A 277,439-nucleotide genomic window follows, 5' to 3' on the forward strand; every position below is an offset into this window, starting at 1 on the left:
CATTCCTGGCACCTGTAACTGTAGGTTATGTCAGGAATAGGAAACAGCCTTTGCTTTAGATTTGTGAGTGATTTCCTGAGGTCAGGGTACGCAGCAGCAATTGCTTCTATGCAGAGCACCGTCCCCATCCTGGGTTCCTCCTTTCCAGCTGATTCCTGCTGCTCTGGTGCTTGGGTCGGCTCATGGTTCCTTGCATTGGCTTTGCTGGATTTGCAAACACCTGTAGGAGGACCTATGACACTTCACCTCACCACGTCGCCTTTGCATCGACGTGCATGTGGTCGCGGTCAAGGTTTACAGCGGAGATGCACAAAGAGGCATGGGAAGCGATGGCTGAGACTGCCGCAGTGAATGTCTCACTCTAGCCTTTGATTAGATAGCCTTTGTAGATTTCGATTGAGATGGAGATGGGGATGGGGATGGACATGGGCATGGGGTTGGAGATGGGGACGAGGTTGCCAGGTTGCCCAGAGGAGTTGTGGTTGCCCCATCCCTGGAAGTGTTCAAGGCCAGGTTGGACAGGACTTTGAGAAACCTGGTCTAGTGGGAGGTGTCCCTGCCCATGGCCGAGGAGTTGGAACTAGATGATCTTCAAGGTCCCTTCCAACTCTAACCATTCTATGATTTATGATTAAAGCAGACTCTTATCCCTGGAGAGCCTGGAAGCCACGAGGTTTCTCAGATGCACTGGTCTGACTCCTGATTAGAAGTGGAGAGCAGACTCCTCTCGCATGGATGAGTGGGGGAGATGCAGGGGGAGCCGTTTCCATCCCTTGTGAGCAAGGAAAGGGTGGGGGCATCCCCTCCTCCCCTCTACAGGGGACCTGAAGCACTGTATCACCTCTCTGGTGCTTGGTGGGCTGATCTGTCCTCTCTGGCTGATGCACTTCAGTCTGTGGGGCAATTCAGCCCTGTGCCACAGGGGCTGAAACGCTGCTAGTGACATCAAAGAGCTAGCATGATGTAACATTTCCAAGTGATATCTTGGAAAACGGGAGTACATTGGCCAAAGGGACAGTAGCCCAGCACCCGTCAGGACTGGCCCATTGGTTTTATGTGAATAAGCTATTGGCATGTCAGAGTTAATGCATGCAAGCTATTGGCATGTCAATGCACCCTCAGTAAGACACCAAAGTAGGTGGGAGTGTTGATCTGCTTGAGGGTCGGAAGGCTTTACAGAGGGATCTAGACAGGTTGGATCAATGGGCCAAGGCCAACTGTATGGGGTTTAATAAGGCCAAGGGCCGGGTCCTGCATTTTGGTCACAACAACCCTGGGCAACGCTACAGGCTTGGGGAAGAGTGGCTGGAAAGCTGCCCCGCAGAAAAGGACCTGGGAGTGTTAGTGGACAGCCGGCTTAACATGAGCCAGCAGTGTGCCCAGGTGGCCAAGAAGGCCAACAGCATTCTGGCTTGTATGAGGAATAGCGTGGCCAGCAGCAGTAGGGAAGTGATGGTGCCTCTGTAGTCGGCACTGGTGAGGCCTCACCTGGAGTACTGTGTTCAGTTCTGGGCCCCTCTGTACAAGAGGGACCTTGAAGTGCTGGAGTGTGTCCAGAGGAGAGCTACCAAGCTGGTGAGGGGTCTGGAGACCAAGTCCTATGTGGAGAGGCTGAGGGAGCTGGGCATGTTTAGTTTGGAGAAGAGCAGGCTGAGGGGAGACCTCATTGCCCTCTACAACTACCTGAAAGGAAACTGTAGAGAGGCAGGGGTTGGCCTCTTCTCCCAAGGGAATAACGACAGGACCAGAGGAAATGGTCTGAAGCTGCGGCAGGGGAGGTTTAGATTAGATATTATTAAGAATTACTTCACTGAAAGAGTGGTCAGGCACTGGAACAGCCTGCCCAGGGAGGTGGTGGAGTCACCATCCCTGGAGGTATTCAAGAAACGTGTAGACATGGCTCTTCAGGGCATGCTCTAGTGCCCAAGATTATTGTTTGTGGTGGGGTGTTGTGTGTGGGGTTGTGGGTGTGGAGTTTAGTAGGTGGGTGCTCTTTTTTTTTGTTTGTTTGGTTTTTTTTTGTGGTTGGACTCGATGATCTCAGAGGTCCCTTCCAACCACTAAGATTCTGTGATTCTGTGATTCTGTGATTCTGTGAGTTAAGCACCTGGTCTAGGTTTCCTTTCTAGGCACTGGAGGGAGACGGACATTTCTAGGAGATAATTCATTGCACTTAACTTCACACCTGCTTTAGGATGGGATAAATTCTTTTCTGCTGGTGCCTCCCTCTCTCAGCATCTGACCTGTCTTTATCAGCTTGTGAGATACTGCGTCCTGCCAACTGCCGCAGCAGTTTGAAGATCCCTTCTTGGATCTGCTTCACCTTTATGCCGTAAATGATGGGGTTAAGCATGGGAGGGACCGTCAAATAGAAATCAGCCACCAGGACTTGGACATGAGGTGCCAAGCCAAAAGAGAACATCTGCAAGTACATGGAGAGTAGGCCTCCTATGTAAAACAGCAGGATGATGGAAACATGGGACCCACAGGTCCTGAGGGCCTTGAGACGAGCCTCTTGGGATGGCAGCCTCATCACAGACCTGAGGATCATACCATAGGAGAAGGTGATAAAGACAGAGTCTGCCCCCACCAATAGCGTTGCCACGATAAGGCTGTAGAGATCGCTGATAGACGGGTCGGCGCAGGCCAGCTCCACCACGGCCATGTGCTCACAGTAGGAATGAGGGATGACTCTGGTTTTGCAGTAGGGTAAGCTGGTGAGGAGGTACATTAAAGGTGTCATGACACCAGCTCCCCTGGCCAGAGACAGCAGTCCTATCTGGATGGTCCTTGAGCTTGTTAGGATGGTGGTGTATCTCAGGGGGTTGCAGATGGCTGTATACCGGTCAAAAGACATTGCCAGGAGCAATCCTGACTCCACTGCAGTGAACGTGTGGATGAAGAACATCTGGATGAAGCAGGCCTCAAAACCAATCTCTCTTGAATCCAACCAGAACACACCCAGCATTTTGGGAACTACAGCAGTTGAGAAAGTGAGGTCAATGACAGCCAACATGGAAATGAAATAGTACATAGGCTCATGGAGGCTTTTGTCCAGCCTCACAGCGAGAAGGACCATGCTATTTCCCAGCAAGGTCATGATGTATGTAAAGCAGACAGGGATGGAAATCCACATGTGGAGAGCTTCCAGGCCAGGGATGCCCATCAGGAGGAAAGGCAAAGAGTTGGTGTAGGAATGGTTGGTGGTTGACATGGCGCAGGTGGGCCAAGCCACATGTTTGTTCCCGACTTTAGTTCCCTGTAACAGTGACAGAAAGGTTGGGATTTTGCTGGCATCAGTTTGATCATAAAACTGTGCACACTGCAGTTCTCAAGCATGACACAATTTTCTTGTATTTATTTGGGGAAAAACTTTCAGAATGTGTTATCTACAGTCAGGCTTTTAAACTGATACTGTGGTCAGGGCTTTCCAGAGGACACATCACTGGAGAGTCCTAGCTCATGTGGGGCCACCTTCCCTTCTGCTTCTCCTTCCAGTCCCTCTGATTTACCTCTAGCTTTTGCCATACGTGTCTCCGTCTAAAGGCTGGCACCATGGTGTCCTGTCCTGTTGTGGCTTCCAACCACTATCGCCACTATCAGTGGGCAGAAGTGGGCCATAATGACCCCAGGCTCTTTGGCCCTTGCCCAGCCTTCATGAGCAGTGCAATGGGAGGGTTTAAGGACTTGCTGCAAGGAGCAAGTCCCTCCCCATGGCCCACTCAGAGAGAGGACTGGCTGTATGGGTCCAGGCCACACAAGTCCCAGCCTGTTGTCACTTTGAGTCATGCAGAAGCTGCACCTAGACAACGTGTCCACGGCGAAACTGGGCTGAGAGAAACTGCAGCCAGAAAAATGATGTTCCAAGCTGTCACCCGCCACTCAGGGGACACAGCATCATTGACAGCCTCTAGCTGCTAGCCGTGGTCAAGGAGGGTACAATTAACATGGTACCTTCCTCCACACTCATGCACCCATGAGCCTGAAGGCCAACCTAATGCAGAATGTTGTCCTGTCAGAAACAGTGGAGTCACACCCATTTTTTTCCTCTCTGGAGCCCAATAACACGGGATTTGCTAGAGCATGTTTTCCCAGGAGAAATCACACCAGCGCAGGCTTGTGGGCATCCAGAGTTGGAGAACCTCCATCCCTTGATTTTTGCCTCGAGTGCTAATCATCCTCATGGTTACAGTCACGTGTTTTTCTTCCCATTTGACATCGTCTGTCTACTCCTCCCGGCCGCAGCATCCTCCCCCACCTGCCTGTGCTTGGCCAGAGGGCCCTTTACGGCAGAGCACCTCCACCGCATGAAGGCACGTACTGCCCATGACCAAGGAGTTATTCTTGAGAAACTCAACACCTAGAGCACTGCAAGTTCATCACCTCCACTCGCCTGTCCCACTCTCTGTCTTCTTGAGAGGTTTGGGCTTTTTTTTTCACATCTCCAAGATTTCGACACCTTTTTTGAAAAAAATGTAACATTTTCCATTTCCCTCTTATGCATCCAAAATGGTGCTAGCCCTTTGGGTGCCGGCGTTACCCTTTCAGTGTGCTGTCAGCTGCTTTCCAGAGCCTCTGTTCTCCAGGATACAGTGCTCCACTCTGAAAACCTGCCCAACTCTCCTTCCCTGGTATTTACCTTATTGCAGGCAGTTCCTTTGAAGGACCAAGTCTGCCAGTCTCTCTAGACTGCTCTGCCTGACTTGCCTTTCCCCAGTATTATTTGAGACACAATTTGTGCTGATTTTGGGACAACCGATGAAAGTCGTACAGAATAACTTCTAGTCTAGAGCCAGCCACTGTGGCATCCCTGCAGAAACACAAGCTTTTTGTGATGAAGGTTCTGACAGCTTCATTTTGAGGTCTCTTAATCATCCAGTTCTTCATCCGCTTTGCTGATGCTTCGCGGGTCTCGCACTGTGTCAGCTCCTCATCTGAAATCAGCGCGGTGGAGGCACATTTCTTTTAGATAACTCTGTGTAGTGTATTCAAACACACATTGATTGACTAAACTTGCTATCTCATCAGAAAATGAAATCAGCTTTGTTTGACAAGAGCTGTTTCCTGCAAAGCCACGCTGATTGCCATAATTTAATTTGATTCCAGTCCTTTAATTCTCTATTGACCAAATCTCCTGTTAACTTCTTGGGCGCTCTGCTGGGCATTGACGTCAGGCTAAGCAATCTGCAGCTAATCACATCATCGCACTTTCTCGCTAAAGCAATGGCCTGAGGAAGCATCTGCAGTCACCGCGGCATGCCAGGACTCATAAAAGTTTGGCAGAACAGGCCAAAGACCTCCTTGGCCAACTCAGACATGCTTTTTCCCTCGTGCAAATTACCCGGACCCGCTGCTGTATTTGTTTTCTGTTCCTAGCAGAAGCTATTTAACATCCTCTTCAGCTACCAAATCAGTTAAATTACATTAAAAAAATAATGATTTTATCAGATTTATCTCTAATTTTAACAATCAGAGATAATAATCTTTGGTTGCCTTTCTTTCAGGTAGGCATGGACTTCTCCATGCAGAGGGGCAGATGTTTTTGTCTGCTTTTATCTGCTGTCTCCACTGAACAGCTGCTAACTCCCACCAGACCCTGACCACGTCCCCATTTCTCACTTTCTCCACGGGGCTTTGGCTGCGGCTCTCGGAGCTCCCTTCGCTTCCCACAGCTCTCCTTTTCCGCAGGCAGGCAGGGGAGCAGGCTTGGCCATTAGCTGGACTTGTTCAAAACATCTCCTAACTTTCTCTGCAGTTTCCTTGTCTAAATTCCCTCTGCCTCTAAATTCCCTCAGCTTTGGGGAAATGGAACTTCAATAAAAAATCAGTGCTGCAGGCTGAAATGCATTTAGATCCTCACCACCGGTTCCTAGCACCACCAACCTTTTTTTTCCTCTATTTTAATTCCTCCTCACTCCTCACAGTTGACTAGTGCTGGATGCAGAATACCTTAATTGAAGGAATGGGCCCTGTGCTCTCCTGTCACATTTTATGCCTGCTTTGCCACATCTTCCAGACTGAGCTCTCCCCACCCCTTGCACCACTTTCCTTCTTGCCACAGACACCTCGGTGGCAGTGGGGCATTGCCCACTGCAGTGTAGCACACGTGTCAAACTTACTTTCCTATGGAGGTCATAGAGTTGTGGAATTATAGAATGATTTTGGTGGAAGGGACCTTAAAGGCCACCCAGTGCCACCCCCTGCCCTGGGCAGGGACACCTCCCACCAGCCCAGCTTGCTCCAAGCCCCGGCCAACCTGGCCTTGAACCCCTCCAGGGATGGGGCAGCCACAGCTTCTCTGGGCAACCTGGGCCAGGGGCTCACCGCCCTCACAGCCAAGAATTTCTGCCCGAGATCTCAGCTCAATCTCCCCTCTTGCAGTGGAAACCCCTTCCCCCTCGTCCCATGGCTCCCCTCCCTGAGCCGGCGTCTCTCCCCAGCTCTCCTGAAACAAGGTTATTTCAGGAGGGGACACAAAGGTGAGTGCTGCCTGCGCCGGCTGCGTGCCCATGGCTTTCTATTCAGACACCCGCTGTTGTATGCAAGGGATTAAGAACATTATCTGTGGTTGGAAATTTAGTTTGTTTTACAGAAAAATGTGTATTTAGCTAATTATTGATTAATTTATACAAACAGAAACAAGGAGACTCTTTTGCAGCAAGCAGTTTCCGGTTTTGGTTAAAAGTATTGGTATTTATTTTTTTACTTTTTAAACTCAAGTCCTATTTTTAGCGTAAAAATACTTAAAGAATTGGAATTCTGCAGCCTTGGGTCTGCAGTTTCATTTGATAAGAAACTTTAAAATTTTGAAAAAATTACTTTTAAAAGAAGATTTTACAGCAATAGCCTTTTTTTTCTAACTGACTGACATTATGAGTGCACACAGACCAGATCATAGAATCGTAGAATCACGGAACGGTTTGGGTGGGAAGGGACCTTAAAGTCTATCTGGTTCAAATTCCTTCCATGGGCAGAGACACCTCCCACCAGACCAGGTTGCTCAAAGCCCCATTCAGCCTGATCTTTAACACTTCCAGGGATGGGGCAGAAACAGCTTCTCTGGGCAACCTGAGATGCTGAAGTCCCACCAGCCTCCCATCCTTGGGAGCCAGGAGCCTCCTGCCATGCCCTGACACATGCTGGACCCGCCGTACAGCCACCCACCTTGCTCTCTGCTTGCAGACAGTTGCCACCCTCAGGGACGCTCGCGATGAGAAAGAAACGTCTCCTGTGCGTGAGGGCAGGGCTGTGGGACTGTGCATAAATCAACCCAGGCAAAGCCGACGGGAGTCTCCTGGATGGAGGTTCCCAAGGGCCGGAGTCCTCTCCAGGCGTCTTCTGTAACAACCCCAGTGAGGGGATGGATGTTAACAGCCTTAGTCCCAGGTCAATTCTCTCTCACTTAATTTCTTTTACAAATGACACATGCTAGGAGGTGACCAAGCTGGACAGGAATAGTTGTTTCCAGCAGAATGAAAGACCTTTGTCTTTCTCCTGGGGCAATGCAAGCGCAGCTTCACTTCTGGCTCTGCTGAACCAGTACTTGGAAGCCTCTCCTGGCTCTCAGCACAAAGGGCTGTGCCATGGCACGAGCTGTCCTTGCCCCCACCAGACCCCCTCCCCAGGCCCCAGGCAGCATAAGGCTGAAATGTGCAAATTCAGCATAGCAAAAAATGCAAATTCAGGATAGCAGAAACATTGTCAACTGTTTGGTTTTTTTTTCGAGATGTCAGGGGAATGTGCATCAGAAAGTTGGATAAACATCATAAAGACAGGAGAAAATATTTCTGATGTGGGGAATGATACATTCAAACAGTTTTGAAATTGAACGTATTTCACTGAGTTTAACTTTTAAATTGATGTAGAAGTGAGGACTAAACAGAACATTTTATGCAGGATTCATCTGAACAAACACAGGTGACAGTTGAAGACAAGGTGTCAGTCTATGGCTGGAGCTAGTCCTCCAGATTGCCTTCATATCCAGGGAGACAAGCGGTGATTTTAGGGCAGTATTCATCCCAACCTAAAGCTGATATCTGAAGTACGTCAGAGGAATTATGCTTCACCTGCCTCTTTCATTGCCATGACTGTAAGGGAGATGATGGTGACCATGTGGACCTCTGCCCTGAACGTGTCTGAGAAGGATGAGGGTTGTCCCACTCCCCTACTGTTGGAGGAAACATGCCCTCCCTCTAGGCAGGCTTTTCTTCTGAGTCCTTGTGTTAATGGATTCAGTTCCCCAACGTCAACCCTCTGCTCCTGCTCCACCCTCAGGCCCAAGTGGGGTTGTGGCTCCTCTCTCTGGATGAAACTCCCACCCCCACAAACAGAGGACCATGAGCAGCTCTGAGACACAGCCATTCACCTCTACTGAATTCTCTCTATTTCATCACTCCCATATCTTAAATGTCCTAATGGGAGCTGTCACATAACCCTGGCAAAACACAGAATCACAGAATGGCCGGGGTTGGAAGGGACCTCTGGAGACCATCCAGTCCAACCCCCTGCCAGAGCAGGGTCACCCACAGCAGGTTGCACAGGAACACCTCCAGGCAGATTTAGAATGTCTCCAGAGATGGAGACTCCACCACCTCTCTGGGCAGCCTGTGCCAGGGCTCTGCCACCCTCACAGGAAAGAAGTTTTTCCTCATGTTCAGATGGAATTTCCCATGTTCCAGTTTGTGACCGTTACCCCTTCTCCTGTCCCCTGGCACCACTGAGAAGAGTCTGGCCCCATCCTCTTGCCCCCCGCCCTTTAGCTCTTGCTGAGCATTGATGAGATCCCCTCTCAGTCTGCTCTTCTCCAGGCTGAACAGCCCCAGGGCTCTCAGCCTTTCCTCAGCACACAGATTCTCCAGCCCCTCCGCATCTCCGCAGCCTCCGCTGGACTCTCTCCAGCAGTTCCCTGTCCTTCTGGAACTGAGGAGTCCAGAACTGGACCCAGTGCTCCAGCTGTGGCCTCCCCAGGGCTGGGCAGAGGGGGAGGATGACCTCCCTCCACCTGCTGGCCACGCTTTTTTCAATGCCCCAGAGGAGACCATTGGCCTTCTTGGCCACAACGACACATTGCCCTTGTGCAATGGGCACACCCCAGGCAAACGCTCACCAGCCTGCTGCTTTTGTTCCAAAACATGGACTCTTTGTACTGTAGGTGTTACTGAGTCTCAGAAGGCTCCAGCCCCAGGAGGAGCATCCCTGCAGAGGGCTGTCACTGGAGCACCCTCTGTTTCTGAGGAGCAGGAACTCTTGTGGGTGGCTGAGCCTCTGAACCTGCTGAACCTCTTAGTATTGAAAAAAACCAAGCTATAGGGATATGAGCTGTTGGTGTTGGTACTTTGGATAGTTGTTGTTGACACGTATCATCATGTTCACGGGAATTGCACGTCTCCCAGTGAGCCTCCAGTAGCAGTTCAAAATAATGCCTGCAGAGTATCTCCAGGTCAGAGCTGGGCTTTCCACCTGATGATGCTAAGCTGTAGACCCTCAGAGCATCTCCTTGTGCCTGCAGCTTCCAGATAAAACCTGTCATTGCTGGGGGACCTGACTTGTCTGGGTTGTTCCCGCCTGGATCCCAGCTTCCAGAACAGGAGGGCTCTTGTACCTGGGGAAATCTCAGCATGGTTGGGTGCTGCAACCCCCAGACAGAGCCTGTGAATCCTGGTTGGACATCGTTGGCTGGCTCAGAGAGGGCTCAGAAAAGTCTGGGATGTAACTGGTCTACTGGTAGCAAGAGTTGTCCAGGCACTCAGGTCTGAGACACTCTGGCCAATGGCATGCCGTCCTTCAGGCCTTCAAGACACTCTAGATCTAGTTATTCATGGACTTGTGGTCATGACAACAAGCAAACACAGGACTGATAAGTATTCCCAAGCAGATTCAGTGTTTATTTCCACCACTACAAGGTGTGGGCCCCTAAACAGCATTGTGCATCTCCCCAACTTTGGTTTCCTCACCCAGCTGGTGTGAACTGTCGGGTGGACAGAATGCTTTGAGGAGCTCAGTTTCAAAGATGTTGGGTTTCCATCATCAGCCAGAAACCTGCAAAAGCTGGTCTGTGCTCAGTGAGGTCAGTCTTTTGTGCAAGGGAGGCCCAGAGAAGAGACCCTCTGTGGCTTGAGCACCTACAATGTGCGACAGTCTCCTATTGCTAGCCCTGATGGTCCAGCAGGGACTAGAGACAACATTGAAGAAATTTCCCCATTTGGATTAGAAGATTTTTCACCGTTTACGCAAATATATCCAGAGCCCTGAAATGTTGCTTTAAGTTATCACAGGGATGTTCATGGCATTGGGAACATCTCAAAACTCAAAGGCGGTTGCTTACTTCTCTGTGTCACCTGGAAAGAAGGAAGAGAAATAAGACTCTGGTATTTGCTGATGACCCCAGTCCCAAGTAGCTCTCATCACCAAGCGGGGTCTCATGTGGTCATCTGAGACAACGAGTCCTCCCCTGTCCTCTCATTGCTTCTGTTCACCACATGCATTCAACAGGAATGAAACTCGTGCTGTCTTTGCATAGATGAAAACATCTGGAAAACCACTGACTACTGTGTCAGGCATGAATCTTCCTGGAAAATAGCAATTTGAGCACTGCCTGCCGGATTTGCTTGGTCCTGATGCTGTAAACAATGGGGTTCAGCATGGTGGGGAGTGTCAGGTAGAGATCAGCCAGCAGAACCTGTGCATGCACGGAGATGCCGCTGCCAAACTGCTGTGCGTATATGGAGACTATCCCTGGGACGTAATACAGCAGCAGCACGCAGAGATGACATCCGCAGGTGCTGAAGGCCTTCCAGCATGATTTTTTCCTCAGGGCAGTTTTAAGGATCATCCCGTAGGACACAGCAATGAACGTCATGTCCATCCCTACTATAAGAGAGGACCCAGCTACACTGTAAAGCCTGCTGGGTCTGGGGTCTGCACACGCCAGCTTCGCCACAGCCATGTGCTCGCAGTATGAATGGGGAACCACACGGGAACGGCAATAGGGGAGATTGGTCACCATCCCTGTCAAGGGAACGATGAAAAGGAGAGCTCTCACCACAATGGCTAGGCCTATTTGCGCAATTGTTTGTCGATTCAGGATGGCTTGGTACCTGAGGGGGTGACAAATTGCAACGTAGCGGTCAACAGCCATGGCCAGGAGCACTCCCGACTCCACTGATGTTGTGGAGTGAACAAGGAACATCTGAACAAAACAGGCCATGTAACCAATCTCTGTAGACTTCAGCCAGAATATGCTCAGCATCTTGGGGACGATGGATGTCACCATCACCACATCGATGATGGCCAGCATGGCCAGGAACAAATGGATGGGGTCCCGCAGGGAGTTGTTCAGCCCAATGACAAGCAAAACGACACCATTTCCTACCAAGGTGATGATGTAGCCTGAGCAGAAAAGGATGCCCCAGCAGGTGGGGAAAGATTCCAAGCTGGGGACACCCACAAGGGTGAAAGAGGAGGAGCTGCTGTTGAGGCGGTTGAAGGGTTCAGAAGCCATGCAGGAGAATCTTCCTTTTGTGCTTAACAAAAGGAGACTAATTTTGAGCCCTGAGATGTCCAGAACTAAGGGGGATAAGGTGGGGACTCTGCATCAGTGCACGAGCCAAATCAGGAATCCACATTGTTATTACGATGTGTGAGATGGGAGCGCAACACCGTAACACGACCAGGTAAGGGGAACGGATCAGAAAAAATGAATAAATGAATAAATGGAGATGAATGAATAAATGAATAAATGAATAAATGGGGGTGCTATGGTTTGAAAGTTCCTACAAGGTGAAGAAGTTCATGTTTCAAGTTGTGCCACCAGGGACAACCAAAGAGCTTTTACAGTCCGTTGCTTGTGAAAGGCTTATTTCTTTATTGGTTGCTCACCACCGCTCAGCTGACATCTTGAAATAAGCTGCAAGAGGAGAGAAAAATGTCAGCATCCAGCTTCCCTCAGACAGCGTTTCTGCCTGAGCAGTCCTGGCTTCCCTGCAATGGGCTCAACATAGGAGGTTCCCCAAATTTGTAGGGTAAAAAGGGGTCTCAGAAAGTGTTCTGGGACGTTAAGCGTGATCATGAAAATGCCTTTTACTGCTCTGTCTTCATTCTGTCATTCACCCGTAAGAAAAGCCAGCAAAACTATGTGATAGTCAAAGGAAAAGATTAATTTCTGAGGTTTTCTGATGGGAGAAGCTTGAAGGTAATACGGAAACTCCAGAGAACAATCCTGGAGAGACAGGAGGAAGAGTCTGAGTATGGTGGGCAGAATCTGCGCATTCATTTGTGACAAAACTCTGCTGCTGCTTCTGCTGCTTCTCCCCACACAGTGGCAAAGACCAGGCAGGTGAGGACCACACCAGATCCCTGCCTGTCAAAAGAAATTGCCTGGATGATCATCCATCAGCAGCTTTTTAGCAAGCAGCAGGCTGGGGGGTGGCTCCTGGCTGGCAATGCCCGTATTCGTGACAATGTGGAGTAAAATTCACCTATGTACAGTCATGCTACAGGATCATTTAGGCTAAAATTTAACATTAGACATGGCCAGTGTGGCAGTAGTGAGAAGCAGAAGCTAGACGAGTTCAGAATAGAAATAAAGAAGATACCGGGAGTCACTAAGGAAACACAGCACGTGAAGTTTTAAAATAGAGAACTATGGCTTAGCCCCAGGTTTGGGGTTGCTGCAGGAGCTGCTGGCTAAAAACACTGGTCAGGACAGAAGCGCTTACCTTCTGGCCCAAAAGTCTGCAAATCAGAACATTTTAGAGTCTGTAACAGGATCAAAATGCCTTTTTTAATTACCACTTATAATTGCACTGCACTGACCCTCTGCACCCAGGTGACCAGAAGCTGCAGGAGTCAGGTGGGACTCCAGATTCGAGCAGCGAGGTTAAGCCGTGGCCGCTTCCACCAACCCATGCTCCCGAGTAGACCCACAAACTGCCCGTGACATGGACCAGCCTTTTGGACCAGCCCCTGCTGCAAAACAGGGCTGTGCATCCTGGGATGGCGCAAGCCCCACTTTAACACAGCAGATCTCAGGGTCTACATGAGGCTCCCCCCACAAAGACTCAGGGCACGGTTCAGCTGCCTAAACACGGGTGCCAAGAGCCATCTGAGACCTCCAGGTGTGTCCCACCTGGCCTCTACTTCCTTTACAGCCAGCAGGGTGCAGGTCCCTGCAAACCCTGGGTGATGGTCTGCCTCTGTCACATGGATGCCTTGGGTACCTGGGGGCAACTCAAGTGGCTGTAGACATCCAAGAGGCAGTGGAATGACACCCTGAGGGTCTGAGACCCTGTTGCAGACAGAGAAGAGCTCGAGCACGGAGCCCACGGAGTAAATGACTCCCTAAATTATGTTTCTGCCCTGGGTGAGCTGGGTTGCTCTCCAGGATCATAGAAGCTGGATCTCCACCGGCAGTACTCAGTGCTTAGGCACCAAGCACTCAGCACACAAGCATGTGTGGACAACTACCTCCAGGCACTTACGTGTGTCTGAATCCGGAGCAGCGTCCACAGGTGCCTACATCCAAGGCAAAAGTATATCTGCTTCCAGAAGTTCAGTTCTGCAGCTAGTGCCTGGCATGATATTATTGTCAGTATTGCAGCAGTACTGAAGAACCCCGATCACTGGGACTTCTCGGCCTGGGAGATGGAAAAACGTAGCACAGATGAGATTTGCAGCCTAAGCAAAGGTTCTCATCCCGGTCTGCCAAGAAGGATAAGCACAGGCATTTGTCTCACCTGCAGGGCTGCAGCAGAACACCTCTGTGTGTCTCCACGTGCAGCAACGCTGGGGTATTAATCCATCCTCTGGAAATCCCCGAAGGGACAACAGGTGGAGGACGCAGAGATCAGGTTGTGTCTTCTACGAGGAGATGGAAATTTTCAAGGCTGCTTCAGCTTCTTTCATTAGTTCTCCCTCGTAGTGTCATACCGTTGGGGTCTCAGGGTCTGGCAGTCTCCAGAGCCTGACGGGTGCCCGTGAGACCAACGCACAAAATGTAAACTAAGTCCGTCTGAAGTGGAGAAAAATCCCTTTGGTTTTGCCAGAGAGAGCAAGATGGTTTTGAAACTCGGGGTTTCCACTCTTATCTCCACTCAGAACAATTACAGCAAACTTTTATGTCTCCCTGAAAGGAGTTTGTGCAAGAATCCACGCCGGGAGGTAGGCATTTCCGATCAAACATGAGGAAAAACTTCTTTACGGTGAGGGTGAGAGAGCACTGGAAGAGGCTGCCCAGGGAGGTTGTGGAGTCTCCTTCTCTGGAGACTTTCAAGACGTGCCTGGCTGCAGTCGTGAGTAATGTGCTGTGGGCAATGCTGCTTTAGCAGGGGAGTTGGATAGATGATCTCTAGAGGTCCCTTCCAGCTCTGAAAAATTCTGTGATCTCGCAGCAGGTCCCGAGCCTTGGCTGATCACGCAGCATGCAGCTGAGGAACGATGCCTACTGGTCATGCATAAGGAAACCACACACGATGGCAAGCCTCCAGCAGGTGTAAGGCCTGCCTTTAATGATCATTAACAGAATGCCAGCTCATTAGGGAATAAATCCCTAATTTTCCCTAATTTTTCAGTTTATTTTCCAAAAAAAGGTTCTGAGGCAAGTGCAGACGAGAACCTGCGTGTGAGCAGAAGCACAGTGCCAGAGGAATGCCATACTGAAGTGGAGCTTGTCCTTTATTTTCCTGTCATCCATACAAAATTATCCGACCTAATACAAGTCCAGCAGGTCATTATACTGCGGTGACTGGGCTGTGTCAGGGCCATGCAAGCACAGCACTGACAGGAGAGGTGGGACTGCCTCGGAGAGCTTCCATCCTAGCTCTGTCCCACCAACACCCTCTTCTGCCTTGTCCTGTCTATTCTGTTTCCACCCTCAATGCTTCCTGGCACCCTAAAATCTCGGTCAACAGCACAGGATTTGTTCAGCTCAGGGTCTGAACATGCGAGGTGAGGGAGGAGATGAAGACGTGGTCATTTGTGATGTGCAGGGAATGTCATTCCTAGAGATTTTGTCAGAAAGGGGGTTTTTGTTCTGCAGATGCATTCCCTGCCCTAAGAGCACTTTCTTCACAGCCCCTGTGTTCTTTCTCCAACCCAGCACTTTCCCAGAGGAATGGGAGTGTACACTTGGGGTGTGAGATGGAGATGCAGCCTCCAAGGCAACCTCTGTTCCCATGTGAGATGTCTTGTCCCATGAACTCTACTCCGACCGTCTGGCTGCCCTGGAGAGCCTGGGATCACATCTGGGACTGCCTCACCCCATAACGGCCATAACAGCCCTCCAGTACCTGAAGAGGGCCTACAGGAGAGATGGGGAGGGACTCTGGATGAGGGAGGGGAGCCATGGGACGAGGGGGAAGGGGTTTCCACTGCAAGAGGGGAGATGGAGCTGAGATCTCGGGCAGAAATTCTCGGCTGTGAGGGCGGTGAGCCCCTGGCCCAGGTTGCCCAGAGAAGCTGTGGCTGCCCCATCCCTGGAGGGGTTCAAGGCCAGGTTGGCCGGGGCTCGGAGCAAGCTGGGCTGGTGGGAGGTGTCCCTGCCCAGGGCAGGGGGTGGCACTAGGTGGCCTTTAAGGTGCCTTCCCACCCAAACCATTCTGTGATTCTATGATTCTATGACCTGATGTAGGATGGGTGCATCAGCTCTGACATTTGGGATGCTTCAGTCTGTCAGAGCTTCTGCCTCAAAGCAGCCCCTAGGGGCTACAGCTCAGAGCCTGTTCAGGACAAGGCATTTCTACCATCCATCACTCAGCTCCATGTGGGCTCAATGTTATCTCTAGTGCCATGGTCTTACGCACATTATTTTCTTGGCCTCTTCTCCCTCCAGGGACCCATGTCTTCTCCACACCTGAACAAACCCAGACAGCCAGAAATGCCCCTCCATCCTGCAGGGATCTCTATGTGTTGGATGGCAATGATGCCTTGCAGTTTCTCCTTTCCAGACACACAAAATGGCACTGTGTCCTGTCAAGGAGAGGGAATGTCTTCAGTGGTCAGGCTATGCGCCCAGGCAGGGATACTGTGTTAGATTGCAGGTAGGGAGCATGCTTTCAAGAAAAACTCTTAGATTTAGGCTGTTTTTCTTCAAGTCCGCTTCTCTGGTTGATATGTCTCAATGGCAGATCAGGAGGTTTCAGTACGCCCAAAGCAAGCCCTTCTTCCCAAGGGAAGGTCCCCCATGCTCTTCACACACTTTGGAGCCTGTCACGTCATAACGTGTCAGTGTGTTTATTGCTTTTGCGCCCAGGAGATTCCTGGCTGCTGATCTGGACCAGAGGGTGCAAACACAGACCTTGCCCCAGGTTGTCTGCAAGCGGAGACCAGTCAGCCACGCAGGACAACACAGACTGAAAACACACACACAAACACAAACAGCATCAATGGCCTGATCCTGTTCTCCTCTCTGGCTGATTAGGATAAATGCTTTTAGAGGAAATTGTATGTACATATGTACGACGTGGGTCCCTCTGGCAGCTGTGCTTAGACCCTCAGTCTACCCAGTAGCTGGCCCTGGGTCCCTGGTCTCCCCAGTTGCCTCATCCACATACACAGAGGCGAACAGCCCTCTCCAGGAGCTGGCTGAGTCCTATGGCATCACCAGTAGCCAACCCCATGGACTCTGCAGCAGTGTAGCTCAGACCTCCCTGGTGCCTCCAGCAGCAGCTCAAACCCTCTGGGCTCTCCAGCGTCCAGCCCAGACCTACAGCCTCGCTGACACCTGACTCCCAAACCTCAGCTTACTCACGGCGTGGTCCTGCTTGATGTTTGATGGTTGATCTCCAGACGTCCCTTCCAACCCCTATTATTCTGTGATTCCATGTGTGATTGCACGCTGATGTACGTACCCACCCCAGCCTCTCCAGCTGCTGGCGCCCTGGATTCGTGGGCCCCTATGGTCCATGGTCTCCACTCCAGCGGCTGGTGCTCAGCCCTCGGTGCTCACACAGGTTAGGGGGCCCTCACCCAGGGTTGTTGTTAGAAATGGAGTTTAATGAGAAGACAGAAGCATGCACAGACTGTCATGTTGACCAACAGCTTATTTACATGTGACCGGACCCTTTCATCCCCTTATCCCTCTGTTTTCCCACACTTGTCTGCCCCCAATCCACCCTGATCCCTCCCATTCACAGCATTTGGTTCCTCCCGGAAATGTCCCATCATGAGAATTGCAAAGTCCCAAAGCGCCCCGACTGTGCCCCCCGCCCCACTATAGGCAGTACCCCGTGTCAGTTTGTACGGAGGGAGACCCACTGCCATTGGACCCACTACCCCCTCCCAACTTGGAGGTCTCACACCTGGCTATGGGCTGAGCATCCTTCTGGGGAGCAGCCGGGCTGGGGGCTCTGCTGTCTCTGAGGGGGATTTTGGGGTTCCCCTGCCTGCCACATTCCTCTGATCCTTTGGGTTTATGGAGGCGAATCTCTAATCACACAACCCAACAGCCTCGGCGCCAGGTCCCTGCAGGAGGATGGCATCCACGGCTGTCCTGGTTTAGCCCCTGTGGGCAGCTCAGCCCCACACAGCTGCTCGCTCACCCCCATCCCCTCCACAGTGGGGTGGGGGAGAGAATCAGAAGAATAAAACTGTGAAAACTCATGAATTGTGATAAAGATAGTTTAATAATTAAAAAGGAAAAAAAAACCCAAACAAAAGCCAACAACAACAAAGGAAAATAAAACCCAGAAAAAGAAGCGATGCAAAAAAATCTAATTGCTCTGCACCAGCCAACCAATTTCCAGCCAGTCCCCGAGCAATGTCAGCCCTGGAAAACCTCCCTCCCATTTTTTATTGCTAAGCGTGATGCCATGTGGTCTGGGACATCCTTTCAGTCAGTCGGGGTCAGTTGTCCTGGCTGTGATCCCTCCCAGCTCCTTGTGCACCCCAAAGCTACTCACTGGTGGGGAAGAATGAGGAGCAGGAAAGATCATGATGCTGTGCAAGCCCTGCTCAGCAGTGGCTAAAACATCAGTGTGTTACCATCAACACTGCTTTCATCACAAGTCCAAAATATAGCCCCGTACAATGACGAAAATTAACTCTGTCCCAGGTAAAACCAGTTCCACGGTGCATGGAGAGGGCTGGTGGAGAAATGCCCCTGCGCAGGGCAGAGGTGCAGCAATGCCCAGAGGCCAGCGGGCACCTCAGCTGTCTGTGCTGGCCTCCACCGCACTTCTCCTGCTCAGAGGGACCGACTGCCACTTCCACCGGGGCGACTTCACCTGTTACAGCATGAAGAAGTCGTCAAGGAGATGGCAACCGGATGCTACTGAATGGATGCTCTGGTGTAGCCCCGCTGTAGGGGTGGGGGACAGACGGAGGGGAGAGCCAGAGAGGTGTTCAGGTGATTGAGTGTGGTGAGAGACAGATAAAGTGTGTGCTGTGTTTGTGCGCTCAGGACAGTGGTGACCGTCTGTGGGTACCTGCTCCCCAGGGCTGACAGACCTCCACTGAGAGGGAGGGGATGTTCTCAGCAATCTCATAGGTCACCCTGCTTTGAGCAGGAGGTTGCACTAGAGGCCTCCTGAGGTCCCTTGCAGCCTGAGTTATCCCACAGTCCTGTGACCCCATGTCCCTTACCTCTCTTGGCACAGCTCCCCTGCACATAAAGTGATATGTTAAGGAAACAGCTATTTCCTGTGGTTCAGCTGCACTAGGGCATTTTGCCAGAACAAGGTCAGGTGGTGGCTGCAATCCTCATTTATACTGGGAGATCTGAGGGAACTGGAGCACCCAGAGGTGCTGTGCCAACGTCACTGCCTTGTGCTAGGGACAGCCAGGAGAACAACCAGCTGAAGCCCTTGGTGCTGACCTGAGTTCAGTGGGTGCCAACATTTCCTGGGGCACCTGCAGCTTTGAAAGTACGCTGAGAGCCACGCCAAGATCCAGCACGTCTTTTGGCCATTCTAGGGAATGGACTTGACTCTCAGCCCTGTGCCCTGAAGGCCAGGCCCAACCCCTCCTGCTATGGGTCTCCTCCGGGAGATGGCCCTGCGTGCTCCATCACGAATCTGCTTTGTCCTGATGCCGTAGATCAGGGGGTTGAATGCCGGTGGGATGAGGAGGTAGATATTAGCCAACAGGACCTGGATGTGGGGTGGGAGCTCCTGGTGGTAGCTTTCCATGTACATGGAGAGCAGCCCAGGGATGTAGAAGAGGGCCATGACGCAGAGGTGGGAGCTGCAGGTGCTAAAGGCTTTTTTGCGGGCTTGTGGGGAGGAGAGACTGAGCACAGCTCGGAGGATGAGCAGGTACGAGAGGGCGATGAGCAGTGAGTCAAAGCTGCCCACGTAGGTGGAGACAGAGAGGCTGTAGGTGTTGCTGAAGGCAGCGTCCCCACAGGCCAGTTTGAGCACGGCCATGTGCTCGCAGTACAAGTGGTCCACGACTGCCGGGCTGCAAAGAGGCAGGTGGCGGATCTGGAAGGTGAGGGGGCTCATGAAAACCACAGCCCTGAATAAGGTAGCCAAGCCAATGGTAGCCACAACGGGGCTGGTGAGGATGGACAAGTACCGCAGTGGATTGCAAATGGCCACGTAGCGGTCAAAGGCCATCGCCACCAGCAACCCCGACTCCATCACAGAGAAAGCGTGAACAAAGTACATCTGGGTAAGACAAGCATCCAGGCTGATGGCAGTGGAATGAAACCAGAAGATGCTCAGCATTTTGGGGGTGATGGAGGTGGACATCACCAGGTCAATGACAGCCAGCATGGACAGGAAGAGGAACATGGGCAGGTGCAGGGTGGGATCAGCCTTTATCAAGCACAGGAGGATGCTGTTCCCAGCCAGCGTGATGAGGTACATGATGCAGAAGGGGATGGAGATCCAGTGGTGCAGGTGTTGCAGCCCCGGGATGCCTGTCAGGTGCAGCTCCGACAGCGAGATGTTGGTGGGACATGAGAGGGGCATGGTGGTCACTGCAGGAGCCTGAGTGAGGAGAGCCCAGGCACACAAGGACAGCCATACCCTGGGCCACACCAAAGGTCCATCCAGCCTCCGATCCTATGTCCAGCATCAAAAGCAAACCCCTAGGGAAGAATATGAGAAAGGAAATGTACCATGACACTTCTGCTACTGCTTTCCCAGCTACCAACAATTTGAAGCTCAGGGACATCCTGGACTGGATGTGGTTTTTCCATTTTAATTAACCCCACCCCAGAAACCCATCTAGCCTCTTCCTTGCAAAATCTTAGCACCCACACAGTCCTTTAGCAAGGAGTTTCACAAACTAACAGCACCTTTTGTGAAATAATCCCTTCCCTTTCTCATGAACCTAACATTTGCTAGTGTCATCTGAGGACCCATAGTTCCTATACCAAAACAGGCAGAGAAGAGTTAGTCAAATCCTTGTTCTTCCCCCACATGCCACCATGAGACGTGGAAGTGAGTAAACCTCAGTTGATGGAAATTCTGCAGGAGAATTTTTTAACGCCTTCATCAACACTGACTATTTGATTTCCCATCTTCGTCTCCCATTTGTCTTGCTCTGTATCTAGAACGATGAAGCTGAAAAGGACTTTCTGGATCACAGAGCCGAGTGCCCATTGCTTTAGGTGTGACAGCTTATCTTACCCAGGAGAACAGATAGTCAACATCCTAGTGTATTTTGCTTTCATGCATCCTCTGGAAAACAGCTCCAACTGTCCACCCTGCTGCAACAGCTGGGAAATTACCTCTGCTTTTCTCTGCCAGTGTGTTCCCCTCCAGTTTCTACCACCTCTGAAATTAAATCTGATTATGCTTTTCCCTCCCTGGCATTTGCAGCCCAGTGTATCTATAAAGCCACACAACCCAGCTCAGGCTGGGTTTGTTTGCTAAGCAAAAGAGTCTCTGCTCCTTTGTCCCCTTACACAAGACCAGAGCGCTGCTCCTACTCACCCACACAGTTTTCCTCTTTACACCTTCCTTTAAAGCATCTTTCTTGCCCGTGCCTGGTTAGAGTCACACAGTGGAGGTCTCACAAAGGCGTCTTGGGTGATGCACCAGTTTGCCCAAGACCACTCTTAAAAGAGCTCCACTTCATGTGTGGCTTCAATACTCCCACACTTGGGAGGTCCAGTTGCCCACACCACCTTCACTTCGGGAAAGAGAAGCATTGGGGCTTCTCTTTCCCAGGGATGCAGCCCCTCTCTCAGCCAGATTAATTGCTATTTTCCAGCAGAACCTTGCAGAGTGTGACATGTCCAGAAAGCATCACGTTATCAAGGGTAGATCTTCCCAGGAAAAAATCTTTGCTTGCTTTCTTGTCATTTATAAAACATGTTAGCAGATCAAAGTGAAGTTTCTCAGCAAATCATACTCTCAGAATTGCTTGTTCAGTGGAACACCCTCAGGTAGGATGACCATGAAAGGCAGGGGTGAAGGACTCAGCTGGAGGTCTGCAGACCTAAATGCACTGTGGCAGGCACTTTTTAGTGAAAATAATGGCAGAGGGAGTTCAGAAATAAGGAGGAAGCTTAGCTGGAGAGCTGAGGGGACTGTCTCAGCTGGGGGATGATCTTGAGAAGAGCCTTGAAGCACATTAAAGGCTACAGTGAAGTGGAAGGGAACAATTGTCCTACATGTCCTGGGAAAGGCCAAGTCAGGCGCCTAAATCCCAGCAAGAGTAGGAGAAATTCAGTCTAGGCTTAAAGAAAATTTCTCCGATGGTAAAGATAGCAATGCACTTATGAAAATAGAGCTGCAGTGCCCACGGAGACTGACGCTCCATTTTTGCAGAAGACCAAGCAGGACAACTATCTGTTAGGGATGGCCCTGGTACAGCCACCTTGTATTGACAAGGCTGCCAGATGGGATCAGGTTTTGTTCATATCTGTTCTGTAAGACTTCCGAAGGTGGTCCATGGAGTGACTGCAGAAACAACTTCAAAAACCAAACACACGCATTCCCTCCCCACTCCCCCTGCCCACGCGTTCCCATTCCTGAAAACAAGCAAACAGAATGGAGGCGAGTAAAAGCTATGCGCCTGGGGATAAAGCCTACCCTTAAATTTATTCAGTTGTAAAGCAAACTCCCTGAGATGGCAATGTGCAAGCTGGTCTGAGAATTTTCTGTTGCAGGAAGCCAAGGTTGCCTAAGATTTTTTTCAAAATTCATGGTGCTTTTTTTTGGTGGAGGATGTGGTCAAGCATCATGGGACCAGAGAGGGTCACGAGGCCTTTTCCAGACTCTTCACTTTTTCTTTTTTTCTTTTTTTTCCCCCCTCTTTTGTAATAGATATATTTTTTAAGTTTATAAAGAAAAGGCTGCAGCATCAAATCCTCTTGTGCTGCTTCTATTTAAAATCCGTGCACCCATGGATGGCCTACCTGCCTTGCTGCCGCAGACTTGTCAAGAGAAGCCAACCGGTGACCCAACTCACCCAGCCCCTGCCAGAGTGACACTGCCCAGCCCTGCTCCCAACCAGATATGTCGCCTCCTTCTCTGACACAGCACCTTTCAGCGGTGGCAGCATTTATAGGTTTGCTGAGAGGAATCCCTGGTGTGTCTGTCTCATGGCTCAAGAAATGAGTCAATACACACACCCGTGTGCAGATGACCTGCTCATTTACTGACTACCCTCCTAATTTGGTTTGATTAATTGAGAAGATGTTGTTGCTAATCCCCTAGAGTGCTTATAACCCTTGCAGTAGCCTGAACTCTTCCTCATCCATTGACCCTCCACCCTTCCAAACACAGGTCCCTGAGCTTGGCATTGCCAGCTCCCTCTTTTCCAGACGCTGAATCTTTCCAGATGTGAATGAGGTCTGGGTCTCCTTCCATGACTGCATGACCATGAGATGGAGCTCCTGGCTATCTCCATGCTCTCAGAGGCCACAGTCAGGAGAGGGATGCCCCATCCCACACTTGTGCTTTGCATCCTCTAAGGCAACAGCAGAAAGAGCACAGCTAGATAGAAATCATGGGGCAGACCAATTCTGGCCACTTTGACCTAATTTTGCCTAAGTCTCCTTCATTTGCAAACCCAGGGTTTGCTGTTGAAACCCCCTTGACCAAAGAGGGCTGTCACTGAGTGGCTGCTGAAAGCAGTGGGTTGCTTCCCTGAAGGGGATGAGAAGAGCCGCACCAAGCTTGGCTGGGTGACCCCCGGGAAGGGGAAGGTTGGGTGATACTGGGAGCACTGCGTCCTACCTGGGCAGCATCAGGCAACGGCAGTGGAGGCACACACTGTAACTGGGGAATAAATCTGCTGCCTGGCAGGCTCCAGGCAGTGCACTGAGCACTGGCAATTTCCAGCCCCAACTTGAACCATGACTACAAGATCCAGGTTGGAAGAGTCTGGTCTTCGAGTCAGGCAGGAGGATCTGTGCTGTTTTTTAATTGTTGGGCATTGTGTAGACTGTACTGTTCCCAAAGGAGGTCGTCATGGTGGGGGATACGACTGTGTAATCCAGAGGGCACCCAAAGGCAGCAGTGTCAGTAGACACCAAAAGAATTGAGTTTATACCCACCAATTTGAGTTTGGTGGTCACCACAGCTCTTTGCAGTGCTCTCCTTTCCTCTCTTGTTCAGGGCAGGATCCACGCAGGACCTTTATAGGTCTCCTTTAGAGACCAGACTCAGGGAATTCCTGTGCCCTGATTTCCATGGGATGAAGGCACAAGGAGAGCTGGGATGGTAGGTCAGTATGTGATGTTAGGAGATGAGTTTTCATCATAGTTAAAGTCAGGTCAGGTTTGCTGAAGCGAACCAGAGGAGCTTAGTCCCCGTTCTCTGCTCCCCTACTTTAATCCACACTCCCGCTCACTGCCTCCAGTGCTCAGAGGTGACCATCCTACAACAGCCCCGCAGGCTTTTTTTTTTCTTAGTTTACACCCTGTCCTTTGCATAAGGAGATCTGCAGAAAGTGAAGGAGACTCGTGCCATTGCACTCTCCAACTGCTCCGTGCAGCCCATTGCAAACAACTCCTGCTCTCCCTAAACACAACGCTGCACCCGAGCGATAGTTCAGGGGAAGGAGCGATGTGTTACCCCCATGCAGTGCGACACGTGTAGAATTACACGGTTTCCAAAGAGAAGAGCCAGTTTGCTAAAATGCCCAAACCCCAGGAGCAGGATCTCACAGGAGTTCAGAGACAAGTGAAGATTTATGGAAAACTGGAGCTTCTCAAAATCCCCTTACAGGTGTCTATATGCTTAGGGAAGAGACACTGCAACACAGAAAGTTAGGGAGTCTCATTAAAATATTGGAAAAAATTTTTGTAGAACATTTCATGGCTGGTGTGTCTAATACGAAAGGAACAAATCCTTGTGCGACACGGGAGTGTTTCGGTGTGACCTGTAGACCCTGTTCTCAAGTGAGCAGGGTTTTTATGATTGCTGCAAATACTTCGGTAAGGTTTCAAGACAGGATTGGGAGGAAAACAAAACCTATTTAGGCCAACATCTGGATGAGTGTGCACGCGTAAATGTGCATACGGACAGCCCACACTCCCCCCTCATAGCCAAGCACCAAAATCAGGCAACTGCTAAAAACTAGTAAGTGAATAAATGGAGAGTTACGGATTGGATGGAAAAGGTGCATAGGGAGGACGAATCCACGAAAAGAATTGCATTTCGAAAGTGGTAGCAGTCTTTTATCAAGAGCTGAGATGAAGAGGAGAGTCATGAGGGGATACAGATCTGAGGGTGACCACAGATACAGATACAATTAAACACAATTTATTTTTCCACTCTGAAAAGGAATGCAGAATTCACTTTCTAAAAATAATGTTTCACCAGTCAAATTTTCCATGGTGCCTCCAGCTTTCAGGCTTCATCCAAGACGATGAAGATATCATCCCACTTTTCCAGGAGACAGCTTTTAAAGCTTTTTCTTTGCTCACCAAACATGCTGCCATTGTTTTCTGGTCCAAACACTATTCCTTCCCCCTGGCATTAGCAATAGGCTGGGGTCAGGACCTGGGCTGGATCCCTTTCTGACAGAACAGGCTCAGCACCTGCTCCTGGACCGGCTTGGTCCTTATCCTGTAGATGAGTGGGTTGAGCATGGGAGGGACCAGCAGGTAGAGGTCAGCTCTCAGGATGTGGAGATGTGCAGGGATCCTCTGTCCCCAGCACTGACTGTAGAAGGAGAAGAGCCCAGGCGTGTAGAAGGGCAGGATGACACCGACGTGGGAGCCACAAGTGCCATAGGTCTTCAGACGAGCCTCTCTGGAGGAGAGGCCTATGACCTCCCTCAGGATCAGCACATAGGAGACAGCGATGAGGATGGAGTCTAAGCCCACCATGGTGGTGGCAGCCGTGATGCTGTAGGTGCTGTTGGGCCAGGTGTCCTAACAGGCCAGCTTCACCACTGACACGTGCTTGCAGTAGGAATGGTGCATGACACAGATGCCGCAGTAGGACAGGCTGGTCACCATGTACATCAGAGGGGTGATGATGGCCATGCCATTCACCACAGCAGCCAAACCCAGCTTGGCAATGGTGGGGCCAATCAGGATGGTGGAGTAGTGCAGGGGCTTGCAGACAGCCAAGTATCGGTTGAAGGCCATGGTGAGCAGGACCCCCGACTCCACCGTGTAGAGGCCATAGATGAAGATCGTCTGGGCCACACAACCCTCAAAGACGATCTCATGGGATTGGAACCAGAAGACGCTTGGGAGTTTGGGCACGGTGGAAGTGGTGAGCACAAGGTCAATGGCAGCCAGCATGGAGAGGAAGTAAAACATGGGCAAGTGCAGGCTTGGGTCCATTCTATTCACTAGGAGGAGTGTGATGTTCCCCAGCACTGCCATGAAGTACATGGTGCAGAATGGGAAGGCAATCCAGAACTGAGCATCCTCCAGCCCAGGGATGCCTGTCAGGATGAAGGACAAAGGACTGGAGTGATTTGTGTAGGACATGAGGCACTGCTGCAGGGCTGGAAGGGAAGCCACAGGAACAGGTGGCATAGACAGGGAGGAGAAAGAGCTGTAGCAAGCACTGCAATGGACTCCATCCACTTCTCAGGCACACAGACCTGTGCTCAGGTCCTTCTGCCTCTTATCCAGGTACACTCAAGTCCCATCATTGGCAAGATGCAAACACGCATGGTCTTAGTCCAAACATATGGGAGTTATCTTACTTCTCCTCCCATGCCGGGCTGGCCTCTGGCTGTTGTCCCCACCCCTCCATGCCATAGTTTGGGAGTTACAAACTAGAAGTTGAGTACATTTAGTTGCCATCAGTACAAAAATCTGAGATGGGAGAAGGGAAAAGATCCAGAATACTTTGAGGATGCAGCTCAGCAGGATTCTGGTCACCCACACACCTCTGCAGGTGTAAAACACAACCTCTCCCGGGCTGGTCTGCCCCATCTGATTCTCACCTTGGGAGACTGCAGCAAACGTATATGTGCAACATTGACGTTTGTTGCCCAGAGCATTTTTGCTGTGAGAAACGACGCCCAGGAAAGCAGAGCACTGACCCCGTGCATCCCACAGCTGCGTGCCCTGCTTCAGGCCAGCGCTGTCAGCTGTTGGGCTGTCCCTGCTGGACCCTATACCCAAACCATCTTGCTGGAGTCCCTCTCTGAACGGGCATCCCACCTACAGGATCCCTGACTCCCGCATTAGGAAGGAAATCCAGTGTCATGGCCAAAACTGTCCTGAGGCTGCAGCGCTGGTCCCTTCCAGTGCTGACCCTCCCACAGAGCCTGTACCTCCTTATCCTCAAGCCCTTGCCAAAAGAAAGGAGTCCTGTGAGTTGTCCCTGTTTTACCAGGGGAAAAAGAGGCACAGAAGGGTTAAATTAGCCCGCTGGCAATATGGGAATTAGATGCATGTTTCTCAGGCACTCCTACCCTCTGTTTTCCCCAACATACCAAAGGGCAAGACTTCATCTCCTTGGCTTTCCAGACATTTGACTTCCTTGACCTCTAAATAGTTTCATCTCTCCTCAAACCGCTCCGAGTCCTCCACGTGACAGAAACCAACAGGCATTTCAGGCTGTTTCTACTCACTGACTGCTATTTGTAATGTAAGGCCAAATGCTGCAAAGCCAATATTGTGAAAAGGCTGCCAAGACAACGTTATTTATAATAGTTTATTGCAAAGAGGACCCTGTTTGCAGTGTAGTCAGCTACCTCGGCTATAAATTCAGGGAGGCAGAGCCACAGCTGGCACAAGCCAGTCCAGCAGGAAATGCGTCTCGTGCCAGAATTATTTATCTGGAAAGGGCAAACACATCTGAGATCCTGTAATCCTGTGCCTGGAAAAAAAAAGCAGATACTCCCTCCCTCCTCTCTGTCAGAGGTAATTGATCTACAAATCCCATGTACTGTTCTGGGCAGCGTTACCTGTACTTCATCTTGGGTAATAAAGCTATCAAGATTGTTAATGCTATTCAACAAGCATCAGACTCAGTTTTTCCTGGGTCCTTTTCATGTCTGTTCACAGGGCCGTGCCGGTTCAGTTCCCTCAGCAGGGGCCGATTTCTTGGGTGCTCGTAAACACGTGAAATGCCAAGGAAGAAACCTCTTTAGCTCAGTCTCTCTGACCAGCCCATTTGGGTCACGCAAAGGGTCCCCACTGTACTTTGGTTTCATCCACGTTACACCTGCCGTCCTCTACATTTCATGCATAGTTGCCTCCGGACCCTGAACACACAGAGGGGGACAGACGTCGAGTGCCAGGTCCCAGCCCTGCACGGAGCATCGCACCTGGACGAGCTGTTCCTTCATCTCACCCTCTCCAGCCCAGCCCTGCGTGGACCTCTCGCTTCTACCACCAACTCCCCAAGAACGACTGCAGCGGCAGCCTACATGCAAATGCCACGCTAGGAAGATGTTGCTCTTATTTTGGCTATTTTTGCGTTGTACATGCAAGAACAGGGATGGGAGCAGCACTTTCAGACTTCTTGCTGCTCACGCGGAGCAGCACTGTCAGGTCTGTTGACAAATTTCTGAGCATTTTCTTCGTGTTTCCTTGGCATGAAAAGCTGATAGAATTTTATTGTCTGCAATTAAGTAGTTTAGTAACTTGTAAAGCGGCTAGTTTTGCTCATTGCAGCAGTCAAAATCCGGAAGTTTTTCTAGAAATGGGGGACATTACCAGGCACCTTGACCTGGCTTGCTGTACCCCATTAGATTTGTTGCAAACTTATTGTAATTTACTTCTAATCAGTGAAACAGATTAAAATACCCTCAGAGGATGAGATGCTCAGTATTGAACGAAACGCAAAAGGAGTTGAAATCTTTGATTGCTAGCATACCGGCAATGCTTCCCTGACTTCGTGAGGAGCGAATAGATCCTGGTACTTGAAGCCGAGATTTTAGCTCATTCCTCTCTCATTTGTGTCAGCTCTGCCTCTCTGCTGCTAAGGAATAATAGTTAAATTTACCAGATTTGACGCACTTAACATTTTGTATCATTCTCGGACGTTGTAAATCTACCAGCCACGCAGTCTGAGCCTGTGAAAAACATTTAGTCAACTTCTTTTGCAACCACACGCCGATCTGACTGTGCTAATGGCCTCCCAGCACTCCTGGTAGCCCGAAACAAAGATCCCTTGAATTTGGGGTTTTAAGAGGGCAAGAGCAGTGATCCGGTCCATACCCCTTCCCCAGTATAAGATCAAAAGTAATCTCTGATAGATACATGCACGACCTGATCTCCTGTTGCAGAAACTTTCCCCAAATCACCCGTTTCAGAGCATTTTCCTAGCACCAAGCCTGTATCTCACTGGAGCTCATGACTTCTGTCCTTTCCATAAAGAACAAATGATTACCTTCCTCGCGGTGTTTGCCATCCTCTTCAGGTTTGAGCAAGCAAAAAGGAGAAGACTAGAGCTATGACCAGGTACTTGCAGGTCTTCCCAGATGACCGGGTTAGCAGACGTTACACCTATGTCTCTACAGCTGGTTTGAAGTCGATTTAACCAAGGAGCAGCTTGCAGCCAAGTAATTAGCACTGTTGTAATTAACTTATGCAAGGAAGCATGAGGTTGCAGGTCTATGACTAGCAGTTCTCTACCACAATATTCACTTAATGTGGGATATCTGGCAGTAATGAAGTAGCTCATTAACTCAATAAGAGACAAAGTCCACTTGGCATATCTGCATAGAAGCTTTTCTGGATAGATTTGTTTATATTCACTTCATTTTGGCTAAGATTTGAACTTGGCTCAGACCTTGGCACTATGCTTAAAAATACTGGCATAAAACCAGATCGAATAAAAAAAAAAACCCCAAAACATCTACCCAGCTCACCTGGAGGATTTGAATGTGACCCTGGCTGTACCTACATCACCTGCAAGTACTGCTTCTCTCTCACACAGCCAAGCAACTCCTCAACCTACCAAAAGGACCTGCATGGAACGATCTATATGCCTTGAGGAACCTGATCACCCTAATCACTCACTGCTGGGACTTCAGAGACACTAATCATCATGGAGGAGAAGTTGCTGCCTGGGAATAACCAGGAATAACAACGTCTTTTAAACAAGTTTAAAAGTTTAAAAGTTTAAACACTCCTCTTTCCCACTGCATGAGTTATGTCTGTCTCAGCATTAAGCAGTGCCAAACAGATCTTTGATCCACAAAGCAGGAAGATTTTATCGCTGGGTGGGCAAATATCCCTCTGGACATGACTAGGTCTTCTCCTGGTACACACACAACAGTGCATGTGTCCTTCAGGCTTAATCCTGTCAGTGTAAAACTGGCTTTGGATCTGGATCCAGTGTTACAGCAATCCTTCTGGGGCACAAGGGAACAGCCGGGATTCTTGGGGCTGTACAATTTTAAAGTCACCTTTCACCCGAGGATCCTGAAGCTTCCATGAATTTCAGTGAATGCTTTGTAAATGAGTGTTGATGCTTTGGACCTAATTTAGGTATTCCCTGTCCTTGCAGTCTCTGAGGGTGGAGGTCATGCGTGAACCACAGGCCATCAGTATGGTATTTAGGGAGAGGAGTGCTGGGGAAGGAGGGCAGGAAGCCATTCAGAGAATCCCCGCGGCTGGCATCAATGTCAGTTTTTCAGCTGTTTCAGTCTGGCGACTACAAACATGCCACAAAGAGCAATGACTTACGGGTGTGCTGGCCCCTCGGGCTACCGGTCCTTCAAAAGAAAGCAACCAAACTAGTAGAAATCTGCAGAGACTGGAAGACAAGGAGAGAAAGAGAAGCCCAGTTTAAGGAGCCTTGTAGCTTCTGCTGGGATTTTGGCTGCAGACAAATAGACGGCATGGCTGGAGATGTTCTTAGAAGGAGGTGACCCAGGCAGGGGGAGGGACAGCCCTAAGGGGTCATGGGTGATCCACAGCTGGTGCAGAGAGAGCAAGTAAGGACAAAGGACCAGCAGAAGGAAACCACCATGCACTGATCCAGACCTCCTGCTCCATTGCCACCCCACCAAAGGGGCTGGGAGGGCTGGAGTGCAATGCATGGGGACAACATGAGACTAGGACAGAGGAGAAGAGATGTTGGAGTGATGAAAAATCAGGGGCAGAGGGAGGAATGGCGTTTCCCTAAATGTTTTTTAAATTATTTTTTTCTCCACATTGCATGAATTAATTATCAAAAGTGTATGTTAGTTGGTCATAAATTAAATTAGGTGAAAATCCCCAGGTCGAAACTGTTTTGCTCCCCATAGAAACTCCTTGCTTCCTCGGTCTGTTTTTTGGTCCCCGCTTCTTGCATGTGCTGTTCCTGGCCATGCACCCGTGGAGACATGTTTTGCTTTCAGATGTGGATTTCCACCAGTTGGGCTTTCCCTGCACCCATGTTTCTCAACATATGGTTCAAAGGCGGCTTTGGGCATTCAACTTATTTTCAGCCTGCTTCTAATGTGGCACGCGGGGCTGCCTTGATGTGTGATATCACAGAATCATTTCAGCAGCTCTTGCAGCATCAGAGGGAATGGAGACATTGGTGAGACATTGGTGTGGTGGGAAGCCATCTCTGGGTCCTGCCCTACCACAAACAGGGTCCTGTCTCAGGGTCTCCACAGCCAAGTGATAGCTTCTCTCCCACTCCGAAGTCTGACCTGGCCCTCAAGGGACGAGGGACATCTTACTGCAGAGATGGGGAGAGACCAGAACAGATGGGGAGCACCTGGGGTGGGCACCCAGCATCCGTTTCAAAAGGACCTCTTCAGAAAGCCCTGCCTAGCTGCAGTCTCACACCAGGACTCCCTCAGCATGTGAGCCAGATGTGGACCTGCCAGGCAGCCTGGTGCTCCGGACACAGTCCCATTGCATAATCCAACAGATGGTTCCCATCCTTTGCAAGCAAAGATATCGCATCTGTGTGCCTGAAATGGGGTGGCTTTTCTGCTCTGAGGCCTCTCGTCATCATCACAGTGCAAAAAGGAACAAGAAGACCTGAGTGGAGGCTTGCTTTTGATAACGCAGAGGTGAACCAGTGAAGCACCTTGCCCTCTGAACACTGCTTTGTGATTACTGCATCCTTTACCCTACTTGGGGTCTCTGCACCTCGCTCGCAGTGCTGTGACTGAGAGCAGAAGGTGGGGGAAGCACACCCAGCAGGATGAGACCTCTGGTAGAGCTAGAGAAGAAATTTCAGGGAATGCCAGGTACTTGGGGTGGTTGGATGGGCCTCCCAGAGATGCTGGCAGTAATTAATTGCTTGAGTTTTGTAAAAAGAGACAGGGAAAGTCTGCTGGGACACTGGCCAGCAGCTTAGGTAGAACGGAAATCATTCCCTGCCTTCCTTCTTCTGCAGTGAGGGTTTCCTCCAGCTCTGAGAGGCAAGAGTTAATCCTGGTCTTCTGAAGCTGAAGATGAGAGAGGGAGAATGACACAAGATTGCCCACTGGTTTGTGAAACCTCCCAGGACACAACTTGGCTACAAACCCCCCAGCTGCAGGGCAGCTTCTGAAGTCTGTTCAGCAGGCTGGAGAGCCAGAGGTCCTTGGAGAAGAGGAGCTGTTGCTTACTAACAGCTTGGTCAGGAATCTGGTGAGTCATCCCAGGGAGTCTGCTGCAGGAGTTGTGCAAGGGGGGAAGAAAGCAAAGGTCTGAACCAAGCCCTGATGTAAATCCCGATCTGCTGAGGGATGGAAACCTAGCTTGATTTCTGATGATGCATGATTTTTAGTTAGTTTAACCTGAGAACTCATAAGAGCGCCTGTGCTGGGTCAAACCAGAAGTCTTCCTCACCTGGGATCCGCTCTCCAGCTGTGGTTGTGCCTCTCTGCACAGCTGGCAGAGCCCCCCAGAAGAGCCCTCAGGGGGTCCGGGAGAATCAGAGACAGCCTTGGAAGAGGCTGCCAGGACTGCGCCAGCCTCACGGCGCTGGGAGCCCTCCTGCTGCCTCCTCCACCTGCTCCAGGGAAGGAGACATGTCTTGAATCAAATAAGCACCAAAGAATTTCATATCTGAACAATGGTGATCATGCTCTTGACTTGTTATCACTTCACACTCTTTTTGACAAACCCCACAAACTGATCTTGCCATGTTTTAGTAACAAGCAAAATAAAAAATCAACTTTACTACGTTATAAGGAGTTGCAGTGAAAGTGGCACAATCTGGGTATGTTTTGCAAAGTTTAATGATGCTTTCTATTATGTTTTATCGAAAAGAGACACTTTTATGTGTAGTTTGGAAAGGATGCCTCTCAATGTCAAACTCTGCTTACAACAGCACGACCCCGTCCATGGTTTTCTTGACTGGCATCCTTGGGCTGGAAGATACGCAGCCCTGGATTTCCATCCCATTCAGCAGTGTTCACCATAGCCCTCTTTGGGAGCAGCACCCTCTTGTACATGATGAAGACAGAGCCATCTCTCCACAAGTCCATGTTTTATTTCCTGTCCATGCTGGCTGTCATTGACTTGGTGGTCTCCCTGACCACTGTGGCCAAAATGCTGAGCATCTTCTGGTTCAGTGCCCAGGAGATCACCTTCAGTGCCTGCCTTGTGCAGATGTTTTTCTTCACATTTTCTCAATCATGGAGTCGGTGGAGCTGCTGGCCATGGCTTTCAACAAGTATGTTGGCATCTGCAACCCCCTGAGCTACAAGTCCATCCTGATCATCTCCCTGGTAGTCAAGAATGGGCTGCTGGCTCTAAAGAGGACAGCTGGGCTCATGTTGCCTCTGCCTTTTCTCCTGTCTCCTGCCGTACTGCTGCTCCCACATCATTTCCCACTGCTACTGCAAACACATGGTGGTGGTGGAACTGGCCTGTGCCAACACCATGGTCAGTAACATCATCGTGGTTCTCTTCATTCTGGAATTGAAGCTGTTGTTCATCGGGCTTTCCTACCTCAGGACCTTGAGGACCATCTTGAGCTTGGCGTTGAAGGAGGACAGACTGAAGGTATTGGGGACCTGCCTCTCCCACATCTGCGTCATCCTGGTCTTCTACACCCCTGTGGTTCCCTCATCAGTCATCCACAGGTTTGGTTGCCACATTGCCTCTCACATGCGCACCTTTATGGCTAATTTCTACGTCCCTTCCTCCCCCATGGTGTATGGTGTCAAAAACAAGCAGATCCATGACCGGGTGCTCATTGCATTTTTCTCTCAAGAGAATATAAATTCTCACATATCCCATCTACAGGAGCCTGTACGGATATTCATACAACTGCACATGCAAATTGCAGCCTACGATGGGACACAGAAATTAACCCTGGACACATAACTCTGCAGCAAGTGCGTGATCCACTTAAAACAACACCCACCTCTTCTCCTGAATCTTTCCAAGTTTGACGCTTGAGCATTGTGAGAGGATTGTACATATGTGCTGAAAACGGTAGCATTTCAGCTCATCACTGCCTGCAGCAAGCAGCAAAGCCTGCTTGGCAGATTGAGGAGGGTGCTACATCCAGAGGTCAGCCTATGCAGAACTTGAAAATTTTCGGAGAGTTTGGCTTTGACGTCAAACTGGGCTTGGGCTGATAGTGAGCCAGAGGTAAATAACCTTCTTGTTTGAGCTCCCCAGGCTGCATTTCTTCTCTTTTTGTGTGCTAAGGAAATGAGCCGATGGCCTGCAGGTTCTCTCCAAAGAGCTGTGGATGCTGCTGGACCATCTAACTGCGGTGGGTGGGGGAAAGAAGGGCCAAACCATCTTGGGTTGGCAGGCAGCTGGGAGCGGGGTGAGGGTCAAGATGCTAGCCCTCGCTGCCAGGAGAGGGGATGGGTGGTGGGTGATGTCCGCTCCTCGGGCACATGGCACTGGCACAGCAGCCCGGAGCCCCGCGCCTGATCCCAGCCTTTCGGCTAGAACGCAATGGCCGATGACGCGTCTGCCCAGCGGATGGTTGCTCAGGTTTTCCAGCGTGAGCTCTGAGGACAGTCTCAGTAAGGGTAAGGTTAAACCTTCCGCATGCACCCTATCCCCCCTCAACAGCAAAGGCAGAGCACTGCCCCCTTCCTCCACCCCTGTTTGCAGTGGGGGGCTCAGGGGACCAGCTCCCAGGGTCACGGGGAGGAGCTCAGACACTTGTGAGCACTGGTTTTTTAGCTCTCTTTTCAGTTGTGATTGTCCTCATATGACTTAGACGTGATTTCTGTTGCCTGAGTTATTTATTGATGTGCTAGGCTGCTGTAAATCTGATTCATAGATCTGTGCTGCAAATAGAGCACAAAAAAAAGAATGAAATCCATACTATTTCTACTGAATTAATGTATCTACTTCTTTTATTTTCTCCAAGCCTTAGAATAAGAAATGTGTTTTTCTGCATAGCTGGCATATTTATAAATCTGGACTATTACAAAAGGAGATTCCTGTTCACAGTGTCTAATGAATTTATGTGTCACAAGAACGGAGTCTGGCCTGTTTTACTGGTATATCTATAGCTGTTGCATCCCTGACCCGGCTTTTGCAATCGCAGCCCAGCGGGTAAGAAACCCCCATGTCCAGCAAGCTCACGTTGTACGTGGTGGCTCGTCACCCCCACTGCCATGAGGGTCACAGGGTCTTGTGGGGTCTCTGTTTGCTTCCCCCAGGCTGTCCTCAGCAGTTCTTCTTCCACTGATAAGAGATCTAAGGAAGGGTGTGATTTGGGATATTACAAAGCTTTTTATGAAACCACGATACCCAGGGTAGCAGAGATGAGAGATTATGGGAGAACTTTTGTAATTCTTCATAGTGATAAACGAGACAGTAAAATTCAGTACAGTTTCATTAAAACTGCAGTGCTCTGGCAAAGCACATCCCTGTTTTTGCATAGACGATGTTGTGCTATGAGCTGCCCGTTCCCACTCAGAAATGGGCATCTTGCAGTTATGACTGGTGAGTCCTTGAAAGCATCAGAGTGGTACCCAGTCAATTCTTCACTCCAGACTCCCCTCCTCGTCATCACCGCGGGTTTTGCTCACTCCCCTCAGCAAGGCGATGACTGGTGCAGGTCAGGGTCAGTACACAGCAGTTTCTCTCCGTCACTCCTTCCTTCTCACTCATTTCCAATTCTCCATCATCGTCTGACCCACAGCTGCAGTCTCTTTAGGTCTGTACCTGCTCCAGTGTGGGTCCTTCATGGATGGCAACCCCTTTAGGGTCTGTCTGTCATGGGCTTCTTCATGGTTACAGTCTCTTTGGGGCTGTACCTGCTCCAGTGTGTGTCCTTCACAGGCTGCAACCCCTTCAGGGTCTACCTGTCATGGGCTTCCTCACGGGTGCAGTCCCTTTGGGGCTGTACCTGCCCCAGTGTGGGTCCTTCATGGATGCAGTCCCTTCAGGGGTGTTCCTGCTCTGGTGTGGGTCCTCCACAGCCCACAGTCCCTTCAGTGGGAGTTCTTCTACCACCACGAAGCACCTCTACTGCTCTGACCTTGAAGTTCCCCTTGCTGTTCCTCACTCTTTTTGTTCACTCCTCCCCTCTCAGTCAGACATTTTCTGACCTTTCCTAAACATGTTTTCACAGAGGCAGCACAAACTCCCCTGGCTGGCTCAGCTTCGGTGCACGATGGGTCTGATGCTGATCCAGCTGGAACCATCTGTGTCCAGCGCAGGACAGCCCCGCACCTCCCTCCTGGGCACCCCCGGACCCCCCTCCGCCACCCAGATCTTACCACCTACACCCAGTACGCCTCCCGAAAAATATCTTGAGCAGCAATTTACAAATATTGGTTTGCTTTGTGCTGTGTGGACAATGAATTAATTTGTTCCAAATTCAGAAAATGAAGCTCTTAATCAGATTTGTGCTAGAAATTTATGCTTCCACAAAGCGGTATTTATCTGTTCCTTCCAAAAATAATTTTCTAAATTACAGGCAGTGAATAAATGCAAGAAGAAGACGACCAGTGAAAAAGTTAATAGTGGATGAAAATGTTTTGTAGTGTCTCTCTGTCTGTCTCACTCACCGCCGTTCTGGGATGCGCTGCAAGGAAAGGAACAAGTCCCAGATAAATCTTAGCTCCTGAAGGGCCCTGACTGCATCCATAAAGCCATCAACCTCCTGAGCTTGTGTAACCTTTTATTACAGTACTAGTGCTTGTTGCACAAAGTATATTTGCTCATCAGTTTGCAGTCATAAATTATTGTTATTTGTGCTGTGATAGTGACTGAGAGCCTGCCAAGGGCTAAGGCAGCATGCTGCAGGGTCAAAGCGAAGGAGCACATTCCCCATCCCCAAAGCTACCAATCTAAGTCAAGAAAAGTCAAGAGCTGGGTGCAGTTCAATGGGCAGTTCTGTCATCAGAAATTTTAATTGAAATCAGGATCCTCTTCTGTATCTGCTTGGTCCTCACCCCGTAGATCATGGGGTTGAGCACAGTGGGCACCAGGATGTAGATGTTCCCCATGGTGATATGCACCAGTGGAGCCAGGTCCTTCCCAAACCTGTGCACCACGGACAGCCCAATCAGGGGCACGTAGAAGGCCGGGACCACGCAGATATGGGCAACGCAGGTGCTGAATGCCTTGAGCCTCTCCTTCCACAACACCAGCCGCAAGACAGCCTTGAGGATCAGGATGTAGGAGAGGCAGATGAGGACGGCGTCCAACCCCATGACCAGCAGGATGGCGGTGAGGCCGTACACCACACTGGGGGTGGTGTTGGCGCAGGCCAGGTTCATCACGTCCTGGTGCAGGCAGGAGTGTGACTGCAGAAGGGAAGGGGCAGAGCAGGACTTGGTTCTGCTTCTCCTCTGGAACCAGGTGGTGCTCTGTCAGTCCTGGAATATTAAGTGTGTTTATTTTTTATACTGAAAATACATCACTAACATGAGAGCTGCACTGTAGTGTCCCCAGATCAATGCTTTTACAGTGTGAAACGACTGTACGTGCTATCCAGAGTCACAGTCACTGAGGCTGGCAGGGACCTCTGGAGATCGTCCTGTCCAACCTCCCTGCTCAGGCTGGGTCACACGGAGTAGGTTGTCCAGGACCGTGTACACCTTGGTTTTATATTTTTCCAAGGATGGAGACTCTACAGCTTCTCTGGGCAACCTGTGCCAGTGTTTGATTAACCTCATCATAAAAAAAAAATTAAAAAAATGTTCTGTTTAATTGGAATCTCCTGTTTTTTTCTAGTTTTTGCCCATTGCCTCTTGTTCTTTCACTGGATACCACTGAGAAGAATTTGTCTTTGTTGTCATGACTCCATCCCACCAGGTATCATACACATTAAGAAGGCTCACCCACGCACAGAATCTCTTTGCCAAGGGAAATACTCCCTCAACAGGGACAATCCCTCCCTTAAGGAGCTTGAGACTCAAAGAGGCCAATAGTTGGACTCGTAACTCTTGGTACAGTGTTGATACAGCCCACAGGACCAACAGCAGGCGAGCATTCTGTGGGTGATTTATCGTCTACTTTTGAAGCAACTGGGATGAGTTGGTCAGCAGGACTACTTCATGTACTAGTCATCCCCTTTGCTGTACCCTCCTGAACTGCTGTTTGGGGCGCAGAGTTGGGTCCTCACTGCTGAAAAATAATTATTTTTTAAAATAATTGCCCTTAATGAGACATCACCTAGGTACTAATGGTGACCTGCTCCCTGTAACCCACCTGAGCAATTTCTACGTTTGGCAAAATCCTCCCTTCTGCTTTTCTGTCCTGTGCCATTGCCCTGCAATGGTGAGGGGGTGATTCATCTAGACTTCCCTCAACCGTCCTGCTTTCAACCGCAGATCAAACGTCACAAACCCTCTGAAGATGCTATTCCTCCTTCATCCCTTTTACACAGTAAGCCATCTCCCAAATCCTCACTCCTCCATGCCTCTAAGCCCCAAACACCTCTCTGCCATTGCACCCTGCCCTGCCCCATGCAGAGCATCCTCCACGTCCACCTTCCCCTGGTGTCCCAACCAGGCTGGGTCTGTGGCCCAGGCTAAGGACAGACCTCCAGAGAATTGCTCTGTACTTCACCAACGCACATCACAGTGGGACACAATAAGGGGCCGATGCTAAAATAGATAATTTTAAAAAATAACAACCTACGTCCCAGTTTCTGTGGGTTTGCCTCTTTGCAGTCCTCCAAGCATCCAGCCCAGGACACACTGTCACTTTCCCGCCTGAGACAACAAGGACACGAACACCCGTCCCACCGTGGTCATCCCTCAAGTGATTAAGACTGGATTGCGCTGCAGGGGGTTGTGGTTTGACACAAAGCTACTGACGACCGTCATCAGCAACACAGATATCTCCATGAGCAAGACTGAGTGGATGAGAAAGTTTGAGGGAAACAAGCATCGCAGATGACTTCCCGGTGCTTAAACCAGAGTACGCCCAGCACTATATATCCTGAAGACAGACAGACAGAACGATGGACAACATCGCCAAGAAATAGTACATGGGCTTTGGTCCTGTCTCACTGCACAGAAGATGAGGAGGCGTTGCCATGACTCACAGGGAGACAGACAGAGTTTCGAGAAGTTTCCAACCCTGGGAAACCTGTTGGGGGAAAAACGCTAACTAAAGCTGATGTTCTTGAATGTTGACATGACCTCCATGCAGATTTGCTTGAGCTCCTAAGCCTTGAAGTGAAGAATGATATTTATCACCTATGCTATTATAGTCGGCAACAAGAATTTAGAAGCAAGAATGAAGCACAGAGAAGCATCAGTGTATCCTGCTTTGAATTCCCGGCTCAGGCTCAGCCCTGCCCCTCTGAAGTCAGTGGAAATATTTGCACTGACTCTAGCAGGAAAGGAGAAGCGCCGCTGTATTTCAAATTCCCAGCACAATCCTGGACCAGCTTACACTATTACCACCTGCAATAGCATTCACAGACTCACACCCCTTTGTGCTGGGCGCCGAACAGTTGCCACAGCTGAAACCATCTGCAGGCCTGAAGGTCTCCTGATGGGGTCTGTCACGGACACGGACACATGGTGTTTGTGGAGGAAGGAGGTGGTGGCAAATGCTTTGTCCCGTTGCAAGCACACAAGTTATCTTACACTGAGCAGAAGTCTCGAAGGTAATGGTAAAAAACTGCCTTGCCAAGTCCAAAGTGAGCATGTTTCTGCTTAGTCTAAATCCTGTAGTTTCTGTGTTCGTAGTATAGTTTGTCAATTTGGGCATCTCCCAACCCCACGCTCGCAGCGGGGGCACAAGGTATGCTATGGCAACAACAGGGAAATTTCAAGCTGGTAAATATATTCACAAAATGCCATCTGGGAATAGTTTCTTTCCTCCCACAGTCCTGACAAAGACCTGCCTGACAAGCAAAGCAGTCAGAGCCTTTCTCAGGGTATTTTGCATCATCTGAGCTACAGAAAGTGTCGGAGGGACCGCTCTAGCCCCCAGAAAATGCTGAGAACTTCTGCTTGGCTTCAGCTTTGCTCACTGTGAGCTGAACTACATCATGTCTGGAAGGGAACACAGCCCCGAGGAGTGACCGTGCTCGTCTGACGCCCACAGCTCGTTACGCTGCAGCAACTCAGCATCTGAGCTCAGGCTCCTGGTATTTGGCGACAGTTTGGGGTAAGGCCGGGGCAAATCCTGACAATCACAAAAAGTGCAGTGCTGCAGATGGCAGAGGGAACCTCAGATAAAACCAGATTGCAGGATAACAGAGAAGTCACGCATCAACGATGGAGGAGATCCTGGAGACAAAACCCAAGGGCTTCCCAAGGCACCCACAGACCTGCACTTCCCACTGCAGAACAGTTCAGATTCCTTCCATTCATTGTGTATTAGGCTTAAGTCAGTTAGAATCATAAAATCATAGAACGTTCTAGGTTGGAAGGGACCTTTCAGATCATCGAGTCCAACCATCAACCCACCACTGACAAACCCACCACTAACCCATGTCCCTCAGCACCACGTCTGCCCAACTTTTAAATCCCTCCAGGGATGTGTCCCAGCCAGGCTCAGTGCTGCTGACAAGGGACAAGCCACAGGCTGCCCTGTTTTATAGGACACCCTTGCCTGTCCTGGGGGCAGAGCACCGTTGCTGGAAGAACCCAGCTGCTCCAGGTGATTTTGCCTGTGCACGCAGCTCTGCACCATGAAGTGATTCTTGGTTTTCTCCCCACCACACCAAAACATTCACCTCCTGGACAGGCTCCTTGAGGCCCAGGAGAGAAAAGCGGCTGAGCTGCCCGGCTCGAAGGGTCGTCATCAGTGGGAGGCCAGTCACTAGTGTGACTAGTGAGTCAATACTGGGACCAGTACTGTTTAATTTCTTCATTATTGACCCAGCTTATGGGGCAGAGTGCACCCTCAGCAAGTCTGCAGATGGAACAAAACCAGGGGTGGCTGACCATGCCCCTTAATTCTCCTCCAGCCTCCTGCTGTTTTCATTTCAGGAGGGGTCCGGTCTGCTTTAGGCAGCCCTCAGCAATCCCTCTTCAAGACTCTCCCAATTTCCTTTCTAACTCAAGTAAATAATTTGAATCCACAGCAACCTTCAGCAAGGAGTTCCTCTGATCCTCTGATCCATATGGACACCATCAGACCATGGCAAGTTCTTGTCCCCTCCCTCCTTGCCACCAGCCAGAGAGTGTCACAGCTTTCTACAAGGATGTTGACCAAAGGGTAAGGAAACGCACACAGCCCGAGGCTCCCCACAGTCACGGACAAAGGGATCTCTGCACTACCCACCACCTCTGTACCCCATGATGGTCCTACGGGCAGCTGGAAGCTCCCCACTGCCATGGACATAGGGAGCATCACACCACCCACCATCTCTGTATCCCACCACCACCCATCTCCATGTGAAATTCATCACAGAATCAAAAAAATTCTCAAAATAAAGTTTCTGATTATGAATCCCTTGGCTGGTTCTTTTGGCTTGGGCTGGTTTTGGGAAACTTTGGGGGATTTTTCTTATTGTCCTTGTTTCCTTGTATTCTTTCTTTCTTTCTTTCTTTCTTTCTTTCTTTCTTTCTTTCTTTCTTTCTTTCTTTCTTTCTTTCTATCTAAATATGATATATGCACGTACAAATATACATATATAAAAGGTACCTATGTATAAAGGGGGGAGCTGCACGGAGGCACCCTGGGGTGGGGGGTAGAAGACATAGAAGGCACAAGGGTTGGGTGTCTTCACTTTACAGAATGCAAAAGTTTCACAGAGCAGGGCAAAAGTGTGGAATTTTCTGAATACACACTTTTTGTAATTTTTTTTTTTTTTACAGCCAGTGCCCCAAAGCTGCCTTCACCCCCATTTTTGCACTCTGCCATCTTTTCAGAGACAGGAAAGCCTACTTGTGTACAGTCCCATGGGGCTCACACCCCGTGAAGAGCAAAGAAATCAGCTGTGACTCCCTGGGTGAGACCCGTGGGGTTTGCTCTGGCTGATTAAATACGTCGTTCCAGCTCTTTGCCCGGTGCTGCCTGCAGCACTGTGCACAGCCAGGGCTGGTCCTAGTCCCCAGCCCTGTCCTCTGCTGTCTCCGGGGGTAAGTACAGGGTGGGCTGCCTGAAGATGGCAGGATTGAGATGTTCTCCCCCTGCAAGGACAATTTGTTTGAGGGCTTGCGTTAAAACAAGAATTTACAGAAGTCTCTGGCAAAAACAACAAACCAGCATATTAGAAAAGTGCTAAGATGGCAAATTGCTCTGTTAAATATTAATTTCCATCTGATATATACGACGGGCTTGATACAGAGGGGGCCTACAAGAAAGCTGGGGAGGGACTCTGGGTGAGGGAGGGGAGCCATGGGACGAGGGGGAAGGGGTTTCCACTGCAAGAGGGGAGACTGAGCTGAGATCCTGGGCAGAAATTCTTGGCTGTGAGGGCAGTGAGCCCCTGGCCCAGGTTGCCCAGAGAAGCTGTGGCTGCCCCATCCCTGGAGGGCTTCAAGGCCAGGTTGGCCAGGGCTTGGAGCAAGCTGGGCTGGTGGGAGGTGTCCCTGCCCAGGGCAGGGGGTGGCACTGGGTGGCCTTTAAGGTCCCTTCCCACCCAAACCATTCTGTGATTCTATGATGCTGTGATATGAAAAGCCACCCTAAAAATTGACCTTGATCAATAATTAAAAAATTTCCTCATTCTCTCAAGTGCTACATGAATAGGACATATAAGTTTATTTCTATAATGACTTTGCTCCCCACAGGAGCAAAGGGGGTTCTTCAGCTCCTCAGCTATAGGTTCTGTACATCCTCCTTTACCTCTTTCACCATCCCAGTTCTTTTCTCCCAATGTCTTTCAGGCCTGACCCTTTAGCCATGTGAAAACTTGATTTTTTTTTTTCTTTTTTTTTTCTGATAGCAGATAGGAGTCTGAGGGCGCGTGCGCGTGCAGACAAATTCTGGGACAAACCTCAACCAATTTGTGCTCCTCAGTTACGCAAAACGTGTTCATTTCCAGCTGAACAGAGACACGCACTTTTTCCCTGACCCGCTGCGGCAAGCGGCGAGGACGCGCTGCTGTGACCGCGGCTCAGCTGGTGCTTTTAAGATGCACTAAATTCAACCACGTTTTGCAGAGAAGCCCGTTTGGAATGTTTCTCTGGAAATCTCCCCCGCGTGCCCCAGCCCCCCGTTGCTGAGTGTCGCAGCTGATGGCTCGTGCTCCCGGGGTGGTGAGGCTGCCCAGCAAAGCAGGCGGCTTCCAGAGTGCTTAAATGGAGACCTGGTGTTTGCTGTTGGGTTTTCTAATGGCCTCGGGCAGACGAACCACCACTTCAGGTGCTCGGTCTTATTTGAGCCTCCGAATTTCTTCCTTTCCATTTAACCTTTTTGGCAGCTGTAAAGGACAAATCTATTTTCCTTCCGTCAGGGTTAGTTTGGTTAATTGACCTGCAGGTTTAGCTGATAAAGCTCCCTAAAACGTTACACGTTTTGCCATACTTAAACAGAAAGGGAAGAAATCAATACAGAATCACATATAATGGGGCTATTTCTCACCTCAGAGTGAGACGTTATCTCTTGTGGTCTGACCACACTCAGCTCGGCACAAACATTGACCTTTCTCTGCCTTTGTCTCTCACCCTCTCCGTCCCTACTTCCCTCTCCCATCCAGGTGCTTCAGCCTTGGTGGCACCGGCATGACCAGTGCTGCTCCTCTTGCTGTTCCCAGGGCTGGTTTCCAGGTCTCCATCCCACTTTTCCTTCTCACCCAGGCAGGAGCACCCTGTCCCCAAGCTCTTGCCCTGCCTGTGAGACTGAGAAGCTTTCAGGCACCTCCCAAAGGGCTGAGCACCAAATGTCCCGAAAATTTGGGTAATTAAATGTTGGGGTCTACAACTAGGGGGGACTAAATGGTGCACTGCTCTTTCCTCGTTCTCTGCTGCTATGTACAGCCCAGAGAGTGACCCCAGGACTGGTCCACTGTGGCTTTTCATAGAATCATAGAATCACAGAATGGTTAGAGTTGGAAGGCACCTTAAAGATCATCTCATTCCACCCCCCTGCCCTGGGCAGGGACACCTCCCACCAGCCCAGGTCGCTCCAAGCCCCGGCCAACCTGGCCTTGAACCCCTCCAGGGATGGGGCAGCCACAGCTTCTCTGGGCAACCTGGGCCAGGGGCTCACCGCCCTCACAGCCAAGAATTTCTGCCCGAGATCTCAGCTCAATCTCCCCTCTTGCAGTGGAAAACCCTTCCCCCCTCGTCCTATCATCATCATTCCTTGGTTGATGTGATGGATATGCATGAGGGCAGCTATGTACAGGGGTTTCTTAGCTCTCAAGAGCTACCGTTGTATCTGGGTTGTGTGGGGTCTTATAGCAGGGCTTTTATTCCAAGACACTATTATTTCCAGACCCTCGGACCATCAGTGTGTGAGATGTCATCTTCCAATAGGACTGTGTCCAGTCCCCTGACCTTCATCCTCACCGGCATTCCTGGTCTGCTGATGAGCAGCTATTGGATGGCGTTGCCTCTCTGCTGCCTGTACCTCCTCATGCTCCTGGGGAACTGTACCTTGCTCTGGATGATAAAGACAGACCACAGCCTCCATACACCGATGTACTATTTCCTCTCCATGCTGTCCTTGGCAGACCTGGGCTTGTCTCTCTCCACCCTGCCCACCATGCTGGCCATTTTCTGGTTCGAGTCCACCTCCCTCTGTTTTGAGGCGTGCATCGTCCAGATGTACTTCATCCATTCCTTCTCTGCCATCGAGTCTGGGGTGCTGGTGGCCATGGCTTTTGACCGCTTTGTTGCTATTTGCTACCCTTTGCACTACAACTCTGTCCTGACGAGCTCCCTGATAATGAAGGCAGGGGGAGTGATCTTCATGCGGGGCATCTGTGTGGTGCTACCCGTTGTTGTCCTTATTAAGAAGATGCCTTTTTGCAGGTCCCATGTCCTGTCTCACTCCTTCTGCCTGCACCAGGACATGTTGAGGCTGGTTTGTGGGGATGTCAAGGTTAACAGCTTGTACGGGCTGACCGCGGTGATACTCACCAAGGGGCTGGACTCCCTGACCATCCTCCTGTCTTACACGATGATCATCAGGACTATCTTGAACATCGTATCCCAGGAAACACAAGCCAAAGCCTTTAGCACATGCATCTCCCACCTCTGTGCCATCCTGATCTTTTACATCCCGCTCATTGGCTTGTCCATCATCCACAGGTTTGGGAAGCACCTGCCCCCCCTCGCTCACACACTCCTGGCTGATGCCTACCTCCTGGTGCCCCCTGTCCTGAACCCGCTGGTGTACAGCTGGAAAACCAAGCAGATCCGCAGGCGGATCCTCATCCTGCTCTGCCGGAAAGTGCCCCAGCAGCAGGTCTAGTCCCAGAGTGGCAGTGCCCCAGAGCCAGCCTCCTCCTTCCTTTCCTCTCCAGACTGGTTGCTTATGGGCAATGTCGTCTCCTGGGGAAAATCACTCATGCTCCTTCAATTTCCAGGAGAAACGTGTCACCTCTTCTGCAATACAGCGTTTTTACTCTCCATGGAGGGATAGATTATGGCAATTCACATTATTCCACCTCTCAATTTGGGTTGCGCCAGTTCTCAGAAAGTCTGCAAGAGGGCAGAGCTGGTGTGGCCGTGTGATTAAGTTGTCCTCCCTGCAGGTGGGGAGAGACAAGGCTGCTGAGAGCGGGCTTTCGTCAAGGGTTTCACTGCTAACAGCAGTTTTGGTCTCTGATGAAGTGCAAACAGTGTTGCCAGACTTGTGCTTTTAATTACAATATCCCTATATGGGTCCATTATATCGAGCTGTCAGTCCCCAGAGTTATGTGACCACATCACGCTCCTCCACTTTCATTGTACAAATATTATGATTCACATCTTTATAGGTATGGAGACAGGAACTAATGGCTTGTGGACTGTAACCTAAGGACACAAACCCAGAAAACTGAGCGCAGTCTCAGGGTCTGCAAGGGGAGTGTATGGTTTTTACTGTCTCATGATACCATCTGCTCTGCCTCTAACTGATGGGAACATCACAAAAATCTTTCCCCACCTCCCAGGTTTGGATTCAAGCGAGGGTAGGTCGGTCTGGCACGGAGGTATAGGGTGCAATGGGCATGCAACGCAATCCAAACATATCCTGCGACACTATTTCTGTGTTGCCCCGTTTCCTTAGGGACACATGCGATGTATAAGTGACATTCTGCATACTGGGGCTGGCTGAGCTGCCCCTTCCAGAGCATCAGGCTGTCATTAGAGGAGCCTCCACCCCGTCTCAAGGCAATCTACCTCCCAAGTAACCACCCTTGTCATTGCCTAAAATAATCCTCCCTGCAAGCCAAATCCCTGTCGCTGTCATGTCTGCAGGGTCATTTGCTCCTTTCTGACCCCAAATCAGTGCCCTCAGTCTTCCTCATGGGCTGGTCTCCTCCTCTGGGCTGTCTCAGCCCACCCAGCCTTCGCCTCATCCCAGCAGCTGAATGCTCAAGGAAGAGGGAGCAGGGTGAAAAGGAGGAGAAAGAGAAACCACGACCGTGGAGGTGAAGGGACAGCAGCCCCCCGTCTCATGGGAGAGAGTGTGCTGCAGTGATGCTGCGACCAGCGTTTGTGCTGGGGAGGGATGAAGGCAGAGGAAACCCCCGATTTCAGAGCAGGCACTTGGCAGGGTGGGTGTCCAGCCATGCAAAGAAGAGCTACAAGGTGAGGACCGGGACTGGACCTCGGGATGCCCTACCCGTCTGTTAGCAGGTCCAGCAAACTGGGAGATGCTGCGCGCTGCAGGGATGTGCTGGAGAGCTTTGGTAGGGAGAAAAAAATTGGTGTTTCTCTTTAGAATTTTATTTGCTTCCCACCTTCCCCCTGCCACCCTCTCCTACAGCTCCAAAAGCTGCTTTGGAAAATGTACTAAGAGCTTCTCCCGGCTTTCCTAGGTGCTGCTGTGGAGAATCCAAATGGTCAGTGTGTGAAACGGAGTTAGGTGCATTTATTTTTTTGGCAAGCATGAGAGTTATGGGAAAATTGTGTCTGGGTATTTTTTTTTTTCAGCAAGGGTGAATGTGCAGACTCTGGGAAGCTGCCAGAAGTGTCCCCTGTATTTTTCCAAGGGTCTGTAAAGTAGAAGTCTGCAGACAGGGAATTTGTGCACATCCTGCTGAAATTGTGAATCGGCTCCGATCTGCCAACGAGAGGTCAGAACCGGGGACCTAACGACAGGGACCTGAGCGCTCAGCGGTGTCACGCTGTGCAATAACCACAGGCACGTTGTTGGGCGAGCACCTGAAGGAGCCGTTTCTCTCGTGCTTGAACATTTTGCTAAACCCAGTGCGTCAGACTGGGCAAGCCTTGGGAAGAGCCAACATTGCTGTCATCAGCTGGTGGACAACAGAGAGCAGCTCCCTGAGGTCAACCTCCCTTGGAGGTGAACGCACCTGGTGCATGTCACCTGCCCACAAATTGGCTGTTTTGAACCAGTTGCCTCACAGGTGAAAGCCACCGCTGGGTTAAAACACAAGAATTTCACACATTTCAGCCAGGCAGTGCCAATTGGCACCGCGGCTCTGAGCCACCCAGCACCAAACAGCCCATGCATCTCCTTCCACGGACAATCAAGATGTGACCATTGGTCCATCTGGTGCTCACGGGGCTTCCCAGCCCTCCTGGAGGCGGTCTTTCACCCAAGAACAGGGCGCAGCTAATGCATTGCAGTCCTGAAAGGCCTGTGTGATGCTGCGTAATGAGATTCGTAGTAATTTTAGTTTGCATTTATCCTAAAAACTTCTCACCCCCTTTACGGAGTAACATGGCCGGGTACCTCGCTGCCTGGTGATTTATGTTTCCGACATGAACTGTGCTGCACTGAGGCTCGCACGTGTTCTCTGTACCCGCAGCTCCCCCTGAACCCGGCTGCTCTCCAGCTCTCTCTGAGTCACAGCGATTTGCCGGCTTCATTTAATAATTGACAGGACCACGCGTCTTCCTAACGTTTGCTGTTTGCTTTTCTATGTTTGACTTTCCGTTGATGGCGCCAAAAGCAGTAATGTACATACCAATTTTTCTACAAGTGCTTTCCACCTGTCCATCCCTTTCCCTTATCCGCATTTGCTCAGCCCTGTACCTACATACTACATTTGCCGCCACAAAATTCCCTGTTGCCAGCAAACAGTTGTCAACTTGTCCTTCACACCAGCACCTTCACAGCCTGGTAAGTGCAGTAATTCTGATGATGCTACGCAGGGATGCGAAAATAAAGGGTGTCCAGACACTGCCTCACTTGCTTCTTATTCTAGTCAACATTTGTGTTTTGTACCAATCTCATATTTCCTGCTGAAATAGCCAACCATGCTCAGGCCTTGCAACGGATTTAGCTGGTTTTTTATTAACAGATTTCACAGGAGTTTTCTTCCAAGAAAGGGGGAAGGCTGGCTGCAGCAGCACAGCTTTCTTACTGGTAAAACCTCATCTGCTCTGCAGACATAAAAACCGGGCCCTAGCTATGAAGTTAAAGGAGTCTACAGAACTGGGTCAGATCTGGGATACTCTGCTGCATACCACTGAGATATTTGAGGGGTTTTTCTTTTTATTATTTTTGGTAGGAACCACACAATTCCTCTGCTTATGCATCTTGGGATTTCACCATTATGAGGTCCTGTTAAGTTCCAGGGAACTTTGTAGTAAATCAACATGAATGAGCTGATCCTGAGAAGGATTACATGTTCATTGGGAAAGTTTGTTTTATCTTTGGAATTGGACATGGACTAATGTTTTGACCTAGTTTAAGACCACAAAATCCTCTGTTTATGCCTCCATATCCATATGTTTGCACATGGCCAGACAGAGCAGCTCCAAGTAAACAATTTTCATACATTAATCTCAACCTTGAGAATGAAGTAGATCATGGTTGAGGCCAAAATTAATTGGATGTTTTAAGTACACCAACTGGGCCTCCATAAAAGGGCATAATGGTTTTCAAAGTGCTGAGGAATAACTCCAAAAATCCAGCTTCTGAGTTTCCCTAGATTCAGCTCTGCATTCAGTGTCCCAAGTTTGGGACTAGATGTGGGCCAGGGGTCCAAGCTCCCATGACAGCCAGAGGTGGCGGGTCCATGCAGTCCGTGGAGCCGTGGAGCACATTTGCTCTAAGGTGAGCTGAGATGCTCTGCAGGTTCAGACAAGGAAATTTCAAACTAAATCCCACCCCCAAAACCACATCCTAGGTAACGAACTCTCCATCTTAAATATCACCTGGTAGGTGTGACACCCTGGAGGTGTTTATAGCTCTGTAGATCATGCATGAACAAACCCCACAAGTGTCCTTCAAGAAGGTCAAGGTGGGTTACGTTGTGTGGGTTTCAGGATTTGCAGGATAATCCTCGTCTCCAGCTGTAGGAGAAAATGAGATGTGGTGGCTGCTGAGGCTGACCTCACTGGATCACACAGGGACCAGGTCAACCCATGCCTGGGAGCTGCTGCCCACTCTCACCAGGGCTTGGCTCTTCCACGTCCTCCTCCTCCTCTTCCTCTTCCTCCTTCTCCTTCTCCTCCTCATTCTCCTCTTCCTCTTGACACCTCGGTTAAGCGTGGTGAGTCTTGTGGCTCTTGGCCCCACCGTTGTGTCTCTTCTTGCAGAGGGGGGCAGTTTATCCAGCCTCATTTAGAAACCCGTGAACCCACTTCAGTGTGAGGGATGGACCAGATGACCTCTTCAAGTCCCTTTTGACCAAACTGTTTATGATTTCTAGGATTAGCACAGAACAGACAACGTAAAACTGTAGCATCGTGGCTCTGATGGTCCTCAGGGCACTTGGTTAGGTATTCATCTCTGCTTCACTGCATTAGTGACTCGGGGAATTTCCAGACGGCATTCAGAAACTATTGCCCAGCAACAGCAGCATCTTTAATCATCAGACATCCACCCTGATGGACGGCAGCGACATTTCTGTCCAGCCTCTGTGCTCTAGTCTTAGGCTCGCTAGAAACTCTGCGTCCTCTGTACTGCAAAGGTGAAGAGAAGCACTCAGATAGATTTTGCGTTTTGTGCAAGTCCTCACAGATCCAGTCCTACCTTTTCTGATACTGCCAGTCACACTGAGCCTGATTTGGTCTAATTCCATGGAAATTCCCCACTGCACTCCCCACATCTTTTTCCTCAATGAGGTTAGGTTGGCTGTGTGTCCCTATCGCAGTGCTCTTCAGTGAATTAACCAGATTAATGACCTCGGAGAAATGTCTCATTCCTCCTAATCTTTTTAATGGACAAAGTAGGAGTGATGACTTTATACAGAGATACCTGCATTGTCCTCTCAGGCTCTGACTTTGTTAAATTCTCTTTTAAAACCCCGAGGGCAGTGAAGATGGTCTCTCTAGACATAAAGGCCAACAACCTGTGGGACCCGAGTATGGTACCTGTGGCTGGCCATTCAGTTCTTGTGGTGTCTCATCTTCTGATCCTTGTGATGGTGCTGGACATCCCAGGACAAGCATCTTAGAGCCCTGAAACCAGCACCTCTCCCATCAGTCTTCCCTGATTCCCCGCTTCCCCATCTCCTGCAGGGACCAGGGAAGCACCTCCGTGTGCCCAGGGCGGCCAGCAGGAACACCGGCCAGCTCTGCAGGACATCTGCAAACCATTCTGTCCAAAAACCAGAATTTTGGTCACAAAATCTCTTCCCGAGGGGAAGTTGTTCTCGAAGGAAGTGGAAGATTTATGAGCACAAATTCTGATGGAAATTTTCCCTGCAATCCTTTGCATTGCATCTCTAGTTACTCTGGTATTTCTGCTTTGGCTGTCTGCTCTGCTCCCACCCCATCTCTCCGAGAAACCATTTCAGATGTACAACCCAGCTGTGAAACAAACAAATAAAACATTGTGTGTGCCGGAGCGGCAACCAGATCCCGACTTCACTCAAAGTCAGAGCTACTCATCTGTCAATGATCAAATCCCCGTCGTTCTCCCCCGGCTCCCTTTTGAAAGCAGAGTCATCTGATCACATTTTCTCAATTGCCAGATTGGATTTCAACACGTTCAATGATCTCACAGTGATTTATTTTGAAGGAATCACTGCGGATTAGCAACGTAACCCTGTTACTGTCTCTCCTCGCACCTCTGCTCCCATTTCCCTGCTGCTGTTCCTGAGATGCCCATTGCGATATCGTCTTAAAATCATGACGTAAATCCAACAGCTGCTCTGCTGTTTGAGACGGTGTTGACCCATCTCACCAGGCACAGCCTCCCCATCAACACAGGCGCCGACAGGCAGTAATAAAGGCTGGAGATGGGTGGTTGTGATCATTTAGCTCCCGAATGTGTATAATTTAGCAGGGACAATACTGTGGGGCAGCCCAGCGCTCTGGTCTGTAACACACAGACGTTACAGCAGACTGAAAAAGGTGAATGGAAACGTTTGGCCTTATCAGGATGAAACTGCTTCAACCTACAGAATATGAAATATGTCGGTGACATCAGAAGCCAAAGTCTTTTCAACCTTTTCAAAATGACATTCTGGAATTTCGGTCTCTTTAAACTTTGCCAAATGAGGTGAAGACAAATGTGAAATTCCTGCGACACGATCGCACCGTGATCCGGCCACCTCGGTCCAGATGGGGCCAGGCAACCTGGAAACCCTTTGGATTAATTAATTGGCACCAGTCTTTTTTTTCCTTCTGAGAAGAAAACCCTCCCTCAGAGCAGATCATGGCAAGCACCTGGATCCATTTGACCCCATTTTAGACACTTGTGGATGCACCTAGAAGTGAAATGTGCTTTCCGTCCACAATTTTTTTTGGTTGTTTTTGGCAAAACAGTGGTCTCTCTACAGCTAATGCTGTGCCCTCTCCTTCTGCTGGCCATTCCTGGCAGAGCTCTGCTGCAGATGGCCAGCAGAGGAGGCGGAAACCATGCTTGTAAGGAAGTCCCTAAAGAATGATGCTTGTCCACAAGCTGTGGCACGCACTGCTGAGTTTCGGGGACAGGCACCGCTCTCTGAGATCACACACCGGCAGCGAGTTTCACAGCTTTGCCTGGACATTCCTTCCCCATCAGGGTAAATTTATTGCATCCCAGCTGTTATTTACAACCTTCAGACAATGTTATCCTGCTGCTGGAGGTTTGGGACATGCCGTACACAGTGCTGCTTTGAGTTTGTATTTTAGTAAATTATATGCAGGTCGTGTTGACCTGCGTTCACCTCTCAGTTGCCTCTGAATCGCCTCTATCTACCAGCTTCGCTTAATACAGGGAGATGAAATACAGGGCTTTGCAATGTTTGCAGATTTCTCTGGGTTTGTTTGATTTTCCACCCAGCACACTAAAAGCAGAGAGTCTGCTGCCTTTGTGATAGCACTCCCTGTCCTTTCTGCATTTTCTGAATCCCTCCGTTGTATTATTTGCCTGATGTACCAAGTCAAGCGTTAAATATGTCAATGTTTGCCCGTATAAGAGCTCGTTCACTTCTGCAGGATGGAGCACTGGTGACCGAGGATCTCCTGCATGTCACTCATGGCAGCACAGGAAATTGATTGACACCACTTCACCCAGGGTTTTTTTTGTGATGATTTCAATTAAAGACACTATTTTTCTGCTGAAACAGTCCAGGTGGCTTGGCCTCTGAAGGAGTTGTAGTTGTACAGGCTTAAAAGTGCTCCATACAGGTTTAACTGCTGTGCTCCCTGTAGAAGACCCTGCTGCAGAGGCATTATTTGCCTCTATAATTTTTTCCAAGCTCTGTGCTGAGGTCACTCCGTTGTTCATAAGATGATGAAGTTTCAGCGGGCCAGCTTTAGGATGGATAATAGAGCTGGAGGCTGTGGTGCTCTAGCAGAATACTAACTTGTATTAGCAACCCCTGAATGAGGGTTTTCACTTGAGCAGCAAGGTGATCATAGAATCACAGAATCACCCAGGTTGGAAGGGACCTTTCAGATCATTGAGTCCAACCATCAACCCAACACTGACCAAAACCATCACTAAACCCTCTCTTTAAGCACTATGTCTACCTGTCTTTCAAATATCTCCAGGGATGGCGACTCCGTCACTTCCCTGGGCAGCCTGTTGCAGCTGTACTACAGAACTTCTAAGAGTTTGGGGCAGGGGGCGTTTACTGACAGCTACAGCACAGTGCTTTCCTGGCAGGGCACGCAGCACAGGGCCAGAGCCAGTGGAGGGTTCTGCAGTTTTGGAAGTTGCCCAGAAACCCTGCACAGAAATACCTGAACAGAGCCACATTTGGGCTTCACCTTCTCTTGCTCCTGCCTTCACAGTTCAGACTACAAAAAGTCTTGCTGCCAGCTTAGGTATCTCAAACACAGAGTGCAGACGTTGACACCAGGCACAACAGCGAGGGCATGAGCAGAAGGGAGGGACCTCCTGTCCCCTTTCAACACCATTTAAACTTCCAGGATTGAAGTGGTGACCTTTGCAGAGGCTTGTGTAGACGAAGTGTCTGCAGCCAACCCTGTTTCCAGGTCCAGATCCTGATCCAGGGGACTCGTCTATCCTCCCCTCTCCCATGCACATGTACAGCTGCCCCTGACCTGAGTCCTGCCCCGGGGTAAGTCCCTCATGCACTTACTGCAACTCCAAACTGGAGCCAACCAAAGCCTCCCTTCTCCATCCTCCCTTCTCCATCCTTCCCCAGGACTTAGGGACATGGTTTAGTGGTGAACTTGGTAGTGTTGGGTGAACAGTTGGACTCGATGATCTTAAGGGTCTTTTCCAACCTAGATGATTCTATGATTCTATGGCCAGCCCCATGGCATGCTTCTCCAGCATCTACCCACACCTTTCAGGCCAGGAATGTAGTCCCAACCCCACCAGTTCCACCACTTCAACCCTCAACACGCACACAGAGCAGGGACCAGCAATGACTGCCAGCTGCAAGGGACTGCTGGATCTTAGGTATCTAGGATCTTAGGTATCACACCTGCCCTGGGTGGTTAGCTCATCCCTGGAGCTCAGCAGGAGAGGGATTCCCCCTAACGCTAAGGCCCAAGGGAAGTCCCAAAGCAGGAGAGCTACCCGGGGGTTATACAGTCCTTTGGGGAATCCGTCATTAGAGCAGTTGGTCTGTGTCCAGGTCTTGCTGAGTTCTTTTCCTCGGTGCTATTTTTGAGCCTCAGTAGATGGCTGACTTGGAAAGACGTTGCGTCACGGCTGGTGACGTTGGAGCTGCTGGTGCCAACGCAGTCAGCTGCTCCTTTGGTGGCAAGCGGGAGGGACAGCCTGCCAAGGAGAAGACATCCCTTCTGGGCTGCAATCTCTCCTTCCAGGCAGCTGGGATATTTTTGTCGAGCTCAACACAGCCACTGCAGCCAAAGAAAACCACATATGATCAAACAGTCTTTTTATTTTTGAAACTTTCCGAAGCAGAGAAGGATGGGTGACATGCATCCTTCCTCCCCTGCCCTGGATCTGCAAAGTCTGGAGCAACCTTGAAGGACACTGATGGGCTGGTGGGAGGTGAAACCTCCACAGCAGCAGCCTTTGAGTCTCACCTTTCAGTTCAGACCTTTGTGTGGACATGCAGGTGGTGGAATCCTCACTAGCAGAAAAGACAGAAGCCAGAATTGGTGAAAATGTGGTGATTTTGGGTAGCAATGGTGCTCCTGTTCTCCTGGATCTTCCCAAACCCTTTCCTGTTCATTATTTGCGCATCGGCAATCAGCGTTACCTTCCTAATTATTTTGAGCACGCTCGTTTTGAACAGAGTCTTGTAAATGTTTTTACATGGGAGGACCAAGCCCCCACCTTTCCCTTCCCTCCTTGCCATCCCTTCTCACACTCCTATCAGTACTCATACGCCGAACTCTGTACAGTAAATATGATTAGGACTGGCTTAGGCTGAAATTATAAACATTTCCAGCAAACAGACTGATGTGTGCCAAGCGGTGGCTGTGTTCCCCTTCAGCTGTTGTTCTGGGAAAACAAGGGTTTTTTTGAGATGGGAAAATAGATGAACAGATCCTCATACCCCTCCTTATACACATGCAATACCCATGCTTCTGGGAAAAGGGATTAGGCAGAAAACCAGCAAGAATGACTTGGTGGGAGCACAGTGTGCAAACATCGCTGCGGGAAGCTGGGTGCCTGGGGGTGAGCCTTGAAATGAAAATCAGAGGGAATCGTAAGATTTCGAGCATATCTGGTATGAGAAGAAATTATCTTACGGCACACAGTAGGTATGGGGGTGATTCAAGCAAGATCAGCATTGGGCATTTTATAGGGGCTGCTGGAAGCCTGAGTCCTTTTTCTCGTTCAGCCGCAGGTCTGCTGGGTAACCCTGAGCAGACATTTCCATCCCCGAGCCATCCCCTCGTCCCAGCAGACCCTGTGCAACCCCTCTCTCTGTGCCATGCACACAACCAGGCTGCTTGGCACGTGGGTCTTGAGAAAAACAAATATTTCTAGAGAAACAGATTAGTATTTCGGCACACGCAAGATAGGTAAACGAGGGGGAGATTTCTCTCCAGCAGTTCCTAGGGGTGATGCTGCAGTTTGCAAACCAGATCCTTGCTTCCAGCTGCACAGACACGAGTCTGCTCAGTGCAGCTTGTCTGCAGCCTCCCAGTGCGGGAGGCTGAACGAACAACGCTGGAAACTGCCTGATATGTAGAGTAAAATGGTGATACGCAGAGTAAAATGGTGGCAGAGCGTCCCGAGGGAAAGAAACTAAATGTGCCAGGGTGTGTGAAAGATGAGCGTGTGCTTACAGCTGGGCTGTGAGTAGGGCAGGGAAAGAGAAACCATATCATTTCCCCAGTCCAAAAAGATTCAAGGTTATACTTTTTCTGGAGAACTGTGAAAAAACAGGTCTGGAAGGGGCCTGGAGAGGGTATCTCCTTTGCCCTGAGACAGGATCAGCTGAGCTGAAGCTGTTACTGAGAGACGTTCAGGAAAACCATCGGTGGAGGTGACTCAATGCCCATGCCAACCTGCTCCCCGGTTTCACCCTCAACCCCTTGCCTAACCTCAGGTTTCCTTCCCTCCAGTGCAGCCCACGACACTTTTTCTTAGCCCCGCAGCCTGGTTATTCCCATCTCTCTGCAGCATCTCTTTGCTTTGCTGCAGGACACTTTCCTCTCCCTGCTGCCTCCCACCTTATCTCCTGCTTTGGCTCTGCTCTGCGGCACCTCAGCCCTCTGAACCCCTCACACCATCTCGGAGTTTTATTCTCGCTATGGTCAGCTGTGACCCTCCTTTCCCTTTCCAAAGTAAAGATGTTGTTCTCTGTCTAAAGCTTATTTGCTCTGAAGACCGTAAGAACTACTCTGCTAGAAGAAACTAAAGGTCCCTCCGTCCTGTCATCCTGCCTTGAAGAATGGCTATTAATGGCCATTTAGGAAGATAATGTACAGTTTATCCTTCCTTTGGAACATGTCCCAGCATCTAGCAATCAATTTAGAGGCTTTCTGAACAGGAGGCAGCACCTCGGCCATCATATTTAATAGAAATCAATGAATCTCTCACTCATTTATTTGTCTAATACCTTTTTGAACCTATATATACTTTGGACTCCCGTAACATCCAGCGGTGATGAGTTCCATAAATTCATTAAGAGCTCTTTAAAAGAAGTAATTTTTTATTTGTTTTAAATCTTCTGCCTGGTATTTTCAGGGTGTGTTCTCCCCCTCCTAGTTCATGTAGTGTGGTAAAAGATGAATCATCACCCCATATGTATCTTCTCCTCCCCGTTCATTATCTCACAGACCTTTTCTGTATTGTTTTATTGTCTTTTCTCAAGGCTGAAGTCCTTTTCTGATAACCTCCACTTCTACAGGAGCTTCCTTGAAGTGGTCAGGCTGTTGGACTAGATGATCATTGTAGGTCCCTTCCAACAGAACTATTCTATTCTATTCTATTCTATTCTATTCTATTCTATTCTATTCTATTCTATTCTATTCTATTCTATTCTATTCTATTCTATTCTATTCTATTCTATTCTATTCTATTCTATTCTATTCCATGCCATTCCATGCCATTCCATGCCATTCCATGTCATTCCATTCCATGCCCCTGAGCACAGTTGCTCCAGGACATTAGCTGGCTTCAATAGTTCTTTTTCCTGGTTTTTTTTTTCCACATCTGACACCTCTAGAGGTAACAAACCTGTGCCAGCACCGCTCGGGTGAGTGTCACCATGAAGGCACAGTGAGGCACATAAGCCTGGCCATGAGGTTTAACCACCAGGCAGGGGCAGACAACTGTCTTACTTAAAATTAATGCTTGTAAATTAATTGTTCTTTGGCACTGGGGCCACCTGGCACCAGGCGGTCCAGGATGATGCCAACAAATCCTTTAGCCTCTAAAATGATGTGGCCACACCATGCAGACTCCTGAGCCCCTGCCTGGGAGCTGCTGCCGCGCCGGTTGGCTCAGGTCAGCAGCATGACAGGGACCGTGACAACAATTTACTGGTGTCCATGGTGGGCAGTGCCCCAGCACAGCCAGGTTTACAGCTACAGAAGTATCTCTTAGGTCCAGTGGCTGTATTTACTACAGACACCTCACAGGAGAGTGAGCAAAGCCATCAGCTCTCCCGTGTCTTGGTTTGGCAGCCACAGAAATAGGGGTTAAAAGCAATTTCCAACTCACAGCTGAAGTGGCAAAGATAAACTTCCTGCCATGAGACATCTGGATACGAGAGACTTCTGGGCCATCGGAGAGGATATCTCTAATGTGCCTGTGTTTGGCTTTCTAATATTTAGTTAGTTTTTATTGTGCAATATACTATGATTTTAATTAAACGTTTTGTGTCTCACTGGTCACGGAGGGGACAGCTAGAACTTCACCCCTCTTATGAGATGCTGCAAGTGCTCTTCTTGCAAGATTTATTATTATTTGCATTACAGATCCATTCTCACAATAAAAATTAGGTGCATTGCCAGCACGCTGCAGCATTGCCAGCCATAAATCACAGGGAGCCATAAACACGTCACCCAATAAACTATCAGGAGAAAATCATGCCTGCTGGGAGAGCATCATAAATGGAAAAGATCATTTACTTCACACACTATTTTCACTGGTGCGCCTCACGCTGTTTACGCACGGGGAGCTCAGGCTCTGTGCGGCTCCCGGGTGATTGGACGGGGTCAGTCCTTGGGGTGCGTTATAAGCTCTGCCCTCCCGACGCCAGGACGCGGATGCAAGTTCTTCCTCTGCATCACGACGGGGTTGAGCTGCCCATAGAGGTCGTGAAGCCCCCACTGCTGCACTCGGTAAGTAGCCTGGGCAATTAGCAGCCTCCCCATCATCGCACTCCTCATTTACTGGTGCGGTGGCTGCGGTTTGCGGGGCTGGACACCAACACGGGTGGGGAGGTGCGTCTCCAAAGCGCTGCTCGGGAGGTCCACGCTGCTCCACGGGACCTGCTGGGTTGGGTGTTCAGGGGAAAGTGGGTGGCTGTAATACCCCAGTACTGCCAGGGAAGGTCTGGCCATCACGGTGCTGCTCACTCTCCTGCTGTGGGCTTTGTGCAAGAGTCAAACCGCTCTTCCACCATCTGGTGGCCCAGCTCAGCCGGTGGGAATGGCACGTTCCTGTCCTCACCTGTAAAGTCATCAGAAATTTGGCTCTGTGGGTGCTGTGTCCCCAGAGTCCCTTCACTAAAACCTCCCTTCGCTGAGCGGCTGAGCCCTCGCTTGGATGCTTGAGCTGGCAGCGATGCAGTTGCGAAAATAGCAAAGTTTCCTCTTGGGAAAAGAGCTGATCTCTTGGTCTCATCCTTCCCAAGCCCCTGCTCTTGCCCATGCTGAGAAGAAGTCCTTAAAGCACCAGTACTTTGCTTAGATTATTGGTGAAAATCAAAGCCAGAGACAGGCAAGAAATCAGGAGGTGGCTTTTGAGGGGTGGAGAAGGAGGGACAGCACCGTGTCCTCCAAGAGGCACCTGCATGAGAGCCCGACCCCTTCCCCCGGGTGGGCTGGAGCAGCTCCTGGTGCTGAGCAAGGGCACAGTTTTCCCTCTGTGGTGGGATGCCGTTCCAGGCCAGCAGCAAACACTGCCCAGGTGCTGCCATTCACTGCTAAATTGAGATCCTCCACTAACCGGAGGTTTGTTTCCTCGTCAGGGCTTGGCTGCGGAGTGAAAGGTCCAATTGCTGTCCCATGACAGTCAGGCAGGAGGTGCAACATATATATGTGTGCTATATGTTATATACACACATATGAATGTACATAAACATAAATAAGCATGCGTGCTTATACATTTATATATTATAGGTATTTTATCTATTTTTATATATATTATTTATAGTCACACATATATATAGTTATACACACACATCAAAACAGAAGGGAAAAAAACGGCTTGGCGTGGGATCCGTATCTGTAACGCGTAGGAGCACATAAGAAACCAGAGTAGCTCAGAGAGGGGCAGAGCCCGTTTCTGCGTAACTTTGTATGGCGTGATAGGAGTTGCCAGCGTCTAACGAAATCGAGTTTGCATAAAGGTTTTCTTGCAGGGGGAGCATCTTTTACAGACCCCAGTGGGTTCTCACCAGTCCTTTCTTTCCAACTGTGCTCTAATATTCTCTCCTCTTTAGCCACCTCTATATTCCTGGAAATCCCTTAAATCTCAATGTCTTTGAGAGTTCTGGATATCTGCATGATGCTGTCTGTGCATCTTGCGAGACGCAAGACAGACACACACGCATGCACATACTTGTTTTTTTTTTTTAGTTTTTTTAACCCAGCCTCCAGACGAGACCGAATTGCAGGAGTCTGCAGGTCAGTTCTCGCTGCTCGGATGCTGTTGGGTTGGCAGAAAGGGATGGCTCTTACCTTTGGGGAGCTCCAAGCTGCCACTCAGGTGGTACCTCTGGACAGTTTCCTTTTGCCAACGTAGACCACTGTCGATGCCGTAGGGAAAACGCTGGCTGCCCTTTGGAAGGCAGCTTCATCCACCTCTGTGCTGCCTCATGCTCTGACGAGGCTCTCCTGAAGACGGGCTGTGACTCGTCCCTTCGGCAACTGACACAGCGGGGGCTACGTGCTGGCCAAGGCGATCCCTGACACTAACTAACTTTGCAGTGAAGATAAAGTGAAGGAAATGAAATTACACTGGGTCTTCCCCAGTTCCCATCAGTTACACGTTGCTTTTGCCCTGGAGCAGGAAACTGTTAATCGTTGCTAAGCCCTGGGATTTATTGCCACATTAGAGTCTCAAGCAAGCTGAGAGTCTAATGGAGCAAAATCATGTTAGGAACATAATAAATACATCATGGAAGATATGTGTGCTTATTAAAAAATGAACTGTGTTACAAGAAACCCTCTTGTTCATAATTCAGGCACTCTTTGACCTGCTTGTTTTGTATCCCAGAGAATGTACGTTAAGGTGGAAGCCCAAAATAATTTTTTTCCTTTAATTACCTCTTGTTTTGCACATTCACTGCTTTCCCCCATCCACCCAGCCAGTCATTCCGTCACAGCAGGCACAGAGAGGCCTTGGGGACCCCGTCAGCCTCTCCAGCATCTCTGCTAGGGTGCATTGTCACGTGCAGTGTAGGGACCAGGATTGTGCTGAGGTGGCTGAATCCTCCAGGAGGACTGAAACCTTTGGTAAGATCACAGACTTGTAGATCCATTGGATCATTCCGGTTGGAGAGACTTCAGAATACCTCTAGTTCAACATCCTGCTCTAAGCAGGGCCAGCTACGAGGTCAGACGAGGCCACTCATGGCTTTATCCAGCTGAGTCTTGAAAACTTCCAATGATGGACATCACACAGCCTCTCTGGGCAACCTGCTGCGATGCTTGACAGTCATCATGGGGAAACATTTCTCATTATACCGAGTCTAAACCTCTCTTGTTTCAACTTATACCTGTTGTCTCTCATCCTTCCATCATGCACTGTTGTGAAGAGCCTGGCTTGGCCTTCTTGACAGCCTCGCCATAGGTAGGGGAAGGCTGCTGTTGGGTCCATGCAAAGCCTTCTATTCTCCAGGCTGAACAAGCCTCTTTCCTTGGTTTCTTATCCTGGGGCATTGCTCCAACCCCCATCTGTTTCAGTGTCCTTCTGCTGGCTTCTTTTCTTGGTCTTTTATCCCGGGGCATTGCTCCAACCCCATCCATCTCAGTGGCCTTCTTGATGAACCCACTAGAGTAGACAATTGCTAGATTTCTGTAAAGGCCTCACTTTACTCATACTCTTGATCCCTGTGTAGAAACCCCACCATGTTCCCTGTGTCCCTCCCCTCTGATTCAGGACCAGAGACTTTCCATGGATGCCTCCCCAGTGCTTCTGAACCTGCAGCTTCTTGTGCTTTGGCTTGCGTTTGCCTGTTATTAATAAAAGTCACGGGCACCACACAAGTGGGGTTTTGCTCATTTATTTCCCTTCACCTGAAAGTAAGGCAGATGACGAAATGAGCAGCAACTTGGTTGTGAGAGCCACTGAAAATCCACCTTACCCCGGTGGCCATCTTCTAAGCTGAAATCAGTAGCGTCTAAGTGTCTGAAGCTCTGTTATATTTTGCATTTGTTTCTAATGTTGATTTCTTAATTAAGAAGTCAGAGTTAAACTTTCACCATTTTCATGTCCTTTGATCTCCAGTTAGCATCAAAAAGAAGCCAGCTGCTTAGCAGCTTAGTCTTGGTTGGGATGACCATAGAGAAAGCATTTGCTCTCTCAATAGAGCATCTCAACCTGTGGAGTTTGGAGACAACTGCAAAAGAGTAACACTCACCAGGAAGGTTTTCACTTTCATTTTAAGAAAAAAATGTTTTTCTTTTTTAAGAAAAAGCATCCATCCTTTTCCTTCTTTTTATAGTTTAATGGATAAACAAGAGTGTAGTCATATGTGACACTGTGGTAATTGTAACGGTGTCCTAAACAGCATGGGGGCATCCGCACAGGTTGCTGGGGAGGTGGAGGGAGGTGGCGCTTGTTATTACCCAGTTCTGTATTCAGTGGAGAGTCCAACTACGTGGAGTTTCTGTTGTTGATTTGTTTTAGGTATAGGTTATGTGAGAGCTGAGCTGGGATGGAGCATGACTCACATACCACCTGGGAATTCAATGGCTCCTTCTATCAGCCTTCAGCTTTCCTCATGATGGGCATCCCAGGCCTGGAAGCCCTTCACCACTGGATCTCCATCCCTTTCTGTGCACTGTACCTTATCGCTCTCTTGGGAAACTGCATGATCCTATTCATCATAAAGACGACCCAAAGTCTTCACGAACCAATGTACTACTTCCTCTCCATGCTGGCAGTCACTGACCTGGGCTTGGTTCTATGTACGCTGCCTACTACTCTGGGCATTTTTTGGTTTAATATGCGAAGGATTGGGTTTGATGCTTGCCTCACTCAGATGTACTTCATCCACATACTGTCCTTCATCGAATCCTCTGTGCTCCTGGCAATGGCATTTGACCGCTTCATTGCCATCTCCCACCCACTGAGACACCCATCCATACTGACTAAGACAACTGTCATGAAAATAGGTCTGGTAATTATATTGAGAGGTATGGTCTCCCTCCTTCCCATACCCTTCTTGCTCAAGAGACTAACTTACTGCAGGAAGACTGAGCTTTCTCATTCTTTTTGCTTCCATCCTGATATTATGAACCTAGCATGTGCAGACATAAAAGTCAATGTCTTCTACGGTATGATTATTCTTTTATCAACGGTGGGGATGGACTTCATCTTCATTGTGCTGTCCTACATCCTGATCATTAAAACTGTTATCGGCCTTGCAACCAAGGAGGAATGTCTCAAGGCTCTGAATACGTGTGTCTCCCACATCTGTGCTGTTCTAGTGTTCTTCGTCCCAATGATCGGACTGTCCATGATCCATCGCTTTGGAAAGAACGTTCCACCTCTGGTTAACACATTGGTGGCCTACACCTACCTTATAATTCCCCCTGCTCTCAACCCCATTATCTACAGCATAAAATCCAGCCACATCCGTGAGGCTTTGCTCAGGGCACTGCGGAGGAAGACTGAATCTGAGTGGTAACTTCCTCCATCAGTTCTGCCAGAAAGTGCTAGTGGACTGGTTTCTTGGTCAGAGCTAGAGGACTGGTTTCTTGGTACTCCATCCATGTGGGTCACTGCCAGATGAAAGAACTGCAGATCCTCTCAGACGTTGTCCCTCAACCCAGAGCTGTGATCTTTCAAGTTCTGTCCTAGCATGATGCTTCCATCCCTTCCAGCAGCCTGCGAACACCCCGAGCAGTAATACCAGCGATACATACAGATGGAAACTCTTTTCAGGTTGTGCATTGGGGTGGATCAAGGAGCCCCTGCAACGCATGTCATGCAAACTCTCGTAGGCAGATAACCCTAAGCTTCACTCAGGCTCCCTTGCATGGGGCCATGGTTCCCTCACTGCATGTTACAGCATAGCTAACCCCAGCAGCAAGCTCAACAGGACAGGGCTTGGACCAACAGGAGCCACTCCGAATATCCCAGTCATTAGTTGTTCAACTGGAAACACCTCATGAGACAGAGCTCAGCTCCAGAGGCTGAGCACAGAGCATTTTCTGAAGATTAGGTCCTGTTAAGTGGGCCTGCAGCACTCTCAGTCCTCCCCAAAAAATGGCTTAGCCTTCATCTTCACCTGTGTTTCTAAAGTGCCATACACATCTACAGTGATGGAAACAGTGCTGCTTTTGCATCTCTTTTTGATGTCATCGAGCCCTACCATCTTGCCAAGTCTGATGTTACATCCATTGTTTTGCACTGAATGTAATGCGTGTGTGCAATATCTTCAATAAAAGAAATCTGTTTGTTGTAAAAGGTCAAAAGACTCGATGAAGCTATTTTTTTTCTGTTTATATTAGAGATATTAGGTTGGAGTTGTTTAAAATCTTGATTTGCTGTAGATGAGCGTAGGATTGTATGAAGTAGGGATGCATCAGGATGGTGCTTGGGGCTCTGGTGTGGCTAGCTCACTTGCTGAAAAAAGGTGTTTAAAAATATAATAGGAATGGCTAAACTTCTTGGACCATGTACTACAATCATCCATCTGAGATCTGCCAGGTACTGAGGGATGGGAGGAGGAGATGTCCAGGGGCAGTTCACAGATGGGAGACGACAGTGCCTCCTAGCATCTCATTGCTCTGCTGTCGGATGGGTCTCAGCCAGGCAGGCAGGAAGCTTTCATGATCCTCCTGGCTTGCTTCCTCCCACAGAATAAAATTACCCAAAATCTTTCACGCCTCCAAATTGTGGAGCTGTGTTTTCATTGGTCTGAAGCCATATTTTGGCCAGTTTGGACCGTGGTGGTGAATAAGGAGAAATGGTCAGTGTTCACCTCGGAAGGGTGAAGCAGGAGAAGGTATCAGGACAGGATTACACACCAGAACTGGCCTGTTTCTGCCTGCTGCCACTTCACAATTCAGACTAACCCACAATTAGTGTCTTTTTTCTACACATCACAGTACCTGGAACAGAGAAAAAAAGAATAATGAGGGAAGACCTCCTTAAAAAAAAATGGAAAGGGAGAAGGGAAGATTGCCAAGGGGAGGATTCCCAGGGCACTGTTTGTTTTGTGGTGTGCTGGTTATTTTGCTGGGGATCCCAGTGGGCACAGGGTGAAATACTGTTCAGCAGAACAGCAGAACAGCAGAACCTCTGCCTGAGCATTGGCACAGCAGGTCTCGGGGTGGAGGTCCCATTTGCAGTGAGATAGCACCCAAAGGGAGCACTCTTTGCTCAAAATATCGGTCTAGCCTGGTGCTTGCAGCCAGCTATTATCAGAAGAAAGATGACCATAAGGGAACAAACACAACTTTGAGCAGAAAAGCCTAGGAAAGCACTTTGCTGAAGAGATGCTGAGCTTGCAGGATCCTCACACCCCTCTGCTCCCATTCTGAAAACTTCCAGAGTTTCCCCCTGGATGTCCGTGCTTCCCGGCTGCAGCTGTTCTGCAAAACAGCAAAAGCCCGAGGAGCCTCTGCCACAGAAAGCAAATGCTCAGGGAAGACAGCCGAGGAGGAAACGTGGCGGGGAGAGTTATTAGCGCATTTATTAGCAGAGCTGGAGGCCGCGGTGGAATGAGGCTTGTGGTGCGTTTGGTGCATCTCCATCACCCAGTTCAGCAGAGCTTCATCTGCCGCCCCGTTTGCTTCCCAGCCTGTGTAGTTGTAGGACACCGAGCAGACACTCAGGATTTGGGAACCTCTATCTAAGGTACTGTTTTTTAGGAACATATGTTCAAAACTGTTTGTGGCTGCCTCTGGGAATGGGAAACTTAATTGTGGTTCAACATCTGTGTGAGAGAAAAAAGAGATAGATGAACCACTTAATGCTGCTAATTCCTATTCTGTAATACCCTGAGCTCTTGCTTTGTACCATGGGATCACTTACAGTACTTGCCAATGGATTTATGTCTTATGGGGCACAGGAAGAGCAATGTGAGACATATCAGAGGGATCTCTGGAGAGGAGAGGAGAGGAGAGGAGAGGAGAGGAGAGGAGAGGAGAGGAGAGGAGAGGAGAGGAGAGGAGAGGAGAGGAGAGGAGAGGAGAGGAGAGGAGAGGAGAGGAGGAGGATAGAGGGATAGAGATAGAGGGAAGGGAAGGAAAAGGGAGTGGAACAACAGGACAAGAGGTAACAGGTACAAAGCTGAACATAGGAAGTTCCACCCAAACATGAGAAGGAACTTTTTCCCTGTGAGGGTGGCAGAGCCCTGGCACAGGCTGCCCAGAGAGGTGGTGGAGTCTCCATCTCTGGAGACCTTCCAAATCTGCCTGGATGCGTTCCTGTGCAACCTGCTCTGGGTGACCCTGCTCTGGCAGGGGGTTGGACTGGAGGGTCTCCAGAGGTCCCTTCCAACCCCGACCATTCTGTGCTTCTGTGGAAAGGGAAGGGAAGGGAAGGGAAGGGAAGGGAAGGGAAGGGAAGGGAAGGGAAGGGAAGGGAAGGGAAGGGAAGGGAAGGGAAGGGAAGGGAAGGGAAGGGAAGGGAAAGAGGGAGAAGGAGAAGGAGAAGGAGAAGGAGAAGGAGAAGGAGAAGGAGAAGGAGAAGGAGAAGGAGAAGGAGAAGGAGAAGGAGAAGGAGAAGGAGAAGGAGAAGGAGAAGGAGAAGGAGAAGGAAGGCCATTCCTGCCCCCTCCATTTGGTTCCCACTGCCAGTCCTCCCATCCCACGCCCTCTCCGAGCCCTGAGCTGAACATCTCCCCTGCCCTCAAACTCTCACGTTACCTCATTCACACGGAGCCAGGCTGCAGTCCCTGCTGCTCTCTGTGGCTTTGTCCACGCTGTAATTAAAAGAGGGATAAGGACAGTTCTCTGTCCTGGAGACACCTGGTGCTTCTTGGCCACATCTCCATCTTTCTTCCTTCTCTAACCGGGTTGGCTTTACTCCACAGCCCAGTGGACATTATTCCCCGGCTGGTCCTACCCCGTCATTCACACCTGGGGCAGGGATAGCGGGCAGCAGCCAGGGATGTCCTGGGGGGCGAGGAATGGGTTAGCGGTGTGGGTGATGGTGGGATGAGGCTCCAGCCATGTCCTGCTCACTTTAGTACCAGCATAGCTTGTATGACTCCAAATACAGCAAGTGGTTGCCCAGCATGACCAGCTTTAGCCAGGACCTGGACATACTGATAAAATATGTCCAGAGCAAATAGCAGAGCTACAAGCAGGTACAGCTTTTCTGCTTACAAGTGACGACAAACAGCCAGGAAAAAAAAAACCAAAAAACAGCAAAACCCCCCCACATTTGATAAAACCACCAGTTAAGATGAATTTTAATTTTGGTTCAAAAAGGCTTTGTATTTGAGTGATGTCTTATGTTTTTAATTTTTATTTTCTCCTTTCCCTCTGAAACAATATTTTGGCTTGATCTATACTTTTTTTTTTTTTTCTCTGGTGAGACGGTACGGAAAATGGCCACGTATTCAAAATGTCTCAGAGGGGCTTTTGAGGGGGTATATGTATTCCCCTCTCACAGCCACATCACAGGAGGGAGCAGTGGAGAGAAGGATTCAGATGGTGAAGACTGTCCCATTGCCTGCTCCATCCTGGGAAGTTGGTCTCAGACCAATTTTGGCTCCATGGGACGAGTCTGGTCAATGTTTATGAGCATTTACTGGGATCAGCTGCTGTGGCTGCTGCTAGTGGTCCTCTGGCTTGGAAGGTTTTACTGTCTGAATGTATTTACCTCTTGTTAAATGCAGTTACTGGGGCTTGCTGGTGGGAGCATCACCCTTGGAAAATAAATTTGTATTTACTGGTGCTTTTAAAGCTACAGGTCCAGTTTTCATCTCTACAGAAAGCGAGCTCCTTGCAGTACCTGGTCTTCATCCAGGTACTGCAATCATCCAATCATCCAATCCAAAATCATTAGTCACTCCTGAAGATGTCGGTGCATTTATCAATGCCAAAGAACTAAAGATGAACTGAAACATCCAGGGATTATTTACTTTGTGTGTTTGTCTCTCACAGTCCCGTTCTCTCAAAAGGGGTGGATGGGATGGCAGATATTTTACAATGAGACTCACGCTGTAATTACACTTCAGGGGCTGGCAGGTAAGTTGGCTCAAACACTTGTCGGCAATTACGGAAGCACTTTGTTCATTCAGCTTGCATCTTAACGTGAGTCGTTTGCTGAGAATTCCATCACTAGAAGAGCTTTTAGGCAACTTGACAGTAACAGTCCACCTACGCTGTTTGTAAATTGAGTTTCAAAAGCAAGAGCATGAGTCTTTCTTGTTATAGATTCCAAATGGAAAAACCCCACATCAGGGAAATAAATCATGATTGCTATTTCAGGATAACGGCTTCACCACAGCTGTGCATTAAAAAACCCACATTTTCACAACCAAGTGTTAGGTTTAAAATAGTTGTATTAATACCCTGCACAGCTTGTTGTAAAAACATCTTGCATCCTTGTTTTACATGGATAGAGCATGAAAGAAATAATCCATAATTGGAAAGCTCGGTAATGTTGTGGACAGCAGTGATGGGCTGTCCACACGCCCCTGTCCCCAGCCCTCCCACACCAGGCTGGGCTGGGCAGCGCTGGGGCTCCAACACTGCCTTTGGTGCTCCATCTCAGCACTTTTTAAAATCCCAAAATTTTAAAAAAATCAGATCCCTGAGAACAGAAAGGCACCGAAAGTAAAGGCTTGTCTTCTTGGCTATTCTCCTTGGATCACAGCCCTCCGTGAAGCTTTACAGACACAGAATAAGGTGAATAACCATCAGATTTATTGGTTTTTTCTCTACAGATATTCCGATATTGCCATATACGTTTTCAGGCAGAAAGGATGAAAATCCTATTTGTGTGTGCAAACACATAAACATGGGTGTCTCACTGTGTGTGTCTGCAGTACTTGGGAGTGGTGGACCATGGGAGGCAGCGCAGACAGTTTCACACAGTACATTTCTGACAGCAGCCCAGCACATATGGAAAAGCTCAAGCAGAACAGAAGTTTCACAGGAAGCACTAAAAATCAGTTTTGTTTTGTTATTTGTTTTGGTGTTTTGTTTGTTTGTTTTTTTTAATTTTGCCTTTAAAAGTAAAAGAAAACAAGTTCAGCTGCTGGGCTTATAGTTTAAAATGTTGATTTTATAGTGTTCTGCATTTAAGAGAATTCAAGCAATTCTTGTTCAAGTTCAAATGCCACCATTTTGTGGCCGTGTATGTTGTTGTATTTACCCATGATGGCTAAAGAAACAAGAGAGGACCTCATGGTATCGGTACGGCAACTATAAGATTCCTTTGCATTTCACAGGCACAGCCCCATGGGACTCACAGTCATGGGAAAGGATTTATAAAGCTGCTGTTTCTCTTTCCCTTGCAGCAGGGGAAGTGCCATGGCATAGGATGACTGCTCTTCACCCCACATGCCATGCCCTCCCCCAACAGCTCTGACCTCAGCCCATCCTCCTTCATCTTGGCCAGCATCCCGGGGCTGGAGGCTGCCCATTTCTGGATGGCGATCTTTCTGTGCTCCGTGTACATCGTGGCGGTCACAGGCAACTGCGCGGTGCTGTTCATCGTCAAGACGGAGCCCAGCCTGCACGCTCCCATGTATTTCTTCCTCTGCATGCTGGCTGCCATCGACCTGGCCTTGTCCACATCCACGGTGCCACGCGTCCTCTCCTTCTACTGGTTCAACACCAGGGAGATCAGCTTTGGCGCCTGCCTTGTCCAGATGTTCCTTATCCACACCCTCTCAGCCATTGAGTCCACTGTCCTCCTGGCCATGGCCGTGGACCGGTATGTGGCCATCTGCCACCCACTGAGACACGCCGCCATCCTCACCAACTCTGCAACAGCGAAAATAGGGCTGGCAGCCATGGCCAGGGGAGTCGTCTTCTTCTTGCCTTTGCCTTTGCTCCTCCTGCCCCTTCCCTTCTGCAGCTCCCGGCTGCTGTCACACTCCTTCTGCCTGCACCAGGACGTGATGAACCTGGCCTGCGCCAACACCACCCCCAGTGTGGTGTACGGCCTCACCGCCATCCTGCTGGTCATGGGGTTGGACGCCGTCCTCATCTGCCTCTCCTACATCCTGATCCTCAAGGCTGTCTTGCGGCTGGCGTTGTGGAAGGAGAGGCTCAAGGCATTCAGCACCTGCGTTGCCCATATCTGCGTGGTCCTCGCCTTCTACGTGCCCCTGATTGGGCTGTCCGTGGTGCACAGGTTTGGGAAGGACCTGGCTCCACTGGTGCATATCACCATGGGGAACATCTACATCCTGGTGCCCGCTGTGCTCAACCCCATTATCTACGGGGTGAGGACCAAGCAGATACAGAAGAGGATCCTGAATTTAATTCACATATACAACAACAGAACTCTTCAGTGAGCTGTTCTTGGCTGCTGTCTCCTGTATTCTCACACCAGCTCATCTTGTTTTACACTTAGATTCTTTGGTGTAGGACTGTCCTCTGTTTGTGTGGCACCCGGCACGTGGTAGGAGACTCTGAGGTGCTACCACAAGGCAAAAAGTAAATAGGAATTGTAAACTCCTTCCCAGAGCGTTTTATCCTCACCAGACTTGGAGTGCGTCTACTACAATGATCCAAATCCAACCCTGATCCAGCAGGTAGCGCAATGGGAAAGAAAAATGGCTCAGCAAACTAATAAAGATGCCTTGACATTGCACTTCTTTGCTCCCATCTTACCCGTAACAGTGGCAGAGCGGAGTGAATGCTACTGTGGTTTTTTGAATTATTTGGTTAATTCATGGTTTCCACTTGTGGCACATTCACTTTCCAAAAGCGTGTTAGCAAAAGTTTTGTCAGAAACTTTGGCTGTAGCAACAATGTCTAAGTAAAATAATTACAGCAGGTGACATTATAGATGCGGAACTGCACTTCAGAAGAAATCCTCCACCTCTGTGGTCTTGTTGTGACCTATTGGGTGTCCAGTCAAGACAGCTCAACCTCCTTGCAGCGGATGCTCTGGAAAAATTTCAGAGCCAGGGTTAGTGGTAAAATTGTACAAATAATTTCAATTAATAATTATATTCAATAATATTACAACCTCTCAAGAGAAAAAAATAAAACAAATGTGATAATTCCAAGCTGAAGGAAGTGGTCTTTCTAAATCAAATGTGTTTCATACCTTTGACTTCATACATGCTTGGAATACCTAAAATGTTATGGATTAGGTTCAAGATCTTCAGCTTTCAAGCTTTTTTCATGCTTCCTATGTACTCCCCATAAAGCAGAGTACCTGACAGCCTTTCCTGTCTTTATTCTCATTACTCTTCTACCAGTGGGACACTACTCAAAACTCTTTTAATATGATGGACGACAAAAGCCTTAGGGCCAATGAAGAAGGTCTGAAAGCAAAGTGCATTTGTTTTCACACCATCACAGAATCACGAAGTGGTTGAGGTTGGAGGCACCTCTGAAGGTCATCTTGTCCTGCCCTCCAGCTCCAGCAGGGCCACCTAGAGCTGGTTGCCCAGGATTGTGCTCAGGCAGCTTTTGAATGGCTCTAAGGATGGAGACACCACTTCATACGTTGGAAAAAAGGTTAGAGACCCTGGGAAAGAATGTTGTACAGTAGGATTTTACCAAGAAACATACAGATTTGAAGAGGCCTCACTTCTAGGTTTTTTCCTAATATTCTTTGCCTTTTTAGAAATAAATTTGTTTCTTTAAAAGTAGTAAGAAACAAGCAATCTCTCTTTTTCCCCTCAGTTTAAACTCTTACCTTGTTGTTGGTTATCATGAATTGTGGTCTTCGTCCTTGAAGTGGCTGCATTGCCACGCACAGGGACGTGTTTGTTGTTCCCACTTCAACAGCCCCTGGGATTCCACCAGTGAGAGTTGCCAGGGTTGCGTGATCTCTAATTCGAACACGTTGGCTTTCACTACACAAGGAGTAACAGAACATAAATCAGTAGTGCACAAAACCTTGCACATCAGGACCCTTCACAGAACGCTAGAGCAGCACCAGGTACTATTAAGAAGATTGATCTACACTCCATCAGGAGGCCCAGGTGCTCTTGAACACTGGTGTCTCCATCACAAGGTAATTCAGGTTGGAAGTCACCTCAGGACATCTCTAATCCAACCTCCTGCTCAAAGCAGGGGCAACTCTAGGGTCAGGCAAGATTGGTCAGGGCTTTATCTGGTTCGATGTCGAAAGCTTCCAAGGATGGATGTTGCACAACCTCTTTGGGTCTCTATTACAGTGCTTGGTTGTCCATACTGTGAAAAAGCTTCTCTTTATATCCAGTTTGAACGTCTCTTGTTTTATCTTTTGCTTGCTTTCTCTCACCCTCCTGCATGCCACATTGTGAGAAGCTTGGCTTCATCATCTTGATAAGGGTAGAGGAAGGCTGCTCTTCTGCTGTTGGGTCTTCCCAAAATCTTTTATTTTGCAGACCGAACAAGCCCATTTCCCTAAGCTTCTCCTCATGGAGCATTGCTCCAACCCCAGCCACCCTGGGAGCCATCAGCTGAACTCACTCCATTTCGTTAGTTTAGCAAGTGCCGAGTAGACTGTGGGATAGTGCTTTCGGGGCACGGCAGATCAGAGAGCCCAGAGCCCAAAACAACGAATATCAGGAAGAACTGCTAGAGAAGGAGGAAAGAGAAAAACAAAAATTATAGAGCATGTAAATCTGCACTGATTCATACCATGCAAGTGGAAGGATGCTTGATGGTCTAAGATTTGCAGGGAGAAGTTTCATTTAGCGTTAGGCCAGTTTGCTCAGGGTTTTATCCAGTTGAGTCCTAAAAACCTTCAAGGATGGAGGCAGCACAACCCCTCCGAGCAACCTTCCTTTGCTTGGCATGTGCTCCTGTTTCCCCCTTACACGCTGGCGTAATATAAACACGTTTAGCTGTGAAAAAGAAATAATTTGAGAAAAACAGGGAAATATGTGGAAAGCAGGCAGTTCCATCAGGGAGATAGGTCTAAGTGCTGCACTCAGGGGTTCTTGCATCTCATCCATAACTTCTAGGTGTGGTAAAAGAGGTACCTTACCAAAGACACACGCTGTCTTGCATCAGGGCCTTCAAATGGCAGCAATATTTGGGGGGAGTTTGGTGCAGATTCTTCCAATTGCCAGTTAACACCGAGAGTAAAACGGGTGCCATTTTTGTAGTCTGTGCTCATATAGTTTCAGTCTCCATGAAACACGTCTTGTTATAGCCTTTTCTGCTAAATTAAAGCACATTTTATTTCAAAACAAATACTTTCATTTAAGTGAATTACAAGTAGTTGCCATGTGGGACCTAAAGGCAATTTTGCCCCCTGTCATTTTGGTCATAGTCTGTTTTATTAGAGCTCAGAAGGGTTACAAAATTTTATAAAAATGAAAACCATCTGTACCTGCCTGATGTGATTTGGGAAGTGTGAATGAATTTTTCAGAGGTGCGCTATGGCTCTAAATTCTTTTCAGATGCCTGTGGCATTGAGAAACGTTCCCGCTCCTTCTCCGTATGTTCCTTATTTTTTTTTCCTTTTGTGCTGAAAGAAAAATTAATAAAGAAAAATGAATGAATCATCCTGAAACTTCTGTATTATACTTCCTAGCCGTCTATTTATCAGAAAAACAGTTAGTAGAGCCTCAGAGCAGGGAGGCAAGATTAATTTCTCCTGGGTACGAATGAAAACTGTGTGGGATTCTCGCTTTCAATCTCGTTTTCCAAACTTTAGTTACAGAGCGTTGCTTTGCTGGGGAAGGGAGGGAATATGACTTCTTCCTCAAAGTGTGTCTTTGCTGATGACTATGGCAACCCTTTCCATCTGAAATGTCCATTGCTGAGGCCCCAGCAACAGAAGAAAAGCCTCAACCAGAGCATGGGGCATCTGAACCCACTTCTCCTCCATGAGCAGGGCCAAGAGCCAGCGGCGGGGTTGGATCAACTTAGCTGGGGCCCAGCTGGCTCCAGGAAGGTGAGGAAAGAGCCTGGTTCAGTTGCAAAAGGGACTGAAAAGAGAAGGGATGGGACAAGGAGAGAGAGGGAGGGAAGGACAAGATGGAGATGTGTCTGCACAACAGTGGTTGTGGAGGACAGGGAGTCACACGGGCCTGGAGGTGGCAATGGAGGCAATGAGGAGTTGCATGGAGCTGGAGCAGTTGTTGGAGATCTCCTGGAGGATCTTCAAGTATTCTCTCTTCTCTTCTCTTCTCTTCTCTTCTCTTCTCTTCTCTTCTCTTCTCTTCTCTTCTCTTCTCTTCTCTTCTCTTCTCTTCTCTTCTCTTCTCTTCTCTTCTCTTCTCTTCTCTTCTCTTCTCTTCTCTTCTCTTCTCTTCTCTTCTCTTCTCTTCTCTCTCCAAGTATTCCTGAGGCTGGTCCTGGGGATCCAACATCTTTCCATGCTCTGGCATTTCTGCTGTCCCAGACTCTCTCAGTAGGCTGCCTTGGGGTTTGAGATGGTTCCCCCCTAATGGAAGGGGGGTTTATTTGCATGACTTGCTTTTTAATTGAAATTGGCATTGCCAAAGTTTCGGCAGAGAATGCAGTATTGCGTGAACTCCACAAAAACAGCACAGGGAGGTGCAGCGTGCCACACAGCACTGAGAGTTACTTAACAAACATGCAGAGGGCTCTCAAATGTGCCTCTTGTTATTTCACCATTCTCCATCTATGTAACAGGGATGATGTTACTGATTTCCTTCTCTAAGCCTGTGTTAGAGCTATGGATGAAGCGTAGCAGAGAGAGGATAGATCGCAGTTGTTTGGAAAGTACTTCATAATTTATGCTGCTGCAGTTTTAGTTACAAACCCAGTCACAGAATCACAGAATCACAGAATCATGGAATCATGGAGTGATTTGTGTTGGAAGGGACCATCTAGTCCAACTCCCTGCCACAAGCAGGGGCATCTTCAACTAGGCCAGGTTGCTCAAAGCCCCGTCCAACCTGGCCTTGAACACCTCCAGGGATGGGGCACTGACCGCCTCTCTGGGCAACCTGGGCCAGAGTCTCACCACCCTCATTGTAAAAAGTTTCTAGTCTGAATTCAGGCCTGTGATTTAATTTTGAGCTACCTCATCACTCTTAAGTCTCCTCCAAATAAACACGCTGCAAGAAAACAGACACAAACATGGGCAAAAGGCAGTTGTGTTTATGAGATTGTCAGCGTTGAGGGGGTTAAAAACTGTCTGTTTCTCTCTCTAATTACAAGTTAAGTAGCAGGAGAACTACAGAGCACCCTGCTGGGATTTATCCGTCAGACAGATAAATATCTCCTGGTCTCTGCAGTGCAGAGTCCCTGCCTGGAAACCTGCAGGAGGCAGGTGAGTATTTAGGGTTCAGGCAGCAATTTGCTGCTCTACAATAAGGCCTTTTATGCCATGACTCCTCCTGGGCAGCAGCAGAAAGCGTTGAACAGCCCCCAGTTGGTGGATGTTGCAGGCACGGTCCTGTGTCTCACATTGCCTTGGCTGGGAATTGCGTTCTCTATCCTGGTGTTCTCCGTGGAAGAATGAAGTTTTAGGCAAAGCAGCACCAATGGAGGCAGCTGGGAGGAAGGAGGAAAGAAAAATATCAGGAATTTCCACCGCTAGGATGTTTACTGCCACATGCGAAAAAAAAACAACAACCAGGAAATCTCTCCCAGAGTGCAGGTGACCCCGAGCCGTACGTATTTGTATGGTTTCAAGCGCATCCCCAACAGCCCAGCTCCAGCTGGTGACTGGTGGCCTGGGCTGGGATGCAGTGGTTGTGGTGTGAAATCTGGCTCCGGATAGAGGGGAAGCGGAGCCCGTTGCCGGAGACAGCTCAGCACCGACACCTGAGGGAGGAAAAGCCCAGCTCCCTCCTGGGAAGCTGCTATCGTCTCCTCCATCCCTCTGCTCCCTGCAGCTCCCCAGCACAAGTGCGGTCGGCCACAGGAAGGTTTCTGAGGGGTCTTATCAGGTCAGGAACATTGGCCTAATCTGTGCTGCAGGGGTCTTCAAGGAATCCTTTTCCCCAGGTATTAGGGAAAAAAAACACGAATTGAGCAACGTGCAGGGGCTTGAGCGAGCTGCAGCCTTTTTTGGGGGGAGAATGGACATCACTGGAGCACTGCATTTCGGGGGGGGGGGGGGGGGGCGGGTGTCAAATACTGTGGCACTGGATCAGTTTTTTGCCCTGAAATTAAATGTTTCTTAACTGAAGCAAGCACCTGTTGCCTCCGTTTACACTGGCAAGCAGGAAAGCTGTAGGGCTGGTGTTAATGACCTCGTATCCCCACTGCGCACATTTCAAGAAGGTTTACTTTAGGCCAGCTTTCATCTGGTCTCCTAGGCTGGACACCCTTCGGACACTGGAGAAGTATGAGGTGTGCACCTCGGGCAGTCTTCCTCTTCTGTTTGATCCCGGAGGAATTCGGTCTGCCTGCTCCAGGACCGCTCCACCAGGTGGGACAGAGCACTTGCAGTGGAAACCGGCAGGACACTCGCTTCAAAAGTGCTCTCTTGAACCAGTGCAAGCAGCTGTCACTGGGGTGGATGGATGTGTGGGGAATTTGAGCTTCTAGACCATACCTCATGCCAATCTCTGGTTGCCACTGACCAGATCAGGTCGAGGGTGTTTGATGCTTCTTTTTACAGGACACAAGAGTCTTCAGTGTAGGCAATAGTCAAGAAGGGTTTCATGTCTCTGAACTCTACTGCCTTCTCCCACCCTCCTTTTCTTCTACTCATTGGCATCCCTGGGCTGGAGAAGGAGCAGTTCTGGATTGCCTTCCCCTTCTGCATCATGTATGCCATTGCTGTGCTGGGGAACATCGCCCTTCTCCTCATTATAATGGCAGAGCCAAGCCTGCACGAGCCCATGTACCTCTTCCTGGCCATGCTGGCCTTCACTGACCTGGTCCTATCGACATCCACACTACCCAAAATGCTTGGCATCTTCTGGCTGGGCTACGGGGAGATTGGGTTTCTCTGCTGCCTTGCTCAGTTGTTCTTCATCCACACCTTCTCATCGGTGGAGTCGGGCGTGCTCATGGCCATGGCCTTGGATCGCTATATCGCTATTTGCCACCCATTGCGGCACTCCAGCATTCTCTCTGTGCCGGTGGTGGTGGCCCTCGAGAGCCTGGTGCTGGTGCGTGGGGTCCTCCTGGTGAGTCCCCTCTGCTTCCTCCTCCACAGGATGCCCTTTTGCCAGCATCACGTCATCTCCCACTCCTACTGCGAGCACATGGCCTTGGTGAAGCTGGTGTGCGGGGACACCAGAGTCAATGTCATTTACGGCCTCTTCGTGGCTTTCATAGTGATAGGGTCTGACATGATCCTGATATCTGTGTCCTACACCATGATCCTGCGGGTGGTAATGAGGCTGTCATCTGCAGAGGCACGACTCAAGGCCTTCAGCACTTGTGCATCCCATGTCTGTGTCATTCTTGCCTTTTATGTCCCTGCCCTCTTCACATTCCTCACCCACCGGTTTGGGCAGAGCATCCCTCCCCCGGTCCATATAATGGTGGCCAATCTCTACCTGCTGGTGCCCCCCGTGTTAAACCCCATTGTTTATGGGGTGAGAACCAAGAAGCTCTGGGACAGGGTGGTCCTCCTCTTCCAGCAGAAGGGAAACTGACCCACATGTATGTGCCTCAAACTGTGCTCATAATTTACTGATAACGCTGGTAAATTTAACGAGAGTTAACGTTGTGGCTATTTGTTCAGGGAGGAACCGTTCCTCAATGCCTGGAGTTTAAGCAATGCATTCTTGCAGAAATCACTGTATTGTCTCTTCTGTTATCACCATCCAGGACGTTTCATCCATTGTGTGATGAAACCTGGCATAAAGACATTCAGTCTGGCTCCTACCACCAGTGGGAGATGGAGAGGTCACCCCTCCCAGAAGTTGGATTCCTCACTGTTAAAATTCTTTCACTATTAGAAAAACTATCCCCTCATTATTAAAATATTTACACTATAAGGCTGAGTACCCCCAAAAGATCTTCCTGCAGCAGCTGTCATTATATGAAGAGTGTCCCTGGACTGTCTGTGTGATGGGAAGGTGCTCGGATGGGAATGGTGACTGTCCTTGTAGAAGGAAGTAGGTAGAATTCAATTGTAAGCGTTATCCTTTTTTTTTTGTGAAGAAGGCAAAACATACAATAATCCTATGGTAGCAATTCCAAAAGTCCTATGTAAACATAAACCCTTTCAAAAACATCAGAAGTCCTCACTGATGCAATTATTTGGAGTGACCTATCACAGGGAGATCATTGCTAACAGGATGGCACTCTACTAATATAAGCCAACTATCCCAATAAACAGGCAGACATGTTTTACAGAATCACTGCTCTATATCTGAAAAAGGTAGGAAGCAGAATGAGATGAAGCTCAGACGACCCAAATTCAAGTTACGAGACTCAAACACGCTACGGACCTTCGCTCTATGTTTAGCGCAAGCTGAAGAGCACTAACGGATGGAGAGGGGATCTCTAACCTGGCCTGGCATTTCTTGGAGCTCTCTGTCTTCCTGAGCAGCCCTGACTATCGTGGCCGCCTACGAGGAGGCTCCGGGCTCTGCTATCTCTCCGTGAGCTGGACGGATACCAGCGGGGAAGCAGGAGGCGGGGGGTGGGGGGTGGGGGGGCAGGAAAAGAACATGCACTTCTGCTGAAGCGAGGCAGATGTTAGGCTGCAGACAAAATGGGAAATGAATATTTTTTGGCACCATTTCAGTAGAATACTTAAATTTTGACTCAGTTCATCCTTTTTCTTCAGATAAGAGAGAAGCATCTTTTCACGGACTGCAGACGAGAGGCAGGGGAAGCCGAAGGAGGAGAGATACAATTCTGGTTTGTCAAAGAGCTGGCCTCAGAGCACCCACTTCCACCACCATTGCTCCTAAAGAAGGGCTCCACCATATCTCGTGGATTGATGCTCTGGTGAGGTAGAACCCCCATTTTCCTGCAGAGTCCACAAAAAATGTTGTTTTCATTTTCATTAACAACATGGGAGCTGCCCTCATGACCAAGGACCATCCACCCCACCACACTGTCTCCTCTGGTGGCAACGGGAGACGTCTTCTGAAACGGCTTTTTTAGGGGAGAAATGACAGCAGGGGATCGTTGCTGGTCAGATACGTGTAAAGGTGACTCTCTGACTCATATAGCTCCTTGTGACCTGTGAGACGTGTGCATACAAGCCATCACCACCACGTAATATCAGATACTCAGCACCAACAGCTTGGGCTCCTACTTCAGGATTCTCTTCTCTGTAAGTAAATAAGGCTGGCTGTGACATCTGGATCACTGCGCAGTATGGATGGGGATGGTTGCTGTGGTGGGAGGGGGTCAGCAGGTCCCTCCAGTCACTGCTAACGCTGCATGTGACCTGCCTGGAGAAAGCAGTGGGAAAGCCGAGGAGGTCTGTACCCAGACCAGGGACACAAGCACACTTTCATGGGGCAGGTGTAAAACTCTGGGGTGGTGCTTTGAAACCCAAAGGCAACAAATGGTCCCGTTGTTGAAAAAAGCCAAAGCTGAATGTTTTGATGGGTAGCCCAGTGATTTCAGGAGTGTCATCTCCTGACAGTGGTGCTTGAGGCCACAGCTGCCAGGAAAGGGAGATCTTGCCACCATCGCTCTCTCCTCTCATTAGGTTCACATCTCTCCTTCTCGCCTCTGCAGAGGGAAAGTTTCCTCCTGTCTGACGTCTCCTCTTTGAAGCCAGAAGCCAACACCACATTCAAGACCTGCTTTGACTTCACACCTAGTTTCTAGTCCTACTTAGCTCCTGGTGCTGACCTAAGGCACTTCCACAGTAGCCCCCCGACTTGACACCGGTGTCACGACATTTTTACCATCTCCTTTGAGATAGTGGATCGATCAATAAAAAAAAAAAAAAAAAAAAGAGAAGTCCCCAGTGAGCCTGGGCGTCCTGGGGTATTTTGTGGAGTGGCGATACAAGGATGGATGCGTTCACTGGCAGCCTGGAGGCGAGATGTTCAGGCAGCTCATATTTGGGTATTGCTCCATATGTAAGGCAAAGTGATCTGCTTTTTCAGGACTGCCTTTCACATGTCAGATGTTAGACAATCTCAGATAACTTTGGCAGTAGTACTGTAGTATTAGTGTTAAAGTGATTATTAGTTTTAGAGGGAGGATGCACGTGTAATCATAGAATCACAGAATCATAGAATGTTTTGGGTTGGAAGGGACCTTCAAGACCATCTAGTTCCAACCCCCCTGCCCTGGGCAGGGACACCTCCCACTAGACCAGGTTGTTCAAAGCCCCATCCAGCCTGGCCTTGAACACTGAATGAAGAGCTTGTTACCCTCAGACCCTGTTCTTATCAGTGAGGACTGTACACACCATTCGTCTGACCTGGGTAGACACCAGCGTGAGACAACCTGCTTTCTCATGGTCCCTGTTCCCCAGCGTGACTGGTGGGGTCCAGACAACCATCTGAGATGCTGATACCTACACAGCAGTCACCTGCACCCAGGTGAGGGGACAATGACCTTCAAGGAATGACAACCCTTTCCTGTGTTACAGCTTGGGAAGGTGGGCGAGTAAGATGCAGAAGCGGTTCCTGCAAACTACAGGGTGTTGCCAGAGCTCTCCTCCCTGTGAGAGGGTGATTTGGTTATTGTTTACTTCATTTCTACTGGAAACCAGCACTTGCACTTGTACAAGTGGAGAACATCCAAGTCCAAAATCTTTCGCTCTTGCGCTAGGAGATGTTCACAGTGGTGCTTTTTGGCAGCACGATGGTGAGTGCTTGTTGGCTGGATCCTGCAAAATGTTGCTGCACTATCTGGGTTCTCAGCTGTGCACAGCTCTCAAAGATGCAGAAACCACTTGGTGCAAAGGCGCTTATATCAGGTCTTTGCTGCCAAGGTTATTTTTAGGAAAAAGAAAGATCACCAAGTCTGATACTCATTCACAGAAAGAAAGAAAACGGAGGGGCAAAGAATTTAAAAAAAAAGAAAAAGAAAAAGAAAAAGAAAAAGAAAAAGAAAAAGAAAAAGAAAAAGAAAAAGAAAAAGAAAAAGAAAAAGAAAAAGAAAAAGAAAAAGAAAAAGAAAAAGAAAAAGAAAAAGAAAAAGAAAAAGAAAAAGAAAAAGAAAAAGAAAAAGAAAAAGAAAAAGAGATATCTAAAATGAGGATGAAGCTCACAGCCAGCAGAGAAGAGGTCTCTGTGACATCTGCACAGCAGGGCTATGGGAATCTCATTCATAAAGCGCTAGAAACCACACTCAGATATCTGAGGGGGGGGGAGGGGGGGGAGGGCGGGTGTCACCTGGCAATGTCAGAGCACATCTAGGTACCTGCCTGGTGCTCCTTCTCTTGCTTTTCTAGAGAAGGACGAGGAAAAGCCAGAGCAAGGGCTGGTGAACTCCCTTTCTAACTCCCAAGTCCCGAGACAGGCTTTCTGCGTGAGATACAAGTCTGCTTTCACCCTTCGTCCAGATGCCACCTCTTAAGACTTTTTGCTCTCTGGTGCAACACAGTCAATACAGTATCACGTCTGGCAATCTCCTAAACAGATCTCTGTGTCCAGGCATAGAGAAGGCCATAATTCAACCACCAACTAGGTGCTGTGTCTCTCGAACTCCATAAGCCTTCTGACTTGTGGGAGCTGTAGTTCTCCATGCCGAGAACCAATCACAAAGGTAAATCATCCTCTTGCTGTCTCAGCAAACTCAGAATTCTGGATCTCCATCACTGCAGGGAGAGAGACATGAAGAAAACTTTGCCTTATGGCATGATAGATTTGATGCCTGCCATCCCCAGATGTTCTCCATTCACTGCTTCTCCATCCTGGACTCTGGGGGCCATGGCCTTTGACCACTTTGTGGCCATCTACAACCCCCTGCAGTTTGCAGCTGTCCTGACCAACCCCAGGACAGGTGTCACTGGGCTGGGGCTCATGGTGAGGAGCATTAGCCTCTTGCTCCCCTTGCCAATACTGAAGAAGCTGTCGTTCTGCAGGTCCCATGTGCTGGCGCACTCCTCCTGTGCCCACCCCAACTTACTCCAGCTGCCCTGTGCAGATGTTAAGGTGAACAGCAGATATGGCTTATTAGTCGTCCTGGCCACCTTTGGACAAGGCTTGCTGTCTATCATCCCGTCTATGTCATGATCATTTCGACTGTGCTGAGTATCACATCCAAGGAAGAGCATCTCAAGGCCCTGAACATCTGCGTCTCTCGTATCTGTGTTGTTTCAGTTTATTATATCCCAATGATTGGGTTGTCCATGGTGTACAGGTTTGGGAAACATGGTTCTCCTCTGATTCACATCCTCATGGCTATCAACCCTCTTGTACCCCCTGCGCTTAACCCCATTATTTACAGTGTGAAAACCAAACAGACCTGCAGGGGGATGCACAAACTTCTCGTTCCAAGAAGACACCGATGTAGGACACAGGAGGCCCAAGAGGTTTTGCATATGGTAGAGCAGCTAGTGAATAACAATTTAGATCTCTCTACCCCATCCTGTCATCTGTTTGGCTGCTGAGAATCCTGAACTTTTAAACTCTTTCTATGCAGCAGATGAAGCGTACCCTGTTTCTACGCCCACAGCAGTTTCTTTGCTGTATAAAGGAGTGTTGCAGAATCTACAGCCCTCTATAGATGCCTGGTCAGTAATGTAGGAGCTGTAACTGCCTGGGGTTCCTAAGCTAATGGCTCCTCCTTTTAGACAAGGAGGGCACAGCAGCGGAGGTGTGGGGTTAAGGGTTCCCACCTTCTCCACAGCACTGTGTCAGCTGGACCTACAGCTTCTGCCAGAACGAGGAGGAGATCATGACTAATCATAGTTGGGTTGGAAGGGACCTTTAAATGCCATCTAGTCCCACCCCCCTGCAGTAAGCAGGGACATCTTCAACTAGATCAGGTTGCTCAGAGCCTCATCAAGCCCGGCCTTGAATGTCTCCAGGGATGGGGCCTCCACCACCTCTCTGGGCAACCTGTGCCAGTGTCTCAAGTATGGTGACTTTCAGCTCCAGCAGCACGAATCACAGCTTTTGGACATGCCTTGTTCTTGCTGGAAATGTCACCTGGCTGGAACAAGAGGGCTTTGCCACACACCCAGGTCCTTAGACACTTCAGAGCCTTAGCAAGTCTGGCTGCAGGTGTAAAAAGATTGAATGAACAGCTATTGCACATATGCAGGTCTATGCTGATGCACTGGAGGCTAGATGGCTGAGCATATCGAGGAAGCATTAGATTTTCCCTGTGTGGGCTTCAGGACACCAGCAGATGTGTGCCCAGGCAGCATTGGACAGGAGGATCCACCTCACAGAATCACAGAATCACAGAATGGTAGGGTTGGAAGGGACCTCTGGAGATCATCCAGTCCAACCCCCTGCCAGAGCAGGGTCACCCACAGCAGGTCGCACAGGAAAGCGTCCAGGTGGGTTTGGAATGTCTCCAGAGACGGAGACTCCACCACCTCTCTGGGCAGCCTGTGCCAGGGCTCTGCCACCCTCACAGGAAAGAAGTTCCTCCTCATGTTTAGGTGGAACTTCCTATGCTCAAGTTTGTGCCTGTTACCTCTTGTCCTGTTGCTGGGCACCACTGAAAAGAGCCTGGCCCCATCCTCCTGACACTCACCCTTTCAGTATTTATAAGTGTTGATAAGATCCTCCCTCAGTCTTCTTTTTTCCAGAGTGAAGAGACCCAAGCCCCTCAGCCTTTCTTCATCAAAGAGGTGTTCCAGTTCCCTCATCATCTTGGTAGCTCTCTGCTGTCCCCTCTCCAGCAGTTCCCTGTCCTTCTGGAACTGGGGAGCGGAGCCCATTGTCAGTCCTCGCTTGCAGGTACCAGCCTGCCCAACCAGCTCCCTCACTTTGCTTCCTGGATTTTCAGATTTTCATCTTTTCACCCCATGCAGGATGCCCTGTCTGCCGCTCCGCAAACCTTAGAATCACAGAATGGTTCAGGTTGGAAGGGACCTTAAAGATCATCTAGTTCCAACCCCCCTGCCCTGGGCAGGGACACCTCCCACTAGACCAGGCTGCTCAAAGCCTCATCCAGCCTGGCCTCGAAAACCTCCAGGGATGGGGCACTGACAACTTCCCTGGGCAACCTGTGCCAGTGCCTCACCACCCTCACAGTAAAGAATTTCTTCCTGAGAGCCCATCTAAATCTACCCTCCTTCAGCTTGAAACCCTTACCCTGGGTCCTATCATTACAATCCCTGATCCTTCCTGTAGGCCCCCTTTAGGGACTGGAAGGGGCTCCAAGGTCTCCGCGGAGCCTTCTCTTCTCCAGGCTGAACAACCCCAACTCTCTCAGCCTGTCCTCACAGCAGAGGTGCTCCAGCCCTTTGATCATCTTTGTGGCCCTCCTCTGGACCCGTTCCAACAGGTCCATGTCCTTCTTACGCTGAGAACTCCAGAGCTGGATGCAGTATTCCAGGTGGGGTCTCACCAGAGGGGCAGAATCACCTCCCTCGACCTGCTGGCCACGCTTCGTTTGATGCAGCCCAGGATGCGGGAGGTTTCTGGGCTGCAAGTACACATTGCCAGCTCGTGTTGAGCTTCTTGTCCACCAGCCCCCCCAAATCCTCTCCTCAGGGCTGCTTTCAAGCCATCCTCCACCCAGCCTGCATTTGCGCCTGGGATTGCCATGACCCAGGTGCAGGACCTTGCACTCGGCCTGGTGGAACTTCATGATGTCCACCACCGCCACTGCCCATCGCCCGGCTGCTGAGTTTGGACCACGGCTTGTCTCTCAGTAGATATGGTCCTGCTCGTCCTCCTGTCCTCCACCTGCACCCTTTGCTATCACTAAACCTTCCCTTCAGCAGAAGGGAAAGGGTAAAAGGCTGCCGTTTTCTCCCTGTTTCATGTCTGTACAGCAGCCGGCACCGTGGGACTGTGCTCCTTGACAAGGGTCCCCGGGAGCTGCAGAAACAGAAGCAATTACTGACATTTATCTGTCACCCACTCTGACCCCCGAGGGGACACGGTCACTCCTGCAAGTGTAAATTTGGTAAGGCATTGATAAATTTAGAACGTCATCGTTTCCCTTCACTTCAGAGATTATTTACTATTCTAATCGTTGTTGCCATTACCACAGTTCTTACTGATAGCCCATCAAGCTATCCAAAGTGACAGGTATTTCAGTCGATACATGTGTTAGTAACATACACAGCAACTATACTTCTTAGCAGAAATGTTGTTATTACAGCTAACGGTTATGGGTACAATTAAGCAATGTGTACACAAACCCAGCTCTCATTTCTCCTACAGAACTGTCAACCACAGGCTTCCAACCCACAGCCCCCGGATACCTCAGGGAAATACAGTGTTATGTGAAATACAAATCATGAAAGGAAAGCTACGCTTAAAGGGCTTAAGCTTTGAATGCAGGGATGGTACCCTTTGGGATTGTAGATTAAAAAAAAAAAAAAAAAAAAAAGAGGTTATAAAACGCTCCTCTAACCCACGCTAATTCTTTGCCTGACTTTGCTCCTCTTTTCAGGGGCTGCAGTGGCTGCTGTGGAAGAAGGTAAACTTTTCCAGCCCTCAGCACTCAAGGAATTCACACTCCATCTGTCTATGTAAACAGGGAACATGGCATTGTTTAATTGGAGGGCATGTGGCTAAACTCATTAGTGTGCCATGAAAAATGGAATTAGTCTATTTCCAACCGCCCCACTTCTCAGACAAAGCTCCAGACATCTGTGCCTCAGCTCTTTACTTCGCCAGCTAAATAATTAGCTGGATAAGTCAAATTAGCAGACAGCTTTCCAGAGTGCTCCAATTATCTTCGACATGAAAATACAGATTTAAGTATTTGAATCTGGGTGTACGGACTTGAACAGGTACCTCATCCCCACCATCCGTAAATGTGCTTTGGATGTCCCACAAAAAGAAAACGATTGCTTTGTTCACTCTGTGCATCATCGACTGTTCTGGCCTGGGTAAGTATTCATTAAACTGGGAAAAGTCCCGTCCTCCACCCATGGGGCTGCCCCAGAGGATCGCTCTCCTGCCCCTGCCGTGTACCTCCATGAAGCTGTTCACCTCGATTGCCCCACCGTGGGGCTGAAGAAAGAATATTCCTCTCCTGCTCCTCCCATCCACCTTTTATTTTCCTCCTTTCAAGACACGTAAGCACTGTGTCTGCACCCAGGGGGAGGATGAATTCCCACAGCCCAGCCGGGTGCTGTGCCATGGAGGGGGGAGTTGGTGGGCGCTCTGCTCCAGTGGATGCTTAGCTTCTGCTCACGAGGATGAACACAGAGCCTGTAGACAGAGTGTAATCCTTGCTCCGTCCTGCTTCATGGCACCATCCATCAGGATCTTGCTCAGTAAGGACCAGAGGAACTGGTTTGCCACCTCCAAGTGTGCTCAGCACCAGCCACTTCAGACACTGGAGCAAAACATTGTCCCATCAGCAGATGCGGCATAATCTGTGTTTTGTGAAAGATCCCGTGGAAAAACGGTTGTTAAAACTTGCCTTGAGGGCTTTAAATCCTACCTGAATTGTGCCCTTGTAACACTGGATGTTGCTCTCTATAGAAATGTCCACTCCCTGCTCCAAATATCAGCGGCTGCATCCCTGCGGTGTCACTGGGTTGCAGCAAGAGGCACCCGGGCTGTGGAAAACACTGAGAAAAGACAGTGGGGTGGGGATAACTAGGGACAGATGATGAAGATGTATGATAGATGATGAAGATGTATGCGGATAGATGGACAGAAATAGGCAGCCAAAGGGTGTGCTGGCAATAGCTGCCTGGCTGTCGAGGGGATGGGCTTGGAGGATGCACTGATTTTGGCTGGGATAGAGTTAATTTCCTTCATGGTTTGGATTTATGACCAAAGCAGTGTTGAGAAAACACTGACAGTTTATTTATTTCTGAACGGTGCTTACACAGCATCAAGGCCTTTCCTGTTTCTCTCCCTGCCCCACCAGTGAGCAGGCTGGGGGTACACAAGCACTTGGGAAGGGACACAACCAGGACCCCAGCTGACCAAAGGGATATTCCGTACCATATGACATCAGGCTCATCAATAAAAACTGGGGGAAGGAGGAAGGGGGGGCATTCGCTGAACATCTGTGGGGTTAAACCACAGCAGAAAGAGACAGATGGATGGATGGATGGATGGATGGATGGATGGATGGATGGATGGAGGGAGGGAGGGAGGGAGGGAGGGAGGGGTGGAGGGATGGAGGGATGGAGGGATGGGTGGCTGGAGGGATGGGTGGCTGGATGGAGGGATTGGATGGGTGGATGGGTGGACAGACATACGGGCGGACGGACGGACGGATGGATGGATGGATGGATGGATGGATGGATGGATGGATGGAGAGTGTGAAACAGCTGCAGGAATGCACAACGATAGATAAGCAAGCCAGCAGTGAACCAAAGCTACCTTTTATCACAAAATCTGAGTGGAAAACGACCCACCCAAAATAAAAACATCAACAATGAAACAAGGCTGACGTGGAAGTGCAATGACCCTTCAGATGCCCTTACCTCTGTTTGGCTGAAGTCCTTGGGCAGACGATGCGGAGGGACAGGGAACCGCACTCCTGCCTGAGTGTTCCGCGCGCAGATGAAACTGTCTGTTTTTATAATGCCTGTGTGAACTCTCAGCAGCAACGACAGTCACCTGGGACCTGCTGCGGGGGCTGAGGCCGTGAAAGTCAAACCAGCGACACAGCCCAGGAAGGTGGTGGTGCTCCCTTCCGCACCTTGAGCTGCTATACCCTGGAGGCAGCACAAGGGTAAATGCTGCAGGAGCAAACACGAGGATCACAAACATTTAGGAAACACTGGTCAGAGCAACAATGAAAAAAAACCTTTTCACTGGATTTTTCTTCCTTTTAAAAACAGAACCCTGAATTTTTAAAATGTTAAACATTTAAACATAAAGTCAATTTTTTGCCCCAAGTGTAGATGTGGCTCCAGGGTGAAAGTGCTGCTCTGCGCTTGCCAACTAGATCTGAAGGTAAGATATAGCTGCAGCTCCCTGGAAACACTGCTTAGATTTCACCACTGAATTTTGGGTAAAATAGAGTGCATCTTTAGATCTTTGCACCCCAAGAAAAACGCACACATCCCTGCCAAGACTTTTAGTGCAAAAGCGGTGCCTCGCTCTTCTTCGTGTGCTTCGGAAGATGAAAGTTCTTCCATGGCAAAACTTTGGGGAGAGAGGGCTGGGAAAGGGATGGAGAGAGGGAGGTGCAGGTCCTACAGGCTCAGCACATACCACCACAGGCAGAGGTTGAGCTACTTTTTGGCCATGGCAAAGCACCCTTACATGGTGACACACACATCGCTTTTCAAACATCAGCAGTGGAATCCACGTAAACCCTTTTAAAGATATATGCATTTTATTTTCCCCATGTTATGGGTAGGGCAACTAAAAGAAAGAGGCAAAACAGAAAAAGCTAAGGCCAGGGCTAGTGTTCATGGAGTACTTTGCTGGAATACAGTCCCAAGGTGCCAACGGGAAACGATCCAGCGGTGATTCAAGTACAGATCATTCCTGACAATACCTGCGTTTCAGCTCATTATCTGGGACAGACTCAAACATGCAGAAAGGGCCAAGACAAACTGTCTTGCCCTTCGTTCCCACCGAAAGTGGTTCTTTCTCTCTAGTGTTGCCAAACACTGAAAACTTCATGTCAAGGAGAAAAGAACAGCCAGTTCTAGCCATGCAGAATTAAGTCAGAAGTACTGAGTGTACAGATCTTAAACCAAGACGCATAAATGCCTAACCCTTTTTATTTTCCTGAAGTGAAAAGGAGGTAAATAAGCTGTCAATGGGAACATGTTTGGAAGCCAAAACCAAGTATTGTCTCAGTAAATAAAGCTGTTGCTCTCACGAAGGATGCTTCATAGTAATATCCATGTAGACACTGTTTTGCTAACGTCTAACCGTGTAACTATTCTTGTCCATAGTTCACATAGCAGAAATTAATAAAGCAAACAGAAACTTCCCAAACAAAACTGTCCCAAAATGAAGCACTCCCCTCCATGGAAGGAGGTTCTTCCCTGGAAGACGTGGGACAGAGGGAGGGCAGAGCAGGAATGAAGCTGTTTGATGGTTTGAGACACAACCAGGCAGCACGTGGAGAAAGTGGCAGGAGTGCTGAGCAGGACAGGGTGAGCATATTTGCAAAAAGTCTCCATCTGTGCAGGTGCTTTGCAGTGCTCGGGGCAGCGATGGTCTCTCCAGCTCTGAGCACTGCTGCAGAAGCAACGGGACAGCGTTGGAGCGTGTCTTGGTGATTTTCTCCACATCTGTCCCAGAGGACAACCACAGCCACCCGCTGCCGAAAGGCCGCTGTGGCCACAGGGGCAGATAGCTGAGCACCAAACCATGGCAGGTTTTGGGCAAGCTTAATCATCACTCTGCAACCCTGCGGTGAAGCTGAGTAGTCTCCAGGAGGTGACTCTCCCACTTGTGGTCCCTCAGGTCAGGAGGGACCATGCCCTGCGGTGAGATGGTGCTCCGCTTTCTGGGGACCGGCCTGTCCTCCCTGTCATTCTCACATCTCTGCTGTACGAACAAAGGTGGTGCTTCTCCAGCCGCTGGAGTCTGACGGTGTGGATTTCTCTAAATGACATTAGCTACCGTGGCGTTTGTTACTGAGCAGCGAATATGCGGGTCTCTAGCGCAGGAATTCTGAATTTCTGTGGGGTGGAGCACGGGGACCTGTCACACAGCACCAGAGAGACTGGGGGAGAGACATGATAAAAGGCTGTCAAGAATAACAAAAAAAAAAAAAAAAAAAAGAATAATTTGGTTTCTGAGTTCAGCTTGTGCCAGTGAGAACTCCTGCCCTTCTGGCCAAATGAGTCTTTTGGATATGAAAGAGAAACTCATCATCATCTCACAAACATTGTCCTTGCCACTTCTGGTTTGGGATGGAAAATGAGAACGTGTCTGGTTCTCTTATTGAAGAGAATTTGGGCTGGAAGGGCACTAAACAGAGGTGGGAGGAGGTGAGGGGGCGGGAAAAAGGAAAGATGAGGCAGATCAGCTATAATCATTCACTCCAGGGTTTCAAACCTTCATTTCTCCAAAGTTACCAAGGGGGGCGGATCAAAAACCTCTTAATATCCAAACGATTTTTCTCAAGGTTTTTGAAGCAGTTGCCATGACATCGGATTTTGCCAGTGACACAGGAAAAAAGCTGTGGTCCTGTTCCCAGCCAGCCCTTGCACAACGTGACTGATGGAAACCAGCCAGCAGAACTGTCCCCGTCCCTCCAGGCTCACCATGGGATTCCTTGGCCCTATAGATTGCAGCCCTCTCCTATGGGCTCGGCAAGCTGAAAAGGATCCCTCTGTATATTCTGTCCAAATATTCCTGTAACATGAAGTGCAGTGTGAAAAACTACCAGAAATGGTTGCTGCAGGGGCACGGGGCCATGAGGCAGCTTGGTTATTTCCATTCTGTTTCTTGGAGAAAACGTCCCCTTTATTTACTTCTCAAAAGCAATAAAGCGTCTCTTGCAAAAATCAGAACAAGTACATTACCATTCATCCTCATTTCAAGTAGTGTGGGAAAACACAACAAACATATCACATGGATGGCTGAATTTTGTTATGATTATTTTCCAGTCCCCCCAGCTGTAAGACCTGTCTTTCTGAAACGCTCCATTATGCTGACGCCTCTGACAGATAATTCCCTCTAGAGGCATAAAATCATGCCTTACACTATATATAACCCCAGCAGGGGCAGCACAGAGTCAGTTAAAGAGTATTTTTGGCTTATGCTAAAAGGTGAAGCTGGTTTGGGTTTGGGTTGGTTTGTTTTTTTTTTTTTTTTTGGCTCCTGTTATTGTGTTAAGTGTGGGGATCAGGGCAGATAAAAATGGTTATACCTGATATTCCTGTGGTTAGCCTGCTCCTTCGACTGACATTAAACCTTGAATAAGAATTCCTTGAAAGGCTCTAGGGTTTGAATAATTAATTTGATTTTTAAGCAGGAGCTTTTAAGGTTTCATTTCCAGGCAATATGCCACAGCAGTTAACACGAGGGTTTCACTGTAGAGAAAACACAAATGCTTCTTTCATAAGCAGAAAACACACCGCCACGTTTTTCATTGCATAGACCCCATTAACTTAGCCTAGCACAGATATTCGACTAATTCTTTTTCTTAACACCTGCACAAACTGCACACAATATCTATTATGAGATAAATGAGAAGTTCTGTTTTCCATCCCGCCATTCGTAAACCTCCATTTTCATGGTGGATCTGCAGGAGGGCAGGCCCCAGGAGGAGAGGTGATGTCTCCCGACGGCTGAGGAAGAGCAGATATTGCAATCACAGATCACAACTGTTTTCTAATTTATATAATTTAACCTTATTTCCTAATGCCCTTTCTGACCAATTTTCACAAGAAGTAATCCTCCTCTCATGCAATCTATTCAATTATTAGTCTGTGCCCTCGTTGTCGAAATTCCTTTCTCTCCAAAGCAACACGGTGTGCTCATTCATCACGGGTTTGCCTTGCTGTCTTGGGTTTGAGAGAAGCTGCCACGAAAGAGGAGAACAATCCATCAACCTGCTAGAGAGAGTTTCCCATCATTTCAGGGCTGTGTGCTGCAATGCACAGGGATTCGGGGGTTTTCTATCATTTCTAAACCAGACCTGAACCAAATCCTGGCTTCGCAGACTGCAGTTCCTCAAAAGTGAGAGGTCATCAAGAGGACCTCATGGGGGTGAGCACTGGACCAGCCTCCTGGTCACAGACTTTCTGCTAACCACATTCCACCCGCGTGAAGCAGCTTACCTCAGTTTTCCGCCTCAATTTGTTCTGTTCATGTCACTATGGGCAATGGAAATGGTGTTAGTCTGTATGCTAGAAAAGCAGACCAAAGCCTCTACCAGCCCTGCATCATGTCCTCTCCATGCTGGCCTTCCCTCACCTTGGGCTGTGTCTCTCCACCATGCCAGGGGTGCTGCAGTCCTTGCTTATGGCTATTAGCCTGTACCCCCCTATGTCTCAGCTCTTCCTTACCTGCTCCCTCACCTTCCTGGAGTCAGCAGTGCTTTCTGCCATGCCCCTCAACAGCCTGATAGCTCTCTGCCCTCCACAAACCTGTACAACCATGCCAAAAGGCATGAGGGCAGCCCAAATAGGGCTGATGAACCCACAGAGGAGCATAGCCCCCATCACACCCTGGTCCTCCACCTCCTCTGTCTGCCTGGTGGCTGAGGAGTGTCTTGTCCCATCCCCTTTGTCTCCGTCCCACCCGTCTGCCCTCCTAAGAGATGACATTCAACAGCATCTATGCCCCAGACTTCATTTTCTTCACCACAGGTTCAGATCTCCTCTTCATTTTGTTGTCCTCCACCATGGTCCTCGTGACACCTCTCAGCACTGCCTCCATAGACAAGGTTCTAAAGGCTGTGTGGTCTCAGGCTTCTACATCCCAGCAGGATGTAGAATCCCAGTTAGTCCACCCTGCACAGATCTGGGAAAGAGGCACCCTCATCTTCCATGCCGTGGTGGGCAACACCTACATCCTCCTCCCACCCCTCTGCAATCCTGTCTTTTACAGCATCCAAACAAAGTAGACTTATAAAAGCACCTTCAACTTGTTTCTTTATGGACCTCTTCGAAATGAACCATAGGTGAGAAAAGCAAGCATCTTGCAAACTCAGAGTGCAGAACCACGGGAAAATTCTGGTGGGAAAGGTGTTACGGGGGTCTCCAGTCTGATGCCGTGCTTGAAGTCAGCGCGTGGGCTGCACTGCTGCTGACTGAACAGCGTTTCCAGGAGCTTCGCTATTCCCTGTACAAAACCCCGCAGATTTGGTGCAGAGGAGAAGCCTGCTGAACCCAGGTGAGGTGAAAGATTACGACCCACAACAACCAGTTACTCCCTGGTAACTCCAGAAACTTCTCTCACAGCCAGGACTCTACGGTGCCAGATGCTGTAAACAGCACCGATTGTCAGCTCCCTCATGAAAGGAATTTCCAGTCTTGGTTTAAGACAAGATTTAAGAGTAAGATAAACACAGTCCTGACCATTTTTATGTCTTTCTCCTGTTCTGTATAATAAAATAGCTAACAAAAATTTAACTTGCCAACCTTGTCCCATGGAACGAATAACCAAGCCTGACCCACAGCTTCGCTCCATGGACCACGAAGGACCCTGGGATGGGATAAGGAAGGAAAGCCCAGAAACCAGTTACCGTGGTGGGTTTTGTTCGCAGGGTGACGTTGGGAACTGAATGCCCTCAGTCTGGAGAGAGGGGATCTTTGGGACTGCGGGTGCCTGGGGTTGAGGGTCTGATGAGTACATCAGCATGACAAATCTCCCTTGGGGAAGCAGTATCTCCCTTTAGGCCAGCTGACAGAGCTTGAAGAAATGAACATCTACTGAACCCCCTGAGTCAAGAGTTCAAAGGTTTTCTCCTGTATCAGGCTGCCCGAAGAGGCGATGGTGCACCCCCAGCCCTAGAGCAGGGCAAGGCAGGTGCCACCTCCTCGGGGGCAGCAATGGCTTGGCTGGGAACTCTGGGCTCTGGATAGCGCTGGCTTCACCTTATTTCTCATTAAAGTAGAGCCGGGAGAACAGATATGGATGCTTTGCAATCCCTCGTTGTTCCTGTGACCCTCTTTGAAACGCTCTGGGGTGTCAGGGCCCTTTTGGGCGGGTTTTCTCCTCACAGACCCCCCGCAGATGCACTGGCAGGGAGCGCACATGAGAGAGCACTGCCGAGTTAGGGAAACCCTGTCTGCAACAACCCTTAGAAACAAGAAATACACCCACGCGCGGATGGCATCGCATTCGACAGCACGAACTCCCCTGCCCCCACCTTCCCCAGCCCAGAGGCAGGCAGACTCTGCAGACACGGTGCTGGGAGGCGTTTTATTCAGTAGCTACAGCCTGTCAGTACCCAAAGGGCATCTCCTTCTGCTCAGAGGTGCTTGTGGCGGAGCAGGGACTCTTCCTCGCACAACCGGCCCTGGAATGCTCAGTGGTACTTGCGGGCCAGAGCGTGAGCCACCACCCCGACCAGCTTTTGCCAGGCAAACTGGCAAGCAGGGGTGAAATCCCTGGCGAAGTGGGAAGCCAGGACAATGATGAGGATGTCTCCCAGGAGCTGGAGGAGAAGGAGGAACACAGAGAGGGTTAGTGCTGCTCGAGCCGTGGTGCCGCAGCAGACCACGGAGCAGGGACAGGACATCAGGGACAGGACATCCCTGAGCTGGGGATTGAGCTCTCGGACCCGCAAGCTCTCAAGGAGGGCTTTCTGCTCTTCCTGAACACAACCCCACCAACCTTACCCTGCCCTGCCATCTCTTTAGCTCCAAACAGTTTCTTCCTTTCTGCAAGCTCTCTGTCTCCCTGGTTTTTCTGTGGCAGGCTCCCCTCCGGTCCCCGTCCCCCCTCAGACACCACGCCGCAACCCACAGGCTGGGTTTTCCTTCCTCCTGACTTCTGCCCGAGGCTGAATTCCCCTCCTGAATGGTGTCTCACATGCTTCACACTCCTCCTCTTCCTCCTCAACCCCCCCTGCCCCATCAGAGCTGCAGGGCTGGTTGCAGGGACTGGCTCCCTCCCTGTTCCCTGGGATGGCTACAGGATCAGCAGTCTTTCCATAGAAAGCTCTGAGTTTTGGCAAAACGGTATCATCTGCTTCATTCTTAAAAAAAAAAAAAGGATGGAAGAACGAACCTTGGAACCATTTCCCCCCGTTTTTGGGATGCTAAAGCAATTTGGCTTGAGACCCACCCTGCAAAATGCTGGTGATTTTGTTGCTGTTGTTGGGTTTTTTTTTCCTCTTTAGATGTAAATTAAAGAAAATTATCCATTTTTATTTAAATGTGTTGAGGGACGAGGGAGGGTCCCACCCAGAGAGGCAGCCCACGCTGGACAAGGCAGAAACCTGCCCTGTGGTTTTCGAGCACACAAGCTGCTTATCTTGTGATAGGATTTCCTTAAACTCTCTGCTTCGCTTCCCTCCGACTCCCCCAGCCCATCCTACACCTTCCCCTGGGTTTGGTTCTTTTTCCCCCAACCAGATCTCCCTCAGGTAACGATCTCCCAATACCTTCTCCTCCCCACTGCTGTGCTGGTACTAAAAATGGGACCTTTTTAGTGTGACAGTCACCCACCCTCTTGCAACCAGTCCTATGCAAGCTATCATCTCGCTTGGGTACGACACGGGGACTCTGCCTCCACCAGCCAAAGACAGCACCCCTAGACAGCGTTGTCCGAGGCCATACCCCCAGCTTCACAGCAAAACCTGACTTTCCCCACACGACATGGGAAAGGGGCTGGGACTGCAAACACGGCTCACCCTGAAGTTCTCGGGGTCCACGTGCAGCTTCTCGCAGTGCAGCTCGGACAGCTTGGCGTAGGTGTTCTTGATGTTGTCCAGGTTCTTCACAGCTTCCCCAAAGGAGGTGAGCACTTTCCTGCCGTGGGCACGGACCTTGGGGTTGCCGATGATGGCGGTGGGGCTAGAGAGGTTCCCAAAGGAAGCGAAGAACCTCTGGGTCCAGGGGTAGACGATCAGCAGCCTGGGGAGAGATGGAGGGGCGCAAGCAGACACAAAGACACATTAAGGCTCTCAAACGCAATTGCCATGGTTTCTGTATCCAGGGTGCAGCTGAGCAGATGCCCAGGAGCTGGACCTACCTGGCCAGGGCCTCGGCACCACATTCCTCCACATTGACCTTGCTCCAGACGCTGGCGATGAGCTGCTTCTCTTCGGCTGACCAGTGCACCATGGTGGCGGGTGGCTTTGCTGCGAGCTGTAGGAGGACACAGACCCCGTAGTGGAGCTGCAGACCCCACGGGGGGTTTTATCCCCTGCCGGCAGCTCCTCCCCGTCCTGCGCTGGGGAGTCATTGGCTGGGGACGGGGTGGGGGTCCCCACCAGCAGGGGAGCAGAAGGGGATGGCCAGGGTGTGGCAGGCTGGGAAGGGGCCCCTTGTTATCCTGAGCTCAAGGGCTTTGTCCCATCCCCTCCATGCAGGCAGTTCTCCCTTCCACCTACCAGACATGGGCCCCTTTCCAGAGAAAGGGCTGCACAAGCCACCGGGCGATAGTCCATCATGGTCAAACACATGTGCCTGGGGTGATTCTTGCACCTCGGCTCTCCCAAATGCCGGACTCTGCCTTGCCTTCACCTCTGCCAGCGAAATGAAGAATGCCCCTGCCAAAATTCACCCCATGGCAGAGCAACCCAGAGGGGTTTGCCACCAGCAAACCCTGCAGATACCCACCCTGCAGGAGGACTCCACTCTCCTTGCACCACCAGGAGCTGTGGGCGATGCTGGAGCTGTTCAGAGGGTGCTCAGGCTTGGCAGCTGAAACGTGCATTAACCCTGTTGTCCTCCTCCTGTGACGGAGCTTGACCTGCTTGGTTTACTTGTCCCTTTTGGAGCAGGAAGAAGCAGCTCACCCAAAAGTTCTCCCCTCAGATGTAAAAGGACCAGCCAGATGCAGTGCTGCTAGAGAGGGAGCAAGTATCAAACAGGATCGACCTTTTCATCCCGTTTCTGCTTTCATCCCATAAATGGCAGGAGAAACAGGTTTTGAACACAAGGTTTGCCACTGCAGGATCTGCTGTGGGCTCAAAAAGCAGCAAAAGCTCAGCTCAGGGATGTCCAGCCCGGGGTGAGCCCATGGCTTTCCCCTTCTGAACCTGCCCTGACAAGGCTGCCACATTTCACATTTTCCCCCACGTTCAGCCAGGCTGTGCCCAGCCTCCTTTGGCAGGAGGAGATGTTTGGGCTTCATGTGAATGGCTCCCCTGGGGCACCCCCGAACACACTGGGGGTGACGCACCCTCCCCAGGAACAATGCCCCTGCACGGAGGGGGCTCTCCTGATTTATTTTACGGGTAAAAGAGCCAAAGAGCTGACCGAGTTCCTCTCCAGAGATCAGGGCTTGCCTTCCTCCATGGACAACCTCTTGCTAAGTGTCTTCTTGGCCTTTTACTGAAAATACAGGGAGGAAAATCAATTTAAGAAAATAGAGTAATAGGATCATAGAGCCATAGATTAGTGTGGGTTGGAAGAGATCTTTAAAGATCATCCAGTGCCACCCCCTGCCCTGGGCAGGGACACCTCCCACCAGCCCAGCTTGCTCCAAGCCCCGGCCAACCTGGCCTTGAACCCCTCCAGGGATGGGGCAGCCACAGCTTCTCTGGGCAACCTGGGCCAGGGGCTCACCGCCCTCACAGCCAAGAATTTCTGCCCGAGATCTCAGCTCAGTCTCCCCTCTTGCAGTGGAAACCCCTTCCCCCTCGTCCCATGGCTCCCCTCCCTCATCCAGAGTCCCTCCCCAGCTTTCCTGGAGCCCCTTGAGGGACTGGAAGGGGCTCCAAGGTCTTCGCGGAGCCTTCTCTTCTCCAGGCTGAACCCCCCCAACTCTCTCAGCCTGTCCTCCCAGCAGAGGGGCTCCAGCCCTCCCAGCATCTCTGGGGCCTCCTCTGGCCCCGCTGCAACAGCTCCGTGTCTCTCCTGTGCTGAGGCCCCAGAGCTGGATGTTGGGACTGAGGGAGCTTTTCAGCCTGATAATATCTCTTTCTCCCTTTAGTTGTGGACTTTATCAATGGAATAGGGATGAATAATCTTCATTATTAGATGAGTTGCCTACATCTGCCTTTTCTCAAGAAAATCTAGTGCCCACGGGCTGGTGTGCTGGAGCATGGTGATAAATCCAGTTGGACACTGCCTGGGCACATGCAACAGGGAGAGAACACGCCAGCAAAGTGCCACCAGTGCCACCCTCCTGCGCCACCTTATCGGCCCCCCCAGGACCTGCGGTGCTGGCAGTGCCGCGCTGCACCGGGCATCGCCCGGGGGTTGTCGGCTCCCACAGCAACGTTCTGCCATCACACAGGAGACAAAGCAGGAGCAGGCAGAGCCGTGGGGGGAGAGGACATCCCGCAGGGTCTGTGTGCCGGGGGGGAAAGGGACCAGGGTGTCATCCCCCAGCTGGGGGGCAGCGCCAGGGGAACCGTCCCCATCCTGCTGTGCTGCTGTGTGCAGGGGACGGAAACCCTCCTCCCTGCTCCCGGGAAGGGGTACCCCAGCAGGAACCCCAACAGCAGGGAGAGACCAGCCCTCCCCTGCTCTGCCGACCCCCAGGGTCTAACCCCGAGAGGTCTGCTCAGATCATTTCTACCCCCAGGCACCTTGCTCGCAGGAGGAGACCTGCTTGTTCAAATAATCCCGTCATTTCTGCCTGAAGCCTGTGAACAGTATGTTCATACAAAAGTCTACGAATATCAGTCGTGAAACCGATGAAAAATCATGCAAGAATCCGTTTTTTCATAACCCTGGACACCCGACCAAGACACCGCGCTCTGTGCCTGCCCAGACTCCCCGCAGGGAGGAAAGCACTTTGGGACTTGGTACGAAGCACCTTCTCACCTTCTGCATGCCTGCCTTGACACCAGCCGCAAAATGCCCCTTCCCTCGAGTAAAGTGCGTGAGAAGGGGCATTTATGGGTCGCAGAGGGCTTTTAATACCCTCCAGTGGGTCAAGGGCAGAAAGTGGGGTGCCCACAAATGGGGATGAAGAGGGGAGAGGACACAGTGCAAAGAGGGTGTCAGAGACACAGGGATGTATTGCTTTTTTCCCCTTTTGCCCTCTTTTTCCCCTTTAAAAAAATAAACGTATCCTTTGAGCTAACCACTGTTTTTACTGCGTCATGCTCAGTTCAGGCGGGGCAGATGGTGCTTCCCATGCCAAGAACAAACTCTACCCGAGAGAGTCCTGCTCTGCAAGACCCTTCAACACCCAAAACGCTCTGCGTGCACACAGCATCGCTTGATACTCGCATCCAGAAAATTATTAATATTTACCACTACTAGCCGGATTGCGCCCCCCCCCCCCCCCCGCCCCCCATAATTGCAGAATGGGCGGCACAGGGTGAAAAAGAAATGCATAAACAAGGTCTGGACGCGTCTTGATAGCAAAATGTTTATCTAAAACCTACCCCCACCCAGCTGGCTGCTTGGCCAGTATGAGTCAGCGAATTTCTTGTAGGCTTTATGCCAGGAATGAGCAAGGGAATGAGTAGATTAAAGTCTTCACTTTGTTTATCCTCCCTAAAAAATATGAATCCCTCGAGTTCCCCTTGCCGGCGAGAAAACACGCACGTTTCACGCTAAAACGCGGACTTGCTCCTCAATGAAAACTTCCCAGGGGTAGCAGGGCTGCACCTACCCAGTACTCTGTAAGTATGATTTCCAGAGGCAAATCCCACACAACCCCCCCTAAAAACATGCAGAACAAAGGGAGGTGGTGTATTCTGGGAGCAAAACGCCCACCCTGCTCAAGCTTACCCCCCCGAGTCCGCCGGCGGGCGCCCCACGTCCCCGTCCCACCAACCCCTCCAACATCTCAGGGACACATGGACTCGGTGGAGACTTCACAGGATGAGCTTTATTTGGATGTTAGAAGCTGTAGGCTCCAAAGCCGCATGTCAGCCGGTGCACGACATGCAGATGGAGGATGCCGCCGGGGCTTTCCTGCTGGCCATTTAGTGGTATTTGCGGGCCAGGGCGTGGGCCACCACACGGACCAGCTTTTGCCAGGCAGCCTGGCAGTCGGGAGTGAAATCCTTGGCGAAGTGGGCGGCCAGGACGATGATCAGGATGTCACCCAGGAGCTGGGGGGGACAAGAGCACCCTTGGGTTAGCAATGCCCAGGAGCCTGCAGATCCCCACACAACCATCCACATTAGACCCAGGGAAACCTCCAGGCATTTTGTAGGCTTAAGAAATCTCCCTGGAGTCCTTTTTAAGATGAACTTTAAACTTGTTCTCTGCTCTTACTCTAAAGATTCGGGTTCTGCTACTGCTACAGGAAGAGTAATGAAAAACTATCCAGAAATTTTGTGGATTAAATTTCTCTTTCTCCCTTCTGGCTTCGTTTGGGAGTTTGTCCCCAGCAGAAGACACAGCTGAGCTGGTGCCGTGGCGGGGGGCTCTCTGCCAGCCCCGGTGACGAATGTCAGGGTAACTTCCCCACGGGGAAACTCTCAGCTGTGGAGATGCAGGAGCCAGGGTTTTCTCTCCCCCTAGGTCCTGTTCCTCTTGTGCTTTTGGCATCTAGCCGCCATCTCCTGCTCCTCCCTCATCTCTCCTTTCTCCTCCATGCCAAGCTCCGCTCTCACTCCTTCGCTCTCCCGTTGGCTCAAACCTCTTCCTGCCCAACAACCGCTTTCACTTTGCTCTCCCCCTCCCTTTCCACACCAAAACCACCTCCTTGCCGCCTTCCCGTCTCCCATACATCCTAGCTTGCACCCTCCAGACAGTCTCTCCACAGTGATCACCTCTCAGCCCCTTCGGTGCTTTCTCACCAAGCTGCAGGTCGATCCCTTCCCTCCCTGTCCCTCTCCCCCTTGCCCCAACCACCAGCCCCTCTTCCTCCTGCACTGGAGTGTCTAGGGTAAATCCCTCATCTGGGGGGACTCGGGGTTGGGGGAGAAGCTGCCCACAGAGACGCAATGGCAAGGGCGGTTCCCCGGTGATGAGCGTGGCTCACCCTGAAGTTCTCGGGATCCACGTGCAGCTTGTCGCAGTGCAGCTCGGACAGCTGGGCGAAGGTGTTCTTGATGTTGTCCAGGTTCTTGACGGCTTCCCCAAAGGAGGTGAGCACTTTCTTGCCATGAGCACGGACCATGGGGTTGCCAATGATGGCGGTGGGGCTGGAGAGGTTCCCGAAGGAAGCGAAGAACCTCTGGGTCCAGGGGTAGACGATCAGCAGCCTGGGGAGAGATGGAGGGACACAAGCAGACACAGACACGTTAATGCTCCCATGATTGGAGTGATTTCTCTATCCAGGGTGCAGCTGAGCAGATGCCCAGGAGCTGGACCTACCTGGCCAGGGCCTCAGCACCGCAGTCGGCCACATTGACCTTGCCCCAGAGGCCGGTGATGAGCTGCTTCTCTTCGGCTGACCAGTGCACCATGGTGGCGGGTGGAGGGTAGCGTGTGGCTGCCGGCGGGTACGGAGGGTCTGGGCTCTTGCTCCCGAGGGGATCGCACGCTGGCAAGCGGCTCTCCCTGTCCCCGCTTTTATACACTCCGCCAGGCCCCTCCTCCTGCCCGTGCACCCCTCCCTTGGGCAGGCCCCCAGGGGGGGCCAGTGGCCCTGGCACCCGAGGGAGGGGACGTGGCGTCAGGGTGGGGCCCCAGGGCAAGATGCCCAGATCCACCACGGGACGGGACGGCCACCCTGCCCCCGTCTTTGATTTCCAGCTCCACGGCTCCCCGCTGAAGGGTGGCATTTATCTCCATGCCACATCCGAGCGCAGCGCCACGCGGGTCCCGCATGAGCCCCCGCAGGAAGGTGCATGCCAGGCTTGGTGCCCTTTGGATGGTGCAAACCACGAGGCAGAAGACTCAGTCATGGGTCTGTTGGGTCCTTCCTCTGGATGCACCAGCACTGTGCAAGCAGTTTGTCTTTGTCCTCTTCTTGCAGGACCTGCCAGGCTTTGGGTTCCCCTTGTTCTTTCCTATCAGCAATTTAATGATTTCATAGAATCACTGAATGGTTTGGGTTGGAAGGGACCTTGGAGATCATCTAGTTCCAACCCTTCTGTCCTGGGCAGAGACACCTCCCACTGAACCAGGTTGGCTCACTTTAGGGTAATGCCAAGAAAACCATGGGCAGCGGCTTGCAGTCAGAGAGGGCTCCTGTCTCAAAGAGCCCATTAGCAAAGGTCAAGCAAGACTGGACGGGAAACGTTCTAACACAGGACCAACCAATTGCCTGCAGGGTGTTAACTCACAGGAGAGGTGGGGAAGACTGGGTATACTGGGGTCTGTGGAGATGCACAGCAGGAGGCAGTGCCTGACCTGGCGATTTGGCAGCTGGAGGAGCAGAGGTCCTGCTGAGTGGTGGGAGAGGCAGCTGGGGCTCCTGGGGCTCCACGTTGGCTCCCAGCAGAGCGGGCCGGAGGTGGTGGGATGGGATGCAGGCGCTGGGGCCGGGGTTGGAGTTTGTGGGGCCGGACCCAGGTAGCGCAGAGGAGTGATCCAGCTGGTCCAGGATGACCATGGGGCAACATGTTTGCATTGGCCATGGGCTGCGGGCTACCACCATTTCTGGTGGCTACTCCGTTCTCCTTTGCCTGCTCACTTCAGGAGGGGTCTTGGCCAAAGAACCCTGGGGCCAGGCCTGGGGGGGTTACGCTGTTCCCCAGCCCTCCGCGCTGAGCAGTGCAGACCTGCTCTGGAGCCATTTGCTCTGCCTTCTCCCTGATAAGAGGGCGGGAGGGATTCACCACCCAGAAACCCCAAACATGTCCCTGAGCTGCTCTCGGTGGGGATACCGCGAGTCTGCAAGGAGGACAGGAGGCTGGGGAGGGCCACGGTCCTCTGTGTGGCAGGGAAACTATTCAGGGAATTTCGGTTGGCTTGTGGAAAGTTAAAGGTAGGGGCCAGTGAAACCAGGTACTCTGTCCTTCCTGTACGTGAAATTACCATTCTTGGCATATTTTTTGCCATACTGATATTTGTGCCTATTACATTCTGGTTTTAATAATCTGAGAATGACAATGTTTTAGACAAAAAACAACAAAAAAAGCATTTTTCCTTCCATGAAGGAAGTCACAAATGATGGACCTCATCTCACTGCCTCTTCTCCCACTGCACGTTGCTGTACAAAGTTTTGTTCCACTTAATCTGTGAAAGACTTAAAAATTAAACTCAACAATGTCACCTGATGATGTCTCAAAAAAGCACCGGAGTATTTCTGTTTGTATTTTTTAGTGTGTTTATTTGTTTTTCTGTCTTGAATGTTCCCCTGGGTGAGTCTAACTTACATGAATTCATAGACAAGCCCATGGCTCATGTTCCCCACCATGTGTGTGAGCATCCCCTTCCCGTTCCCCAGCACCCCGGGGTGACCCCCACCCCATTCCCACAGAGAGGCAGACACCTCTTCATGGCTGAAGCAGTTGGTGTTTATTTGGCAATTAGAGACCAGCAGAACCAGAGGATGTTTCCCCAGGAGCATCTCCAGGCATGAATGCTTGCAGGAGGCTCAGTGGTACTCATGGGCCAGGGCGTGGGCCACCACACGGACCATCTTCTGCCAGGCGGACTGGCAGGCGGGGGTGAAGTCCTTGCCGAAGTGGGCGGCCAGGACGATGATGAGGATGTCTCCCAGGAGCTGGCAATGTAGGGAGGAGAAGTCATCAGCCCCGGTGCTGCCCCACAACATCCCTCCCCACCATGGCACCACGCAGGTGTTCGCACGTGGTCACCGGTTATTGGGGAATTCATCGCAAAGCAAGGAACGGATTTATCACAGCCCCATGCAGAGCAGCAGGCTCCTTGCACAGCTTGTATCTCTGGCACTCACCAGGGTTCCTGGATGTGCTGGATTCTCCTCCCCACACACCTTCCTTTGCCTGCTGTGCCGTGTCCTCCCTCTGCTTCGACTGGGTTTATCCTTTCTTTTCACATCCCTCCTCACCCTTGCTTTCCCTTGGCTCAGATCCCCTCCTTCTGCTGAAGTGGCTGTGTTTATTTTCTCTCCTGGTTTAACCACTCCATCATAGCCAAGCTCTGCTCTTCCCTCCAACCCCTGTCTCAGTTTCTTCCCTTCTGGTCTCTGGTTGCTCCAAGCCAACGTTGCTTCCCACTGGCATGTATTTGACTCCGCATCTCATCCCCATCCACCTTGCCTGCTTCAGTCCCTCCTCTCACAGACCTCAGTCCCATAACTCCTCTCTATTCTCCCCAAATATGCCTATTCACTCCCCCTTACCCTCTACCGCCCCTTCCTCAGCAGGCTCCCAGGCTCAGGCAGCCTCAGGGCTTCTCTCTAGGTCTCACTGACTGTTAGACACCCCAGAGACCCCTAAAGCCCTCTCCAGAGAACAGAAACCTCTGCCCAGCTGAGGCTGGAGTCAGAGCATGGCTCACCCTGAAGTTCTCGGGATCCACATGCAGCTTGTCGCAGTGGAGTTTGCTCAGCTGAGCAAAACATTTCTTGATGTTGTCCAGGTTCTTGACGGCTTCCCCAAAGGAGGTGAGCACTTTCTTGCCGTGGGCACGGACCATGGGGTTGCCAATGATGGCGGTGGGGCTGGAGAGGTTCCCGAAGGAAGAGAAGAACCTCTGGGTCCAGGGGTAGACGATCAGCAGCCTGGGGAGAGATGGAGGGACACAAGCAGACACACAGACACGTTAATGCTCCCATGATTGGAGTGGTTTCTCTGTGAAGCTGAGCAGATGCCCAGGAGCTGGACCTACCTGGCCAGGGCCTCAGCACCACATTCGGCCACATTGACCTTGCCCCAGACGCTGGTGATGAGTTGCTTCTCTTCGGCTGTCCAGTGCACCATGGTGGCGAGCAAGAGGGTTTTCCTGGGGCTTCCCTGAACAATGGCGAGGAAGTGGAGCCAAAGTCTGCCCCAGGGATTTTTATACACTAGTAACGGCTTGTCCTAATCTCAGTTCACGTAGCTATTGGTCGGGGCTGGGGAGGGAGCTGGGCTGCACAAGGAAAGATAGCAATTTTGGATGCCGTCCAAGGGGAAAAGAGGCCCTGTCCCCCCTCTGTCTTTGAGTGGACATGCACCATCTCATAGCCATGGACTTGTATTCGCAGCCCCGAGCGCAGGTGGAGCTGCCTGCACGGCTCCTCCTCGGCTGTGGGTGTCCAGTATTGCAGGGGCAGCCAGAGGCTGGGGGCTGAACGTGCGATGCAGACCCAAGAAGACAGGCAGTGATGTTCAGAGAGTTTGCAGTTCCCACCTTGACCGTGTTTTCAGAGTCTTAATGGTGCATGGGTGCCCTGCACTCCTGGGATTCATCCTGAACAGCTCTAGGCATCATCCACCCCAGCGACAAGGACCAGAGCCTTACTGGGAAACGCATCTTGAATGATCATTCCGAAATCTAGGCCCCCTCCTTTCTTGTCTGTCCTAGCAAAGAGCTTCAGAGTTGTCTGTCATCATTGTCCATCATGGTTGTCCATGCTGTTCTGAGCCTAAGCTCTCCTGTTTCGCGTCTCTGGTGCAATTCCCTGTCACCAGAGAAAGCGGATCCACCTCGAAGGCATGACTCTAGGTTACGGGTCTCAAGAGCACGGTGTTACCCCGTAGTCTTTAGCCTTAGTCCCATGAGGAGTACAAGCCAGGCATGTCACCCATGTCTGTCCCACCTGATGCCAGCGGGTGTCTAGGACCAGGCTGTACTGTGCAAAAACCAGTCCAATGTTAATTTTATCTGCTGGCCCTCCAGGAAGAAGCCAACATAGCATTCATTTTATTTTAGACTTTGAATGTTTCATTACTGTGTGGGCTGATGACTCCCCTTAGTCTAATAACTGGGTGGCTTTGGGGCAAAAGTCTGAGCTTAACCAAGTCAGAAATGGGGTGAACACCAAATAAAAGGCAGAACGAAATAGGGAACCGTGCTTATTTTTTCAGACTGCTTGCAGAAACATGCAATAAATCCTTGTCTGTATGGCACAAGTTGGATGCTTTTTGCTATACCGGGTGCTAGCGCTGCCAAACTCCTGAGTGCAAACACTGCTTATACCAGCAAAAAGAGTTCTTTTGATAAATAGCATACCTCATACCCCAAAAGAAATAAGCTGTCCTGGCAAACCAGCATTTCCACTGTTGGTAGAGCTGTCTTGATCAGATTGCTTGTTCACATGAAATAATTCAGCCCTAAGAAACAGCCTTGCAGGGATGATGTCTCACTGCACGCAGGATGCAGTCTGTCCTCTTGTCTTCTTCTTGGCAACCGTCTTTACAAATCTGAAGAGCACTATCTTGTCTCTTATCTGCCTACTCCAAATAGGACTGTCAATAAGTTCTTCCAGCCTTACCTCTAGTCAATACCATTACTCCCCGCAATTACTGTAAATGTGAAAGTTGTGATTTTTTTCCACCCTCCTGCTTGACAGGGCATCTCAATCCAAGGTGTTTCCTACTAACAGGGGAAGTTGTTGAAGAAGAAAAGTATTCTTCCTAGGATGATTTTGCAAACAGAGTCCTGATGCACTGTAGGATGCATTGATGCATCCTGGGATTCATCCTGAACAGCTCTAGGCATCATCCCCCCCAGCGAAAGGACCTTGCACTTAAAATCATGCAAGAAGTCTGTGATACAGTCAGGCACTGAGCTCTGCCTTCACCTGTAACCGGTGACCTGACCTCAAACCAAGCTCTCTAATTGCAGCGCGAGTTCTGCTATGTCTGCAAATTGGTTCAGGCACGTGTTTTCCCAGTTAATACAGACATAAGAAATGAGGAGGCTGTAACATCAGTACGTTGCTCTGCGGACACAGCTTCCAGATTCTTTATTAGCAGAATGGACCGGTGAATGGGTGGCGTCAGACCTGCGGTACCTCGGCACCAGAGCAGCTCGGACGCACCATCCCAGGAGGGCAGTTTCAAATGCCCATCCCAGACATGAGGTGAGATGCTGAAACCAAGAGATGCAGCAAAGGATGAACAACTCCTGGGGCTTGCTGAGTTTCGCCGTATCTTTCCTTCTTTCTCCCTCCGCTCTGTCCCTCCCCAGCCCACGCGGCTCCTCCTGGCTCACCGCTGTGGGCAGCAGCATCTCCCGAGCTGGCGGTGTCCCTGCCGGAGAACATCGTCCCGTCCAGGCAAGTGATTCCTTCAAAGTGCTTTCCAGCAAAGTGCTTTTCGTTTCATCTCTGGCATTAGTGCCACAGGGCACTTATCAGCTGACAGAAGGAAAGAGTATGAGATTAAACTCCATGTGAGGAGACTTCCAGGGGCTTTTTAGTTTTAAGTTTAGTCAGCCACAAAGACGTTTTAAGGAAACCTGCTCTGTCGGGCAGGCCCAGAGGCTGTTTACAACAGTCGGGCAGTGGTCCATAACGCCGTCAGAGGCAGGAGCTCACAGTCAAGCAGATGCAGCCCCGAAGGTGCCTGCAAGGATGGCAGGGTGATCTCGGCCAGGGCACCACGAGCACTGGCCGTAAGCAGCCCTGTACGCCGCGAGACGGCAGAGACACTTGGCAAAACACAAAGGCACGACAGCCCAGACAGCCCCATCCCTGCTCTCCGCCTGGGGTTTCTCCAGGGCATCCATCCGCCTCGTCCATTTTTATAAGGAAGAGTTCATTTTAAATGCATTTTAAAATCACCTGCGTTATGGCCTGGGGGGCGGAGGCCTGGCTGGCAACGTCTGGATGCTCAGAGCTCCCAGCGCAGGGGTTGTCTGTTGATGGTGGCACAGGGCGGGAGGGGAAATGTTCATCACAACGTGCCACGTAGAGGCAATTTCTGCATCTTTTTCCCAGTTCACGGCGTCAAAGGGAGATTTCCTTTCCCCTAGTGCGCCTACGGCAACACCTTGCAGCACGCTTATCCCCAGCAGGAAAACTAGGGCCCCTTTTGCTGTCTGCCTGGGATGGGTTTCACTATGCTCAGGTTTCTTCCCTCGAGCATCCTTCCAGACGGCTGTTCCATTTGTGTGGGTGGAAGATCCCCTAGGTCATCCCACACTGGGCCATGCCCATTTCCATGGACAGGAGCCTTCCCTTTTTATAGACAAACCATCGCGATGACAGTGCAAAGCAGCTGCAGTGACGGCCTTTCTGAAACAAGCAGAATTAATTGGTCACTCTGATTGCAGGAGGCGGTGTCCCGCGCCAAGCTTTACCAGAGCCCTTATCAGCAGGAGTGGCAGCTGTGCCCAGCCTCTGCCGCCCTGGATCCCGGCCAGCCTCTTCTGTCTCCTCCAACACACGCAATTTCTTGTGTCTTAAGCCACCAGGTCTCGAGGGTGTCTTTGCTCCCACTTTATTTGCCGTGATCTTCCTTTCCCAGCTGAACAGCCCTGTGCGGGCTCATCCCACCGCTCTGTGCCAGCATCTCGTGGTCTCCCAGCTGAGGGCAGGAGCTCTCTCCGTCCCCCTTGGAGTGGAAGCAGCAGACAGCAAAACGGGAATGCGCCTCTGCCAGCCATGCCTTGGTCAGGCCATGGAGGGCTGGAACCACTTGGAAGGGACTCTGGGCTCCAAAAGGCTGTTTGCACCATGCAGAGATCCTGGGGCTCACTGAGATGGCCTAACAGAGGGTAAGGCAGAGGTTGGGTCCTGAACACGAGCCAACTGCTGTTAAGACAACTGCTAAGGATGGCTCAGTGTCCCCTGGGCACCTGGTGGCTCCCAGCCCTGCTCGAGCATCCCAGCGTCGCCCTGCACCAACGCTGCAGAATCGCCCCCAGGGCTGTTTTATCTCATGGTAAAACACCAGCACTGCTTTTGCCCCCTGCCACTGTGCTGGTGGGGCTGGGCCCTCCTCCCCAAAGGTGCTGGTGGGGCTGGGCTCCCCTCCCCAAAGAGGACAGTCTACACAGCCTGATGGCCTGGAAATGCACACTTGGTTACTGCTTTCCCCAGCTGCAGGAGTCCTTTTCTGTTCGGTGGCAACTTCTGATCTAGTTGAAGATGTCCCTGCTTACTGCAGGGGGGCTTGGACTAGATGACTTTTCAAGGTCCCTTCCAACCCAACACATTCTATGATTCTATAATTCTCTGATTCCAAGGTGTAGAACTGCACTTTTGTGCTAACAAGACTTTGAGAACAGTCTTAACCTCCTGAAATTATGCTGAAATGCCCATTTGCTCGCTGAAAGGAGAATGACATGCTGCAGGAAACCTGGACTGGTTTCTGAGGGTTTTTTTTTCGTTTCATTTTCTTTTCCCCCAGCCCTGGATGCTCGTGGCACTCCTTTGCGTCTGAGACGGGCTGTCTGTGTAGGACAGAGGGGTCATAAGTGCAAATCCCTGCTTTATCAGGAGGAAGGTGGAAAATTTATTCCTAAGTCATGCAAAACAAGGATTTCATCATTCTGTGACACCAACATGTCTGTCCTTGTTGCTTTTTAAGTTATTCCTGGAAAAGCATTGCTGAAACTGATGTGTTTAGGCAGAATCCTTCCACTCCAGTGAAAAAACGTGCTTCCATTAAGCCAATCTGAGTTTAAAAAAAAACCCCTCTGATCAGTCCTGTTTTAAACAGCTGCCCTCACCCCTTTCTCTTGGGATCATACGCATGTTCTTTTCAATATCGTATTCTGATCAAAATGCACAAGAGTAATGGTAAGAGCAGTTTCATCGCCGATTCAGAAAGGCTTTTTATCAGCTTGTTAAAAATAAGTCAGTACTACAATACGGAGGGCCAAATTTCTGCCTAATCTAAGGTGGCTTTGGTGAATCTCTACAAATTTATAACCCTGCATGCATGACCGGTGGAGAGGTTCGGGGCCAGGCGGGCCCTTGCTTGCCCTGCAGCTTGCCCTTCTGCACTGAAAAGGTCAGAAATCCTCCCCCAGTGATTTCAGCAAGCTCAGAGGTGCTCAGAGGTGGGCTGGGACGTGCCCATCATTGGTTTAGAGGCCAATATTTCCAGATGTCCCACTGGAGCTCCATATGTGAGGGACACCTCAGCATCACTTTTGTGGGTGGAGGTCCAGGACCAGCCCCGCCGGGCAGGCAGGAAAGGGCAGCAGCGAGCAGGTTGATGTCTTTCGGAGACAGCCCGAATAGCCAGGAAAAGTCACCTCCCCTTTGGCCATCCTTTCTGGAGCGTGATGCTCCCAGCATCCCAGAGCCCACCTTCCCCCTTTCATGCCCCCCTGCTCCCTCCCTCCCACCCCACAGGCAGCCTCAGAGACACAGGAGCATGCTAAGAAGTCCAGAAAATATGGGGTTTTTTATTGACTGTTACAGACACATCTGCCTCCAGAGGGTTTAATGGTACTTGTAGGCCAGAGCGTGGGCCACCACACCGACCAGCTTCTGCCAAGTGGCCTGGCAGGCAGGGGTGAAGTCCTTGGTGAAGTGCGCGGCCAGGACGATGATGAGGATGTCTCCCAGGAGCTGGAGAGGAGAAGGAAACAAATCAGGTCAGCTCGGTGCTGAGCACCCCTTCTCCCTGCGCAGGACCCAGGGACCAGGGACTGGGGGGAGCTCAGGTCTCTGGTGGCTCCTGGAGGCTGCGACCCAGGGAATCTCTTTTAGCTGAATTCTCTGTGCCGGAAAATAGTCCTGTGCTGACCATATGTACCAGAATCCACCTGGTCTGGCTCTGCTTCTTCTTGCACCTGCGTTTTCCAACCTCTAGACTTTTTTTCCAGACATTTTCTGTCTTTTCTTTTTTTTTTTTTTCTGCTGTGAAACCCCATGCCTACTGGAGCAGAGGGTCAGCGTGAGGTTTATCTGCAACATCCCTAAAGTCAGGCTTACACAGAGACTGAAACAGAAGCCATCAGCCGCCTCCAGCCCTCTCAGTCCCTTCCACCCTAAAGTGCTCCCTCTCTTCACCCACGGTGAATTCTCACCCCCTGGCACCCTGTTCTCTTTTGCTTCATTCCCCTCCCTCGTCTGCTGCTCCTGTCCCCACGCTCAGACCTGTCCTCTCTGTCTCCAATCCCAGTCTGCATCTCTTCCCATCAGTGGCCAGCCCCTGACCATCCCACGCTTGCTTTTCTCTCTCCTCCCATGTCTGCCAGCCTTGGAAAAAGGGCAGACAAAGTCTGGGGTCCAGGAGGCGCAGGGAGAGGCTGCCCATGGCACCAACACAGCGAGACTTCCCTCCATGCTCTCCACCCTCAGCTCCACTTGGCCTCCGGGCATCCTTCTCCCATTTTTCTCAAGCCATACCTACACAAGCCTCCAGGCTTTCAGTTCGTCTCCCTGTATTTTTTCCCCCAGCCCCTCACAGCCTGGGGCCTGGCGGTTCCTAGAATCAAGTGCCCAGCCTTCCCCTCTCCCCCAGTTCCCATCCAACCCAGCCCTTTTCCATTTGATAACCAAAATACACGTTATTTGTGCGTCTTTGAAACTCTCCAGGCGCTGGGCTACCCTGCAGGATGGAGGGAGAGAGGGTCAAGCCCCAAGCACAGCTCACCCTGAAGTTCTCGGGGTCCACGTGCAGCTTCTCGCAGTGCAGCTCGGACAGCTTGGCGTAGGTCGCCTTGAGGTTTTCCAGGTTCTTCACAGCTTCCCCAAAGGAGGTGAGCACTTTCTTGCCGTGGGCACGGACCTTGGGGTTGCCGATGATGGCGGTGGGGCTAGAGAGGTTCCCAAAATTATCAAAGAACCTCTGGGTCCAGGGGTAGACGATCAGCAGCCTGGGGAGAGATGGAGGGGTGCAAGCAGACACAAAGACACGTTAAGGCTCCCAAACACAATTGCCATGGTTTCTGTATCCAGGGTTCAGCTGAGCAGATGCCCAGGAGCTGGACCTACCTGGCCAGGGCCTCGGCACCGCATTCCTCCACATTGACCTTGCTCCAGAGGCTGGTGATGAGCTGCTTCTCTTCGGCTGACCAGTGCACCATGGTGGCGGGTGGCTTTGCTGCGAGCTGTAGGAGGACACAGACCCCGTAGTGGAGCTGCAGACCCCACGGGGGGTTTTATCCCCTGCCGGCAGCTCCTCCCCGTCCTGCGCTGCAGGGTCATTGGCTGGGGACAGGGTGGGGGTCCCCACCGGCAGTGGGTCGGTCTGTCCATGGAGTGGTCAGTCTGCACTGAGGTGTGGTCTTCAAGGAAAAAGCCCTGTGACTTGCTTAACAGGCAGGCTCAGGACACAATACCTCTTATCTCCCCCTCCTTCCCCCTTGACTGCCTGCTCACCACAGCCATGCACATGGCACCCCCTGCCCCACAGCAGGCACTGACCTATGTGCAAGGCGCTTTACAACAGCTTCATCCCAGCAACACCCAACCTTTGAGTCCTCTGCAGGACCTACAGCCTCTCTAAACTTGAGGCATATTTCTCTGATGGGATAGATGCCCTCATTTATGAACTTGGGCACTCCTGCACGGGAGCACACTCTTGGGGATGCCAAGTGCTGTTGCCCATGGCCACAGCTCTGTAGCTTCGGACACAGACCCGCAGAGAAGCCCCTGTCCGTTTTCCTAAGCGGGCAGCTTTCATCAGGCAAAAGTGTGGAAAACATCAGCCCGTCAGTCCAGCTCCTCCAGACCTGAACCATGTGCTGGAGATTCACGTGCTTGGTGTTAATGAATGGGAGATCACCTCCCTGCGCTCCAGGTTTCCAGGAATATGTGTGTGGGATGCTGGTGCCGTGGCAGGCTGCGACTGGGGCCAGGCTCCTCAGCTCTTTCACTGTGTGTACAGTATTAGCAAGGCATTGTTAATTCCTTTTTGGAAGTTAAATGCCTTGCACAAGGGTAGCAGGACCCCACCGTGTTACAACCAGACCAGCAACATCCATTCCCACCAGTTCAGGGTCTGACCAAAGGCTTTTATTTGGGTGTCACTTTCCCGTTGAACTACTGGGGCGTTTTCCTGTTTTTCAGCCTTGAGGTGAAGCTCTGCTCCCACGGCCAGAAAGGCAAAGCCAGGATGCTTGAGGTGTAGGGCATCCGGACAAGACCGTGGACTTTGGGTCTGTTTGTAGGCAGCCGAGGAGGTTTCATCCAGACCTCTGACCCATTCCAGTTACAGATCGATACCGCCCCATTGATCCCATCGGAGCCACACCAAGCAGTGGCACAAGCCCATCACTATGATCCAGCTGGGGTGGTTCATGTCTGTAGTCATATTTCAGCTCCTTGACACAGGGTCCTAGGAGGCATTATTCATTTTCTAAAATTTCTGAATCCCAGGCAAGGCCCACAGGCCCCTTTCAGCAGTAAGCGAGGCACCGGAGAGGTCTGATAACACAGCGTGGAGCGGAGGCTGCTCGGTGCAGATAAAGGTATCATGCAGGTGGCCAGTGCTGGCTTTAGTTCCTCACCTAAAGAGCAGACACACAGCCTCGGTCCTTGAGGAGATCTGAAGACGTCAGGAGTTGTCAATTTTCAATGAGACAGGACTCAAAGGGTGAAATCAAACGTGCGCAAGCCTAAATTCACAGGCAGATATCCGCGTGATGTGAGCCAGCCAGCCCATAGAGCTGGGCACAGAGCTGGCCAAAACAGCTGTACGCTCAGCTGGGGGATGGCAATGAGTGACCGAGCATGGCCTTCTCATTTATTACTTCTCTCGTCCTGTGGTCCGCGTTTTCTGGCAGACCCACATTGAAAATAAAATCCAAGCTACATCTGGGTCTATTATTAGCAATGCATTTGCCTCATCTGCGATAGGAGTCTCTTTGCCAGCTCTGCAGAGCTGAACTTTAAAAGAGAAAAGATAATGACGCTTTTCTTCTCCATTTGAACCAGCAGCACGAAAAAGCTCAGGGATGGGCAGCAGAGAGCAGGAGGGGTGTGAAGCTGGGACAAGCAGGACAACATCAAACACAGAGGCTTGGAGGAGAGTATTAACTGCAGTATTAATATTTAAAAAAAACAAACAACTGTGGTTAATAAAATGCTTTTTTTCTGGACTCTGCAGAAAAGCAGGCAGAGACATGACTCGCAGTGAGAAACCTCAGGTCCTGGTCCCACGCTTTGGCCCGCTCAGGGTCTGTTTTCGCTGGTGCAGTTGCGGGAGCAGGATCACTTCTTCACGGGATGGTTAATGATGGATGGTCACAACTTGGTGAGGGAAAGGGGAAGGGGGAAGGCAGGGGAAAGAGAGCAGGAAGAGAGGCTGAAGTCGTTCCAGCTCGCTTGGTGCTACTTTTCTGTATTGATTCCTTTTAATGGTTTCTTTTATACACACAGTAATTCTTTAAACTCTTTAAATCCCGTAGGATGGGCACTCGTAGAGACGGAATAAAAGCAGGTGAATCAGCCAGCTAATCGGATTAGGGTCATATCGGAGACTCGTACGCCTCTGGATGTGGAGTCCGTAACAGGAACAACCTCTTACAGCCGCTCTGGGCTGTAAATTCATATATGAGCTTCAGCCTGCTCCTACCCCACTGGTCCTTTTGGCTGCATCCAATCTAGCACCGGTGCCTTCATTTAATTTGAGGGCCAGAGATAACTTCCCACCCCCACACTGCTAGTGCAGGCACCAGAAATGGTGCTTGGGGCAAAAGGGGACTTTGGGCTACTGTCTGGGTGAACCCCAAATTCAGGAGCAGAGCAAAGCCTTACCAAATGCTCACAGACCACAAGGAAAGCAGCGGAGACGCTGCTCTAAACCCGTTCAGGATGTGGTCAACGACAGATTCGGGGAAACGCAGAGCAGCAGCAGGCTGGTGTGAATCACCGTAATTTATACAGCTTTCCCTGGCTGGGACTGTTTGGTGACTAGCTGAACACAAAAGCCAAGGAGAATTGCTGAAAATGGATTTTTTTTTTTTCCTTAGGAGGGAAAGGGAGAATAGGAAAGAGCACAAAGAGAAGAGGTGTGGGTGCACCACGGTGGAGATTCGGAGCAGATTGGAGTTTTACAGCGAGCGGGCAGAGAGCTTGATGTTATTACGGCGAGGAGAGTTATCTAATTTAGCTGTGGCTCATCGCCCGAGGCATTCCGCTTTCAACACGAAGACATTTCAAATTGTTTCTGTGCCGTAACGATAAACTAAGGGGAAATATAACTGCAGGTTAAATGAATGGCTCTCTGCCCCTAACGTGGATCTCTAATTTCAGGATCCAGGTTTAACCCATTGCACTCTTTAGTCCTTACTCCAAGAGATGTGGAGCACCCCTTGCTCCAGCTGCCCTGGCCTGAGTTTCATGCCACATAGCGACTTACACATCATGCAAGCATGAGCCTCGGTGCTTTAGTTGCCTTAGAGTCTTTTACTGATTTGCTTTGTTTTTGTAGGAAATCGCCTGGGTCTGGAATTTGGGTCTCAGCGACACTGCCTGAAAGTTGGGGGCAGGTTGCAACAGAAACGCATAGAGGAGCTCCAGGACACGGCAGCAGACGTGACTTGGCCCCATTCATACACCCCTGTCCCTATATCCCTGTAAAGGGATCCACCAGGACACACTCAGCCCTAAAGCCAGTCCAGTGTCACAGGCTATGGGGGGTTCAGAGCTGAGTGAGGTGAAGGGATGACGGCACATGGTCAGGCATAAGAGACAGGATCGTAGAATTACTTCAGCTGGAAGAGACCTTAAAGATCAGCAAGTCCAACAGTCAACCTAACGCTGCCGAAACCACCACTAACCCATGTCCCTAATATTCAGGGAAAAAGCTAAAGATTTAATTAAACAGCTTCTGAGTTATCCCTCAACGCAAGAACTCAGGGAAAAGCAATCCAGAAATAGGCAAAAGCAGCTTTTTTATTCATGACAAGCTGTCTCCAAGACAGTCTCGTTTAAGGCAGTGTTTTTTCTGCCTATAACTGAGGTGATGGTTTGCTCTCCCCCCTCATCCTCATCGGGGTTTTCATCTGCTCAGCACAAGAATCACAGAATCATGGAACGGTCGAGGCTGGAAGGGACCTTTCAGATCATCGAGTCCAACCTTTAACCCAACACTGCCAAGTCCACCGCTAACCCATGTCCCTCAGCACCACGTCTGCCCGGCTTTTAAATCCCTCCAGGGATGGCGACTCCACCCCTGCCCTGGGCAGCCTGGTCCAATGCTTGACAACCCTTTCAGGGAAGACATTTTTCCTAATATCCATCTTAAACCTCCCCTGCCAGTTTCCGCTTGTTCTAAGAAGAAGGGCATAGGCTCCTGGCAGGAAGGTCCAGCCTGTGGTTTCCCACCTCTGCCCTGGCCTCCAAAACAAGCCCACGCGAGCTGAGGGCTGGAGGAGACACCAAGTGGGACAGTGGGACATCCCTGGAGGGGTTCAAGGCCAGGTTGGCCGGGGCTTGGAGCAAGCTGGGCTGGTGGGAGGTGTCCCTGCCCAGGGCAGGGGGGTTGGAACAAGATGATCTTTAAGGTCCCTTCTACCACAAACCATTTTCTGATTCTATGACAGCTCCAGCGGGGGACGTGGTACAGCACTTCCCGGGGTGCAGAGGGGAAGGGCAACGGGGCAGGGGGGGGAGGGAGCCAGCTGGGGGTTTCCAGCTGTGACCAGATGTGTGATACTTTGCTGCTGGACCCTTGCGGCACCGCTTCTCCCCGAGCAGGGCTCTGCTTTGCTTTGCCGTGCTGGGGCGGGTGCAGCATCCCCAGCTGCAGCCACGTACCGCGACAGCCAGCTATCAGACCCACAGAGGCTGGCCGGGACCCCCTCCCCATGCCCACCTCCCCCCCTATCGCCCACGGGCAGCCCATCGCCGCCCTGCGAGCCGCCCGCCAGATAGCTCCTCGCCACCCTCACTGCGACCTGAGATAAAAGCCAGCGCCCGGCCGCCCTCAAGATGTGACAGCGTGTTTTCTGACCCTGCGTTTAGCAGAAATGGGCTGAATTATTAGTGGGGCTGGGGTCTGGCTCTGCTGCCCACTGGCACACGGACAGCCGTACAGGCATACCTCCATGCACACATCAGCTGCCGGCGTTTGCCAGTCACACCAGTGTGCAGCCCTGGTATCTATAGGGTAAAATGAGTTTTTCTATCATTTTTTTTCTCTTATGGCAGGTGAGAGGTGTTAGAGGACAGGATTTCAGGATCCCCCTCATCACTGCCTACTGCCCAAAGGCAGCATTCGCACCAGCGCGAAGTGTGTACCACCGCAGGAGGATGGGAGCTGACACTTGGTCACCAACCCCTCCCCTCTGCTCCTCCGGCGATGTGGGCATCCCGAAATGTGTGTTCCCCAGGGCCCCTGGGCACTGCCAGAGCTGGAGATGAGCAGAGGAGAGAGAAAGGGATGGGGGCTGGACTAGATGACCTTTAAAGGTCCCTTCCGACCCAACATATTCTATGATTCTATGAAAATCAGACCCACAGAAAAGATCCGTCCTGGGGTCTCCTACGCAAGCGGATGAAATAAGTGTTTATGATACCACGGGATAACACAGTGCCATGAATTACAGTGCCCCGGTTAGGAAGTCTACACAGCCAAAAGCCCTCGGGCATTGCCACAGTCCTGCGAGTGACACTGTGTCCCTCTGCGCGCTCAAGCCCCGCAGTGCAGCCCCACTCCTGTCTCCGGCTGAACTGTGGCTCATCCAGAAGTCCTGGTCCTCCTCGGTTTGCAGCATCCCTGCGGTTCTGCAGGCACAAAGAGCGCCTGGAGCTGGGGGCCGAACCGGTGCCCTCGCCCTCCGGTGTCACAGCTCTCTGGCAGGTCAGCGGGGAATTCCCCTGGACTCCGCTCTTTTTTTTGCAAGCGCAGCTCTGCTGATGCACAGCCCGAACTCCTCTCAGTTGGTGACTCGGGAGAGCAGAAAGTGGCCAGAGAGACCCATTGCCCAGGGCTGGCCCCTGGGTGCGTCACAGGCCCAGGAAAGGACGAGCCGCAGAGCCAAGAGGTGCTGGCATGGGGGGTCAGGATTAGCCCGTGGAGCAGAGAGGGTCAGGGCTCACCCGCTGGGGGATGGGTTGGAGGGGAAAATCCCTGCAGGAGGGAGCCCAGCCGCGCCAGGCCAGTTGGACACCATCCTCAGGACCTTAGAGAAGAGGCGTGAAACCTCTGCCTCGGAAAGTCCCGGGGCTTTCATGGTGCTCTCAGGGCACACACGTGGCTCCAAATCTGAAGAGCGAGCACCACGGCTGCGAGTGGTGCCCGACGCTGCCTGCCTCCGCCGCTTCCCCCAGCCCCTGCCCCCGCTCCTGCCTTGGGGAGCGCTCCCACAGCTGGAAGGTGAGGTTGCTCCCCTCCCTGCCCCACGTCTGCCCTCACCTGCGGTCACTGAGGGAGCCCAGGGCTCCTGGGACAAACCGAGCCCAGCCTTGCTGCAGGGAGAGCGGAGGAGCCCCCGGCTCCGGGAGGATACTTGGTTGTACCCGTGCTGGGCAGAGGAACAGCGTGGAGAGCAGGAAACCCCTCCACGCATTTAAACCCCGGAGACTCCAGAGTAAGGACAAACGGCCTCGCTTTCCCCCTAACAAAGCTCCAGTATCCTTTTTCCCTAAGGAACAGCTGCAGGTCTAGCTGGCTCTGCCTGTCATTGCTCTGCAGAAGGCTCCCTTAACCACAGACCCCCCCAAAAAAAGCCCCCAGCGCTGGGTGGGAACCACCAGAGCTGTGTCCCAGACCTTACAGTCCCGGGGCTCTTGCTAACGAGAGATGTCCCTGTGGCCTCGTTTGCCCAAACCACGACACCCCGCGAGCAGGGAAAGCTCCTGTGGAGCCAAGAAGTTTATTGCTGAGCTCAGGCAAGGACTTGCCTCCTCCTGTTTGTGGCACCAGCTGGGTCAGGAACACATTTTCTGAGTGGGTCACGTTCCCCCGATGCCTTTCAAGGGGTTAATGCTGGCAGCGGACGAAGCCAGTCCTGTTCCTGTGCCGGGACTTGGTTTTAGGAAGGCAGAAAGAGAGACCCGACTCCATCCTGGCACCCGCTACTTATTCAAGCTGCAAAAGCGGCTCTGGAAATGGGATGGCAGCCGGGACGAGCCCTTTGCAGCCGCCGTTTGAGGGCTGCCTGCCGCCGTGTGCCCCTCAGCGATGCGCCAAAGCCCTGCCTGTGGGGCAGCCCCCCGGCAGAGCCTCTCCCCAGCTGTGCCCCCCTCCCCCCCCCAGAGACCCTGGTGTTCCACAGCTCATCCCACCACCTCTGTGCTCCCAGGCCTTGTGGGGGAACCAGGGGCTGGCCTGAAGGCGGTTCCTAATGTTGCTTGAGGTCCCCACAGCACGGAGCCACCATCCCAGCAGCGTGCACCAGGCACGGGCCGTGTCTCCCAGGGAGTCCCAAATAACGGCATCTCTGTGGGGCTGAGCTGAGATCAGGGTCAGGGAATGACCCCCAGCCCCCCAGCCCAGGGGGACACTTTATTTTGGGGTACCCAGGCAGAAAGGCAGCGCTGGCACCAGCATCCCCTGCCCAGCACTCCAGCAGGGTGTTTTAGCTCTTTCTGCCATATTGCCATGGGGGGCTCCCCCACCATACATTGAGTGTGATGAGTTTGCATCGGGCATCGGCGGAGGGGCCGGGGCGGGGGGGAGGTGAGGGTGCTGAGTCACGTCAGCCTCCCCCAGCCCGGCTGCGGCCGGGCGATAACTCGGCACAAACAGCAGCCCGGCTGCAGGGAGATAAGGCAGCCCTTGGCCAAGGAGCTGCGATCCCCTTTTGTGCTGTGTCAGACTTCTGACGCGGCAGAAAATTTTTCTGCTGAGGCAGCGTGGCAACCAGCTGAAAAATATTTAGCTTCTTTAAAATATTTATTTATTTCATTGTCCTTCGCAGAACCAGGAGGGAGAGGGCCGCCCTGTATTACCCAGGCAAGCAGGGGCTGCTCACCCTTGCAGCGGGGTGATTTTCATGATTGTCCCCCCCAGCTCTGCCCACGGCAGGCTCACATTCCCAAAGGGACGGTGGGACGTGTCCTGACAACCAGCCCCTCTTCTCCATCCCTCCCCTGTCGCTCCATTGCCTGTCTGTGTGTTGGCAAGCGGGGGTGAAAAGCGCCGGCTGCTTTTGAAACCTTTCCCATTTCCACAGGAAAGGGAAGCCCAGCACCTTGCTCCCCCTGCCAGAGAAAGGCTCTCGGGGGCCGGGGGGCAGAGGGCTCCCTCGCTCCCCCTGCGCTGGCTGGGAGTTTTCCTGGCAAGGGAAACTGAGGCACGGAGCAGGGCGGCTGCTCTCCCAAAGTGCCATGAAATGCTTATGGCGGGGCAGGATCCCCCTCAGGAAAGGGGGACATTTGCTGCCCGTGCCCTCCTCCTACCCCAGGGATAAAACAAGGTGTAATCTCCCTTAGCCGGGCCGTCGTTAGCGTCGGTGCCAGGCCGGTTTGGTGTTTGACTCCACGCAGGTGGGCACCGAGCCCACGGGGCAAGCTCTTGTGTGCGGGGGAGAGCTGGGCGCTTTACACTGGGATCGAGGAGCTTTTTGGGTAAATGCGGTTTAGGGCGATCCGTAGCTGCCCTGGGAATCGCCTTTTTCTTCACGTTTGAGATGTGGCACTCCCTGGGGAACCCCGGTGCCGGTTCATTCGGAAGAGGAGCAACGTCCATTCGGGTTGATGCGAATGGAAGCAAACCCTGTTTTTCCAGGAGGGGAAACTAGAGGCACGGATTTAAGGAAGGGAGGGGGAAGGAAAAGAAATGCTGGCCAAGACGCCCCGCACGAGTGGCTGGAGCAGACCTGGCTTTTTCCCCCCCAGGAACCCCCACCTCCCCATGGCACCGTGCTAGTTGTGCGTGTGGCTTTGCCCAGGGACGGCGGCACGGCACAGCACTGGACCCACCACCCCAGACCCCCTGTGGGTCAACAGGTGGGTGCGATGTCGGATGTGGCAAACCCACTGCCGGGGGATGGGGGGGTTCCGGCTCCCTCTGCTGTCAGTGAAACCTCACAGCGTGTTGAGGCCAGAGCAGGACACGGTGGGGCAAGAGGGGAAACTGAGGCACAGCCCTGGACACCCGTTGTGCTGCCAGCACAGGGCAGGGGGATGCCCAGGGGTATGTGGGCTTCCTCCGGACCCCAGACCCACCAGTGACTGGGGTTCCCAGAGGAGGTGCTGGGATTTGGATGCCCCAAGCCCTTCCCCAGTTTGGGCGCTGATTAGAATCATAGAATCATAGAATTGTAGAATCGTAGAATCATAGAATCACAGACTGGTTTGGGTGGGAAGGGACCCTAAAGGCCACCCAGTGCCACCCCCTGCCCTGGGCAGGGACACCTCCCACCAGCCCAGCTTGCTCCAAGCCCCGGCCAACCTGGCCTTGAACCCCTCCAGGGATGGGGCAGCCACAGCTTCTCTGGGCAACCTGGGCCAGGGGCTCACCGCCCCCACAGCCAAGAATTTCTGCCCGAGATCTCAGCTCAATCTCCCCTCTTGCAGTGGAAAACCCTTCCCCCTCGTCCCATGGCTCCCCTCCCTCATCCAGAGTCCCTCCACAGCTTTCCTGGAGCCCCCTGAGGGACTGGAAGGGGCTCCAAGGTCTCTCCGGAGCCTTCTCTTCTCCAGGCTGAACCCCCCCAGCTCTCTCAGCCCGTCCTCCCAGCAGAGGGGCTCCAGCCCTCCCAGCATCTCCGGGGGCTCCTCTGGCCCCGCTCCGGCAGCACAGTAACCTGCTGCAGAAGCCGGGAGTGCTGCAGCGAGTCCGCGGTGGGGCTGCATGGGCTGTGCCTCTCTCGGTCAGGGCAGAGGGAAAGGGCTTTGCTGTCCCCTGGGGCGTGTGAAGAGCCCGTGCTCATGCGTGAGCTGGTGGGGAGCAAAATTCCCCCTTGACGGTCCGTGCAGGCTGTGGTTTTTGTGTGTAGCTGTGTGGGATTTACACCCAGCTATCCAGGATGGGGATACGGTCTGCTTATCTCAGTTCGCTCCGAAAATAAGGCAGCCCCTCCTGGGCTGCCACCCCGGGCTGTGATCAGTCTCCTGGTCTCGCAGAGCTCAATCCCGCTGCTCAGCGGCAGCGATATGTGCTCAGCGGTTTGTGATGGCTGCGGTAACAAACCTCCACCAAAATGACTGCACAAACGCAAACGTTTTAGATCTTTAAGTTAACATTTCCCTAATGCAATTTCTCCTTGCCATAAAAATGCATTCACCGTATCCCGGTGCACCATATTTCTTCATTAGTGTTTTACCAGTGGGGTGAGACAGGCCCCAAAGAATACGGTAATAAATATAACTTTAGATACTGAAATCTGACCATCTTCATCCACTCTGAGGCTCTTGAGCTATAATGTTCAGCATTAAATATTCCATTTCTCCCCCTCCCCAACAATGGCTATTAAAGCATTTTGTTCTCATCATTTCCTCTAGTCAGATGAAATCCTCCCGGGGCATTTATTTTATTATTATGTCATTTTCAAAATGCTTCATCCATCAGTGCCCCAAATGCTGCAGTAAAATCCATCCCAGGATTTAGGAAGACCCCCCATGAACCTTCTGCCTTTCACGAGAACCTTCCTGAGGGCTGAGAGGGGTTTTAAATCATACCTAGATGTGCTCCTGACCTTCTGGATTGAAATGTAATTGCAGGAGTGTCTGCCGTCACACCATAAAGGCACAGCAAGAGGTCTGTGCAGGGAAGACCTCAAAGAGCTGATGGAGATGGAGGTCGATGTCCCGGAGCGTCTCTTCTGGTCCAGCCGAACTCAGCGTGTCACCCAGGCGCGTGCTCCAGCCCTGGCCTCCTGAGGACCATCTCACAGGGCTCCCTCAAATCCCTTTTCTCTCTCACCACTCCAGTGGCTGCGCTCTGGGGCTCACGATGCTCCGCACCCCAAAGCACCCCAATGGGAGGACTAAAAGATGAGTGAGTTACGGCAGGAGCTTGGAATGACCCAGGGCAGCCGATGGGGGCTGGGATGCTCAGGGAGGCATTTTGGGGCGAGCCAGGGGGGAAGCTGCTGAACCCAGGGTCATCCGGCTTCCCCTGCCAGAGCCGTGCTGGGCTCCAGGCTGCTCCTTACAGGGCAAGCCAAACACCCATCCCCACACCTCCTTGGTCTTCACCCCATACCCAGTGAGGCTTATGGTCTGGGTGGTCCATGGACAGGGCAGCAGACAGTGGTCCTGAAACAGTGGGTGAAGAAGAAGAAAGCTGGAAGGTGGAAGAAGGCAAAGATGCAGATTTGGGACCATGCACCTGTGGGACCATTCAGATGCGGGCCCCACAGGGATCAAGGAGCTTGAGACGGTGTTCCTGGAGGGCAAACAGCACATCTTGGAGACCCAGGACTTATGACCTGACGTTGAAGACAGCGTGCACCACTGGTCAAGAAGGCATCTGTCACACCATGGACACTGCTATGGGCTGTGTCAGCACAAGCGCCTTTGAATAGCTCTAAGATGGGCGGCAGGGATCCGGTGTACACTGTCTCTTCCAATACATGAATTAGGAGCTCTCAAAGAAGCGTGTTTGAGAGAGACAAAGAAGACAAGCATGTAGTGGCTCTAGATCTTCTTGTCATTGTGTGTCGCAGTTCAAATTCAAATTCAAATGAACCTTTAGTGGAAGGAAAAAGTCCTTCCTGAGCTATTACGTATATATGAACTGGTTCTGGCTCAGGAATCCCCTGGAATACAAATTGCTGGAGGCTGGGAAGGTGCTTGAGGCATTACTAAGCACACTTGTCCTGTTCTTACATTCTTCTCTTGGCATCTGCCTAAGGCCGCTTTTGGCGATGGGATGCAAGGCCCCATAGCTCTGGTCCGCTCCAGAGACCATGGACCTCTTCCAGGGTTTCCTTCCACATCCACAGAACTGAAGTGTGGCTGGCAACAACCTTTAAGACTCATCTGTCCACCACCCTGCCACAGAGCAGGAGCTCCTCTACCCAAACCGCGCCTGGCCTGAGTCTCTGGGGAGGGGGAGGAGGGGAGGAGGACGGCATCTCTGGAAGGGGTCATCAGGGTGCATCCCCTGCCACCATCAGCAGGGATTGAGGGCACAGCGCAGAGCTGCATCACGTGCCAGGGTGGACCTGGCGCTGTGGGGGTTAATGCATCTGCTCTGAGAGCTGAGAAACCGAGAGCCCTCCTGCTCCCAGACCAGCCCTCTCCCACGGTGGAGGATCTTCCATAAATCCTGCGCTGCGGTGGCCCTGAGTGAGGGTCAGGAGCTCAGGAGCAGGCTGCTTCCTTGCAGCGGAGCTGGTGGGAAGCTCGGGGCGGTCGTGAGCGAGGCAGGTGAGTGGGCTCTTTGCTCTGTGCCGCCGTGGGGGGGGGCTCAGCTGGGTCCCCACTCCCCCCAGACGAGGACAGGGTCCGTGATGCTCGCACCTGCAAACACCCCTGCGAACACCCTCCTACGGACCAGCTCCTTTCAGCTCCCCGAGGATGGTGTCGCTCCAAGGAGCTGTGCTCTGCCCCCTTTCCAGAGGGCTGGCACGGAGATGGGACACCTCTCGGAGAACCCAGACTCTCCTGCTTCCCTGCCTCCAAAGGGGAATGGGTAGCCCTGCATCCATTCAGAGAAAAACTTTATGCCAGAGCAGGGTGCAGCCCCTTTTCTACTCACAGCTTCGCGAGGACACGCGGTCTCAGTGAAATCCTGGGGTGCATCCGTGGAATTTGTCATTTTGGGGAGTACGTAAAAGAAAAGCAACCAAAAGGGTTCACCCTCCTTTTGTGCTCCTCCTGCCAGGCTGTGACATGTGAGAGCTTAGTATGGCCCTGATCCCAAATTCGGGGTGGGGGGGGTCGTGTCTTGCATTCTGCCAGCCCAGCCCCAGCTCACGCTCTGCCTGCTGGAGATCACAGAATCACAGAATGGTTTGGGTGGGAAGGGACCTTCAAGATCATCTCATTCCACCCCCCTGCCCTGGGCAGGGACACCTCCCACCAGCCCAGCTTGCTCCAAGCCCCATCCAACCTGGCCTTGAACCCCTCCAGGGATGGGGCAGCCACAGCTTCTCTGGGCAACCTAATGCTCCCTGGCTCCAGGGCGCGCCGCGGTGGCGGGGGCTGAGTCGTGGCAGAAAACGTGGCTGAGACAAGGAGGTTCCCCAGTTCTCCATGCACGCAACTGACGCAGCACCCATCTAGCACGGTGCGTGTCAAGCACACAGCAGGAATTGAGGGCAGTGAAAAGCCACCGCTGGCAGCCCCTGCACTCTCAGGGTGGAGGAGCCTGAGCAGGGGATTGTGGCTGCTTTAACTGATCCTGCCAGATGTTTGTGCCTGGAGATAACTTTCTCCCGTAACTCCACCTCCTTCCCCTCCATGTAATGTGGGGGATGATCTTTGATGAGTTTCTCTCCAGGACTAGAGAAAACTCCCAGACGTTAAAGCTGCAGCTTTGTGCCAGCCCAGGTTGGCCCCTGGAACTTGCTCTGTCTCTGCAGGTACCCAAGGGTGCTGCGTCGGGCCACAAACCTGCACGCTGGCACCGGGAACGGCAAAGACGGGAGCTGCAGGTTAGAAGCCGTAGGAATTTGAGGAAAGAATGACAATTTTTCTGCAATTTTCTGAACAGATAGCTATTAAGTATTTTTAAATGTAATGGTTTTACAGTTATTCGAGTTGTTTCAAAAACTTTTATCGACTCACGGGTGGATATTTCAGATAAGGTGGCATAAACCTCCATAACAGATCTCACTTGGCTCTCAAAACCAGTCATTTCCGGAGCAGTTTCTTAAAGCCCCTCTTATGCACGCTTTCATTCCCACGGGCCTACTCCCTGTTGCTTTCCATGGGATGTCCTGATAGGAAAGGGGTGGGAAAGACTTCTCCAGAAGATGCTAGAAAGCCGATGTGGGCCACACTGAGCCAACCTGGGGCTGTGGAGACCTCAGTGACCCCCACTGAAATATGCTGAGGGTGCACTTGTTCTGCTCGCTACAGCCCCCCAACCCGAGGGAGCACGGGAACCCCTGTGGCAGATGGTCCTTCAAAGCCAGACGTGAGGACCGGAGTTAGGTCCTCCGTGCGGAGGAGCCTGGGGAGAGGACTCTAGAGATTACAGCCCTTGAGTCCCGTCCCCACCCTTCCCGGCAGCATGAGGCAGCGTGAGTTCACAGAAAGAAAACTTTCCGTCAAAGCAGTTCCATCTCTCCTCCCTGTGTTTCTAGTGGGAGGATGGCCAGAGACATCCTGCTTTCATACGATGTCCTTGTCATTTCCAGCTCACATTTATCCGTGCACAATTTACACACGTTCCTTTGTGAACAATCACTATCCTTCAGCCTAAGTAGGTCTTTTTCCCTCCGTGTGTTTGTAGATGACCTGTGTTTTGTTGGTCTAAAAGGACCAGGCTCTACTGGTCTCCATTCCTCAGAAAGCTGCTACATTTCCCCAGGCAGACCAGTATCTGATTCATTATCAGCTCCTCTTCTTTTACCGGAGATTCACAGCAAAAGTAAAAAATTCAAGATCACAGCTCACCGCGGCCCTCTCTAATTGCAATGTCACTTCTCTCTCTCTTGATTTGCACTTACACAAGCACTCATGGACATTTTTTTATTTATTTTTTTTTTAATTGTTCATTCCCCCGCTATGCCAGGCAGCCAGAACCAGGACCTGCCCACACTGGGCACACAACACACACACGTGCCTCCTGCCTGCGCAGGGTTTCTGTGTCGGGGTGTGCGGCAGGCGGAGGTGAGTGGGCTCCGACTGTTTCTGTACGGCTCCTGGCAAGCTTTGCTGCAGCAGGGCTTTGCTGGTCTCGCTGGTGTCTCTCACCCAAGTCCTCAGGCTGAAGGGCTCTTGGACTGTCCCCGTTTCTTACTGCCTGTGTGTGATTTGTGACCTTGCTGGCTTTCGTTCCATGACAGTTATTCAAGGTTGAGATGGAGCATCCTTGTTTCATCCCGACGGAGACCAACAGCAGCCACACCAGGACCCTATCATTCTTTTTGGGTGGCTTTCCAGCATGGGGAACCACCCAGATGTGGTCTGCTGTTCCTCTCTGCTCCACGTACCTCCTGGCACTGCTGGGGAACCTGACTGTCCTTTCCATCATTAGGGCCGAGCAGAGCCTCCACACACCCATGTATCTACTCCTTGCTATGCTAGCTGTGGCCGACCTGGGCTTGTCCACATCCACGTTCCCGACCATGCTGGGGACGCTGTGGCTGGAGACCAGAGAGATCAGCTTCAGCACTTGCCTTACCCAAATGTTCTTCATTCACTCCTTCACGGATATTGAATCTGCTGTCATTCTGGCAATGGCCTTTGATCGCTACGTGGCCATCTGCCACCCCCTGCGATATTCCTCCATCCTCACCAACTCAGTGACCACCAAGATATGTGTGGCAATCGTCGTGAGGACCACCCTTGTCCAGTTGCCACTCCCAATCCTGCTGACTCGGCTGTGTTTCACCAGGGTCAGCGAGCTCTCCCATCCCTACTGTTTGCATCCAGACATCATCAAACATGCAGGCTCGGATACGAGGATTAACAGTAGTTATGGGCTTTTTGTGCTACTCTCCACACTGGGTTTGGACTTGCTCTTCGTCCTCTTGTCCTACCTACTCATCCTTAAGACCATCCTGAACTTTGCAACTTGGAGGGAGCGTCTCAAAGGCCTCAACACCTGCATCTCACATATCTGTGCTGTCCTCCTCTTCTTTATCCCCATGATCTGCCTGTCCATGATGCACCGGTTTGGCAAACACGTGTCCCCCCAGGCCTACGTTTTCACAGCCAGCCTCCATTTCCTTGCCCCACCCATCCTGAATCCCATCGTTTACAGCGTGAAAACCAAACCGATCCGGAGACGGATACTGAGGATGCTCTGCCAAAGAGGGGTCCGCAAATCCAGGGCTGCCGTTTGCCACTAAAGCCAATACGATGGTCACTGCCAACTGTCTTACACAAGGTTCAACCCCCGAGAAGACCAGCCAGGAGAGGGGAACATGCCAAACTTCTGCCGATGTAAGGGTATGTGGCAAGTAAGGATATGAGGATATAAAAGGTATACAAAAGGTAAAGGATATGCAGGTACCTGCAATCTAAGAACCACCCTTTGTAAGAATATCTGATTGATGTCTCTTCAACATATAAACAGAACCCAAAGACAGGAAACATAAGAAATGATGCTGAGACACACAAACCCAGGACCCCAGGAGATAACAGAGACAATATCACCGACCACATCCAAGGTCAGTGATCGAGGGGTGGACAGAGGATCCAGGAGGAAAGAGGTTCAAGCACAACTGCTGAGAAGGGAGAAAGAAAATTATCATGGGTTCCCTGGGAAAGTGCAGACTTAGTGTTGGGTATTCGGTGGGGCTTGTGTAAAATTTTATATGGGGTGATTCAAGGGGCTTGGGGAAACGGGCAAATGTATTATGGGATGTTTAGAAAAAGGACCGAAGGCAAAGGAAAGGAGGGATCCAGGTGTATCGGGAAGAAACGAGCATGGGAAAATGGAGGGGGGCTGGTAGAGGAGCTGATCAAGTCTAGACAAGTTGCTGGTCAATGCACCCTCCAGCACCTGATGACCACAGCCTGCCCTATCTGCTCATTAAACTCGCTGCTGGCTCTCTTCTGAGTGACCTTATTGTCTGCGTACGGGGGTGCACGTGTGGGATTTGGTGACAAAGGTTAAGCTGGACTAACTGATGAATGGGAGAAGACCAGAACCTGGAAAGACCCAAGGCTGGAGCTGCAGAGTGGACAAACAGGGCCCAGGGTCTGGGCATGGATCTGGACAAGCTTCTGGTCTGCTCCAGGGCTCAAGCGGGAGAGGGTCGTGTCCTGTCCTGACCATCCGTTGAGGAGGAATGGGGCTGGGTCGTGCTGGTCATGTCCACATGAGCACTGCTGGTGTCGGTGTGGGTGCCAGGGCAGGCACTGCTCTCTATGACGGTCCCTTTGGCCACCTGGGACCATTCTTGCCCCCAGGGAGACCAGGCTGGTCACTGGCCATTTGGACTTGGTCCATTATATGTGAGGTAGAGGATGAGGGTGGCTGGGAGCAGAGAGGGCCAGGTCTGGCAAGGTCGACCCTCCACAGATACAGCTGGACTGGTGTCCCAAAGAGGGGGCTGATAATGGCAGCAGCCCCCCAGGTCTGCAAGAGGAATCCTTTATATAAAGCAAGGACTTTTGGACTCTCAGATATTAACCAAAAGTATTGTCTTCTCTTTAAAACACAGGTGCTTTCCTCCCCAGGTTTTTCTTTGTTTCACCTGGAGCATTTTGCCTGGGTTAGGCTACAACACTTGAAATTGCTGTCATTCCTGAATTAGCGTGCACTAATTAGTATGCTGGAGTTTCCATAAGGCTCTGCAGCACGCCTCCTCAGACAGGCTCATTTAGACTTAGAAGATTGATTTCTTCCCACTTGAGCTGATGGGGTAGTGCTGTTTCAAAAGGAGCTGCTCTCTTCCAGCTGACCCAGAGGTGCAGGCACCGTATGAACTGACTACCCTTGGAAGGACATTTTGAAACAGTTTAAATATTTAAGAACTGTTCTCATGTTTTCTGCCAGTGTTTGTTATGGACTGTGCACCCAGCGCTGTAACAAGGAAGATCAGCATGTCCTTGAGAGCACTGTTACTGGGAACTATACGTATTTTAAAAAGTGGCCTGGTGGATTCCCCCGGCCTTTCCAGGCTCAGACCCCTTGGCACACATGATATAACCCATGAAGACACGTTTATGCATCCTCCAATGTATAATGAAATTACAAGCCCCAATTAAAGACCCTCTAGACCAGTAATTCTGCTTCTTCCAGTATCGAGGTTTTGGGTTGTTCTGGTGAGAGCTTCTATCAGACACCCTTTGCCTAAGAGCTGCTTGGCAGAGCCTTGGTCACGGGCGAGACCTGTTGTCCTCAGCGGGACAGACCCTCTCCCTCGGGGAAGAGCTCTGCAGCACGTTGTGGATGGCAAAGGTTTCTACAAGCTCGAAAAGCAGCAAGAAAAATTCACAAGAGAGCAATCCTTTAATACCAAAATAGCCTCTCTGACTGAGGAGCCCTCGTGCTCTTCTGCGTGGAGGAGCATCACTGCATGTTTGCCTTGTGCTAAACTCTTCCCCAGGGATCTGCTGGTGGCCAGGCTGCTGGGTGACACAGCGCTTGGACTAGATCCTTGCAGCCCTCCCATAGAATCACAGAATCACGGAATGGTTTGGGCTGGAAGGGACCTTGAAGATCATCTCATTCCACCCCCCTGCCCTGGGCAGGGACACCTCCCACCAGCCCAGGTCGCTCCAAGCCCCGGCCAACCTGGCCTTGAACCCCTCCAGGGATGGGGCAGCCACAGCTTCTCTGGGCAACCTGGGCCAGGGGCTCACCGCCCTCACAGCCAAGAATTTCTGCCCGAGATCTCAGCTCAATCTCCCCTCTTGCAGTGGAAACTCCTTCCCCCTCGTCCCATGGCTCCCCTCCCGCATCCAGAGTCCCTCCCCAGCTTTCCTGGAGCCCCTTGAGGGACTGGAAGGGGCTCCAAGGTCTCCGCGGAGCCTTCTCTTCTCCAGGCTGAACCCCCCCAACTCTCTCAGCCCGTCCTCCCAGCAGAGGGGCTCCAGCCCTCCCAGCAATTCCGTGGCCCCAATGTGGGTGCCAGGCTCCAGAGCGAGTCCTTCCACCGCAACTTGGGAGCCCGTGGGCACCACCACAGCCGGGGCCGGTCCCGTCTCTCCAGCCGAGGGCGTTGGGGGCAGCAGCGGGGAGGCGTGAAGCCATGAACCCTGCAAAGTCCCGCTCCCCTTCCCCGGGGGTTGCCGGGCTCAGGGTACCCCGGCGGGGGGGTGCGGGCGGGCGGAGCGCGGCTCGCTGCTTCCCTCTGCTGGGGGATGCGGGATGCGGGATGCGGGATGCTCCGGTCCCGGCCGCCCCCGCTGGCCTCAGCCCAGGATGGGCAGCTCCTCATGGCAACAAGGAGGGCGACACATCTCCGCTTTGGAGACCACAAGTGAGAAAGCAAATCCATGGGGTCACACGGGTTGCCTCATGCCAGACTCACCCCATCAGTTCTTTGTCCTGTGTCAGGACCTTCAGGGAAATGGTGTTTCTCCTTTTCTTCTTCCTTTTCTCATTTTCCTCTTTTTTTTTTCTGAAGCAGGGAGACAGTCCAGAAGTGGTGTCTCCACGAGAGGGTCCTCACCTGAGCAGCTTACTGAAAGCATTTTGCAGAGGAAGCCCAACGAAGCCTGTCAGAGAAAGGATGCATGTGCACGGAGACCTGCGCACCACGCACACCCCAAATACAGCCGCCGCATTCAAAAGGTGGCTGTGCTTTGATTTGGAGACTTTTAGGTTGAAAACCCAATTGCTGAGGAGCTTAAACCCCATGCCTGCTTTTCAGACCTGAGCCATAGCTTGCCACCAGTGTGGGACAGGAGGCAGGAACCCCGGAAATCTGCCGGGCAATGCCAAAACCTGCCGTCCTTGGGGCTGCTCTGGGTCCTGCTCCCTGGGAATGAGGTGAGAAGGAGAAATGAGCTGAGCTCGGTCCCCCACCCCGAGACCCTGCAAGAGCTATGGGCCACTGACTCATCTGCTGGGAAGGATACCCAAATTGGGTCTGGGACATAAATAAATAATATATGAATAAATAATTCCAGTTTTATCAATATAAAATTGATTTTCAGGCATTAGAAAGCGTTAGTCTGCCTATGCCACAGGTCTCTCAAGTGGATCGTTAAGGCTTGAGGACTTTATTTAATTAAACCCATGAATTATTACACGAGAGTCAATCTGAGCCAGAGGTTATGTGCTACAATATCTGCGCTGGGGCTGGGCAGCCGTAAGGTACGCACGTGCCAACAGCTGGTGACAGTGAGTTTTTGCAAATATCCCAGTGCTGGGGGCTTGAAAATCCAATATTGAAATGTTGATTCCCAAGAGGCCAGGTCACAATTTTCCTGAGAGAGCAAAGAAAAAAGAAAGGAAGGAAGAAGAAAAGAAAAGGAAAACATCTGGCTAATGTTAATCTGTCTGGTTTTATTTCAGCCAATAAATCTAGATTTAGTGCTTAATTTAAGGTACCCAAGTTTGACTTTTTTCATACATTTATTAGTTTCCATTCCTCCACAACCTCTTTCTGCTCACCCACCCATTCCCACTCATCGTTAATATTGAATCTTCTTTTTGTGCCCCCCAAAGAGAGTCCTCCCGAAGTACAAGCCAGCGCTGAGCACTCAGAGCAGGAATGGCAATGAGAGCCTGCTGCAGAGAGCAGACACGTTGGTTGCATTAATCACCCCGGTGCTTGGAGCGGCAGCGCTTGAACGCCCACGGAGGCAGCAGAGCAGGGCTGGGGGCGGTGATGGCAGCAGATCCTGTGCCATCTCCGCAGGGCTGGCTGGAGGAGGTCAGCATCACTCCCCCGTGTGTCCTCCGCCATCCCACCTCATCCCCGCCCCGCTGGGAAGGGGATGGTTGCAGCGCTCCGAAGGCTTTGTGTGCTCCAGGCCATAATCTGCAGCGGAAGGTCATCTCTCGCCAGGCAGCTCCCATTGAAGGAGTTCCACACAAAACCCCATTAACTCTCTATTCTTTTCATCACGTTTGTCCAAAGCAGCACAGATCAGAGCTCTGCCGCTCCCCGCTGCCTGTGAGCCCCATGGGGACTCAGGGGAAGCATATAAATATCGCCACCTCCCTGCCCTCCCTGCCGGTGTCCCCTCAGGTCCAGGGGCAGATATCCTCCTTCCTGGCGGACATGGGAGCTGGTGAGTTGTTTGCGTTAGCTGTTATTTGACAGGTTTCTGTGGCCGAGGTGCCTGATTTGCACTAGAAGGTAAAATTCTGCAGCTGGGAGGACCCTCCCCCTCCCCGCCGCCGCCACCAGACTACTCCAAGCTGCAGCTTTAGGCTCTGAGATGAGAAACACCGTTTTCCAGGCAGGGTTTGACATGTAAATGCTGCTGCTTTGGCTCCAGGGTCCGTCTCCGGCCCGAAGGGTGTGCTACCTGCAGCACATACCTGCAGGAGAGTTTCCCAGGCTCCACCTCAATCAACAATTCAGGAGATCCCAGCCTGGCTCTAAAAAGCTGACAGCCTGTGCCTGATGACCTCACGCTGCCTTTCATGTATAATTCCCCATAAGAAGACCGGGATGTGCATTCAAAGAAGCAAAAGTCTATCAGCAAAGCCTTCTGCTATCGTCACCAGGTTATTGCTAGTCAAAGGCGCTGCAGACCTAGCCCTGGCCACCCGTCGGCTGAGAAGGGTTCGTGGGTCTTCTTCACATTTCGACTAGTTTGGCTGATGCTGCCCTCATGGATGGCTTTGTTATTTCTCTGGCAATACTGCAATCCCCTTCTCAGTGCTTTAGACGGTTGCTTCTGACTTTGTTTTAAATTCCAGCGGCTGTTCTGCCTCCCCGGCACATGGCCGTTCCCTGAGATCACGCTCTCTGCGGGGTGCTTTGTCCTGCAGAGGTTGGGGATCATCCTCTCACGCTGACGCGCTTGGAGCCGTCAGTAACAGCCCTGATGCCCCCGGTGCTGTGCGAGCCTTCCCCGCCCTGCAGGGATCCTGGTCTGCCGTCACGCAAAACGTGGTGGGAATGAGTCAGGAGAGAGGTGAGGTGGGGACGGGAAGAAACAGCAAATTGTATAAAATTAGTGTGGGTCAGTCCCAACTCGTCACCTGCCTCATCTGCTTTTGGGTGCTACAGAGCAAAAGCACAAGAAATAACTGCAGTGGGAGCTGGAGGGGCTGGATCCACAGGTCCTTTGCCAAGATTTGCGCCAACTTGCGAACTTTTGTAAATCCCTTTGCTGGATTTCGATATCTGAGTCTACAAAATACACTTTTTCATTTGATTTGTTACTTGATTTGGAGTCAGCATCTCAAGCACGCTCCCCTAGTGAGGGCGTGAGGGGAGGGGAGTGATTTTTTAAAACACTTTGGGATCCAGAGACATAAAGTGCTGTAGGGAAACTCAGGTGGATTTTCCTTTATTATGAGCTGTGCTCCCCACTTCTCCCCCTATTTTCACTTACAGGGAGAGGAGCCCAAACTAATTCCGATATCATCCCGCCATGGCAGCCCTCAATCAAACCAGCTTGCAGCCTGCCTCCTTCCTTCTGCTGGGCATGGCAGGCCTGGAGGACTTGCACGCCTGGCTCTCCATCCCTTTCTGCCTGATGTACGTCGTGGCGCTCCTGGGCAACTTCATCCTCCTGTTTGTCATTGCGACGGAGCGAAGCCTCCACGAGCCGATGTACCTCTTCCTGGCCATGTTAGCGGTGGCAGATCTCGTATTATCCTCCTCCACAGTGCCCAAAGCCCTGAGCATATTCTGGTCCCTTTCCAAGGAGATGTCTTTCCACGCCTGCCTTACCCAGATGTTCTTCACACACCTCAGCTTCATTGCAGAGTCGACCATTCTGCTGGCCATGGCGTTCGACAGGTACGTGGCCATCTGCAACCCCCTGCGATATGCCACAGTGTTCACGCACGTGATGATAGCCAAGATAGGGCTGGCTGCAATAGCCAGGAGCTTTTGTGTGATGTTCCCAACAATATTCCTCCTCCAGAGGCTGCCGTACTGTGGACACAGCACCATGCCACACACCTACTGTGAGCACATGGGCATCGCCCAGCTGGCCTGTGCCGACATCTCCATTAACATCTGGTACGGCTTTGCCACCACCCTTCTGTCCCCAGGCGTGGACATTGTGCTCATTGGGGTATCGTACGTCCTTATTCTCCGGGCTGTCTTCAGGCTCTCGTCCAAGGATGCCCAGCACAAGGCAGTTGGCACCTGCAGCTCTCATGCCTGCGTTATATTGCTGTTCTACACCCCAGCATTCTTCTCATTTTTCACCCATCGGTTTGGCCACAACGTCCCCCATCATGTTCACATCCTGTTGGCCAATGTCTATGTGCTCCTGCCACCCGCGCTAAACCCCATCGTCTACACCATGAAGAACAAACTCATTCGAGAAAAGGTGTCCCAAGCGCTCTTTGGGACTGGGCAAGCGCGGTGACAGGGATGCTAATTTGTGAAAAGGAATATGTGGTCTGTCTGAGATGATTCATCCGGCAGAAATCCCACCTCGAGGACTTGTCAGCTCCTCTGCAGGCCCACAGACCCCATCCTTAAAACTGCCTATGTCGTGATAACCCGCATTTGCTTTTTCTGGTTAATCTTTAACTCTCCTTTGGACCCACCGAGAATAACTGTTCTTACTGATAAGCCCTTTCCAATCCTTGTGATTGCTGTGTTCACTAATTAACTGATACAAATTGCTGATATTCCCAGCATAATATTGACGGATATGTCCAGTACATTGCTGCAACATTTTAAACTTTATTGAAGTATTTATTCCTTCCTTTTATTTTTTACCAAAGAAAGTGGACAGAACACCATTCTCCATTAGACATTATTGTAAGAGAAAAATCCATAGAGAAAATTACATTTGGTTAAAATATTTATGCAGTCAGATTACTCAGACTTATATGTATTTTTTCTAACTAATAACATCTTGTTCTGTGCAATGCAAGAAGCCACATCTGACCATAAAAGTGGCGCACCTTTCAACATGAATTTTATTGCCCAAGTCTGAGCAGTTACTCAGGTTGGCACCGGGTGATGAGTTTGCCCTTAAACTTTTAACCTAATTGCCATTGTCTTTCTAGCTGTGTGACTCCACCGCCACCTGCAAGGCTTTACCCACCCACCTGTGCAATCATGGTCAGAGCCCCCCATTCCAATGCAGCTCACACCGTGACTGTGGAGTCACATCTGGCTTCTTGCAGCTTTCTGGTGGTCCGGGAACAGGTCTGCTTGGTTTTCACACTGTGCACAATCATGTTCGTCATGGTGGGACCAGCAAAGCAGGTGACGGCCATGAGGGTGTGAGCAATGGGAGAAGCATTTTTTCCCAAACTTGTGAATCATAGACAGACCAGTCACTGGGCTGTCGAATATTAGGACAGCACAGATATGTGAGGTGCAAGTGTTCAAAGCTGTTGACTGTTCCTCCTTGGATGCAACGCTCAAAACAGTCTTAAGGGTCATGACGTATAACAGGACACGCTGATGCTATCCTGGTGTAGACAAGAAAGAGTGCGCAAGACCGTTTACCCAGTGATATTACAGCATCTTCAGGAGAAAGGCAGTCAGGAACACCAGAAGTACCGCCCAGATGGTCAACCCCATACCAGTCTTGGTGCCACGGAGTTTGTCAGGAGGGATGTATGCCTCAGGGGCTGCAGATCATGACAAAGAGGTCAAAAGCTATGGCTGTGAGCAGAACAGATACAATGGTGGAGAAGGTGTGGATGAAATACATCTAGTTGAGATGAGAGTCAAAGTGGACAGCTTGGTAGTAAAACCGACACAGCCCGGGCTCCATTATCTCCAGCCTGTCACTGTCTGCCCTACCGGGAGACCCAGACTAAACCCAGTGCCCAGACACAGTCTCACCAGTGCAGAACTAGGGGGGAAATCATTGCCCTGCACAGCCTGTGTGCCCCAGCACCCCCAAAGACCCACCACCGGCCACCTTGGCTGCAAGGTCTCCTGGTGATGTTGAGGTTAACTTGTACCCACCAGCACCCCAGGCCCTTTTCCACAGATCTCCTTTCTGGCCAGACAGCTCTCCTCTAGAATAAAAGCACTAATTAAGACGAACTCTAAAACCAAATCTGTTGGATAAATCTATTCAGACCCAAGGCCATCTGTGGCAACAGCACACTCCGTCCTCAAGCACTGTTTTTATTTGTGCTAATTATCGTTATAGTAATAACAACTGACTGTTATGACTCAGCTGTATATTTGAACTCTGTGTGATCTACTTTCTAAGCAACCTCACATTTCATAATCCTCGAACCATTCTGATTTCAGTGAGCTTATCAACCCACGACCATTTCTATTTACAATCCGACTATCGCAGCCGTCCCAGATAGCTTCGATGCCCACTTACAGCCTCCTCTTCCAGAGCTGTGATCAGCGTAAGCCACAGCTAGCAACCCTCTCGTGGCAATGCCTCCCCCACTTCGGTTGGGACCCCCTCTATGACGTATAGTAAAGTGATTTTTTTTTTTTTTTTTCTTTTCTGGAATTTCCCATGGAACAAAAACCCTGTTTCCCGCCAGGCTCGATTGTCAATCAGTTTTGAAAGCCCTTCTGTCAGAAGTGTGATATCCATCCTTCCAGAGAGACAGGCACACAGATAACCGTTCATAAAACACCTACCACTTCTAGCAGCGCTCACACAATTAATACAGCCGGCTGCTGCAGTTTTCACCAAATCACGCAGTTTACACCTGAAGTGGAGTTGAAATACTCCAATACAAGAGGAGCGGCTGAGGGAGCTGGGGGTGTTCAGCCTGGAGAAAAGGAGGCTGAGGGGAGACCTTCTCGCTCTCTGCAACTCCCTGAAAGGAGGGGGTAGCCGGGGGGGGTCGGTCTCTTCTCCCAATGAACAGGCCATGGGACAAGAGGAAACAGCCTCAAGTTGTGCCAGGGGAGGTTTAGGATGGATATGAGGAAAAATGTCTTCACTGAAAGGGTTGTCAAGGATTGGAAGAGGCTGCCCAGGGCAGTGGTGGAGTCGCCATCCCTGGAGGGATTTACAAGCCGGGCAGACGTGGTGCTGAGGGACATGGGTTAGTGGTGGGTTTGTCAGTGTTGGGTTGATGGTTGGACTTGATGGTCTGAAAGGTCCCTTCCAACCTGGACCATTCTATGATTCTATACTCAGAGCTAAGTTTATCTTACAATCCGTGAAAAAGTGAAAATGGAAAGGCACAGGAGGCCAAATCGGTCGGTGACCAGACCCCGTCTCTCGCAGCACAATTGCACGTGTCTCACAGGCTGATGCTCTGGATGCTCTGGATGTGTCCCAGCACGATATCCCTCCTCCCAGTATCACATCACTGGTGGCTGCTCCTCAGCTTACAAACACCAGTGTCACTTCTCCAGTCTTTTCTGCTGCCTGCCCATGTTTTTTCCCATCCTGAATGTGAATTTTATTTATTTGTGGGGTGTTTTTCAGACCATTCCTTCAATTTTTCAAAACTACCCAGGCCACTAATCTTTCTTTTTTCTGGAGAAGCTGCGGATTTAATAAGTAATTTCTATACTCTGCTAAACAGGCTAATGCAAAGTCCAGGATGCTCCTCCTGCAGATTCGCACTTCATCTTTCTTTGTAGTAGCACAAGAAATGGGATTTGAAACTTCCCCATAATGGTTCACGCTCACCAATATTCCCTGGCTCATTTATGAAAATAGTATGCAATATGCATGCTAATTAATCTCAAAAATTAAGAGAGAGATTCTTTTCCCCTGTGTACAAACTCTGCTCCCTTTCCACACAAGAGAAATGATCTGATTGATATGTTTTGTATTTGACAAATTCTTAAAAGTTTCTGCTTGTCTTGTTATTTGCCAAAAAACCACTATTTGATCATTTGTTTATGTATAAATTTTCTAGGGATTGTAAGTAAATATTCCCCTAGAGTCTAAACGCAAGAGTATGAACATCTCAGGGGCTCCCTAACCGGTGAGTTGCTGGCAGCTGGGAGGTTTGCCCATACAGACTTTGCCTCTTTTCCAATTTTAAAGACTTTTTTTTTTTTTTTTCTCCACCTTATTCCAGCCTTCTGCTCTTTCCTCCCTCCCTCCCCAGGGTATCTGAACAGCAGCGATGTGAAATTGCTTGCTTTAATGATACTTAAGGCTGATACTTGAGCTGGGGGCTGACCTGCTGGAGAGCAGCTCTGTGGAAAGAGACCTGGGAGTCCTGGTGGGCAACAGGATGACCATGAGCCAGCAATGTGCCCTTGTGGCCAAGAAGGCCAATGGCATCCTGGGGTGCATCAAGAAGAGTGTGGCCAGCAGGTGGAGGGAGGTCATCCTCACCCTCTGCTCGGCCCTGGGGAGGCTGCGTCTGGAGCACTGGGTCCAGTTCTGGGCTCCCCAGTTCCAGAAGGACAGGGAACTGCTGGAGAGGGGACAGCAAAGGGCTACCAGGGTGATGAGGGCACTGGAACAGCTCTCCCATCAAGAAAGGCTGAGGGACTTGGGTCTCTTTGGTCTGGAAAAAAGACGACTGAGGGGGGATCTTATCAACGCTTAGAAATACTGAAAGGGGGGGTGTCTGCTGTGGCCAGTGCAGCAGAATCAAAGCCTTCTGCTTGTCATGACCTTCACGTAGCACTAAAAATCCCTAAAATGCATTTTACATGGGAGGTGTGTGGACTCCTGAGGGAGGATTTACTGTGTAGCTCTGCAACCCTGTTGTGGTTTACTCAGCTGGGGGTCTCAGCTGATACTTGCTGCTTTAAACTGCAGATCACCTTTAACGTCGCCCAAGCAGTGAAACGCCCCTGTGCGTTGGTTCAGTCTAGAACTGCCTTCACCCGTTTTAACTTCAGTGCTTAATTTCTTTTTAATCTCATCGATTGCAAAAGACAGAGATGGACAAATTCACTTTACAACAGGCTGCCAGTGGTTCACAAGTTTGGTCCGGCTGAAGGGGGGCTGTGGCAAGGCAAGCCGGGCGCTGGCCCTGTTGAAATGGAAGAGCAAACATCGTTATAGACTTACGCATCTTCCTGACACAAACCTCCCATGTTACCCGTGTCAACAACACTAATAAATCCAAGGAGTGCAGACTTCAGATCTTCCAAGCCTTTTATATACACATATGGAAAAGCAGTACTCGGATCACCAGCTAAAATTCTGTTCTTTATGGTATTTACAGACAGAGCCCTTCTGCTGGACCTTGACTCACCACCACAGGGGCCAGGTTCCACTTTTAGAGCCACGGATATAAACCAACAGCTACAGCTACGGCTCGTAGCCAGCAAACCGCTCCTGCCTGTGTGTCAGGAGGACGGATGCTTCGGATGGACGCCCGAGCTCCCCCCACCCTGCTCCCCCCATCCCCTGGGCTGGGTGTCTCCAGCCTCCCTACTCCTGGCTTTTGGGGAAACCAGCGATGTGTGGCCAGTAGCTAAATGCTGGAGTTTGGCTTCCCGAGTTAAGACCAAAACAACCTTTAAATCTAAATACAAGCAGAGAGGAACAACGCTGAGATGAGTGGCTGGGTCTGCTGCTCCCTTCCTGCCTGCGGTGGGCTGGCAGCACTCCGGGGACAGTACCCGTCGCCCCAGAGAGGCCTCCAAGCTGGTCCCACAGCCTTTTCCTCCAGCCACTCTTCCCCAGTCGCGTCTGCCATGCCATGGCCGTAGCTGATGCTGGGAGCATCAGCCTGGCCACAGCCATCCCCGCGTCTGCCTGCCTGTCCTTTTGCAGCCTGCACTGGGAAGAGGGAAGGTGGAGAAACCGGTGCTGCGCATGTCCCCAGGGGGGTGGAAGGGTCCTGCATCAACTGGAGACTTCCCCGTGCCCCACTCATCCCTGCTGTCCTTTGCTGATGCTCAGGGAAGTGAGGCAGGTGGACCTGCTCCTTTTTGTGCGTGTCGGGGTGTGGAGAGACGATGAGGCAGAACCTGCCCAGGGAGGGAGGAACGTTTCTGCCATTGCGTTTCAGCAGGTAATCATCTTCTGTTCAAAGCAGACGGAAAACCTCCAGCTACAGTGGCTGACAAGCAGGGACGTCCGCTGCAGTGTTCCTGTGCGTGTCACCACTGCAAACCCAGTGTGTTCAGGGTGGAGAAGGAGCCCGGTCACGCGTGAGTGACAGACACCAAAGGGGCTGCAGGGTCACGTCCCACTGCATGCTCTGCTCACTGGGACGCTATGCTGAGCCAGCCTCTCGGGGTGGGTGGTTGCCGATTTAGGTAGCTGCTGCACTGAAGGTTTCTCCTACAGCTCCTGCCTTGGGGATGGTTATTAAAGGCACAGCATCCCTCTTGCACTGGCAACGCGCATCCATCCCCGAGGCTGTGATCCCAGTGCTGGTCTCTATCAACAGCCCCTCACAGAATCGTAGAATCACATAAAGGTTTAGGTTGGAAGGGACCTTAAAGATCATCTAGTTCCAACCCCTTGTCTAGCATCTCGTTCCCCCCCCATGTCTAGCAGGGACACCTCCCACCAGCCCAGCTTGCTCCAAGCCCCGGCCAACCTGGCATTGAACCCCTCCAGGGATGGGGCAGCCACAGCTTCTCTGGGCAACCTGGGCCAGGGGCTCACCGCCCTCACAGCCAAGAATTTCTGCCTGAGATCTCAGCTCAATCTCCCCTCTTGCAGTGGAAACCCCTTCCCCCTCGTCCTATCACTACGTGCCCTTGTAAAAAGCCCCTCTTACCAGCAAGGATGAAAAGAAAAAACTTTAGTGGGTAGGAGCTGGGAGCACTGTGGAGGACGTGGTCTGGCACCCTGGGAGGACTCCTTGGCCGGCTCCTGGGACATGGCAGGGGACCACAGGGCAGCGCTCTGAAGCCTCTCACATGTGTGCACAAGCATGGAGAACCCCGCTGCTGCCCAGAGGTCCCCAGCAGTGGTGGCGGGTGCCGGTCTACCCCGCAGCCCCAAAGGCAGTGGTCCTGAGCAAACATGGGAAAAGATAGGAAACCTCACCTTATCTCAGAGCTGGATTTCAAGTCAGCCAGCAAAACACCATAAAAATGCAAACTCCTGATTCCACTGGATGCTAAAAAGGGGCATTAAACAGAAATGTGAGATACATTCCATAAATCTCAGAGTCGTTCTTCTTAAGCTATATTTAGCTGTGAAGATTGCTACCTTTCAGACTGGAAGAACAGCTTGCGAGTTTGAAAGATTTTTATAGTTTTTCTGACTGTAAGTTCATCTAATAAAAGACAGCGCCTCTCACCACAAATTATATTTGTCTGACATATTTGCAGCTACAAACTCACAGTAGCTACGCATTTTAATGATATTTTTATAGCTACAACAAACACTACCTCCTCTAGTTTATGCAGCCTGACTGGTCTGGCCACCAGCCTCCTGCCCATGGATTCCTGATGACCCCAGGGTCTTCCTCAGGGACTTTTGTCCAGCAGTTTGCTTGGCACTTGCTTCGGTTGGCATCGAGGATAAAGCATGTTGACTGATGCTCAGGAAGGAGTCGTGTGTGTTTCACATTCGTTGCAGTTAAAGACTGTCAGGGAAGGAAGGGATGTGCGTCTTTACCAGATTCCTCCGAGCTTGGGATGAGTGAAACAGGGTTGGAGACTTGAGCGAAAGTGCAAACAGACAAGGAGGAGATGAGGTTTAAGATCTCGTTTTCAATTCTTCCCAGAGATGCAGGGAGTTCATTTTGCTTTAAAATGCTGTGCTGAAAAGATACTGTTAATCAGTATAAAGGCTTTCCTTGGGGAATGTGTTTTCTGAAACGGCTAAAAATGTCTAACATAATGAGGTAGAACTATTAAAAAAAATAAGTATTGATGGAAAAAGACAATATGGCTGAAGGATAAGACCTGGGGATTGCAATCAGGGCACACACGATGGTGAAAGCGTTTCCAGCTGGCAGCAATGCTTTGCCCCTCGTGATTTTACCTGAGTGAATAATTTTTCAATAAAGTGTAATGAAAAATCCACGTATTCAAAATGTCGTATTGCCATTCCAGTGTGGTTTTAATAAGTGAAGGAAGAGCAGCCATCAGGTGTTTCTCCTTCTCGAACGCAAGCCAGGGCACACAGCACCACGCAGCAGCAACGCACTGGCCTTCCCCTCCCCGTGGCCCCCCCCAGGACGAAGGTTTCTGTCTCTGGCCTGTGCCAAAGAACACAGGCTGGGAAAACGGGACCACCACTCTTTTCACTGGTGCCCAGCGAGAGGACAAGAGGTAACAGGCACAAACTTGAGCATAGGAAGTTCCACCTAAACATGAGGAGGAACTTCTTTCCTGTGAGGGTGGCAGAGCCCTGGCACAGGCTGCCCAGAGAGGTGGTGGAGTCTCCATCTCTGGAGACATTCCAAACCCACCTGGACGCGTTCCTGTGCGACCTGCTGTGGGTGACCCTGCTCTGGCAGGGGGTTGGACGGGATGATCTCCAGGGGTCCCTTCCAACCGCTGTCATTCTGTGATTCCATGATTCTATGACCCTCTGAGTCCCAACGGGGTCTCAAAGCCAGATGGGATGTTCCTTGTCCTGGTGAGGCTGCAGCTATTTCAAGGAAAGAAGAAATACAAATCTGTATCTGCAGGCACGAGTGAGCTCCCTGCCGAGTTGCCACCAACCGGGCAAGGGAGCGATGAAGCGTGATCAGGGACTGCACAAGAAAATCAAGGCAGCCTTAAATCTGAGATGAGCTGCAAGCTGGAGGGGTGATACAGAAAGTGCTTTACGCAGCCCTGAACCACCATCACCGTGGGCAGAATGGAGAATTAGAGGAAGCCACGCTCAGGAGCATTGTCCAGCACGCAGATTCCCTTTGTGCTTTGAGTCCTTGTGTATTAAACAGAGCAGGTCTGCTCACTTCTTGCACCAAAGAGCTGGTGCCCAACGTAAGATGGTATTTTAATGTTGCCTGTTGGCAAATCTGGCAAAATGGCTTTAGGATTTACCTTTTAAGGTAGAACAAGGTGTGTTTTATAACCGCGACTGTAACTCTCTGCTGGAGCAAGTGAGCACAGATGGTGGTGAACACTGTCCCTGAAGGTGTTTCATCCAGCGTCTTCCTAAAAGATCTCCATGACACAAAATAGTTTGTGCGGAGTGCAGAGTCTTTAGGGGAAATGTTAGAGCTGAGGTAACAGATGACACCAGGCCCATCGTCTCAGTCATCTGTAAAAGCTGCGTCCCGAACATCAGAAAGAAAAACGTACCTTGGAGCCCCTTCCAGTCCCTCAAGGGGCTCCAGGAAAGCTGGGGAGGGACTCTGGATGAGGGAGGGGAGCCATGGGACGAGGGGGAAGGGGTTTCCGCTGCAAGAGGGGAGATTGAGCTGAGATCTCGGGCAGAAATTCTTGGCTGTGAGGGCGGTGAGCCCCTGGCCCAGGTTGCCCAGAGAAGCTGTGGCTGCCCCATCCCTGGAGGGGTTCAAGGCCAGGTTGGCCGGGGCTTGGAGCAAGCTGGGCTGGTGGGAGGTGTCCCTGCTTGCCAGTGCTCTCAGGAGTTTCCAACACTTGTTTCTCTTTCCAGCCCTCTCAGCAGGCTAAAGAACTAAGAACTGTGTTTTCCCAAGTGACAGAGCTGTCTTTGAACCACAGACATTAAATAATTATTTCATTCATTGGATAACACATGGCTGATCCATACAAATTAAGATATAGACATATCATCGAAGTAGCACACAAATCCAGTACTGATATTTATTTATCTGAAATTTCGTAATTGAAAGTGTAATTTTTTTTTGTTGTTATTTAATATTCTTGCTGTTATTTAATATTTTGGTTGTTATTTAGCATCGCAGTCATGTAGCCCAGGAAGAGAATTAATTGGTAGCGGTGGTATTTATTATCTGTACCTTTGCTATATGTTGAAGCATAGATCAGATATTTTAATAAAATGTTAGAGGTGTAGAATGAAAAGAAAATCCCTGCTGCCAAGGGCTTCAAATCTAAGGAGAGGAGAGGAGAAAGAAATGAGGGAAGAAAAAGAACAATAAACCGCATGGGTCATCATGAGACACCGCAGGAGCTGTATGTATCACTGTACAATACCAAGCAAGTAAGAGGATATATTGCAAATTACGGATTTCATGAACAGAATCAGCTGTAAAACAGAGAGGGTTGAGATTATTTAAATTTCCGTTTTCATTCTGGTCCTCTTATCAAAATCATCTGGAATAGATGAAACTTCATATGCAGTGAAACAGCAAGACAGGTATCAAATAATTATCCATGACTATTGCACCGTCACTGAAATTGGATTGTGACTGATTGCACAGCCGTTAGACGGAACAGAGCATGACTCAGGCACTCAGAGTGAAAAACACGTGAAGGAGTCAGAGGAGAGGGAGAACTACAAGAAACTGTGGGCTGTAAAATGCTGTAACGGGCAGCTAATATCTCTGGGCCTGAGCAAAGTCCTGGCTGCCCCTCATCAGAGGGAGGGGGACAGCCCCGAGTGGCGGCTGTGACCCACTCCACACGCTACGATTTCTGATGAGGTGGTTTTATTAACATATGGATATCAGCAATAACTGTTAATACCTTCATCAAGTTGATGCCCTGCGTGATGCAAAGCAAAATCACTTTCCAAATGATGAACTGACATTGGGATCATTACGTTAAGTGAGTGTTTCCCAGAGCAGTGATCTCTGCCAGGGACATCTCTCAGGTCCCACAGTGCCATGGGGAGAAGCTCCTTCTTGTCAAAAGGACCCTGAGGATGGCCCTGTTTAGTTTTTATGCTGTAGATGTTGGGGTTCAGCATGGGAAGCACTGGCAGGTAGACTTCGGCCATGAAGATGTGAATGAGAGGGGAAGCATGCTGGCCATACCGGTGAGTGATGGACAGACCAGCCATGGGGATGTACAAGATCAGGACTGCCAGGATACAGGACAGGCAGTTGCTCAAAGCCTGAGGTGCTCCCTCTGGGGTGCGGTGCTCAGAAGGGCCCGAACACTCAGTCTATATGACACAAAGATGAGGATGACGTTGAATGTCAGAAAGAGATTGGCTACAGCAAAGCCATACCAGTTACTGAATGTGATGTCTGCACGTCTGTCTGATCGGACAGCAGGCGATGGCAACACTCCTAAGAGATGTCTGCACAGAGCAGCCAGCCCAGTCCTGCCTGTCCTGGCACTGGTGAGGATGGAGGAGTCTATCTCAGCAGGTAGCAGATGGCCACATAGTGATCAAAGGCCATGGCCAGAAGCACCGAGGACTCCATGAAGGAGAAGGAAAGAATGAAGTAACCCTGAGCAAAACAGGTTCCAAAACCTTGTTGTTGACCGGACTCATCACAGTTGGTGGTGTAGAGACAAACCCAAATCCGTGGTGGCCAGCATGGAGAGGAAACGGTACATGGGCTCATGGAGGCTCGGATCGGTCCTGATGACAAAGAGGACTTTGAAGTTCGCCACAAGTGATGCAGTGGAAAAGCAAGCGAAGGGAATGGAGAGCAGGAGGTGGCCAGCCCCCAGCCCCGAGATGCCTGTCGGGGTGAACAGCATGAGAGGAACGAGAGGGATTGCTTCTGCTGCAACATGACATGATGAGCTGAAGCACAAAAAGGCAACGTAAACCTGTAATCGGTGAACCAAAGAAAAAAGCATGAACTAGAAACGACCCAATATCATAAATCTGCCAAATCTAAGTGAACAGAGTTATGTTATACACTCTGGCTCTCTAGGAACGCTGCAGTACAAACTCTTACTCAAATGAGAGTTTGATGGTACAGAAATACACCATTAAAGATGTAAACATTGCACTTCGCTACGGCAAGAATAAATACTGCATACCTATGAGGCCAATAACTTCATAGAATCATAGAATCCCAGAATCCCGGGTTGGAAGGGACCTCAGGGATCACGTGGTCCAACCTTTCTAGGAACAAGCACGGTCTGGACAAGACGGCCCAGCACCCTGTCCAGCTGGATCTTAAAAGCGTCCAGTGACCTGCGATAAATATCAACACGCAACGCTACTGTTATTATAGACATCGCTAAGGAAAAGGGAGGAAAGTTTGCAGCTGTTCCCCAGATAAATAACGACTAATCAAACGTACTGGGTGAAGCAAAGCCATTTATGCCAACCTCACGCACACCCGTGGCATTTCAGGATTTCTGCTTTATGGAGCTGAGACACCCTTGTGTCATTGATCCATTTTTTTTCCACTCCAGAAATGAGCAGGAGCCTCTTTACGTGATGGATTTGTCAGGGCTGCCAAGTTGTCTCGACTCTGCCCTGGCTGCTTCCAGTCCCGCTGCTGGCAGAGACGCGGTTTCATGCCAGCGGCGGCTCCGCTCTCCCGCCTCCTCCCACACAACGCGCGGTCCCCTGCCTTGGTTTCAAGGATCCGCGTCTCCAGGTGCCACTGTATCACACGCTCTTCACTCGCCTGAACGCAGCCAGGGAACATCCCCTGAGCTTTTACACCGATTGCCCGTGTTTCACGACAGCCTCTTGGAGAAACAGCTGGCAGGAGAGCCGTGCGTTTGTAAATACACGGTGCATCCACCCTGAGACACCACAGAAACCCTGCGTGTTCATTTTATCCACGGAGAATTTCTGAAATACTTGGCAGGCGCCCAAGATTTCTATTCTCAATATCTTTTAAACAGCAGTGAAGCGTAACGAGACGTAGCAATATAAATTTGAATAACTCATACCAGACACCAGGTTCTGATTTTATGCTGAGCAGGTAAAAACTGTCTTAAGAGACGGCGGATTCGCGGCTGTGGTTGGGAAACAGGTTGCGGGAAGCAGGTTTCTGAAAGCAGGGGACGCTTTGAGGCAGCAGGGGAGAGATGAGACGTTTTAGCTGCTGAAGGCAGAAAGGTTGGATAGATCAACTAAAACCAGGAGCATATTTTTAGTCGTCATTTTGCATTATCCAGTGCCTGTTCCCAATGTATTGGCACAAGGCTCCAGCCCTGGGTCTCTTACCCAAGTTGCAGCCTGAGCTCGCTCCCTCGGTGCCCGTGAAGCGTGGGGAGCACAACGGCAGCCCGCGAAGCAGGACCAGGGTTTTCATTTCACCCCCTGCTCAGCAGCTCCACAGTTAGCGCTCAGAAGGATTTAAAAGGAAAAAACCCAACCTGAATGCTAATAGGGGTTAGGAGAGGAATCAATGCCAGGGAACAGTCCGTATTCTGCTGCACGAACCTGGCGTTCACTCAGATCTCGAGCACTTCTGGTTCCTTCACCTCAAAAGGGACACAGGTAACGGGGATGTCCCGCGCCCTGGCGCTCTTACCGGTGATCCCGGGCACACGGTGGGGCAGGGGCCGGCACCTCCGACTCCGGCTGCTTGGTTTCTTCCCCATTCCCTCAACTATTTGCTGTCAAATAGACAGAGATCACAACAGCAGCTGAAAACAGCACACCAGCCACCGCGCCCCGTCAGCGCAGGGTGGACGCCAGGAGACACTTCACACGCTCTGGCCAACTGCGTTTCTCCTGTGCTTGGGCACTAGCTCCAGCTTCTTGCTGACCATATGCTTCCCTTTCTCGATCAAAATCACCCACTTTTCCGCTAGCTGTTCAAGGCACCAATGACTCCGTCAGACGAGACCCAAGGGACCGTCGGCAGCAGCGATGTCCCCCTCGCCCTGGGTGCTGACATCAGTGCCGGTGGAGATGAGACAAACGCACGTTCCTGCTCCTCTGGAAGGGTGTCCGTGAGGTTTACATGTATCTCCGTGCTCACGTAGCCTAATAATTGCAATATTGTGTAATCATGCACAAAGTAGCTTTGTACTGATATTGCCTTGGCAGTTTTTCGGGCAAAAGGTCACTTTTTCTGCACGTGTGGCAGTGAAAGACTGCTGCCAGTGTGGCCTTGGCAGAAGACGTATGAGACTATGAAATATCAGGCTGAATGCACCGCGGTCCCTCACCAACACTAAAACTACTTGAAACTAGTGGGAAAAGAGTTTGACACAGAGGAAAACACTTCTTTTACAGAGAAGTTTCTGGAACTTGTTTTCACGATCGGTTATGAAGGAGGACGGCATCAGGGAGTTTAAAAGGTGATTATACAAATTAGCAATGGGTCCATAAACATATATTATAGTGAGCAGGCAGGGATGCGACCTCTGTCATCACTAGTAAAATGATAATGGGAGTTGGGACGCTATGAGGGGAATGGAGAAATTGGCCCCATATGGGGAATGCAGAATTGGTCCCATACCCTCCCTGCTCAGGTCCCAGCAGCCTTCCCTGGGGAGATCCGCACTCCCACGGCCACTCTGAGGGGGAAGCAGAACCGCTGCAATGTCCTCTCGGAGAGGACACAGAGACAGGAGCAATGGTCATCCGCCACCCACATGTGACCACTGGGGCAGTGCCGACATGCTACAGCTCAAATATACAATGCTTTGGGGGTGAATACGGAGGAACATGAAGGTTTGGGGGCGAAAGCTGCCTCTGAGCAGAGGAAATGCAGCAGAGCTGAGAGCAGTGTCAGAAGAGAGAGAGACACAGAGACACACACAGGGACAAAACGAGGAGTCACGTACTTCATTGCTGGTGTTCAGGGATGAATATGGGGGACCAAAAATCTCACTTGGCCAATTTAACTTCACTTCAGTGCTACAACATATTCCCGTGCAGCGGGGAAGCTTGCTCCAGGGTTAGTTGGTACAATACACAAAGCAAGCACTGGGCCAAGACGCAGGAGCAAACCCCCTGCCATTCCTCAGTGCGTATCCAGGTAACATAGAATCATAGAATCATGGAATTGCTTAGGTTGGAATGGTCCTTTAAGATCATCGAGTCCGACCATCAACCCAACACTGCCCAAACCACCACTACCCCATGTCCCTCAGCACCACGTCTACCCGGCTTTTAAATCCCTCCAGGGATGGTGACTCCACCACTGCCCTGGGCAGCCTCTTCCAATGCTTTATAACCCTTTTCATGAAGACATTTTTCCTAATATCCATCCTAAACCTCCCCTGGCACAACTTGAGGCCGTCTCCTCTTGTCCCATGGCCTGTTCCTTGGGAGAAGAGACCGACCCCCCCTGGCTACCCCCTCCTTTCAGGGAGCTGTAGAGAGCGAGAAGGTCTCCCCTCAGCCTCCTTTTCTCCAGGCTGAACATCCTCACGCTGACACAAAGGTACTGCAGAAGCGTCAAAATATTGAATTTCACAGTTAGATGAGCTTAGCAGTTTTCTTCACCTTCTCTTCTGAGCTGCCTTCACCCTGCCTTTCCCCAGTGCTTCTCTGTGCATGCGGGTTTATTTTCCGAGCCCGTGTGTTCAGAGGCCAATTTCCATCCTGTTTTGAGGCTCCCAAAGAGGTTCTGCCCTTACCATGGGTCTGAGACAAAGCGACTGTAACCTCCTTGGGAAGTCCCTGAGGCTTTTGAGACATTTCATTGTCAGGTGGGAGATGATTAAGATTAAGAAAGATGACTTTGTGTCTCTCTCTTCATTCACATATCTCTCACTATCGTTTCCCTTTTTTTTTCCTTTTTACTCCTTCCTTACTTTCTGTTCTCATTTTTCTCTTCTTTCTTGGCTCACACGTAACTTACTTCTGCATGTATAGCGTCTTCATTCAGAGATATTAAAGTACTTTGTCAAAAGGAGGCAGTTTCTCCTCCTAACCTTCCAGCAAGCAGAGCATGTGACTGTGTTACCCAGCAAAATAAATAATTGGATTTTTTTGTTGCAGAGCAGTAGCAGAACAAATTTGGTTTTGAAGTCTCTCTACCTGTGTCTGACGTCTCTCTACCATCACCTCCTCACCCTGAGGCACCTGAGTGCCCAGCATCCTTTTGAACAGCAAAGATAACTCCTTTTCTCATCCGTGCTACCCACCTATACAGACCTGTATTGCTTATTCTCCTCAAGCAATGCCAGCAACGTTCACCTGGACCAGTCACCAAGCTGCCCTGGGTGCAGGGGCCGAGAAAACTTTTCCTTCCCTGTTACAAGATGAGAGCGAGCCAAGAGTTGTGTCGTATAATCTCCGATTTCAGTTTTAACAACCACCTTCAAAATCCTAAACTTTTTTAGACAACAAAAATTTTGATGGATGGAACAATCAAGTATTTGAAACGAGAAGTCTGAAGCAACAATATCTGTCCAATGTAAAATATATCACCTGTTTTTCATTTCCTTCTATACGCATAAAGAAGTCCCCTGCTTACACTCACTTTTAAAGTGTGTTTTAACCAATTTTTTCAGGGAAAGGAGGAAAACATCAGATGTTCTCTCAGGGACCTTGGGCTTAACTCTGCTCTTCTTGTAGACAAACACTAGTTCACTTCTGAAGGACTCCAAGAGATGCAGCTCCAGCGTGAGATGGTTAAACAAGGGTGCCTCTGTGGAGCCATCTCCTTGTGTGGTGGTGGGTCTCTCTCAGGGGTCCCCATCTGCATGGGGTGTCCTAGAACCCAGCAGTTGGTGACGATCCAGGGCTCAGCTTGGTTGTCCCCCCTTGGTCCTGGGTCCCATTCAAGATGTCCTCAGCGCCTGCGTGTCCAGGCAGCTGTGACATAGGTCCTGCACACTGAACCGGTAGCCCAATACCATGGTATGGACACTGTTGTCCATGGGCTTTGTACCGAGTTTGCAAGGTCTCAGGACTGAGGCATGCCAGGTTTGCTCTTTCTGGACTTGTCCTGACCTTAGGAGAAGAGGAAATGGCCTCAAGTTGTGCCAGGGGAGGTTTAGGATGGATATTAGGAAAAATTTTTTCACGGAAAGGGTTATCAAGCCTTGGACCAGGCTGCCCAGGGCAGTGGTGGAGTCGCCATCCCTGGAGGGATTTACAAGCCGGGCAGACGTGGTGCTGAGGGACATGGGGTAGTGGTGGGTTTGTCAGTGTTGGGTTGATGGTCGGACTCGATGATCTGAAAGGTCCCTTCCAACCTCGACCATTCTATGATTCTATGACCTGCCTGGAGCTTTTTTTTTACCAGATTTAGCAGTAATGGCAATTTTTATTCCGACTATGGCTATGGCTTTTTTGCTTACTGTTGTGTGGTGCAACCAGAGTTTCAGTTTTAAGCAGACGGTAGTAAAAAGTAGCTATTCTGCACTGGATGAAATATTTATGACTCCAGCGTAATGGCATAGTGCTGAGAAATACGGGTCTGGCAGGATGGCAGGGGCCTTGAGAAGTGGGGACAGAGGATGTGGCATAGAGGAGTGCCGGCATGAGGTGATAAGAGATAGGGCACAGGCTGGCACTGGAGACCTCGTGGCTATAAACAACTTGGGAAAGGTCATTTAAAGAAATGCAGGCTTGGAGCTGGACAAAAATGGTTTTGGGGTGACAGAGTAAAGAACAAGTATCTAACATGCATAAAATGCACAATATTTAGGAAATCTGCATGTATCATGGACTTGCAGACCAATGAAGCGAAAGCAAGTTGTAAAATCATGTTATCAAACATAAAAGAGACACAAAGTGGACCCTAGAGTGAGGAAGAAGGAGCCATGAACATCAGTATCATACTCCTCCCTGTGAAGGACTCCCAATTTTGATGACGCTGTAACATCCACCACCACCAGCGAACTGAAGTCATCAGCCTTAGGACCCAGAGGAGCAGTGAAAGAGTGAGCATGACCCCAGGGAAGAGGCAGAAACTGGGAAGTGTGTGTATAACAGTCATAATTTTTTTTTTAATTATTATTATTATAGCAGCTTTCCATTATCTGAAGGGGGCCTACAAGAAAGCTGAGGAGAGACTTTTTACAAGGGCATGTAATGATAGGACAAGGGCTAATGGCTTCAGACTGCAAGAGGGGAGACTGAGCTGAGATCTCGGGCAGAAATTCTTGGCTGTGAGGGCGGTGAGCCCCTGGCCCAGGTTGCCCAGAGAAGCTGTGGCTGCCCCATCCCTGGAGGGGTTCAAGGCCAGGTTGGCCGGGGCTTGGAGCAAGCTGGGCTGGTGGGAGGTGTCCCTGCCCAGGGCAGGGGGTGACACTGGATGCTCTTTAAGGTCCCTTCCCACCCAAACCATTCTATGATTCTGTTGTTGTTGTTGTCGTTGTTGTTGTTATTTTGTTGAGACATATTAATTTCTTCCTTTTTTCTTTCTTTTTTTTTCTGTAATAACTCTATCTGAACTAACAATGATTCTTGTATTAGACTCTTTTCAATTACACTAACAGTTAATCGTTGGCTTTATCCATAAAGTGTGTTTGCTTTTTGCCCGTATATGAGATTCTGATCATAACAACACACACCGCAGTGGCAGTGGGAAGCCACGTGGGACACCATCCGGCATCTCCGATGAGATCTGTGATCTCCAGTGGCACTAAGCAACGAGGCGTAGGTGAGTGCATTGAGCTCCTGGCTGATGTGGGCCCTGGGGTGCCCGGAGGCACCCAGCACACCCTAAAGCTGTTACCCAGCAGCTGCTCACCAAATCTGACCCCAGGGAAGAAGCATCCAAAGCAACTCCATCCCAGAGCCTGGAGACAGGTTGCACAAGGCTGGATGGAGCAAATGTGGATGTACCCATCCACTCGTCCCATCAAGTACGAGGATACAGGCAGGACTATATGAGAGGAGAGAGTTTCCCCATTTTCTGCACTGTCACATGCACAGCTACCCCCTGCAAGGACAAGGTCTACACCTTCACATGGGACACAGTAAAAGGCTTTCTGGAGAGATCGAGGGATCTGCACAGCCATGAACATGGTACCTGTGTGGGAAAAAGTTGCAGAAAATTTAGTAAAGGATTGTAGAGAGGTGGGGGTCTGTCTCTTCTCCCAAGTAATAAGAAATCAAATAAGAGGAAATGGCCTGAAGTTGCACCAGGAGAGGTATTAGGAAAAATTTCTACACCGAAAGGGCTGTCAACCATTAGAACAGGCTGCCCAGGGCAGTGGTGGAGTCACCATCCCTGGAGGGATTTACAAGCCGGGCAGACGTGGTGCTGAGGGACATGGGGTAATGGTGGGTTTGTCAGTGTTGGGTTGATGGTCGGACTCCATGATCCGACAGGTCCCTTCCGACCTCGACCATTCTATGATTCTGTGATTCCGTGATTGAATCAATAGGCACATGGATAAGAACACCATATGGGGAAAGGCAGTACGGCTCTTCTAACGTTCAGACAAGACTCCCTAACATATTGCAAGTCCTACAGGGGCTGGAAAGGATTCTGTCTGGGGCAGATCCAGGTGACAGAGTCTTCCTGGATTCCCAAGGACTCTGAGCAAAGTCCTCACTGAAGGTCATCAAATAAGCAGCCATGAAATGAGAGTAAATTCCCGCACACCAGCGAATCATTGAATCATAAAATAAAGGTTCATGGCTATCCTTTACAGTGAACCTCTATAGGAATCTGTACTGGGATTTTCGCTTTTCAACAACTTTTGTCTGGAAAAGGGAAGGGAAAACAGCAAGGCAACCAAGTTTCTGATGCCATTAGATTACTCCAGGAACAGGAGGAGCAGCTGCGAAAATCTGCAGAAGACCCTGGTAAGACTGAGTCACTGAACAATAAAACAACAGATAAAAAAACCCACAGTTGAGATAAACATACAGTGATGCACTTGGGGGAAAAACAGAACACTTTAGATAGAAAATGACAGGCTGGCGGCTAACAATTATCCCTCAGGAACAAGCTGTCACTGCGATGATAGTGTTACGACAACACAGTCCAGTGATCAGCAGTTCCAAGAACAAGCGAGATATTAGAAATTCCTCGGCAAGGATCAGAAAACAAGGCCAGGACAGCGTTGCGCACCTGAAATGCTGCTGCGGCCCCGGCGCCTCGGGGAGCAAAACGCTTGTCACGGGGAAAAGAGGGAGCAGAGCGTGGCTTCGGTTGGAGAGAGGCAGCGGAGGGGAGGTATGACAGAGGTGGCAAAGGCCCAAAGATGAGTGGGGGAAGATCTGCTCGTTGTCACTTCCAATACGGCAGCTAGAGGCAGGAGGAACTGGAACAGCGCGCCTCTGGTTCAGAACGAACACACGGGCCATTATTCATGCAGGGTGTCATCAGACTGCGGAAATCACTAAAGCGGGGTCTCCTAGAGCCTGAAGCGTTCATGCGTTAAATTTAGGAAGATGAGCTCCTTTAGGCAAGTGGGTTCATCACCAACACGTCGGTGGTGTGATTGAAGAAAAGAACAAAACAGCCCCAAACCCGTGCTGTTCCAGGAGGAAGACTCTGCCCCTTTGCTGAGGGTGAGGGCTTTCCAAGGTTTCTGGCGAGCAAACCCTAGCTTTTAGCTTCAATTATTGTCCTCAGGTTGGTGCAACAAGGTGCACTGTGTCCTCTCATCAGCTAGCACTGGGGGTTTTGTGCTGGGAGTTATTATTCTTCCTTCTGAGACAATAGGACTCACTCCTGAGTGTCATTTTTTCGCGATGAGCTTTAGTCCATTTGCATTTATTCTTGGTGCACGGCGGAATCCCGGACCTGTCCCCCCCTTGGCTTTTTTGTCTCACGCAGCGATGCAAACCCAAACTGCCTGGCGAGTAGAGGAAAAAGGGCTTGTTATGAATGACCAAGGCTGATAAGAGACCTGCCTGTTGCAAAAAAAGCCATGAGATCGTTTCCCAGGCAAGAGGCTGTTGCGTGTGAAAGAGGCCGGGCGAGCTGGTTGTCCCCAAAACAAACTGCTTCTAAGGTAACAAACGCTGGCAGGAGCTAAACCTCGTTAACCGTATTAAGAAGGTACTTTCAAGTGCCAGCACCTGTGTCAAAAGGCTTTCCCATCAAAGCCGACCCCGGGAGGTTGCTGTGCTGAGTGGTTTGAAGGTGTTACAGAGGGTTTGGAGGCTACCTGGGCTGGTAAGGCTGGTGTCTGGTTTGTTTTTTTTTTTTTTTTTGTTTTATGTAGTTATGATGCAAGTTAACAGCTTTCTAGTCCTCAGATTTAAGTGTCTGCTTCCTTGGTTCTGTAATCGCTGTCTTCTGTGTTGTTTTATGCTATTTTAATGCTGCAGATGGTTGGCCTTGCTCCTGTCTTTTACAAAATGCTTCTTAAAAGGTGATTTTTTTTCAGACACTCGTGCTGTATTAACGAGGAATGTGAGGTAGTACTGTAGTGTATGTGTTTGGTTTGTTGGGGGGGGTGTTATTGGTGTATTTGCAGTTTTTTGGGAAGTTGCTTACCTAGAGGCTGATAGGGCTTTTTATAATAGAGGAGGCTAAAGCATGATTATGTGAAGTATCTCTTATTGCTCGAGTCAGGTCTACTTTGGAGACCTCAGGTGTGGATCTCCAAAGGCCCAGAGGCAGATAAACCAAGGAAACGGCCTTCCTTTCTTAACTTAACTCCTGAGAACGAGCTGGGCCTCCTGCAGCTTGTGCTCCACACAAGATGTCCATGTGCTAGCGCGTTTAACTGCCTCTGAACCACTGGCTAAAGAGATCCTTCAACTAGCAATGTCCAGTTGCAGGAGGTTTGGCAGCTGAAAGCGCTGCACTGGGACAGGGGGGTGGCTTGATGCAGCGGGACCTCATGTGAACGGGTCTCACGCAGCATCCCCTTCCCAACTGGGGATGTTTGAAGTTAACTGTTCAGCAGCCCAAGCACTAAAAGGGCCATTTGTCTTTGATGTGGCATTGTCCAGAGGATAACGTGCAGCTGACCTCGCAGCCTTGCTTGGGGTGGTGGTGGGGGGTGTGTGTGCTGCATTTGTCTCCTTGGTGCTGTGAGCTGCTGATGCTCTGCTGGTGTGTCCTCAGCAGAGCCTGGCCCCCACAGCACCTCGTTTACTGCTGCTCGTGGTAAAACCCCTCCCATGCTGTTCTCTTTTCATACAGCTCCATCACAGCTCCCCGATTGACTGGGCTGGCCATGGGGATGGGAGTGGGGCAGGTGATGCTTGTGCTGTTGGCTGCCTGCGTGGTGATGCCTGCGAAGGACCCGTTGCTGAACATCTGTATGGATGCCAAACACCACAAAACCAAGCCTGGCCCAGAGGGGAAGCTGCATGACCAGGTATGACTCTGGTGATGGGTTAAGTGGCATTGTTGGGGTCCCCTGTACCTACCACCCCAGGTGACATCAGCTGGTTTGTGCTTTGGGCTTAGCAACCACTTGCCCAAGGAAGCAAAGCCTGTGCTGCGTATGAGGCCTGTTCGTTTGCTGTTTTCTTCTAGCAGATGGCTAGGGTAGATGCAGTGGTGTGAGGATTTGCCAGGTCAGTGTCACCCCTCTTTAACCAGGAGGACTCCCCTTCCCAAAGCTTGGGTACCCCAGATCAGAACAAGGCAAAGGATGGCAAGGAAAGATGCTCTTATCTGATAGCTCTTTGATAAAGACTCTTCTTGCTAATTGAAGAGCTCTGCCCCTAGGCCCTTGGTGGAGATGGGGCTCAGAGCAAGCCAGGGTGCAAGAGGAGGGAGTTTGCTTCTGTTCCTCAGGCTGGCACTAATTCCTGGTGATGATGTGACCTCCTCCTGCTCTTCCTACTCCATATTGCTACAGCCCTGAACTCTTCAGTCCAAAGTGCCCAAGGGTTTGCTGGAGTAGACGTTCTTGCTGCTGAAGGTTTCTTGATGTAGGCTACATGAGGAGCTGGCACCTGCAGCATCCTCCAACTCCCTCGAGCTGCTGCCTGCCCTCCCTGACCAGCCTGTCTCTCGCTCTGTCGCAGTGTGCTCCCTGGAAGGACAATGCCTGCTGCACTGCCAACACCAGTTCAGAAGCCCACAAGGACCAATCCAACCTGTACAACTTCAACTGGAACCACTGTGGGCTGATGCCGCCCAAGTGCAAGCGCCACTTCATCCAGGACACATGCTTGTACGAGTGCTCACCCAACCTGGGGCCCTGGATTGACCAGGTAGGGTCAGATATGCTGTGACTGAGATAACAGGGCTTGTGTTGGCCACATGATATGTTGTATGCTGGTCCCCCATACAGTATACCCCTGGCACGTATGGGAGTGTGCTTTCCAGGGACACTGCAAACTTTCCTACTGGGTGGAAAAATTCAAAGGACTTTGCTAGCCTGTGTTTAGGTGGTCAGGCAGGCTGATGGAAGAATTGCTTCTTGTCAAGACATGTCTCTGCTGGGGTTGAAACTGTTCTGAGATCAGCTCTGGAGCCCAATGGAAGGGGCTGGGGGGGAAGCTGGGATGTGACAGATCCTGCCCCTTATCTTTGAAGGGCCACCACCAGTGTGCATGGTCCTATTCCCTTGCAGGCTGACAGCAGCTGGCGTCGGGAGAGGATTCTTCACGTGCCACTCTGCAAAGAGGACTGCGAGGAGTGGTGGGAGGATTGCAAGGACTATCTCGCGTGCAAAGAGAACTGGCACAAGGGCTGGAACTGGGCAACAGGTTGGTGGGCTGTGCAGAGCAAGCATCTTCTCACCCCTGCAGGCACCCCCAGCACCGTCGTGGCTGGAGCCAAAATCACGAATTGCTCTTGCCTGTCTGTGGGGTTGCCAACTAGAAGGTGGCCAAGCGACCATCCATCAGCTAGGATGCAGCGATGGGCTGGGGGTAGGTGGCCTGCTCCTCCCAGGTGAAAGGACATGAGTCAAGTGTGTTAACTCCTGTTGTTGTTTTCTTTCTGGGTGTTGTCTGTCCTCAGGAACGAACCGCTGTCCTTGGGGCTCCATTTGCAGACCCTTCAATCAAGTCTTCCCCCGACCAAAAGACCTGTGTGAGAAAATCTGGTCCAACTCCTACAAATACACCACAGAGCACCGGGGCAGCGGGCGCTGCATCCAGATGTGGTTTGACCCTGCCCAGGGAAACCCCAATGTGGTCGTGGCAAAGTACTATGCTTGGAAAAAGAGATCCTCCCCGGCTGGGTTGGAGAACGTGACTCCTGAGACGGACAAAGCTGTGCATGACCTGCCGTGGTCTGTCCTGGTCTTGCTGCCTCTGGCTCTTGTGATGCTCCCTGAGGGAGGCAGGGGCTGTGGATCCCACGGATGGGGGTCACTGTGACTGCTCCCTGAAGGGACCTGGCTTGCGCTGTTCCAGCTGCCCAACAAGAGGAGCTGGCATAGGTGACTTAGCTCTGTCTGTTCAAACTGGTCACACACCCCAGTAAGTGCTCTGCGTGAGTTGTGTTGGACCTTGATACCTGCCTCCGCTTTCAGCCGCTGACAAAGGCGGTTATTCCCCTGCTGTCCTAGGAAGGGCGATACCGTGTGTCTCTGCTCTGATGTAGGAGATCCTTCACGTCTGTTCCCACCTCATGCTGGGTTGGCTGTGCTTGCTCAAGGTCCTCGGCTGAGCTCTGGTGTCTGGTCTTTCAGACTGCTCTGATTTCCTGAAGGGTGGAGGTGACAATAAAATATTCCTCTGAATCAACTTTGCTGTAGTGAAGTTGAGTACTATTGTGGAGGTAGAAGTGCCTTGGGGGTGGAACAAGGCTGGACTTGGGAGGTGGTGGGATCTGTGAATGTATGAGTCTGCCTGGGGGTAGGAAACATTTAGATCTCCTGGGAACTGAGTTGCCTGCATGCCTGTCCTGGGACTTCTGCCGCAGACCACAGCTAGCCATGAGAGGGGAGCACCTGTAGTGTCCCATCCGTAGTCACAGCCACTTGTCCGTACTTCTTCTGCTTCCCTCTGAGCCAGGCTTCTCGAGGGAGCAGGACCTGTCTGACCTTCTGCGTGTGTGGATTGCTGGAGCGAAATGCAAATTTCTGCTGCAGCCTGGGGCAAGCGGCACCTCCTTTCCCAGCCCGGCAATCGCCTCTGAGGAGCATCTTGGCAGAACTGGTCTTGACCTGCAGCTGTCCAGAAACTGCGTGTGGGGAAAACTCCCTCTCCTCAACCTTGGCTGTGCAGCTCGGGTTGACTGCTGTGGCTTTCCTCCCCCAGCCCACGACCTGGTTTTGGCTGGATATCTGTGTTGCTTCAAAACTTTCTCCTCCCCAGGGAGTAAAGGTTCGCAGCCTCCCACATGGGACTTGCAGAAGTCACCAGTAGCTGTGCAAAGGCTCACTGCTGTGCTTATTTTTTTTATTTTTTTTTTTTAATTCCTTCTTCTGAAGCAGAAATGAGCTTCTAGCAAACCTTTAGCAGCTTTTGAAAGGAATAGCGAAGGGGAAAGTAATGGGGAAATGCACAGGCTTGCTTAGGTTAGGCAAAGTCCGTGGCTGTGCAGTCTGCAGAGCCTGATAGTACTTCAAATACTTTAAGGAGTCTTTAGATCAAAGCAGCTACTCCCGTAAGTTTTTCCTGATTGTTTGTGGTTTGTTTTGTTCTCTCTTTTTTTTTTTTTTTTTTTTCATGTTCCTAATGATACAGCCTCTACTGTAGCTGGCTGCTTATTCCTCCTCTCTATATGAAGCACAGGAGCGCTTTTTTCTTTCCCTCTCTAACTTCAACGTGTTGTCTGCAAGAGCTGAAGCTGTCCTAGGACTCACCTTAGCTTAAAGTCAAAAATGTCTTTAGCCCCTCTGTGGGGTAGAAGGTTTCCCCTGCCTGACCCAGCTAGGGATGGGGGAGAGGAAACACCTGGAACTGATGCCTCTGACCGTCATCTCCACAAAGGACAAAAGTAAAGCAAGTCTAAAAACAAAGCTGCTCAAGGTGAAGGAAAAGCCCATCCAGGCAGCTCCTGCTGTCCACGGGCTTGTTGCCTGTGCAGGGTCTGGTCGGCTCTGCCACTGTGTCCGAATACTACTCGGGTGCTCATCTCTTAGAAGTATATGGGGATCCCCTTTGGGGCTGGTGGGAAGTGCTCCTGTCCCCCAGCAATGTGAAAACCCTGTCTGAGGCCTGTGTGCGGAGAGACATCTGACCTCACTGATTCCAACCACTTCCAGTTTTGTTCTTTGGAAGTTGCTTTGGGATTAGCTGCAAGCGATGCTACTGCCAACATCTCTTCTTTTATGAGAAACTTCCGGTTGCAGACACTTGCTCCCTGGACACTTCACCAGTTCTGTTGGTGCTGGTCCCATGCTTGGCAATGGTCAGATAGATAACTGCTGGGACCGTTCGTTGCATACCGTAGAAAAGTAAGCTATTCCAGAAAAAGGCATCCTTGAGGAGGAGGTTGATTAGATCAGCTGTCCATCTCCTATCACAGTCTAAGTTCATCTGCTCAGCCCTGAGTTGAGCTAAAAGGTCAAATATTTCACCTGTGCTGTTCTCTGTACTTGATTGTTTCTTGTGACAGACTTTATGACTCCACAATCATTTGTGCATTAATCCCTGCATGCTAAATATCACCATTCACTCATTACTTCAGTTAAACTGTTTTCAAAGAAAATCTCCTGAAGTCCAGAAATGGAGAGAACTGAAGAGAATTTTACAAATAGCAAAACCGCCCAGCTGGCAAAGGCTTAACTCCTTGACCTATTGGAAGAGTCCCCACCTCCATCTGTAAGTCTGGGTACGATCCTTTCCTCTACACAGCAAACCCTGGCTGCTGAGTCTGCAAGGGGGAAATGCTGACCTCACGTAGCTCATAGTGTATTGAAACCTCTGCCCATCAGGCTGGCCCGACATTGCCTCGCTGTTTTTGTCCACCCTCTTCTGCTGATTACTGTCCCACTGGGGTGACCCGGGCTGAGGAGCTCCCCAGCCATCTCTGCTAGAGCAGCTGTAAGGGTGGCGAGGCACTGGAACAGGTTGCCCAGGGAAGTTGTCAGTGGCCCATCCCTGGAGGTGTTCGAGGCCAAGCTGGATGAGGCTTTGAGCAGCCTGGTCTAGTGGGAGGTGTCCCTGCCCAGGGCAGGGGGGTTGGAACTGGATGATCTTTAAGGTCCCTTCCAACCCGAACCATTCTGACGTTCTGTATCAGGGAGGACTGCCTGTTGGGAGGTGTGTTTCAGGAGGATTGAGGTTCTGCTTCAGCAAAGAGCTCCTGCAACCCGTGCTGCAGCTCACCAGCTAATGGATTTCACCTTTGTAGCCCAGCTCCGGGGCCTAGGCACATCACCTCACTTTATGTTCTCCTTCCATGGGTCATCATTGAGCTGGGGCCATGACTTACTCCTCTCCCCCTGAACAATGCACTTGCATTTGTCCAACAGCTCTCGGAGCGCTCAGGGGCTGTCCCTGCGTTGGTCTCATCGGAGTTTGCTGTGGCTGACAGATTCTTTCAGCTGACACGGTGCATGGCAAACTAACTCCTGAAAGGGCTTCTCCCCGCTCTGGATGCTTGTACTAATTCCTGTCATTGGTGATGTTGTTCCCATTGTCAGAGAGGTGGAGATGGTACATCTGCAGGGGGTTCAGGCACCTGCCTGCTCTGTATGACTGTAGCTGAGGCTGTGGGGTGTTGGCAGCTCAAGCTTGCAATGTGCCCCCTCATTTTCTAGAAGGGGGACCTGACCTTGGAGATAGATCTCCAGTCCTGAGCAGAACGCCCCCGCTTGCAGCGAGGTCGCCCTGTTGTTCAATGGGGACCCTGGAAGTGTGCTTCTGAAACAGCTAAAAATTAGCTCTGCAATTCGAGGCTCAATCTGTCAAACTCTATGCCCTAGTCACAACCCATTTTTACTGTTGCTGCTGCATCTTCGGTCTGGGAATCTCCTCTTTTCCCCCACAGCTCTTCCGGACCATGATTTCTTCTTATAAGGTGAATTGTCTGCACTATCCAGTGCCTCAGTCTGGGGCATATGGAGCCCAGGCTCCCCTCAATCTGAGAGCGCAGCAGCATCACCCCACTTTCCCACGTGCTCTTGCCACGTCACGGGATGCTTCCAAGCTGGCTGCAGGTTTGTTTCTTCCTGGTTTTATGGAGTTTGGGGTGCATTTATGTAATTGATTGCTGTAGGCTGAGAGGTCCACCTGTAGTTGCAGACAAGCCAAGATCACCTGGAAGGAGGGCTCTGCTTTGGATGTGGTTCCTGGCTCTCAGGAACTCACTGCAAGAGATAAAAAACAGGGGGGACATCAGCCAGCAAGGGATGTTTGGGTCCTTTTGCTCTCCAGTCAGCAGAGAAGACAACCAGGAGAGCTGACAAGAATTTGCTGTAGCTCTAGCTATAGTGGTCTGCTACAAGTTCATAACGTCCCTTTTTGTCCTAATATGGAATAGAATATTTCATTTGGAAGGGGCCTACAACAATCATCCAGTCCAACTTCTATTTGTAGAAGAAAGCCATGCTTTGGGGCACACAAAGCTTTCTGCATGTCTCATGGAGAGGCCAGATGCATGAGCTGGGAAGTAGAGGCAGAACAAGGCTTGAAGGAGCCAGTGCACAGCGAGACCCCGCAGAGCTGTAAATGAGGAGCCCCATCACAGTAGAGGCTTCCAGTCCTCAGCAGCAACCCGCGGGTAAGCACTTGCATGCTGGGTGGTTGGCAGTGTCCTCTCCACTGCAAGGGCAGCTTGGCGATCAGGAATGCCACCAGCTTTCACAGAATCATAGAATTGCCTAGGTTAGAAGGCACCTTTCAGATCATCTAGTCCAACTGTCAACCCAACACTGACAAAAACCATCACTAATATAAACGATATCTCTAAGCACTACATCTACCCATCTTTTAAATCCCTCCAGGGATGGTACCTCAACCACTTCCCTGGGCAGCCTCTTCCAATGCTTTATAACCCTTTCAATGTAAAACGTTTTCCTAATATCCATCCTAAACCTCCCCTGGCACAACTTGAGGCCGTCTCCTCTTGTCCCATGGCCTGTTCCCTGGGAGAAGAGACCGACCCCCCCTGGCTACCCCCTCCTTTCAGGGGGTTGTAGAGAGCGAGAAGGTCTCCCCTCAGCCTCCTTTTCTCCAGGCTGAACACCCCCAGCTCCCTCAGCCGCTCCTCACAAGGCTTGTGCTCCAGACCCCTCACCAGCTCCATTGCCCTTCTCTGGACCTGCCCCAGAGAAGGGCAACATGTGGACATTTGTCTGCAGGGCTCCTGGTCAGAGAGATTGCTGGAGGCACTGGCCTCTGACCAAAGGAGCCCTCTTCTCACAGCCTGTATGTAAGGCACAGAGGGAAATAACTCTCCCGTGAGTCCTCTGCCAGAGGACCTTATCCAGCACCCAGGCAGCCAGCACAGAGATGCCTGTGGCTCTGCAGGAAGTGCTGGACAAAGCAGGGGAACAAAGGAATCACAGAATGGCCAGGGTTGGAAGGGACCTCTGAAGATCATCCAGTCCAACCCCCTGCCACAATGGGGTCACCCAGAGCAGGTGGCACAGGAACGTGTCCAGGCGGGTTTGGAATGTCTCCAGAGACGGAGACACCACCACCTCTCTGGGCAGCCTGTGCCAGGGCTCTGCCACCCTCACAGGAAAGAAGTTCCTCCTCATGTTTAGGTGGAACTTCCTGTGCTGGTAGGAAGCTCTTGCAGATGCTGCCCACAGACTCCAAGAGCTGCTCCGGGCCGCTGGACCAATGATTAAAAGGGAACTTTTCTCACCCAACTGCAGACCTACTGCGAAGATTATAGTCTTTGTCCAACTCCTTAGAGCAAGAAAACTGCAGGAGCTCTTTGGTGCAGATCGATGAACTAAGGTTTTTGTAAAATGGTGATATGAGACAAGTACATTTTTCAAATCTCCCATAGTTAGTACGTGCAGAACTATTTTTTATGAGCGGCACGCTCTTTCTGAAAACTACATTATAATGCTGCAGCTGAGTTGATGCAGAGAAGAAGAACCCAAAAATGACCTGCTTTATAAACATCTTCTGTGTATGACCTTATCTGAAGAGAACTCAACACCCATCTGCTGGGCTCTCCAGGACCTGAAGTTTGTGGCGCCTTGTCCATGTCCCTATTTAACATCTGCGTTCTTTCAGCTTTGGCTTCACATCTGTCACATTTACATGTATTTGCTTACATTTCCTGCCTTGGTTTCTTTGATATGTTTTTTTCCCTGCAGGCCAGCAGCAGCACATCATGTCTCTCAAGTCCAGCTCCACACCAGTCACATTTTTCTTTTTGGGCAGCCCAGGGCTGGAAACTGTCAGCATCTGGCTCTCTTCCTTTCACTTTCATTTGTGTTGTGTCACTTCTGGGGAACATTGCAATCCTGTTTGTTACCAGGACTGATCCGAGCCTCCATGAGCCCATGTACAAATTCCTCTCCATGCTGACCACCACCAGTTTGGGCTTCTCTGTCTGCAATGCCAGCTCTGATGAGTGCGTTCTGGTTTGACGCCACGAAGGCTAGTCTTGATATTTCTTTTGCTCAATATTTTTTAACTCATTTATCCTAATTCTTGGAGTCCTCGGTGCTTCTGGCCATGGCCTTTGATCACTATGTGGCCATCTGCTACCCATGAAAATGCTCCTCCATCCTCACCAGTGCCAGGATAGCCAAGGTCGGCCTGGCTGCTCTGTGCAGAGGTGCCTTACCAACAGTGCCCCCATTTGTGGTATTAAAAGGATTGCCCTTCTGCCAATCCCATGTGCCCTCCCATGCCTACTGTCTGCATCAGGACCTGGTCAAGCTGGTGTGTGCAGACATCACATTCAGTAACTGGTACGGCTTTGTTTTAGTCAATCTCTTTCTGACATTAGACGTCATCCTCATCTTTGTGTCGTCTATACTGATTGCTAGGGCCGTTCTGAGCACCGCACCCCAGAGGGAGCATCACAAGCTTTGAGCAACTGCCTGTCCTGTATCCTGGCAGTCCTGATCCTGTACATCCCCATGGCTGGCTTGTCTGTGGTTCATTGGTATGGCCAGCATGCTTCCCCTCTCATTCATGTCTTCATGGCCAACATCTACCTGCTGGTCCTTCCCATGCTGAACCCCAACACTTGCAGCATAAAAACCAAACAGATCTGCAGGGGCACCCTCTGGGTCCACTTGCCTGAGTATCCCTGTATGAAGCAGGGACAGGTCACAGCTGGGATGAGACCTGGGATGAAGTGTCTGTGTGCCATAGGCCAAGTCAACATCTCAAATGCACACCTCTTCCCACTGCACATCCTCTGTGTGAAAATGCTTCCTATGTTAATGATCCCCTGTGATTCATTAAGGGCTCTGTTGATTGAGTCCATCTGCAAGGATGGCTGACAACATCCTCTCAAGTCAACACAAAGGCCAGATAGGGATCGGAGGGGGCAGTGGCAAGGTCAGGAAAACCAGCCAGGCTCGTTCCTCTACATCTACTGCTCCTAAGACCATCAGAGGTGAATGGTTCAGATATTGTCCCAGTTTGGAAACTAGAGCAATTCATCAGAAGAAACTCTCTTCAGGACACCACGCAAATTCCTGGATTATTGCCTAAACAGGTATACGATTTTTGTGGGGTGCCTGCGGTAGAATTTGAGCATTGAGCAAGAGAATTATGGGACTGTACAGGATTTATTATAGGACATTTAATGCAAGGGCTGACAGTGAGGACTGTTGGGAATTACTAAGGAATTATGAAAGGAATGTCTACATTTGTGGGTCTGTGCAATCCACCAGTGAACTTCTAGCCAAAGCAGGGATCAAAGAGGGCGAGGGGTCTGAGGTCTGGATCAGAGGGACCTGGGGTCTGGGAGACAGGTATAGGAGAGACCGAGGGTTGGGAGCAGCTTCTGGAGAGCCACTGTACTGGAATCTCTGAATTGTTGTCTGTAGAAACAGGAGACTGAGCAATTTGTACTTGTCAGGGTGGGTCTACCTGGGTCCACCATGTTGGGGCAACCTGAACACAGACACCAAACAGGCTCTGAAAATGCCAGCCTGGAAAATCCCTGGATCAGCAGTCAGGCTCCAGTTGGGCAGTGTTTTGATTGTGAGTTCAGATGAAAAGGGGGAAAAAAAAAAAAAGAAAAAAAAACACAAAAAAAACCCCAGAACACCCCATTAGAGGCAGTAAGACCATGTCTCAGGAGGGCAGCCGGAGGGTGTCGGGATGAGGTGGATAGAGGGATCAGCACAATGGGAGCTGCTCTTGCACACTGACTCCTTTGGAAACGTCAAGATATTCAGGAAAATGCCAGAGCAGCAGAGATGTCAAAGAAAGGTTTGCCGAGGGCAAAGGGAAGAGGATGTCTGCAGCGGTGTGGGTGGGTGTCCCGGGGGGGCGGCATTGCCAGAGCTCCCTGTCCGTGCTGCTCCTCCTGCAGCCGTGCTGTGCGGCAGGCGATGTCCCTCCCGCCGCCAACTGCAGATGAGGCGCTGCTTCCCCCTCCGCCCAGGAGAGATGAAGTGCCCCAGGCAGGGGCAGATCTGGAAAAAACGTGGCTCTGGAGGTGATTTTCTGGGGTGTGGAAGGAGAAGGTCAGCGAATCTGGCTGTGTTGGAGGTTGTGCTTCGTTCAGTTTGCGCAGCTTTCTGAAAGGATGGGATGATCACTGAAGACCTTGCAGGATAAGGAGGGCCACAAAAATGATCCGAGGGCTGGAACCCTTTTGCTGGGAGGACAGGCTGAGAGAGTTGGGGGGGTTCAGCCTGGAAAAGAGAAGGCTCCGGGGAGACCTTGGAGCCCCTTCCAGTCCCTCAAGGGGCTCCAGGAAAGCTGGGGAGTGACTCTGGATGAGGGAGGGGAGCCATGGGACGAGGGGGAAGGGGTTTCCACTGCAAGAGGCGAGATTGGGCTGAGATCTCGGGCAGAAATTCTTGGCTGTGAGGGTGGTGAGCCCCTGGCCCAGGTTGCCCAGAGAAGCTGTGGCTGCCCCATCCCTGGAGGGGTTCAAGGCCAGGTTGGCCGGGGCTTGGAGCAAGCTGGGCTGGTGGGAGGTGTCCCTGCCCAGGGCAGGGGGTGGCACTGTGTGGCCTTTAAGGTCCCTTCCAACCCAAACCATTCTATGATAAGAAATTCTATGGGTTGAATATTTTCAGCAACTTCTCCCAGATCTGATTGGTTTTCATCCCAGAAATGGTGGGGTTTAGTGCAGGTGGAAGCTGCACACACAGGTTGTCCAGGAAAATGTGAACAGGCTGAGGAACGTTGTGCCCAAACCGATGGGTTGAAAATGAGAAGGTGGCTGGTCTGCAAAAGAGTGCTGTGAATCAAGTTGTTGGATGAAGAATGTCTGGGGGAGCTTGCAGGAGCTGAGGATGAGACTGGTAGCACAGAGGGGATGATGCTTGGTCTCAGGCGGGCTGTGCCCTGTGGTGGCAACCAGGACTGCGGCATGCCGGAGCAGGAGGGGATGGAGCCGGGCAGCTGCAAGTAGAGAGGGAGAATTTGCTAGCAAGGGGAAGAGAAACTGTCTGGTCACAGCTCTGTCCCAAAATACCCTTCACACCCCTGTGACACTTGGCACTTGTCCAGGGCTTATGGCTTTGCCCACGCAAGAGCTCTATAGGGATATACAGGAACAGTAAATTTCCCATGGTGTCCATGGTAATTATTTCAAGGAAAGAAGCGGTGCCACTGAAACAGAACCACAACTTTTCAAAGGTCCTTATTCTTATTTGCTTTTTTTGTTTGCTTGTTTGTTTTCTGTAGTTGAAAGCACTAAACTTCAGCAAAGCGGACTTGGTAAAACGGAGATAGCGACATCTCATGAGGAAAATGTCTAGGAGAATATTTTGCGGGAAGTTATGCAGTTCGTTAAAGTCGCAATAAAAAGAACGGTTTTTTTTTCAAACTCCATCAGTAGAATGGATAAGCAAGAAGGGCACTAAAAATCATCATGCATAAATCACCACCTTTGCAGTGATCCCTAGCATGAGAAAAAAACATGAGCTTTTGAGCTTGGTCAAAGCAGTAACAATTTACAGAAAGAAATAGCGAGAGCATACGAAGGAAAAACAGAAAGGAGGGGGAAGGCAAAAAGCAATTTGCATTTAGTTAGACACACAGATTAATGTAAGAATCACTTTGTTATTCAAATGCTAGGGAAGCCTATTGAATGATGAATGATATGAACACGCATGACATTTATTTTTTTTTTAAAATTATAAATTATTTTTCCCCGAAATAGTCTGACATCCACAGCAAATTAAGAAATCAGGGGAAACGGCAAAAAAAAATGTCAAAAAGTTAAGAAAACAGATGGCTTTAAATCACAAGGGCAGTGTAAGGGCAGGGTGATGCTCCCCGTAGAGTCGCCAGAGAGCGGGCAGGAGCAGTCCAAAGCTTGCCGGCAGATATCTTTGAGAATGATGAATGAGAAAGAAAACCAGCCTGGAAGAAGACAACCCTAGGGCCTGACTTCAGAAAGGTGGAAAAGGGTAAAGAAGCGATAGGGAAGTAGAAACCGGTTGGATTAACATTTATTTCCTGAAAAATACTGAAACAGACAAAGCAAATATGTATGGAGCACGTGGCATATCAAGGAAATAAGTAGCAGTGACTGTGAATTTCTTAGGAACAAATTGTGACAAAGCAATCTATTTTTTCCTTTAGAAGGGGTAACGTGCCTTGCTGACAGGGAAGAAACAGAAAATTAAATCTGCCTTGACAGTAATTATGCTTTGGACACATGTCACATAACGTATTCAGAAACAAGAAAGGGAAGAATGATCTAAATGAAACTACCATGAAGTGAAGGCAAAACTCATTGGGAAAAAAAGCCTTTTTCATAGAGAAGTTATAAATTGTTCATTGTCTAAGATGAAGCAAGCAGGGATTTGAAGGAAGCTATCTTATTTCTGCAGTTATTCACTTTTTCCGTTAATAAGCTTTTAAGAAAATAGAGGTTTCTTTGGCTCTGAATATAGTGGTTGTCATGTCATTTTGGGTACATAGATCTGATCCTGTTTGAATAGATCTGATCCTGGCCTTTAATCAGTGTATTCCATATGAATGTACCAGGCTGACGTCTTCTTTATTATTCTGCTATTTAAATTTTTTGGTGTAACTCCAGCATCCTCCTGGTGGTTGGATAGGGAGACTGCTTATTAATTCGTCAGCGAGAACAAGGCAGAAAGACTGAAAGTACAACGGGGAGAAGGTTGAAATTCAGAACTGTCCTGACAAGCTGGATGTGAAACTAGAAATGCAATTCACGCCGTCGGGCTGGCAGGAATGGGAGGATTTATGTCAATAAGCACTGGTATCAAACTGCTCGGTCTGGCAGCAGTATTAATCTATAGAGGGTTTAAAATTACTTTTTCAAAATAGAAATAGAGGAGGCAGCACCTTTACAAGAAAGCTTTGGGAAGTACCAGAGATGACGAGGCAAACATTAGTCAACGATGTCACGGTTTGCTAAAATAAACAAGAAAATAAAACCCCAAGTGAAGACTATGTCAGAAAGCATGAGTAGGAATGTTGTACCCAGGGCACGAGGAGTAACCTTCCTGTTCTTCTCATGACCAAACCCACAGGTGGGGCCACCTTCTGTAAAGGACCACAAAGACCTGTTGGCAAAAAGAGAACAACAAAATAATTAAAAGTCTTAGAATATGAAGCATGAGGACTCCTCTCACGCATGAGATTTTCTGGAGAGATATGGAGGTGCCATCCAGGAATGTTAGAACAGATTTACTAAATACCTTTCCAGGTTGGTTTGGGTAAGGTGTTGTCTTTTAGGGTGGCAGATGGACTACAAGATCTCTTGAGGTTCCTTCTATTCCCACTCTGCACATTTCCATCAAAAATTTCACATGAGGTGTCTATTTTCTACCACTGTCCTATGCGCCTCGTTTGTCATATGTGTATTTTGATATTCCTTATCTACATATAGGATAGCGTCTTCTGCCTAGTGACATGTTGATCTTCACTAAGCAGCGATGTGGGGGTTTGAACTCCTTGGTACTAATTCAGCAATAGTAAATACTTGAGTCTCGGTAGAGATCCAACATCACTCTTGGCCTTCCTGTATTTCCACCAGCAAGCTGCATAGGCAGATTGGATTGCTCAGCTCTTAAACGCAAAGGTGTATTTGTTTGTTTTTCTTGAACATCCTGGTTTTAAGCCGGATTTTGCAAGCCCATAAGTCTCTCATCCAGGCTCAAGACCCGGCTGACTTTGAACAGAAGTGTTTATTACCGTAATATTGTGTGTTGTTATTATTGGATACACAGAGAGTTTTCCATCAGAAACCCCCCTGCAGACAAGGTTTCCCCGCCTGGCCCATCTCTGTGTGAAGCCATGAGGACCCCTAAAAAAGATTAAAGCAGAGACGGGTAGTAGCAAAGTGTGATCAGAGGCTTTTATTTACATCAGCACGTTTTATAGAAAGAAGGCGCTTCTTCAAGCTTCATCTTCCAACTGCATCCTTTGGGCTAATAAAAGAAATTATCTCCCTTCTGAAGCAGAAGGCAGGGTCAGCCAGCTAACGTCTGATAAAACCATATTTTTCGGAAAAATGCGTCATTACTGGTGGTTGTTTGCTGGAGGTAAAAATGGGACAGAATTAAAATGATTAGCTTTTCAAAAAAAAAAAAAAATACACATGACCATTTTCTAGCCCTGAATCCATTGCTCCCAATAGCAAAACTGTGTCCTTCTGATGAATGAAGATGAGATAATTACTGCTGTGGAAGCCATCCTTTTCTAATGGGTGAGTCACCTTGATCTGATGACTGTCAGTGTCAGGGGAGCTGCAGAGGTCAGCAATAAATGGCATTGGGGCCCCACAAGGGGGGAATTCTATTTCCTAGAATTCGGGATAATTATGAGATAGGTTGGACAATAAAATCCCCCATCGTGCTGACCACTTGGACACGGATCATCCTTCAGCTGGATACGGCATTGCACCTGGAAGGAGAGGCGGAAATAGCAGTTAAGCGTTGAATTTGGTCAAAAAGCAGGTTTTCTATATCCAAGGAAGTGCTTCAGAACACTCGCCCCAATATCTTAGACAAGATCTAACTGTCTAATCTCTCTTCTGTTTTTCTCGCCAGATCGGTTTGTTTCGGCACGGCCCGTTTCTCGACAGATATAACACGGAGCAGGGAAACTTCTCCCTTGGGTCTGTCAGCTAGCACCAGCAGCCCCCAGCCTGGCTGTCAGAGGAAATTACGCCAAGCACCCACGTTATTGAATATGACCCAAACCTCAGTATCCCGTATGCAAAACAGCTGGCCTTCCTTGCCTCAGGAGGAGCAATACGCTCTGTGACTACCCAGCTCAGTTCGGGTCACAGAACAACCTTGGCGGGTACGAATTCCAGCCCAGCAAAAGTGAAGGTCTTGATTTCCAAAATGGGAATGCGCTTAAAAAGAAAAAGCTGGAAACAATGTGAATATGCTCTGGTTTGGAGATTTTTATTTTTTTTTTTCCCATGTGCCAGGTGCCATCTGTGATTTTCCTGGAGGTTTCCCTAGTCCCGGACACCGAGTCCAACCCCACTGTGCTCCGCTTCCCAGCTCCTGCTTTTTGGAATGGCTCTTCTCCTGGGTTACGCCGGGCAACGGCTTATCCAGTCGCAGCTGAATGCACCTTGGGCGGATTGTAAAAGCCAATTTGAATAAACAGGCTGAAAACAGGAACAAACACGTTCATGGATCCACCGACGTCTGTCAACGGTGCTCAGGACGAGAGAGACAGCTTGTGAGGCTTCTGCATCACAGTGCGGCAGGTGCTGCACTCTCATTTTCCTGTCAGTAAATTATGCTAGAAATAACAAGCAGAACACAAAAGGAACAAAAATGTTTTAGGAAAAAAATCACTTGTTCAGGGCCGGATTCCATAAGCCTCTAAAAGGCGCCTGTCTAGTTGCATATAGTCACCTTCCTTATCCAGTGGACAGTCAGGCACTGCCAGGAGCTCGGTCCATGCCATGCACCTTAGGGTGGGACAAACAATCCCTCAGCAGTGCTTTCCCCCCCCGCCCCCATAACTGTGAAGGAGGCACTTAGCCCCATGCCAGAGAGGGATGCGGTTGATGCCGTGTTTTTCATGGAGACCTGTCGTCTATGCTAGAATAATGATATAAGATGCTAATGTCCTTCCTGCCTTGGTGAGATGATAACAGTTTAAGGTGAAAAAGTTCCTAAATGTGATAGCTACCCAAAAGAGCGACTCTGGACTGAGACATCCAGGTCCCAAACTGCCCCGTCTCTGCCCAGGCGATGGCTGCAGCAGGCACAGACCTCCCTGGTGTCCCACCTACTCAGTGGGCTTCAAGTGCTCAAAGAGGTGACAGCAGAGCCCCCATTCTGACCCGGCAGCCTCAAAGCCCCCTTGTCTACCTCTGCTCCTTCAGCTTTAAGAGTGCCCACACGTGCACTCGGGTCCAGCCAAGACTGTCCCTGCAGTCTGGAAAGCACCTTGGCTCAGCCAAAATCCCAGTTGTCAGGGCAGCTGAGCTGCTGTCCGGGCACTAACGCCTCTGAAGGTCTTCACTGGATCTCCTCCAGCTGCAGCTTAGGCACCCAGGGCACTTCTCAGGCACCACCGATGGGTTTCTGTACGCTTCAGGTGTCTCTACACCCAGTGACAGGGACCCCGAGGGGGCTCAGCATCCAGTCACCCCCCAGCCTCCTGCTGGGTACCGACGCCGAGGGCAGGCTGGGGAAAGGAAGGGTCGGTCAGCGTGGCCACTGGCAGGACACCGACGCGAGCTCCCCGCTCCCCGCCGTGCCGCGGATGTCACGCAGGTGTTTGCACAGGGCATCAGCGGCGCAGGGCACGTGCCCGGCAAGGAGGGGGCTCTGCAGGTGTATTTACAGCACCGGCGCGGCTGTCACAGGCATGGCTGGACGGCAAGGTTTTGTCAGGCCCAAACTCACCGTGGTACCCAAACTGTCTGATTCTCTCCGTCTGTGCTCTGCAGAAGTCCTCTCGGGCAGAAAGACGCATGAACTGAGGATGAGAGGGCTCAGGGGAGCGGGAATCTGATTTTTTCATCTCGTTTCAGTCACAAGGTTGACGCGTTCCTCTGCACGAGGGACAAGATGTTTTTTCATGCGGCGCATCACGTGAAACCCAAACGCTTCTCTCGTTCACGTCGCTGCGACTCCCAAACACCAGCAGCCACGTTAATTTCGCTCCGTATTTTATAGCCGGCCTGCGGAGACCGGCACAACAGCTCGCTACCTTCTCTGCAGAATTCGAAAGTGACCCCACCGGGGAGGGGTTTCACCGGGTGAGTGTGTTTTCCACCCGTTTCCAGCATAATGGAAGAGTCCCAGGGTGGAGGTCAAAAAACATTTCCTTCAGAATCCACGTCAGCAGGTGCTCGTTCTGCATCGGTGATATTTAACCACTGGAAGACGTTAGCGGAAGCACTATGAACGTGCTGAATTCTCCAGCCTTTAATTTGTTTTAGAATTTGACTGAATAACTTTTTGGAAGATGCTTTGGAGAAAAACAAGCTGCTGGGTTCAATGCAGTGTATGTTCATGGTCAGAGAGAGCATATGGGGTAATGACCAGTCTAGAAAGGTTTCTAGTATAAACCAAATGTAGTTTCTGCCTATATCCCTATATGACTGTAAGTCAAGGGCCAGTAAAAAACAATATTGAAAGTGTCTTTGGGTGGGAGTCCAGGACTTATGTGTGGCTTTTAACAATGAAGGGAATACTCAAGGAAATATTTCAGGAATAGTATGTTAAGGAGTATGTTCAGGAGCGATTCCTCCCACATCTGATTGGTTTTCATCCCAGAAATGGTGGGGTTTAGTGCAGGTGGAAGCTGGACGCACAAGTTGTCCAGGAAAATGCGAACAGGCTGAGGAACCTTGTGCCCAAACCAGGACTGGAGACCAGCAGCACGGAGGGGACGGTGTATGTATTACCTCTCAATGTGCTCGGACAGAAAACTGAGCTTACAGGACGCTTGCTCTGATCCATAGCTCACTTTCCACGGTCCTGTGTAGCCTTCAATAGACTTTATTTCCCACAGCAGGGAGTCACTGATGCCTGTGGGTGCCGGTCGCCTGCTGAAAGGGTCTTGGGTGCCACCAAGCTGCAACCGCTGCCATCAGACTGCTGCAGCACACCACCACCAAAACACAGGGCAGATCCCATAGTCTGCTCTGGTGTTTGATCTCTGTGCAGCTTATTCAGCCCCTTTTGTACCCCATCCCTTTGATTTCCCCTACCCCTGTCCTCCCCAACTCCCCTTTCCCATCCTTGACCCTTCTCTCAAGGTTACTTTATCAGTTTTGCATAGTCCTACCGGACCCTCAGATATCCCGAATCCTCACCTCCATCATTTCCCCCTTCTTGGCGGCTACAAAGGCCAGGCTGACCCTCTCCAAAGCTGAGTTTGGAGTTTCTTAATGGCCTGTCAGCTAATGGCTGAAGAGTTTTGGTCTTTGCTGTTGTCTCCATTATCTATCAGGTTTGTTCCTCTGTGTGTTTTGTGTCTCTCCCTGTTACTCACTCTCCCCCTTTGAGCTGCAAAGGTCTGACAACCTCAGGGAAGCAGCTGCTCTCACCTTCCACACACCCTCATGGGGACTAGAAGGATTTTAGGAAGAGGCAATAAAAACAACCAAAAGCCTAAAGTAAGTTCTATGCAAGGAAGAGCTGGGAGAACCAGGACTCTCCAGTCTGGAAGAGGGATGGAGGAAGGGGTGGAGAAGGGCTCTGTAAAATCTTGCGTGACTTGAAGAGGACGTTTAGGTGTAATTGCCTGCTGTCTCTTTTAATACAAGAACTGAGATGCATTAAATAAAAGAGCAGGTGGCAAATTTAAAACCAATTACAGGATATGTTTTTCACTCAACAGGATTAAGCTTTGGAACATTTTGTCAGAGTGAACTGCAAACGCCAAAAGTCTGCAGGGGCTCAGCCGAGCAGTAAGACAAATCCACAAGAAAAAAAAAAAAGATCCATTAAGGAATACCCAACACAAAACACTGCTCTTGGTTCAGGAAGTGCCGGACCCTCAGATCAATAGACGTTAACAGAGAAATGATCCCCCTGTGCTTTCCATGCAGTTGTGCCTTTTCTGAACACTGCCCAGGTCACAGCATCAGCTGGTTGGACCTTCACCCTCTCCCCGACAAGCACAGAGATCCCTCAGGGGGTGTTCACACCCACAAGGAGCAGCAGACCATCCTGCAACCACACCACCTCCCATCCCCAACTGAGGACAGAGAGAAGCTGCCTGGAGCCTGGAGGGGGCTCCAGCCCCATGGAGCGTCACTGAGTGTGTGCAGGAGACAGGACACCAGGCAGGAAGAGTCCATGGAGTTTGGAAGGTGGGACTCCTTCGCTGTCATCTCACCCTGGACAACCATGGCTAAACAACCTCCTTTGCCCAGAATGTCTCCTCCGGCAGAGTTGGGACCAGGCACTGGGTCACCATACATATGAACATGGGGCCGTTGCTGTCCTTGGAGGGTCCAGCCACCACCACATAAAACCAGTGTGGGTGGCAAGCAGGTGGAGGGAGGTCATCCTCCCCCTCTGCTCTGCCCTCGGGAGGCCACAGCTGGAGTACTGGGTCCAGTTCTGGGCTCCCTGGTTCAAGAAGGACAGGGAGCTGCTGGAGAGGGGACAGCAAAGGGCTACCAAGATGATGAGGGGACTGGAACAGCTCTCCCATCAAGAAAGGCTGAGGGACTTGGGTCTCTTCAGTCTGGAAAAAAGACAACTGAGGGGGGATCTTATCAACACTTAGAAATACTGAAAGGGTGGGTGTCAGGAGAATGGGGCCAGGCTCTTTTCAGTGGTGCCCAGCGACAGGACAAGAGGTAACGGGCACAAACTTGAGCATAGGAAGTTCCACCTAAACATGAGGAGGAACTTCTTTCCTGTGAGGGTGGCAGAGCCCTGGCACAGGCTGCCCAGAGAGGTGGTGGAGTCTCCGTCTCTGGAGACATTCCAAACCCGCCTGGACGCGTTCCTGTGCCACCTGCTCTGGGTGACCCTGCTCTGGCAGGGTGTTGGACTGGGTGGTCTCCAGAGGTCCCTTCCAACCCTGGCCATTCTGGGATTCTGTCTATGGGTGCCTTCCCAATGAGCAATGGACAGATGCTGCAGAGTGGGTAAGACACAAGGAAACAGATTAAGGGGGGGGTGCGTTACTGCTACCCACACCACAGCCCATCTCTGCTTGGCAGCAAAGAGGAGACACATAACACATTTCTGTGCAAAAATACTGCTCGCACAGCTGGCGTGCAGCTGCCTTGCAGGTGATCAGAGCAGTTAAATACACCAGTCTCATCTATTCACAACACATGAATGAACTTCAAATGCCATGGCTTTCCTCTAACTACAGGAAAGACGTTGAGGGGCTGGAGCGTGTCCAGAGAAGGGCACCGGAGCTGGTGAGGGGTCTGGAGCACAAGTCTGGTGAGGAGCGGCTGAGGGAGCTGGGGGTGTTCAGCCTGGAGAAAAGGAGGCTGAGGGGAGACCTTCTCGCTCTCTACAGCTCCCTGAAAGGAGGGGGTAGCCAGGGGGGGGTCGGGCTCTTCTCCCAAGGAACAGGCCATGGGACAAGAGGAAATGGCCTCAAGTTGTGCCAGGGGAGGTTTAGGAGGGATATTAGGAAAAATGTCTTCACCGAAAGGGTCGTCGAGCATTGGAAGAGGCTGCCCAGGGCAGTGGTGGAGTCGCCATCCCTGGAGGGATTTAAAAGATGTGTAGTCGTGGTGCTGAGGGACATGGGTTAGTGATGTTTTTTGTCAGCAGTAGATTGATGGTTGGACTCGATGATCTGAAAGGTCCCTTCCAACCTAGGTGATTCTGTGATTCTATAACAAGCCAAGAGCAGGTGGGATGAGTCATAGCTCTGCCCATCCCAAGCTCCAGCTCCCAACCCTCAGCAGGTCATGAGCCTGCTGCTTGGCATCACCCAACAGGCTGCAGCAACCCTTTCCTCCAGGCACAGGCAAAGCCAGGGCTCAAGAGGCTGATTTACACCCAACACTGCCTTGTCTTGCTTGAGTGCAACACAGAGAAGGAGCTTCCTCTGGCGTGTGTCTGTACAGCTCCTTGCACAGAGGGGACTTGATCCCCAATACTTGTGAACTGAAGGCAGATTTCACTCGGATCCCTCATTGTTTCTGTCTGTTCCCCAAAGTCCCTTTATCCAAGGTCCCTGGGGGGTTTCCAAGACCTCATAAGTGGCTCTTTGTGGACTGGGTGAGTCTGGCTCAGGCTTTCTCTCTGCAGCCAAAACTGAGCCTTGGCAGCAGCAGAATTTGGTACATTTCTGAAATGCAAAGGGCAGGAATGTTGCCCTGAAGTTTCATAGCTCAGAGGGCACTTGCAGGGCCTGACCCTGATGCTTAGAGGTTTCGCTATATGGTACTCAAGGGCAAAGTAAGGAAATAGTGTTTAATCCCTTCTCTCTGTTCTAATTAATATGTTAATTCATGTGGGGTTTTTTTCCTGATTACGGGAGAGTCAGAAAATATTAGATCAAGAAAGGATCAATGTGATGATTTGTTCTGACATCCTGCATCACACTTCCAGAAGAATTTCATAACCAATTTACTCATCAAGCCCATCGTATGTGCTCCAGGCAAAGCGTACATCTCAGAAGAACTTCTGTTTTAGCTTTACGGTTCCAACAGACAAAGAATTTGTCATCTGCCCTTTTTTATTTTCAGAATTGCAAACTAGCAGTGTCTCATTTCATCCAGTTTCTGTGTAACTTCGGTTTCCAGTCACTGGGTCGCGTTGTGCTTGTGGGGTATATTGAAGAGTCATCACTGTCAACCACGCACTGACTGGTGGACAAATTTTAGATCAATTCAGCTTTTCTTTTGCCAATCACGTAGTCTAAACTAAATAAGTCATTTAGTAAGAGACTTCTTTCCCCAGAGAATAAGAAAAAAAGATATCTGTCCTTTGATATGGACTAGGTGATTGTTGTAGCTCCCTTCCGACTGAAGTAGTCTATTCTATTCTATACAACTCTGCAAGGTTTGGTCTTATATATTCTTCGTTGTCAGCACTATTCCTGAAGTTTCTGGACCTCCGTTTCTCATTTGTAGGGGTTATAAATGTCTAACTCACTGCTGGATGGATACATGTGAATTCATCATGATTTGTTACTTTAAACCAGTAGTATTTTTAAAAGAAAAATATGCTGTTGGGAGCTTCTAACATGTTGAGGTAGCTGATTAATTTCAAAACCCCTTGATGCTTTTGTCTAAATTTTTCTCTCCTTCATGAATATTTTATCTCATAGTCATCAATGAAAAGAGAAAAATATTCAGCAGCATATTCATTAACCACTGCTATGAACCTGGGTAATTTATGAAATTTGTATCATCTGCATATATAAGTGTGCATATGTCTGGTTTCTGGTTTGTGGGCAGTACACTTATTTTTTGAGGTTGTTTTGTTTGGGTTTTTTTATTTCAGTGCAGACGTTCCCTGGTCCATCGTGTCATTGTCCAACAGCTCCAACTCCTGCTTCACACATTCACCCTGGTAGGCATCCCGGGGCTGGAGACTGCCCACCTCCAGCTCTCCATCCCTTTCACTGGCATTTACATTCTGTCCCTCACAGGGAACTGCACAATCCTCTTTGTCATCGGGAGCAATCTGAGGTTCCACGAGCTCATGTCCATGCTGGCCATCACTGATTTGGGTTTGTCTCTGTCTACACCACCAACTGTGATGAGTGTTTTCTGGGTCAACTACAGGGAAATCAGTTTTGACGCCCATTTTAATCAGCTTTATTTTGTTCATTCCTTCTCTTTCATGGAGTCCTCGGTGCTTCTGGCCATGGCCTTTGATCGCTATGTGGCCATCTGCTACCTATGGAAATACTCTTGCATCCTCACTGGTGCCAGGATAGCCAAGGTTGGGGTGGTTGCTCTGTGCAGGCACCTCTTAGGAATGCTGCCATCACTCTTGTTGCAGAGAAGGCCGCCCTTCTGCTGGTCCCATATGCTCTCCCATGCCTACTGCCTGCGTCAGGACCTGATCAAGCTGGTGTGTGCAGACATTATGTTCAACAGCATGTATGGGTTAGCTGTGTTCATCTTTGTAATGGTACTAGACCCGTTGTTCTGCCATGTATTATAACCTGTAAGACAATTCTGAGCATCTCATCCCAGAGGGAGCATCTCAAGGCTTTGAAGATCCTGTCCTGTACATCCCCATGGTTGGCTTGTCCATGGTTCCCTGTTTCGGCGAACATGCTTCCCGTTTTGTTCACATCCCGCTGGCCAGCATCTCCCTGCTGGTTCCCCCTGTGCTGAACCTCATCATATACAGCATAAAAAAGAAACAGATCTGCAGGGGTGTCCTCAAGGTCCTCATGCCGAGGAAGAGCTTCTCCCCATGGCAACACAGCACATACGTAAAGTACTTTTGCTAACTGCTCACTATGAACTAGTGGGATGAACTCATTATGCTGGGTATGCCATTGTTACTAATGGAATGTATGAAGATAGAAGCAATTAATATTCACATTAATTTAAATAATCATCCACGCTCTTTTATTCTGTGATTTGTCACATAATTTACTCTGTGAAGTGTGTTGTATTTCCACTGCTCACTGAAGGAGTTCATGCCCCAGAAAAACTTAAATATGCAAGATTTTTTGCTCTTGGCCACTGAGGTTGCAACGTATCTTGCTCAAGTATTTGTAATGAGTACTGTAATGAAGAATTAAACCCCATTTTGGGAAACAATTCACCCTCTGATTAAACGTGTGTGATTAGTCACATTGTTCGTATTTACCAAGTAAGAAGCCATCCGGTCACCAGTTATGAAGCCAGCAGGAACTGAATAAAGTAGTCTTAAATTCATTTGTATCCTACCTAAATGCGGGTGATTGCAACAGTTTTGGAAGAATATTTGCCCAGTTGTTTTTCGTGGATGTTCAAGTCTGCCTTGGGGATTACAGTCTTACCAGGCAAGCCGTACCTTGGTAACTTCATCAGTAATACCACCTACGGTCAGGATGACTTAGGTCATCATTATCAGAAATATCAAATTTGGACAGTGATGTAGCAGAACTGGGGCCAACAGAGAATAAAGTAATAAGGGGCAATTTGTTTGCCTGGGAGAAGATTGAAGTGGAGAAAGGAAATGTCAAAGGCAGTTAAAAGGAGGGTCAGGAAATGGTGGAAGAGATGATAAGGCATGCAAGTGATGTGTTTAGGGCTGTCCAGGGTAAGAGCTGGGCCACTCTGCACTTGACCTCTGTATCTGGAGCAGAACCAAAACCCCAAAACCAAGCCATGAGAGCCAAAGCTGTTGCTGTGCTCAGGAGGAGTGGGGGAGGCAGTCTGCTTTCCCTGGCTGATGGAGAAAACCTGGGTGAATAGATCAGGCATGAGGTATCTCCACTCTCGTGAGGCCCCACCTGGAGTACTGCATCCAATTCTGGAGCCCCTACTACAAGAGAGATATGGACGCGCTGGAACGTGTCCAGAGAAGGGCCACGAGGATGATCAGAGGGCTGGAGCACCTCTCCTGTGAGGACAGACTGAGAGAGTTGGGGTTGTTCAGTCTGGAGAAAAGCAGGCTCCGAGGCGACCTTCTAGTGGCCTATCAGTATCTTAAGGGGGCCTACAAGAAAGCTGGGGAGGGACTTTTTAGGATGCCGGGGAATGGTAGGACTAGAGGGAATGGATTAAAACTAGAGATGGGTCGATTCAGACTGGACGTTAGGAAAAGGTTCTTCACCATGAGGGTGGTGAGACACTGGAACAGGTTGCCCGGAGAGGTGGTGGAAGCCCCATCCCTGGAAGTTTTTAAGGCCAGGCTGTATGGGGCTCTGAGCAACCTGATCTAGTGGGGGGTGTCCCTGCCCATGGTGGGGGGGTTGGAACTAGATGATCTTTAAGGTCCCTTCCAACCCTAAAGATTCTATGATTCTATGATTCTATCTCCTTGTCACCCAACACCTCCAAAACAGAGCGGTTGCCAAATGGCCTGTTTTAATGGCACACCATAAATACTCCCAAATCATGAAGCTATGATGGCCATGTTATAAAGCCATGCAGATGTGCACTCACTCCCACCATGTAAGGAGCACACCATCCATTGCAAGTGTCTGGTATGCACCTTAGCAGGAAAACAATATTGTGCAGCAAACTTTGGCTGTCTGATTCTCCAAAGAATGCCCTATCGAGTAAAAAAAAAAAAAAAAAAAAAAAGGCACATGTGTTCCTGCTCTTAAATTATTTTCATGACATATCTAATACCTCTGTATACTTTAAGCAAGAAAATCAGTCACTTGAAAGATTAAGTGCCTCTGAGAAGTCCCAAGAGTGGCAGATGTATGAGGAAGATTGTGCTGAAGCAGTTACCAATCTCAGTTGTCAAGGATAGAAAGCTAAAATGGAAAACAAGTTTTTATGGTTGAAACCTACAATGTCCTTAAGACTAAACATGCTTCCAGTCTGAGGAACGAGCACTGTGTGGATCCAGCATCCTGCACCCGGAGTATGTAACAGCACAAATTTATCTTGGACTTGTAACCCAATAAATGAGTTTATTTTGGAAAGCTGTGCGTACGCATTAATACAGCTGGGAATTGAGATGGTGTTTCCATGTGTCCCCTGAAGCGCACAGAGTCCCTGATGTCCGTGGCATTATGTTGGGGCACATCTGTAAGGGTCTGGATGAAGGGTTGACTCCATACACGTTCTGTTGGAGAACTGCCTGCCTTTATTTATTCTCCCCCGGTAGGTTAAACGTGCCAGCACAAAATTAATTTATACAGTTCAGTCAGCTGGCTCAGAGCCTTAATGTCTACTTAGATCAGGTTTCTCTGCCCCTTGTTCCATGGAGTTTTAAAATTTCCAAGGACTGATGTCCCACCCCTCCATGAGGAAGAATTTTTCCTTTATTGTCCAACTGAATTTTCCCATATTGCAACTTTTGCAGCCATCCTCTTGTCTATTCATCTCCAAGGAGCCTGACTCCATTTTATCTATAATCTCTTTTAGGTATTGGAAGACTTTAATTAGAAACCTCTTTTGCCTTCTTTTCTTCTGCGTAAAAAAAACCCAGGTGCTTCAGCTTCTCCTTGAACGTTGTGAGCTCCAGCCACCTGACCGTCTTAGTGGTCTCACCTGGACTTGCGCCAGTTTATCAACATTACTTTTTCTTGCATGGAAGGACCCACAACTGGACAAAGTACTCCAGATGCAGTCAGCCACTTGCTGATTAAAGGGAAAAAATCTCTTCCCTTGACCTGGTGGTTGCACCCTCACACATGCAGCCTAGTCCTCGGCTGGTCTTCATTGCTGCAAGGGCCCGCTAAGGACTCGTGTCCAACCTGCTGTCCAACAAGCCCTTTCTGAAGAGCTGCTCTCAGACAGTCAGTCCCAGACAGGACCAGTGCAGGGGCTGTTCTGTCCCAGGTGCAGGAATTTGTGGGGTTGTTACGAACCTCATGGGACGTGGATGAGAATTTCCAGGTGCGATTCCTCACTGTTCAGACAGGGCTCAACCCTGCGAAGCGCTTGGGGGCCCAGACCCGACCCAGAGGCTCATGAATGCCCCACCAGAGTTAGGTGAGCATCTAACCACCTTAAGCAACTCATCTCCCTGTCCCACACCTCTTTCCACACTTCACATTTCCAGGTAATGAAGTCTATCTGAATTGGATCAGTGTCCAGGCCTGCGAGGCTCATCGTGCCACAGGGTGGGGAGAAGCTGGGACCGGCCGTGACTCCAGCAGCTCCTCTGGAAGGAGACCATTATTTCAGGCATCTCTTAGGCACACAGACATGTATATGGCTTAGTCACGATGACTCACACTTGATACAGGATCAAAAATGAGCAAATCTTAATTCTGGAAGAAATGATTCATTAGCGCAAGACCTTTATTTATTGCTATCATGATGTTGCCTAGAAGGAATGCAACAGGCTCTATTCCAACATGTATTTATTTGCTCTCTACTTGCACCTGGATTGGGGAGGTTTAATAAGGTCCATTGCCTAGCAGCCAGCGGAATGAAATGGTTGACACCTAAAGTCCATTAAACACCCCTGAAAATCTCCGTCTAAAATTTGGAAGCCACAACACTGTTAATTTGGTAAGCTTCAGGCACAAAGGGGAAACCTCTCAAAGAATGCTGCAAGCTGTTCTCTAATTCTCGCATCCATTTCAACTCAGCTGGCGTTGAAATTAACAGCAGACATCCCTCTTCTTCCCTCGTACAGGCACAGAGCAGTCCTCTGGAGTGGTCACGACTGGAGCTTTCTCAGTTAGTCTAAGGCATCCTTCAGCTGAAAGTGGTAGCTCAAAGCTCCAGGGGAAAAAAAAAGAGGAAAGTGAAATGTTTGTGAGGTGCACTCAGCCTACCCACCCTTTTGCTGGGGATCTCCTTTGGGAACAAGCCCAGAGACCTGAGCTCACAGCCTGAAGAAGCGGCCGGAGATGGATCCACCCCATTTGAATCTGCTCCCCGAGAGCACTTGCCCTTTTTGCTCTGTACCTTTCCGACAACAATTCTCTGATTTTACTCATCTTCCCCCGTTTCTAATGACAGGCTGACCTGTCCATGTGTTTTCTTGTCACAGAGCAGCTTTTGCAGCCACTGTCTATCGCGAAAGCCCTCAGCACCACCATCTCCCAGCCTGCCAAGCTGCACCTCAGAGGGATGGAGCGTGTGAGGATGACAGCAGGGACCTGCCTCAATTTGAGCATCATCTTCGTTTATAAGTGCCTCGCCTGAAGAACAGATGAGTTACATCTTCAAAGTGCAGAAGTTCCTGGTGATTTAAGGTGGGTTAACGTCACGGTACTCAAACTGAAACATTGCTCTGTGATCCAACGACAAAGACAGACCCACGTGCTTTTCTGAAAACCCGCATGTATGAAGAATTTTCAAGCTGAGTACCGAAACGATGAGGTAGGAACACTTCTAGTCACTTTTGAACATTTAGTCCATTATGTGACCAGAGAGAACATTAAAACCCAGCAATAACAAAAGATGGGGGTTCAAAACATGAATTCTGTGCCTTCTGTGGTTTGCCTGACACGGGGGCTGCTAAGCTGAAACATATAACTGCTGTATGCTCACGTATCTTCAGAATACACCGAGATAACAGACACAGACAACCTCCAGTTATTGCGGTGTCTGGAGACTGCGGTGCCTGTGGGGTCCAGGCTAACAAAAGGAAAGGTACCCACGGGAAAGGACCCAGAACGGGTTAATGCTTGCTCTGGGACTAGATCCACGGTGGGGATTTTACGCATGGAAACAGCAGGCTCTCCCAAAGCTCCCATTAGACCCCAGTCCCCAAGACGTTGTCTCAAGGATGTTATGAGCACGAGAGTCACCAACCTGAGAGATGGTGTCTGAGCGGCCAGGTCAGCTGTTCACTCAGGTTTATTTCTTGTATAATGACTGCAACAGCCAAATCACCCTTGGTAGGTGAGACAAGGAGCTTGATTTACCGGCACTTCTAATTCTGGCTTCTACTGGGAGTCAGGAGCGCTCCAGCTGTAAGATGGTTTTGCTTTGTTTTTAAAGCTTAGCGTCAGCATACATTAAAAAAGGAAAAAGGGTTTACCTTTCATTGGTAAAACTTTTTCCCAGGTCAGACTGCAGGTGGGTCTCTTGCCTTCTTTTCTCTGGGAGGGTTTGTTTAAATCTACCCGTCCTCCCCTCTTCTTGGCTTTTTAGTGTCCGCCAGGTGAACCAGCCTGGGAAAAGGCAGTGCAGCCTCGCCAAGCCAGAGAGCCCCTCCAGTCCTTTTAGACTGAAAAGCCAGAGGCGAGTTTGCAGACGCGGCACAGTCTGCCCAGCACAACGCTTCCTTGTCCAAGGCATTAGATAGAAACCAGGTTATGCCCTAGTGTCTTTTCCACTCCCTGCTCTTGAGACCTACGCTGCTGGGCTGTTTTGGTGGTCACCAGACTCCTCCAGGATGAGGAAAGTTCAAGAAAACTCATGATCTTTCTTCCTTTTTTCTTTCAGGCTAGATGACTGCTGAACCAGAGGAAGGTGAGTGGTGGGTGGTAGGTGGATCATTCCCATGCGATGGCAGTGTGCCTGGTGGGAGCAGGGAAGGTTGGAGCCCCTGCTGCCCCAAGGGGCAGGAGCTGCTCCAGGGAACACCCCCAGGTCTGGAGATCGCAGGGTGCAGGGAAGGACCCAGGTGAAGCACAGTCGGAGCAGGGGTTTGCTCTGCACGAGGGCAGGGACACGTGGTGCAGCAGAACCCTCTCTCATCCCTACTGTCTGCACCCGGACGTAATGCAGCTGGCATGTTCAGTCTGGAGAAAAGGCGTCTCCGAGGAGACCTTCTAGTGGCCTACCAGTATCTTAAGGGGCCCTACAAGAAAGCTGGGGAGGGACTTTTTAGGATGTCGGGGAATGGTAGGACTAGAGGGAATGGATTAAAACTAGAGACGGGTCGATTCAGACTGGACGTTAGGAAGAGGTTCTTCACCATGAGGGTGGTGAGACACTGGCACAGGTTGCCCAGAGAGGTGGTGGAAGCCCCATCCCTGGAAGTTTTTAAGGCCAGGCTGGATGGGGCTCTGAGCAACCTGATCTAGTGGGAGGTGTCCCTGCCTATGGCAGGGGGGTTGGAACTAGATGATCTTTAAGGTCCCTTCCAACCCTAACAATTCTATGATTCTATGATTCCATGTAGATGTCTTTCTCCATATTTTTATGGTCTGTGCACTATTATCCTAGACTGTGGAATAGACTCACTGCTCATTGTCATCTCCTGTGTTATGATTTGGACAATCACCGTCAGTGCCACATCTCAAGGGCAGCATTCCAAAGCCCTGCAGACCCACATCTCCCGTGTCTCTGTGGTTCTAGTATCCTGCATCCCAAGGGCAGCTGTCTCCACCACACACCAGCTTGGGGAGGACCTTCCTCATCTTCCGATGTCCAGTATTTCCCTCTCTGTGCCTCCTGTTCTCCACTGCCTCATTTACAGTGTGAACAACAAAGACATTTGAAAAGGTGTCCTCAGAATGATCTCCAGGCAACAGACCTCAGCTGCCTGTGATTTGGGAGTGCAAGTTTGGAGGGATTCAGGTAATTCAGCCCAGACCCTTTCTGTCACAGAAAATCACAGGGCACAGTCCTTCTTATTACGAGATTGAATTACACCTGGAACAATTGGGATTTTTGGTCCTACTGCTCCCGCAGGAAGCTGCCTCACCAACAGAGGAGAGAGAATTTGTAAGACTCATTTATAACGCAGCCCAGAACCCCCCCCCCAGCCTGGGCTGCATCCCCAGCAGCGTGGGCAGCAGGGTGAAGGGGGGGATTCTGCCCCTCTGCTCCGCTCGGGGGAGACCCCCCTGCAGTGCTGCCTCCAGCGCTGGGGCCACCAACATCAGAAGGACACGGAACGCGTCCCTGAGAGCGGCCGCCCTTGGCATTAGGATGACTTCACTGCCTTCCAGTTTGCAATCATCCCTCTAATTGGGCTTTCAGTAACCCCATGTGTCTAACCAGCCCGCAAAATTCTCTTGGTCTTTAGACTCAGCCATTAGACAATGGCATTATCTGTATTTCTTTCTATATTGCAGAGATCGTTTGGTTTTAATGTGTATTTTATCACTACTTTATGCTCTTGAATACTGGGAGATGTGAAATACTACAGCTGCCTTGTGCATCAAATCAATGTAAACACAATGAGAACATGACAAGAGGAGACGAATGTGGGTAGTAAGTTATTAAACAATATTTCCTGTATGATTTCTAGAGCCAGAACCTATTTGTTTATTTATTTTTATTACATTACCTGAGAGGCTGCATCTAAAAAGTCAGAGTGGCGTGCTACCCTGGAAATTGATATCTGTTGCACACCATTTTCTCCTTCTCGTGGAAGAAACTTCACATTTTATTGCCCAAGATGTTGACTCTGTGGTGCCAGCTTTTATGTCTTTCCTTTACACAGTGTGTAAAGTGTGTTAAACATACAACACATAAAATGTGTTACAAAAGAGAAAAGAAGAAAAAAATGACAAATATTGTTACATTGCCTGTTAGGTAGCAGATGTGAAGGAAAAACTGGCTTTTCATTTCATGGAGCAGAATTTTATAATTTGACAAAATATAAATTAAAATAGTTTAACACAAAGCTTGTTTGGACTCCTTTTTCTGAAAACAAGAACCCTGGAAACATTTAAAGTAGCCCAAAATGTTTGATTTCACTGGCAATCATGAGGAATTGCAGCATCGTAAATAATGTAGACGGGAGAACTTCTTGAGGTGGTCTGCAGTAGATGATTTCAGCCTTCTTTAAAATTCCTTCGCCGAAAGGGTCGTCGAGCATTAGAAGAGGCTGCCCAGGGCAGGGGTGGAGTCGCCATCCCTGGAGGGATTTAAAAGCCGGGCAGACGCGGTGCTGAGGGACATGGGGTAGTGGTAACTGGCAGTGCTGGGTTAACGGTTGGACTCAGTGATCTTAAAGGTCTCTTCCAACCAAAATGTTTCTATGATTCTCTGATCGCTTAATATACTTTGAAGGGCACTTGGATCAACTTCCTGCAATCCCTAGGGACTGCAGAGAAGCAAACTGCTGCACAGCGCGCACAACGCTGCTCTTCATCAGCACCTTTTGTGAATTGTTTGGGTCGTATGTCCATGACCTCTGGTATCTAGTCTTCACAGTGAGCACAGCAGTTGTTGGTTTTGCCTTTGCCATGCACAATGTCCCACCTTCCTGGCACAGAAGGAAACTCTGTCCCTGCCCACTTCACACTCACCTACATGCTGGCAGCAGCTTATACAAACATACGGTTGATAGAAAGAAGACCAGCCTTTTACGTTTGTGAAGAAATATTCCAAATCTGCAGGACATCTTTGGGAGAAGAAAGTCAAAACGCTGATGCTGCTCAGCCAGACCTACTGGAGGTCGCCTGTCCCTCCCAAAGCACAGGACCAGAGGTAGCTGTTGCAAATCAGCAACGGACTTTAGAAATAAACAGTTTGTCTGCATTAATACTGCTTCTCCTTCCTCAGGATCCAGCATCTGACAGCTTGGGATGGTAAATGGCCTAAATCCCTCAGACCTTTTCTGCAACTAACGTGCCCCAGGAGCCACAAGCACAAGGAAGGCTGCTCCAAGCAGCACCAGCACAGCCTGGACCACTCACCACGGTGCCAAGCCCACTAGATGGCACGTGCACTAATAAAACCATCATTTCCCTCACCTTTGAGTTGCCAAACCTTGCTTCTCACTCTGTTCAATCCAGTTGGAAAGAGCTTTCTGCAGCAGGTATTCATATTTGCAACACTGATGGTGTCAGATTTACACAGAATCACAGAATCACAGAATGGTCGGGTTGGAAGGGACCTCTGGAGACCCTCCAGTCCCACGCCCTGCCAGAGCAGGGTCACCCGGAGCAGGTTGCACAGGAACGCGTCCAGGTGGGTTTGGAACGTCTCCAGAGATGGAGACTCCACCACCTCTCTGGGCAGCCTGTGCCAGGGCTCTGCCACCCTCACAGGAAAGAAGTTCCTCCTCATGTTTAGGTGGAACTTCCTATGCTCAAGTTTGTGCCCGTTACCTCTTGTCCTGTTGCTGGGCACCACTGAAAAGAGCCTGGCCCCATCCTCCTGACACCCCCCCTTTCAGTATTTATAAGACCATCCCTTGGGAGGGCTGTGCCCCCCATCGCAGCCCCACCACAGCCTCGTGTCTAAATAACGAGCTGCCAGGTTTTGCAGTGCTGTGTGCCACCGTTCCATCTGCAGTCGAACGCAGATCACCCAGTACATTACACTCTCCCTGCCAACTCTCGGTAATTAAACCGTATATGACTGTCTTGTTTGCAATTAATTTCTCCAGCTTTCTTCGTGCCAAAGGCTGGGAAACCTAAGGATTAAATGTCCCCGTGCCGGCTATAAATCTTGAAAACTGCAATATTTTTTCCAATAAACCGCATGCAGGAAATTCCTCTTCCACGTGGCACATCAAAAGGCACTCTGACCGTCTCCATGTCCTTTAGCAGGTAGTCAGCCAGCCCACCTCAAGGTTTTATTTGCTACTGTGCAGCTAAGGTCATGAGCGCAGAGGTAAAGGCGCAGACCCAGAAGCATAGATGTGAAACAAATTGCTCCCTCGCTTGCATACAAAGCAGCAGACGACTCATTGAAGAGCAGAGATTTCCAACGACGGCAAATTAAGCCCTATCGAGGCAGGCTGAGACTGCTGACGGGAATTACACCGTGCATTCAGCCCTTCGAAAATCGGGAAAGCTGCTTTTGCAATGGTTTCCTTGATCCAGGTGCTGGGCCACCTCTCCCCTCTGCGGGTATGTCTGTGCCCATGGACAAAAGGGACAAGTTTTCAGGCACAGACTTTCCTCCCCAGACCTGAAGGCAGGCAGTCGAGCTGGTGTGTCTCTCACAAGCACAGCTTTTTTGTTGGTTTTTCGAATCTTGCTTCAGTCTCGCTCTTGCAGCCCTTTGCACAGCACCTGAAGTTCTGAACGTGTTGTTTCACATTCGCCCTGTGCCCCTCCATGCCCCACAGTCACTGCTAACTCTGCATTCACAGCCGGTTATCTTTTTGTCCCTCTGTTGCTAACCCCCATCACTTACACCAAGGAAACAAGGGAAATTCGTGAGAAAATTGCCAGGATAATATCCCAAAACGGCATCTGGGTTCACCCCTGTCCATCCTCGCTCAGCTGCCACCCCCGCGGCGGGGCTGCAAACCCCAGGAGCTGTAGCTGGACGCCCGCTTGATGGTGAAAGCTTCTCTCTTCTGGGTGCTCTGGGGATGTCAGCAGCCATTCATGGAACCCTAGGATCCCCACCCACTCCCTGGGGGGTTTTCTCACGTTCTGATTTCAGTGGACGTCTCTGCCCATGTTCCCCATGCCAGACACCCACCCAGGGGCTTTCTGCTTCCCTTTGCTCCAAGGGCTCAGGGACGATCCGAAGTCTCCCTTGTAACCTGGACCTGCCCACCTAACTTTGGTGTAACACAAGGTCTTGCCCTTTTGTCTCCGGGCTCCCACTGCATTTAGGATCTTGTCCGCGGTGAAGCACGGTGCTCCTTTGAGTATTGGTACTAACACGAGCTTCGCTGTTTGCAACACTCACGTCTCCTTCCCTCGGTGTCAGCACGTGCTGCCCGCTGGCGTGCACTGCCCTGCATGGCCCTTCAACAGAAGCTCTTTCATCTTTGTGGTGTAGGTCTGGTGACCCCCAGTTCCACCATCATCAGCCAAGAGGCATTCGCACCCAGCACGGTGATGACTAAAGACTGATTTCGGCAAGATGATTTGGATGCAAGAGCGGAGCTTTCTCAGGAGAAGGATTGCTCAAGGACTAGAGCTGCTACCGCTGCCCAGTGCCATGTGTCCTCCAAGGCATGGAAAAAGTGCCACACGCTGCTTCTTCAAGGGACATCCAGTGCCTGTGGACAAGCAGCCCCTGGGTTGGCTCCACTGGCCCCCGGGCTTTCTGTCCTCTTCCCATGGCTCTCAGTTTTTCCTCAAGGGTTTTAAATTTACCCCATGGTGTCAGGGCCATTTCTGTCTCCAGTGTGCAGATGACACGCAGTGCAAAGTCTCTCCTGGACCTAATGTCCACAGTAAGTTTTGTGGTGACCTGGTGGGGGGCGAGTGGGATTTGATGGGAGCTGGGTGTGGCAAACCAAGTGGACCTTCCCAGGCTGCGTCCCAGAGAAGAGACATGTTGGCTTCCCAATGTGCTTGTAAAACCCAGGGGACAGTAGAGTGGTCTGGTGGGAGTATGGTACTGCGAGCTCTCCAGCTCAGCCAAGTACCAGCAGGGTCTTCACAGAATCATAGAACAGTTTGGGTCGGAAGGCACCTTTAAAGTCCCGCTAGTCCAACCCCCTGCCATGGGCAGGGACATCTTCACCTAGACCAAATTGCTAAAAGCCCCATCCAAAGCGGCCTGGAATGTTTCCAGGGATGGGGCATCTCCCACCTCTCTGGGCAACCTGGGACAGTGTTTTTCCACCCTTATCATAAAAAATTTCTTCCTTATATCTAGTCTGAATCTCCCTTCTTTTAGTTTGAAGCCACTACCCCTTGTCCTACTGCTATAGGCCCTGATAAAAAGTCTGTCCACAAAATGAGCCTCTGTGATTGATGTATCTTGAGTGTCTCAAGTCCAAGACAATGGAGATTGTCCAAAGCAAGTCCAAAGCAAATGGAGATAACAAAATAAAATCATATTTTTCTCCTCATAAGCACTTCTGTTTGCATCATCACTTTCCAAGCAGCCAGTCCTGGCATTGCATGCCCTGTGCATTCCCTGCAAGGTGAACTGAGCCAGAGGTTGGCACTTCCAAGGCTAAACTGTCCGATTTCCACAGCTGGGCCAGGCTGATGTAGACCTGGCTTTGCTTAGACATGGCCCAGAGCTGAGAGCAGAAGAATTACGCTGCGTGACACGGGTAAACTGAAACATGCCCACGGTTTCGTAACTACTATAGAAAGTAATTATGGGGGAAGTAGAAATAGGGCTTAATTTATCTTAGTGTTGGCTCAGAACCTGTTCCAATTTAGCAGGCGCCTGGGCGAGCGAGATTCCTTTCCCACGCGCAGACCTATGGGCCTCGCTGAGGGAGCCGGGAACGGCGTTCCTCGAGGTGTCGATAGCGTTGCAAATTCAGGCGCGGGGTTTGATTTCGCCCACATTTTGACCTCTATTGATTCAAGCCACTAGCAGAGTTGAGATGGAAGTGGGTTTGCATTAATATCCTGGTGACCCAGGCAGCCCGGTGGTGTTGCCAACAGTTGGACCGTAGGTCCCAGCTCAGTTTGAGCCTGCCGGTGGGACCCTGCCAGGCCATCCACGTACTTCACTCGCTTGGAGAACGCAGGGCATCATTCCTCCTGAACATTTCTGCAGGGGCTGTTTGGTCAGTGGCACGGCTGTATCTGACGGCAGTTAGTCGCAGGTTCGCCCACTGAATTTAAAGGGTTTTTATTGATCAGCGAAGTGTTGTTTATTCAATTCCCCCGCCATCCAGGGAAAATGACTCTTTTATTTTTCTCTAAAGGAGCAATGTTCAGGACAGGACACACGTTCCTAAAACAAACCTACTGCAAAATATCAGCCCAGATACGACTCATACCTGCAAAGATATTTTTGTGCCTTATATAAAGATGGCAGACGTGCAGAATTTTCGGTGTAAATTAAACCCAAATTAGTAGTTTGACCTAATGCAAGCCAAACGTTGGAAACAGATTTGATTTTTACCTCAAAACTATATAGAATCTGAGATTCCTGGCAAAAAGAAATGCATCATCTCTGTTTTACGAGGCAACTGGTGACAATGCTGTAAATGTGCCATTTGCTGAGTGTTGTAGCACCGGTTTCTTTCTCCCTGGCAGCTTTTGTGACCGTGCTGGATCATCTTCACAGCGATTTTGCAAGGTTAGGAGCCAAGTGAGACTTGATTGGTTTTGGAACCGAGACAATTTCTTTTTTAATTATTTGTTGAAATCTGAGACACACAGAATGTCAAGATCTGCACCAGCAGAAAAGACAGACATTAAGTGCTAGAACAAGAGTTTGGGGGCAACTTTCATTACAACAGATCAGGCTTAAGGCAGAACAGCTGCTGGATTTGGATGGTTTCTCAGCCGCTTGTTCAGCGCTGACTATTCCTTGTGCTGTAGAAAATCTTCAGAAAAAAAGCATTTCTGTGTAGTGAAGCAAGACCTAGTCAGCAGTACAGGTGCACTTTAAAGGCTCTTTAGAGAACTTTCTTCAAGAGCCAACATCTGAAGTGCCTTCAGAGGCTTTTGAGGATCTACGTCAATCTACATTAGCTGTGGTTTTGGCCTTTCTATTTTGTATATGGCCACTGACTGCCAGGTGTCTGACCCATGCTTTGGGTGCCCGAGGCAAGTGCCTCACACCTTCAGAGGGGCTGAGGCTGGCAGGGACCTCTGGAGCTCACCCGGGCCATCTCCCTGCTCAAGCAGGGCCAGTTGCCCTCAACCACGTCCACGTAGCTTTTGAATATCTCCAAGGATGGAGACTCCACAACCTCCCTGGGCAACCTGTGCCTGTGTTTGACAATCCTCGCAGTAAAAAAAGTGTTTTCTTGTGTTTAAGGGGAATTCCCTGTATTTCAGTTTGTGCCCATTGCCTCCTATTGTATCATTGGACACCAGTGGAAAGGGTCCGGTGTCCTCGTCTTCATTCCCTCCTATCAGGTATTTATACACATTGATAAGATTCCCCCTCTGAGCCTCCTCCTCCCCAGGCTGAACAGTCCCAGATCTAGCTAAGGGCGGCTAAAAATTAAAAAGATACATTTTTCATGTGACTTTCTGCATTAAAAAAAAAAAAAAAGAAAAATTTATATAGTGAATGACAAGAAAAGGTAAGGTGAGGTTCGGCCCCCAAAAATTTGACCCATCGCCATCAGACGCGCTCTTTTCTCGGGAGGATGGGGTTTGGTGCTGCTGGGAAGGCCAGTGCCCCTGTCTCGCTAGAGGAAGGGTGCTTGGTTGCAGGAGGCAAAGATTTTCCAGGGCAGTTTTGTGCACGTTTTGTGTCTCGTCATGGTGCGGCCTACGTGCTGTTTTAGCACACCTGCTGCTGAACCTGAAAACGGGACGTTGGCGTACATCGAGTGCCAGCCGTGGCAGCACATGCCCCCGAAGGCAGGACACTTCTCTGCAGCACTGAGACCGCCACTGACCCCCCGCCCTGGCAGCTGTACCCCGAAACCAATGCCCAGCACGGACCTCCCCGAGGTGCTGGTGGGGTTTGGGCATCAGCAAAACCATCTGGTTAGCAAAAAACCTCTGGAAAGGACCTTCTACTTGGGGGGGATGTTTTCAAACTGCTCATTTTTAGCCGCAGGGAGGGTGTCTGGTACCTCGGTGGCCTCACTGGGCTATTCGCCCCCGACCGTGCACACCCCTGGGAGAGGCGGAAAGGAGGAGCCGTTCACCTCTGCATCTTCCTCTTCCAGCCCCACAGGAGCTGCTGGCGCCAGCCCCAGGTTCAGCCCCAGGGCCGAGGACATCCCCCTCCTGCGCTTCCCCAGCACAAGAAAGCAGCTTGTCTATCTCTGCAGCTGCCATCCCACCTCATCGCCTCTTTCCGTCTTGCTCTGCCCCGTCACTCAGCGCTCAGCTCCCCTTTAAAAGGGGCAGCGGCTTTCCCATAAGGACAGATTTTTGGGGTCCGTGAGGACAGGACACCGGGAGTTTGCCTGAGCAGAGACTGACGCTTCTGGAGCCAAAGGTACAGCTGTGACGCCTCATCTGATGCCTCTGAAGCATCCCCCTCCTCCGTTATATTATCTATCTTATTAAAAAATCCACTATCTTATTAAAATACATTTTCAGGTGTGTTCTTTTTGGAACAGTTTTTCACCTACGTGTTTATGCAAAATGTGGGCAAATAATATAGTTAAGGAATAAAGAGACCCCACGCATGCTAACGTGCAGCACTTGCTTTTATTTCTCTGTTATACCTTTTGGAGATATTTTCAATACTATCAATTTTAATAAAGAAGCGGTTCCTAAAATGAACTCCATTACACACCTGTGATTCAGAAGAACCGGTTCGCTACACGTCTTTTCACCCGACTCCAGAGAAAACAGCGAAAGCCGCCTGCCCGCACCTCGCAGGGGATTTCCCACGAGTGACATACCTGGGGTAGGTTCTCCTGTCTTTGATCACCCACCTTCCACCACCGCCAACTAGGGGTCCTGGCTTTTGTCTTTTGTCTTACATTTTCTACAAACCGTCGGGGAGAGCGATGCGGGGATGTTGGGTGTTCTGTATTGGACTGTGATTGCAGAAGGCACGGGCACGTTGCCTTAAAAAGTGCAAACCCAGCACTTGGGGTGGGGAGCTTGGCGTCCCACCAAGGCGTTCCTCACTTTCTGATAGCGACATCTCACTCTTATTCTTGCAGCAAACGACTCTTGGGGCAGTTGAACACTTTCATAACCTTCTCTTTTATCTGCTGTGTCCGCACACCATACACCACGGGGTTCATCAGTGGGGGGAAGAGCACGTACAGGTTGGCCAGGAGAATGTGGGTGTGGTGGGGGATTTCCTGACCAAAGCGGTGCGTTAAAACAGTGAAAAAAGCAGGAATATAGAACAGTAATATAACGCAGACATGAGAGCCACAGGTGTTGAAAGCCTTGTGGCGGGCAGTCCTGGAAGGGAGTCTGAATAATGCCAGCAGAATTAAGACATAGGAGACAGCAATGAGTACGACATCTACCACTATTGCTGCAAAAGGCACGGCGAGGCCATACAAGACATTGATGGAGATGTCGGCGCAGGCCAGCCGGGCGATGCCCATGTGCTCGCAGTAGGTGTGCGGGATGACGTTGTGCCCGCAGAACGGCAGCCTTTTCAGAAGAAATATACAGGGGAAAATGATGCAGAAACTTCTCAGTAAAGCCACCAGCCCGGTTTTGGCAACGGCTGACTGGGTCAGCACCGCCGCATGCTGCAAGGGGTAACAGATGGCGACAAACCGATCAAACGCCATGGCCAGCAGGATCACCGACTCTGCCGAGAAGCTGAAGTGCAGGAAGAACATCTGGGTCAGGCAGGCGTCGAAGGAAATCTCCCCCGCTCTGAACCAGAACAGAGCCAGCATCTTGGGCACAGTCGTGGTCGACAGCATCAGGTCAGCGATGGCCAGCATGGACAGGAAGAGGTACATGGGCTGGTGGAGGCTACGTTCGGTCCCTATAACGAACAACAGGACACCGTTTCCTAGGAGGGCAGCCAGATATATGGAGCAGAACGGGATCGAGATCCAGATGTGCGACTTCTCCATGCCTGGGATGCCAGCCAGGATGAAGGTTGCTGGTGTCAAGTTGGTAAGGTTGAGCGGTGGCATGTTTCACCTGAAAGCAAAGGCAGAAGACACTGCAGAATATTATTTTAGATGCTTAAGCTCTTCCATCACTACAAAATGCCTTGCATTACCTTCTCTGACCTGCTAATAGCCACAGCCAGAGGTCTGAACCCCAACTGTGAAGACTCCTGGTCTGCAATGTATTGCAGCATGCACTTGTACTCCTATTATGCGTAAACAACAGTGTCCAAATTTTCTCCTCACTTGATTTTAACACTATGTAAGTGTATTTTTCTTCCAAGTACTTCCACTTAGACCAGAGGGAGTGGAGACAGAATCAACTCTTACTGCACAAATACCTTAAATTGATGTTCTGTAAGTCCAGAGTAGAAGGAAGGAGCCGGGATCGAGAGAGGAAAGGTCAAGTGTTTGCAGGGATGCACAAGATGTTCTCAGACATCAGGAGCTGCAGAGGGGATAACGGGGAGTTTTAAGGTACCTGGACTCAAGCCAGGTTAGACAACAAAAAATCAGCTCTAGGTTTGAAGATTTGCCGACCATGTTCCTTCCTTACCTCCTAAGTTCTCTCTCCCTTTCCTCGTGGTTCTGGGACCCAGTTCAACTCGCTTTGCACTTCTTTGCCAGTGCAAATCTAGCAGAAATAAAATTTAACCAGGCACTTGGAAAGACCTTTGGGTCAGGAGAAAACCCGTGTGAGATGGAGAGGCCCCACCAGCCAAGGAAAGGGGTGAACTGCTGCCCCGGAGAGGTCTGAGGGGCCCTGGAGGCTGGATCAGACCCAGACTCACACAAGTTAAAATGGGATGTCACTTTTTTTCAGTGGCTTCTGCAATTACAGTCAGTTCTTATACATCAAAACTCAAAACAGGAATTACCCATAACACAGCCGAGATGACAAAGTGACCCAAGTACTTGAAAACAAACCCGCGAGGTTTCTGCATACCAAAATACCGACTCCGTGTATAAGAAAAAAATTGCATTTTAAACCACCGAGTTGATTCCCTGTTCACACTCAGTAAGAGAGAGACTTTTCATGCCTAAAATATCCTGAACCCAGGAAGTCCAAGGAGCCTGTTCCGTAGAAACAAAACAGGACAGTGGACTGGCAGTAAAAATAAAATTAGTCAAAACAATAACTAATTCTGTAAATGATTTAAAACAATTCGGTATAAATAAAAATACACGCGGTATATTAACAGACAAAACATTATTAATGCTGAAAGCATATATATTCTGTGCTGTCATACCAAAAGCTACTCACCTCTTGCAAAATTCAAATGTGAAACTGCAAATAAATAAGGATCCAGGTGGGAATCTCAGTGCAACCGGGAGCTCTGTGCCAGAGGAGCCTCTCAGCGTTAGACCCCTTCCTCCAGAATCTAATCGCCACCATAAATCTGCATTAGCACAAATACAGCCCTAAGGATACATTCCTACCACTACCTCTGAGCAGTCGCTTGCATTCTTCTCTCCTAATATCTTTTAATCTTAATTTAGACTAGAAGCTATAACCGAGGGAAAAAAAATCCCATTCCTGCGGAGCTGCCTGAGGATTACAAACAGGTCTGCGGAAGCCTGTTGGCATCGCTGCAGAAGGCTTTAGCTGCGAGCACCTCGGTTCGCCCTGCGCGCCCCCAGAGAAGGGCCCTGCTCGAGGACGCGTCCCCCCCGGGGCTGCGAGGGGCGAGGGGACGGACGCCCCCCGCCAACAGTCGGCCTTCAGGAGAGAGGTTAGGGAAACAAAACGGGGTGGGAGAGAAAGGTTTCGTTGGTGATTCACTGCCTCCTAACAAGAGGATGAAAATAATAGAAGTATTTCTGTGGCGTGGCCCCGGGCAGGTCGGCGGCTCTCCCGGAGGACGGAGACGTGGGATGCTGCAGCTGAGCCGGGAGAGCGGCGGGCACCGGCCGGGCTGGTCCACACTGGCTTTGCTTTCCTGAACATCACCCCATGCGTGGTTGAATCCCGCTCGTGCTGTCCCGCCACCCTTAACTCGGCACCACCAGCTCTCAAAAACCACCGACTCTCAGCTAGAGAGCAGCTGATCCCACGGGCGGGCGAGGGGAGGCTCTTCACACCGTTACAGTTAACAGGGAATTTGGCGTCTCTGCGCCAGATTCTCAACATCCCCAAGATCCTCCTGGCCCTGAATCCACCACGCAAACAGCTCACTGGATCCCTGACCTTAAGAGGAGCGTGGGTCGCGGCTGCGCTCCGGACACGGTCTGCGGTGCCGGAGCCGGGGCGGTGGGGACTCTTGTACCTCCGCAGGGTCCCAGGGGACGGAGGATACGCCGTGCCCTGCTCAGCAGCTCCATAAGTGCCCCCTCAGCTCAAGAGACGTGCCCTGGGATGTCGTCCCCCCCCCACCTTTGCCCCACACGCGTTACGAGCGTGTTGCTCTCCGCAGGGATGCTGGCAGGTCCCCAGCGCCCGGCCCTGCGCCCGCCCTGCCTCCCTTCCCTCCAGGCGCACAATTATACTCGCGCCGCTTTGCGCCTCCCGTCCTCGGGGCCCTTCTCAGGCCGACGCGATGGAGCTGCAGGTTGTGGCAAGACACACAGCCGGGCTTTGGGAAAACAGGCGTGATGAGTCCTAAAAAAACGGTCTGACCTCAGCAGTGCTGAGCATCCAGACGTACAAACGCGATGCAATTACTTTTGCACATACCTTAGCACAAATGTATAAATAGCAATCCGTGTTTTAAATGGATTATTGAGTGCGATACACAACACTCTTGGTGATTAATGCAATAAAAGGCATTTGGAAGTGTTTCCCCACAGCAATGAGAGAGGCAATCTGTGGGCTGTCCTCCTGTAGGGGGTGGGAGGAAGAGTTTGGGGCTTGGGAACCCTCCTTGGATGAACCTGGGGACACCGCCCCCGGTTCCCAGGTCAGACGGTGACCACCCCTCCCCTCAGCCCCCTCACCAAACGTAGGGTTAGAAACACATTAGCCTGCAGGAACTATTTTCTGCAGGCTGAATCATTCCGGTACACACCAGCCTGCGAGCGGAGGCAGCTGTGGATGTCACAGGCTCAGCAGCACGCCCACACCTGGAGAAACACGGGAAGATCTCGACCACAAAAAGGAAAGAAACAATTCCACAAGAGCAACTGCGGAGCACAGCATTCAAGACGCACGGAACCCCCAAAGGCAGATGTCTAGATGTTTAGAATGGCAGGCACTGCAGGTATTTGGGGTTGCTGCACAAAATAAGACATGATGCCTGGCTGTGTCGGAGCCCAGGGCCAGTAGGGGTTGCTCAGAGAGCTGCAGGGTGGCTGGATTGATGCTGCAGTGGGGGATCAGCCCCCCTGGTTTGGAGGGTAGCAAGCATCACGGACACAGGCTATTCTGTTCCTGCCAGGCTCCCAGTGCTGCACCCATGCCTTCAGGTGACCTTTAAAAAAGCCCGGCTGCCAAGGATAAGGACCAGCTTGCTAACGAGGCAGACAGCTGAAGTTTATCAGCCCGGCCGCCTCCATGGGCAAGGAGAAGTGAGAAGGACCTGAAAGCAGTGGCAGGGCTCGTACCGTCCTGCAAGCACAAATGGTCCTTGTGCTCCCCACTACACGGGCTGCAAGGGACCACAGTCCCCCAGCAACTGCCAAATCACACCACAAACCCCATACAGAAGCTGAGCAAAGTCAGGACACCGTTTGGGGCGGGGGGGGGTGGGGGGAATATATCCATTCAGTGATTTTTTCACGTGTCATGAGTTCCCCCCAGCTGTACCAAAATATTTATATGGAAAAAAAAAGTTAAAATGTGTTTAAAGTGGAAAAATTATTTTATCACATTTTTTGTAACTGAAACCTTAAAACTGCTTGAATTTGAAACACCAGCATTTTAAAGAAATACTTTTTTCCACCAATATCTTTTGTGTGTAAACGCTCCATCGATTTTTAACACACTTTCTGAGATGCCCTGTTCTATTCCTCCTCATCTCCTGGGGAGAGGGACACAAGAGTCTTGCAGGTCCTGTGCCACATCTACCAGCCCCATGTGGATGTCTCAGATGCCCAAGGGCATCTCCGGTGGTGCTGGGCTCCTCCGCGTGAGAACGGAGCCATGCCAAGATCTCCACTGGCTGCAGCAGGAGGCTGGATGCACAACTTCACGGCTAGATCCTTACCTTTTGGGGTCTACCCCCCACACCTATCTCACTCCAGCAGCAGCCTTGGACAATCAGCCCAGCACAGGTCACACAGGCTCTGCACACATCATCGGCCTCTCATGACCGCAGGGGCAGCCGTTGTCATCTGGGTCTTCGAGCACGGCCCCAAGCAAAGGCGTTTCACAGCAGCACGATCCTGAAGCATCAGGGGCAGTTTTAACCACCGGGGAGGTTTGCAAAGTCTTGACTTGGTGCAGCTAACACATTCCTCAAGCCACGGCTGCTGCATGGAGACCCTAACGAACCTGTGATCACCACCCCCCCGGATAAACTACATCCCTGTGGCCAAGGGGAGAGCGCAGGGCTGAAGCTTTGTCCATCAGTAGACAGAGGACTTGACCAAGATCAGCTTGTCAAATGCTGCCAGAGGCTAATGCTCTCGTAGGGAAGCAGCTTTATCCCAGCAGGTGAGACGAAACACGGCTGCTGGGCACATGCACGGTCACACACGGGCTCTGCCATGAGAGAGGGGCATTTGCCGGCCACAGTCTGTTGAACACCAAGCCCATCTCCCCAGGACCAGTCCTCCAATCCCCTCCAGAAAGGTGAAAAAAGAGGGTGTGGGGAGAAAGAAGGAACAAGACGCAGAATAGCAAGGAGAGATAGGACACAAAAAGTCTGAATTTGTCCTAAGGAGAACAGCTGAAGAACCACAAATGGAGCAAGTGGAGGAGGAGGTGAAAAACAGTGAAAGAAACAGGTAGAAAACCTTGCGCTGGACATATTGTAAGGGAAGGATGCAGGAAGGAGAGCCAGAGCCCAGGTGGTGGGGCAGAGGGAATGGGTGAAGAGCAGGAAGGGAGGGATATGATGGGACTGGTGGAGAATCGGACAGAGGGACCAAAGGACAGGGGTCTGGGCTAATCCTGACCTTATTTGCACGAGGCAGGGCTGGGAGAAGGGAAGCAGGGCTGGGAAGCTGCTCCATCTCCCCTGCGGCAGGAGCAGGGCTGGCCAGGACGGGGGTTTGAGACGTTATAGGCAGGTCTGCAGCAGCAAATCTGGAGTGCCCAAAGCTCCCGAGCAGTTCTCACAGTTTGCGTTATAGAGTCAAGGCTGTGAAAAGCATTGTGGCTGCGTACGGCACAACCCGGCTCACAGCCCTGGCCTCACAGAGCAGAGCAAAGGGGACAGGACTCACAAAGGGCTGGAGCCCCTCTGCTGGGAGGACGGGCTGAGAGAGTTGGGGGGGTTCAGCCTGGAGAAGAGAAGGCTCCACGGAGACCTTGGAGCCCCTTCCAGTCCCTCAAGGGGCTCCAGGAAAGCTGGGGAGGGACTCTGGATGAGGGAGGGGAGCCATGGGACGAGGGGGAAGGGGTTTCCACTGCAAGAGGGGAGACTGGGCTGAGATCTCGGGCAGAAATTCTTGGCTGTGAGGGCGGTGAGCCCCTGGCCCAGGTTGCCCAGAGAAGCTGTGGCTGCCCCATCCCTGGAGGGGTTCAAGGCCAGGTTGGCCGGGGCTTGGAGCAAGCTGGGCTGGTGGGAGGTGTCCCTGCCCAGGGCAGGGGGTGGCACTGGGTGGCCTTTAAGGTCCCTTCCCACCCAAACCATTCCATGATTCTACGACACTCAGCTCTGGTCCCGAGGAAGGGTTTGGAGAAGTTGCCTTCACCCCTGTGCGTGACATTGAGGAAAGCACAAAGGGTTTGGGATTTGCTGACAGGAGAAGCTCTGAACTGGTGCATGAAACTAAAAACTTCCGTGCAGCAACGCATGGGTAGAAACCCATCGTGAATATATTTGGGATGAAAATCCGACTTCCAGCCACCACTGGTGGTTACCATAACCCCCATGGACTTCTCTCCCATAGGAGAAGCAGCGGCAGAAATGACAGACTGACTTTCAAAACAGCCTTTGCTCAGTTGAGGAAAGGCTGGTGCCCACCGTGACAGGGATGAGACAGCTCAGGCACCCCCAGTCTCCCTGCTGTAGGGCCAGATTTTTTATTTAAAAAAAAAAGCAGGTGTCAAAGTGCCCCTGTCTGTTCTGGAGTCCAAATGGGTGCCAAGCTCATTTATCATCTGGCCTTCAGCATCTCTGGGTCTCAATTCTTAGCCTGTAAAAAGGCATATTTTCCCTCCCTGGTGTCTTTTCTTGGCATGTTTTTTCCCCCGCACACACACCTGGGTGGCAGGCTCTCTCTATAAAGGGGTAGCACCACGTTCAGGTAGGGTTTGCCCTCACAGTTTCCACACGGAAAGGTCTATTGCTTGGGAATGCAAGAAATCCTCACAGCCAAGAGGAAATTTATTCTCATGGTCGGAAGAACGCTACAGCACACAACTTCGTGATACGCACGCTGCTGCTTTTATTGGGTGCAAGACAACCATCGACAAACGAGGCACTGTAACCACTGCATTTGGACAAACCGGTTACGGCGTCTTGTTTGATGATGGTCCTTTTGCCAGTATCTTCACTGCTTCACTGATGTCTCCTTCTGCATCAATCAGTGCCTGCAAGTTTGCGCTTTGATCCTGGAAGCCCATGTCAAAGAGCTGCTCCATTTCTCTCTTAAATCTGGTCTGTGGCACCTCATCACCCATCACCATCTGACTTTCTTCTTCATCCTCATCTGACATCAAAATTGCATCCTCCTCAGACTCACCGCTTTGTGCCGAGTCGTCCATGCTTTCCAGATCCACGTGGGAGTCCTCCAAACCAGGTATAAAATCTGTTACTTCTATTGAGAGGGTCTGTAATCCCAGATGGATCTGCAGCAACGCTCGCAGGGCTCTGGGGTTTCTCAGCAAGGATGAAATCTCAGTGTCCTCCATCTCCGGTGGCAGCTGCTGTGGCCACTGACCTTGAGGTGAAGCATTTCCATCGCTTGGTACCTGAGCGCCGTTCAGCAGTATTTGTGCTGGGCTGTCGGGGTTCGTTAATGCACTCTCCAGGTTTTGCATAAGTTCTGGGTTTCCCATTATCTGCCGAACCAGGGTCCGAACCTTCCCTGAGTTGGGTATCGCTGCACCTGCCGCAGGGTCCAAACTCGGCAAGGCAAAATTGTCGCCTTCACTGCTGCTGGCAAACTGGTCATCATCGTCATCTGCGTTATCGCTGACGCTGTTGGACTGCGGAGCCCAGGGGTTGGGTAATGGCCTCCGGTTTTCAGTATGGGCTGGTAGCCTGCCTCCATGCGGGGTGGGGTTACTCTCCAAGCAATCAAACGGGTTGTTGCCCAGCTGTGCCTGCACAGCATCCAAGATTGGCTCCTCAAATTCCCTGTACAGCTGTTCCAGAGCACTGTACCCACCGGGGATGCTTTCGAGGTTGTTCATGGCCACGTCGCGGTTCCTTATCATCTCTTGCATTACGGCAGGATTGTTGGAGGCCTCTAATATTTCTGTGATCGTGTGGGGGTTGGTGAGAATCTGACCGATCTCGGGATTTTCTTCAGCCAGCTGCTGCATCTGAGGGTTGGACATGATGAAATTCCTGATGAGATCGACACTGTCAAGGTTGTTCTGCACCAAAGTGCTCTGCACCATCTCGCTTATCAAGCTGTGCATGTCTTGTTCTTGAATGCTACTCATCAAGTCCATCATGTCTGTTTGGTCCAGGCCTAGGAGATAGGCACCTGTCACCCCAAGGAGGAACCCCAGCAGAAATGCGTTGTTGTTGATGGTGTTCAAATCCAGGCCTGAAGTGACGATCTTTGACAAGATATCCTCCATGGTCTCGGACACTATTTCCTGGCTGATGGTGATGGAGATCAATGGCCTAGGCAGGTTATGATGCATCAAGCATGGCTGGTGCAGATCAGCTGTGCTTCCCAAGGAGAATAAGTTGGAATTACTGTGGCTGGGAGTTTGCAGCAGAGTGGTCGCTCTTCCTTGGTCTGCCGGGCTGTCCTGTGGTCTCTGTTGGGACCTGATGACTACATAAATGGTGACCCCACTGTGAACTCCATGCTGGCTCAAAGTGTCTTGATCCTTGAGAACTTTGCCAGCAAATATCAGGACCAGCAAATTAGGGAGCGTTTTGAAACGCTTGGCAACTTCTTCTTTAAACTTCTGGATGGTGCTGCTCTGAGCAACCTCTAACTGCTCCTTCTGCTTCAGTGTCTTCACAGTCACTTTGATGGTATTTGAGGGATCCGTGGTGACAACAGGTTGATTGGTCTCCTCTGCCCCTTTGCTTTCGGACATGGTGGCTCTGAGACCAGGACAGCGCTTTGGTCTGTTGAAAAGCAGAGGTGCCGTCAGAAGGTGGGAAGCAATGCGGGGCAACGGCTGCCAGCTGAAACCGGGGGGTGGCTGCTGCCCCTGCTATGGTGACAGTCGCTGGGAGAGAGCAGTGACACAGGGACAAGGACCGCCTCTCCCCGCAGTGCAGACCGAAAGCACATACCAGCCAGATGTTGCACAGCTGCTCTGCTTGCTCACCACCCGAGCAGTCCCGCCACGTTCCTTGTCTTGCTGTGGCCTCCTAGAGAATTGCCGTGCAGCCATCCCAATGCTATGACATCACCGCTGATGTCAGAATGAGCAGCAATGGCCCAGAGTGGAGGGCATCTCCCTTGGAGCTGAGCTCAGGCTTCCTCGCCTCCTCGGTCCCCAGCCAACCTAGTCCCTGGGGCACGGGGAGGACCACGACACGGGAAAATCCGGGCTCAGGGGACTCCAGGACCATTTCCATTCGAGACAACCACCGCACCCGGCTGCTTGCAGGCTGGCAAAGCTCCCAGGCACCCACCCTCTCTGCTCCGGACTGTGCTCCCCTGTTTCAGGGAACAACATCCTCCTGCCAGGCTTGCTTCAGGATGCTCTGCATCCCTTCGCATCCCACCCCCACCCCCTTGGGTCCTTCTGTGGGTAGGACAGGGGGTAATAGTTTTCCACTGCAAGGGGGGAGATTGAGCTGAGATCTGAGGCAGAAATTCTTGGCTGTGAGGGCGGTGACCCGCAGAGGGGACCCAGCTCTGGGCAGCACTCGCTATTCAGGGCTGTGTGACGTTCACCTCCCATCGGGAGCACAGGGTGGCAGGGCTCTCCCAGGCATGAAAACCCATCCCGCCTCGCTGGCACACATCTCCTCGTGTTTGCAGCACAGCTCGGGCGTTAAAGAGGGTTTGCCCAGCAACCTGGTCATCTAGCAGTTGGGGAATTCCTTTGGATTTGCAGACCAGATTTATTTCTGGTGCCTCTATTAATGTGCGCATGCATAGTGCCTTCCTGTTAATGAGTCAGGAGATAGATAAATCTGGGATGGAGATTAGAAGGACGGAATTTCCCAGCCACACCAGCACTTCCCCATTAAGGAGGGTCATTAACCTGACTAGCTCCAGTTCTTCCTGGGATTCAGTTTCTGGAGCTTATGAGGATTGGAGACTGCCCCAGGAACCGCATGCAGCATTTACAGCAAGTTTAGAAGCTGGTGATCTTCCTCGGGCATCGTTCATGCTGTGGGGGCAGTTTGCTGGACCCAGAGCTGGTGCCTGCAACACTTGCAGAGTTTCTGGTGTCGCCCAGAGTCCACAGACAGAGCATCAGCCATGGCACTGACTGGTGCTTCCACCGCAAGGACCTGCAAACCCTCCTCAGTCTGTGTCGAAGCCTGCAAGGCCTTTGGGTTAGAGACCACCACCGCCACCACTTCTGAGTTCTGGGTTTGCTGGAAGAAATTTGGCACCCTCTGTGTCATTTCTTGCTGCTGCATGTCCTCGGGGGAGAGCGCAGGCCCTGCTGCCTGCCGGGGCCTCTGCAGCAGCCACAGCGTCGTCCCCTTTGTGGGGATGTGCACGACCTCACCACCCGCTGGAGGGATGCAGTGACCTGTCGGAGCAGCCTGCGGACACCTCCTGCCGCAGCTGTCCCAGCTCCCACCCCAGAGTCCTGGCTGAGCCCCAGCAGGCGACAGGTGCTGCTGGTGACACCACAGTCAGCCAGCAGAGCTGCTGTTGGTACAAACCCTTCTGGCACTCAGGGAAGGAGAAGGACGTGGCGGTCCCTGGTATCACTACAGGAAAGCTGGCATCTCCTGCCCATCTTCTTCAGGGAGCAATTTCTCACTGAGGAAGCAAATATGTTGTTTCCAAATGGCTCATGTGCTGCACGAGGCAATGCCTCCTGGCACCCGGTGCACACACGTCCATGGATTGTCACCTCCTGGGGTATTTTCAGGACTGCTCCCTGCTCAAAATTGGCACTGATACCTGCTGGAAGGACAATACGGTGGGGCTCAAGCAACCTAGGAGATTTCCAGATGCATTGATGACACCTGGCGCAGGTGATGAAGGAGCCAACAAGCAAAGGGGCTCTGATGGACCTGATACTTGGAAACAAGGATGAACTGGTCAAGGGTGTGGATGTTGGAGACAGTCTTGGCCGCAGTGACCATGAGATGGTGGAGGTCAGGATCCTGGGAGGAGGGAGCAGGGCCTGGTCTCAACTACATCTCCTCTCTCCTCCGGTGGCATCTCCACAAGTGATGGGAAGGGGAGCACAGATGGGTCAGGGTGGCAGGGAAGAAGTAGGACAGGCACCATGGCTGCCAACCAGTCTCACCACCAAGCACTAGAGAGATGACGTATTTGGCCTCAAAGTGCCAGCAACATCTATTCTTGCTTAGAAGAGCCCTTCCAAAGAGAAAGGGCAGGGACTTCTCAGAAACACCACAAATTTACACGTTGCAAGCATGCACACATGTGGACCTGGAGGCCAAAACAGGCATGCAGACTGCTTCTCGGTCCTACACCACTTTGGTATCCAAAGATTTCACCGAGAAAACAACTTTGTACCCCATAACTTCCATCCTCTACATGGGCGCATATATATATATATCTATATATCTATATGTGGGTATAGTCACTGTTGGGAAACCAACTGTTGCTCTCATGAGCTTCTCACAGCAGTTAATTATTCTCATTATTCAAAATAAGGCTTTTATTTCTAATCAGGATATGTCTGGCTTCATTTTCCGTTCATTCAAATTCATCCTTCTCAAGGGCATTACAATGTTCCTTAGGATCAGACGTTTTCTCCTGAGACTTCCACCCTGCAATGACGATGCCTCTACAGCTCTTTAAAAATTCATATGTTTTGCACCCTTTATAGATCGAGCATTTTCTCCAGCATTCGAATAATATGTCTGCTCTGTCTCCCTCCTCTCCAGATGTTTTTGCTATCTTTTAAAACACTGACCCCAAACCAGAGGGCAGGATTGCAGCCCCGCTCTCACCACGAGCAAGCCCACCCCCCTCGCTGCACTGCACGCCTGACGTTAACCTGCTCCTCCCTCGCAATTCGTTTTAAAGCTAAAAGAGACTGTGGGTTAGTACGAGCCCCACATAGGTCAGCCAGGCCAGAAGCCACCAGCTTATCCTCCACTGAGCCCAGCGTCGGGTATTTTTTAGGGATCTTTGATCTAAAATGTCTCCGGTCAGATGTGCTTTATTCCCTCGCGTTGCACAAGGCAGAGCATCCCCTGGGGTGAACCCCAGCCCGCAAGAGCCTACACCAAAGCCCTCCTAACAGCCACCAGCCGCCGGAGGGAGCAGATCTCTGGATCCGACCCTCTCTCCCCACTTACCTGCTGCTCCAGGAGCGTTCGCTGCTGCCCATTCCTGCCTTTGGCCAGGGCAGCACAGCTTGGGCACACTGTGCCATTGATCACCGGCCAGACAGCCAGCAGGTTCACCCCTGCAGGTTTTTAGATCACAGGGTCATAAAATCACAGAATTGCCCAGGTTGAAAAAGACCTTTGAGATGATCAAGTCCAACCGTTAACCCAGCACTGCCAAGCCCACCACTACCCCATGTCCCTCAGCACCACATCTGCCCGGCTTGTAAATCCCTCCAGGGATGGCGACTCCACCCCTCCCCTGGGCAGCCTGGCCCAATGCTTGACAACCCTTTCGGTGAAGAAAGTGTTCCTCATATCCATCCTAAACCTCCCCTGGCACAACTTGAGGCCGTTTCCTCTTGTCCCATGGCCTGTTCCTTGGGAGAAGAGACCGACCCCCCCTGGCTATCCCCTCCTTTCAGGGAGTTGCAGAGAGCGAGAAGGTCTCCCCTCAGCCTCCTTTTCTCCAGGCTGAACACCCCCAGCTCCCTCAGCCGCTCCTCACAAGACTTGTGCTCCAGACCCCTCACCAGCTCCGGTGCCCTTCTCTGGACACGCTCCAGCACCTCAACGTCTGTTTTGTGGTGAGGGGCCCAAAACTGGACACAGGGGTCCAGTTTGAGGTGCAAATGTCTCCTTTTGGATTAACCTGCGTTAAGCACAGCACACACCATAACTAACCTGTGGGCACACACAGAGGAAGCCACCACACAAACTCAGACATCAAAACTTCTTGTTTGCAGACCATCAAAACTTTGATGCTTGCAAACCACTTGGGCTTGTGGTGCTCTGGGGCAGCAGGGATTTGAGACACGGGCAAAAGTCGAATGTGTCTGCCCTTGCCTCTCCCTGCCGGCCCCGGAACCCTCCCCTGCTCCGAGGGGAAACCTTCAGGAAGGGGACGGTCTCCACCGCTCCTGCCCTCGCACTGCTGCAAACAGTGACTGCACCATAGGGCTGCATGGCTGAGAGCAGCCCAGAGGAGAAGGACTTGGGGGTGCTGGTGGACAAGAAGCTCAACATGAGCAGGCCAGAAACTCCCTGCATCCTGGGCTGCATCAAAAGAAGTATGGCCACTCCACTCTGGTGAGACCCCACCTGGAGTATTGCGTGCAGCTCTGGAGTCCTCAGCACAAGAAGGACATGGACCTGTTGGAACGGGCTCAGCAGAGGGCCACGAAGATGATCAGAGGGCTGGAGCCCTTCTGCTGGGAGGACAGGCTGAGAGAGCTGGGAGGGTTCAGCCTGGAGAAGAGAAGGCTCCGCGGAGACCTTGGAGCCCCTTCCAGTCCCTCAAGGGGCTCCAGGAAAGCTGGGGAGGGACTCTGGATGAGGGAGGGGAGCCATGGGACGAGGGGGAAGGGGTTTCCACTGCAAGAGGGGAGACTGGGCTGAGATCTCGGGCAGAAATTCTTGGCTGTGAGGGCGGTGAGCCCCTGGCCCAGGTTGCCCAGAGAAGCTGTGGCTGCCCCATCCCTGGAGGGGTTCAAGGCCAGGTTGGCCGGGGCTTGGAGCAACCTGGGCTGGTGGGTGGGAGGTGTCCCTGCCCAGGGCAGGTGGGTGGGACTAGGTGACCTTTAAGGTCCCTTCTAACTCAAACCATTCTATTATTCTATGATTTTGTCCCTCTTGTTCCCATCAGCACAGACATCTGGGTGGCAAGATGCTGTGACAGCCTGCAGAAGGCAGGCTTTTCCTCACCTGCGTTACACATCATGTAAGAAAAGCCTGTCTGGCCTCAGATGCTCATTGGCACGACTTCGGGGGGCACCCCACTGGCCCCCCCAGAAGGACATGTCTGAGAGGAGCCATCCAAGTCAGCTGTGAGGGGAGCGAAGCAGCCCCACGGGGCACAGGTCAAGTCCCCACGCATGGAGCAGAATGATGCCAGGTGGAAATCCCCAACCAGGGGCTCTTGCTGTGCAGGGGGCTCCTCCGAGCTGGTTGTTGGGCATCTGCATCCCACCAGGCGTGAGCAAGGTGCCCACAGGGGATGAAGAAGGATGAAGAGCTTGACTCAGGACTTCTGGGCTGGGTGTGGGTCTCTGTGTGTAGCTCGTCTGGTTTTGTCCTTCCAGACGAAAGCTGTTCCTGCTGTCTGTGCAGGAAGGCGTTCCTACCTAGAGAGGAATTAAAAATATCCCTGCCTGCAGCCCTTCCTGCCAGCCTGCCTGCTGGGGAGATGAAGCTTTCAAGGTGCTTGGTCCCAAGTGGCAAACCCAAGGGCTGTGCTTGTAGGCTGATGCCGCTCACGGATGAAGCTCCCCATGGTGGAAGACTTGCCACCGAGGGGTAGATGCTGTTGCCTGCTGCTCTCCCCTGCACCTCTGCGTGACTAACCCAGGGGTCTGCACAAGCTAGGACAGAGTATTGGGGTCTCATACAAGCTCTGGAGCAGCAGAGCGAGGGAGCAGTTGACCAGCAAGCTGGTGGCAGGCTGACAGCCCCCAGTCCAGCCCCGTCCACAGACTCTGGGCTTTGGCCATGGCCGTTGGGCACCCAGCTCACAGCACCAACTGGGCAATGACTCCTGCTTGTGGTCCTTCCCACTGCGCTGTCTCACCTCAGCCCAGTCCTCCAAGCAGGCAGAAGCTGTCACTTCTAGAACATGTCTCGATGTATTCAAAGGGAAAAGTTAACTTTGGCATCCAAGTGCCCAGAAGTGTTCTCCTGCTTGCTGGGCTGAGCAGGACACCCGCTCAGCCACAGCTGCAGCACTGGTAAAGCACCTGGACCGCACTCCTCTGAATCTGTTAGTTTGGCACTCCATAAACGGTGGGGTTTTACATGGGGTAAAAATGCACACAGAGATTGGCCACGACAATAAAAGCAGATCTTGGAATACAGTGCCCAAAATGGTATGCAAGAAGGAGGAAAAAGCTAGCATGAAGCACAGTAATATGACCAAGAGATGAAAGTCACAGGTACCCAAAGCCTTGAGCCAGGCGTCTTTGGATGGAAGCTGGAAGACGGTCTGGGGTATCAGCGGGTAAGATGCAGCAATGGGTGTGGCATCCACACCCATCACAAAAACGGCAATCGTGACACCACACCAGATGTTCGTGGTGACCTCCACACAGGCCAGCCTGGTTATGCCCATGCGCTTGCAGTAGATGTGAGGGAGGAACTTGTTTCTGCAGAAGGTCAAGCGCTTCACAAGAACAGCAATGGGGAAAATGGTGGATAAGCTTCTTGCTAGAGCAGCCAACCCTATTGTCCCTGTCATCCTCCTTATCAGGAGGGTCACATGTTTGAGGGGCTTGCAGATGGCAACGTTCTGATCAAATGCCATAACCTGTAGGATTGCTGATTCAGCACAGGAGACATCAAGGATGAAGAATACCTGGCTAATGGAGGCTTCCAAAGAAATCTCCCCAGCCCTAGAGCAGAAGATGGCCAGTGTCTTGGGCACGGTGGTTGTGGATAGCAGCAGGTCAGCAATGGCCAGCACAGGCAGGAAGAGGCACCTGGGCTCATGGAGGCTTTTCCATGTGTCATTGTTGAAGGACAGTGTGAAATTCCTAAGGAGAGCAACCATCTATCTGAGTGTAAAGGGGGTGGAGGTCCAGAGGTGAGACTCCTCCATGCCAGAGATGCCCATCAGGGCACAGGTGGTGGGAGCAAGGGCAGCGCAACTGCCATCCGACATTATAGCCTATTCCTTGCACTTTCTACAAGGCTTCCAGTGACTGAAAAGAAAGGACAAAACAAACTTTAGTGTTACAGGTCCTGAATACACGTGCTCACAAGCTCACTGACACTGCCAGAAGACCTAATCCGTAACAGCCCCTCACGGAGTCACAGAACTGTGGAGCAATCCGGGCTGGCCAGGACCTTGTGAGGTCCCTGGTCTAACCTCCTGCGCAAAGCAAGGTCAGCTGAGGGCTTTATCCAATTGAGTCTCAAAAACCTCCAAGGATGGAGGCTGCGCAAGCTTTCTGGGCAACCCGTTGAACTTTACGCCGCCCACAGCAGGCGTAATTTTAACTTCAACCCTTACACCTTCCTGAAAGCCCACTCAGCACAAGCAACTCTGCCAGTTTCCTGCTCCAGCCACAAACCAGGGTTTTCTGTCCGCAGCCCTCAGGCAGGGATGTGCAGGTGCCGGGGAATCTGCTCTCATAGCGAGGGATGGGGGTATTTATAGAGCCACTCTGTGAGGCCTCGGGGCACCCACACCCAGGAGGCAGCTCACTTTGCTTCCATCCATCCCCACCCCATCTCAAAATGTAAGTCTTGATGTGAAGAAACAGAAAATTAACACTTTTTTTCTCCATTTCAGCTGATTATTTTCACCCTCTTGCATCATTCAGTGGGAGCTGTGATAATGGGTAAATGTTTTAGGCTCCTCTGTTGCGCTTGTGTAGAGGAAATTCTCCAGATGGTGCTCATGATCCAAAGATGTCCATGACTCAAAACACAGGATTTTGTTCTTCTGGATTCAGACAAGGAGAAGCATATTTTATGACAGAAAAGCTAAAATAGGTAAAGGAAATTCACTCTCTCGTACCCTACCATTAGGAGAAGACTGTGCTGCTCAGTTTCAATCTAGCACCCCACATCTTGCGTGAAGTCACCAGATGGCCTCCCATCTGCTCAGCAGGAACTTGTCTTGGCCTCCAGCAGTTCCCAGGACCAAAGGCTTATTTTTCATGGCCTTTAACACCACAAAGGACTGCAGCGATTGCCCAGCATCACCCCCTTCATAAGACCGTCAAGCATCTGTACGATGCTTTGCTTTCATTTTCATTGGAAGAGGACTGGGAACCCACTCTCAGCCATTATTGTGGCTGAGCAAAGTTGGATCAAAGTGCTGGTTTCTCCTGATTTTCTCCCACTCATCTTATCCCTGTCATTATTGCATATAGCGTGTGCTGGGGGACCAGGCCCTCTCCTGGAAGCCAGCATGACTCCAGCCTCCCCTAGTCCCTCCCCATCCCTCTGAGAGTAGTGCACCATGCACTGAGGTCTCCTCCCAGCTCCCAGCTCACCATAAGTTTCCAAAAATGCGGACCTCAGGACTGGTTGAGGTGTTTGAGAACAAGCTGAGGGCATCACGGACCTCCATTTGCCCACCATCGCCCCTGCACAGCTATGGGAACGCACTGGGACCCTCACACTGGCCAGTTGGCCAAGCATCTCCCAAAGTGTCCCCACCAAGATGCTCCTTCCCTTGGATGCCTGAGCTTCTCTGGAGCCACCTCCGTGGGGACTGCAGCCCCCTTCTCTGGTACAGCCTGTACCCCTCCTCCTTAGCAGTATGACTTTGCATTCACCTCTATTAAATTAGCTGTCTTTGCATCATCTAAAAACCTTATTAGCAATGATTTTATACTTGCTTCTACACAACTGATAACAATCATATATAGCATCAGACCCGGCGTCCAATCAATCCCTGCTGAATGTCTCCAGAAATATATGGAAAGCTAGCTCCCGGTGGGGAGCTGTCGCTGAAATAAGACTTTGCAGTTAGCCAAACTCCACTAACAGCTGGTTTATTTACTGTTTATTTGTTTGTTATAATGAGCTATATATCACAAGACTGTGAAAATAAAAAAAAATACTCACAGTTGTATTCAGCCTTCAGGTAACTTTATCGCCCAAATGTGGAAGTCATCAGAAAATGAAATGCCATGATTCTACGGAAGCTAAACACCAAAAATAAGTACTGATTGCCATTAATTACATTCTTGCCCTTTTTACACTTTATTGATCAAGTCTCATATTCACTTTTCCATTATTTTATTCAGAGCTAATGTCAAACTAAGCAGTTTCAGATTTCTGCAATAATCCTACTTCTCCTTTTTAATATTGGCACATGTCAGAAAGAGTTTCTTTTTTTCTTGTTTCTTTTTTTTTTTTTTCACTAGTTTTGCTAAGCCTGGGGATACTTGAGGAAGACTTGCAGGCCTGGTGGCTCCTCCACCGGCTCTTCCGGGCCCCTCAGGCGCATGTTATCCAGACCTGCTGATCTCCACTTGCCCGAGTCCGGTTCCCAAAGGCTCTGGCTGGGATGAATCTGCAGTTAAAAATGTGAATGGAAATATTCACAGGCAAAATCTGAAATGAAATGTGCACCACAATCTAAAGAAGTCTGAGGCTCACTGGAGACTTTGGCGTTGCTGGAGGTGTCTGTAAAATTCAGTAAAATTTGGTCAGCAGGGATGCACCAGAAATACTGCCCCGGGGGACAGTGTCACGGCAGAAGAGAAGACCCGAGGACAGGGACAGTCTCCATCCCCACCCTGCAGGCACAGTCAGGCTCTGGGAGGACACCTCTGCCCTCCGCTCCATTCACAGACCTAAACCAGGTCCATTTTCCTTGAAAACAGGGCAGAGAGGAGTCACCCCCACTAAAACTGCCTGTTCATTGGGGTGTGACATCGGGAATGGGGGGGGACAGACCCATGCTCCACCCATGTGAGCCAGCAGCTCGGTCCCAAAGACTCCAAGACCGGACCACGCTATGGAGCACCGCGGTATTAAACCCCTGCTCTGGCCACCAGGTACCACCAGGCTAGCTGCTTTGTCCACACCTGAGGTACAAATCCAGCAGGGCAGTAGCAGACACATCCAGGTGGACCCACCTCCTAGCTTCCAGGGGGCATGTTAGGGACTTCTCTGAGCTAAAGCTGGCATCCAAATCTAGAGCTAGGCCATTCTGGGAGCAGAAAGGGATGGAGAAGGAGCCTGGAAATTCAAGCCAGGAGGTAGACAGAGAAAAAGGGTGGTTCTTGTATGTGTTAGCACCGCTAGACAGGCTTCAAAACTGTTATCTCAGCTTTCACTAACATAAATGCTATGTCACTGCCCATGCCTGTATTTCTGTAGTGACCCACACCGTCCTCCTTAGGCAACGGGCTGGTCACACCTCCCTTTCTCAGTGGATGTGGTCCTACTACAGAAAATACACTAACAACTGGCTTGCCGGTGTCACTAGTGAGGGTATGAATATTTGTAAAACACTTTGAGATACTTGACAGAGGAGTACTGATGACAAGTAAAGTCACATTTTCACTGCCACAGTTGATAGGTTTTCTCCCAGTTTCCTTCCTAGCTGGCTGCCCCAAGACAGACCTCGATGAAAATGGTGGGAGAGGAGGTTTGGGGAGTTGGAGACCCCCGTCCTGCTGGACTTGGCTCAGTTACACCTCATGTGCGATCAGTGCAAATGTGTTGTACTTCAGTTGCATCCGACATTATCTAGCAGGGGTTTCCTCATGCTTGGAAGCCAGACTGGCTCTGCGCATGCCTTGGGAGCCCAGAGCCAGAGATGCTAAGAGAGGACCTGGATGTCTCCTGTTGCCACTGAGTCCCCCTTCACCCCAAAGCTCAGCCTGAAGACATCGGATCTTCCCACCCTTGCCCACAGCACAGCTGAGCGCACAGCTCTGAGGAGCAGCAGTGAAGGAAAGCCGCACTGTGGGCAGCAAAGCCTGCATCCTTCCCACAGCTCATAGCCAGGGAGGGAGACGGGGACCTGACCATCTGGGGGGCTGCCAAGCCATCTCCCTGCTGTCAGGCTGCCCAGGGGACAGCTGGCTCTGGTGCAAAGAGCTGAGCGGGGCAGAGGAGCAGGGCTCCCGCCATCGCCGCGTCATTGCAGCCTTCTGAGAGGGCAGCAGGAGAGAGGAGACCCAACGGGTGTTCCCAGACCTGAGTGCCTTCAAGGGACCATCACTGCCCCAGCCACGGCTGTTCCCATCCCGCGGAGACGATACACAGCTCGAGCAGAGACGTTTCTATACCGAGATAACAGGCACGCATATTATATGTACTACTTTAATGGTCTGTGTTTCATAAGGTCCACAAAAGCACCTTAAGAACTCAGAAACTGTATTTTGCTTACAAAGGCTTTGGCTGTACAAATACCCAGCAGTGGTGGGTTCAGGACAACGCAGGAGATCCCAGGAACAGGGGAACAGTGGTAGTCCCCGGTGTCCGGCTCCGACTGTCCCAATGAGTTCTTTCGCACCTGGGAACCTGTCCAGCCTCTCTGCAGCAGAGCTATGGGTTGGATGTTGATGTCCATTGAACACACTCATTTTGAAAACATTCCCATCTGTTTGCCAGGTCCCCGCTGTCTTTCATTCATTTCCCTCTTCTCAAAGCTTCATTTCATCCCTCTTGCCCATCCCGGTTGCCTGTTCCTGCCTGCCCGGCTATGCCCTGCAGCTCAAGCCCCCCAGCCTCAGCAGGTGAGCCACATGCTCCCGAATCTGCCTTGTTCTCACCCCATAGACGATGGGGTTGAGCATGGGCGGCACCACGACGTAGAAGTTGGCCAAGGAGATGAGGACATGCTGAGGAACATGCTGGCCGAAACGGTGCGCTAGGAAGGAGAAGAAGGCCGGGGTGTAAAACATGGTGATGACACAGAGGTGGGAGCCACAGGTGTGCAGAGCCTTGGAGGAGGTGCGTGGGGACGGCAGCCCCCAGAGGCACCTGAAGATCAGCACATAGGAGATGGCGATGGAGATGGCGTCCAAGCCCGCTGAAAGGAAGCCAGCAGCTACCCCATACCAGATGTTGATGGAGATGTCGGCACAGGCCAGGCGGGCCACGCCGATGTGCTCACAGTAGGTGTGGGGCATGACGTTGTGCCCGCAGTAGGGCAGCCGCTTGAGGAGGAAGATGGCGGGGAACATGATGCAGAAACTCCTGATTAAAGCCACCACGCCAACCTTCCCCACGACAGAGCACGTCAGGATGGCCGTGTATCGCAGCGGGTCGCAAATGGCGATGTACCGATCAAAGGCCATCGCCAGTAAAATGGCTGATTCTGCCACAAAAACGAAATAGATGGAGAACATCTGCGCCAGGCAGCCACTGAAAGAGATCTGGGTGGACAGAGACCAGAGGACGCTGAGGGTTTTGGGCACAGTGGCAGTGGACAACAGCAGGTCGCAGGCTGCCAGCATGCACAGGAAGATGTACATGGGCTCGTGGAGGCTGCGCTCCTTCACGACAGTGACCAGCAGGACCGAGTTCCCCAGAAGGGCAGCAGAGTACATCATGCAGACTGGGATGGAGATCCAGGTGTGAGACTTCTCCATGCCAGGTATCCCCACCAAGATGAAGAATGCGGGGTGGGAGCCCGACAGGTTAAGTGTCGACATGGCTGGATGCAACATTTCGTTTTCCTCTTGCAGGAGCTGTGTGATGGTAAAAAGAAAGGCTCTAACAGCAGCGGAATGATACCCGGGACACAAAGGGGAGCGGAATTAATGATTAACATTGCTCACAGCACAGACACTTACACTTCTGAACCTCATTTTATCTGGGAGTGTTAAATGTTGTGCAATTCGCTCCATCAGGGTTCCTCTGCACTATTCAGGTCCCTTCATCTCAGTGAGGTACCATCATTTCTGCTGTTTGAGTCTTTGAAATAAGGAGAGTCTTCTGCCTGCAGCTTCTGGGAACTGGAGGAAAACATACAGGAGATTCACTCTTGAAACAGTGACTGCGTAAATGTTTCTCTAAGTGACACACTTGGGTGTGACCGCCACTTATGCAGCAACTGAGAATTCTCCAGGATTGGAAATATATTACGGAAAATTCGCTGCTCTCCCATGACTGCCACAAAGAAGGCACGTGCCCTGCTCATCCTGCCCTGGGCTCCTGTTCGCAGAACTCCCAGCTTTAAGTGACTGGGACACCCAGCGTTAGCGACTCGGAGCTGTTTGGTTTTAAACTAGAGCAGGGCAGGTTTAGATCAGACATCAGGAAGAACGTTCTTTACAACAAGGGTGGTGAGACGCTGGCCCGGGTTGCCCAGAGAGGTGGTGGAGGCCCCATCCCTGGAGACATTCAAGGCCAGGCTGGATGAGGCTCTGAGCAACCTGATCTAGTTGAAGATGTCCCTGCTTACTGCAGGGGGGTGGGACTGGATGGCATTTAAAGGTCCTTTCCAACCCAACAGATTCTATGATTCTATGATTCTACCTGCAAAATCAGGTCACAAGGAGCTTGGTTCAGTCCTGTCCTTCTTGGGACTTTGCCTGCCCGTATCAACCCCTACAAAAAGTCTGTCTCTGTAACTGTGTGTGAGCTCGCTCCACCAAGAGCAAAGCGAGGGAAAGGCAGGGCAGAGCCCCTTTCATCTCAAAAGCTCTGCAGTGGCCGGTCACCCAGGAATCTGGAGACATTCCCTTGTCAGATATGCAAAGAGACAAAATTCAAAGGCACCAGGAGCAGGGCATTATCGAAACGTCCAGGGTCTAAAAGGGGGATTTATACTCCGCGAGGAGTGAGCAGCTGTGTGTCAGGAGCTGCCACCTTATGCATCATGTCCATGGAGCATAAACCAGGGCTCTGAGCTGCTGCTGGATTCCCAGGTGCTATTGAGCCAGTGCAAAATAAATAATGAAACCCTCCAAACTCCCTGGCACTACTTGTTTTAGAAAATACGGAAAATTTACAGGCAAACTTCTGTCCTAATTCCCACCCAGTGCACTACTTTAAGTATTAGAAGAAGACAGGTCCATTCTTGCTCCCTTTACATCCACACGTCTGGAAGCACTGAGCAGGAGGAGCATGCTCCTTCCATCCCCTTGGGAAGCACGTTGCCCAGTGCTCCCTGCCACGCTCATGCAGGGAATTTGGGATAATGCAGCCAGAACCACCTGCCTATCTCACACAATAAATCCTCGCGTGGACCCCCACCATCTCCCCATCTCTCTAATCCGTCTCTACCTCACCAAATCCAGTTGAAACAGCAGTGCCGTGTCCCAGCCAACAGACCCGCCCGCTGTGCCAGCAGTGGGATGCTGGGATGCTGCTCGGACGGAGCCTGAGCCTTATACCGGGAGGGTATATGGGTGCTCATACCGGGAGAGTGCCCTGGGGCACGGATGGTTGTGCTCCTACCCTGACGCAGGTGGCGAAAAGCACCGGGGACATCACCAGTTTGTTTTCCCTGGGCATTTCCTACTACTGTGCTAATTGGTTGGGGACTGTACAAGCCCAGCGGACCCTTCAGGTTGTCCCCAAAGCAACCTCGTCCATACCCTAAACTGAAAACACTTTGGGACCAGTTTTAGGGACCTGTTTTAGCTTTTTGTGAACCACAATGGAGAGGAATTTGGGAGCTCTGAGAGAGAGACCAGCAGATATTCCTGCTATAGAAGCCTTTTAGCTGATTTTGTCCTCATTTCTGATTTTAGAAGAGAGCAATGGATTTATTGTACTGCCGTTCCCCCTCTGGAAACCTGCAGAGGCCCCGAGCAGACTGTGTGGTGGGGTCAGGGGAACTGCAGCCAACAGCTTCACGCTGCCGCGACCCTTCGGAGAAGCTACTGGGGACCTTTGGGGACCAGCAGGGACATTAGAGCAAACCAATCCACCAATAACTTCGTCCTGGCTGCTGAGTTACCATCTCCTTTTAGGCAGGACAGCTTACAAGGATGTGCTATTTGTTATCTGCCTGTCTGCGTAGTGGGGATTTTTATTAATTAACTAACATTTGCTAAGACGTTATGATGACGGAGGTGAGATGAAGTAAAACCATTAAGCTTTGCTGCTGTAATTTATTACCCACAGAGCTCTGCAGACAAAGAACAATTAATAAAGCACCATTGTTTGTAAACAGCAATAAAAATGAATGGAAATAGGGTCCTTTAACTCGGGACACTCGAGGCTTTGTTCATGATGAGAGCCGTGCTTGTCTCTGACTATTCAGCAAAGCATTCAAATACACTTGAAGAGCATTTTCCTTTAAAACATATGCTTAGACCTTGACTCAGCACAAACCCGAAGCCTGATCTCCACTTCAGGCGCAGGCTTGACTCCTTCTCAGTGCACGTCAGGACGAGAAGCCTGCCCACGCATTCACGGAGGACAGGGGAGCGTTTCTTACGCTGACTCCGTTGACTTCCACTTACCTCCCAACGTTTTTGAGATTTCATTTACTTTGCACATGCACCTCGTGGATGCCATGGAAAAAAAAAATGCAGTCAACATCCCTTCCTCCTCCCCTGGAAAGGGTCCTTGCAACCTAAACAAACTTATCCAAACATAGCCTACCACACCAACTGCGCTAAAAAACAATACGTCTTTCAAGAGTGGGAAATTAAATACCAAGTGCAGAAGTTCTGGTTTCACAACTCGTGTGAGTTATTAAGCTAACATTTTAACCACATTAGAAATACAAATCTTCCTGATCAGCTGGCTAATATCCCATTATGCATGCCCCTTTGGACATTAATTGCTAAGCTAGTGATTCATTGACTCAGGGGCATTTGCCTGTGCAGTTTGCTCCCTGACCCGGCCACCACATCTATCCAAGGAGCAGAGCAGCACAAGGGCTGCGAGTTAAAAACTGCCTCCTCGCTTGTATAAAACTGATCCTGGAAACCCAGAGAAGCAGAAAGATCCATGAAGTGCACTGACACACAGCCCATCCCAAGATGGCTGCTAAAATGCAGGTGAAGATGTGGGTCCCTGCAGGAATGCATCGCCCTGGGAGAGGATCTCCGAGCGCTGAGGACCACTCACTGGAGAAACATCACCCTGAGCAAAGTGCCAGCAGGTCAGCACAAGAACCTAGCACGTGGGCCAGAACTCTTCCGGTGGTGCCATTCCCTACCCGTTTTCCATCATTTATACTTGGGTTGGAAGCAATTTGGAGGTAGGTCTTTTGTTTCGCATTCATGCAGCACCTGCTCAGGGAGATCCTTCCTCCCACTAGAAGATGATAATCATGGAATCGTAGAATTGTCCAGGTTGGAAGGGACCTTTCAGATCATCGAGTCCAACCATCATCCCAACACTGACAAACCCACTACTAACCCATGTCCCTCAGCACCACGTCTGCCTGGCTTTTAAATCCCCCCAGGGATGGAGGTATTTGATGGCATATGGGATACGATGGCAGAAGACTCCTGGGCAGTTATGAAAGGGTCCCTGCTCAGGACCATGCTTGGGCTTGTGCCACCTCTGAGCACACTCACTCATTTTGGCTGCGCTGCTGTTGTGCTCAGAGTTAAATGCATTCAAAGTTCATCACCAAGGAGAGAACGAAGAGGGGAAGCAGTGAAGAAGGTGGCAGAAATGGGGCCTGGCCTGATGGGGCCAGGCTCTTTTCAGTGGTGCCCAGCAACAGGACAAGAGGTAACGGGCACAAACTTGACCATAGGAAGTTCCATCTCACCATGAGGAGGAACTTCTTTGCTGTGAGGGTGGCAGAGCCCTGGCACAGGCTGCCCAGAGAGGTGGTGGAGTCTCCGTCTCTGGAGACATTCCAAACCTGCCTGGACGCGTTCCTGTGCCACCTGCTCTGGGTGACCCTGCTCCAGGTGACCCTGCTCTGGCAGGGGGTGGGACTGGATGGTCTCCAGAGGTCCCTTCCAACCCCGGCCAGCCTGTGATTCTCTGAAACAACCTTGGAAGTTGAAGTGTGCAACAGAGACACCAGTGAGCTATATGGTTCTTTAATACTGATGAATTTAGATGGCAGCTCGGTTGTTACTAGAGCTGGCCAAAAGGCTTTCAGGAGAAAACTCTTCAGCAGAGGGTTGCTTTGTCAACAAGTTCTTGTTTTCAGGGAGGGCTGGAGGAGACCTTCTGAATCGGCAAACAAGCCTCTTGCAGCCACGACCTGTCTCACATCTCACCCCAACCTCCAAGTCTGCTGCAGCCCCTGTGACAGCTGCTCCAGGTCCTCCATGCCCTAAAGACCTTAAAGCATCTATTTCTGTCTAAGCCTATCCATGTGCTGCCTATAACGCCTTGCTCTCCTGACACATTTTCTTTCTCACAGCTCCGTCTTCTATCAGAAATCACGTGGACTGCTCTGTGTAAATACTCCTTCTTTTGCTAAGAAAGCCAACACAAACACAAATGTTTTGAGGACATCAAAAAAAAGAATCCAACGATATGAGCAGCTTTTGTAACCAGCTCTGTTATCTTCACTGTTAAGCAAACAGCTTTTAATGAACAGACTTTCATTTCCCCTGTGCCTGTCGCAGGGTTCCCAGCTTTGATGAAATCAGAAAAAAAAAAAAAACACCAAAGAAAAAATAAATGTGGTGAAAGAATTAAGAACTTTGGGGTTTTTTTCTGATCTGAAATTGCAACTCTCTTTCTTTCCCTTTTCTTTTGAAGTTGTAGCAGCGTTACTGGGAAGACTGGGGCAGAGCAGGGTTTTGGTTGCTGTGTCGGTGTCATCTCCTGTGTCATTCAGCTGTGAACAAGCCTGGTCCCTCAGAGCACTCATTGCTCCTGCTCTCCATCAGGGACATTGGGCTTGATCGGCCTCAGCCAGAGCCCTCAGCACTCTGCTGCCTCCAGCCCTGATGCAGGGCATGACATTTCGTGGGGCCCAGACCTAGGGAGAGATGTTCCTTAGCATCTCCAGGGTCACCAGCCCCTCCAAAGGAGGCACCTCCGAGGTCCAGGCATGTGGCCGTGGCTGCCTTCGAGGTGGCTTCCCCACCACGGGCAGGTCTGAAATGGCTTTGCGGTACAGTCAGCTTGGCAAGTGCTCTCCGCCCTCTTTGTCAGGGAAAAAAGGACGTTCTGCAGAAATGACTGGATGATCCGCTCCGTCTTGTGACTGCCGACATGAACACACCAGACCCTTCGTCAGGTCCCACAGCTGAAGCAGGGTCAGAGCAGCCCGGCTGCGAGAGCTGGACTGTGGAGAGTGAACCTTCAGAAAGGGCTCCCTAATCGCTGCCATCAGAAGACTCTGGCTGCTGCCTGGATGAGGAAGGGTTATACTGGCCAGACCCAGGGAAGCTCCTGAGCTCAGGAGGTGACCAAAAAGTGCCCAGCCCCCCTGTGCCTCAGTGGTGTGTAAGAGAAAAGTGCAGCCAACAGCAGGTATGATGCAGTGAGGAGAAGCAAGCATTTGTCTCGGCATCCCACCCAGCAGAACGTGAAGGAAAGCATGAAGGAAAGGTCTCTGGGCTCTGGTACATTCCCTCCTCTTCCTCATCCCAGAGTTCCTTCACATGGTGGAAAGGAACCTGCTGCCGCAGCTTTGCAGGACCCTGGTGGTTTAGTGCTTCACAACCCCAGGAGCCACCAGAGCCAGAGGAGCTTGTGGAGGGCCAGCAGTGGGGCCTCTTCAACCCTGCACGTTGGCCAAGCCGGGGCTGTGCAGGGAGCAGGACCACTCTGCCCGACCTCCGTGGAGGATGTTCTGAGACCTGCTGCAGCCGTCGCTGCTCTCTGCGGCCCTGAGCAAGGACCAAGAGCATCGCCTACTCAGAGCCAACAGCAACTCACGCTGCAGGTTTCGCAATGGGTTACAGAAGCCCTGGCACTTAACAGCTGAGCCAGAATGGCCACCGGGACTCTGCTGTCAGGACGAGAGGACCAACCAGTCCCATCTGAGCATGTGCTACCCACCACGCCCACAGGATGCAGAGCACTGCACAAAAGGACCTTTGTGTTTTGGTGTTGAGATCTGGGCAGACGGGGGCACTGCTGGGACTTTTCCATCGGGCTGGGAAGCTCCAGCCCTGTGGGAACAGCCCATTCCTGCTGTAGTCCAGGCTGCAGGAACCAGAATGCTCCTGACAGGACTGCGACTGCTGGTGTCGGTGTCTCCACGCTCCTCCATACTATAACGATGCAGCAAAAACCCACCTCAAACGCCGTGCATCACACACCAACCTTCCAGCAGAAGACCTGAAATTCTGGCAGGCTTCCCCCTGAGGTCTCCCACGTTGCCTCATCTCCCTCGTCCCCATGGGTCTTCATGTCCCCCTGGGACACTCCAGCAGTGCTGGAGCTCAGTGTGCTGGGATGAGTCTCCCCTCTCGCTGACCTGGCCACTGATGAGATTCACCGCAGCAGAGGCAGCGGGGGAGTTTGCTCTGACGGCCTGCAATGCTGAGGAACAGAGAGGGAAGGACAAGGGCTCTCCTTGCTGGTCAGATTGATGTCAAAATTAAACTTTAACTGTGTACAGGTGCCTATACCAGAGATGGGGAGGGACTCTGGATGAGGGAGGGGAGCCATGGGACGAGGGGGAAGGGGTTTCCACTGCAAGAGGGGAGACTGAGCTGAGATCTCGGGCAGAAATTCTCGGCTGTGAGGGCGGTGAGCCCCTGGCCCAGGTTGCCCAGAGAAGCTGTGGCTGCCCCATCCCTGGAGGGGTTCAAGGCCAGGTTGGCCGGGGCTTGGAGCAAGCTGGGCTGGTGGGAGGTGTCCCTGCCCAGGGCAGGCGAGTGGAATGAGATGATCTTTAAGGTCCCTTCCCACTCAAACCATTCTATGGTTCTATGCGCAGAACTGTCCTTGCTGCTCCTCCAGCAATATCTAGCTCTCACTCTTCACGTTTGCACTGCTTTTCACGACTTTCTGAGGCAGATTGCCACTCACTTCAGGTGGAACAAGGTATTATTGACGCAACTGGTACATACAGCAATGAGAGGAACCAGACAAAACCTTCAACAAGGCTATTTTGGTGATGGAGGATAAATCACATGTGCAGCAACAAAGTGGTGGGCGATCAGCCAGCTGCATGGGCAGAAGAGGATCCTGAGGTGCAATGTGCTTCACGCTGAGCTCTGCTCAGCAGCGCAGTGTTCTCGAAAAGACAGAAAACGTCCCTGTGGACTGTGTAGGATGTAGGAGACCATCGCCCCTTTGCACTCCGTACTAGAGTCTTGAATTCAGTTTTGGACGTTGCGGTTTAAGGGATATGTTTCCCTTAAACACAGGCCAATAAAGCTTTTCCCAACCTCACAGGGCTCTTCAGCATGTAAACACCTTCAGCAGCAAGAGGTGCCAGGGTCCCTCAGCAATGCAAGCTGTACCCTTGAAGACAGGAGGACAGATCATCACCTGTGCCATGGTAAACGGCACTTTGCCAATCCAGCTATGGTTCGTGTACCAGGCTCCAGTCTGATGACCAATGAGGTGTTCACAGTCTAGGCACTGAGATAACAGGTGAAGGAACAAATAGAAACGAAGCTGTAGGACAGCAAACAAAATCAGCAGCAGTAGTGGTGGTAAATCACCAGGTGTAAGAGCCTTGATGCTCCTCAACTGAACTGTGCCCAGTGTCTGCTAGATGGACCGTTCAGGGGACGCATCTCTGGGAGAAACCGGTAGCAATGAAGGGGCTGATGACGCAAGCCCACGTTTCCAGAAATCCTGCCACACAGCTTCTCTTGAACCTGTTGGGCAAACCTGTTCCTCCAGGGTGAGAAGTGCTTGGTGCTGCGTTCCAGACCCTGTCCCGCATCCCCGCCTCCCCTGGCTCAGCATCTGCTCCTCCACCCAGGACACGGGCACTCCCCCGCGGGGCAGAGGAGGCGGAGGACACGCTCCCGGATCTGCCTGGTCCTCACCCCGTACACAATGGGGTTGAGCATTGGTGGGACCACGACGTAGAGGTTGGCCAGGAGGATGTGAACGTGACTTGGGATCTGGTGGCCAAACCGATGCGTGAGAAAGGAGAAAAAGGCAGGCACATAGAACATGAGGATCACGCAGAGGTGGGAGCCGCAGGTGCTCAGGGTTTTGAGACGAGCCTCGGGGGATGGAAGCCGAAAGACTGCCCTGAGGATCAGTGCGTAAGAGACAGCGATGAGCACAACGTCCAGGCCAGAGGAGAGAAGAGCCGTGGTCAGCCCGTACCAGACGTTGGCTTTGATGTCGGCGCAGGCCAGGCGGGCAATGCCCATGTGCTCGCAGTAGGTGTGGGGCATGACGTTGTGCCCGCAGTAGGGCAGCCGCTTGAGGAGGAAGATGGGTGGGAACATGATGCAGAACCCCCGGACGATGGCAGTCACAGCTATTTTCCCGATCACTGAGGGGGTTAAGGTTGAAGAGTACCGCAGCGGGTCACAGACGGCCACGTAGCGGTCAAACGCCATCGCCAGCAGAACGGATGATTCCACGATGAAGCTGAAATGGGTGAAGAACATCTGTGTAATGCAGGCATCAAAGGAAATTTCCCTGGCTCTGAACCAGAAAATCGCCAGCATTTTGGGCACTGTGGTTGTTGAAAGCATGAGGTCAGAAACTGCCAGCATAGCGAGGAAGAGATACATGGGCTCGTGGAGGCTCCTGTCTGTGATGATGACAAAGAGGAGGACAGAGTTGGCTAACACCGCGGTGATGTACATCAGACAGAAGGGGACAGAGATCCAGATGTGGGACTCCTCCATGCCCGGGATGCCCGTCAGGACGAAGGTGATAGGATCAAAGCTGCTTTCGTTGAGCTCGTACATGGTGCTTCAGTGCTCAGTGTCAGCCTGACTCTGTTCTGCGCAAGAAAGAGAAGGGATAAACAACACCTGGTGAGCCTGATGTTGGCTCATGACCACCTACAAACATGTACAAATCGGTGCGTACAACGTCCTATTTGCAACTGCCTTCCAACATGAGCCGTTCCTGAAGGCCGAGGGGTTGACTCGCTGTGTTTTGCTGTGCAAAGGAATCTGTTCTTTCCTTCCTATCGACCCTACAAACTGTCTGTAAGAAAAACAGCTTCTCTGTCCCTCCATTTGCACTGCAATGCCAGGTCCTTTTCCATCTCCATTTTATCCACTGTCACAAAAAGTCTTGTAAAAGTCATAATTACTTGCCTTGTCGCTGTCGGTGGGGTCTATATCCGTGTGCATCTGGGAAGCCGTGTCTCTTTGTTAGGACCGTGTGTTTCTTTAGCGAGATGACATAATTAATACCATATCTCACTCTGTTCAGATCAGTGACCAGTTAATTTCTGAGAGTTCTTTGTACAAACTATTAAGGTAGGAATTAAAACTGTGGCTGACATTCAGCTACCACCTCTGAAGGTTGGGACCACCCCTGAAACTTCTGCTGGACACGTTATTCCCTGTATTTCCACCTGTACAAACATATTCATCTGTTTGCAAACACTGCAAAGTGCTTTTTGTGCCTCTGCCCCATCCCACAGGGATTTCAGACACCCAAACACGGGCAAACACCAAGGGGGAAAGCTTTCAGCCCAGGCCCAGGCCTTATGAATGCCCTGGAGCAACTCTCTTACTGGCCAGATTTCCTGCCTTTTCCTTCATTCCTTTTCCTGTCTTTCATAAAAAGGGGCAAAGACATGGTGGGCTGCACAGCATGATCTTTGGACAAAGAAAATGCAATGCAACCGGTGCTGTCAGGGCAGCCAAGTCACAGAATCATAGAATTGTCCAGGTTGGAAGGGACCTTTCAGATCATCAAGTCCAACCATCAACCCAACACTGCCAAGCCCACCACTACCCCATGTCCCTCAGCACCACGTCTGCCCGGCTTGTAAATCCCTCCAGGGATGGCGACTCCACCACTGCCCTGGGCAGCCTGGTCCAGTGCTTGACAACCCTTTTGGTGAAGACATTTTTCCTCATATCCATCTTAAGCCTCCCCTGGCACAACTTGAGGCCATTTCCTCTTGTCCCATGGCCTGTTCCTTGGGAGAAGAGCCCGACCCCCCATGGCTACCCCCTCCTTTCAGGGGGTTGCAGAGAGCGAGAAGGTCTCCCCTCAGCCTCCTTTTCTCCAGGCTGAACACCCCCAGCTCCCTCAGCCGCTCCTCACCAGACTTGTGCTCCAGACCCCTCACCAGCTCCAGTGCCCTTCTCTGGACACGCTCCAGCACCTCAACGTCTTTTTTTGTGGTGAGGGCCCCAAAACTGGACACAGCACTCAAGGTGGGGCCTCACCAGTGCCCAGTACAGGGGGATGGTCATTGCCCCAGTCCTGCTGGCCACACTATTGCTGGTACCAGCCAGGGTGCTGCTGGCCTTCTTGGCCACCTGGGCACACTGCTGGCTCATATTCAGCCGGCTGTCGACCAACACCCCCAGCTCCTTTTCTGCTGGGCAGCTCTCCAGTCATGGTAACACCCTGGAGACACCCCCGAGTGTGCTCCAACAGATACTAGAGAAAGCCCAGGCCAGGGCTGGGATGCAAGAAAATTAGTTTAATTTGGACAAAAGCTAAACCTTCGTTCTTCAGACCTGTGTGCAGCCTGTTGTTTTTTTATTGCAAACTGCAGGTGTCTAAGCGCAAGACGTGTTTGCGTTTCTAAGCGTTTCCCTTAAGAAGGATTCTTCTCCTCTAGGAACAGAAAGTCCACTGAAAACGTCAGTCAGTCTAGAAAAGATCTTCAGCTCATCACAAATATTTACCCAATTGCCTCTTCCACTTTTAAAACCACGTAATTCAGCAGAGTTGAATAAAGATAGGGATATAAAGATATAATTGTAAATTAAATCATCCTGGGAACATTCCCAGGCACCAACGCCAGCCGATGCCTGACTGCGTATGGCTTGCAAAGCGGTTCAGCAAGACTTTACACCTCCGCTTCTTAGTGACAGGGAAATAGGTTTCTCTCAGATGCTGCTTTACTTCCTTTCCTTCTTTTCAAACGAGAAAGCATTGCCCCAGACTCCGGCGTTTAACAGAAAATGACTCACCGAGGGCCAGCCCCAAGGAGGAAGGAGGAACCTCAGCCCCGATCAGTGCAGAGCTGCGAGGGGGTGCAGATCCCTGTCTGTGCTGCCGAGGGCTGGGGACATCGGTCCTTCCCCCTCCCGAATCCCAGAAGGAACATCGGCCGGTCAGCTTGTGGAAGTTTAAATTGCTAGTGCATTAAAGATTAACCCCAGTTAACACTCCCAGGTGAGTCAAGATATTTCCTGCTTCCCCGTCATTTGCATTGCAAGTGTTTTCACTCTGTCCCTGCCCGGCAGCGACTGCGTCTCCTGAGCACGGCGAGGACTCGGGATGGGGACAGGCACATCACGCTGCCCGAGCATCGCGCCCAGCCTCCCGAGGGGCATCTCAGACCTCCGGGGGTGGTTTATCCCCCACGGGGTGCAAATTGCCTCCTTACGCTGGCGACACCTCCCAAAACAGCCTCTGCGTTTTTCTGCTGCTGCCCTGCGCCTCCTTGGTGGGGGGAGGGGGGTTCCTCTCCCTGCCCGACTCCAGCCCGTGGTCAATGATCTACAAATAACGGAGCCTCCGAGCAGCTGCGGGCACAGAGCTGCCTCGATGGCCTGGCAAAACAGAGGTGGCGGCAGAGGTTTCCACCCAGATCGAACGGCTAGTCTGAACCGGCGTCAACTGGAAAAAACAGAAACGCCGCAGTTGCATAATTTATTATATACTGTTATTGCAAAATAATTTCTAAAGTACGTAGTGGTGGTTAAAAAAAAAAAAAAAAAAACAAAAAAAAACCCTGAAACAATAGCTCTGTCTGTTCAAAGGACACAGAAAATGAATTAAAAGATGCTCTGAAAATACTCTGCCTGCAACCAACACGCTGAAGATCCATTAACGCAGCAGAAAAAAGGGTCTGAATACGGAGGACTGTATGAATTAATGCGGGTTTTTTTTTCATCCCAGCACCAAATCAAAATGATTGAAAGTAATTGTATTTATTTTTTTTTTTGATGAAACAAAGGAGTATGAATTCTATATAACTTGGCCTGCAATGAAATGTTCATCATTCAGTGATTTCTTGTTCTGTTTCAGGGCTGCGGTGCCTCAGGTTCAGAAATAATACTGAACCAATACAGGCAGACAGGAAAGAGATGCCTCTCTGTTTTATTAGCAGCCGTAGATTAATATGGACCATCTGCCTCCGCCGAACTGCCCGGCGTGTGCTGAGCCCTCACGGCCAGAGCGCCAGATTTTACCTACCTGGAAAACACCCAGCGAGTTTTTGGAACAACAGCGATCACACTGGGTGCTGCCCAAGCCCCTCTCAACACGTTGCTCCCAAAGGCGGATTTGCTTTTGGGATGTTGCATTAATTCCCAGTTTAACATCTGCAGCCAGAGAGAGCCCAGACCCCACAGTGTCCACGGGAACGGCCGGGGAGGACACAGGGATACACGGATACCCCCAGGTCTGGGGGCTGCCTGTGTCCCGGGGGCATCAATGTCAGTGCCAGGGGACAGACCCCAGTGCCTCATCAGGTCTGGGCAGTCCCTGCTGCTGTAGAGGGGTTGGACAGGAGAAGACCAGCAGTGTGAAGGGCAGGGATCCTGCAAACAAGATACCATAGAATCATAGAATCATGGAATGGTTAGAGTTGGAAGGGACCGTAAAGATCATCTAGTTCCCCCCCTGCCCTGGGCAGGGACACCTCCCACCAGCCCAGCTTGCTCCAAGCCCCATCCAACCTGGCCTTGAACCCCTCCAGGGATGGGGCAGCCACAGCTTCTCTGGGCAACCTGGGCCAGGGGCTCACCGCCCTCACAGCCGAGAATTTCTGCCCGAGATCTCAGCCCAATCTCCCCTCTTGCAGTGGAAACCCCTTCCCCCTCGTCCCATGGCTCCCCTCCCTCATCCAGAGTCCCTCCCCAGCTTTCCTGGAGCCCCTTGAGGGACTGGAAGGGGCTCCAAGGTCTCCCCGGAGCCTTCTCTTCTCCAGGCTGAACCCCCCCAACTCTCTCAGCCTGTCCTCCCAGCAGAGGGGCTCCAGCCCTCCCAGCATCTCCGGGGCCTCTGGGAACTCAGCGTGGAGCCATGGCATGGGGATAAGCCTCGCCCAGGCAGAGCCCCACCGGGATGCTGGGGAGGAGGATGGGACGTGCCTGTCCATCTCGGGAACAGGAGCACCGTCCCCTGCAGAGGCTGACATTCCCGTGCTGTCATTCTGCCCTATGATGGACCAAAGCATGAGACATTTGAGGGCATGATGAGGAAACTCAGTTTCTGTGGGAATGGTCCAACACTCAATATCTCAGTGTTTGCAGGACCCAGGACTACTCTTGTGTGCCAGAAAACCCACCCATTTTCTGTCAGCCTGTCCAGTAATTATTCTCCCGTCAGACAATGCCTCATGTCTGGGCACCTGCAGGTGCCGGAGATCTTCCCAACCCGCTTGGAAAGTTCATCTTATCAGTGTACGGTTTTTAATTTCCTTTTCATCTCTCTCGCTGTGGTTTCTACAGATCAGAGCTGGCCTAAAGCCTTTCAGATGAGGAAGAGACGTTCCTCTTCGCAGCTGTGTAGAAACAGGGAGGAGTTTGCACATCATAGATTTCACGTCAGACGGTATTTTTAAGAAAAGGTGGGGTACTCTTTAGCCAGAGGCTAATTAAAGAGGAAGTTGAAAACTCAAGTATTTTCCAAAAAATATGCCTCTCCCTTATTGCTAGTGAGGGGTAACAGGAGGACAGTGCAAAAATATTGAAGCTATAGGTTAAAAATGTTTTCTTCTTGCCCAAACCTGTACGCACAAGGGCAGACACTGGGGAATAGAGCCCAGGCTGCCAGTGCGTTGGTCCATGTTGGTGTTTAAGCAGTTGCAGTAAACACCAGAGAGCTGCGGGGGTGGCACTGGCTGTCCCACCTCAGGTCCCGGGAAACCCTCTCTTTATTCTGCAGATATTTGTTGTCTAGGAAGGAGGAGATGTGATAACAGCCCGCCAACGTGCGGCAGCTTACTGGGAACAGGCAGGGGGGCTGCCGACCCCGGGGGAGGCCAGAAACAGAGAGTATTTATTAGCGGGGTGGGACACTTGGGAAAACATTAGGAAGTTCAGTTCAGAGGTGAACAACTTCCAGAGGGACTGGAGTCTGCATCGCTGGGAGTTTAAAAATCAGGTTAGGTGAACGCTGATCGGGAATGGCATAAAATCGAAAGCGGAGACAAACACAAGTCAGAGTCTGCCCCCCAGAAACTTGTATTTTGGCTGCCAAGAAAGCCAGGCATGGGCAAGGCCAGAGAGGCGAGTTCTCCGTGCCAGCCCCCACCGTGTCTGTTCATCGATGTTATCTGATTCTGTGGTGGCATCTGATGAACCGCCTCAGCAAAACCTCGTGGGTGACCTTGGAGGCAGAGCTGGGCAGCACTGCAGGGTCTGAGGCCCAAAGAGCATCCGTCACCTCTGGGAGACAGGCACACCTCGCACAACCAGGCCTTTCCCACCTACAGCCTCAAGTTGTGCCAGGGCAGGTTTAAGATGGATATCAGGAAAAATGTCTTCACCAAAAGGGTCGTCGAGCATTGGACCAGGCTGCCCAGGGCAGTGGTGGAGTCGCCATCCCTGCAGGGATTTACAAGCCGGGCAGACGTGGTGCTGAGGGACATGGGGTAGTGGTGGGTTTGTCAGTGTTGGGTTGATGGTTGGACTCGATGATCTGAAAGGTCCCTTCCAACCTTGACCATTCTATGATACAGCAATGAAACCAACGGTGTAAACACCGGGGGGAGCCAGCGTCAGCACAGCTCCACACTGGACACAGCCCAACGCGATCCCTAGGAGCTGGCTTGGCTTCCAACAGCGCGTTGTGGGGGGATTTGTGGAAGCGAGGGATGACACCCGAACTGGGGCACCCTCAGTCCCTTGGAAGCCATGGGCTACACATGGCTGGGCTCCGGTCTGACACCACCGTTGCCCCCCGGCTCTGGGCTGGAGGGGTTCGTCCACGCTGGGCTGCAATGGGGCAGGTCCACCAGCATCCACACCTTCTCCCGCGGTGGAGCAGGGATGCACATGGCGTGTTTCGCTGGTTTTTCCACCCTAGTGACAGGACTGCGGGCAAGCAAACAGACATCGCTGACTCCGTCCAGCTGCAAATGCAGCAGATTCACACCCAGTGGCTGCAGACGGCATCGTCTGGACCACCTCACCCCTGCCACAGCTGTCCAGGAAAGAGGGCACAGCCAGGGAAGGAGCCACTGTCGGCACTGGGAGAAGATGAATAACTCCTGAAAGCCCTCACTTTCCTCCACTGGTGCCTGAAATGACTACTTCAGGAAAAGATATTTTCAGTTAAGTGAGTTTAACCTATCTCAGATATTCACACGCGTGTATGGAAGAAGGTTGTGTTCCCTTAACAAGTTTTTCCCTAGGAAAAATGACATCCCGACTTAGGTCCTCTGTCACATATTTAAACAAGCCACAGTTTTAAAGACCAAAGGATAACCTTGCCAGCAGTAAATGGGAATTATATTTATTCCAGAAACTACTGGGCAGTCATTTATTTCAGCTCTTCAAAACGTTTTAGTAGCTGAAGTATTTCTAATCAAGTGCAGGGGTAACCTCTTTTTGCAGGGTAACCTGAATCCCCTTTCCCTGCCGTGTAAAATCGTTTCATGTGAAACACGGGGCGGTTTCAGTGTTACCATTATTTCCCTGGAATTTGATATGGCAAATGATGGAACGAGGGAGTACAAAGCCTCTTCTCACTCCTGGCCGCCGACCCCCTCCAGCAGCACCTACTCTGGCATTTAAGAGTATTTCTCTGTCCCTGGCCAGGCAGATTCCCAGTTTAGGGGAATTCTTTATGGAAATTTCCCACACAGGCATTGCTGGTGCAAACCCGCAACCAGGAGAAAACGTCCTGGTTTCCCATCCTCAAGCATTTCCAGAAACCTGGAGATGAACAACTTCTCCTCGCTCTACACCTCCCGCCGTCCCCCCGACCCACACGGGGGTGCGAGGTGGTGCCCAGGTTTCGGTCACCGCCTCGGTCAGCATCTCGCAGCAGCTCGGCACCGAGCAAGCCGACTGCCTCCGGTGTTCGCCAGGGAGCATCAGAGCCCGGGCTTGGCTGGACACTGGGCTGGAGGACACCAAGACGCGATGCCAACCAAAGCAACATCTCCTCCAGCATTTCTCACTCCATTGGCTGGGAAACACCCGGGCAAAACAAATGCCACCATCTCCTTCCCTGGAGCACATTCAAACCCAGCTGGTGGCTCTGGATGTGCCCGGGGCCCCATTCCTATTAGAATGCACTGGGAAATGCTCCAGATGAGCCATTCCAGGCAGCTCCAGCCCCTTGCAGGAGCCTGGCAGGGGTCTGCCGTGTCTGCACAGAAGGGTCCTTGCTGATGGACGCAGCTGCCGTACAGAAACGGCTCTACCATTCCTGCTGCAGGGAATACCTTCCAGATCGATTTTATTTTAGTTCACAGCCCTTCAATTCGGGATGAGCTGTGGCCTGGCACAGGGTTCTCTGAACACCTTCCCGGCACGCCAGCAGCAGCAAAGGCAAGGATTTATTTCGTGGAGCCTCCGTCCTCCCCTGCCCTTGTGGGTGCCCTCCGGATGGAGCGGCACAGCCACGGGGACCGCGGCGCTCCAATGGCCCCGGCAGCGAGGGGATAGCGGGGGGAGCAGGTGGGATGCGCACCAGCCATCACCGAGCCCCCCTGAGCATCCCCCCTCCAAGCCTGGCCGTCACGGGGGCCCGGCGCTGCCTCCCCATCTCTGCACACAGTCGAACACACGGAGGCAGCATTTGGGTGCCGTGATCCTGCCTCTGTCCCCACCTCCAGTCGGTGTTGCCGTGAGGTCCTGTTCCTCACTGTGGGGTGGAACAGGAGACTTTTCATAGAATCATAGAATGGCCCGGGTTGGAAGGGACCTGTCAGATCATCGAGTCCGACCATCAACCCAACACTGACAAACCCACCACTAACCCATGTCCCTCAGCACCACGTCTGCCCGGCTTGTAAATCCCTCCAGGGATGGCGACTCCACCACTGCCCTGGGCAGCCTCTTCCAATGCTTGATAGCCCTTTCAGTGAAGACATTTTTCCTAATATCCATCCCAAACCTCCCCTGGGGCAACTTGAGGCCGTTTCCTCTCGCTCTATCGCCTGTTCCTTGGGAGAAGAGACCGACCCCCCCCCTCACTGCACCCTCCTTTCAGGCAGTTGTAGAGAATTCTCCATCGAGAAATATATTATAAACCAAAAGGAAATTAATGCAAGCTCTTTGTCACACCTCCAGGGCCCTTTCCCCTGGGCCACGTCTCCCCCCTCCCCCAGAGCCAGGGGATGCCTCCCCATGGCTTTTGGGGTAAGAAAGGGGCTGGAGGGGGAGGCCCCGGGCTTGCAGAAGGATCTGGAATCCTGAGATGGCAATAGCTCTTCCACAGGGGATCACAACACCCACAGTAGTCATGGAAATTTTCAATGGAAGCCATGCAAAGAATTAGAAACGTTTCTTTTGTCTGTCTTCTTACGCGTTGTGCATTTCAAAATGCATCATTTAGATTCCCCTCACTTCTCGCTTTAGGAAGGAATTTGAATTATGCTGAGCTTTCCAAGGCAAAAGTTGGGTTTCCTCCAGCGTAGGCAGCAATTCCTTCTGCGGTCGGTAACGATGTCCCATCCTGTCAGCACCGAGTATCCAAGCAGAGAGCGGGAGCTGTACGGCAAACGGAGGATGTGCCGCTGCTACTCTGCAAACACGGGGCTTAATCAAGGAGCTCTGGCTTTGCTTCCCACCCAGGGACACCTCCCACCACGGGCCAGTTTCCAGCTGCCCCCACTGTGGCCACTGCCCCCCTGCATCCAGTGCCGTGGCCCCCCAGAGTGAGTGGCCAGGTGTCCCCAGCAGACACCCAGAGCAACCCGCAGACCTGCCCCAGCCACGTGCCACATCCCACCCCAAGCCAGCGTGGGTACCAGGAGGCTTTGGTGGGCAGGAGCCCTCCTTCGGGGATACAGCACGCATCCTTGGGGGGTGCAGGACACATCCTTGGGGGGTGCAGCACGCATCCTTGGGGGATACAGCACATATCCTTGGGGGGTGCTCCAATACCCAGCATCCCTGGGGCTGCCGGGCTCAACAGGGACCCAGGATCAAGGATGGCACCCCAGAAATACAGGTTGTCACTGGGAGGAGCAGCAGGCAGAGGCGACCCCTGCTCTCCCAGGTAGCTGGGTCACACACAAGGGACTTCTCGGGGGCTGCTCTGGGGAAGGGGAACGAGTGGCTCCACGAGCAACTGAGAAGCTCATTGCGGTGCCCCAGCCTGCGCAGAAGAGGCCTGATGTGGACGGCACCCTTCAGAGGAGACCAGAGAAGCGCCGATGTTTCGGAGAGTGAGCTCTAGAGGTCTCTGCGAGGCAAGAAATACCGTGGTCCTGCAGCCCCGACAGCCGGGTGCGCTGCGGGGCTTGTGCGGGCATCGGGCCATGGCCGGGCGGCTGCAGCCATCGCCCAGGGCGTCAGAGCCCCCAAGGTCCAGCCAGGATGCTGTGGGGAGGAGAGGACCAAGGGAGGAGAGGGCGAGGGATGCTACAGGCTTAGGGAAAAGTGGCTGGAGAGCTGCCCGGCAGAAAAGGAGCTGGGGGTGTTGATCGACAGCCGGCTGAATATGAGCCAGCAGTGTGCCCAGGTGGCCAAGAAGGCCAAGAGCATCCTGGCCTGTGTCAGGAACAGTGTGGCCAGCAGGACTGGGGCAATGACCGTCCCCCTGTACTGGGCACTGGTGAGGCCACACCTTGAGTGCTGTGTCCAGTTTTGGGCCCCTCACCACAAAAAAAAGACCTGGAGGTGCTGGAGCGTGTCCAGAGAAGGGCACCGGAGCTGGTGAGGGGTCTGGAGCACAAGTCTGGTGAGGAGCGGCTGAGGGAGCTGGGGGTGTTCAGCCTGGAGAAAAGGAGGCTGAGGGGAGACCTTCTCGCTCTCTGCAACCCCCTGAAAGGAGGGGGTAGCCAGGGGGGGTCGGTCTCTTCTCCCAAGGAACAGGCCATGGGACAAGAGGAGACGGCCTCAAGTTGTGCCAGGGGAGGCTTAAGATGGATATGAGGAAAAACTTCTTCACCAAAAGGGTTGTCAAGCACTGGACCAGGCTGCCCAGGGCAGTGGTGGAGTCGCCATCCCTGGAGGGATTTAAAAGCTGGGCAGACGTGGTGCTGAGGGACACGGGGTAGTGGTGGGCTTGGCAGCACTAGGTTAACAGTTGGACTCCATGATCTGAAAGGTCTTTTCCAACCTAAACCATTCTGTGATTCCATGTTCTGCAGCCTGGCAGAGAGGGGACACGAGGAAAAGAGGTTTGAAAAGAGCTGAGAAAGCAGCGCTGTGTCCCGTGGGAGTGATCCCAGTCACTCCCCCGCTAGGCGTCCAGCACAAACCAGGCTAAAGCACATCCCCACCACCTTCACTCTGCCTCATCTCGCTGCAAAGAGCAGCTCAGCTGCTCGTCACCCCAGGGACAGCGGTGACAGGAGTGACAGGAGCGATCGCGTCAGTTCGGCAGTGCCAGCGAGGAGGACGGGCCGTGTCGGGGCAGCCTCAGCTGCTCCTTTCCCAGGCTGAGCTCCCCTGGCCCCGCCGCGGCACCGGCAGTCGGGCTAACACAGCTGTCCTGCCATTGTTTCCAAGGATTTTTTAATCATTTTTATTTGTTGCACAGGTCCTTTTCCTCCCAGCACCTGCAACCTGCGAGCAAGGGACTTTCCTCCTCCCGCCTCCATGCACCTGAGCACAGAAAATCCGACACCTGGCCTGGATTAGACTTGCGCCCCCCATGCTGTGGTTCAAGCCCATCTAAGGAGAAGTCCTCTGGGCTGTTGCTTTTGGAGATCCTCTTCCCCATCCACATGGCAAGCCAAGCACATCCTCAGGCTCTGCGGAGACCTTGGAGCCCCTTCCAGTCCCTCAAGGGGCTCCAGGAAAGCTGGGGAGGGACTCTGGATGAGGGAGGGGAGCCATGGGACGAGGGGGAAGGGGTTTCCACTGCAAGAGGGGAGATTGAGCTGAGATCTCGGGCAGAAATTCTTGGCTGTGAGGGCGGTGAGCCCCTGGCCCAGGTTGCCCAGAGAAGCTGTGGCTGCCCCATCCCTGGAGGGGTTCAAGGCCAGGTTGGCCGGGGCTTGGAGCAAGCTGGGCTGGTGGGAGGTGTCCCTGCCCAGGGCAGGGGGTGGCACTGGGTGACCTTTAAGGTCCCTTCCCACCCAAACCGTTCTGTGGTTCTATGATTCTAAACTCAGGGCTGCACACTTTGCTTCCAGACACAGAACCCTTTGCACTGGCGGAGGATGCTCCCTGTGTCCTAAAGACAAAGCCCCTCACAGCAGCCCATAGAACCGTGGTGGTGGTGGTGCCTGAAACTCTTCCTGCAGAGGAAGGAGCACTCTACCTGGGACGCTGCCTCCCCAAACTGCTGCTTGCAGTGCCAAACCAGTACTCGAAACCCATCTTCCTGGTTGTTTTGCACAGCAACAGATCATGGCCAGCTCTGACACTGCATCGTGGCCATGTGGAGCAGGAGGAACCACTGGTGCTGAGCTCCCGGACACCAAAGGAGCAGCACCAGCTGAGGGAGCATCAAAGACATCCCAGCTGTGGGCTGGTTCACACCAGCTTTCCACGGGAACCTGGTGTCCTTCTGACACAGAGAGTTTGGAAATCTTCAAAATGTCCAAATTTTTGCTGGGTGGGGGCGCTCACAGCCCCACCTGCACCCCCATCCCTAACCAGGACGCCGTGGAGGAACTGTAAAATGCAGGCGGAGGTGGGTGTTGAGGCCGAGCAGAGCTCAGAAGCGAGTGGGGCAGGAGCTGGCGTTGGGTTCCCACAGAAATGGTGTCCCAGCAGATTTCTGCAGAAACCAGCCCCAGTGGCCCTCCCGAAAGTCCCCTTTGCGGATCAGCCCCCCGCTCCAGCGCTGGGCTGTGTTCTTCTACCTTACGTTTCATCTCCAAAACCAGAACACTAAAAACGCCCATAAAGAGATCAGAGGCACACGGAGCTGAACTCTGCGTCGACCGAGTTGGTTTTATTTGGTTTTGCTCTGCTTCCCTTTCAGAAGAACCGTTCACACCAGAAAACGGGCTCAGGAGGGACCCTCCTGCCCCCTGCTCCAAGGCCAAGGCCGGACTCTGCCGTCCCAGCGGGCAAAACTGAAATCCTCCCTCGGTTCTTGTCCAAATGCACAAGGTTTGTTTTGTGTTTGTCTTTTCAGCTACAGAACGTCGCCGAGCAATGGCCAGCATATATTTAACCTTTAAGTGTTTTCTCCCAGGGAGAAGAGCACGGTGAGAGCGGGGAGGCAGAACACGATGCTCACAGCTTATAATAGCTCAGTGGCAACCGCTGCGCATCCCCGAGGTCAAGAGAACAAAGACGTGGAGAAACAGCAGCACCGATGCTCGATGTTATTTTTGCTCCAAATCGCCTTCCCTCTGAGAGAGCTTTACCTGCAGGAGGTGGGTATTGCACGGCAAAGCCAGGGGACGTGGGGCTGGAGGGGCAGGACCGCCACCAGCAAAGGCTCAGCTTTATTCCCTGACCTGTCCGCTCACAAACTGCCACGACATTTATCACCCCTGCGTACCACGAGCTGCAGCGGGTGGGAGAGCCGCGGTGCGCTGGGAGCAGCCGTGCCGCGGGCTGAGGACGAGCGGCTGCGACTCGTGCAGCTCCTCCGAAGCATCGAAACATCGTGTGGTGACACCATCCCATGCCCACACGACCGGCGCTGGGCGAGTTCCTTCCCGGCCGTGGCCAGGCTCGCACGGCTGCTCGCACGTGGGTCGGGGCAATCCCAAGCACAAGTCCAGGCTGGGCGGAGAATGGAGGGAGAGCAGCCCTGAGGGAAGGGCTTGGGTCTGACAACATGCGCTGGCAGCCCAGAAACCCCCCTGCAGCCTGGGCTGCATCCCCAGCAGCGTGGGCAGCAGGGCGAGGGGGGGGATTCTGCCCCTCTGCTCCGCTCGGGGGAGACCCCCCTGCAGTGCTGCCTCCAGCTCTGGGGCCTCAGCACAGGAGAGACACGGAGCTGTTGGAGCGGGGCCAGAGGAGGCCCCGGAGATGCTGGGAGGGCTGGAGCCCCTCTGCTGGGAGGACAGGCTGAGAGAGTTGGGGGGGTTCAGCCTGGAGAAGAGAAGGCTCCGTGGAGACCTTGGAGCCCCTTCCAGTCCCTCAAGGGGCTCCAGGAAAGCTGGGGAGGGACTCTGGGTGAGGGAGGGGAGCCATGGGACGAGGGGGAAGGGGTTTCCACTGCAAGAGGGGAGATGGAGCTGAGATCTCGGGCAGAAATTCTCGGCTGTGAGGGCGGTGAGCCCCTGGCCCAGGTTGCCCAGAGAAGCTGTGGCTGCCCCATCCCTGGAGGGGTTCAAGGCCAGGTTGGCCGGGGCTTGGAGCAAGCTGGGCTGGTGGATGGGAGGTGTCCCTGCCCAGGGCAGGGGGGGAACTAGATGATCTTTACGGTCCCTTCCAGCTCTAACCATTCCATAATTCTATGATTTCAGGGAGATGGTTTCCCCAGTAGGTCCCCCTACTCCGTGGACACGGCACCAGCACAGCCTGGAGAGTCCTTGGCCCCAGAGAAGCCACCAGTTGTAGGGTTTGCTAAGCAAATACAAAATGCACAGAAAAGTCCTCGTGTCAGGCAGCCCACCAGCACGGGTGGAGCACGGCCCGCGGTGATGGATGCTGTTGGTCCTCCGTGTCCTGCTGCTGGCAGCCGCTGCCCCAGTGAAGCTGTGGCCACTCCGCAGGTCCCACACATCCATGTTGGAGGTCGGGTCCCTCCTGCTGCCCCCACACTGCTTCACTGCGAGGCAAACAGGGCGACCCACTGCCCCTGCACAAAGCAGTTAGTTATTTACTTATGTAGTTATTTAGTTATTTCGTTAAATGCAACACAACCCTCCCCCCCCGCATCAGGTCAGCTTGGCCTTCCCAGTGCCCTTCTCCCCTTATTCTCCCCTTATTTCCCGGTCTCCGAGATGTGCCTGCCCAGGGCGAGAGAGGGATCCCGGGAAGCCTCTGTTCCTCTCTCTTCCCTGACAGAGGATAAGTGTCCCGTTTCGTGCCGGGGTCGGTGCTGAGCGGTTCCGCTGGCCCCTGGGTGCTGCGGTCTGTGCGGGATGGGGCTCGGCGGCCGCTGGGGAGCCGCTCGCCCCAAGCCTTCGGGCTCTTGCTGCTTCGGGTTTTGCTGCTTCCAGCCCTCGGGTCTCTCTGCAGGATTTGCATTGAAGAAAACTGCCCGGCTGCGTTTTACCGTCACAGGCGCTGTGCAGCGCCGCTTTCCAGCCGAGCCCCCCTCGGCTTCCTTGTGTCCTGCCATGAAGGGGGCAGGATCGACAAGAGGATTATTTCTGATGCCCATCCTCCCCTGCCCGGTAATTCCCGACACAAGCTGCCACCTGGGCTGTGTTGTCTGAGCAACAGGAGCCTTTTGCTCCTGCTTTTCTTCCGACAAAAGATGTGTTTTGTCCCAGGTGTGGGCGATCCATTAGGAGCCTTTCTCCGTGGCATTCAGAAATGACTCCGGGGCCGTGTTTACCCTGCACAAGGCAAACATTTTCCCTGCGAACACAAAGTGCTGCTTGTGATGAGCCAGGAGGAGCATCTCGCCCTTGTCCGCGCTCTTGTCACCATCCAGGCGCCGGAGGGGACAGGGGGGGAACATGAAGGCAACGCGCAGAAGTGTATCCAGTGCCCTCCCATCTTGACATGACAGGAATTGTCACTTGTCCTTCTGAAGTTACGTGACTTACGCGTGTCCTCGGTGCTGGTTAGGAACGTGCTCCCTAGATGTGACAGCCTTGCTTCAGCCGCCGCGAAGAGCCCGCGCACGGCACAAAAACTTCCAGCAGCGCTGGGTGACACTGGCATGAGCTCCAGCACGCCCTGTATGTCACGGTTGTCACCCAATTTTCAGTTTTGTCATACTGGTTTTCAGGTTTTTTGACATTCCTCTCGGGGACGGGGAGCTCTGCAGAAGCAGAGGGGTCTGACGTCTGTGCTGTCACCCTTTACCACTGCCCGGGTCACCCAAGCGCCCTGGCGCGGCGTGTCTGCGATAGCAGCCCGTCCTCCGCACGGCCACCAGGAAAAGGAAAACACCCAGGCAGCAAGCGAGGACATTCCTGCAGATTTACGGACTCCCCAGACGGGGAGTTTCAGCCTCAACCAACTTTTTGCCTCAACTGACTTCAGCACCCTCTTCCTCCTCCGCTGAGGATTCGCTCTGGGGCTGCAGCTCCTGGGGCGACGGGAAGCCAGGAGGGTTTCAAGGGTGCTTAGAGTGGGGAGCTGGGTCCGTCACCGCCATCACCCAGGTGTGTCCCAAGTGCTCCTCACCCAGGCAGGGAAGAGAGAGGGGCTGGACTCAGGCTGCCCTGCGCAGGTGGGGAAACTGAGGCACGGGCCGCACGGCGCTGCTTTGCAAAACCCAGCGAGGCCCTGGCTGTATCTCCAGGTCAGGCAGGACTCAGAGACACTGCTGGGAAAGTAGGTGGCCCGGAGGCGACCCCCAGCAGCCCCAGGCCCTTCATCCCTCCCCGACACGGGCAGGGGGACGAGACAACCAGCGCAGAGCTGGAGCGGCCCCCGCCGTGCTGGCCGTCCCGGGCCCCATTGCTGTCTTGGGCACCCGTTGCCAAGGATCAGCCCTGGGCACCCCGTCCCGGGCACCCCATCCCCAAGCACTCCATCCCCCAGCACCCCATCCTGGGCACAACGACCTGCGCACCCATCCCCATGCGCCCTTTTCCAGAGACCCCCATCCCAGGCACCCATCCCCAGACCCCCCTTCCCATGTACCCCATCCCCAGACCCCCCTTCCAATGTACCCCATCCCCAGACTCCCCCCTTCCCATGTACCCCATCCCCACCCACCCATCCCAATGTGCCCGGTTCCCAGTGCCCAGTGGCATCACCAGCATCACCCCCCCGCCCCAGTTCCCAGTGCCTGGTTCCCTGTACCAGCAGAGCTCCCCCACCCAGTGCCAGTTCCTGCTGCCGGTTCCCAGTTCCCTTTCCCCTTCCCAGTTCTTGTTCCTGTTCCCGGGGGCAGCAGCGCCCCAGTTCCCATTCACGTTCCCAGTAGCCCACCTGCCTTCTTGTGCCCATTCCCCATGCCGGCAGACCCCCATTCCCATTCCTGTTCCCAATGCCTGTTCCTGGTGCTGGCAGCGCCCTCCCCCATTCCCGTCCCTGTTCCCAATGCCCATTCCCAGTGTGGGGGCTGTGAAGGGCTGGGGGGCTGTGTGGGCTGGGAGGCTGTTTGAGGCGGGGGGCTGTGCATGGCTGGGGGGACTGTGTGGGGTTGGGGGGCTGTGTGGGTGGGGGGGCTGGGCAGGTCTGGGGGGGCTGTGTACGGCCGGGGGGTGCCGTGCTGGGGTGAGGGGGCTGTGTTGGGCTGGGTGAGGGTGGGCTGCAGGGCGGCCATGAAGAGCCGGGGGGGGCTGCGGTGCAGGATGGGAGAGGGGGGCAGATGCTCTACAGGGCTGGGGGGTGTTGCACAAGGTCTGGCGGGGGTGCCCATGCCCACCCTGCCCCTGCTGCTCGCCTGAAGCGGGGGCCGGTGCTGTGTCTGGGCTCTGCCCGGCCGAGGAGCCATGGGCCAGGGCTGGGGTCTCACCGTGGGGTGCTCTGGGTGCCTTCCCCGGGCGCTGGCTCTGTTGGGGCCGTGTGGCAGATTTTCCTCTGTCAGACCCACCCCGTGCCCGGGATCTGGCCGTGGCACCCGCCATCCCGGGGCTTCACGCTGGGCGGACAATGTGGGCTCTGGGAGCCCGTGCGCTGGCCGACCTGCACGGCGCTGAGGCTGCACGTGCCGTTGGCATCCCTTGCTGTTGGCGAATGGCCTGAACATCAAGCGTCGTTCATCACCTTCCCTGCGATGGCGGTGCAGCGCATGTGGAAAGGCACAGGATTGCAAATACCGGTTATTAATAATAATTTCTTGGGCTGCTGGCTCGCTGGACGGAGGTGCAGATGCTGGATTAATCTCTGCTGCGAAGGTTTTCGCCTTTCAGAAAAATGACGTAGTGGAGGAAGAGAGAAGTCTTCTTAACACTGCTGGGATACCCTTGGATGTGAGTTCAACCCTCCTCCTGCTGCAGGGAAAGTGCCATATCACATTTAGAATCATAGAATCATAGAATCGTTAGGGTTGGAAGGGACCTTAAAGATCATCTAGTTCCAACCCCCCTGCCATGGGCAGGGACACCTCCCACTAGATCAGGTTGCTCAGAGCCCCGTCCAGCCTGGCCTTAAAATCTTCCAGGGATGGGGCTTCCACCACCTCTCTGGGCAACCTGTGCCAGTGTCTCACCACCCTCATGGTGAAGAACCTCTTCCTAATGTCCAGTCTGAATCAACCCATCTCTAGTTTTAATCCATTCCCTCTAGTCCTACCATTCCCCGACATCCTAAAAAGTCCCTCCCCAGCTTTCTTGTAGGCCCCCTTAAGATACTGGTAGGCCACTAGAAGGTCTCCTCGGAGCCTTCTTTTCTCCAGACTGAACAACCCCAACTCCCTCAGTCTGTCCTCACAGGAGAGGTGCTCCAGCCCTCTGATCATCCTCGTGGCCCTTCTCTGGACACGTTCCAGCGCGTCCATATCTTCCTTGTAGTAGGGGCTCCAGAACTGGACGCAGTACTCCAGGTGGGGTCTCACGAGGGTTCAATAGAGGGGGAGAATCACCTCCCTCGACCTGCTGGCCACGCTTCTCCTGATGCAGCCCAGGACACGATTGGCTTTCTGGGCTGCTAGTGCACACTGAGGGCTCATGTTGAGCCCCTCGTCCACCAGCACCCCCAAGTCCTTTTCTTCAGGGCTGCTCTCAAGCCAGTCACTGCCCAGCCTATATCGGTGCTTGGGATTGCCCCGACCCAGGTGCAGGCCCTTGCACTTGGCCTGGTTGAACTTCATGAGGTTGGCAAGGGCCCACCTCTCCAGCCTGTCCAGGTCCCTCTGGATGGCATCCCTTCCCTCCAGCGTGTCAGACGCCCCACACAGCTTGGTGTCGTCGGAAAACTTGCTGAGGCTGCACTCAATGCCACTGTCCATGTCGCTGAGGAAGATGTTAAACAAGACCCGTCCCACTACTGATCCCTGAGAGACTCCACTTGTCACTGGCCTCCACTTGGACATGGACCCATTGACAGCCACTCTTTGGGTGTGGCCGTCAAGCCAGTTCTTTATCCACTGAATTGTCAGTCCATCAAAGCCGTATTTTATCCTCTTGGAGACCAGGATGTCACGCGGGACAGTGTCAAAGGCTTTGCTCAGGTCCAGGTAAATGGCATCAGTTGCTCTCCCCTTGTCTATTGATGTTGTGACCTCCTCATAGAAGGCCACCAGGTTTGTCAGGCAGGATTTGCCCTTGGGGAAGCCGTGTTGATTGTACCCAATCACCTCTTCGTTATTCTTCTGCCTCAGCAGTGCCTCCAGGAGGATGTGCTCCATAATCTTACCAGGCACGGAGGTGAGACTGACTGGCCTATAGTTCCCTGGTTCCTCCTTCTTTCCCTTTTTGAAAATGGGGATTATGTTTCCTCTTTTCCAGTCCGTGGGGACTTCACCAGACTGCCATGACTTTTGGAATATAATAGAGAGCAGTTTAACAACCTCATCCGCCAGTTCCTTCAGTACCCATGGGTGTATCCCACCAGGTCCCATGGACTTGTTCACTTTCAGGTTCATCAGATGGTCACGAACCTGATCTTCACTCACGATGGGCAGTTCTGTCCAACCCCTGCCATTGTCTTCTGTGACTCCGGGAGTGTGGCTGGAGCCCTTGCCACTGAAGACTGAGGAAAAGAAGTCATTGAGAACCTCAGCTTTCTCCATATCACTTGTCACCAGCTCCCCCATTTCCTTTCTGAGGGGGCCCACACTCTCCCTAGTCTTCTTCTTACCATTAATGTACCTATAGAAATTTTTGCTGTTTCCCTTGATCTCCTTGGCTAGATTTAATTCTAACTGAGCTTTAGCTTTTCTCACCAGGTCTCTTGCTGCTTGGACAGCTTCCTTATATGCCCCCCATTCTAGCTGTCCTTTCTTCCACTCCTTATAAAGTTTCTTTTTGTGTCCAGGAGCTCCCTGTTCATACCGGTTCTCTCCCTGCTCACGGGGTCCCTTCCCATCTCCCAGATGACCCACATGGCACTGGTGGGGACAGCATCCTGCCTGCAGTTCATCTTGAGCTTCTCATCCACCAGCACCCTCAAGTCCTTCTCCCCAAGGCTGCTCTCCATCCATTCTCCACCCAGCCTGGATTTGTGCTTGGGGTTACCCCGACCCACACGCAGGACCCTGCACTTGGCCTGGTTGAACTTCATGAGGTTCACAGAGACCCACCTCTCCAGCCTGTCCAGGTCCCTCTGGATGGCATCCCATCCCTCTGGCACGCAACTGCTCCACACAGCTTGGTGTCATTGGCAAACTTGCTGAAATCGCCAGCACAGCCCTGGCCCCAGCTCTGCAGGAGGACATAGCCGGCATGACACCAGCACGGCAGCGCATCAGACCCCCCACGAACACAAGGGTTTGGGAGAGGCATCATGTGTTGTCGTTTGGAGTGCATGCAATCAAGAATATGTTTCACTTCCTTATATTAAGAATTTATTTTCTGACCAAAAGATAGAAAACACTTAAGACTTAATAAGGACAAAATGTGTATCCTAAGATAGGAAGTAATTACTATTAACAGCATCGTTATGACAGCTGAGCTATCCTTCAGCAAAGCCTGAGTTCAACAGCAGCACAGAGGCGCCGACACCTTCAAAAGCATCAGGGATTTACCAGCCATTCAGAAGACACCAGCAGCTGAGACCACCAGCCATGGCTCATTGCTTTTTGCAGATGGATCCTCCTTGGTCTTTGTTACGATATCTGGCAATATAAAGGTTTGAATCCATTTGTATGGACAAAGCATTCCTTCCACGCTGTTCATTTTAGCAACCCCGTTCCAGTTGTCATTGCCCAAACCGATTCCAGTAAAATGGCGAAACCGTCCCTCCGCAATGACGCTGTCATGTCCTGGCGTCCTCCTCTCCTCCATGGGGTTGGGCAAGTGCCACACTCGCCCTCTGCGCTGGCAACCTTTGCCCACACTGCGGGCTCAGCCCGGCATCCTCCAAAGCATGGGTGATACAACACCATCCAGCGGGTCCTTTGACCACTGTATCCCGGTTCAAGGGTTTGTGAAGTGCTTCCTGGGGCCCGGCAGGATAGACACAGAATCATGGAATGGGTTGGGTTGGAAGGAACTTCCAAAGGCCATCTATTCCAACCCCCTGCCATGAGCAGGGACATATTCAACTAGACATGGTTGCTCCAAGCCCCGTCCAACCTGGCCTCGAAGCCCCTCCAGGGATGGGGCAGCCACAGCTTCTCTGGGCAACCTGGGCCAGGGGCTCACCACCCTCAGCGTAAAACATTTCTTCCTTAGATCTAGTCTGAATCTCCCCTCTGTTAGTTATAGCCATTACCCCTCATCCTATCGCAACAGGCCCTGCCACATGAGGGCCTTCTGAGGGGTGGCTGAGGGAGCTGTGGGTGTTCAGCCTGGAGAAAAGGAGGCTGAGGGGAGACCTTCTCGCTCTCTACAACTCCCTGAAAGGAGGGGGTAGCCAGGGGGGGTCGGTCTCTTCTCCCAAAGAACAGGTGATAGGACAAGAGGAAATGGCCTCAAGTTGTGCCAGGGGAGGTTTAGGATGGATATCAGGAAAAATGTCTTCACAGAAAGCATTGGTCAAGCATTGGACCAGGCTGCCCAGGGCAGTGGTGGAGTCGCCATCCCTGGAGGGATTTACAAGCCTGGCAGACGTGGTGCTGAGGGACGTGGGTTAGTGATGGGTTTGTCAGTGTTGGGTTGATGGTTGGACTTGATGATCTGACAGGTCCCTTCCAACCTGGACAGTTCTATGATTCTCTGATTCTATGAATTTAAATAGTTTGTCCCCAGCAGAAGCTGTCCCCAAGGCAGAGGGAAATCCTGTGAAAAAGCAGTGCATTTCCATATTGCTGGACACTCTTAGTGGTGCTACAGGATGTGGTAGGACACAGTCGCAGAGCCAGAATCCCAGGAACAGCGCGGGCTGGGGATAGGAAACGTGCCAGAGGGGCAGGCTGGGGGTAGGAGATGCTCGCTCCTCCACCCTGCTGACCTGGAGGGCTGTCGCTGGTGCTTCTCTGAGACACTGCTTGCGGGGATTCTCCTTCTCTGCCCGGACCCTCATCGCTGCCTTGGAGAGCCCTTAACGATGAGAATTGGCATGGGTGATCCTTGGCCTCGGTCCCCGCAGAGCCCAGGCACGAGGGGCTGGACACCAGGCGTTTCACCAATCTGGTTTTCACGCCATATTGATGGGGTTTAGCACGGGGGTACAGCCATATAGATGTGTGGCAGGGGTGCTGTGACCACCAAACCGATGGGTGAAAACCGAAGGAGAAAAAACTGGCATTTCTACGTGTGGAACATCGAAATGATGCTGCAGTGGGAGCACGGGTGCTGATCACCAAGAGAAGGGCATCGGGGGGGCTGGGAGACCCTGAGAATCCATCTGCAAGAGACGGCGATAATCCCCGCTGGCACATTGACCCGCAGCATTGAGTTCTCCGCTCGCACAGGCCAGCCCAGCGAGACCCAACGCAGGAATGAGGGATGATGCGGCTTCCGCAGCGCGGCAGCCGCCTCTGAAGGGGGAAAGCGACAGGGAGGACGATGCAGAGGCTGCTGGCGAAGCTGCCAGCTCCGTCTCCGTGGGACTGAGCGGGTCAATAACGTCCTGTGTCTCTGGAGATTGCAGATGGCAATGTCCCGGACAAACGCTGTGGGCAGCAGAATCGTTGACTCAGCAGCAAAAGTAAAATGAACAAGAAGCAGCTGGACAAGGCCGGTGCCAAGACATGTCCCTAACCCTCACACAGAAAACAGCTAACGTCCTGAGCACCGTGGAGGCCGGTCACAGCAACTCTGCTGCTGCTAACGCAGAAAGGAAAAGGTACATTGGCTGGGGGAGGCTTCGCTATCCTGATATGACCAAGAAAAATATGAAGTTGCCTAGAAGTGCAGTAATATACATGGAAAAGAAGGGGAGGAAAGTCCAGAGAGGAGACCTCTCCATGCCTAGGAGTCCAACAAGGATGAACGTTCCTGGTCTGAAGCCAGCGTGACTGGAAGTTGCCACAGGGGTCTTTGATATTCTATTTAAAAACACCTAAAAAATAAAGTACAGGATAAGAGAAACAACAAATCCCAGCAGCGCTCACCTGGGTGAGCTCCTCTCCGCTGGACCCAACATGAGTTCTGGCGTTCACACCAGAAGCCCATCATGATGCAGGGGGGTTGGACTAGATGACCTTTAAAGGTCCCTTCCAACCCAACTCATTCTATGATTCTACGATTCTATGACGTGCAGTGTCAAGAATGACTGTGCAGAGCTGGGCCCTGGGCTGATTTCGTACGGCAGCTTTTCTGCCCCTCGGTCCCCGCGTTGATGAGGGGCGGGGAAGCTGGAACCTGCTGAATCCGATCCAGGTCACTGGTTTCTGGTGGAGAAAACCAGGCACCTGAGTCTTTCTGTCTGTCCAAGCGGATTAACTCCAAGATAAGTGGCGCTGATGAGGAGTTGGCTGCGTGGGCAGTTCTCAGCAGGTTTCTCCATCCCCAAAGACGAGAGTTGGTCGGCACTGAGGCTTCGCGCCGCGGGGAGGTTCGGAGCGGAGAGGAGACCGGAGCACCCCCCAGCAGGTGATCGCCCGACCATCCCCATCCCAGAGCAACGCCAGGGACCAAACCCAGCAGGGAGAGCAGGAGCAGAGGCAAAGCAACCAGGTTCCATCCTCAGGAGAGGAAGGAGCAGATACCTCCAGGCTCCCTGCGAGCCGGGGAGGGGAGGGGACGCCGCGATGCCCAGTCAGGATGGGCAGGGGGAAAGAGCCCAGCCTGCAGCGTGGACGTCGGCGCTGCAGCAGCGACGTTCGGGGCAGCAAACACAAATGGGAAAGGGGCCTTTTAGTCTGTCCTCGGGCAGAGCCTGCGTGGGCACAGGTGACCCTCTGACAGAGCAGAGATCATCCTCTGTTCAAGCCCTGCTGCTGAAATCCAGCGGTTCCCCATAGCCTAAATCTCCCAGATCCCCCTGTGCCTCCACGTCCCTCCCTCCAGATCTGGAGGTCTCTGGCTGCGGGGCAGGGTGTCCATCCTGCTGAGCTGGGGACTGAAACCACGGCTCACCACGGCAGGTCCCCTTCCAGACCGGGCTGGGAGCGAGCCTTGGGACCAGCTCACCGATGGGGACATTTTCACCTGGCCCTATCCACCCCTCAGCCATGTCCTTTATCCCCTGAAAGCTGCGATTAGCCAAGCCTGATGCAGGATATGCCACGTCCACCCCGGGACGTGACACCTGCCTGAGACATGCACCTGCACGTTCCCATTGTTAGAAGGTGCAACGTGAGGTCTCCATCCATGCCGCATCCACCAGACCCCAACACCCCACCCCAGTCTGCTGCAGAGCATGGCAGCGTCCCACTTGACTCACGGATCACCCCAATTTCACAGGATCTCCCCGATTTTGGGGGAGGTGGCACAGAGCCCGTCATGCCGCGGCGATGAAGAGCAGCCCCAGTGCGAAGGGCTGAACGTGGGAACTCACCAGCCCTTTCCTGGACCTGGACCGAGGAGCTGCTGGGGCTGACCGTGGAGGAGGCTTCGCAGTGGCCATGTCTTAGACCTCAGCACATCTACGGTGCGAGTCCCGGGAGGATGCTTCGGGCCAAGGGCAGCCGCAGGGCTCTGGTCTTCTGGTGCTTCCACATCCAGGAGATTAAATGCAAATCTGCCAATTAACAATATAGGTGGTGGAAGCAAATCCTTTTTCCCAAATGAGATGGGGTTGGGGGGTGGGGGTGGAGTGCAGAGAGCAGAAAACCTGTGCAAACTGTAAATAATAATTTTGGAGTAGTTACTGCTTGCCGTGCGGAGGAAAGGCAGCATCCTGCAGGCAGGAGCTGGCAGAACTTAGCGGGTCAGGCAGAGCGCAGCAGCAACGAGACATTTTGCTTTGCTTTCATCACGTCCGAAATAGCTGCTTGTCTCGGAGCTGTATCTGTCCTTCTCCATCCATCACGCGCAACAGCCGAGCAGCCCATCCGGGGCGAGGTGGGAGGGTCAGCAAACCCTTGAACTTCTCACAAATCTGATGCCAGCTGCTATTTTTCATTATGCGATGCTCATGGTTGCATTAATATGCGAGCCGTAGGAGTGCTTAGTTCCTTGTGGCTGCCGAGAAAAATGCTTTTTCTTTGCCCTCCCATTTTTGATCTCGAGCGTGTGTTTGGCTTGCGCTTCAAGCTGCGTTTTTCCTTTTTGCCAGCATGTTCTGGGATGCAAGTTTTTTGGTTCCTGGCTCACGCAGAGCCTCTCCCCTCGGCCTGATGGACGGGTCCCTCTTGCTCTGGAGCAGAGCGGGGGGAAGCGGTGCCCAGGCGCAGCCGTGGGGTCGGACGATGGGTTGCAGACCCAGGTGTTGGGATGGATGCCCAGAGAGCCAGCTCTCCCTCCCCTGGGCACGGCGCCTGCCTGCAGCATAGTTCAAGGGGAGAAGAACCACTGCTGCAAGAAGTGGAGCCGTTATCTGCCCAGCTCATGTGCCAACAGCAGCACCAAAGCTCCACCACTGCAGCCAGCTGCCCTCACACCTCCTGAGCGGGCAGAGCTTGATGGACCATCCCTCCATCACCTCCCCTTCCCTGACACACCACAAACCAGCAAGGACCTGTACGGAGGACTCTGGAGTGAAATCAAGCCTCAGGCATCTGCAATGACGTAGATGTAGTCCCAAAGTTAATATCTTCATAGAATCACAGAATGGTTTAGATTGGAAGGTACCTTACAGATCGCCTCATTCCAACCCCCCTGCCTTGGGCAGAGACACCTCCCACTAGACCAGGTTGCTCAAAGCTCCGTCCAACCTGGCCTTGGTCCATCTTGCTCTTGGTCCTCAACAACCCCTTTATAAAACAGCCCTGCTGCTAACGGGCCAACTTCAGGAGACCCATGACATCTGCCAGCGTGCTCACAACCTGCTTGACTATGTGCCAGAAAAGGAGCCACCCCCTCCCAGCAGACACCACAGAAGGGACTGGGAGCCCAGTCATTCATTTTGATCAAATGAGTCAAACCAGACCCTCCCAGAGCACAGGCCAACACGTGAGAGGACAAGGCGCCACGACAGGGGGGACAATGGGGGCTGAACGCCACAGTGATGGCAGGAGAGGACCATCGAGGGCAGAGGAACACCCCCACCCACACCTCAGGACTTTGTGCGTGCAGGGGATGGGGATGGACCAGATGCTTCAGATGGACCTGAGCAAGGCAAGTCCACCTCCCCACAGAGGGATGTCCCATCGCTTCGGTGCCTGCCAGCGTTCACCACCCAGAGGGTGCATCGCCACAGGGGAACCACCAGCATCCAGTCCCAGGTGATGTCCAGTACCATTCCCAGAACTCACTTGGGAGAGTCAGGAGTATTCAAAGACTTTGCTGCTGAGGAACCAGATCTTCTGGCCGTTGACAGCTTCCCTGGAATGGGTGCAGCTCAAATTAATCAATGTGCAGATTAAATGGAGAAAGGACTTTTCAGTCCCCCATCTGCTCTTTCCTCAGCACAGGAGAGACACGGAGCTGCTGGAGCGGGGCCAGAGGAGGCCCCGGAGATGCTGGGAGGGCTGGAGCCCCTCTGCTGGGAGGACAGGCTGAGAGAGTTGGGGGGTTCAGCCTGGAGAAGAGAAAGCTCCGTGGAGACCTTGGAGCCCCTTCCAGTCCCTCAAGGGGCTCCAGGAAAGCTGGGGAGGGACTCTGGATGAGGGAGGGGAGCCATGGGACGAGGGGGAAGGGGTTTCCACTGCAAGAGGGGAGATGGAGCTGAGATCTCAGGCAGAAATTCTTGGCTGTGAGGGCGGTGAGCCCCTGGCCCAGGTTGCCCAGAGAAGCTGTGGCTGCCCCATCCCTGGAGGGGTTCAAGGCCAGGTTGGCCGGGGCTTGGAGCAAGCTGGGCTGGTGGGAGGTGTCCCTGCCCAGGGCAGGGGGTGGCACTGGGTGGCCTTTAGGGTCCCTTCCCACCCAAACCATTCTAGGATTCCCACGCACCCCCAGGATGAGACATGATTCAGTCCAGCTTCTGGAAGAACGGTGTCCAGCCTCATTGAAAAGGGGGTCCAGGCGACTGCCTCCCGATGCTCTGCAACACTGACGTCTGAAAGCTCCGCCCAAGGCCCATGACATCTCCACGTGCCGCATTCCTGCCCATAAGAAGGGAGGACCCAGCAGCTCCTCCTGGACCTTCACAGCGTCTCCAGGGTTGGTTTGCAGAGGGGAAGCTGAGGCACAGAACAAAGGTTTGATTTCTTCTGCCTTCACATACTTCTAATTTCCATCCTTCCAGGGGCACCTCAACACAGTGCTGAGGGGCTGAAAATGCCCATACGCGCAGCCACAGCCAGGTGAGTGTGGTGAGAAATTCCCGTAGGGAAAGTCTCATGGCACGCAGCCGCACGTGAAACGCTGTCTCAGCTTACGCTGAATTAACTACAGCAAATATTTTCACAGCACACGTAAAACGGCAAAGGATTACATATAATTACATGCACACCACTCGCACTAAAAGTGAAAGCCCTTCTTATCTAGCAGATGCAGCTGAAGGGCAGCGACTTCCCAGAAGTCAGATAAAACAGCAATTCCACAGCTGAAACCCCCTCAGCCTATTTCTGGAGGCCCCCGACCTCCCGGCTGCTCCCTGCCGGGGTGGGAGCTCCCTGCCTGGTGTGTATCCCCGAGACGTGGGCACAGCAAGGGCTGTGGATGCTGAAGCGGGAGCCAGGACAGTGCAATACGCTGGTGGCACGGGATGATGGCACGGGCGTGGAGGGCTTCGAGCTGCATTCAACCCAGCAGGAGGATCCACATGTAGAAGGGTCTCCCTCCCACATTTTTTCCCTCTGCTCAGCACTGGTGAGGCCCCACCTCGAGTGCTGTGTCCAGTTTTGGGGCCCTCACCACAAAAAAAGACCTGGAGGTGCTGGAGCGTGTCCAGAGAAGGGCACCGGAGCTGGTGAGGGGTCTGGAGCACAAGTCTTGTGAGGAGCGGCTGAGGGAGCTGGGGGTGTTCAGCCTGGAGAAAAGGAGGCTGAGGGGAGACCTTCTCGCTCTCTGCAACCCCCTGAAAGGAGGGGGTAGCCAGGGGGGGTCGGTCTCTTCTCCCAAGGAACAGGCCATGGGACAAGAGGAAACGGCCTCAAGTTGTGCCAGGGGAGGTTTAGGATGGATATGAGGAAAAATGTCTTCACTGAAAGGGTTGTCAAGGATTGGAAGAGGCTGCCCAGGGCAGTGGTGGAGTCGCCATGCCTGGAGGGACTTAAAAGCCGGGCTGGTGCTGAGGGACGTGGGTTAGTGATGGGTTTGTCAGTGTTGGGTTGATGGTTGGAGTCGATGATCTTAAGGGTCTCCAAAACAGAGCCCCAAGCCAGCTGTGATGAGGGGGTGGCGAAGCTGGTGACATCGCGGGCGGCTGCACCCACCAGGCAGAGCATCACGGGGCATGTGGCGCTGATGGGGATGGAGATATCAGTGAGCTGCCCCCCTCGATGGGGGGCTGGTGTGGGGCAGGGCTCTCCTGGGGGCTTGATGGGAGAACGGACATAAAACCCCTCATCGGGTTTATGGGCAGGGGCTGACGTACACCAGAGAAGCACGTATGGCATCCATAGGTTCCCCCGCAGCGGCCAGGCTGGTTTTCCATGTGCCGATGAGGCTGCAGGTCCCAGCTGGGCTCCAGGATCCCCCCCTGTGCCGCCCACTCGCAGCAGCGCCGGGGGCTTGTGGACCTTCCTGCCAAGGCACATTTTTTAAAAAATCCATCCTCCTTTCTGCCTGAGGAAACCAGAAATCCCAGCTCGACGCTGGGCGTACGCGGAGCATCCAGCAAAGACAGACAAGCCTTTTTTAATTACGGCTTGCAAGCTGAGTACCTTTGCCGCTTGCCGCTGTGCGACGCGGCCCCCCCCACGCCGCCCGCGGAGCAGAGGTGATTTTCCCAGCACATCTGCATTTTGAGAAGACGCTCTCACGTGCCGCACTCCTCGGTGCGGGAGAGCACTTGCTGGCGGTCCTGATGATAACATCCTCCCTGGCGCCGCAGAGGCCCCGGCGGTGGGGCTGAGGACATAAGAGCTGTAATTCTGTGTTTAAAGAGTGTTTGTCTTCCACGTCCTTTAAACACCCCAGCTACCTTCCCACTAGCTACTGCTTGCTGGAACATAGAACCACAGAACGGTTTGGGTGGGAAGGGACCTTAAAGGCCACCCAGTGCCACCCCCTGCCCTGGGCAGGGACACCTCCCACCAGCCCAGCTTGCTCCAAGCCCCGGCCAACCTGGCCTTGAACCCCTCCAGGGATGGGGCAGCCACAGCTTCTCTGGGCAACCTGGGCCAGGGGCTCACTGCCCTCACAGCCGAGAATTTCTGCCCGAGATCTCAGCCCAAACTCGCCTCTTGCAGTGGAAAACCCTTCCCCCTCGTCCCATGGCTCCCCTCCCTCATCCAGAGTCCCTCCCCAGCTTTCCTGGAGCCCCTTGAGGGACTGGAAGGGGCTCCAAGGTCTCCGCGGAGCCTTCTCTTCTCCAGGCTGAACCCCCCCAACTCTCTCAGCCTGTCCTCCAGGGCCTCCTCTGACCCCGCTCAATATTTGGCCAACTGCTCCTCTTTGCAGATTTAGCCCCTGGCATCTCCAGCCCCCTCTGCCACCCTTGCACCTCCCTCCCAGCACCCCCCAACAGCCCACTCCTCTCACCCCCTTCTGCCATCCCCCCACCTGGCTGTGTCTGAGGCTCCCAGGGTCCCGTCTGCCCCATTCAAGACCAAGTTGCTCGTTCCTCTTGCAGGTCGTGCTGGCACATCCATTACTCCCTGCACGATCCCATAAGGACCCTGTGAAAGCATCAGCCCCTGCCGTCCCTCTCCTAAAGCAGGAGACCAACCGTCCACACGGGGCTGGAAATGTGGAACTGGATGGTGCATGACAAACAGGCTGGAAAAATTATGGGGAAAAAAGGGAGTGAGGGAGACTTTTGCTGACCGTGGGGTGATGCCACACCATGGTTTGCCACCAAACCCAGTTCTGTGCAGGAGGAGGGCACCGAATCCCACCAGCCAGGGGGGCTCCGAGTGCTGCCCTGGCATACCCCAGCCTTGGGAACGACCCATCCATCCATCCAGACTGCACACCCGTCACAGGAGTACGGCACCATCCCAGCCACCTTTCTCCCGGGTATGTCCCAAAGTGATATTTCTCCCCATGGCACGGCAAATTGAGATCTCCCTGTGCCCCTGATGCTGCCAGGCACTGAGGTCTGAAATCACAGAATGTCCGGGGTTGGAAGGGACCTCTGGAGATCATCCCGTCCCACCCCCTGCCAGAGCAGGGTCACCCAGAGCAGGTTGCACAGGAACGCGTCCAGGCGGGTTTGGAATGTCTCCAGAGAAGGAGACTCCACCACCTCTCTGGGCAGCCTGTGCCAGGGCTCTGCCACCCTCACAGGAAAGAAGTTCCTCCTCATGTTTAGGTGGAACTTCCTATGCTCAAGTTGCTGCCCCTTTGTGCCCAGTCCTGTCCCCGGGCACAACTGAGAAGAGCCTGGCCCCATCCTCCTGACACCCACCCTTTCAGTATTTATAAGCATTGATAAGCCTCAACCAAAGGCTTATCAAGCCAGACCGAAAAGACCCAAGTCCCTCAGCCTTTCTTCGTAATCATCTTCATAGCCCCATGCAGCACAAGAAGCAAGGGCCTCCCTCCTTCCCAGGCGCTCGCCCAGCCCTGCATAGCTTCCCAACGGCCTTTCACGTGCTATTATTTAATTTAAAACGTAATTCTGGCTGCACGTTGGCTTTTTCTCCTCTTGCCTTTTGTAAATGCCGCCCTAAAACTCTAACTCTGAGTGTTATTAGTCGCACACACCTCCCGGTGCACCCGCATCCCTGCGTCGCCCCACGGCCAGGCCGGGGCGGCAGCTCATCCCGACGGCTTTCCCCAGGGATACCCCAGCCCGGCACACGGAGCCCGTGACCAGGAGCGATGGCGGGTCCCTGCGGCAGCTCCAGCTGGAAAAACTCCTCTCCCTTCCCGAGCGCCGCTGTGGATTCCAAACCTCCGTCGCCAACGCTGGCACCAGCCCCATGAGCGCAGGCAAGGCCGGGCCGCGCTCTACATACGCGTTTGCAAGACCCGAGTCTTTTCATCAGCCAATTCATCTTTTTAAAACTTATTTTGTGTTTATTCCAACACAACATTCGCTCGTTTTTTGTTTCAAATGGCATTTTTTGTCAATTTGTTCTAACGCCACTGGTTTTAGGTGCTTTTGCTGTAATTATTTCTGGTGCCGGCTGTAAGCGCCGCTTGTTTTCCTTTTCATTGGAACTTGTTTGCGCTTCTTTTAAGAACTTAATCACAGCACATTGTTGTTCTGGGGTTTGTTTTTGGTTTTTGCGTTTTGCATTCTCTTCTCTTACCTGATTTTTCCCTCCCAACACTCAACTGTTCTTTTCCACTTCATCATCCCCGCCGATTCACCGCCTGCGCGGCCGAGGGGGGCGCAGAGCAGGAACCATCCCGGGAAACCGCCGCGGGATCCCGCACGGCAGCGAGATTGCAGCATCCCTGTGATGCGTTGAGAACGTCCCCAAACTCGTGTGCGGATTTACCCATCCAGCCCGGGCGTTTGCCCCCCACCCCACCCCAGGGCTCCCCATCCTTTTGCACAGCTCCGTGCCTTCCCCGTGGGGGTGTTTTGGGGGGGGATGGAGGGTGCTGCGTGCGCCATGGCCGGGGACGCCGTCCCGTGCTGTCCCTGTGGGGACAACCCTGCATCCTCAGGGAGGAGGCACCAGCCCTGCTGCCAACGCTCGCACCGAGGCAACGAGGGACCAGACCCCTCCTGCCCAGCGCGGGGTAAGGATTTCCACATCCCATCAATGGCTGGATGTGGGCCCCAGCCACGGCACGGGGCTTGCACAGCCCCTGCTCCGGGTAGCCCCCCAGACCAGTATCACTCAGCTCCAGGGAGCCCAGGGACGCTGGGGGTCTTACGGAGGGGCATGGGGACAGGACACAAGGCAGCGAGCGGCAGCAGGAGGAATTCCCACCAGATATTGGGGAAAATATTTTCATCATGGAGGTGGTCAAGCAGCAACCCCTGCAACTGGTGTAATCCCGGAGCTGGGCTGGGCTTCCCAGTAGGAAAGCGTCTCTTACCAGTGAGCCCTGGAGATCTGCAGAGAGCTGATAGTCGCTGTGGCACGCTGTGAACGGAGACCCTGGACTGCGGGCTTGCCACCACAGTCCCCGCTGGCCACACTGCAGTGCGGTGAGCGCGTGGGCTGCGGCAGCACGGGCAGCACCGAGAGCTGGAGCAGCATCACACATTGGCCACCTTCACGCTCTGCCCTCGGGGTCCACCTCGGGCAGAATATGGGGCCAGAAAGACCCGTGGCCTGAGCCAACGTGCTCCATCTTATCGTCTGATAACCAGAAGTGGAGGAGCTCGCAGGGTGCCGTGGTGGCTGCTCTGCGGCTCCAAGGGGGTCCCACCTGTGCCTCTCCCCATGTCAGCTGCAGGACGGAGTTGGATGTTGTGGGTGGCTGGAAAAACTCCTCTGGGACCTGGCCCTGCGCTGTCTTGAGCGGTCCCCAAGAGATGATGGCTATTGTTCCAAGAGATGATGGATATTGTCCCCAGGAGACGATGGATATTGCTCCCAGGAGATGGTGGATATTGTCCCCTGTCTGCCTCGGGAAGCATTTAGCAATTCCCACGATGGGACCTGAAGTGCTTTTACGCTGCAGCTTCCCAACACATTTGGCCTCCACCCGACCTGGCAGCAGCCCACCAGCAGAAGGCAGAGCCTCGGTGGGTGCCCCCAGCTCCCTGTGAAGGGCAGGGATGGGGACTAGATGGTGATGGGATGGGATGGGGATGGGGATGGGATGGGGATAGAGATGGGGATGGGGAGGGGATGGCATGGGTATAGGGATGAGGATGGGGACGAGAATGGGGATAGGATGGGATGGGATGGGATGGGATGGGATGGGATGGGGATGGGGATGGAGATGGAGATGGAGATGGAGATGGGGATGGGAACGATGTCAGGGAAGGTGTCCTGGTCCCGGTGCCCACACACACATGTTCCATCTCCTCAGTGGAGACTCCAGGACTTTTAATAATTCACTATTCTACAAGGCTGAAATTATCATCATTTACATCATGCTTGAGATTTCTTATAGCCGGTACAGATTTAATCATGCAATAATCAGGCTTTTAAGCCTCATATCCCAGTAAGTGCTGAGGTTGTTATCTCCTCATTACCTCAGCAAATTGCGATTAGTCCAGAAGTATTATCTACAGTCCCTTCGCAGGGGAAGCCGTGTCTCTGTCAGGGATGGACCTGGGATGATAAAGGTGGAGGGCAGTTGCTGCAGACCCTCTGCCCAGCGTTGAGCCCTGCCCAAGCAGCGATCGCCCCGCGACAGCCTGCGCCATCCGTCTGTCCGTCCTGCTCCCCGGGAAGAGGGAAGGAGCGGGTAAAACGCAATTCCAGGCTGTGGGCAGGGAGCTTGCCAGTTCGCAGGCTCTTTGGTGGCATTCGCTCTCTGTAGGATTTGCATCAAGAGCTGAATAATTAACCACAGAGATGGCTGGTTTTACCCCTCTCTTTATGAGAAGAGAAGCTCCAGGTTGTGGTAGGGTTGTCCGGATGCGTCACCCGCCCCCTGCTCCGTGTGCGTAAATAGCGGCAGCCCCGTGGGATGGTTTCCACGAATAAATGGTGGGAGCAGTGGTGACAATCCCAACTCTCATCCCAACGGGCAGGAGGAAGACCCCTGGGAGTCCTGGCAGGCAACAAGTTGCCCGTGAGCCAGCAACGTGCCCTTGTGGCCAAGAAGGCCAATGGTCTCCTCTGGGGCATTGAAAAGAACGTGGCCAGCAGGTGGAGGGAGGTCATCCTCCCCCTCTGCTCTGCCCTGGGGAGGCCACAGCTGGAGCACTGGGTCCAGTTCTGGGCTCCCCAGTTCCAGAAGGACAGGGAACTGCTGGAGAGAGTCCAGCGGAGGCTGCGGAGATGCGGAGGGGCTGGAGCATCTCTGTGCTGACCAAAGGCTGAGAGCCCTGGGGCTATTCAGCCTGGAGAAGAGCAGACCGAGAGGGGATCTCATCAGTGCTGAGCAAGAGCTAAAGGGCTTTTTTAGGGGATGGGGCCAGACTCTTCTCACTGGTGCCCAGGGACAGGACAAGGGGCAACAGGCACAAACTGGAACACGGGAAATTCCATCTGAACATGAGGAAAAACTTCTTTCCTGTGGGGGTGGCAGAGCCCTGGCACAGGCTGCCCAGAGAGGTGGTGGAGTCTCCGTCTCTGGAGACATTCCAAACCCGCCTGGACGCGTTCCTGTGCAACCTGCTCCGGGTGACCCTGCTCTGGCAGGGGGTTGGACTGGGTGATCTCCCTTCCAACCCTACCAGTCTGTGATTCTGTGAAGAGGAGGAATCAGCCCAAGTAAGTTTAGAAACTTTCCAGTGCACCTGAGCCTTGTTGAGGTCAGCAATGAGCTCACTCCATGCCAGTGCCTCGATGCTTTTTAGTTGTCTCCTTTTAGACATCCTGATAGGAAAATTTTGGCCTACGAAAACATACTTTAGGGGCAAATCCTGTATGAAAAAGGACACCTGCTGATGTCGGCTGGGCATTTCCGAAATGAACGCCTGTGTTTTACTGCAGCTTCCCCAGCCTTCCCCTTCCCTTTCCCAAACATCACGTCCTGCGGGCAGCGAGACCCGCCAGCATGTCCCGCACATCCCCGGAGAGGTGGCACAGGTCTGTGCCCACCGGCCAGGCACATGGAGAAACTGGCACCATCTGCCCCATCACTGGGAACGGGGAGAAAGGCAGCCCCTGCAGACTTCAGATGAGCCATAAATGCAGAATGAGGGACGCGAGGGGGGAGCGTCACACTGTATGAAGTGTGGGACACCACCGGCGCTGGCAGAAGAAATGGCTACGGGTTGGAGCGACAGCGTGGAAACTGAGTGTCCTTGAGCGAAGGGCTGGAAATGGTCAAAAATAAAACAGTGTCCCTTAACAGAGGTGTAGAGAAGGGAACCAAACCAGTGACGCATGTGCGTCAGCGGTGTTGCTATCGGGCTGAGAAACAAGACGAGAGCTGCAATGTCTAGCCTTAATTGAGAGCACCGGTGTAATAAGTCTCCTAGAAACACGACAAAAGAAAGACACCCACGAGTACACCGATACCAAGAAATCTACCGAAAGAGGAAGGAGCCCATGCTGGCAGCACAGCGCACCGCCACGTCTAGGAGATCTTCAGATTAAATTGAGTTTGTAAATTAAATTCCTCTACAAATAATGAAATACGCATGGGCTGATATTCAAACCTGATGAGTTTAATGCTAATTCTGCAGCGGCAGCTGCCCAGCCCGGGAGGGACGGGGGGCACCGGGCAGACCTCACAAATGGAGACAAGGCTGTAGGCACGCTCGGTGTCCCACAGAGCAGCTCAAAATTGGAAATACAACAGGGATTTGGCCACCAGGAGCTGCTGGAGAGATAAGCAAACCTAGCAACCACCATGAAGAGCTGGATTCTCCATCCCAGGAGAAGGAAATCCTCACCGGCCATCTGGAGACGACACAAGGACAAGGTGCTGGAAGACTGTGGCCAAGGCAAACCTCCAACTCAGATGGCCAAAGGAAGGACACAGAAGCCAGACCAGCTAAACACAGGGGCGGGATGGACAAAAATGCTGCGGGCACCTCTGAGAGGAGAAAATAGGTGCAAACTCTGGTGGGTGATACAGGGCAGGCTGAAAGCCACTTGGACAAGTGATTAACACAGGGGCTCCAAACCAGCCTTTTCCCCACCGAGAGCACAGAACGTGGTAGAGAGTTCATGGGACCAAGGGGTGGTCCTGGCCAAAGAGTGCCTTTGGAGCAGATGGGGCCTTTGAAGATGGATGAATTATTTGCATTTATCACTGATAAAATAGAATCATAGAACCATTTAGGTTGGAAAAGACCTTTGAGATGATCAAGTCCAACCTAGCACTGCCAAGTCCACCACTAAACCATGTCCCTAAGCACCACATCTACACATCTCTTAAATGGTAGGTCATTGCACCCCCAGGAGAAACCAGTAGAGTCCCCTGACAGACCCTCCTTGGGTGGTGGGCTGCCTCCCACCATCACAGAGCACACCCCAGCAGGAGTAGCTTCTCCAGCCCATCCACCAGCCTGTGCCTGACACAGAAAGGCTTGTTTCTCTTCTCTCTTCTCTTCAAAAGTGCATCCACCAGCATCCTGGTGGATCTCATCAACTTTAGGAGGCCCTCGGGCAGCACCTTCATCATGGGTCTTTGTCATGACCTCATCTTGAGGGTCTTCTTCACGACTGTCCTGATGAAGGTGAAAGCCCCACAAGCACAGCACCATGATGTGTGATGAGCTCCCAGCCCCAGCAGCCCCAAAATACAGGAGAAAATCCCCAGGAGAGCATCATCTGAATTCAGCAGGCCTTCTCCTTCCATCATGTTCACGACCTACATCTGAATGAGGGAAGGCTCACCTGAACCCAGCATGCTCGCTGTGTCACATTTCATAGAATCACAGAATCATAGAATGGGTCGGGTTGGAAGGGACCTTAAAGATCATCCAGTTCCAACCCCCCTGCCCTGGGCAGGGACACCTCCCACTAGACCAGGCCACTCAAAGCCTCATCCAGCCTGGCCTTGAACACCTCCGGGGATGGGCCACTGACAACTTCCCTGGGCAACCTGTGCCAGTGCCTCACCACCCTCACAGTCAAGAATTTCTTCCTGATATCCAATCTAAATCTACCCTCCTTCAGTTTGAGGTTGTTACCCCGTCTCCTATCACTACACTCCCTGATAAAGAGTCCCTCCCCAGCTTTCCTGTAGGCCCCCTTTAGGGACTGGAAGGCCGCTATGAGGTCTCCTCAGAGCCTTCTCTTCTCCAGGCTGAACAACCCCAACTCTCTCAGCCTGTCTTCATGCGAGAGGTGCTCCAGCCCTCTGACCATCTTCGTGGTGCTCCGCTGGACCCACTCCAACAGGTCCACGTCCTTCTTGTGCACATTTCAGTGTTGGATTCCACCCAACAGCGTCCAACTCATTCATGAAACTCCATCACTTACACTCCTGTCATTTTTGCCTGGATATACGTTTTATTGTGTCATCGGCAAAACAGTTTCGTCACATCTGCTCTCTAATTAATGCCGTTCTGCTACCAGCAATATTTCCTTGGTAAGAGGCAGGAACTGTATTTAATAGATTTAAACTGCTCAATAACATCATTTTGATTTTTTCCGCTGCTGTTTTTCAAAACTCATATTTAACCCGCTCTTTGAGGGAAGGCATTGCAGCAGACGCCAGGAGAAGCACACCCATCTCTTGTAGAGGGCCCTGGTAGAGGAGGTCAACACCACAAACCAATAATTTAATCAAAACCATCGGCAGCGCCTTTCAGGTGGAAGCTGTGTGCTGATAACCCCAGCAGAAGAGTACTTTTCATGATAAAAAAATGCATCTATCATTGCATCGCCACAAGAAAGCGTATTTTTAACAATTTATGAATTAATTCTTAGTCTTTTTAAATGTATTTGGAGCATTGTTCCTCCCAGAGAAGAGAAAAGAGCAAAACCATGGTAGATCGATGACGCAGGCGGGAGGCTGAGTCAAACGGGACGAAGAAATGCCCAGTTTGTCACCCCAAAGTCTGCACGGGCTCCTGGAGAGCCACATGCTGCCAGCTCTGCCCAGAGCCTGCTCTCAAACACTGATGTCAGACCCCATACTCCTCGTGTTTTAACGCTTTTTCCATAAAATGTTTCCCGTCAATTTTCTCTATTTCACACCATTCAAGGAAGGGGAGGAAACTTTACCTGGGCAGAAGCATCACTTGAAGTTTGGCCATTTCTTTGGTATCGGTAAAGAAATTGCCTCGGGCGTATGTTTGCATTTATATTATTCAGCCTGCAAGTAAACCTCCCCAGACTTACACCAAATGAGAAATGAACACCCGCATTCAAATTCTTCTGAAGTTGGACATTTCCTCCGTTCTTTTGCTGTTCTCTTGCATTCCCTGCCAGGATGACAACATTTAAGCCAGGATCCTGCTTACCAAAAATTACAACTGACGACTCATGCTAATTCGGACTCCAGACTCGGCATAAATACCAAGAGGGTGCAGAAGAGGGAGCTCACACATTTGCAAATCAGAAGTAATTGCAGCAATCCAGCAGAGCTGTCCTGGCACAAGATGCCCACCGTGTCCAACCGGCGCCGTCCCTCCCTGGGAATTCCTCCCCAAAGCCAGAGAATTCCCACCACCCCTCACCAGGATGGGGCCGGAACGGCACAGAGCAGCTGGATCTCACCAGCACCTCCAGCTCTGCAGACCCAACCTTCATCTGTTTGGCATTAAACCACTGGAGACTCTTCCCATGTTGGCTATGGTTATGGTCACCTACGAAGACTACAGCAAGCGATGACAGTGCTCCATGCAGACCGTGGCTTTCCTCCCCAAACCACGTAGGGGCTGGGGTCAGGGTTGAAACCGGACGAGCCAAGCCCATCATGGTGGGGACACCGATGGGTGCTGGCCAGGAGAGCACCAGCACAGGGAGCAGCTCCGTGGCCAACGCCACCTCCAGGGCAGCAGCCTGAGTTGGGGCGCGGGCAGCCGGAATGGGATCGCACTGGTACGGGAGCTTTGCCTGGGGCATCCCAGTACGGCAGAGCCAGGACGGCATCTGTGCACGACCCCCGGGCACTGCTCCAGCACGAACCATACTGTTCCCTCTTCTCTGAGATCCAGGTTTCCAGGTTCGTCTGTGCAGTCGTATCACCCTGAGACCACGGAAACCCTCCCACCACCCTCAGAGGCAGCGAAGGACCAGCAGGAAATGGGAAGGACCACGACACGACCTAGCAGGAAAGTCATAGAATCACCAAGGTTGGAAGGGACCTTTCAGATCATCGAGTCCAACCATCAACCCAACACTGACCAACCCACCACTAACCCATGTCCCTCAGCACCACGTCTGCCCAGCTTGTAAATCCCTCCAGGGATGGCGACTCCACCACTGCCCTGGGCAGCCTGGTCCAATGCTTGACAACCCTTTCCATGAAGAAATTTCTCCTAATATCCATCCTAAACCTCCCCCTGGCGCAACTTGAAGCCAATTGCTCTTGTCCTACCTTGTCACCTCGGCGTTATGGCCCACCTGCACATCTCAAAGTCTTTGAAACGCAGCCTCGCTAAAATCTTTTGGGTCTGACGCAGGGAGTGGGAGCAAAAGTGAAATAAGTCACTGGGTTGGTTTGGCAAAAGCGCAGGTCCCCGAGATAGATGAGACAGAGCTTCACTGGTGGTTTGTGGCTCTTTATTTCTCTCAGCCTCATTTTTTTGCGTGTGTACATTTGGTGCCGGGGGCGGGAGAGCCGGCAAAAGCACTCGGGCTGAGGTTAATAATTCAGCATCCTGCTGGGGGAGACCATCCCGGCGCTGCTTCTGACAAACACTGACCTTCAGAAACTTGGATGCAGACGATGAGGAGTTGGCCAAATACATCCTGAAGCAGAGGCAATAATGAAACGATGGCTCACGCGGGCGTTTCTCCAGCCTGCTGCCTGTGGCAATTGCAGGGAGCTCTCGCCATCTCCCCCCCGCCCCGCAGCCCCCGACAGAAAAATCCCGGCGATTCCAGAGCCCAAAATCCCCGTCTTGGCCACGGACCCTCCCAGGCAGAGACGCTGGGCAGAGGGGATGGTGTGAGGGGATGCCGTGTCAGTGCTGAGCCTCCCGCGATTTATCACAGAGTCGGAGGCGGCAGAAGCTGGTGGGAGTGTTTCGGCAGTGGGAGCAGTGGCGGGGGGGGAGGGTACACGTGAGGACGAAGTTGTGCGACGCTTGAAGATGGAGCTGGGGAAGTTGCTGAAGGTGCTCTGAGACGGGGACAGCGGGGCCCCGTCTCCCCGGCCACAATCACAGCAGTCTGCTCTGTCCGCCGAGGTCATTAAATCACACCCGCTGCCAAAGGAAATATCTTTCATTACTCTGCAGTTTATTGCTCTGATTTGTTGGGTGGTTGGGTTTTGTTTTTTATTTTACCCTTCAGTCGTGGTTTAAATTTCTATTCTGGTACATGCTCTGTTTTTAAAGCCTGATAAAATATCAGCGTATGCACGAGCCCAGTATGTTAACTGCCCCTTCAGCTGATAAAACACCTCCCTCGTTAGGCATGGGCCCCAGCACAGGAGAGACACGGAGCTGCTGGAGCGGGGCCAGAGGAGGCCCCGGAGATGCTGGGAGGGCTGGAGCCCTCTGCTGGGAGGATGGGCTGAGAGAGTTGGGGGGGTTCAGCCTGGAGAAGAGAAGGCTCCAGGGAGACCTTGGAGCCCCTTCCAGTCCCTCAAGGGGCTCCAGGAAAGCTGGGGAGGGACTCTGGATGAGGGAGGGGAGCCATGGGACGAGGGGGAAGGGGTTTCCACTGCAAGAGGGGAGACTGAGCTGAGATCTCGGGCAGAAATTCTTGGCTGTGAGGGCGGTGAGCCCCTGGCCCAGGTTGCCCAGAGAAGCTGTGGCTGCCCCATCCCTGGAGGGGTTCAAGGCCAGGTTGGCCAGGGCTTGGAGCAAGCTGGGCTGGTGGGAGGTGTCCCTGCCCAGGGCAGGGGGTGGCACTGGGTGGCCTTTAAGGTCCCTTCCCACCCAAACCCTTCCATGATGACTCTATGATTCTCAGAAGTGTGGGAAGAGGTAAAAGGACAAACAGCCCTGATCCCAGAAGGGGTTCTGTCCCTTGGACTCCAATGCTGCAGTTTCTGTGAACTTTGGGCAGGAGAAAAAAAAAAATCAGGAGTCTTGGCATGGCTCCGAAATGTGGGGACACCCGTCGCCATCCCCGGGGCGGCAGAGGAGGCAGCGCAGGAGGAGGGAACCCCAGCTCCTGCAAACCTGTTTTTTCCCTGAAAATCCCCAAATCGCAGCATGCCTGGGCACGGCAGCTTGTCATCTCTCATCGGAAGGGCTTAGGGAAGGGATTAAGAGGGAAGGCTTTTAAACACAAGCTGTTCACCGCGCCAGTGCTGGTGGGCAATCGCTCAGCAGGAACGTCACAGGGAGCAGAAGCTCCCAGCAGGGCTCAGAGATGGGTCAGGCCACCCGACATCTTAGACGTCCTTATTCTCTGATAAAAGTTATTCTTTGGTTGTTAGAAACAGGCTTTGGGGGATAATGCACAAGACCGGCACATTAGCCTGATAAATCTTCTTAAGGAAAGCATAGGAGTGAAGGAGAAGGACTAATTGCTCTGGAGAATAAAGGCTCTGGTTAATCTCACAAGGAAAAAATCATTAGGGCATTACAGCGTGGCAGGGGACTGAGGGTCCTGAGCAGCCCGTGGGCCGCTGCTGGCCCTGGGGCTTCGGGCACCAGCTCCACATCCACACGGTTAGGAAAGAGTAGGGAGAAAATGCCCAGAAACGGGTGTCAGGCCAGGAGAGCGGGAGATGCAGGACCTCCTGAGGGTCCCCTGGAAGTGGCCCTGGATCCACCCAGGAACAGGAATCGCAGCCCCGGGGAGCCCCCTTGAAACACGGTCCCCGACTCTCTGCCAGGAGGATGGAGACCTGCGGGATAAACATCGGGAAGGGAGAAGCAGACGGATAAAGCAAGTGCTGCCATCGCGGATATCAGGACAGTGCAAAAGGAGCCTCAGAACATCTCATCATCTCATCTCATCTCATCGTCAGACTTCAATGGACGCTGCTGGCCGCTCCCACCGCCATCCTCCCACCTGACGCTGGTGCAGCCCGTGGTGACCGCTCCGTAATCCCGCTCCCCCGGCCCCCGGATGCACGGGGGTCCTGTGGCAAGAGGGGGGTCTCCTGGGGCCCCGGTGCCACCAGCGCAGCCCGGCTGCGGGGGGCTGAGATGGGTTCCCTGGGAAGAGGACACCCTCAAACATGAGAAGGGGAAAACGCGGCGGATGAGGAGGGGTCCTTTATCAATAATATCCTTCAGAGAAGATTGCACAAAGCAGTTTGGGCGCTGCCCGCCCAGGCCGGACGGGCGTAGGTAAAGGTGTCCCCCGGCCATGACGGTGAAATCGGTGCTTACCTTCCAACGGACCGCAAAGCAGCATTGGAAGGCCAAATTAGGGCAATTTCTAGTAGTTTGAGGTGAAGTCTGGGCCAACACAAACCAGTTTCAGCAAGCAGGCAAGTGCTCTTTCACATAAATAATGATAAAAGTGTTTTTTTTCATGAAGCACCCCCGAGCTCTTCCCTACAGCTGCGTGACTGCCAGAGCACCTCCAAGGGAACAGCCTGCGAGGGGTAACCTTTTACTCCATAAGCGGAGGAAAAACATCTTTTATTCAAAGCCATAGAAGCATCACAAAGCCACTGGGCCAGCCCTCGCTGCTGGCTCATGGTTCAGGCGACAACAGTCCGTCCGAGGAGCGGCTGCCGTCCCGGTGTGACTCCTGCCCAGCTGCTCTGTCCGGGACCTTATGAAACCTTGTGGAACCACAGGAAATTCAGCAAGGCCAAGTGTAGGGTGCGGCACCTGGGGAGGAATAACCCCCGGCACCAGTCCAGGTTGGGGGCTGACCTGCTGGAGAGCAGCTCTGTGGAAAGAGACCTGGGAGTCCTGGTGGGCAACAGGATGACCATGAGCCAGCCATGGGCCCTTGTGGCCAACAAGGCCAATGGCATCTTGGGGGGCATCAAGAAGAGTGTGGCCAGCAGGTGGAGGGAGGTCATCCTCCCCCTCTGCTCGGCCCTGGGGAGGCTGCGTCTGGAGCACTGGGTCCAGTTCTGGGCTCCCCAGTTCCAGAAGGACAGGGAACTGCTGGAGAGGGGACAGCAAAGGGCTACCAAGATGATGAGGGGACTGGAACATCTCTCTTAGGAAGAAAGACTGAGGGACTTGGGTCTCTTCAGTCTGGAAAAAAAGACGGCTGAGGGGGGACCTTATCAACGCTTAGAAATACTGAAAGGGTGGGTGTCAGGAGGATGGGGCCAGGCTCTTTTCAGTGGTGCCCGGGGACAGGACAAGAGGTAACGGGCACAAACTTGAGCATTGGAAGTTCCACCTCACCATGAGGAGGAACTTCTTTGCTGTGAGGGTGGCAGAGCCCTGGCACAGGCTGCCCAGAGAGGTGGTGGAGTCTCCTTCTCTGGAGACATTCCAAACCCGCCTGGACGCGTTCCTGTGCCACCTGCTCTGGGTGACCCTGCTCTGGCAGGGGGTTGGACTCAATGGTCCCCAGAGGTCCCTTCCAACCCCCACCATTCTGTGATTCTGTGACTGCTATGTTCATTTCTCCTTTGGCTTAATCCCAGCTCTCAGCAAAGCTGGATGGATCCAAGAAATGGTCCAGCAACCGATTTACTAAATCCTCAGGCTGAACCCCGCAGCCCCCAGCTGCACAAAGTGCCTGGGCTGCCCAGATCTTCTGAGCTCCAGGGACAAACACCATGGGCTGCTCTCCAGGCAGCGTCTCCTTGCTGGTGGAGGAGCAGCTGGGAGGTGATCGGAGCGGGTGAGGAGGTGTCAGAGTGGTTGGGAACGTGGTTGGAGCAGCTGGGGAGGCAGTGGGAGAAGCTGGGGAGGTGGTCAGAGAAGCTGGGATGTGGTCAGAGCAGCTGGGGAAGTGGTCGGAGCAGTTGGGGAGGTGTCAGAGTGGCTGGGGAAGTGATTGGAGCAGCTGGGGATGCAGTAGAAGAAGTTGAGGAGGTGTTCAGAGCGGTTGGGGAGGTGTCAGAGTGGCTGGGAATATGGTTGGAGTGGCTGGGAGGTGGTCGGAGCAGTTGGGGAGGTGTCAGAATGGCTGAGAATATGGTTGGAGTGGCTGGGAGGTGGTCAGAGCGGTTGGGGAGGTGTCAGTGTGTCTGGGAACATGGTCAGAGCGGTCGGGAGGTGGTCGGAACGGCTGGGGAGGTGGTCAGAGCGGCTGGAGAGGTTGTTGGAGTGGCTGGGGAGGCAGTGGAAGAAGTCGGGAAGGTGGTCGGAGCGGCTGGGGAGGTGTCAGAATGGCTGGGAACATGGTCAGAGCGGTCGGGAGGTGGCCCGAGCAGCTGGGGAGGCAGCATCGAGGCAGGAGCGGTGCAAGACCTCCAGTGATCCCACCACTCACTGCAGCCACCTCTCCCGTCCTGGCCACTGAGCCGCCTCACAGAGCCATTCCCATGCCCTGGTGCCCATCCACAGCCGGTGCCAGGAGGCTCTGCGTGTCCCACCTCCATCCCAACCCCTCGCAGCCGTTGGGCTCCTGGCTGGGGGGTGGAGAAGGGGGAAAGGGCTTTAGGAGTGGCCCGTGGGTCGGCTCCTTGGCAGACAGCTCTGAAGGGGGCGCGCAGGATGAGACCTCGGACCTTGGCAGGGCATGAACAAAGTTTGGCAATTCCAAAATAATCTTTGCTGAGGAGAACTGCAAAGTTCACAGACGCACAGAGTGGGTGAGGCTGGCAGGGACCTCTGGGGTCCATCTGGTCCAAGTCCAGGACCACATCCCAGCGGTGTCTGAGCAGCTCGAGGATGGAGACACCACGACCTCGCTGGGCAACCGAAGGTAACCCAGTGGGCAACCGAAGCTGAGCAAAGTTGCCATCAAGTTGTTAAGGTGTCAATATAGTTCTCCTTCATCTTCCAAATCTCCTTCATCTCCCATCATCTTCCAATATAGTTCTCCTTCATCCTTCCGTCTCTTCATCTTTTCCTTCATCTCCTTCATCTTCACCTCACCCAGAGCCGTGGGCGAGCACTCGGTTCGGCACATCCAGGCTTGCAGCAGTGCTACAACGATTTGCGTAGCAGTGGGAGAAATGTCTATCGGTGGGGGGCAGGGGGGGAAAAAATCCATCAGAAGGTACTGAGGTGGGTTCCCATGAACAGGGGTAAAATCATCGAGAAGTCAGACCACCTCCAGCTCCACACCTGCTCGGTCATGACACATCCCACCGTCTTCTCTGAGGATCTATCGCTCCCTCTATTTCATGGCTTACAATTACTTGGTGAGAAAGAGAGAAGCCCTGTATTTTAGGCTCTTGGAGCAGAACATAATCCTGTGTAAAACTACGAGACAGAAGCCAAGTTATGTACTGGAAAGGGTCTGAACGTCTGAGCCTTCTTTACAACCGAAGAATTTCCCTTCACGTTTATATTCTGTGCTCATCCGCGGCAACCCTCACCCCTGACTTCAGACAACGGCTCTGCCTGGGGCCTCTTTGCAGACACGCATTGAGGAAAAACAATAAAATGTGCAACGCGATGTTTCTGTAGCATTTGGTACCTGGGTACAAGGTAAATCCAAATAACTTTTGAGCAGAGCCCTATTTATGAATTCGAAATCGGATTATTGGGTTGTTGACATAAACAGCAGCAGCCCTTCTTTTTTTAAGATCTTCAAGAAATGTCCAGGGAGATGCAATTTCTTCCTCTAAAGACCTCCGCACAGTCCTTAATTTCCCAAACCTTCCAGATAAACGTCTCTTTGCCTGCGTGTGGACCGCGCAGCAGACAGATAATGACCGCGGAGCTGCAGCACCTCGGGCGATGCTCTGCAGCTCCCGGTGCTGGTCCAGAGCCACGGCGGGTTTTTCCGAAGCCCATCGATGGGAAACCAGGTGGATTATTTTGCCTGGGGGGCACGCTGAAATGAGGTCTCGCTCAGCAGACAAACCGAAAGCGAGCCGCAGCTGGGGGGTTGTGGGAGCGGCTGGGTGGTGGGAGTCAAGAGCTGGAAGGCGAAGGGCTGAGGGCAACCACGGCTCAGCTCCTGGTTCCGCCTGATGAAGGTCCGGAGGAGACCTGCGCCATGCGGCAGGGTTTAACGGGGGATCAGAGGGGGATTCAGAGACCTCTAGGCTCCCCCCAACCCTGCCCGGGCACAGGGGGATGACCATGAGACACGGTCCCCAGCCATGTCCCAGGACCCCCCAGGGCTGGTCCAGCTGCCTGGGCTGGGCTCAGCTAAGGCTCCCAGTGCAGCAGCCTCCAAGACACCCCTTCCCAACCCGCACCTGAAATCCTGGGAAAGCACATCCTCCCGCTTTCTTTTTTCCCCGCAGTCAGTGCTCCTCTGCTCCCAAACAACACCCACGCTGGCGGATGGGGCAGCTCATCAAGGGGGAAAGGGGGGCAGATCTCCATCAGTGACAGGGACAGTGGGAGCGAGGGCACCCTCAGCAAGTCTGGGGATGACACCAAGCTGTGTGAAGCGGTGACACGCCTGAGGGACGGGATGTCATCCAGAGGGACACGGACAGGCTGGAGAGGTGGGTGCCTGTGAACCTCATGAGGTTCAACCAGGCCGAGTGCAGGGTCCTGCCCCTGGGTCAGGGAACCCCCAGTCCCAGCCCAGGCTGGGGATGGAGGGATGGAGAGCAGCCCTGAGAGAAGGGCTTGGGGGTGTTGGTGGATGAGAAGCTTGACGGGAGCCGGCAACGCGCGCTGGCAGCCCAGAAACCCCCCACAGCCTGGGCTGCATCCCCAGCAGCGTGGGCAGCAGGGCGAGGGGGGGGATTCTGCCCCTCGGCTCCGCTCGGGGAGACCCCCCTGCAGTGCTGCCTCCAGCTCTGGGGCCTCAGCACAGGAGAGACACGGAGCTGCTGGAGCGGGGCCAGAGGAGGCCCCGGAGATGCTGGGAGGGCTGGAGCCCCTCTGCTGGGAGGACGGGCTGAGAGAGCTGGGGGGGTTCAGCCTGGAGAAGAGAAGGCTCCGCGGAGACCTTGGAGCCCCTTCCAGTCCCTCAAGGGGCTCCAGGAAAGCTGGGGAGGGACTCTGGATGAGGGAGGGGAGCCATGGGACGAGGGGGAAGGGGTTTCCACTGCAAGAGGGGAGACTGAGCTGAGATCTCGGGCAGAAATTCTTGGCTGTGAGGGCGGTGAGCCCCTGGCCCAGGTTGCCCAGAGAAGCTGTGGCTGCCCCATCCCTGGAGGGGTTCAAGGCCAGGTTGGCCGGGGCTTGGAGCAAGCTGGGCTGGTGGGAGGTGTCCCTGCCCAGGGCAGGGGGTGGCACTGGGTGGCCTTTAGGGTCCCTTCCCACCCAAACCCTTCTGTGGTTCTATGATTCTATGTAAAAGGCTCAGGGCAGCTGAGTTGCAGCTGGTGTCTGGAGTGTTGACTATCGCACTGAAAATACTTAACCAAGTGTTATGGTTTGAGAGAAAACACAGCAATTTATTGTCGTTCAGACAATTATTCTCTTACCCCATGACCCCTCCCCATCCAGGAAGGCAAAGCAAGGAAAACAAGGACACAGGAGGGTTGAAATAGAAATAGATTTACTAGGATAAAACTAAAGAATTTACACTAATAACGCTAAAGAAGCAGTGTCGATCCCGATAACGATATAAAATACCCAAGGACTACACCCAGCCCCTTCCATCAGCAGGAAGCCGTGCACTCCCAGCAGGGGACAGCCAATGGGGGACACTGCGAGCGCTGCGGCTGCGGGAGGAAGGGAAGGGCTCAGGGCTCCGTGGCTCACATCCAGCCCCGGGCAGGTGGAGATGGGCAGAGTTCTTGTGGTCCTATCGCAAACCTTCTCTTTTCCCACCCTGGGCCATTTTCTATTCGCCTGACGCCCAGTACCTTGACCTCAGATAGACTCCAAGTCCTTCCTCTGCTCATTACCATTTGAGATTTCAAAACCTAGCAGATTTAAAAGTTAATTTGCAGCGGCGCTCGCTCCACAATGTGCTGAAGCCCTGCGGAGAGAAGGCACAATGCATTCTTCAGATGATTTGCAGCCCGGGCACAAAGACACAGTTAAGTAGGGCAACTGAGCAATCAGCAAAACACGTTTATATATCATTTATACGCAACCGTAGTCCAGCTGAGGCTGCAGACCTTGCATTAGAGAGGTCTCCTAAGGACACGCGTGTGGAAAGCTCCTCCCAGGCTCCACGCTCGGTGACGCCGCCGGGCTCTCCTCCGGGAAGGGCTTTTCCAGGGTCACGCCAGCGCCTTCCCCTGCTTTACGTGAGAGCATCCAGAAGAAACTTTCGGAGGGGAGCCTTTTTCTCCAGCAAAGAGGTTGGAGCGACAATTCGTATCGATAAGGGTATCAGCGACCCTGCTCCGACTGCCGCGACCGTCCCAGTCCTGGCTGTTGCTGCAAGATGGCTTTGTGTCTCGGAGCTGGGGACGGCGAGTGGGACGGACGGGGCGGGATCGGAAGGGTGCAATTAAAAGCAAACCTCCTGCACTAACGGCAGAGCGGGTCGAGAAAACATCTTGTCGCGTCAGGTAGACAAGAGCCCCCCGCTTAGAGATGCTCGGCGCTTCGGTGTCTGGGGGCGCGTGGCGTGCGTTCCCACTGGCGTGCCAAGGGGCAGGTTTTGGAGGCCGTGGAAGGGGGGGGAAGCGAGTATGAAACGAGCAGGAGGTGGGGAAAGCGGGAACGCGCTCAAGTGCTTACTGGGCTTGACGCTGGAACGTGCCCTTGCCAAGATGCTTCCCTGCCACTGTCTCTCATAATCTCAGTCCTTGTCATCTATACGAGAAGAAATAACGCGCTCAGCCTTCAGTTATCTCCTTATTCCAAGGTAGAAAGTCAGACTCTGCGAGAGACCTCCGAAAGGGCAGCGTGTGCCCAAACAGGGGCTGCCCACGAGCAAAGCTTTGGCCAAACACACAGCTCGATGGCCACCTTCCTCGCAGAGCTGTCACCAGAGCGTGACACCCATCCGTGACGAGGCACCTGTGACAGACGCTCGGTCAGACAAAGCCGGGGGTTGGCAGGGACGTCCTGCACCGGGACGAGCAGCGCTGGGGACAGGTGCAGCCTCAGCACTGATGTTCCTGTTGGAGGTGGCAGCGTGTCAGGGAGGTGTTTGGTCTGGCTTGGTCCTACTGAGAGATCATGGAATGGTTTGGGTGGGAAGGGACCTTAAAGGCCACCCAGTGCCACCCCCTGCCCTGGGCAGGGACACCTCCCACCAGCCCAGCTTGCTCCAAGCCCCGGCCAACCTGGCCTTGAACCCCTCCAGGGATGGGGCAGCCACAGCTTCTCTGGCCAACCTGGGCCAGGGGCTCACCGCCCTCACAGCCGAGAATTTCTGCCCGAGATCTCAGCTCAATCTCCCCTCTTGCAGTGGAAACCCCTTCCCCCTCGTCCCATGGCTCCCCTCCCTCATCCAGAGTCCCTCCCCAGCTTTCCTGGAGCCCCTTGAGGGACTGGAAGGTTGCTCTCAGGACAACGATGCACCAGCCAGGCGGAGAATTATTCCCAGGACGGCACCAGCCGGGGTTTCCAGCACCTTCCCACCTGCTCCCTGCCCCATGCTCTCATTCCTGCCGCAAAACTCTCTTAGAGGCGCCCACGCCCCCTTGAAGAAAAAGACCAAGCCCAGATAGAGCCCTTTGCACTGCTAGAAGCCGTTTCTCCCTGTCTGGCAGCACTGACTCACCGGAGGTTTTGGTTCCTGGTCAAGCACGGGGGTACCAGACTTCGGAGCAAGCTCCCTCGGGGTGAGTTTTGGGTATGATGAGAAAAACCCGGACAGAAAAAACCTCCAACAAGCGGCGTGGGGAGCTCCTGCTGCTCCAAGGAATGCAGGTGGGGGAGATTTCTGGCAGCACTGGCATTCCCCACGCCCTGTCCCATGCCTCTGTGGAGCTGAGAGGAGCTGAGTCTGGGCCGGGAATACGTTAAGCCACCGCTTCAGAAAACCTCATCACCAGGGCCGTTAACAATCCCTGAAAGATCTAATGAGACGTTAACAGGAGGGATGTCAAGAAGGTAACAGACAAAACATTTAATGGGCTACTGCTTTACAGCACTTAAAGCCTTAACTCGGTGCTTGGTCAAGCACAATCTGCTGTTGGCAAAATCCACGTTGGCTGCTCTTGTTTGCCTTCCTGTGCTTCATCTGTTTGGAGACAGGGATCACAGGAGGACGTGCTCCGTGCTCTCTGCAGGCTGAGGCTGACCCGTCCGTAACCCTCCACGCTCTCCTTTTCCTTCTGGAAGACCGGAGTTGCGTTAGCCCCATTCCAGTTCTCAGAGAATTTCTCTATTCACCCCAATTCTCCGTAGAGGATAGACAGGAGCCTTGAAATCGCACCAGGCTTGAGACCAAGGGAAAAACAACCCTACTCTTGTGAGGAGCGGCTGAGGGAGCTGGGGGTGTTCAGCCTGGAGAAAAGGAGGCTGAGGGGAGACCTTCTCACTCTCTACAGCTCCCTGAAAGGAGGGGGTAGCCAGGGGGGGTCGGTCTCTTCTCCCAAGGAACAGGCCATGGGACAAGAGGAAACGGCCTCAAGTTGTGCCAGGGGAGGTTTAGGATGGATATGAGGAACAATGTCTTCATGGAAAGGGTCATCAAGCCTTGGACCAGGCTGCCCAGAGCAGTGGTGGAGTCGCCATCCCTGGAGGGATTTAAAAGCCGGGCAGACGTGGTGCTGAGGGACACGGGGTAGTGGTGGGCTTGGCAGTGTTGGGTTGACGGTTGGACTCGATGATCTGAAAGGTCCCTTCCACCCCGGGCAATTCTATGTTTCTGTGATTCTGCTCAAGAGCTAAGGTTAGGTTGGCCGGGGCTTGGAGCAAGCTGGGCTGGTGGGAGGTGTCCCTGCCCAGGGCAGGGGGTGGCACTGGGTGGCCTTTAAGGTCCCTTCCCACCCAAACCAGTCTGTGATTCTATGACATCAAGGCCAAACCTGCACACCAGGAAAGGATCAAGCTGCCCAAACAGCCCACGTTCAGTAGCTATTACTCTATTTTAAAAATTATCAGTGAAAGCAGTTCCGTAATCTCTCATCATAACTAATGCTGCAGGTCATAAAAAAAAAGAGCACATTTTTTTGGTTTCTTCCTGTACCATTTCAAAGTGCTCCAGAACTTTCTCTCCAGCTGCCAGAAGAAACCTGCTGCTGCTCGTCACTGGTTTTCTCAGCTCAGTCTCTGCAGCTACCGAAGCCTCCTTGAGTTTCCTCTCAAACGGCAATATGGATTTTGCATATTTCCTCATGACAAAGGCTTGATGGTATCTTGTAACGCCAGACAACGCCCAGAGGAAAAACTCCCTCTCTCGCCAGACAATGTCTACGCTTTATCTCTGCTATTTCCTCCCCGGACCCACACGATGTTCTCCAGGCGTTTCCTGCCATCAGCAGAAATGCTTACCCCGAAACAGACGCCGCGGCAGGACCAGGGGAACCCCCCGGACTCAGGGCTTGGGGGCAGCGGTGACTCAGGAGACTCCTCGCTCCCAGGCTGGGTGGCATCTCCTGATGGAAGAGCCTTTTCTTCACTTTCTAGCAGCCCACTGTTATTCATATTCTCCCATCAAGCCGCAGCACTGTGCCCTGCTGGTGATTAATCAGGGGTTAATCAGGGATTCCTGATCAAGCCATTGCCTCAGATTCCCGTTTCCTTTGCTCTGCACCACCAGGATGAAGCTCGGCGGTGGGGCACCCCCACCTGCACCCCTCGCTCTGGCTCAGGTCTGTCCCGCGGAGTCCCGGTTGTTCTCCAGCTGCTGCTGCTGCAGAGGCTGAACCCAAGGACAAGACTCTTCACCGGCAGCTGCCAAACACCCACGGAATTTGCCCACCTGAAAGAGAAAGATTGCTATCATTTTTTACTCCCCTACTCTTCACAATTCGTTACGGGTTAAAGGCAGCAGATGACTCAGTTTCATTTTTAGTGTCAAACAGATGAGTAAGAAAAAAAAAAAAAATGCTATTTTCTTTATTTATTCATCAGCTTATGGATAATTTGCAGGGAAGAACGGCAATTTCCAAAGTAATTTAGTTACATATTTCCATTCCATGCCGCCTTCCCCCTGAGACTTTGAAAGGACTTTGAAGACAATAAACACAAAATATCCTTGGTCTCCCCACCGCCTGTTCAAGAGCGCGGTGACCAGTGCGAGCACCCGTCTAGGCACGCGCTTAGACACAAAAAGGTCCACGTCCCAGTCACCAAAACTTGAAGATACTCCTCCGGCCCCCGGCACGGGATCCCCCCACATCCTGGGGCAGAGCCAAGGCCCTTTGCCTCACCCACAGCCCAGCGCCGCGCACTTTCAGCCGAGGAGATTTCCCGGGCTGCGCGTTTTTCACACGTATTGAGCAAACTCACCTGGATTTCTCCTCCTTGAGCTCGTCGGTCCCTTCAGGAGCCCTGCGAACACCCTCGGCGAGGGCTTCTAGCGCTGGGAGAGTCAGTCACCGTCCACCCGAGTTCTCTCTTCACTGCTACAAATGCCTTCGCTTCCAGCCACAAAAGCTCCCCTGTGCTCGGCCGCTAAGGAGGCAGATGATGATTAAAGGGGAAGAAAAGACCTTTTAGAGTAAGGGCTCTAAAAAGCCACTATTCGCCCTTTAGTCTTCAAATATTAATGACATGACACGGCAGTAAACAGGGTACCGGATGCCGTTGGTTTAACATAACTTTATTTGCATCACAATAACATTAGATTATAGTGCTGGCTTTATGTAAAACTAAGTAAAGAGAGATTTCCTGCCTTTTCTGAGGTACCCTGCTGCGTGTAACGCATCCATCAGGAAGGCACAATCACTGAAAATCCAAATAATTTAGGTCCAACTCCAGTAATATCGTGGACAGGTTCTGGAAAAGACCTTGAAGAAACGCACATAGAGGTCCGGACACAGAGGTCTCCAACCCAGAAGGTCTCCCCTTCTCTGGAAGATGTCCCTGCCCAGGGCAGGGGGTGGGACTAGATGGTCTTTAAGGTCCCTTCCCACCCAAACCCTTCCATGATCCCATGATTCTCATAGCCGGTTACGAGCGCCCCCGCTGCCCCCGACCCTTACGGAGCTCAGGGAAACCCGGCCCAGCCAGGGCCGCTCTCAGGATTTCACTCGGTGGAAAAAACCCCAAACTCCCTCCAACCCCGTCCCCCAACCTGGGTGCTGCGACCACTTGATGACCCGCAGAGCCGCCCGGGGTCCCCTTTGGCCTTTTTGGGGACATCAAACCCACCCCAGAGCCCCCCCAGAACAGACACTGCGACCCTTTGGCAATGCCCAAACTGCCCCGGCATCTCCCTGGCCCTTTATGGGACACCAAAGACCCCTAAGTCCCCCTCAAAGTGGGTGTTGGGACCCTTCGGTGATCCCCAAACCCCATCTGGGACCTCCACGGGGTCCTTTTAGGACCACAAACCCTCCCAAGGCTCCCCAAAATGAGTGCTGCGACCCTTTGATGACCCACAAGCCCCCAGGGTCTCTCTGGCCCTTTTGGGCACTCCAAAACCCCCAAGTCCACCCCCAGACTTGGCACGGGGACCCTTTGGTGACATTTAAAGTCCCCCAGGTCCCCCTCCTGCCTTTTTAGGGACAACAACATCCCTCCAGCACACCCCGAAATGGGTGCTGGGACCCTTTGGGAGACCCCAACCCCCCCCAAGCCCTCCCCTGGCCCTTTTGGGGATTCCAAACCTCCCCCCCCACCCAGGCCGTTTTGGAACCCCACACTCACCCCCACCAGAGCCCCTCCAAAAGGGTGCTGCAACCCTTTGGTGACCCTCAACTCCCCTCCCCCCCCAGCCTTGGGTTTTCCTTGGCCCTTTGGGGAATCCCAAAAACCCACAAGTCCCCCCTGCACCAACCCCCCAAAATGGGTACTGGGACCCTTTGTTTATCACCAAAGTCCCCTGGGCCACCCTCTGGCATTTTGAGGGATCTCAAACTCCCCCAGATCCCCCGAAAACACATGCTGGGACCTTCTGGGGGGAGCTCAAAGGCCCTTAGGGCCTCCACGGCCCTTTGGGGATCACAAACCCCCAAGAGAGCCGCCCCCAAACTGTGCTGTGACCCTTTGCTGATCCCCAAAACCCGCCCCTGGGGCCTCATTCGTCCTTTACGGGACAACAAAAATCCCCAAGTCCCCCCCTAGACTGGGTACTGGGACCCTCCGGTAACCGGCAAAGCCCCCGTGGAACGGAGACCCGTCCCCCACCGGGCCGACCCCACTCCCCTCAGGCCGGCGGCGGAAAGTGACGTCACTTCCGTCGCGCCGGCCCCGCCCCTGGGATAAGGGGAGCCACGCGCGGCTCGGCCGCCTCTTTTCCGCCGCGCGCTCCAAGATGGCGGACACGCAGGTGGGTGCTGCGGCCGC

The 277,439-nt window shown here is 51.8% G+C and overlaps 24 protein-coding genes, 1 long non-coding RNA gene and 2 pseudogenes across 30 annotated transcripts in view; 12 read left to right on the forward strand and 15 right to left on the reverse strand.

Annotated features, from left to right (window-relative positions):
- Positions 1–2,190: 2,190 nt before the first annotated feature.
- On the reverse strand, positions 2,191–3,214 carry LOC134512985 (olfactory receptor 52K2-like). Its single transcript, XM_063328932.1, is given in 2 exon segments — positions 2,191–2,262; positions 2,264–3,214. Coding segments are annotated over 2 exon segments (1,023 nt in total).
- A 7,338-nt stretch (positions 3,215–10,552) lies between these two features.
- Positions 10,553–11,500, reverse strand: LOC134515863 (olfactory receptor 52I2-like). Its single transcript, XM_063335389.1, has one exon. The coding sequence runs from the start codon at positions 11,498–11,500 to the stop codon at positions 10,553–10,555; it is 948 nt and encodes a 315-aa protein (XP_063191459.1).
- Positions 11,501–17,745: 6,245 nt separating this feature from the next.
- Positions 17,746–28,878, reverse strand: LOC134515812 (olfactory receptor 52K2-like). The gene is made up of 2 exons (XM_063335262.1): positions 28,707–28,878; positions 17,746–20,026 (listed from the first exon to the last, which is right to left on the reverse strand). The coding sequence occupies exon 2, from the start codon at positions 19,905–19,907 to the stop codon at positions 18,903–18,905; it is 1,005 nt and encodes a 334-aa protein (XP_063191332.1). The 5' UTR covers positions 19,908–20,026; positions 28,707–28,878; the 3' UTR covers positions 17,746–18,902.
- LOC134515775 (olfactory receptor 52K2-like) lies at positions 24,893–25,891 on the reverse strand. The gene is given in 1 exon segment (XM_063335120.1): positions 24,893–25,891. A coding segment is annotated over 1 exon segment (999 nt).
- Positions 28,879–32,559: 3,681 nt separating the features above from the next.
- On the forward strand, positions 32,560–33,583 carry LOC134513248 (olfactory receptor 52K1-like). The gene is given in 4 exon segments (XM_063329667.1): positions 32,560–32,660; positions 32,662–32,870; positions 32,873–33,053; positions 33,055–33,583. Coding segments are annotated over 4 exon segments (1,020 nt in total).
- A 2,978-nt stretch (positions 33,584–36,561) lies between these two features.
- On the reverse strand, positions 36,562–145,987 carry LOC134513320 (olfactory receptor 51E2-like). The gene is given in 6 exon segments (XM_063329826.1): positions 36,562–36,987; positions 60,836–60,874; positions 143,732–143,821; positions 143,824–143,974; positions 143,976–144,153; positions 145,918–145,987. Coding segments are annotated over 6 exon segments (954 nt in total).
- On the forward strand, positions 44,060–45,016 carry LOC134511251 (olfactory receptor 51H1-like). The gene has a single exon (XM_063324909.1). It carries the CDS (start codon positions 44,060–44,062, stop codon positions 45,014–45,016), a length of 957 nt encoding a protein of 318 aa, XP_063180979.1.
- LOC134512807 (olfactory receptor 51G2-like) lies at positions 61,611–63,278 on the forward strand. Its single transcript, XM_063328571.1, has one exon. It carries the CDS (start codon positions 61,611–61,613, stop codon positions 62,583–62,585), a length of 975 nt encoding a protein of 324 aa, XP_063184641.1. The 3' UTR covers positions 62,586–63,278.
- Positions 68,427–69,515, forward strand: LOC134512846 (olfactory receptor 51E2-like). Its single transcript, XM_063328656.1, has one exon. It carries the CDS (start codon positions 68,430–68,432, stop codon positions 69,384–69,386), a length of 957 nt encoding a protein of 318 aa, XP_063184726.1. The 5' UTR covers positions 68,427–68,429; the 3' UTR covers positions 69,387–69,515.
- Positions 75,630–76,574, forward strand: LOC134512817 (olfactory receptor 52R1-like). The gene has a single exon (XM_063328589.1). The coding sequence runs from the start codon at positions 75,630–75,632 to the stop codon at positions 76,572–76,574; it is 945 nt and encodes a 314-aa protein (XP_063184659.1).
- LOC134511256 (olfactory receptor 51L1-like) lies at positions 80,720–91,497 on the forward strand. Its single transcript, XM_063324921.1, is given in 3 exon segments — positions 80,720–81,066; positions 81,069–81,359; positions 91,241–91,497. Coding segments are annotated over 3 exon segments (837 nt in total). The 5' UTR covers positions 80,720–80,777.
- Positions 92,483–97,765, reverse strand: LOC134512826 (hemoglobin subunit epsilon). 2 transcript variants are annotated; one of them, XM_063328623.1, is made up of 4 exons: positions 94,936–97,765; positions 94,575–94,720; positions 94,234–94,456; positions 92,483–93,033 (listed from the first exon to the last, which is right to left on the reverse strand). In XM_063328623.1, exons 1-4 carry the CDS (start codon positions 95,005–95,007, stop codon positions 92,905–92,907), a joined length of 570 nt encoding a protein of 189 aa, XP_063184693.1. In that variant the 5' UTR covers positions 95,008–97,765; the 3' UTR covers positions 92,483–92,904. The 2 variants fall into 2 exon arrangements, with proteins under 2 accessions (XP_063184693.1, XP_063184682.1); XM_063328612.1 differs by lacking the exon at positions 92,483–93,033 and adding an exon at positions 93,065–93,576 and having other exon boundaries at positions 94,575–94,690.
- On the reverse strand, positions 98,320–99,973 carry LOC134512823 (hemoglobin subunit beta). The gene is made up of 3 exons (XM_063328597.1): positions 99,779–99,973; positions 99,444–99,666; positions 98,320–98,565 (listed from the first exon to the last, which is right to left on the reverse strand). The coding sequence occupies exons 1-3, from the start codon at positions 99,868–99,870 to the stop codon at positions 98,437–98,439; spliced, it is 444 nt and encodes a 147-aa protein (XP_063184667.1). The 5' UTR covers positions 99,871–99,973; the 3' UTR covers positions 98,320–98,436.
- On the reverse strand, positions 101,845–103,333 carry LOC134512840 (hemoglobin subunit beta-like). The gene is made up of 3 exons (XM_063328645.1): positions 103,166–103,333; positions 102,836–103,058; positions 101,845–102,077 (listed from the first exon to the last, which is right to left on the reverse strand). The coding sequence occupies exons 1-3, from the start codon at positions 103,255–103,257 to the stop codon at positions 101,949–101,951; spliced, it is 444 nt and encodes a 147-aa protein (XP_063184715.1). The 5' UTR covers positions 103,258–103,333; the 3' UTR covers positions 101,845–101,948.
- On the reverse strand, positions 108,660–110,275 carry LOC134512835 (hemoglobin subunit rho). Its single transcript, XM_063328633.1, has 3 exons — positions 110,160–110,275; positions 109,819–110,041; positions 108,660–108,788 (listed from the first exon to the last, which is right to left on the reverse strand). Exons 1-3 carry the CDS (start codon positions 110,249–110,251, stop codon positions 108,660–108,662), a joined length of 444 nt encoding a protein of 147 aa, XP_063184703.1. The 5' UTR covers positions 110,252–110,275.
- Positions 125,039–126,031, forward strand: LOC134512800 (olfactory receptor 51L1-like). Its single transcript, XM_063328560.1, has one exon. It carries the CDS (start codon positions 125,039–125,041, stop codon positions 126,029–126,031), a length of 993 nt encoding a protein of 330 aa, XP_063184630.1.
- Positions 132,195–133,145, forward strand: LOC134512812 (olfactory receptor 52B2-like). The gene has a single exon (XM_063328581.1). The coding sequence runs from the start codon at positions 132,195–132,197 to the stop codon at positions 133,143–133,145; it is 951 nt and encodes a 316-aa protein (XP_063184651.1).
- A 7,300-nt stretch (positions 145,988–153,287) lies between the features above and the next one.
- On the forward strand, positions 153,288–156,920 carry LOC134515905 (folate receptor gamma-like). Its single transcript, XM_063335527.1, is given in 6 exon segments — positions 153,288–153,432; positions 154,411–154,588; positions 155,247–155,435; positions 155,798–155,933; positions 156,190–156,525; positions 156,528–156,920. Coding segments are annotated over 5 exon segments (840 nt in total). The 5' UTR covers positions 153,288–153,432; positions 154,411–154,444; the 3' UTR covers positions 156,563–156,920.
- A 1,137-nt stretch (positions 156,921–158,057) lies between these two features.
- Positions 158,058–163,546, forward strand: LOC134513414 (olfactory receptor 51Q1-like; annotated as a pseudogene).
- Positions 163,547–175,564: 12,018 nt separating this feature from the next.
- Positions 175,565–181,917, forward strand: LOC134513499 (olfactory receptor 51Q1-like). The gene is given in 5 exon segments (XM_063330319.1): positions 175,565–175,582; positions 176,672–177,293; positions 177,296–177,355; positions 177,358–177,578; positions 181,732–181,917. Coding segments are annotated over 5 exon segments (1,107 nt in total).
- An 11,167-nt stretch (positions 181,918–193,084) lies between these two features.
- Positions 193,085–194,044, reverse strand: LOC134515954 (olfactory receptor 52B2-like). The gene has a single exon (XM_063335655.1). It carries the CDS (start codon positions 194,042–194,044, stop codon positions 193,085–193,087), a length of 960 nt encoding a protein of 319 aa, XP_063191725.1.
- A 6,532-nt stretch (positions 194,045–200,576) lies between these two features.
- On the reverse strand, positions 200,577–202,352 carry LOC134513613 (ubiquilin-1-like). Its single transcript, XM_063330605.1, has one exon. It carries the CDS (start codon positions 202,350–202,352, stop codon positions 200,577–200,579), a length of 1,776 nt encoding a protein of 591 aa, XP_063186675.1.
- A 6,168-nt stretch (positions 202,353–208,520) lies between these two features.
- On the reverse strand, positions 208,521–209,305 carry LOC134513970 (olfactory receptor 52B2-like; annotated as a pseudogene).
- Positions 209,306–213,564: 4,259 nt separating this feature from the next.
- On the reverse strand, positions 213,565–214,886 carry LOC134515995 (olfactory receptor 52B2-like). 2 transcript variants are annotated; one of them, XM_063335878.1, is made up of 2 exons: positions 213,972–214,886; positions 213,565–213,585 (listed from the first exon to the last, which is right to left on the reverse strand). In XM_063335878.1, the coding sequence occupies exons 1-2, from the start codon at positions 214,884–214,886 to the stop codon at positions 213,565–213,567; spliced, it is 936 nt and encodes a 311-aa protein (XP_063191948.1). The 2 variants fall into 2 exon arrangements, with proteins under 2 accessions (XP_063191948.1, XP_063191864.1); XM_063335794.1 differs by lacking the exon at positions 213,565–213,585 and having other exon boundaries at positions 213,930–214,886.
- Positions 214,887–222,110: 7,224 nt separating this feature from the next.
- LOC134512854 (olfactory receptor 52B2-like) lies at positions 222,111–226,288 on the reverse strand. 2 transcript variants are annotated; one of them, XM_063328672.1, is made up of 2 exons: positions 226,161–226,278; positions 222,111–223,988 (listed from the first exon to the last, which is right to left on the reverse strand). In XM_063328672.1, the coding sequence occupies exon 2, from the start codon at positions 223,956–223,958 to the stop codon at positions 222,984–222,986; it is 975 nt and encodes a 324-aa protein (XP_063184742.1). In that variant the 5' UTR covers positions 223,959–223,988; positions 226,161–226,278; the 3' UTR covers positions 222,111–222,983. The 2 variants fall into 2 exon arrangements, with proteins under 2 accessions (XP_063184742.1, XP_063184733.1); XM_063328663.1 differs by having other exon boundaries at positions 222,117–223,993; positions 226,161–226,288.
- A 45,978-nt stretch (positions 226,289–272,266) lies between these two features.
- Positions 272,267–276,325, reverse strand: LOC134512866 (uncharacterized). Of its 3 annotated transcripts, none has more exons than XR_010070276.1 (3): positions 275,439–276,325; positions 274,776–274,908; positions 272,267–274,660 (listed from the first exon to the last, which is right to left on the reverse strand). It is a non-coding gene; the product is annotated as an uncharacterized LOC134512866 (long non-coding RNA). The 3 variants fall into 3 exon arrangements; XR_010070277.1 differs by having other exon boundaries at positions 272,267–274,663; XR_010070279.1 differs by having other exon boundaries at positions 272,267–273,316; positions 274,479–274,908.
- A 1,009-nt stretch (positions 276,326–277,334) lies between these two features.
- Positions 277,335–277,439, forward strand: part of RPS11 (ribosomal protein S11) — a 3,224-nt gene continuing 3,119 nt past the window's right edge. Inside the window, exon 1 of the mRNA XM_063328700.1 lies at positions 277,335–277,422. Coding sequence (XP_063184770.1) covers positions 277,408–277,422 — 15 coding nt within the window. The 5' untranslated portion in view covers positions 277,335–277,407. The remainder of the gene's footprint in view (positions 277,423–277,439) is intronic.

The sequence above is a fragment of the Chroicocephalus ridibundus genome, chromosome 1, assembly GCF_963924245.1.
Source record: "Chroicocephalus ridibundus chromosome 1, bChrRid1.1, whole genome shotgun sequence".
NCBI classification, from domain to species: Eukaryota; Metazoa; Chordata; class Aves; order Charadriiformes; family Laridae; genus Chroicocephalus; species Chroicocephalus ridibundus.

Excerpts from the sequence above, each read along its gene's own strand:
- LOC134515863 (XM_063335389.1), bottom strand. The coding sequence starts at position 11,500 with ATGGCTTCTGAACCCTTCAACCGCCTCAACAGCAGCTCCTCCTCTTTC.
- LOC134515812 (XM_063335262.1), bottom strand. The coding sequence starts at position 19,907 with ATGCCCCTCTCATGTCCCACCAACATCTCGCTGTCGGAGCTGCACCTG.
- LOC134511251 (XM_063324909.1), top strand. The coding sequence starts at position 44,060 with ATGTCATCTTCCAATAGGACTGTGTCCAGTCCCCTGACCTTCATCCTC.
- LOC134512807 (XM_063328571.1), top strand. The coding sequence starts at position 61,611 with ATGGAGCATGACTCACATACCACCTGGGAATTCAATGGCTCCTTCTAT.
- LOC134512846 (XM_063328656.1), top strand. The coding sequence starts at position 68,430 with ATGCCCTCCCCCAACAGCTCTGACCTCAGCCCATCCTCCTTCATCTTG.
- LOC134512817 (XM_063328589.1), top strand. The coding sequence starts at position 75,630 with ATGTCTCTGAACTCTACTGCCTTCTCCCACCCTCCTTTTCTTCTACTC.
- LOC134512826 (XM_063328612.1), bottom strand. The coding sequence starts at position 95,007 with ATGTGTTTGACCATGATGGACTATCGCCCGGTGGCTTGTGCAGCCCTT. Across the intron at positions 94,691-94,935 it reads TGGAAAGGGGCCCATGTCTG|CTCGCAGCAAAGCCACCCGC; the intron begins GTAGGTGGAAGG and ends GTCCTCCTACAG. Across the intron at positions 93,577-94,233 it reads TGGACCCCGAGAACTTCAGG|AATGAAGCAGATGATACCGT; the intron begins GTGAGCCGTGTT and ends TTTTTTTTTAAG.
- LOC134512823 (XM_063328597.1), bottom strand. The coding sequence starts at position 99,870 with ATGGTGCACTGGTCAGCCGAAGAGAAGCAGCTCATCACCGGCCTCTGG. Across the intron at positions 99,667-99,778 it reads GGTGCTGAGGCCCTGGCCAG|GCTGCTGATCGTCTACCCCT; the intron begins GTAGGTCCAGCT and ends ATCTCTCCCCAG. Across the intron at positions 98,566-99,443 it reads TGGATCCCGAGAACTTCAGG|CTCCTGGGTGACATCCTGAT; the intron begins GTGAGCCACGCT and ends TGTCCCCCCCAG.
- LOC134512840 (XM_063328645.1), bottom strand. The coding sequence starts at position 103,257 with ATGGTGCACTGGACAGCCGAAGAGAAGCAACTCATCACCAGCGTCTGG. Across the intron at positions 103,059-103,165 it reads GGTGCTGAGGCCCTGGCCAG|GCTGCTGATCGTCTACCCCT; the intron begins GTAGGTCCAGCT and ends ATCTCTCCCCAG. Across the intron at positions 102,078-102,835 it reads TGGATCCCGAGAACTTCAGG|CTCCTGGGAGACATCCTCAT; the intron begins GTGAGCCATGCT and ends CTACATTGCCAG.
- LOC134512835 (XM_063328633.1), bottom strand. The coding sequence starts at position 110,251 with ATGGTGCACTGGTCAGCCGAAGAGAAGCAGCTCATCACCAGCCTCTGG. Across the intron at positions 110,042-110,159 it reads GGTGCCGAGGCCCTGGCCAG|GCTGCTGATCGTCTACCCCT; the intron begins GTAGGTCCAGCT and ends ATCTCTCCCCAG. Across the intron at positions 108,789-109,818 it reads TGGACCCCGAGAACTTCAGG|CTCCTGGGAGACATCCTCAT; the intron begins GTGAGCTGTGCT and ends TCTCCTCTCCAG.
- LOC134512800 (XM_063328560.1), top strand. The coding sequence starts at position 125,039 with ATGGAGCATCCTTGTTTCATCCCGACGGAGACCAACAGCAGCCACACC.
- LOC134512812 (XM_063328581.1), top strand. The coding sequence starts at position 132,195 with ATGGCAGCCCTCAATCAAACCAGCTTGCAGCCTGCCTCCTTCCTTCTG.
- LOC134515954 (XM_063335655.1), bottom strand. The coding sequence starts at position 194,044 with ATGCCACCGCTCAACCTTACCAACTTGACACCAGCAACCTTCATCCTG.
- LOC134513613 (XM_063330605.1), bottom strand. The coding sequence starts at position 202,352 with ATGTCCGAAAGCAAAGGGGCAGAGGAGACCAATCAACCTGTTGTCACC.
- LOC134515995 (XM_063335794.1), bottom strand. The coding sequence starts at position 214,886 with ATGTCGACACTTAACCTGTCGGGCTCCCACCCCGCATTCTTCATCTTG.
- LOC134512854 (XM_063328672.1), bottom strand. The coding sequence starts at position 223,958 with ATGTACGAGCTCAACGAAAGCAGCTTTGATCCTATCACCTTCGTCCTG.